The 276,631-nt window shown below is 40.6% G+C and overlaps 14 protein-coding genes across 33 annotated transcripts; 7 read left to right on the forward strand and 7 right to left on the reverse strand.

Moving 5' to 3' along the window:
* Positions 1-2,334: 2,334 nt before the first annotated feature.
* Positions 2,335-46,451, forward strand: adamts10 (ADAM metallopeptidase with thrombospondin type 1 motif, 10). Of its 5 annotated transcripts, none has more exons than XR_011036682.1 (27): positions 2,353-2,472; positions 7,467-7,852; positions 12,841-12,977; positions 13,113-13,322; positions 15,233-15,401; positions 15,728-15,930; positions 17,033-17,116; positions 19,764-19,909; positions 20,825-20,868; positions 21,316-21,421; positions 22,551-22,697; positions 22,950-23,091; positions 23,570-23,677; positions 24,055-24,200; positions 25,776-25,839; positions 25,956-26,058; positions 29,110-29,243; positions 31,853-31,976; positions 36,114-36,194; positions 36,491-36,654; positions 36,742-36,868; positions 38,566-38,695; positions 41,299-41,503; positions 42,296-42,472; positions 42,559-42,724; positions 43,318-43,481; positions 43,626-46,451. XR_011036682.1 is itself a non-coding variant. In XM_068318668.1 (27 exons), exons 3-27 carry the CDS (start codon positions 7,750-7,752, stop codon positions 43,425-43,427), a joined length of 3,330 nt encoding a protein of 1,109 aa, XP_068174769.1. In that variant the 5' UTR covers positions 2,366-2,472; positions 5,334-5,518; positions 7,467-7,749; the 3' UTR covers positions 43,428-46,451. The 5 variants fall into 5 exon arrangements, 4 of the variants coding, with proteins under 4 accessions (XP_068174770.1, XP_068174768.1, XP_068174769.1 ...); XM_068318668.1 differs by adding an exon at positions 5,334-5,518 and having other exon boundaries at positions 2,366-2,472; positions 43,318-46,451; XM_068318669.1 differs by having other exon boundaries at positions 2,335-2,472; positions 7,616-7,852; positions 43,318-46,451.
* An 845-nt stretch (positions 46,452-47,296) lies between these two features.
* On the forward strand, positions 47,297-61,004 carry myo1f (myosin IF). The gene is made up of 29 exons (XM_068318672.1): positions 47,297-47,432; positions 47,686-47,838; positions 49,902-50,030; positions 50,571-50,660; positions 50,753-50,847; positions 50,947-51,034; positions 51,136-51,225; positions 51,342-51,473; positions 51,581-51,715; positions 52,236-52,368; positions 53,085-53,281; positions 53,371-53,451; positions 53,593-53,679; positions 53,846-53,932; positions 54,264-54,431; positions 54,580-54,665; positions 54,759-54,840; positions 54,930-55,036; positions 55,118-55,216; positions 55,400-55,544; positions 55,999-56,113; positions 56,204-56,373; positions 56,530-56,675; positions 57,186-57,332; positions 57,419-57,567; positions 57,671-57,733; positions 58,576-58,783; positions 59,805-59,959; positions 60,055-61,004. Exons 2-29 carry the CDS (start codon positions 47,836-47,838, stop codon positions 60,129-60,131), a joined length of 3,264 nt encoding a protein of 1,087 aa, XP_068174773.1. The 5' UTR covers positions 47,297-47,432; positions 47,686-47,835; the 3' UTR covers positions 60,132-61,004.
* Positions 61,005-61,872: 868 nt separating this feature from the next.
* acer1 (alkaline ceramidase 1) lies at positions 61,873-66,547 on the forward strand. The gene is made up of 7 exons (XM_068320018.1): positions 61,873-62,097; positions 63,151-63,263; positions 63,364-63,478; positions 63,995-64,133; positions 64,754-64,891; positions 64,980-65,117; positions 65,228-66,547. The coding sequence occupies exons 1-7, from the start codon at positions 62,091-62,093 to the stop codon at positions 65,403-65,405; spliced, it is 828 nt and encodes a 275-aa protein (XP_068176119.1). The 5' UTR covers positions 61,873-62,090; the 3' UTR covers positions 65,406-66,547.
* A 3,494-nt stretch (positions 66,548-70,041) lies between these two features.
* mllt1a (MLLT1 super elongation complex subunit a) lies at positions 70,042-87,969 on the forward strand. Of its 4 annotated transcripts, none has more exons than XM_068320233.1 (12): positions 70,042-70,140; positions 74,812-74,992; positions 75,767-75,849; positions 77,291-77,434; positions 77,905-78,027; positions 79,877-80,530; positions 80,940-81,030; positions 81,176-81,287; positions 81,806-81,905; positions 82,050-82,127; positions 82,260-82,331; positions 82,622-87,969. In XM_068320233.1, exons 1-12 carry the CDS (start codon positions 70,129-70,131, stop codon positions 82,748-82,750), a joined length of 1,779 nt encoding a protein of 592 aa, XP_068176334.1. In that variant the 5' UTR covers positions 70,042-70,128; the 3' UTR covers positions 82,751-87,969. The 4 variants fall into 4 exon arrangements, with proteins under 4 accessions (XP_068176334.1, XP_068176336.1, XP_068176335.1 ...); XM_068320235.1 differs by having other exon boundaries at positions 82,050-82,118; XM_068320234.1 differs by having other exon boundaries at positions 80,943-81,030.
* Positions 87,970-89,074: 1,105 nt separating this feature from the next.
* Positions 89,075-99,111, reverse strand: LOC137599458 (long-chain-fatty-acid--CoA ligase ACSBG2-like). The gene is made up of 18 exons (XM_068320411.1): positions 99,048-99,111; positions 98,032-98,091; positions 96,733-96,798; positions 96,002-96,064; positions 95,546-95,608; positions 95,112-95,177; positions 94,513-94,748; positions 93,585-93,673; positions 92,310-92,430; positions 92,096-92,176; positions 91,861-92,010; positions 91,443-91,619; positions 90,849-91,030; positions 90,406-90,648; positions 90,061-90,278; positions 89,784-89,923; positions 89,292-89,538; positions 89,075-89,154 (listed from the first exon to the last, which is right to left on the reverse strand). Exons 1-18 carry the CDS (start codon positions 99,109-99,111, stop codon positions 89,075-89,077), a joined length of 2,346 nt encoding a protein of 781 aa, XP_068176512.1.
* A 2,871-nt stretch (positions 99,112-101,982) lies between these two features.
* LOC137599098 (long-chain-fatty-acid--CoA ligase ACSBG2-like) lies at positions 101,983-107,544 on the reverse strand. The gene is given in 13 exon segments (XM_068319782.1): positions 101,983-102,012; positions 102,014-102,102; positions 102,305-102,551; positions 103,080-103,219; positions 103,317-103,534; positions 103,657-103,899; positions 105,464-105,645; positions 105,831-106,007; positions 106,240-106,389; positions 106,471-106,551; positions 106,670-106,790; positions 107,073-107,161; positions 107,293-107,544. Coding segments are annotated over 13 exon segments (2,010 nt in total). The 5' UTR covers positions 107,536-107,544.
* Positions 107,545-111,791: 4,247 nt separating this feature from the next.
* On the reverse strand, positions 111,792-123,950 carry LOC137599063 (long-chain-fatty-acid--CoA ligase ACSBG2-like). Of its 2 annotated transcripts, none has more exons than XM_068319729.1 (15): positions 123,789-123,950; positions 120,092-120,218; positions 119,616-119,707; positions 118,445-118,716; positions 118,243-118,331; positions 117,444-117,564; positions 117,008-117,088; positions 116,771-116,920; positions 116,513-116,689; positions 116,177-116,358; positions 115,337-115,579; positions 115,003-115,220; positions 114,769-114,908; positions 113,538-113,784; positions 111,792-113,335 (listed from the first exon to the last, which is right to left on the reverse strand). In XM_068319729.1, the coding sequence occupies exons 1-15, from the start codon at positions 123,793-123,795 to the stop codon at positions 113,217-113,219; spliced, it is 2,265 nt and encodes a 754-aa protein (XP_068175830.1). In that variant the 5' UTR covers positions 123,796-123,950; the 3' UTR covers positions 111,792-113,216. The 2 variants fall into 2 exon arrangements, with proteins under 2 accessions (XP_068175830.1, XP_068175831.1); XM_068319730.1 differs by lacking the exon at positions 123,789-123,950 and adding an exon at positions 121,836-121,944.
* Positions 123,951-130,354: 6,404 nt separating this feature from the next.
* Positions 130,355-187,348, forward strand: rfx2 (regulatory factor X, 2 (influences HLA class II expression)). Of its 6 annotated transcripts, none has more exons than XM_068319791.1 (21): positions 130,355-130,515; positions 139,377-139,485; positions 140,128-140,217; positions 141,232-141,314; positions 142,247-142,517; positions 143,639-143,713; positions 144,578-144,759; positions 144,954-145,073; positions 145,859-145,980; positions 146,324-146,442; positions 148,841-148,953; positions 149,158-149,309; positions 149,535-149,632; positions 149,725-149,874; positions 150,019-150,227; positions 150,390-150,543; positions 150,642-150,684; positions 151,222-151,339; positions 182,583-182,629; positions 186,886-186,909; positions 187,320-187,348. In XM_068319791.1, the coding sequence occupies exons 1-21, from the start codon at positions 130,370-130,372 to the stop codon at positions 187,331-187,333; spliced, it is 2,439 nt and encodes an 812-aa protein (XP_068175892.1). In that variant the 5' UTR covers positions 130,355-130,369; the 3' UTR covers positions 187,334-187,348. The 6 variants fall into 6 exon arrangements, with proteins under 6 accessions (XP_068175892.1, XP_068175893.1, XP_068175894.1 ...); XM_068319794.1 differs by having other exon boundaries at positions 130,410-130,541; XM_068319795.1 differs by lacking the exon at positions 130,355-130,515 and adding an exon at positions 138,680-139,267.
* On the reverse strand, positions 153,382-189,004 carry fcho1 (FCH and mu domain containing endocytic adaptor 1). Of its 3 annotated transcripts, none has more exons than XM_068319790.1 (27): positions 188,912-189,004; positions 180,214-180,265; positions 171,653-171,744; positions 169,783-169,857; positions 169,160-169,301; positions 168,670-168,822; positions 168,169-168,273; positions 166,965-167,063; positions 166,743-166,839; positions 166,399-166,516; positions 166,239-166,263; positions 164,468-164,528; positions 163,208-163,389; positions 162,838-162,862; positions 162,686-162,742; positions 161,882-161,933; positions 160,925-161,049; positions 159,625-160,680; positions 158,424-158,518; positions 158,022-158,217; positions 157,814-157,928; positions 157,553-157,708; positions 157,344-157,476; positions 157,072-157,268; positions 156,913-156,977; positions 154,255-154,422; positions 153,382-153,861 (listed from the first exon to the last, which is right to left on the reverse strand). In XM_068319790.1, the coding sequence occupies exons 2-27, from the start codon at positions 180,238-180,240 to the stop codon at positions 153,833-153,835; spliced, it is 3,645 nt and encodes a 1,214-aa protein (XP_068175891.1). In that variant the 5' UTR covers positions 180,241-180,265; positions 188,912-189,004; the 3' UTR covers positions 153,382-153,832. The 3 variants fall into 3 exon arrangements, with proteins under 3 accessions (XP_068175891.1, XP_068175890.1, XP_068175888.1); XM_068319789.1 differs by having other exon boundaries at positions 160,937-161,049; positions 163,196-163,389; XM_068319787.1 differs by having other exon boundaries at positions 163,196-163,389.
* An 8,228-nt stretch (positions 189,005-197,232) lies between these two features.
* On the forward strand, positions 197,233-202,997 carry prg4b (proteoglycan 4b). The gene is made up of 14 exons (XM_068318794.1): positions 197,233-197,284; positions 197,367-197,445; positions 197,690-197,806; positions 197,942-198,064; positions 198,350-198,397; positions 198,901-198,960; positions 199,046-199,336; positions 199,473-200,105; positions 200,366-200,452; positions 200,769-200,905; positions 201,074-201,230; positions 201,386-201,496; positions 201,746-201,874; positions 202,430-202,997. The coding sequence occupies exons 1-14, from the start codon at positions 197,273-197,275 to the stop codon at positions 202,534-202,536; spliced, it is 2,091 nt and encodes a 696-aa protein (XP_068174895.1). The 5' UTR covers positions 197,233-197,272; the 3' UTR covers positions 202,537-202,997.
* On the reverse strand, positions 202,622-223,711 carry tprb (translocated promoter region b, nuclear basket protein). Of its 3 annotated transcripts, none has more exons than XM_068318793.1 (51): positions 223,540-223,711; positions 223,094-223,198; positions 222,925-222,998; positions 222,388-222,484; positions 222,194-222,297; positions 221,916-222,080; positions 221,394-221,486; positions 221,151-221,231; positions 220,815-220,902; positions 220,547-220,687; positions 220,309-220,412; positions 219,966-220,163; positions 219,653-219,760; positions 219,306-219,532; positions 219,014-219,177; positions 218,592-218,734; positions 217,587-217,735; positions 217,317-217,479; positions 217,033-217,167; positions 216,810-216,950; positions 216,505-216,673; positions 215,126-215,292; positions 214,806-214,958; positions 214,561-214,677; positions 213,617-213,820; positions 213,207-213,394; positions 212,596-212,743; positions 212,247-212,384; positions 211,989-212,120; positions 211,739-211,869; positions 211,396-211,606; positions 211,170-211,316; positions 210,755-210,932; positions 210,254-210,447; positions 209,916-209,989; positions 209,518-209,714; positions 209,141-209,428; positions 208,814-208,956; positions 208,640-208,717; positions 208,356-208,544; positions 208,127-208,273; positions 205,351-205,444; positions 204,780-204,940; positions 204,624-204,677; positions 204,423-204,514; positions 204,039-204,148; positions 203,841-203,939; positions 203,556-203,709; positions 203,265-203,386; positions 203,076-203,171; positions 202,622-202,759 (listed from the first exon to the last, which is right to left on the reverse strand). In XM_068318793.1, exons 1-51 carry the CDS (start codon positions 223,709-223,711, stop codon positions 202,710-202,712), a joined length of 7,077 nt encoding a protein of 2,358 aa, XP_068174894.1. In that variant the 3' UTR covers positions 202,622-202,709. The 3 variants fall into 3 exon arrangements, with proteins under 3 accessions (XP_068174894.1, XP_068174893.1, XP_068174892.1); XM_068318792.1 differs by having other exon boundaries at positions 208,640-208,714; positions 208,814-208,962; XM_068318791.1 differs by having other exon boundaries at positions 208,814-208,962.
* An 8,367-nt stretch (positions 223,712-232,078) lies between these two features.
* pdcb (phosducin b) lies at positions 232,079-237,062 on the reverse strand. Of its 3 annotated transcripts, none has more exons than XM_068318762.1 (5): positions 236,941-237,062; positions 235,640-235,812; positions 234,342-234,400; positions 233,720-233,868; positions 232,079-233,478 (listed from the first exon to the last, which is right to left on the reverse strand). In XM_068318762.1, the coding sequence occupies exons 3-5, from the start codon at positions 234,385-234,387 to the stop codon at positions 232,963-232,965; spliced, it is 711 nt and encodes a 236-aa protein (XP_068174863.1). In that variant the 5' UTR covers positions 234,388-234,400; positions 235,640-235,812; positions 236,941-237,062; the 3' UTR covers positions 232,079-232,962. The 3 variants fall into 3 exon arrangements, with proteins under 3 accessions (XP_068174863.1, XP_068174862.1, XP_068174864.1); XM_068318761.1 differs by having other exon boundaries at positions 235,640-235,895; positions 236,941-237,038; XM_068318763.1 differs by having other exon boundaries at positions 235,640-235,786; positions 236,941-236,982.
* Positions 237,063-251,464: 14,402 nt separating this feature from the next.
* Positions 251,465-255,937, reverse strand: ptgs2b (prostaglandin-endoperoxide synthase 2b). The gene is made up of 10 exons (XM_068318759.1): positions 255,789-255,937; positions 255,452-255,568; positions 255,218-255,361; positions 254,941-255,084; positions 254,377-254,558; positions 254,170-254,253; positions 253,843-254,089; positions 253,130-253,416; positions 252,901-253,048; positions 251,465-252,451 (listed from the first exon to the last, which is right to left on the reverse strand). The coding sequence occupies exons 1-10, from the start codon at positions 255,847-255,849 to the stop codon at positions 252,039-252,041; spliced, it is 1,827 nt and encodes a 608-aa protein (XP_068174860.1). The 5' UTR covers positions 255,850-255,937; the 3' UTR covers positions 251,465-252,038.
* An 830-nt stretch (positions 255,938-256,767) lies between these two features.
* Positions 256,768-274,132, forward strand: pla2g4ab (phospholipase A2, group IVAb (cytosolic, calcium-dependent)). Its single transcript, XM_068318758.1, has 19 exons — positions 256,768-257,098; positions 258,459-258,574; positions 259,843-259,924; positions 260,016-260,164; positions 260,366-260,479; positions 260,754-260,791; positions 261,067-261,211; positions 262,345-262,481; positions 262,836-263,058; positions 263,316-263,430; positions 265,235-265,372; positions 265,464-265,553; positions 266,205-266,270; positions 267,598-267,707; positions 267,809-267,920; positions 268,779-268,963; positions 269,042-269,231; positions 270,963-271,120; positions 272,110-274,132. Exons 2-19 carry the CDS (start codon positions 258,557-258,559, stop codon positions 272,266-272,268), a joined length of 2,229 nt encoding a protein of 742 aa, XP_068174859.1. The 5' UTR covers positions 256,768-257,098; positions 258,459-258,556; the 3' UTR covers positions 272,269-274,132.
* Positions 274,133-276,631: the final 2,499 nt, after the last annotated feature.

Raw genomic sequence — 276,631 nt, forward strand, 5'->3', positions numbered from 1 at the left:
TGGAGGTTAGACACACACACACACACACACACACACACACACACACACACACACACACACACACACACACACACACACACACACACACACAGTTGCAAAGCAACTTCCTACGTGAAGGAAAAGTTGAACATTTAGAAAAGTGCTTTTAACTAAATCTATCTACCGGTCTCTGATGAACAGGATGTCTCTTTCGTTGAGACTATTTAAAGTTTAAAACAAGATGAGCTGCAGCTCCACAAGAAGGTGGACTTTATTACTTAATTGTGCGGCAATAATAAACTAGCCAACCAACTTTGTTCTTCTCTAAAGAACGAAAGAAAAAAAAAAAAGAATTAAATAAAGAAACCATGTAAAACTGGATATTTAGAAACAAACATAGTGACATCTATGAATGTGGTTTCAGAGTATGACCAAATGAAAACCCCTCATCTCACCCGCGCCTATTGTGGCCAGTTGTGAAAGGCTGGCTTTGGAATCACTGTAAAAAACACAGCCATAAAATCCAGAGGACCTCCTCCCTTTTGCACATACAACTGCACAAGGTGATGGAAATACATCAATATTTAGATTTAAGTGAGGTTTCATATTCTTCTGCATACATGTCAGGTTTTCTGGCCTTTTTTAAAAAGAAAAAATCTCATGGTTGGGTTTCTTTATTCAATGATGCTGCGGTTTAATTGTATTAATTGTATTATATAAAATAAATATTGCTGTTTAATTCAAACTTTTTTTTCTGCATTTGTTACTTTTTTCTTGCATATTTGTGAAACTCCACTCCAGTCTTACAGGTGAGTATCCAAAGAGGTTGACGTGTGTTTGAGTGGAGGGAACCTCCAGATGCTCCGATTTCCTCCCACAGTCCAAAGTCATTCAATCTGGACAGTTGAATGACGTAATTATTCACTAATAAAACTAGAGTTCCAACCACATCCAATGCAACAGGCCACACCTGAGCTTTTCCTGCTATGCTAAGCTAACTAATATCTTGAACACGCATGCATTCACGCACACGCACCGCTACACTCGCTGCAGCTGCTTCCTCGGAGTGCTGACCAGGCAGCCAATCAGCAGGATCACGATGGATCAAGTCAGACAACAACAGGAAACAGAAGAGGAAGTTCTCTGCCTTCAAAGTAAAAGCAATATTAGGATCGTTTTACTTGCAGTGGTGGAATATCTTCCTGAAGTTAATGACATATGTGACTATGAAGGGACATTTGTTGGCCACAGAAAGGTTTGTTATAATGTTTGAAAGTGTTTCGACATCATGTTTTTCTTTCACTGATTTTATATGTAACTTTAACTTGGAATCATCACAGGAAAAATTAAGAAAAGATGGCTACCTGGGTAAAAATTGCTGACCATAAGGAGTTCCTATTTGTTTAATCAGTTTAAAACAGTAACAAAAAACAAACCCTCACTTTGTCTGGGGCTGAGATGGGATCAGAGTTCATATGAAATTGATCTTTGGTTCCTTCTACTCCATTTCCATAAAAAATGTTCTGCTCATAGACTTTATATTAATGGCAATGCATCATTTTTCATTAGTCATTAATAAAATCTTTTGACTTCTTTTTTGATATGCAGTATTCATGTCTTTGAAAGTGTTGATGAAAGTGAGAAAGGACAGTAATGTCATATTTGAAAAAACATTTTGGTAAAAGCTCACATGACATGACGTCACAAACACTCTGTTGTTTTACTGTGACCAAACAGCTATTTTAATTGCCCAGATCCATGTTACTTGAATGAACATAATGAGTTGTTCCTGTCTGAGTATCTTTACTTTGATTGCTCTTTTTACTTGTCTTAATACAGTGAATAATGTAAAAAGTCAAAAATAAAAGAAACCAAAACAAAAGGAAAGAAAAATTGACCAGAATCTGCACGTTGGTGACCTCAATTCATAATTTAACCAACTACCTTTTGACCAAAATCCACACCTAAACAAAATTTCATCAAATGCTTCGAGAATTTTTTGAAACATCTTGCAAAAAATTAAACACAACAATCACATCTTTTTTAAATGTCAGTAATATAATCATTATTGACTAAATGGGTGATCAATACTGTGTGTTTTCTTGTCGTTTTTGACACACAGAAATTACATTTAGAGAAGAAAAGGGCATTTTCCTAGATTCCTAAAACAAAACATGAGTCGATATAAATAATCAAACCAACCAAAAATCTAGATAACATTCTAGAAGACCAAAAACAGCCACCAACAGAGGAGGGCTCAAACCAGCTCCTAGTCTTGACGTGACAGACGTGACTTTTACTTTGAAGTCCAAACCGGAAGTGTATGACTATAAATGTAGGCTACTTGACGCGTCGCTGCGGCTCCTTGGTTGTGGAAGTGGAAGGAGTTTGAGTCTCCTCAGTCATCCGCCGGCGCCGCCTCCACTCCTCTCCGCAGCGGAGGACAGATCCACAGTGGATCCACACTGGGAACGTCTGCAGAGACACGAGAAGGTACGTCAGCAAACTCTCTGCTTCTTCATGCACAACACCAGAGAACAGCAGGAGGCTTCCTCAGACGCTCATTTATCCAAAAAATATCTCTGCCGACTTCAAACCACCTTTATTATTCTATTCTATTCTATTTCATGTCTCTCCAGTCATGGTGACACATAAACACATACACACACACACACACACACACACACACACACACACACACACACACACACACACACACACACACACACACACACACATCTGAACTTTATTCTGTTTGGTGTATCTTGCATTCCCCCTGAAAATCTATCTTTGGAGCAGCCCCCTATGGGATATCCTCATTGACTGATGACAAGGCGGTCATTGTGTGTGTGTGCGTGTGCGTGTGTGTGTGCGTGTGTGTGTGTGTGTGTGTGTGTGTGTGCATATGAGTGCGCGCGCTTGCGTGCATGTGTGTGCAGACCAGTGGAGGGATGATGCGGCCAACATTAAGTAGGCTCCGCGGGTGGAGGGTGACCTTAAATTGCCTCAGCCTAGGATAAACCTCTGACGAGGGCTGTCACAGAAATGCAGCTCGATCAACTCCAATTTATCTCATGGTATTTGTATAAAGTTAATCTGAAATCAATATTTGATGAGGGATGGGGGGGGGGGTAAACCTCTAAATCCTTCAGATTGACAGGTGTAGGGTAGTGATGTAGCTGAATGAATGAATGAATGAATGAATGAATGAATGAATGAATGAATGAATGATGCTGATGTCATCATATTAATGTTTTTCTTGGTTGTCTATTTTCCCCACACATTATCACTGTGCTTATTTTATTTGTTGGTCAAATAAACCATAAAGAGTGCTGAAGCAAATTGTAATTGCATTATCTGATTTAAATAATGCGTGGATATGGTTTTTGGTGTGTTGGAGCGTTGGCAGTCATGACAAAGACAACAAAAAGTGTCCAGAAATGGATAATGATAAAAGTCAGAAGAGAAAACCTTTCACTACCATCTGTGATCTGTTCCCAGTGTTTCTGGCTGACTCACCGAGTTCAAGTCAGCTCTCTCTCACTAAATATTGTTTCAGACTCAAGAGGCACATTTTCAGAGTGAGGGGAGCACATCTGAGCTTCTCTTGCCTGTTTATGTTCTCAGTTTTCATCTGCATGCTGTTTATTTGGGGAAATTGAGAGAGGAATTCCTGCCTCTTTCTCTTTCTGTCCTTGTAGCAGACAGAGAGATTTAGAGTTTAGTCTGAGAACAAAAACCCCGGTTCACTTTTTTCTGGGTTTCAAGTGGAGATCCGTGTGACTGTGGACGTTTATCCTTTGTTTAATGAGGGAGTAATTATAGCTGGGTCAAGCTGACATGGCGCGTCTTACTGGTGACATTTGTCTTATGGGCTAAATTGGATCCTGCAGCCGCATGATCTTATTAGAAAAGAGGAGCTGCAGCACCGGTTAAATGAAATGATAAACTGAACTTAGAGTTGATATATGAGCTACTCCTTGATCAAAGAGGAAACAGTATGTGTGTGTGTGTGTGTGTGTGGGGGGGGGGGGGGGGGTAGACTTGAAGCTATAAGCTCAGGGACACTTAGCATCTGTTCACTCCACACAGACTTTACTTTGAGCCAGTCATATGGCTTTGATTAGTGTGCTAGTTTTTGGATAGCTGCACTCTCCCTGGCAACAGTTAAATACAAGGCCAGCATAGTTCGTACTAGTCTTTTTAAAAAAAGAGGGGGGGGGGGGACCCCCACTGTACATCCTTTGCGACACATGAAAAAGTAGCAGTGACTGCACACAACTAGATGACTAGATGAAAAAATGAAGTGTCGAAAAAAGAGTCTCGCTGACTTGATCACATCCCAAATCTGGCCAGTCCTTAAATTCCCTCCTCATCCTGAGTCGTCCAACTTTTCTCTCCTGCTAACAACGACCCTTTTCTTCTCCCCTCCTTCTGTTCTTTTCTGCAAATTGTGATTGCATTGGAAATTGTGCAACCTGCCTGCAGCTCAGAACACCTTCCCTCTTGGCTGTGATTGCAGCTATATATATATATATATATATATATATAGTGTATGGATATACTGTATATATAGATATATATGCTTGATGCTCATGGCTAATTGTGTATTATACGTGTACAAAGTCGCTGTATTTGCTTCCTCGGCCCGCTGACAAACACAATTTTGTGTTTTGATTTTGGCAAAAGTGATGCAGTCCAGAGGGAACGTTTCGCCCAACAAATCACAGAAGATGTTCAACATCATCACCTCTTCTAGACAGTTTACTCTTAGATTAGTAGCATTTCTTTGCAAGTAATTTACCGAGGAGGCAGTGCACGAATGTTGTTGAGATCTTTTGAACCCTGTCCACATTTTTACTTAAAAGAGAGAAACACAAAAGGACTGCACGTGGGGGTCCAGTCTGTTCTTCTTTGTATTATTTAAATAAACAAGAGGAGAGTTGGTAGTAATGAAAAGCAGTTGATATCAAGCTGCAGGTTTAATAACCCCACAATAAATTGAGAGGAGTTGCTGAAGAAGTAATGAAAATGGAGGGGAGTTTTGTGCAGGAAATGACTGAGAGGAAGCCTGAGGGAGTGGAAGAGAGAAAGACTTTCAGTTGCTCCACGTATGAGAGAAGCTGGAACAGTACAAAGACCCCTTAGTGTTTTTTTAAGCGAGCTCTCCTTTTACTGTACCGTCCCACTGCTGTTTGAAATGAAACGAATGGGGGTGGGGGGTTCTTTTCAACTTGTCCCTCCACGTTCAGCTCAGGGTATTAACACTTGAGAACTGCTCTTCCAGCTTACACTTTACTGTATCTTTCATTACCCTTGGGCTTTGCACTCATTTTTTCCCCTCCTCTTTTCAGGAGGCAACTTGTTCCTCTTGCTCTCGTCACCAAAAGGTTTCCCATCTGCTTCCGATTACCTTTGGCTGCAGTTGGTTAGCCGCCAGCCATCTGGGCCAGTGTGGCGTCTCCGCTCTGCTCTGCTCTCTCCAGACAGCGCTGAGGGAGGGATGGATGGATGGGAGGCTGGGACAAGCGTGAACTGGGTGGGCAGACTTTTCTCGAGAGCTGCAAAAGGGTTGGATTTTCGCTGACGCTGCTATCCTTGGCCAGGTTGAACTCAAAGAGAAGGGCAGTCGAGATAATGCAGCTCTGATCCTCGCTCTAGTCTGCTTTTGTAATGGGTACATTGTGTTATTATATAGTCGGCTCACCTCGTGTTCATCTACCAGTGTAAAGTCAAATGGGATTGAGTTCAAAGGAACTTTGGGGTTGCATATAATAGCACTGGACAGTTAAATTGATATTGTGCAAAATGAAGTGATACTAGTTTATAATCTGTGATGTTTGGCTGGCTGAAATATTACCGCCAAATGATCATCTTGGCCATCATAAAACTCCACATTCTACACTGCAGTTAAAAAAGAAAGGGACAATCTTTTCTTTAGGGGAGGGAAACTGTAAAATAATATCTGCTGACGGATGAAACTGGTAAATTTCAGTGCAAAACTGAAATAATATGCAGACGATCCACAGGTATATGCGTATGTTGATATAAAAACACAGATACACCCTGTGTTATGGTTTCTTTTATTGAGGAAAATTCTTACATTTGAATGACCTTTTAGAGACCATTAGAACTACCCCTCTTGGTCATATTACAGTATCACATCTCATGGAGTCGCCTCATTCCAAGAAGTCTGTAATCCAAGAAAAGTTCTGGTCTTATTTGCTGATTTGGAGGAAAAATATATTACTTTATAATTTTAGCACACTTACAAGTGAAGACTAAACAGCCTTTTCAAAATACCATGACCACATCACAACAACCATCGCTGCCTTCATTGGTTACCTGTCATTTACTGCTTGTTTTGGGTCAGGCTCCTGTTAACCAGTGAAAGTCAACTTTAAACTCCTAATCCTATTATCAAACCAACAACAACAACTTCTTTTAAAAAAGACACATGCCGCTTTGAAATAACGTTTTAAAGGGCTGTTTAGTATGGAAGTAATACTAGAATGGCACATTCATTGTTGAACAATGTTACATGTGTTTTGCTTGCTTTGCCCCACCCTTTACAAAGTTTCACAGAAATCTCATCAATGTTTTCTTTGTGTTGAGAAAATGCTGGAAAGGACTGATTTTATTGCAACATTAAAGAAATTACAAAACTGAGAGGTTCTGTAATAGTCCATGTTCCGTCCTAGAACTCTTTCAAGTTCTGTAGTCTTGTCCTGTTAGGCTTAATCTTGCTTAGAATGAAACCAAGACACAAAAAATGTATGTGTGAGAACAAAGTTTTTGGTAAGAAGAGCCTCAGAGTTGGTGCAAAAACCCAGCATCAGTGCAACTATAATTATTAAAGTACTCGTCTTTGTCTCAGATGTAAACATGCCTTGTATAGGCACTCATACCATCTGTCTGCTAGCCAGGACGCCAGCCAATTAGTAAGCTGTACAGTCAGGCAGGCAGCCAGCAAATCAGTCAGCCATACAACTAACCACCATAGTCAGCTAGCGTAGCAGTGATGGCAACCTGCTGCTCCTCTTAAATTGGCTCATTTTACCCCCAGAGCCTCTGACATAATACCCACTTCAAACCCCGTTTTGGCATTAAGTGCAGCTTTTTGCGAGATCAATGACTTCCTTTGTGTTTGAACTCTTTCCGGTGGGCAGGAGGCTTAAAGAGTGGGGCCTCAGGGGTCCCAGGTTGGGACCTGCTGTTGTCTCTGGTCATCAGAGTGAAAGGTAATCCAGGATTGATTAGCTGAAACAACAGTGTAGAACCAAGCAGTCCTTCACTTGATGGGTAGATTTTGGGTAGATTTGTTTTGTTGAAGTGTGAACTACATGGGTCAACTGAATCTTAAGTCCTGGTCTGTGTTCCACTGTCTTTCTTATTCCACCTATTTGAGAATAAATCTGTCTTTCCCCTCCCTTTTCGCTCCCTTTTCTGGCCTTCCTCCTCCTCACTGAACAATTTCTCTTCTACAGGGCTAAAGAGAGGAGTCTAAACCAACCACTGCTGCTCCAGCCAGGCCTGTTCTACTTCTACAAAGACTTGCTCAGGATTGATTGCCACTGTCTGATTAGCATCCTACAGAGCATGCTGTATCTGTCTGAAATCTCAACTCTTCCAGCAGCCATGGCCCACCAGAGTGCTGAGCTGTCCCACTGCTAGGCGACGGGGCATCCGAGAGGGCAGAAGACATGGTGGGACAGACGGCCGGGGACCATTGCACTGAAGTCTGTTACTATAGCAATTACTGTAGTAACCATGGAAACTTTATGGAGGACTGGTTTGGTCTACACTGTCATCGTCATCATGTTTGCCAACAAACTCAACGGACTTCACAGGGATGAGGTTGTTCAGTCACAAGGTGAGAGGAAGTGTTTGTGATTGAGAGGCTGAAAAAAATGTTTCTTGCAACCGAGAGATCTTGTGAATTGATTTTGAAAGGTAGTACATTAAATAAGTACAGTAGGTGCTGCAAGGGTAAATACAAAAGCTCCAATGGTATGCAAACAGCATTGTGCTCAATATTATACATACCACATGCCTAGAACTGCTTCCATTTGGTCCTTTGGTCCTATCCCCAACTTTTGAATATGTGAACTTGCTATTCACAATACTTTTTTCATTCAACTATAAAAGTGTCAATGTATGCATCCATCCATGAATTTATTGAGCCTAAAGGAAGTAGTCTGAAACTGGCAAAATACAGATTTCAATCAAAGGCTGTCTGGTCAAAGAGCACGTTTATGAGCAGACGTTACAAATTCTTTTTTTTTTAATACTTGACAGATTTGAAAACTCAGCACTACAAAAATATTTTAGCCCATGCCAAAAAAAATGTGCTGAGATGTAATACTTCGCTTGCCTACTAAAAGTTTAGAAGTACATATACCCAACCAGACATAAATATACTTGTTAAACGGAGCTGTCAACACTTGATTTGTTTAAAGCTGTCCCTACAGTTTAGACAGAAGTGTCCCCATGGCAATTTGTCAGAGTATCTGCGTAATTTATATTTGCAAAATTTTACCTCTGAGGCATAGTAAAGCTGAAAGACATCTGTTACATATACAGTATGGTATATGAGAGAAATTACTGTTATTTTATAATTCTGTAACTACAGTGTCATAACTGTTAAAGAAGCATGTGTTCACCCTTTACTTCCAAAAAACAGAGCAGCGTCAGACTTGTGTCCCACCCTTGTCTGGAGCAGGTCTAAATCCAGGTTACATAACACGCGTTGACCTTTCAAACTAATTAAAAATTCAGCGTGAAAGGAGTTTCAAAGCCCTGCTTTAAATTTAAACTCAGTGTTAACAACACATACGTTATACTTTCAGCTCTTTATAAATAGTGGGGAAACATCATTGGTTTATTATCTTGATCCAGGCTTTACACTGCGGGTTGCTTTGATTATTTTCAGTCTTTGAGAACAAGACTACTTGAATGTATTGTGGTCCAGGCACCCAGAGTGAAATCTGTTTTTCATTTCAGTGAGAAAAAAGGCCGTCTCAGCGCTACCCATGTTTACAGATCAGAAGAACAACATTTGTTTAAAAAAAATGCATTTAATTTGAATATAATTTTATAGTAATTGCAATTTAAGGATGAAGATATACTCGCTGTAATGTTTTTATTTATAGTTGACATCATTTGACAAAATGAACCCTGGAAAGTGTTTCTAGTCAGACTTGCCTGTCTGAGCTCCTGAGCCACAATCCAGGCCTGCAAGTCTGGCTTTCTGAACTTGAACTTTGCCTCCACAAATCATGAAGCGGTCACACGGCCACGTGCCCACCCCCTCACCTTTAACCACCCTACGTTCCCGTGTCCGTCTCACATGCACAGTGAAGCTGCACCGACTCAAATCCCCCTGAGGGCAGAGACATGAAATCCCTGAGGGTTGGTGTCTTGTCACCTAGAACAAGGCTGTGATTGTGTATTTCCCAAACTTAACCTTTGACCCGTCACAGCCATCTGTCTCCAATAGTCTGCCAGTCGGCTTCCTTTAAATAACAGCCCCTCCCGACACGGCCCATTCCTTCAAAGACGTCATTCTCCCGAGGTTCAGACAGACGCGGATGTAAGGCTGTACTAATTAGTGTTTCGTTAATATCATTTTTAATGTCTTATTATAACTATGGTTCTAAATACTAAGTGTAATGGCAGACTTTTTTTTTTTGTCATGCTGGACTAACACACAATTATCGCCCAACTCTGAAATTCCCATGAGCTATAAGGTCGTTTTAATATACTTTTTTTTTTTCCATCTCAGAATTCTGGTCTGTCAACTTTACCTCCAGCCAGGCGACTGGAGATAACCCTAACCTTAACCCAAACACACATTCTGCACAGGCAAACATTTTACTGTGTTAATGAAAACCAACCGGTACTTCAATCGATGCTGTTATTGCTAGTGCCTGAATAAGTAGAATACAGTTTTGTCAAAAGAATGCTTTAGGTAATTTCCAAAGAAGAAATGGACGTGTTAGTGATAGATGAGATTGTGATTGCTTCAAGTGAATTACTTGACCCTGAAAACTTGCTAGCATTTAGAATTTAGATTTGGATTTTGCTACTCTTGTAGCTTCTTCCATCTTCCACAATTGTAGGTAGATATAACAAATTTATGTCAGTCAGAGACTCTCTGTCCTATTGTTCCACAGTTTTTGAAGTCTGCAGAAGACCTCTACATCGTCTATTCATGTGCTCTGGTATATGTAGAGATAGAAGAACTCATTTCAGATCTGAACATTTTGAATTGTCAGCGTCCCAAAAGGCTCATGAAGTTAGAAAATTTTTAACCTGATTCCAAAGGGACACAAATATGTATTTCAAGAGGGATGTCTTGGTACTTTTTGCCATACACTGCATGTGCGTTTGCCTCTTTTCTCACACTCATTCTTTTCACAGAACGCTTACAGATGCTTCATCTTGTTGTAGTAATTGTTGGAAATGAGGCACAGCAGCGTTTGGCCCGAGATGCCACGAAGGTGTGCCTGCGATGGAGGGAGGGACGATTTTCCAAGCAGAGTATTTCCTTCCACTATTTTCATTTGGTGATAAGAGAAACCAGGGTGATGCCCTGCTTATGGGTGGATTAGTGTAATTATCAGCACAGCTTCTGTATGAAACCCTTTTAGCCAGGGAGGGTCTGTTAAATTTAGCAGGCGTGTTTCCACTGTAGTTTTATTGGTTTTATGTTTTCATGAGCAACTGAAAGGTTTCTAAAACAATCAACCGGTGCACTTAAAAAAAAAAAAAGGGATTTTGGTTTACATAAAGACGTACATCATCCATACTATTTAGTAATCAAACTCTGTGGCTTCAAAGTCATTGCTATACATTTGCTCTTATTCTCCGACATGAGAATTTAGACCTAAAAGTAGCAACAATCTCCTCCAACAATCTTCCAAATCTAAGTAACGTTCCACTTTTCATATCGTGTTTACTTCCATCATTTAAACAGCAGTAATGGCTGTAATGCTCTGAACATCTGGTATGGAAAAACAACATAAACTACCAGAGAAATGAGGTGATAATGATTTTATTGCCTTCAGGTGATTGAGACATGTTTTTAAAAGTTATTATTAGAAACATATCTATTAAAGGACTGGGTATGTCCTTCTTTTCCCAGTTGTATGAAGCAGACAGTGAGCAGGATGGGTTGGGAATCCTGTGGAGAGGAAGCTTAACTGCGCTTACTACACACACTCAAACTTTTTATTCAAACACACTAATTTGTTCTGCTGGTGTTCATTAGTACTCAGTTTATTCGATGAAAAGCCTCTTTAATTTCTTCCTCGGCGGTGAGCTGTATCTACTTTATAAGGACCCTTCATCTTCGCCCCAGGAGTTTTTCCTGTGTTTCAAACTTAATGGCAATACCACCCGCATGATGGCTTGATGTGGTTTGTGTGAGCAGGGAGGATGTGTTGTGGGAAAGAGCTCAGGGAGCTTCAGAAGTGAATGATTTTAAACAACTTTGTGGAGAAAAAGTGTCCATTGTTGGTCATTTGAAGACTTTCTTGGTTAAAATGATAAACTTTCCAAGAAAAATATTGAATTTAATTTTTTGCGATCTAATCAATAACTGCAGTTAACATAAAAGAATGTTATAACATCATCAAATGTAACCCATTTATAATAAAAAATACAATTACCATGGCTATAATGGTTAGCTGTGACTCCAGACACCCATCTCTCATATAGTACAGTGACAGGGCGATGGCACGGATAGGTCAGCATTGTCATTACGAGTTATGCTGTGAACAGTTTTACATAATATACAGTAAGTCCCTGATGTCTTCATTCCTTATAAACTGTCACTAATGGAAGTGCACTTATTTGCGTGTTGCAGGCTACATTTTGATGTACATCTTGGTGTGAACTCGCTCGTACGCTCAAACTGCAGAGGTCAGGTAGGGACGGGTGTGATTCGCCTCATTTAAGACTAACGGAAACTCGAAACCACATGCTGGCTCTCTTCCTACAAAACTTAACGATGCTATATTAATTATACGACGGTCATAATCATAATCTTTTAAATGGAAAAACACAACATGTATGAATTGTGTCCTTTATTCTCGTGGTTCCTTTAACTTCCTCTCTTAAGCTGTGCACCAACACAGCTGGGGTAGAAAACGCAACTTGAAATTATGATGCAAACTTATTTTCCATGTTGGAGAGAGAATTACTTACAATCCCTTTTTGTCCTCACTTGTTGAACAACGACCGTATTTTGTACCAAACTTCCCACGTCAAAATTACAGTATCTATTTCCATTTGAAGGCGGTGCTTCTAATTGCACTCGCTGTTTATTCAAGCCAGGCCTATCAACTGCTTAGAGAATATTTTTTTCCCCATAGAGAACCCTTCAAGTCTGTACCAGGGAACTCTGATCTCTGGGTATTTACTCTGTGTGGGAAGGGGCTGCGTCTCCACCAACTGGGGCCAAAGGTTTGATGAAAACTGGACTTATTTGCTGGCAACCTTTCCCCATTAGCTAGCTGACGTTGACTGTTTGGGGCTATGTATATTTGGACAATAAATCTCAACCAGGTCCCGGCACAGACTGGGACAGACAGGAAGTATACAGTTTCAGTGTAACCATGGCAACATCCCTTTGGACTCATGCAGGAAGGGCTTGTCAGGAATGGGCCAAAAAGCCTGCTAATTTCTTTTTGCCAACTAGGTTACTCTCAATAAAAAAGCCCCACAGTTATTCTTATAAACAATTCCCAAATTCACAACTGTTTTTAATAACAGTCCATTACATGATGGTGAATTTTGGATTTATTAGGTTAAACAGAGATTTTTTGTGTTATGCCTTGTTTATTTCCTTCCCTCTAGCCGCTTTCCTGTCCAGTCTAGGCCAGTATGAGATTGCCATCCCATTACGTGTAGGACCCGATGGTGAAACGCTCAATGCAGAAACACCTCAGCACCACCGAAGAAGACGTAGCACTGAGGACAGACTGCCGGACTCTGTAATATGCTTTCTGAAAATTCATTCCATCTATTGTTCATGCTTCTGCGCATTACATTTGAGACTCCTCTGTAAGATACCCCATTTTCAAATCCAGAGGCATTTATGAGTTGACCTCTTTTTTCCTATCTCGCAGCTCTTCTACCAGCTTTCCACATCGCGGAACAACTTCCTGCTGAACCTAACGCTACAGGGAAGCTTGCTGTCCAGGCAGTTCAGGGTGGAATACTGGAAGAGGGGTCGATTAGCCTGGAGTCACCCTTATTCTCCCCACTGCCACTATGTAGGACATCTCCAAGACCAGCCACACTCCAGCAAAGTGGCTCTGAGCAACTGTAACGGCCTGGTAAGAAAAAACCCCAAAAACTTTTCTGATATCGAACAAACCATAATTACTAAATGACCTTGTATTGGCCAAACCAACCAGTGATCTCATAAACTGAAATTACCTTAAATTTAAAGACAAATTATTTACCAATCTGGGTTCCCTCAAAAGGCGAGATGGTGCAATTACTGCTATGTTTTATTCTGTTTTCACCATGTGAGATTTTGAGTTAAGTAGTTTGCTAGAAACCTCCAAACTTTGGGATTAATGATGTCATTGAACAAATTTAAGACTGCTGTATTACTGCGTAACCTTAAACAGCTTTCCGCAGCGGTTCTATTAGTAATGTCTTGTTTTAACCCATTGTCATGAACCCATCTGCTCATCATCCTCCGAATCCCTCGCCATGAATCGTGTTTTAGTCTGAATTTATTTCCCTCCACTCGCAGCGTCGTGTATCGGCGCGTCCTCTCACTACAAACAGCAGGCTTCACAATAACAACTGCACACACAGCTGAGGATTAGACGTGTTCACCGAGCGTTCATAAACCGCACACGCAATTACTGTTAGGCAGACCAGCATGAGCACATTGAACAGTGAGCAGGCTGGGGCGTCCAGGGGAGCATCACTAACTTTATTATGGGATTAAAGGCACTTTGAAAGTTGCCGCCGCCAGTCAAGGGGAGACACTTGCCCTCGCCATGGCAACACACACTGTATGAGCTGAACCAAAGCGCTCTCACTCTCTCATTTCTCTCACTCTCATTCACTCTTTCATGCTCTCACGTGAGTTTGGCTGGTACGTTTGTTCTGTGTGGTCCCCAGTAACATTCAACTGTAGGTCCACATCACAGGGGGTACCTGGGTTTGTAGTGGGACCCAGGACACAACGATATCATGATTCCGATCTTGCATCGCTGCTATAAAATTGTATATACGTAAATGTACACCAGTTGTCATTTGTTTATTGAACAGTTGTGTTGTCTGAGATTAACTTTACACATTAACCCGATGCTGTTTTTTCTGTGTGTCTATATTAGTAAAGTAATATATTATTCTTCAATAAGGATTTTTAGATGCTGTTACTACAAAAGCTTTGCACAAATTTATGTAAATGAAATGACAGGACAAGGAAATAGAAATTTTGTGTGTATGAATTCAATTGCTATGAATTTCTTTTTTTAGTACTAATTTTATTGATAAAAACAGTATTAGTTACTCTGATAAACAGAATGTATTCAGTATTCTCCTATTCGTAGAAAGATTTCCATCATTTTAAAATCATTCAAAAGATTTGATCAGAAACTAAATCATTTTTAAAGTAACTATAATCTCATTACGCAGCGTTTCAAATGTAATTCTGGCTAATTATAGTTCTACTTATATTTGTAATCTGATTACATAATCCCAATCACATGTAATGTATTATACTGCTCAGCCTCGCGTGTGGGCTTTAGACAACTGCTGATCACTGCTGACAAACGCTGCTGCTGCACGTTGGTGGACGATGATCTCAAACTGACAACTGCAGCTACATGAAATGAAACACACAGCTTAGTTCTTACCTCGCTGGACGCTGAGCAGTTGTTTTAAAGTCTTCATGTATTCAGCTGTCAGTTTTTGAACCCTTTAACACCAGGATCCCTCAGAGGGCCTCTGATTCACCTTCTCCCTTACCTTTACTTACCCTGAATACTTTGCTCTTTCTAATTGGTCTTGGTTTGAAGAGTCAAAGTGAATTTACTTTTATTATTTATGCATCATCTTCTGATTGATTTGGGATGATTTTCCGTTGCTGTTTCCCTATTAAAATGTTCCCGTTAAGAATCAGACCATCTGGGTGATTTGATTATTTGTGATATTGACATCATGAAAGCAGTGATTTCTGTTATTTTATTCTCTTCTGTTCTGCGAATCTATCTCTCTGCAGCAGGGGGTGATTGTTGCAGGGGGGGAGGAGTACCTGATTGAACCCCTTGTCTCACCAGATAACCAGACCAGAATGGAGAGGGGGGAGAGAGCAGAGGGGCGCCCCCATGTGGTTTACAAGCGGTCATCGCTCCGCTATCAGTACAAGGGCCAATCTTGTGGAGTCATTGGTGAGGACAGAGATATTATGATGTTTCTGTTAACCCAAGGAATAAACTGTACCCATCAGCCAGCAGCGTAGTGTGTTGCCAGTTGTGACTGGGTGTGACTTTGTTGAAGCATAAGCCATGTTTCAACAAATAAATTTTAATTAAAAAAAATCCTGATTTCAAGTGCTTCCTGGTATATAAAATGCTTTCGAGAATCTTTGGTGGAAGGAAAGTGTTCCTGATGATCATCACTCATGTTTTAGCGACTGTAAAATGGTCCAGTGAGTGTTTGTTTTCATGCACACTCTGCTGGTTGTGATTCTGTTCAAAATGTGAATGATCTGCAGATGAGAAGCCACTGAAAGGCGTGTCGTGGTGGCAGCGGACTCTGAAGACGCCCCCCCACCACGTCGGTCGAGGGCAGCTGCCTCTGAAGCGCTCGGTTAGCCGGGAGCGCTACGTGGAAACCCTTGTGGTTGCCGACAAGATGATGGTGGGTTACCATGGTCGCAGAGACATCGAACAGTACATCCTGGCTGTCATGAATATTGTAAGTTTCACAACACAAAAGATGTACTTGCACAATGCATTTGAAACACGGCTTTCCATGTTTTTTTTAGAGTTGTTCTTGATTAAAAGAAGATTTCTCACATATGATGGAATAAGTAAATGTTACATCGGGAATCTGACACTGAAGAGGCTTTGTTCTCCAATCCAACAGACATCCATGAATTTAGATAATTACCATATTTTAGGAGAAATCTAAGAACAGAAATGTCAGAAATAGAAACAGAAATAGAACGTTTCTGGCCAGACTCAAGCTTGTTTGTACAATATGTGGCAAAATTATATCAAAATAAATCAGATTTATAGTTTTTAATCACATTAAAGATGATTTAAGACAAGAAAAACAAATTAGTGGACTTTTTATCTCTGCCTCCAACAGTCACATGTTTCAGTCTGGGCTTGTATTTCATGCTATTTCTGTCACTGGGGATCACTTAACACACAGTTAATCACTTAAACTCTATATACACACATTTTAGGAATGTATATAATAAAGGGTTGTTCAGCTGCTATTGTTACAGAGCAGGTTGCATCCGGAGTGTTAGGGAATCAGGAAACGCAGCGCCGTCTGTTTCGTGGTGTGGAGCAAAGAGGGCCAAATTACACCAGACAGCAGTAATGACAGGTGTCTGAGAGCAGCAGAGTGCTGGTAGTGGTTTTACCACTGGTCGTTTTTTATTACTGTCTATGCTTTAACTCTTTAAAAACCATCGGGTGCACTGACTTCCCAGTTCCTTTGAGATTCTTGCACTATTTCACCTTATAGATGACAAAATCAGTCTTGATCAGAGGACAAGGCAGGACAGGCTTGTTTGCTCGCACAGTCTAAAACCATTGCTGCAAAAATATTCATGATTCTTTCTACAATTGCACAGTTAAAACAAACATTTCTTCACAAGCAGAAAATGTGTTACTGCTGCTCTGTGGTCAGGAAAATTATTGCCAAAATATTTCCATTACGAGTCTTAATTTATGAGGGATTACTCCTGCCTCTGTTTCTACTGTAGTCTTGTCTCAGATGGAGTTCTCCAGTGGTTTATCAGCTGTTTTTAAGACTGGTCTTTTCTTGTTTCCCTGGAGGTCAGGTTGCCAAACTGTTCCAGGATTCTAGCCTGGGGAATGCAGTCAACATTGTGGTTACACGGCTCATCCTGCTCATGGAAGACCAGGTGAATAAACTATCTTGTAGAAACCGTTTTTCCCTTCTCCTCTGTATGTGTTTTTGTGCTTCTTCTCATTATCTTCACACAAGATTATCATCTAAGAGCTCCTTGTTTGTGTCAAAGTATTGGCTTAAGTGTCTTTTCCTCCTCCACATCCGGAGGACCGTGAGTCTGAAAGCAGGCTCTGCACTAATGAAAGGGACAAGAGGTTGTAATGAGGTGAGGAAGAAGAAGATGGGTGTGGAGAGGATAGTGGCAGGGTGTCCTACTTGTCAGACAGAGCTGCTTTGTGACTGTTCTGTTGGTTACCATGGGGAACAATGACCTCTCTGACCGTTGCTATGATGGACATCCAGTGTGAAGGAAAGCTTTGAGTTAGATTCAGACTCTGATACCGGAAACATCAACATCTAAAATTGCTTCAACGTTCATTTGGGGGCATGGGGGTGCTGGAACCTATCCCAGCTGACTCTTTATGAAAGGCAGGGTACACCCTGGACAAGTTGTCAGTTCATGGCAGGGTCAACATGTGTTTGGTCACATTTTAGAATCACCAGTTTGCCCGTAATACTGGAGGAACCCGGAGAACCTAGTGTCCAAATGGACAACCTGCCAGCTCCGCACAGAAAAGCCCCAGGTTCTCAGCTCTTCTCTCTGCATCACCTTGTTGACCTGCTTCACTTAAGAAGATATAAAAACTCAGATGAGTTGCATTCTGGGTACGAGAGAACTCCATATTCAATATGTTTATCAAGGTCCATCCTGTCGTTGGACAAGTTTCTCATTTGTTCTGCCACTTTTGAATTGACGGACATTCATGGACCCCAGATTGTCTTCTCTTCCTGACATTTGTGATCATCTGACTTCTTTCAGTGCTACTATGAGGTCTAAGCTTTGGTTGTAGAAAGGAAAGGAAATCCAGTAAAGTAATATTGGTTAGGCATGCTGGTGCAGTGACTTGTCTCTGTGGAGTTTGCATGTTCTCCCTGTGTCTGCATGGACTCCCTCCAGGTTGTCAGGGTTCCTCCCACCTTGTTGGAATGAGCTCCGACCCCCTCCACATGATAAACAGAACAAAATAAATGAACGAGGCAGACACTAGTATTTAGCTTTGCTAAAGTGAGTGAGTGGAGGTTAGACAGGATGCAGATTTTGAATCCACAACTGACCACAAGGCACAGTTTCAGGTCATAAAGTGTGTTTAACCTCACTGCCGCAGCAGGAGAGACGTCTAACCACCTAGTGACCTTATTTATTAGCCTGCCATTAATGGAAGCGGTGATATAATGCAACCACCTCCATCGTAATTCTGACCTCCTAGCAAGCTCACAGATGAAAAGTGACTTAAAGGGGCATTAGAGTGTGGCTTTGAGGTTTTCCACCACGTCTCGTATTTAAGAGAAGAAGAATTTCTTATTAATCCTACATGAGATGCTGTTTTTTTCATTTTAAACTCATGCACAACATCGCACACATAAAAACCCCTAATAGAAACACACGCTAATCCAAAGTGAATTAAAAGTAGCCTGCATTTGATTTGGAGGATCGGTGCCCTTGCTCAAGGGTACCTCGACAGTGTGCAGGTGGTGAACTGGTACAAACTCCCAAAGTGTGGTCCACGCTGGTCTTGAACCGGCCACCTTCTGGTCCCCAATCCAAGTCCCTACGATCTGAGCTACCGCCACCTGAGCAACATTTCTTAAAAATATAGTTTAATACAGTTTTTTTTTTTCATTCTTTTATTTCGCTGCCCTGGAATTTGCCTCCCGGATACGTTTGTCCTCAGACAGAGTTAAGAAGCTAATGTTAGGACCATAAGCGGTGGGCTGTATTAGTGTTATTATTTCCCCTCTGTGGACCATTTAGGTTGAGGTCAGGACAAGATTGAGAGCAGTCGCTGCGAGCTGCTCTGCTGCCGGTTTCCAGGTCTGAAGACGGCGAGCTGTCCCTGGAAAATAAAATCACGCCAGCGCTGGGCCCAGAAAGGAGGGACTGTGGGATGAGACAATTACTAGTTATGTCACCACATGCATTCCTGGGTTACGAGTTCTCGCCAGCTGTGGCCAGCAGAGCACTCCCTCCTCTCCTCTCCTTCTCCTCTCTCTGCTCTCATCATGCTAGAAAAAAAAACCCCTCTGAAATTCTGCCTCCACATTAGCTGCAATCTAATGAAGCTGCTTTCCAGGGAAAACCGCAAATCTCAGTTTGAATTTTTTTTACGAAAAGAACACCTTTATTGTATAGAAAACAGTCACAAAGCTGAAAAAAAGCTGCGTTCTCTGTTTTGTAACCAACAATTTTTTTCATTATTGGCATCTCTGCTATTTAAAATCATGAATAATGGTAATTTCTCAAAAAAGCCAAATTGATATCCTCACATTGCTACTGTCCAAATACCATTTAATTTGCAATAAATGGTGAATAAAAGCTACAGATTCTTACGCTTAAGAGGCAAATGGTGGGACATATCTTTGATTGAAAATGACTGAAACATTGATCGACATCATATCATAGGATAGCGCTGAAAAATGATTTTAGAAAATGCAATACAGAAATATGAAACCGTAAGAGTTGAACTCTCCACCTTAGTTGTTGTTTTTAAAATATGTTAATATGTTATTGACGGTGTTTTCCCCCTTTACCCGTCTGCCAGCCGACGCTAGAGATCAACCACCACGCAGGGAAATCTTTAGACAGCTTCTGTAAGTGGCAGAAAACCATTCAGCACCGCAGCAGCTACAGCAACGCCATTCCAGACAACGGGATCGCTCACCATGACACTGCTGTGCTCATCACCAGGTGAGGAAACACACAAACAATAAACAACAACAACACGCAACTGCAGCTGCACTTTCTCATAAGGGTTAAACTGTGTTTCCTCTGAGCAGAATTCTAACATTCCCCAACCCTTATCCTCATGCATTTTCAGTCCAGGTCAAGAGTGTATTTTGTGTTGTCTCGGGTGACGATAGCTGGGGCCGCTCTGCCCGGCTCAGCATCTGGAGAGAACACGAACGAGAGACAATGACAGATTTATACTTTCACGAAAGCAGCCAGAGAACGGAGCGATGCGTCAAGAGGTTGAGAAAGAGAGCAAGGCCCCCCTTAAACCATCTGAATCTTCTCCTCATCGCGCTAATCGAGCTCCTTTACGAGTGCCGCAGGATGAACTGCATGTCAGATAAAAACAATCATACTATTGATTGTGGAATTCACAACAGCAAACAACACAAACATGGTTTTGGACAGAGTCATCCGAACGAGACGGGGTCAAGCACAGCGGTCAGAAATACCTTCCTGTTCTTCCTTTCAGAATGTAATTATGTAAGAGGAGGCGTGAAGACATGCAGATAGATAAATTATTTCTGAGATGCAGTTTTGCTGTCGGCTCTGTGAGAACGTTTCTACAACAGGATTTATCAAGTGGAGGATGGATGCAGTCCAGACGGATGACACCGCAGCGACGCTCCATTATTTCCTTCAATTGTTCTTTCAAGCTGTATCTGTCTGCTATCACTGCTGTCCACCGTCTGTCCTTCATGTGTGTGTGTGTGAGAGTGTTTGTGTGTGTGTGTGTGTGTGTGTGTGTCTGTCACTGTCTTGAGTACACTCCACATCCATTCCAAATGTGTTTGCATGCATTGGATTACATTAAACGGTGTCGCTTTTTCCCCTCAAGGTTTAAAGTCGTTTTTTTTCCCTTCCCGCCTGCAGGTACGACATCTGCATCCAAAAAAACAAGCCCTGTGAAACCCTAGGTAACACACACACACACACACACACACACACACACACACACACACACACACACAATGGTGCAATTTAGTGTTTGTACTAACAAACACTAATCCGCCTGAACCAAATCATCATAGCTGAATGCCTGATTTGCTAACCTGAACCTTATGTGCAAACATGAAACCAAGTGTTAACTGTCCAATCCCAATGATGGGAGAGAATTTAAATATCTGACACTCATTTGGTCCTCGCAAAGATACATTCACCGAAGCAGCTGCACACATCCATTTGCACAAAAAACCCCAAATATAATAAAAAAAATCAAGCATGATAAGAGCGCCTCGTCCTTACTTCTAGGAATGTACGTACAATAATGTGTTCAGTGTGCATGTTTCCTACAGCATCCATGATTTTACACTTGTAAAGGAGAATAAATGTGTGTGTTTGTGTGTGTTTGTGCATGTGCACAGGCCTTGCACCTGTAGGAGGAATGTGTGAGCCGGAGAGAAGCTGCAGCATCAACGAGGACATCGGCCTCGGAACAGCTTTCACTATCGCCCATGAGATCGGACACACGTGAGTAAAATACACACGTATATACGCAAGAATTAAATGAAAATGTTGTACATTTATAATTTCAAATGTTTAAAGTATGGACTTTGGGTAACTGAGTCTGCTGAACTCTTACAGTAGACCCATTCATCTTCATCTATAAAAATCTGTAAAAATTAGTCTGGGGACGGATGGTGGCTCCTTTTGTGTCCCTTGCCCTCAATAGTAAACACCACAAGTCCTGTTAGACACCATGACTGGACACTCGTCTGTGTATACAATCTGTTTCCTCTGCATGAACACAAACATTTGGTTTGGATTCTCCTACAAACTGTTGTGACATCACCGCGTAGGACTAGATGAAGTACTTGTCCGTTTGTGGAGGAGGACACCCACATGAAAAGACATGTGACGTTTGTATTCCAGGTTCAAACACAGCTACTGTGTGTGTTATCGCCATCATCGCTCGCCGACAGTCATGAATCATAAACCATAAAGCATTTTAGGAGGAGAAACAAATCAATTTAAAACGTCTTCCAATTGCACCCCAGAATTTTTCAGGTGTGAATTTTCTGCACGGGTTTTTACAGATTAGATTATATACAACATTATGCGATCTCATTTTGCAGTGTTGCAGTTTTGTTTTTTTTTGCTCACATTTTCATTTAATATATTCATATTAAAGCTTCCACAGTTTAAAAGGGCACCATTAGTTGTAAATCACTTCCAGATCTGATGCCAAATAGAAAACCGGCAGGGTTCCGAGTGCCAACCAACCAGAGCGCCGCTGCCCGCTATGATGATAATAATAAAACTTCTGGTCACAGATTGACAGCTGTGGACTATACGCCGTCACACTGCGGTGGTCTGCCACAATAAGGTTAATAATTATGTTTCGCCACAGGTTTATGATTCAGGGTTGAGGTAATCTGCCCTTTTTGTAGTTTCATATTAATCTTATTTAATTTTATTAATTTTGTCAGACAAGGCTCTGTCTGGCGCCCCGCGTCTGACGATCAAACCGCGGTATGTTCTTTGGATTCTCGCTTGATTATCCATACTGATGTATTTTCCAATGTCCCCATCTGTGCTGCAGGGACTTTTTACTGATCTACACAACCTCAAAATGTCACTTTATCATCATGGGCTTTAGGTTTGGGATGAACCATGACGGTATGGGGAATGCTTGCGGGCCACGCAGCCAGGAGACGGCCAAGCTGATGGCTGATCACATCACCATGAAGACGAACCCATTCATCTGGTCTGCCTGTAGCCGGGATTACATCACCAGCTTCTTGGAGTGAGTCAGCCTATCAGATATCTGCAAACCGCAAATAATTTAGTAATTAGAGGTTTAAAAAGAAAAAAAAAAAAGCATCCCTCGGATGCCATAGTAACATTTCTGAGACACTAACTTCAGCAGATGAATCTCGACAACAGGCAAATCCACATGACTTTAATTATTTTTCCTTTTCAGAACAGATCAATAAAATGCTGCCTGTTATTGTTAATGCTATTTTTAACCCATTTTCTCTTGTTTGGTTCCTTTCAGCTCAGGTATGGGTTCCTGCCTCAATAACATTCCTGCCAAGCAGGAGTTTGTGTACCCGACCACAGCGCCGGGTCAGGCCTACGACGCAGACGAACAATGTCGCTTCCAGTACGGCGTCAGATCCCGACAATGTAAATATGCGGTGAGTTTATCCCGATAAGATCAACCAGTATATGTGAAGATATATGACTATATATGGTTGGGCACTAGGGTTTATGTGAATTCCTTTGTGCCACAGGATAACGGATTATTACTTATAAGCCTTGTTTGTTTGTTTGTGGCTGGGTTTTTTTGTTACATCCAGGCTGACAAATGAGCCGATCTCAGAGTTATTCATGTCACAACCTTAACCTGATGTATGTTCCTAACTATGAGAAACATCTTGCAATCCTTTAGCAGAATAGAATCTACTTAATTGCATCGACAACTTTTTACGGAGTCACATCCTGCAACAGCATTTGATTTATAAACTCATCTTTATCAACCCGTATGTCATCTGAAGAGGGAACAGAAAGGATGGTGAACATTAGCGTGTAGAAACACTGTGATTCATTGTTGAACTTGTTGTTTTGGTCTTCTCTGTTTTCACTGTTCTTTTACACACACACACACACACACAGGAAGTTTGCAGTGAGCTGTGGTGCATGAGCAAGAGCAACCGTTGCATCACCAGCAGCATTCCTGCTGCAGAGGGAACCATATGTCAGACCAACACCATAGAGAAAGGGGTAAATTCAACAGAATTAAACTCATTTATTTACTGGTTCTATTCTTTTTTCTTTTTCGTGTGTCGTAAGAGAGGCTGAATGAGGCTGGTGTGTTGCTCATCTGCGACTGGTTCTCCTGATCCTTAAGAATGTCCACATGTGCCAACTTGCCATGCCTATTTTATTTGGATAACATGTTTTTCTATAAAAAATATTTGTAGAATAGTTTGAAACATTACAATTCACCTTGAGAAACACATGAAAAGGTTGTAGAATACCTGGTGTTGCTTCTCAAGATGACATGAATGTGCAACTTTATTTTACATTTTTAGGGATGCTTTCATTTTTTTTTATCTGAACATGTGTTTGTGTGTTCTATATGTGTGTCTGTGCTTCAGTGGTGCTACAAGAGGATGTGCGTGGCGTATGGCACCCGTCCTGAGGGCGTGGATGGGGGCTGGGGTCTGTGGTCACCCTGGGAGGAGTGCAGCAGGACCTGTGGGGGTGGAGTCTCCTCTTCCGTCAGACACTGTGACAGCCCCAGGTATCCTCCTCAGCCAGTTCGACAGGCATCGCTGTTGTGTTGGGTCCTCTCTTCAAATCAGAATCAGAACCAGAGTTGGAAATGAAAGATCAGAAATCAGAATCTAAACTTAAGTGAAATGACTTCAAATTCTCTGGATATTTAGCATCAGCAAATTAAGTAGGTCTTTGAATGCGAATTTGACTTGGCTATAATGAAGTCAAGTCAAAACGTTACCTTAAATATGCACAACTTGTTCCAATCAATCTTCATGATAATCATTTAAAGAATTATTATTGGCTGCTAAAATTGTATCTCTTGAGCAACTCCAACACAAGAGACAGGAGACAAACTTTACTGTCCTCAGCTCTCATTCTGCTGAAAGCAAAATGCAGCTTATGTTAATATGAAACATCAGGAGTCTGGCAGTCATATGTAGATTTATTTCCAGTATTTTTTCCTGGCAACAAACCTACTTTACATGCAATTTACAGGAAGTGTCTTTTCACCACAGCACAGAAAGGAAACACCCTCCGTAGACCAGGAGGGAATTTTCTGATGCCTTCTAATGTGGTGAAATCACACTGTTGAAACATCTTGTTAGCATCATTAAGAGACAAATTAGTATAGAAAGAAGACTGGACATTTTGTCCTTCACCTCATTACTTCCTCTTGAAGTAAAAATATTGCATCTTTCAAAAAAACAAAAGTCCAGCGTGCAGGACATTCAGCGTTGCAGCTCCTTGGTTCTCCATGAGTTCATCAACTAAATGTGACGTTTATTGAATCATTAGATTTCAAGGAGGACTGGTAGAGATCATTTGTTTTACATGTATATGAAGCATGTAGATTTTAGATTTATAAACCTTTGTATTTACGTATTAATAAAAAAACCTTTAACAGAAGAATGACCTCGATCAGACCCAAACCACAACGTTCTGTATCCAGAAATAGAGAGCGATGGTATAAGCAGTTATCAAAGCCAGTTAAAGATCATTGTCAATGATTAAATCCTGATAATATGACATCAGTTGTGTTGGATCAGGGAGTCTCACAGGAAGAACATAATAGATAGAGAGCTGAGATTTATCTTCAGTATCTTTATCTGGCATTAGTACCACTATTTTTATGGCCCTTGAAATAATTCATCACCAAATATCCATCGCACTTTCTTTTAAATCACAATCCCCAGATTCCTCAATTATTTGGGATTAAACTAAGAATGATCTGATCCAAATCTGAGGCAAATCTTCAGTATAATTTGTTTGTGATGTTTGCATATTTGCTTTTGTTCCATTGGGTTCCATAAATTCATTTAAAGTTTAGCAGATGCAGACATCTGACAGTGCCAGACTCTGGCTTCCTCCTCAGCCTTTTTTTTTTTTTTTTTTTTATGTAGAGAGGTTGTCATTATGGTTCGCGACAGACAGTAAAGCAATAAAAGAGACAGACAGTGAGATTGAAAACACACTGATGAAGGCAGGCAAAGCAGAAATCAGGAGCCAGTATTGGGTGGTGACGTGATGGAGGATCGGTCTTTTTAAATTGTACTCAGATGTGACTGACCAGCCCAATTCCCTTTGCGTTTGGTTGCAGGCCAACCATTGGTGGAAAGTATTGTCTGGGGGAGAGAAAGCGCTTCAGGTCCTGCAATATTGACGTGAGTATTGCTGCACTTACCCGTTGTTGCCATTAGCGCCGCTCGTTGTACGTGCTGTACTCCATATTGTGACTATTATTTGATTTGATGTGATTAAATTGGTTTTTCTGTTACAGGAGTGTCCTGCAGGCTCGCGGGATTTCAGAGCGATTCAATGCTCCGATTTTGACAGCGTTCCTTTTCGAGGAAAATTTTACACCTGGAGGCCATACAGAGGAGGTGACTGTGTATGCATATATATGTGTGTGTGTGTGTGTGTGTGTGTGTGTGGATATGTGTGTGTAATTATAGATAAGTTTATTTACAAGCACATTGGTGACTTCTACCACAGAATGCCTCTTTGCTCTCGACATCATCATCAGCCGTTGGTTTAAAGTAAGCAAATATAATCAAGCGTTGAACTTCAAACTGTTTGTATGAACAAAGATGGAATGGAAACCAGTCATTTGAAATGGTCCACCATTAAGGGCTGGACTACAATGATGGATTTGTCATAAGGCTACTTCAGGGCTAAATGTACACTTCTTACCAGGTTATATCGCCATGAAGACTTACTCCATTTAGAACAGTTTGAGATATCGATCAACTTTTAATCAATCAATCAACTTTTATTTATATAGCGCTTAATCACATCTGAAGACATTTCAAAGAGCTTAACAGATAGAAAGCCAACAATGAATACAGGTGTAAAAAAAATGCCCCCAAGTGAACAATCGGTTGTTTTGAAAGTGCCTTATCATTTATTGACATTCCCATTGATTGGTGAATTGGTAGCCAGAGCCGCACCACCTTCATCTTTCTGATTTTCTTCTTTCCTGCAATATCAGCAGTGTTTCATTCTAGTTTTTGTCATCTGAAATCATAAAACATGTGACACTAAATAAGTACAAATGTATTTTGAAGATCTGCTCAAGCTGTCATGATTTCAATAGCTTTTTTTGTTGCATTTTTTTCCAACCTGGTTTCCCATTTGTATCAAATTATAATTTGTCATATACTTCAGACACCACTCTTTTATATTATTCATACTGTGCAGATTTTGTTTGAATTAAAACATACATAATATGGAAAAAAGATGCTGTATTTTCACTATGCACTCTACTTTGCCTCACCGTTTGAATTTTATTTGTTATTTGGTAAACCACGTTAAAACCTAACATCACACCATGACACCCTGTGCTTTGATATACTACTGTATATTCTTTATTCCAAGTTAAACCAAAGTGTTATTACATTTTATAACAATTTCAAGTCTTCTAGTGATGCAGAGGTAATTTAACATGTCATTGCTGCTCCGCATGTTTGGAGCCGAGTTGATGAGTTCAATTAGGATGGAAGAAGAGAAGTAAACAAGTGAGTAATGACAGGAAGATGTAAGTTAAGACCTGACGACAGCAGATGAACAGAAGTCAGGAGATGACGTGTGTGTGTGTGTGTGTGTGAGGGAGAGACCGGAGAAAATGAATCGAAGCAACATACTCCCCCAACGTCTAGCCCACAGCTGCTGGCTGCAGAGATCTATGCATCCCACAATGCCTTGCGAGAATTCCTTGCTTCTGATGAGCACTACATTGGATGTGAAAGATAAATAGTTTCAACAACAAAACCGCCTTTAATCTAGCCCTCCAAAAACATAATGGCTTACAGAGATGGCCGTATTCCAATTTCAGGCAACGAGTGCTCCTTTCATCAAGTCAGCTGATTTTACAATGGAAATCCCTTGCAGCTGTTATAATAGGAGGAGTGCCATAGATTCTGCCCCGCATTAAGGCCAGATCACAGCGCCCAGCCCCTTCCTTGTCCTCGACGGTCCTATGATGCTCCCCAAATTCTCAGTTCAGCTTTATTTTTAACCTCTAACTCAGTGAACATATGCCCCTTTTCTCTGTCTTTGTCTTCATCTTGATCTTTTGTGGGCTCAATAAATTCATCTTCATGTGTCAGTCATGTCAGTCATGTCCTGCTTCATATAGAGATTCCTTTTTGGATTTTTATTGTGTTGAAAAATAACAGTTTATCCTCTTAACACCTGCTTCTTTATGGAATCCATTCCATTTGCCCAAATCAGTGTAATCTCAGACTACATTTTCATCTTTACTTTGCACAAAGACACATTCTCATGCAGTGCTTACACAAACATTAGTTAGTTCTTGACGTCTAGATATATACCACTTGTCAAGAACGATAGAAGATGAGGAAAAAAAAGAGAGGTAAATATCTAGAAAGAAGGGAATGAAAGAAATTAAAATATAAAACAGCAATAAGATAAATGGGATGAAGAGCATTCGTGGAGAAAACGATGAAGGGAGCAGCTTTTTTTTAATGGTTGGTGATTAAAAAAAAAGATCAATTATTTTTGTATTTTCAGTCATTCGAATTTATATCAGGAAATAGTTAGATATCAGTTATCCTTTTATTAAACATTTTAAATATGGCTCCGCTTATCCGGATAAGCGGTAGATGCGGTCATTCCTTTTTGTTCACCGGGATGTCTTTGCCCCGATCTCCTTTCAGTCTCTCACACACATTTGTGTCCTACCTGTGAGAACACAGGCAGCCTTTCTCTCCCAGCTCAGGCAACTAAGGACAGTTCATTAAAAAGTGATCTGTCGTAAGAAGCAGCCTCACATGGCTGTTCTCAGCCCGACGGCCTTTATGTTCAACTTTCACACTCCATACAACACATCCTGCAATTTAGGCATCATGGGAATTGTAGTTTTCCATGGTGTGACTGCTTGATTTTCTGCAGGCAGCGCCAGCACAAACTCTGTCTCACATATTCTGTCTATCTTTCTCTCACTCTTTAGTTCTCTCCTTCCCATTACATAGTGTAACAGAGTCAGCGCTGCCAGCACAAACAAACACAGTGCAGACTGTTGTCAACAGCCACTCAAATTGTGGAACTGTTGGCGAGCTTGAAACATGGATGAAGGATATATATCACTTGGTTGGAGAAGGCCTGCAAAAGTGTGTGTGCTTGCGCGTGCATTTGTGTGTTTATTAGGTCACTGAAAGGTTGTAACTGGTCCAAACATGCAACTTTAATTACTATTATAAATAAGACGAGGCATTACATCACCAAAGTTGTTGTCTTTGTTTATATCCTATGGATTTGGACCCACGTGTTTTGTCACTGGTTATTTGTTTTCTTACAGCAAATAAATAAATGTGTTTTCATCTTATTTCTGATGTGTGTGTGTGTGTGTGTGTGTGTGTGTGTGTGTGTGTGTGTGTGTGTGTGCGTGTGCGTGTGCGTGTGCGTGCGTCTAGGTGGTGTGAAGCCCTGTTCTCTTAACTGCCTGGCGGAAGGATACAACTTCTACACGGAGCGTGCTCCGGCTGTGGTGGATGGCACACCTTGCCGGGATGACTCTCTGGATGTGTGTGTACACGGAGAGTGTAAGGTGAGATAAAAACCATGTGTGTGTGTGTGTGTATTCATACAATTGATTGATTGAAATATGACCCATTTCAACATCGTGGATGAAGCATCAGAATAGAGGACAGTGTTTCTTATTAAGCGTTGGCCTCCAGCTTTTCTTATTGGAGCCCACATCTTGCTGTCTATCTCTGACAACACATCATGTATCTTCACTTTAAGTAAATTAACAGCCACAGACGGTCATTTATTTGTTTTGGTTTTTTTTGCATTTTTAGATTTATGTTTCCACCATCTGTGATCGATTAACTAGTGGACAATCTCTCTGTGCGTCACTCCTCTCTTGTATGGATAATCTCACACGCTCTGCAAAAAAACACACAAAGAAAGAGAGATGCATGATGGATGCTAACTTGTGCAATTGTTTCAAGCTGACCCCTTGGTACGGTGAACACTATCAACATGAAGTTATTTGCAATGGGCTTGATAAACTATACAATATTTTTGATGAAGTAGATTTCAGCCTATTTCGGGAATCGTTTTAACACCCATATGAAATATTTGTAAAAGCATGTGCAGAAAATCAAACCCTAGCAGTTCATAGTTGGAATGGCTGCTGTTGATTCCTCGTCTGTTTTTAGTTCCAAGTCTTGTTTATTTTGGATGCGGCTCTTCTCCAAAATGTAAGCATGAGCTCCGAACGGGGGAGAAAAAAGATGTGAGGACGGAGAAGAAGACGCTCAAACGTCAGGATGTCCAATTCGTACCGTGGTTGCCTTCAGCGTTTTGTTGAGCGCCAAAAGAGCTCTCCCTCATTTTGCCTCTCACCCCCCGTGATCTTGCTTTATTTTAAGTGTCTCAGAGGTGAGGTAGGCTGACAAGCTGAGGGGAGGCTGGAGTCCCTGAACTCATCCAAAAAGAGGATTTTGTTTATCAACATCCCCTCTCCGTTCTCTCCTCCTCCACATCGCGCCTCTTTTCCCTGTGCTCTGCTCTGATCTGCTCCGGAGGAACTCAGTGACCCTCCAGCTCAGCTGTTAGTCTGTCTGCACTGCAGACACCCTTTCATTCACTGCAGTCTTATATTTTTCTCTCCCCTTTTTTTTCCTTTCCCTTTCTGTCTCTTGATGTCCATTCCTCCAATTTTTCTCTGCATGTACCTCCTTTTTTTCTACCCCCCCTTCCTCTTTATTGCAAGTTTTCTGCCTGCACTCCATCCTCCCTCTTCCTTCTTCCTCCTGCTCTATCCTCATGCCTCTCATATTATTTTATGTACACATAAAAATTTAAAAACACTATGGAGAAACCTCTTGTTTGCATCCTCGCGCTGGCTTTAGTTCCAAAGATGGGTTCTTAAGATGATGAGAGAGGAGAAACAGGAGGAGAGATGGAGTAGTGTGGGAGGTAAAACAGAAAGAAAGAAAAAAGTAACAGATGGTTCAGTTGAACACAACAGGCTGCCTGCAGACAAAAACCGACTCCAGCCAGCACCCCTCATTTAATTTGCAGGTCAAAATACAGAGGTCCTGATGTACTAAGAAAAGGTCGATTTGGTAAATGTGCAGAGCAGATTTTATTTATTTTGTGCCCATATTTTCATATTCATCTGCTGATTTACTGAAGTGGCATCTTATTAAACTAGCAGCTCCTGCATTGTGCCTAATGCTTCATGCTATTCCATCATACACACTCTAGCGTCGACTGTATCATCCTAATATTTTATCATCTCTATTTTTGACATCTTTACTCGAAACAAGAAGGAGATGAATTTCCAGACTCACAAAATATGCACAGGTATGTGCAGCACAGAAACCAGCAGAGCAGATGTAGGTGGCGAAGGTGTTTATGTGGTTTTTAATGCTAAGGTAAATACAGACAATTACACATTCATGTTTCAACAAAACACGGAAGCGTGTAGCTGCAGCCACAGCCGGCAGTGATTTTATACTTCAGTGTTGATTAAGTTTGACGGACGCGATCCGTTATTCCTTTTACAATGCGATTGTTAGATATTCTTCTTTAGTAATAAACTACTTTCTTCATTTGTGTTTCTTTGCATTTTGATAAAAAAAATTAACATGCAAAAATTTTCCTGCAAAATGGACTTAAGTCACAAATCGCGACAGGCCTGACTTGACCTCAGTTAATTCCAGCCCGAGGGTGACTCACAAAAAAAACAAAACCAAATGCACTAGCTTCAATTGTGGATTTGATTTGAACGGTGATTTAATCAGTATTGAAGTAATAATAAACCTAAGCCTCATTATCCCTCTCTATAATAAGCAACTGTCATAAGAATAAATGAGAACCTGAGCAGTTGCCGTTCATTCTGCACACTTTTGTTTAGGTTTGGTATACTGTTAAAGAGTTTGAGTAAAACCACCTGCTTCACTCATCACAAAACTTATTTATGTGGACAGCTATGCGTTTAGCAACCTGAGAGCATTATGTCTGCTCAGGATCAGAACACATCTGGAGTTACCATCTGATATTTCTCTGTTTTGGAAAAGCGGTCTGGAAGACATTAGAGGTAATCCCTCAGTCGGACTTTGACACCTCTCAACTTACTCATTTTGCCCCTTGACCCTTGACCTCTCGTGATGCGGGAGCTCACTCCTTTCTCCCTTCTCGCAGCATGTGGGCTGTGATCGTATGCTCGGCTCAGATGTTCGTGAGGACCGATGCCGGATCTGTGGGGGTGACGGGAGCAGCTGTGCATCTGTGGAGGGACTCTTCAACGACTCGTTGCCTGAAGGAGGTACGCAACTAAAACGCCACGGCACAAGTTATCTCATCAGTTTCCTTTTTAGATTTACTATCACAGAATTTATTACCATTTAAGGCAAATGCGTGTCTAGAAAGTTAAATTACAGTGCGCCCTCGTTCCTCACGGGCAATGCGTTCCAGGAATTACACACGATTAATAAATTCTGCGATACAACAAAGAACTATTTATCTTATTTTTTTACAATAATTTAAATGTTTTTGAACCCTCCCCATACTGATATTAAACCACCTTCAATCTGTATCACCTTTTCCCACACTCTTATCGACGAGGGTATCACGTGACTGCCTACCAAAAATTCTACAATGAGGTGGAAACGCGGGCGTTGATGCGCGAATGCGCGAGAGGCGCACTGTACTTCATTCGGTTTCACAGAAAATGCCAGTCACATGACTTTTGGTCACTTATCAAGCAGAAAAAAATACTTGTGAGTACAGTATTTTCCGCACTTAAAATGGATTATAAGGCACACCTGCAATGGCCTATTCTAAATGTTTCATATATAAGGTGCACCTGACTAGAAGGCGCACTGTCGTTTTTTGAGAAAATTAAAGGCTTTTAGGTGCGTCTTATAGTGTGGAAGATATGTTCCTTAATTAAAGGTGAACTCCTGACTAAATTATTTAATCTAAATATAAAGGTCCAAACATCACATAAGAGCCTTCCATAACATATAGATTAAAAAGGGAAAGGGTCTCGACTGGGCTCAATATCCTGTACAAATATACATCAGTGGTTCCTGATACCTCTAAGAAAAACTCCTCGAACAACTCACAAATATATATACAAGGATACGTACCATAAACTATATATGCATCAATATATTTACCCAGCAGCCACTCACGGACACATGTCAGGCAGATTTAGTCGAGGTCCAACCCATGTGGCTTGAGGTTCAGCTGCTTTTGGATCTATTTTGGGATACGTTTCTCCCCTCAACACCAACCTCAGAGTTTCTCACCCAACTGTCAACGCCACTTATCCCTCTCCAGGATTCCTCAGAAGGGGGACACGCCCTGAATAGGCAGCTGTGCTCTGGACCACAGTGACCGGGCCAGTCTGTCGACCCAGCTGAGGTCTCAAGTACCCTCAAAATATCTGACATTATCGTTGGCATGAAAAACATCAGTTTCGCTCTTTTTGTTTGTATCTTTTGGGATCTGGGGGGATTTTTCGTCATGGTTATTTCTATTATTAAAAGTCTAGTGATTTACTGTAGTGTTGCACTTCCTTGTACCTGTGGGATCTGAAGGAGACCAGCTGAAACTATTGTTCAGGCTAGCAGAGAATATTTCCTAACTTTTACTCCCTATTGTGGGTTAAACTCCTAAAATTCTGGTGACTTTCATCATAAATCTAGATTTAGTGTTATAAATTAAACCAGCAGGGTTTTTTTGTTATAAAAAACAAAACTTAAACTGGACATCATCATCACAGCTATTTTAGAAACCTCTCTCCACATTTTGCATCTGTTTTAACTGGTAGTACTGTCATGACAAAAGATCTTTGTCGTAATAACAGTGGAAGACTCCTTTAATATGACTGTCCCAGCATGCTTTACAGAACTTGCTCAACACCTCTGCAAGAAAAGCTTTTGTCAAACCTGGACTGTCCATCACGTGACATGAATCTCTTTCTAACCAAAAATCTGCACCTTGTGATCAAACTTTTGTGGACACTGTTGAACACCTCGATTTAAAACCTTGCCATTGGTTTGCTGCTATAACTGCTTCTGGGAAGGCGTTGGCGAGTTTTGGATACTGGCCGCCAGGATTTGTTCCCATTCAACCGTAGGAGCATTAGTGAGGTCGGGCACTCTTGTTAAGCGATTAAGGCCTGGCTCTATGCTGTTGATTCAATGCATCCCAATAGTGGGGTTAAAGTCAGGGCTCAAGGTACATAGACAGTAGTGTCAACATACTGTTGGCCATAAAATATACAATTTCCCAATACTTTTTTTTGCCAGTAAAAGTTAAGTGTACAGAGTTCAGTTGAGTTTAAAGCGTATACTTAAACTGTCAAAAGTCCTAAAAGTCTAAACTCAACTTTGTCACAACTGTAGAACAGCTTGGTCTCAACTAAACCCAACATCCTGGGCCAAGATCGGAGGCTTATTCTTGGAACAGAAAGATTTATGACTGCTGGCATCATTTGGTCATGTCAATAACAAGCTTTTGATTTTTCTGAACTCCCAAAGCCTTTTGCCATTGCTCCCCCCCCCCCTCTCCCTGCAGAAGTTATTTAAATAGTCCAGGATTAGGACGAGCCATTGAACCTACAAAAGACTAAAACTAAAAAACTACAAAACATGAATGACGAATGGAGTTCCTTACATCCCAGAAAAAGTGAAGCTGTTGTGTTACTTAATCTTTGTTCATTTCTGTTAGAAGCAATAATGTCCCCGTAAGTCTCTTTCCATGTGTGCAGCCTGTGGCTCTGGTAGGCGGTGAGGGGTTACTGAAGTGTCAAGGGCCGGGGCTTTACAGCTCCTTTGCTGTGTGTTTACCACTCAGGTCCCTGATTGTTAACAGAACACACTTCTCGCACTTTTTTTCTCTCAATGTGTGTGTCTCCGAGGCCAAAAACCTCAAACTCAGACCCTCTAATCTTCCATACGTCAATCTATAAACCCGGAGCAGGGTCAGTCCCACCTCTCAGAGCTCCCCAGAGGAGTCACGAGCCAAGCCTCATTTTTCCTCTTGTGGTCAAAGCATTGGAAGGAATGGTTTCATTCCTTCATTTTTATTCCCTCTTCCTCCAGTGAGGCTGAAGTTATTCACGGGGCTGCAGTGGCTGGCTTGCTGGTCGGACAGCTGAGTAAGGCAAAGCAACGTTATTTATATAGCACATTTCATACAACAAGGCAATTTAATGTGTTGTATAGGATGGTGACGTGCAAAGGTGAAAAGTTTACAAGAAAAGTGAAAAGTGCAAGTACAGGTGAGCAGCCCAAGAAAGAAAAGATTTAGGAGTGCAGTTTAAAAGTTCTGATAATAAACTTAAAGCAACACAGGCCATATTCCCATATGAAAACCATTCATCTATTCCTTTTCTGTAACTTACCCTGTGCAAGGTAGTGGGGGGGGGGTGGAGCCCTCCACAGCTGACACTGGGCAAGAGGCAGGGTGCACTCAGTTTATCACCCATATTAAATGTACAAGTAAATTGTAAAACAAATTAAATTTAGGTTTGTCAGGGTTTGTTTAATATCAGCTGGGAGATTGTTCCACGTCTAAGTTGCATAACAACAAAACGTTGCTTCATCGTGCTCTGATTGGACACCTCAGGACAACCAGCAGGCGGAACCCAGATGTTTTGAGGGTTCTGGATTAGTGAATTTGTGTGATGTAGTAATATTTTCTGGTTTTTGACAGAACTCTGGCTACAGGTTTATTAATACATTGGAGTTGTATGAGAGAAAGAACGGGGAATTATAATAATTTTATTTAAGTTAGAGTTTATTGTTTTATGAAATTTGGCTTAGGGGACTCACATAGAAGTTAAACGTGAGACGTCCGAGGACGGACCCTTGTGAGAGGTTACATCCATATATGCTCTGGCACACTGCTACAAAAAACAAAAAATAGTTTCTGCGATAAAGGAAGAACTTGAAACACATTCAACTGCTTCTGAGAGTCCCGCCCAACCTTCTGATCTTTGAAATAAAACGTTATGAGCCACAGTGTCAAAAGCAGCGCTAAGATCCAGCGATACTAAAAGAGATGCTCTTCCTCATTTAGCACCTTTATGAGAGCAGTCTCTGTACTGTGACAGGTCCGTAATCCTGATTGATAGTAGAACGGAGAGAAACGAGAACAAAGCCAGCTGGAGGTGAGATGAGCGTAAAAAAGAGAGTACAGAGCAAAAGAAGAAGAAGGAGAAGAAGAAGGGGATGGAGGCCAGGTCTTGGCATTGAATTTGCTCTCTGGCAAAGAGCCAATCAGGGCAGCTGAGACCACCCAGGAATGTAACTGGAATCAGAAGCCTTTGCTTGGTCCTTTGGCTTCCCACAGAGCTAAACACTACTCATGCATCCATCTCCCTGACCCCCATTGAACAGTACTCCTTTGCTGTGTTTTTGTTTTTTATTTTACTGACATTGTTTTACAGGTTATGAAGAGGTGGTCAGAATACCTAAAGGGTCAGTGTTCATCCACATACAGGAACTCAACATCTCCCTCAACTACCTTGGTAAGATATTATTATTCAAAATGATCCTGATTATTATCACCTATCATCACCATTTTTCCATCGAGCGTCATGTCGTTCATAATGAAAGGTCAGTTTTATTGGTTTTAACCAAACCTTCTTGGAAACAAAATTGATATTGAACTTCTCGCATGTCTCTTGAGTAAAAAAAGAAACTTTTCTAAACTTCCAGTGAATTTATTCCAGGAGAAACTACCAACTACAATATTTGTCCATAGTTCACACACAAGGAGCTTTCTTATACTACTTACATCTTCCTTCTCTCCTTTCCATCCCAGTGCTGAAGAGCAAAGGGAACCAATACTTTATCAATGGGAAGCTGACCATTGACACGCCACGCAGGTTTGATGTTGCTGGTACCACCTTCCACTACAGGAGGCCCACTGATGGTCCAGAAACTCTAGAAGCTCAGGGGCCAACAAACATCACCCTGATTGTCATGGTAACAATGAGAAAAAAGTCTTCCACAGATATGACACAACATTTGAATCATTGTTTAGTGTTACATTTTTGTTGTATGTACGTTTAGGTGCTGGTAAGGGAGGAAAACCAAGGTGTCCACTATCGATTTAACCCACCCATGAACAAGGATCCGCTGAGTGGCTTCGCTTGGCACTACACCTCCTGGTCGCGGTGCTCTGCTCTCTGCGCTGGAGGTAGCGTCACTCAGGAGGATGCTGCACCGTCTGGCATTAATTTTCTAACCAGAATCATAACCACTACATGTTTAACCTCAATCCTAAAATGAATGGATGTAACCTGTGGGTTCAATTTGGTTCTCAAACTGTGTGCTTGTGTTTCATGATGAAATTACGAGAACCAGCAAGTAGTTGGTTCCGTATGCAGAGATTTTAAATACTATAATCAATAATTTTGTAACAGTAATAAAACGTTCTAGATGCATGCACACACTGGTCAAATTTTTTAAAACATTTTTGGAACTCTGTTTTATTCAAGACAATTCTTTGAAGTCGCTGCACCCACACAGGAAATATATAACACCCTGTTAAACCCCGAGTCGTCATTTTTACACTCAGGTTTTGTACAAATTACACAAACGTGTTAATTGTGCAGCTGTAGAGGTGTTTACAGTCAAATTTTGTTACTTTGGGGTATAAAAAACAGACTGTTTGTCATGAGTTGTTGTATTTGAGACCAAACTAGCCACAATTTTGTAGAAATCCCTTGAATGCAGCGACATTAAACATGACAGAGATGGGTGTTCATAAAAGTGGGTTGTGGACGATGTGCTTCTGGAGTATTTGTTGAGTCCGTGTTGAGGTCAGAGGCTTTCAAGGGATTCACAAGCTCTGATTCCTGCAGATATCGCTTCCAGCCAATTGTGAGTTAATGATCCATGTTGCCTGACCTGATAAGAGCTCATTTTGTCCTCTGAGGAATAAATCATTTCATTTGGTATCAAGAAGAGTATGAGAACGTGGGCGGGTGAATATTGGCATTGAACTGTGGCAGTTTTTCAAATGGAGGCAATTTATTATGAAATTTCTTTTTAATAATAAAAAACTGACATTTTGATTCAATACATATGTGATTGCAAGATTGCGAAGAAATAAACAAGGTTTCAATAAATTTTATCGAAACTCAATCTTTTTTAAAAAAGAAATTCTGAGTGGATCTGATAGATTGATTGAATTTTTTCACTTTGATGAAGATAGCAAGATATATTTTCAGCACCTTTACCATTTACCAATTTTAATCGGGTGGAAAAATGACTTTTGAAGTAGATCAGATCAAAGAACTGGATCCTTGTTTCGTCTTTTGTTACCATAGTAATTGCTTATTAATTAGTAATTATTGGTTATCATGAATTGCAATATATGTGTCACAGACAGATTCCAGTCACCTCTTTGGCTCATTACCAGACTATTTTCTATTGATCCAATAAGCATTTATCCTGTCAAATAAACAGAAATGAAAAAAACTAGATGAAAATTTAAAAAAAAAAATTCTCTGCGATCATATTTCTCTTTAATGCTTATAACAGAACATTAGCAGCTCATTTGTGGGACAGCAGATTTATTTTTGCTGCCAGTCACCTGCAAAAATGTTTTAAACTGTCACCAGAGCAGAGTTGGTCACATATGGGAACGCACACATGTTGCTTTTTTAAATTATTTTTCCAGGAAAATGTTTTCCTGGAAAATTTATTATATACACTTTTTTTTTAATCCACATAATTATTCTCAGCAATCTGGAAGATTCTGTGAGGGGAAAAGGGGACACAGTGCCCAAAATAACTAACCAGGAAGAAGACAGCTGTCATATTTACTCTATTGCTCTATTTAATTCCTTTTTGTTTGTTGGTCTCATGTTGTCTCTCGACTGTGGGCAGGTGTGCAGTTTCAGCAGGTTGTGTGTAAGAAGCAGTCGGATTATTCGGTCGTCTACAACCAGTTCTGTGACAAGAAGAACAAACCCAAAGAGAAGAGAAGGTCCTGCAATACTGAGCCGTGCTCCCCGAGGTAAGAAGTCTGTTGTCGATAAGGTTTTTTACATGTGGAGCACAAATTGTATTTCATCACAAGTGCTGCTCCATTCCTGCCTTGCTCACATCAGAGGAAGTCCTCTATCCATCCTTTGATTCCAGATGAGGTTGGAACTTTACTAGATGTGTCTCCGTCTGTGACATTCAGGACATTGCGACACACAAAAAGACCCTCTTTATGGAACAAATTGATCTTTCCTGCATGATGTGAACCAGATGATGGATTGAAACAGCATCTTGAATATTTAATTCAATTTAATTCCCATGCAGCAGTTCTGTTCTCAAACAAAATGGTGACATGGTCTAATTGAATGTCCTTAATCTGCTCGTTCCTTCAAATGACATGTCTTGTTGCATTTATTTGTAAATCATATCAGCGATGGTTTCTCCAAATCTTTTCATTAAACTTAAAAACATTTTTTAAATTGTATTGGACCAAAGCATGATGGAGGTGTTTGTATGTTATGCTATCTTATGTTGCCTTTCTTATGAGGGGTGTTTTTCCAAAGGATCCAGCACTTGTCTTAGCCAAGACAACATAAAGTTTCTTCCACTGTGGCCCACTTGGTTATGGATGTGTTTGAGTAATGTCTTGGAAACATAATGGTCTTTTGGAAGGGTTACTGGATGTTTTGTTTCCTCTGGCGTGGATGATCGCTCAGCCTTCCACCCACGCTGAGCAGCCCGCTCCGCAATCTAGGGACCCACTTAAAGAGGGAACTGTCCTTTTTTTAAACATCACGTTCTTCTTTAGACTTGCAATCTTATCTCGAACGTCTTGCAGTTGATGGAATGCAGGACTGCAAGATTGAAGAGTAAAATCTTAGTAGGTCATTCTCTTTCCTCAGCTCCCACTGAACTGATCTGGTGAGGCAGCTAAAACTTGTTTTTTAAGGAATGAGTTCTAGGCAGAATTTCTTTTTTTTTTAAATTTCCATACATGCTTGCAGTCTGTGATTTCCTTTGCAAATTGCTAAAAGCTGAAGGACTGTTGCTGAACTCTGAGAAGCAGATGTGATTTGCAAGACGCGAATGTCTTGCAAATCACCAAACAGGAATATAAATCTTTCAATTAGATGAAGCGAATGATGGAACTGGGCTATTGTCTTCTTTCCTTTGTGGCGACCACTGAGGTCCTCCCGCCTCCGCCATTAATTATAATTTGTATGAAGAGTTTTCAAACCAAACAGTTCATACTGTAGTGTGATTCATGATTGGCTTCCTTTCAATGAACTTCATCATTATCATCATTACAAGTATCATCATCATCATCATCATCATCATCCTCTGTCATGAGCGGCATCACAATTATCAGCATCATCATTAATCATCGTCATCAACATCATCTTCATCCTCATCATCAGATCCGCCAGCTGAGCAGTTTGAAAAGTTCCAGTTTTGCAGGTGCTGCAGTGGGAGGATGTTGCAGTTCAGTGACTGTCATATTCATAACTGCGACACTTTAATCAACAGCCAGGCATTCTGTCTTTCCTTTCAAGCCAACTTCCTCTTTTCTAATTCCCATGTCTTTTACGTGCAAACAACTTCCCTTTCCCACCATATCGAGGAGCTGGTGGACGCTCCTCCGCCTCTGGATGCAACGGAAGTATTTTCATTCTCAGTTCCACCAGGGTGTGTTACATTTTCCACAGGAGGAACACGCTCAGTCTATTTTTCCACTTTTCTCTGTGATGATTGTGTCTGGGCAGATACCGGTTTTTATTACCCTCCTTTTCATCATTGGACAGTAATTCTTGGAGCAATTGACGCAGCAAAGTAAAGGCAGTCATCAGCTGAGAAAACACATTCACACAACGCCGCTTAGATTGTCAGGCGCGTGCCGGTGTTGCTTTTCTTGTATTTTTCTGTTTATATAAGGAAACATCTGTGGCTTTTAATGTGAGCTTCACTGCTGCGTTTGATCATTCGCTCTTTGTATTCCCCTCTCAACCGTGTTAGAACGCTATACTTTTTATCACGGAGACAACTAATGTTGACAACAGTTCCTCATCGTCCATTTCTTTCTTCCATTTCCTCAATCTGCTCCTTTCCATTCCGTTAAATTTCCAGTTGCACGTCTGACCCGACGATATGGCTTCCATCTTCCATTCGTTTGGCCTCATTTCTATCACCAGGAAGCAGTTCTTTCTCCTTGAAGTTGCATTCATTCTGCGGCTTGCTCGTGGTTTTAACGTCCAGGCAGTCTGGTTGAGGTTGATGAATGAAAGGAAGCAAGCTCTTATGTGTGCATATGTGTGGGCCTATGTGTCAATACACTGACTGTAACCGCAGGATATGCAAACCCCCAATTAAAGAAATAAACTTGCACATATAAAAAGAACGAGCTGCGATTTGGCGTCCTGGAGTTGCGTGGACTTTGCAGCTGGTACTAATGATGATGACACCATGAACGGATGCATAGTTTTCATTCCAGCATCAAGGCCGGGCACATTGGGGGATCATATACTGAGTCTTCTTAAAGCTCTGGCTGTAATAGTTAAATATGTGCTGTCTGTTAGCTGATTTGTTTCTCTGGGATGTCCACACGGTAATAAACTGATGGCTTTTGTTTGTCTCTAGCTGGTGGACAGGAGATTGGTCAGAATGCAGTCGCAGCTGCAGCGGCGGCCTGCGGACACGAGGGGTGTTATGTAAGAGGAGGGTCTCTGGAACGGAGGAGAAGGTCCTGGACGACTCGGCGTGTACCCCCCTACGCCCTTCTGTCACTGAGCCCTGCAACAACTACAGCTGCCCCCCTGAATGGCTGGCCCTGGATTGGTCAGAGGTAGGCAGAGATCTCCCTCTCACACATGTGGTCTCCATGGAGTCCTGTAATGTTTTTGTGGTACTCTAATTTTTTTTTTTTGGTCAATTCGTGGCTAAATTTCAACAAATACCTAAGTTTTCTCCAGAATTCTTTTAGTGTTTATTTTCCATTTGAGCCTAAGAAACAAGAACTTCCGCCAAGACAAAGCAAGAGCACCTAAACCACAAAGAGCACAACAGCGACACGGAGCAGACCAATACATCACGTCGAACATGTTGTTGCAATCATTAATACACATCATTGCAGGTCATGTGGGAATTCTCTGACCTAATTTCATGTCATCACTCTTATCTTATTACCATTAGAATGTTTGTGTCTTTGCAGTCGTGCAGATATTTGAACCACACTTTCTAGACATGTCTCGCTGGCTTGTCTTGCGTTCATCAAGTACAGCCGAACAGAAAAGTCTCATCTTGTCGTCTCCAACTGTGTTCCTGGAACTCAAGTCTGCTTTTAGAGTTCAGGATGACTTGAAACCAAACTAGTTGGTGTCAGAATTGCAGAATTGTTCCACTTCTCTCCACGGTCTTAAGTGATTGCATTCGATGACGATTATTTAAGTCCAACTGATTCACAGCGACTGAGACGACTCTTGACTCTGCTGCCCTCTGTTGAGGGTATTAAGAAGGTCTTTCTTTGCATGCTTCTGACCGCGGTGAACCCCTGCTCCTCCCTCCAATCGCCTCCCCCATCGCCTCCTGGCCCTCCTACTTGATGCCCTGATGCATTTCCCTTCGTCTTTATCTGCAGTGTACGCCCAGCTGTGGTCCTGGCTACAGGCACCGTCTTGTCTTGTGTAAGAGCGGGGAGAGTAGGGACAACCTGCCAGAGTCCAAGTGCCCCAAACATGGTCGGCCCACCTCCAGGGTGCGCTGTAACCTTCAACGTTGTCCTCCCCCTCAGTGGGTAATGGGTCCCTGGGGAGAGGTAAGACGGGTTTTTTATGTTGAGGCTATAATGGACGAGCACCTGTGTGACTGTTTGTGTGTGCTGTGTGCGTTTGTGCTCCACAGTGTTCTGCAAAGTGTGGTCTGGGTCAGGAGATGCGTTCAGTGCAGTGTCTGAACCACAACGGCCTGCCGTCCAATGAGTGTCTGGAACATCAGCGGCCAGCAGCCATGCAGCAGTGCAAGAGCAAATGTAACCTCAGTCTGCCCGTCAATACAGACAACCCTGAAGGTCAAAGTTCACTCACTGCAACTTTTCCTCTTCTATAAAATGAACAATACAGAAAGAATTCCTATTGGAATGATGAATATGAACAAAGTATATATTTGTTGAGCTGAAAGTGAGAGCTTGATCTTATGGTTTCGTAATTAAGTCGAGGGGATATTTTTACCGAATACAATTATGGAGCAGCGAGACGTTCAATGAAATTGGATTTCAACAAATCAAATTCAGTTTTGAAATTGAGCTCAAAATTTAACGAACATAAAAGTCTGTCAGTAAAAGTTATCGTCTATAATCATAATCTACAGTATACTCCTAATCTGTTATCAGCAGCATATTTAATGTTTAGCCCGTTTGATCATATGGTTTTAAAATCATGTTTTATTTCTAACAAATTAAATGAACTCAATCACCAAAAGTTAATTAATTGTTAAATCTGCAGAGAAATTATTAGAGCATTCATGTCATTTTATTTAAACAGAATTATAGTAAAATGTATTAAAGTGGTTGTATTGTTGCTGTTTCACTGCAATGTTTTTAAAACATGGAGTATGAAAAAAAAACTATTTTCTGAAGCTATTTCTGGTTTTATCTTCCTGTAGAGTGTAAAGATGTGAACACTGTGGCCTACTGCCCCCTGGTGCTCAGGTTCAAGTTCTGCAGCCGGCCATATTTCAGGCAGATGTGCTGCAAGACTTGCCAGGGACATTGACCTGGATGCCATGAAGCCCCCGGCACCCGTCTGTGGGTTCTGTCCACACTCACAGTAAGCCTGGAAACCCTCCCACTGAGCCTTGTTACAGCAGCCCTCACGCTACTTCTGCCAAAGGAGTGTCAGATCGAACTGGGACGTTCGTCGGACTTAAAGCCGGTCCTGTTACTGTTAAGAAGGACCTTTTTTTGCATCTAGAATCCAGCCTGAACCAGAAGCATCACTGGGCCCAGCTTAACTATACATTCCACTGGAGGGAGGGCTGCTGAATCCCGGAGAGGCAGAGAGGCAGAGAGGGGAAGAGTCATTTCCCCTCGTCTTCTTTCGGATGAACTCTCTCTCACCTTTCTAAACACTCTTTCCATTGTAATATTTTGGTGCTACTATATTTCATTATGGCCGCAGGGCTGGTTGCATTACTCTCTTAAACCTGTATGTTAAGAGGTGGTATTTTTTTGTTTCGTCATGAATTGAAAAATCCACTTTGTAAAGATGACTTCCCATATATCTTTGCCCATGAAAAGGAATATTCTTATGTTATGCAATGAATCTAAAAAGTTGTTACTTGACCATGTTGCTTCATATCATTGCTTCGTTCCGTATCAACTTTCATCATGTTCTCCAGCTGAAGTGTGAGCAGAGTTCGATTTGCACAAAGTGTCAGCAGTCGGAGAACTTGTGTGTTTTATGTTTCTGTTTGATCGGACTTGATGTCTCTGTGGAAACTATAAATGTCCTGCGGCACTCAACCCGCCATAGTCTTGCCATTTCGGTTAGTCTGTTTCATTGTTGTCACCTCCACCATAAAGCACATGGAAACACTACCATAGTAATGTGAGCATAATCAGTGCTGACTCACCAGAACATTAGAGGATTATTTTGTGTTGCGGGTACAGAATGAGGGAATCTTATGTCTGAGAAGGAAATTGGCTCAGTGTCGCTACCTGAATGTCAGCGTGGTGCTGTTACGCTAGTTTTTTGGCTTGTATTAGCCACTCGATACCACTTATTCACTAGTGCTAGTAACTTTTACTGTGAGTGGAAATGTAGAACACAGCGAGACACAGTGAGTCAACACTGCCAACAGGAACAGGTCGTGCGGGGGGAGGGGGGGTGTGCTTTGACTGCATTTTGGTCAAAAAGCTTTTTATAGTAGGAGTGCTAATCTGACAATGGATTTACACACCGGTAAAATGTTGGACGCCAGTGAGAACGAACAAATAAAATACTCAAGTCGCAGCCAGAAACCTAAAAAATGAGCCAATACTGATCATAAATTTATAATCACAAGCCAGTCCTTTGTCCAGTTACATGAGATTTACACATCTAATAAGACATTTGATACCTGAAACCAACCTTCAAATGTCATGAGGAAATGTATCGCCCAAGTGGAGCAAATTTCAACTTCCCTTCGATGATATGACTGTTTTATGCCACTTGGGGGCAGCAGGATTCATCTGCAAACAAAATGTTAACGTATCACTTTTTAAGTCAATATGGCAAAGCTTGTTAGCCCCCATTTATATTAGCATTAGCATTCATTTGGAGTTGTGTGTCTGGCCACAATGTCTTTTTAGCTGATGGATGCTACACTTAATGCGCTAAAGAGATGCTGGCTGTGTCTTGTCACGTTTGATGTGAAACAGGTAGCATAAAGCGAGAGAACATTTGTTCCTCTCACACCACCGTCACACCATTGTTTTCATAATTTAATATATTGTTACCACAAAGATGTCCACTAAAGCTGCTTTAATAAATTGAAAAGAATAGCCGTGTGTTGAATTCTCAAACGCGACCCCGAAAGCGATCGGACCCTCAGCAGTCAAATGATTCATTCATGCAAGGATGTTCCATGTGTCAGCTTTTTTTTAACTACTAAAAATGGTGCGACAGAAAGTGTGTCACTTGATCCCAAACTCAGTGCTGATTTCAATGAAGAGTTTTTTGACGACACTTTTAGAAAAAAATAGGTTTCAGCTGTTTGTCCATCCTGCAGAGGATAATTTTAGAAATGCTGCCTCAGAGGCTCAGAGGTCAGTCATCACAATGACCCTCTGTCTCAGAACTCTGCTGTGGTCGGATTCTCCACAAACACTGATCACTGATGACAGCAGCGCTGTGTAGCACTAAATGTCAACCGTTTTGTTGTAAAGAGAGGAAGCTACAGGATCCCTTGATAGGGATTTGCTACAATGTTTGTTTGTTTTTTTTATTGTGGTGCTTTGGTTTGGATTGGTGCTATTAGTTCACTGTTGTCCTTGTTTCTGAGTTATCATGTTAACAATTGTGCTGTTAATTATTTAGAAATTAGTTTGAGCCTTTTAGAATTATATCAATCTGCTGGCTTGGTGTCACCCGGTTATGTTACTTGTGTTCCCCTTTTTACGGTTTAAACTTTTAATTAACCCTTGTTGAGCTGGATAAAGTGGCAAAGAGTTCACTTAAAATCACAAATTGCCATTCATTGGTAAATTTATGGAAACAGTTGCTGAAGTACTAAACTGAATATTTGCATTTTAAACATCTCGGAGTAATTTGGGAATAAAAAAAAAATCTTCTTTTTTTTAAACAGCTATTTGAGAGTGGGGAACACAAGTTTTTCTTTGTTATGGAATCTTTTAATGCCAATGGGACTTTTTAATTCATCCGTGTGCAGTTTAGAAACATTCAGAATATTTATTTCATTTGATTCTTATTTCATTACAGTGTATGGCTATTTCATGAATATGTAGAAATAAAATTTCAGAAAATATCCCAATGAATTGTTGTGATATTTCCTATTCTAGACAGTTTTCTGTGTTGACCTGTGTCTACAGTAGAGGTTCACCCTGAACGGTGAGCCTGTTTTATCTGAGCAAATAAGAGGGACAGTACCCGTAATTGTTGTTTTGCTTTTCACATGCTAATTATAACATGTACTGTATGCTGTTCAATAATATGGAAGATGAGTCCGGTTGCCCCCACATGTACATCGTTTTACAAGGAAATATGAAATAAAATAAACATGGTGCATTGTTGATTCTATTCAATGAGACCTACTCATTTGAACTGTTTGTCCTCACATGTTCATCATTGACTGTGCTTGTGCTAAAATAGCATCCAGACAGAAGATGACATCATCTGTCATCTAATTCTGGATCTAATGTCATCTAAGGAAAAGGTGAGGCAAGAACTTCTGTCTGTTGCCTGAAATTGGAAACTAAATCTATCACTTCATTGTGTATACAGCACATATATAGTTGTATTTGTGAGAGTATGTACATGGAAAGAGATTGGATTTATTCCCTCATGTGTAATAAACAAACTAATAAAGCTGTAGTGGGGTGTAAATTGGAAGGCAAGATTGTGCTTGACCTGGTAAATATTCGTTAAAAGAAAAAATATACGGTGTATATATATATATATATATATATATATATATATATATATACACACTGCATAATATAAAAATATACAGTATATAAAAAGACCTTCTAAATCATGCTAAAAATTGTTAACATGTTCTTGCAATATTTAAAATAATACACACACACACCTACACAGAACCCTTTAGTTGCAGGTGTTCTCAGATATGGATGTGTTTCAATGGTGGGAGTTCTGTTCATATATATATATACACATATACACACACACACATATACAGTATATGTATGTGTATATATATATACATATATGTGTACATATATATATATACGGGCAGGATTTTTAATTTTTTTTATATACCTTTGTATGTACAGTATAAAAGCCTGCATCAGTCTTACAGGGGGCGTTGGAGGGATCATTCTCTCTGATGACACTGTGAAGTAACCACAGGCTGGGTGGAGCTGGCAGCTCACAACTGAAACACCATTATTTGGCAACAGGTTGCAGATAATTATCACTTCACAGTCATTCCTGCCATCAGCAGTCATCCGCTGTTGAGGGGATGTTTAACTAATTGTCTTTTAGTCCTGAGATGCTAATCCGTTGTCATTGTACTGTTACTTCATCATCGCTCTGATGACAGTGAGTATGAAATATAGAAGCAGAGACTCAACTTTGCTCAGTTAGTATATGCTTTTGCATATGTGTGTGTGTGTGTGTGTGTGTGTGTGTGTGTGTGTGTGTGTGTGTGTGTGTGTGTGTGTGTGTGTGTGTGTGTGTGTGTGTGTGTGTGTGTGTGTGTGTGTGTGTGTGTGTTTGAGCACTTCTTGTTTCACACTATGCATCTGGGACTATGGGGAAGTAGTTTTGAATGATCACAGTTAATGTTCTGCAGGTTGCTGCCGCTATTGACTCTGACTGTCCCGCTGTGTGATGGTGGCATTCTGAAGAGGTCCACCTGTGGATTTTATTGACACACACACACACAAACACTTAAACACACCCTGGACAGTGGAAGCCTGGGGAGGAGCAGACCAACAGAGCAATGGTATGTTACCACACCTTCATTTGTTAGTTTTCTGTTTGTTAAAGCAGTTCATGATTCCACCATTTTTTCCACCAAGTGATGAAGGCATATTTAATGCAGTTTTTTTGACGTGGTGATGGATGTGATCGCGAGGCTTAATGGTTGTTTTCTTCAGGGAAATGCAGCTCCATCACAGCAGCAGCAACAGCACAGTTTCCTCTTTTTCAGTACAAGTTCTTATATTACAACCAGCTCAAGGCAACAGGACACACCGATTGTATCGGTCCTCAGATTAATTGTCACTCTTGATGAGATGAGAGTGGTTGTTGTGCTCGAGTTCAAATATTTCATGTCTACCAGGAAAGAAATTGACATAAAATGCAGATCTTGAATACCCCTAAAAGGATGGAACTGTGATATCACCATGGGCTAAACTTAGTTGAAGTAAGGTCTCGGTCGCCCCTGAGGTTCAGCTGCAGGAAGAAAACCCACATAATTCTAAGGTTTCATAAGTGACAGAGATGAGGTGCGAGAGGAGGAAGTGGACCACAGGAGAGCATCTGTTGCAATACTTCCTCCTCCTCAAAGTCGTAACAGTCAACCAGTCTGTACACCATGAAGTGTTCAGTGGGCATACGGGACAATGCAATAGAACTTTAGAAAAGACCTTCTAAATTAAAGTTCTTGCAATATTTTTAAAAAAAAAAGTTTATCACTGATTCAACCGTAGTCCTAAATCCATCGGTTCATTCTGTAATACATTTCTCCCTCCTCCACCAGGATTCATCAACATCCATCATGTAGTTTATGTAAAATCAATAAAAATGCTAAATGTGCACCCTTCCACTCAAAAACGTTCTCAGAAAAAACATTATTTATTCCAGCATAAGGAACATCTGTGAGAAAATACAATACCTAATTTTTAAAAATACCAACAAAAAAAAAATCACCTACAATATGTTTGTTATGTATCTTTCTGCCTTGGGTGAAGAGTTGGAGATGACTGTACCTGAGTTAAAGTGAAATAAGATCAAATTTACCATGTCCTGTCCTTTGTTAGCTGTGATCCAGTTCAATCAGAATGATTATGAAAAACAACTATGAAAAAGATTTTAAAAAAAATAAAATTCATAACAACTTGATCACTTTCACGTTTTTGATTCTATGAGCCTAACTTGAACTTGAATCTGAATTTTCTCTTTCAGTGTAATTAAAATTAGAAATAAAAATACAGGCTAAATGAAAGTTTATGAATGACTATTCTTTATACTTTACAGATACTGTACTTCATGTCTGCTAGGCCCAGAAAATCAGTCAATTTTATTACCCAGCACGTCGTTCACTGGAATATTAAGACATTTTTGCATGTGTTTATTATTTATGTGTAACAGAACAATAAAAACTACGACTGCCAGTTGCCAGATGTGAAAATTTCCTGGATTCAACACATCAATTCCAGGGCACGTGCTCTTGTGAAATGGATCTGGTCACGCCCCTGTGTTTGGAGAAACAAACGATAAATTAAACACAAAATAAAGAGGAAAAAAGACTTAGAAAATAAAACTATAACGATGAAAGCCAGTTTTCTAATTCAGTGATTGTTCTGTCTCTTATAATGTGGCTGCTTAATGCCTTTAATGGGGCTTGTAGATTTGTGTTGAGGCACCACATCACATCCCACCCCCCATATGACTGATGACACCCCATCAGAGTCACACATCAATCCAAACCAAACCAAACCATCAAACGAGCTACAGGAGCTACAGGAAGTAAACTCACCTCGACGTTTAGTCAGGTGGAGTGATAACAGAGCTTCAGTTTGGGTGACGCCCACATTTTACAACAACAACCATCAAACCATCCCTTGCTTCTTTTCACATTCTTTAATGTCACAGTGTTCAGCGGTGCTTTTCTAAATTATCTAAATTAGAGATTGAGCTCAGCTGGTTTATGGCCTGTTTCCCGGTAACCAGTGTGAACTTCCTGTAAAAGCAACCACATTGGGTTATGTTCATCGTAATGGTGCGCGCTGATCTGAAACACGAACACCCAACACGGTTCTTTCTCTCTGTGGTTTGTCTCAGGCTAAGTATCACTGGCAGAGTCAAAATGTGAAGCACAGCGGGGTGGACGATATGGTGCTGCTGTCCAAGATCAACGAGGACGCCATCGTAGAAAACCTCAAGAAGAGGTACATGGATGACTACATCTTTGTATCCTCATTATGGTCAGGTTATGCTGTTTGATTCATCCTGGTGGTTTATAAACACTGATTTTGAATTTCACAATCAACGTTTGTGATCCAGTCCAGTCTGAGACCTTATGCTTTATTACTCAGGTACGCCAAACATCATCTCAAGTGAACATACGAGCACACAAGTACTGTGGCTTCTTCCTGTTCTGCATTCGTTGTGACTCAACATCCCACTTCTGTCTTCTTGTAGCAGCGCTGAACATGGAGCCCCTATTTAGTTAGCAGACGTGCACTGCAACTTTACATGCTGCTGATGTCACTCCAAATACACCGTGACCAGACATCACGTTTGTAAGAGAAATGAATTTTGTTAAGCAATTACAGGAAGGAGAGGAATGTTGTTTGAATTGTTGGTCTGTTGGTGTTAATGTAGTGTGTAGAAAAAAACCTCATCAGATATTAAAAGTTTTAATTATGGAATACATAAATACATACTTAGGCTACAGCTTAAAGCTTCCCAGGCTTATTTTCCATCAGACTCCTTAACTTCACCTCTCAGACTTACATTGGTCCTGTATTGATATCAGTTAACCCCTTCAAGCAGATGCCCTACTTCACCGACAGAGAGATAGAAGTCTATCAAGGAGCTGTGAGTAAAACGCTTTAACGGGTCATCAGAAATCCAAGTGGATTTATCGTTTCTCTTGAAACCACAAATCCTTTCCTGTCTTGTTGCTGCAGGCCCAATACGAAAATCCTCCTCACATCTACGCTCTGACTGATAACATGTACAGAAACATGATGATCGATGGGGAGAACCAGTGTGTCATCATCAGGTGATCGCAACTGTGTCTCACAGTAATGTGTCAGTTGTGTTATTTTGTAATTATGCTGGTGTAGTTTAGGTCATTTGATGTTTTGTGTTGTGGTGGCAGTGGTGAGAGCGGCGCTGGAAAAACAGTGGCGGCCAAATATATCATGGGTTACATTTCTAAAGTATCTGGGGGAGGACCTAAAGTTCAAGTATGGAAATTCCACGATGACTCAAGACACCTTTGAGTATCTTATGCAGAAATTTCTGTTGTGTCTCACACTGTGTTGTTGTGTGTTTGTGTGTGTTACAGCATGTAAAAGACATCATCCTACAATCAAATCCTTTGCTGGAGGCTTTTGGGAATGCTAAGACCATCAGAAACAACAACTCCAGCCGTTTTGTGAGCTTGAACTTTTCCTTATTTGCAGCAGATACATGTTAAAGACTTTATTTTTCAAACAAATGTTTAGTTTGTGTGTCGTCTCTCGTTATTTATTGTAATTTTGCATCCAACAGGGTAAATACTTTGAGATCCAGTTCAGCAGAGGAGGAGAACCAGATGGAGGAAAGATTTCCAACTTCCTGCTGGAGAAGTCGAGGGTGGTGAGCCAGAATGAGAGCGAGAGGAACTTCCACATCTACTATCAGGTCAGAGGATGATGAGAGACAGATCATCAGCGATTAGTCACATCCGCCCATACTATTACTAGCCATTTGAAATGAACTACCCTTCTTTCTGCACTTTTGTCTTCCAGCTGATAGAGGGCACTAACGCTCAGCAGAAAGAATGTCTCGGTATCATGACTCCAGACTACTACTGCTACCTCAACCAGTCTGGGACCTATAAGGTGGATGGAACCAATGACAGCAAGGACTTCAGAGAGACTATGGTAAATAAATTGTGGAAGGAAATCAAAAGTGGTTCCCTGGATTCCAAAGAGGGTCAAGAGACAACTTGTGTTGACTCAATCACAGAGACACAAGAGTTTTTACATTCTTTATTTTTTCATTCTCTAGAAAACTATTGTATTATTATCATCATTGTTATTATTATTATTATTATTATTATTATTACTATTATTATAATTATAATTATAATTATTATTATTATTATTATTATTATTATTACTATTATTACTATTATTATTAATTTTGCTTTAATAATAATACTTCTTGACAGAGTTTAACATAGATGTCATGCAGGTTGGGAATTATGCTTAACTAAATTTTGGGAAACCAGACATCAGACAGAATTTGGGAAGATCTATCACATTAAGATGTTTTGATGCAAAAAATAAATGACCCTTAATATTTCCAACCATTTAAACCTCAGATAGATACATTTCCAATGATTCCCATCCACGGAGATGCTGCAACTCTCCTGCCTTCATCCTCTGCTTTCGTCTCCAGGAAGCCATGCGGGTGATTGGGATCCCAGGTGAGACCCAGACTCAGGTGCTGCAGATCATTGCAGGCATTCTTCACCTGGGGAACATCAGCTTCATAGAAGCAGGCAACTATGCACAGGTGGAGAGCGCTGACTGTGAGTGACACACACACACACACACACACACACACACACACACACACACACACACACACACACACAACACACACACACACAGAAGCCCCATGACAAAAGCCCTGCTAATTAAGAGAACGTGTGCCCATCAGTAGTTCCTTGCTTCTCAAAACCGATAATTGGTGTTGACATCCAAGCAATTTTCCATCCTATAATTCCTTGGCTATAATTGGTAGAGAGTTGACTACAGATTGAATTCACAATTTCCTCTGGGATTAATAAAGTCTATATCTATCTACAGGAGAATTCAGTTCTTAGATGCAAATCAGAAATTCAGATTCTCAGGCAGTTTGTGGAGAAAGCGGTGTCTTTGGCCATTCAAGGACTTTTGTTCATGTTATTTATTGCCATGGTTACAAATTGGATTTAGGCTTCATTTTCACATCACATCTAAAATATCATCCAATTTGTTTAAACTGCTATTTCTACAACCAAAAAACAAATCCTAAAGTGATGACTGATGCTACTTAAGAACATCTGTTTGTCCTTTTTCTTCTATTTCCATGATTATAATTGGAACTTGAGAATTGATAGTATTGCTAAATACAAGTTAAGGCCTACTTTACTGTATATCCCTCTATCATGATTAGTTCAGTAAAAGGCCTGAAATGCATGGAGACTCTGGATATTCTGTGCGTCTTGATATATTGATTTGAAATATAACCTTGACTTTCCAGTGCTTGCCTTCCCTGCCTATCTGCTGGGCATCAACCCCGACCGTCTGCAGGACAAGCTGACCAGTCGGAAGATGGATTCAAAGTGGGGAGGGAAGTCTGAGTCAATCAACGTGACCCTGAACCAGGAGCAGGCCACCTACACAAGAGATGCCCTGGCCAAAACCCTCTATGCAAGACTGTTTGACTACCTAGTAGAGGTGGTCCAACTTTTAAACGTTTATATGTCACTGATACCTACACAAACTGGCATGCATGTTAATGTGGTTTATATTTCTCCTTCCTAAAGGCCATAAATAAAGCAATCCAGAAACCCCATGAAGAATTCAGCATAGGAGTTCTTGACATTTACGGCTTTGAGATATTTCAGGTCAGTTCTCCCACATCTTACAGGTACTTAATATTTATAGGTAGCTACTAAAATAGCAGATGTAGTTTCTTATGGCAAAGCAAGGTTTGATGTACTGTGGAGATAATCTAATACTGACCAGATTGTGTTCTCCCCTGGCAGAGAAATGGCTTTGAGCAGTTCTGCATCAACTTTGTCAACGAGAAGCTGCAGCAGATCTTTATTGAACTGACTCTGAAGGCTGAACAGGTAGATAGAGGAAGAATTACTGCTTTTATTAAACCACCACATCTCTTTGGCTCTCCACCTCTGAGAAAACTGTTGTCAGTGAACAGAGACTCTGCATAATTTAATATGTTTAGTTTGTGAGGAATTCTCATCTACTCAGCTCTTTTCTTTACGCGCCTTCTTTCAGGAAGAGTACGTTCAGGAGGGCATCAGGTGGACTCCCATCGAGTACTTCAACAACAAGATTGTGTGCGACCTCATTGAAAATAAATTGGTGAGCTAATACAGACATGACCTCAAGCATTGAAGACAACAATTTAAGTGTGGCTGAAGTGCGACTCTCCAGATCTCTTTTCTTTAGAAAAGAGGATTTCCATAATACCAACAAAAAAAAAAAAAGTCAGGAAAAAGGCAGCACAATCTTTTCTTTTCTTTTATGCATTCAGGGGATTTAGAGATGAACCACTTAGAGAAGCCCTTTTCTTTCTCTTTTAAAATTGCTTCCACAGCTTGTTGGACTTCTATTGTTGCATGATGGCTCTTTCAAAATCAATTGTTAGCAGCTACAGTAAAAAAAATATCTCCACACCCTCATCCTCTTACAGAACCCTCCTGGCATAATGAGCGTTCTGGATGATGTGTGCGCTACCATGCATGCCACAGGAGAGGGAGTTGATGGCACGCTGCTGCAGAAGCTGCAGGCTGCTGTAGGAACGCATGAACATTTCAACAACTGGAGCTCCGGCTTTGTCATACATCACTACGCCGGCAAGGTAGGAAACGTGTCAAAAGTCATGCCGATTCTCTTGCCTTTGGGCAAAACTTTCTGCAGTGAATAATCTGAAAATGTCAACTACAAAACCAGATTATTTAGCAGGTTGTTAAAGAGCAGGCAGTGATTTTGCCTGTTTTTTCACTCAGGTATCGTATGATATCAACGGCTTCTGTGAGAGAAACCGGGACGTGCTTTTCCCTGATCTTATAGAACTCATGCAGAGCAGCGAATAGTACGTCTCTCCAGTTGACTCATGCTTTCACTCATTCTGTGTTTACACAAGAAATGAAGTGCGAAAAAAATTCCTTTGAATTTGTCTTTGCAGTAAAAGCATCTCCAGTTTATTTCCTGAAAACCTAAACACAGATAAGAAAGGCAGGCCCACCACGGCGGGCTCAAAGATCAAGGTCAGGGTTGGAGACCATCCATGAACTAAAAGCTGATACAGAATACATGTTGTGAAAATGCATTCAACCCACCCTGGTGATCCCAACAGAAACAAGCTAATGATTTGGTGAACACGCTGATGAAATGCACTCCACATTACATCCGCTGCATCAAACCAAATGAGACAAAAAGGGCACGGGATTGGGAGGAGAGCAGGTCAGAGCATCCTCGCTTTGAGAAGTAATTACCAATCTGCTCAAATCCAGCATTAATAAACAGCATTCCATCTGTTTGTAGAGTTCGGCATCAAGTCGAATACCTGGGACTGCGGGAAAACATACGTGTGAGAAGGGCTGGGTTTGCATATCGCAGAGTGTTCAATAAGTTCCTGATGAGGTGAGTTTCATCCCGCACACATCCTTTGAAATGTGAAAAAAAATTTACCCTCAGAGTGACTTTTGGTTTGTGTGTGTGTGTGTGTGTGTGTGTGTGTGTGTGTGTGTGTGTGTGTGTGTGTGTGTGTGTGTGTGTGTGTGTGTGTGTGTGTGTGTGTGCGCGTGTGTGTGTGTCGCATTGAAGATACGCCATCCTCACAGCTGAGACCTGGCCATGTTGGAAGGGTCCGGAGCAAAAGGGGGTTCTTCACATCCTCAAGTCTGTCAATGTGGATAATGATCAATACCAGATGGGACGCACCAAGGTGTTTGTCAAGAACCCTGAGTCAGTAAGTCAGTCCTCATGCAGCTCAGTGCAGGTTGTGCATCGATCAGTAATAATAAAGTGTATTTACTCATGTGCTGTATTTTAGTGAGCTTTTTCCTAAATGTGCTACTTCAGGCTGACATTCATCAGGCGGCTCCAAACGCTCCTCTCAGTAATGGTTATGCTGTGAAGCTGCCTGTTCTGTATTGTTTGTATAAACAACTGATTTCTATCATGTCTAATCTAAAAGAAGACATCCAGTCGAGTTCTAAACTTCTTTCTGTTCCTGGCATGTAGCCAAGGAATTGGAAAAATTCCTGTTCCTGCTCTGGATTGGCAAATCTTACAATTTGGAATGATTTACTAATCAATTTACATGAGCACACATTCATCAAACAAAGATCCCTTCGAGAATACTACAAGCAAATTGTTGCTGTGCTCAATAAATGATAAAAGTCAACTCTTTGTGCTTGTAGCTTTTCCTGCTTGAGGAGATGAGGGAAAGAAAATTTGACACTTTTGCTAGAATCATTCAGAAATCGTGGAGAAGATTCATTGCCAGGAAGAAGTACGAACAGATGAGAGAGGAGGGTGAGTTACAAGGAGAACAAACCTCCATACTGTTCCTCTTTAGACTTTTGGAGTTACAATTCGTAATGCTTGTCCATCCTTGTGACGCAGCTTCAGACATCCTGTACAACTCCAAAGAGCGGAGGAAGAACAGCATCAACAGAAACTTTGTTGGAGATTACCTGGGTCTGGAGCACAGGCCCGAACTGCGACAGTTTCTGACCAAGAGGGAACGGATCGACTTCGCTGATTCCGTCAACAAGTTCGATCGCAGATTCAAGGTGAAACCTGAAGAATCCTCATGTTTAGTTTTATTAAAGTTGCCCAGTAAGAAAGTGACTAGTATTTTACCTCTTCCCAAAACTACCCTGGCTTCTTCTTTTTTAGTTTTATTCATAATTCTCACTTCTTCTTTTTTTTTCTCTCTCACTAACCAGTCCATCAAGAGAGATTTGATCTTGACCCCTAAGGGCATCTATCTGATTGGTCGAGAGAAGGTGAAGAAAGGGGAAGAGAAAGGGCAGATAAAGGAGGTGTTGAAACGAAAACTGGAGTTTGGAAGCATCAATGGCGTCTCCCTCAGGTTGGTGTCTGATTTATAAGAAGTGAACTACAATCAAATATAAGACCTGGCAGGTCGCTCTGTCTTCAGAAATATCAATGTGATGGTTAATTCCTTCATTAAACATCGTCCACTATTAAAATTTAAACACCATTTTTTCGGTGTTTTGTTGTTTAGTTTTGATTAGCATGATTAGCTTGTGTTATTTGCAAATGCACTTGCTTTTGGTACTTATGCTATACCGTCTTTAATGAGCTTCAGTCGAGGAGACTTGACTTATTTCCTGATTGATGATATCATGGAATAGGAGGGAATGGACTATGTTTGGTCCCTAGCGAGGATTTGAATGACGATGTTGAACCCTGATTGCCTCAGAGACATCCTCTGTAGACCTTGAGGGATTCAAAGTAAGGGGACATTAGGATTGAGAAATCCAGGCTGTCTGACAAACTTTATGTCTTTGTATTCTTATTTACTTGTACGTTATGTATGATAGTCCTGTGAAATTTAATGGTCTGTTATTTCCTTCAGTACCAGACAGGATGATTTCTTCATTCTCCACGAGTCCCAGTACGACAGTCTGCTGGAGTCCAACTTTAAGACAGAGTTCCTCAGTCTGCTCTCAAAACGCTATGAGGAAGTAACCAGGAGGAAACTGACAATCTCCTTCACTGACCGGTAAGGGAACCTGCATACCCAGAAAGACATTTCTCTACATAGAATCTAGCATGACCAAAGCCTTGACACACCTTCTTTCCTCTTAGGCTAGAGTTCAGAGTGAAGAAAGAGGGCTGGGGTGGAGGGGGCTCCAGGTTGGTGGTCTTTCAGAGGGGGCAAGGTGACCTGGCTCAGCTCAAACCTGGAGGAAAGACCCTTTCAATCACAATTGGGGACGGTCTGCCCAAGTCCTCCAGTAAGACAAAGAATTAGCAACACCTTAAAACTATTTGCACTACAGAAGACAAAACATGTTGAATTGTGGGAGTATTACTATAATGGAGCCTTTATTTCCTCAGAGCCCAGCAGGAAAGGCGCTCAACAGTTTGGTGGTAGAGAGAGAAATAATGTCAGCACCAGAGGTAAAGACACAAATCTACTTTATTTATGTCTTCATTTTATGTATATCCCATTCAAATTATTTCCTTTTTATGAAATTATCTTGAATCAAGTTTTGGGTTCTTCATTTGACTATTTACATAGTTTATTTGATCACTATGTTGCATATACGCTTAAATATTCAACACTCCAGCACATGTACTTAACAGCATAGATACCGGTCACTTTTAAACTAAATTACATCACTGAGGCCTTTTCAGTCACTTCATAGTATGTAACTCATCCAATATGACAATTGACTATCCTATGTAGAGGTCATTCAGAAAGCACATACCTAACTTTATGAATCCTACCATGGTGACGCCATGGCCCACCTTCCTCTGTCTCTGTTTGACAACGATGACTGACAGGATTGTGACTATAGGGGAAAATGCCATTCTTACACCAAACCAATCAGAGGCGTATATAGGTGGGTTGTGGCCTCATTTTCACTGTGATATCAACAATTTTCTGAAAAGGCCTCAAAATGTAACAACTTCTTCTCCTCCCTGGGACCCAACTTTCCGTAAAGATTCTTCCATTCCAACTTGTTAGAGTTGTGATGCTATCAAATGCTATCAACCACAGGTGAACAAACAAATTGGCTTTGATCATATAACTTACAACTCTTTACTGACATGGGTAGAAGTAGAAGAAATTAGCTTTACCAACATACTGCACAACTCATGAATGCATCAACAGTGTCAATATAGCGCCACTTGAATTGATTTCACTCTTTAAAGTATATTTTGGAGTTTATGCAATAGATATTTTCGATTTCAAACCCACTAGATGATTTTAAAGTCAGCGTTTTCTCTCCCTTCAGCACACCAAAATGGAGCTGCCAAGTTCAACAGACCCCCTGTCCACCGTCCGTCAGTTACCACATATTCCACCCCGCACAAACAAAGCTGGCAACCCTCCTCGGCTCCACCCAAACTCGGCACCCAGAGAGCCCCCCGAGCACCAGCCCACAACCAGCACAACCAGGGGAACATGGACTTCCTGAATGTGCCCGATGAAGGCATGTCAGGGTAAGAACAAACGGTTTGTGAGTGGGGTAGCAGGAATTCATTTCAAACTGCATAAGATTAATAAGTCCTTAAGGCATTTCAAGGTGAGGCTTGAGACTCCTGCTGAGGAAGATAAACCTGTTTGAGAGCTCTAGTCACAATGCCACAGGTTGCCTGCTCTTCCTCTAGTTTCTATAGAGGCCAGGCCTAAATTAAAACTGGTTTCTAGTCATAGAAACACACCCAAAGACAGAAGCATTTTTAACTCACAACGATCACTTTCAGAATAAGGAAAAAAACCCTGCTGTTATAGACATGGGTAAAATACATGAAGCCCTTAAATGTAGTAATAATGAAACACACTTTTCAGACACATTCTCTTTGGAGGCACACACTCAAACATAAAAATGTGAGGTCATTTGTCTATAAAGAATGACAATAAACAAAGAGAGACCTGAGGTGTGATGTGATAGATGAATACAAGTCTTTCTTGTTTTCACACCTGGGCACACCCAAACAATCATTGCCTGAAACTATCTGAGATTTTTTTTTAAAATACGTACTCAATAAATTTACTACATCTCATCAGGACATTATTGCATTTGGTGGTTCCTCCTGTAATAATGTACTACATGCATGCAAATGTAGGCCTTGACATCGATTATAGCGGTAAACACTGAAGTCTTTTATCTCCCACGAATAGCCTTTTAATTCTGAACTCTCCTCAGTCACCTACAAAGGAAAGCCTAGTAACAACAAGAGGTTTTTCGCACTCCTCATTTAGACTAAGGGAGCATCCATTTACACAGACTTGAGCAAGGTGGCTGATTTTTTGTGGAAATCTATGTCATTACAAATGTTGGGGTCATTCTAAATAAGAGCAAAACCTTAAGTACTGCTTTCAGAACAAGGTTTCACAAATGAGCATAAAAGTGCTGTCGCTTGTTCACCTGTTGGGCCGCATGGAGTCATCAAAACGGCTTCAGTCACTCACACCAGCGGTTTCGTTCATCCCTCATCATAACTTTCCTCTTTGTAACAGGAAGCAAAGAAAAAGGAGCATCAGTCATCGGCCTCCTCCTCCGCCACAGCCTCGACCTCAGAAGCCTCGCTGCCGGGCCTTATATCAGTACACGGGCCAGGACACAGATGAGATCAGCTTTGAGTACAATGACGTGTTCGAACTCATCAAAGAAGGTGTGAGGATATGAGAGTGAACAAAATAAATAAGTAAACTCTCAATTGGTTGTTTGAATAAATTTGGTATTTCTGTCTGCTTGTTGTCTCTTTAGACCCATCAGGCTGGTGGACAGGAAAGATTCGAGGAAAGGAAGGACTGTTCCCCGGGAACTATGTGGAGAAGATTTGACTTGTCCTGGAGACCTTTTGTCTTGAAATTCAAGATTAATTTTAAAGCAACACGTACTTGCCTGACAAATCGCCTTTTACTTGTTCACAGTTACATGTTGGAGCCATAATGTTGTTGTTCAAGGTGGCTGACATTTGAGCCACATTCACACTGGTGACCATGGTGCTGTAGAAATAGAGCACAAAGCTGTTAGGGTCACCATTGTTAAAACACCGATCACATGCAAACAGCTGCTCAGGTTTCATCTCTATTGTTGTGCCAAGCTGTCCTATTCTCAGTGACAGAGCGACAAGACCTTTGACCTCGCCCACCGTCCCAACACCTTTCTTTGACTGGTCAATTTACTCAGTATTACTCCAAGCTTATGTGACAGCCTTTACAGAAAGGTGATCCAGAAATTCTGTGCGGCCCTTATGGTGTCCACACTGTTTTTATTTGCCTAAGGCTTTTCTCCACAGCAGCATCGTGTGCTGCCCAGCATTGTTGACAAAGGTGCCAATGTACAATCAAATATTAATAGCCATTTGTGTCCTTTCATATGCAACAAGGGAACTTGAATGCTATGTTTGCACTGCAAGAAACCCACTATAAAATGAATCAAAGCAAATCTAATCCCATGTATATTAACGTAATTGATTTTTGCCAATGTCATAATTGATAGTAGCTCATATTTTTTTTAATTCAATTTAAGATCTAGCTTCACATTTTACCTGAAGGATTTTTTTCCCTCTGGTTTGTGTCATTAATAAAGTGTAAATAAAGTTTTCTTAAAAACAAAACCGAAAGACGTGACTTTTTAATGTTATATTTCAGAAGTGTCTGAATTTAAATCTGTGGTTGAAAAATTCTGTCATCCCTGCACAATCAATCAACATATGTTTTTTTTATATGTGCAAGAATAAACAAATACATTTTCAGTTACTCATTTTATGTTTTATGTAAATATTTACTTGATAAACTTAGCATTTAAAGAAGATGGTATATGTAGCTTACGTTAAGAAATAAAAAAAAAGGCCTTTCAGTTACTCATATGCGTGATATATGTAAAAATAAATAAATATATACAGGATACTTTATATGTGTGTGTGTGTGTGTGTGTGTGTGTGTGTGTGTGTGTGTGTGTGTGTGTGTGTGTGTGTGTGTGTGTGTGTAGGTGTGTGTGTGTGTGTGTGTGTGTGTGTGTGTGTGTGTGTGTGTGTGTGTGTGTGTACTGTATATGAGAGAGAGAGAGAGAGAGAGAGAGAAAGATGTATGTGTGTGTGTGTGTGTGTGTATGTGTGTGTGTGTGTGTGTGTGTGTGTGTGTGTGTGTGTGTGTGTGTGTGTGTGTGTGTGTGTGTGTGTGTGTGTGTACTGTGTGTGTGTGCGTGCGTGTGTGTGTGTGTGTGTGTGTGTTTAACTTATTCGTAACTCAACGCACACATTCGTGTTAAAATTTAACACAGTACAGTAATACATCCCTGATTCACGATCCAGTCATGCTTTTATTTTGAAATTTGAATCACTGCCATTGTCCATTGACAGATGGTTTGTGGAACTTCCTGTCTGGGGAACTCGAGAAGATTACAGGCGCTCCTGACACCTGTCACCAGTCTGTTCTATATTATTGTCTACTTAATGCTGACTGACAGTAATGCATTCATAAAAAAAGTGTTCTGTAAAGTTCCTCTTTTCTTTTTTCCTTTGCTTTTTTTTTTTTTTCATACCTTAGTTTCAGATAATAAATTGTAATGATGAGTGTTTTCCAATGGCCAAAATGAGGTAATTTCAGGCTTTGTTTTCCTTGATGACATGTCGGCTCAGAGATGTGAAACAGTTGGTGGTAGTCATTAGTGACGTCACATAATACTCTCGTGCAACAGGATCGGGAGCATTTCGCTGCTCCGCCCTCAAAAATCCACCTGTTGCTCCACCTGGAGCGGAGCGACACTAAAGGATTGACGGCTTGAATAGCGACAGCATGGGAGGTAAGATCCAGTCTCTGATAGTTGGAGCGTTCTCTCTTTTCTATTTAGTTGTTTTATCGAGAGTTTCATTTGATTTCATGTTTCTGTCCGGCATGAACAGGTGTGGAACTGTCACACCCGAAGTCACCAGAATGCGCCTGTTGTGTTCTATCAGTGACTGAGAGTGCGCTGTGGTGATGAATGGGATGGTTTACAGGTTAAATATAGACGAGATGTTCTTGTAATATTAATTTGTTTGATTATAATACAACATGCTTTATAAAGTTACCTCTGATTTCCACTATTTTCACACAGTAGATACTTTATTACACGCCTGTAAATCTATTTGAAGTCAATAATCGTTATAATTCAACAGATCAATATCATTTTAATCTTATTTTATAATATTAAACTGGATGATGACAAAGAAAATAGATAGATAGATATATAGATAGATAAAAAGCATGAACAAAGAGTACTCTGTAACCTCACTACCTGTTACTACCTGTCAGGTGCATGCATGATGAGTGCAGGAACAGTAAATGCACTGAACGGTCACGTTTTGACACATAGCAATCCCCTGACTTATACCAAACAGAGCTGCATAGCCTGTGAGTTGTGTAATGCTTTCCATAACTTGGGAGGAGCTATGAATAAAAGGTGATAATATTGTCATGGTGACTTTGGACAGAAGGGAAAATGCAGTCCAGGCTGAATACAGGAAACATTGGATGAAGTGGGCTACATTTACATTGGATTATTTATTTTGACTCCTTGAGCATTAAAATACCACGACTTAATTTGAAAAGACTAGCAAATAAGTGAAAAAAGGATCACTTGTTACACTTGGAGGTAGTAATCACACATTGGATAAAAATGGTCTATTAAGGTTTATTCATGCCTTTCTTTTATCTGTAATTGAAATGACTGACTGGGTTGAGGGAAAGTGTGCAAAGCATTTGAATACAAGATAGGAAAACAGAAAGTCATTTCCATGTACAGCCTTTGCAAACGCTCTGCCTTTCCCCCTTTTCATTAAAGTACTTTACTGTGTCCGTTCTCATTGTCTGACAGGTGTTTACTCAAGTGAAAAGATGGCCCGAGTGTTTTCCTACGAGAGCTCGGATGTAGATTGGTGTGAAGATAATTACAAACACTCAGAAAATGTAGCTGAGTACTTCAACACTGTGAGTTCCTCATCTCTGCACTGCAGCATTTATGTTATCACACAGATGAAAAATATATCATTTGATTAATTTTATGATTTGTTTTGTGGATTTATTGCAGATGAGCAGCTTTATTTTCTTTATCATATCCCCCATCATGCTGTACCTTTTTCACCCCTATGCCAAAGAGAGGCACCTGGCCATTCATTTGGTGTGGATCATGATGATATTTGTAGGTCAGTAGCTTTGTGTTCTTTTCTTCATTCATAAATCTGATATCTATTATATCTCTCTCCATTTTAGAAACACATATATTGAGTTCCTCTCATTTAAAAGGTCAAGGACACTGCTTTTCTTTCAGGAACAGGTGTAAGACACAAATCACTGCTGTTGTCAGTGGTTTGTTCAGCTCAGAGTATGACTTAAACAGAATGTAATTCACTGTGTTGGGAATGTGAATGCATTTTAGTGTTAAACTTCCTTCAGTGATCCAGCAGGCCCCTCCAGTGCATTTAAAACCAAACTTGCACATACAGGTTTTCACGTGCGGTTTCTAACAGTTATCAACCTGAACCGCAGGTTAGCAACGACTGGTTCCATTATAAAAACTCACCTGAGTGTTTTCCTCCCCTTCTTGGTGTCTTTAATTTGGACCCTGTGTTTTTTTTTTTACATTTGCTGCATATTGAACACAGAATTCTCAAATAAAAAATAAATTTCTAAAGACAGTTTTTTTTGTATTTTTTTTGCAGGAATCTTCTCTGCTTATTTCCACATGACGCTCAGTTTTATGGGCCAGATGTTGGACGAGCTGTCTATCCTCTGGGTGCTGGCGGTGGGATATTCTATGTGGTTTCCACGCAAGCTCTTTCCTTTTTTCATAAAAGACAGGTAAGGCAAGCTGACAACTGTCAGTTCTGCAATGGATGCATCAGTCTGAGGCCTTTGTTTGTGGGGAATTCTGTGGGGAATTGACATCACCCTATAGTCCATTGATAGAAACCTCTAATGAGACAAAAGGCAGAATAGTGGCTTCCAAGGGGTGCCACTTATAGCTGAACCTGTGCAGGCTGAGGAGCCTGTCTGACAGCCCCATCCAGCGCATTCATTCAACATAGTACTTCATGCTTTTACCTAAATGTAACTTTACACAGCTCACTATTGTGAAATGTTGTAGCTCCCCCCCCCCCCCCCTGTGTAAATATTTAACTACCAGGTAGTGAAAAGGCTGGCAAAATTTTGATTAACCTCAGAAAATGATTTATTAAGATATTTGACTTCTTGATTTGAACTGTCTTGATTTACCCGTCTCAGGATTTCTTATATTAAAGTTACGGCTCTCATTCAGTGATTGGGATGTTGTGAAAAAATGTTTTAGTCTCAGCCTTTTGATTGTGTGCAAATATATTCATTTTTATCCCTTCGGATCAGATCAAGATAACACACTGAAGAAACAGCACTGCTTTAATGTTTTGAGTTTTTTAAAATTTTGATGTGTCCATATTCCATAGGTATAAATTTTCAGGCCTCATCATTGTGGCTACTATCATCACCACAGCATCATCATTCGTCAAACCCACCGCCAATGCCTACGCCTTGAACTTCTTTGGCATCCATATACTTTACGTGGTGATCCAAGAGATGAGAGGGTACGAATGCTACGGCGGTTTCTGTCAGTGTTTTTATCCTCTGTTCAGAGTCATTATGGTTATGGACACTTTTCTCTCTCTCTCTCAGTTGCACTGACCAGAAACTTTTGCAGCTGGCCAGGCTGTCGATAGGTCTGTGGTTGCTCGCCATCTCCTGCTGGATTAGTGACCGATTTGGTTGCAGCTTCTGGCAGAGGTTAGGTTTCTGCTACATGCACGGCATCTGGTAAGTCCTGATTTGCTCCTACCTTGCTTGTTTTACTTTTCTTTACACCTTCTTACTTTCTGTCAAGGATGTGCTCATGTGTATTGATCACTATTATCTGTGTCCTCCAGGCACATTCTGATTGTGATAGCTGTGGCCTATGCTACCACTTTGGTGGCTTACCTAGATGCCAACTATGAGATACCGTACTCTCTGCCTGGGCTGCAGTACTGGCCAAGTGATAAATGGCCTGTTGGTTTCCCACAAATTGTCCTGAAGGCTACGACCAAAACACAGAAGCGGTGTTAAATTTTAAATGCACTCCGTAACATTAAAGAATTGTTTACACCATGGATGGACTACAAGTGATCCAAATGGGCCCCGGGGGTTCATTGTCCTTCAATCCTTCAGAACAAGAGTTACTGCAAATTTGTATCCTTGTTTGTGAAGCACACAATAATCATTATACATCCGTTTATCAAAATTATATAAATATATACTGTATGTAGTATATTTAAATGTACTTGGTCAGATTAATGCCTTTGGGTATTGAAATATATAGATTCATATTTCAATTATGAATTGCATAACATTGAGTAATATTACTCTGGGGTGTAATAACCCAATCAAGTGCTACACACTCACTCACATACACACACACACACACACACACACACACACATACATGATGGACAAAAGTATTAGAACATGCGACCCCTTACACCTCCAGTAACCTTTATGACGTGCCTTTCTAAATTCATAGGCATTGAATTCTCACTTGCTATTATAACGGTTTCCACGACTGGGAAGACTTCCTGCAAAATTCTGGAGTGTGTTGGTGGGAATCTGTGACATTCACACTTTGTGCACTAGAGGATGACTGGTCACACAAGGTTATTATGACTTTGTTCATAATGTCTTGGTATGCTGAAAAATGAATATACCCACTTGGGCTACCACTACGTAGCTGAGTTGCTGTTGTTCCTACACACGTCTCTGTTTCAGTAATACAACTTACTTGACTGTAAAATACTAGTTTTAAATGCTCACTGTGTTGCTTTGTGCTTGATTTTATAGACCAGTCTGAAAGAAACTCAAGATTAAGAAGTGTGTCCTAATACTTTTGTCCCTGTGGGGTGGAGGGATGGGGGGTATGTGTGTATGCATAAACTGTATGTATTTTGAAGTGTTTTTTGCAAATAACTTGATTCCATTAATGGACATTCCGATGCTTTGTATTTGTACTACTGTTAATCTCCACTGTGACAGATTCTTTGAGTGAAGCTTGACAGTGAAATATTTACTCAATGTGATGATGTCATACACGCGGTCTTAGGGTCTATTTGGACTGCGCGTTCTGAACATTTATGAGAATTTTAATGACTAATGGTCTAAATAAAGTAAGAATATTTGTAATGACATGTTTGTAATCAATTAAAGAGGATGTGGTTTACCAATTCATTTGAATCTCAGACATCTTCTAGGTTTCAGTTGTACACACATTTTGTGTTACTGAATTTTACACTGTTTTTGAATATCTGGTCATTTTTATATTACTTTCCTGGGTTAAAACAAACAACAACAAAAAACAGTTTACCAGGAGTCTGACACATGACTTCTAAAATGAGAAGTGTCTTTGCATGACTGACCACAAAAGCATGTGCTGAATTTTAAAAAGCAATAGTGACCTCTTGTGGACGATAATGAAACTAACAGCTGCTTCGAAATGTAATCTGCCACTGTTAATTAGTGCCAACAGGAATTTTTCAGGAAGGTGTTACTGTATTTGTCAGACAATTGGAGGGGGAACATTACTAAAATTTGAGGACTCAACAGATCAGCATGGCAGTAGGCAATATATCACTCAGCTGCTGCCCCCCCCCCATCACTGGGATCAGGATGAAATTTCTCACCAACTTCTGAGGTGAGATGAATTTGGATGTTTTCCATTCCAATGAATGCATTTTACTGATTTTTGTCACCTTTCATTATTTCATGAAGCTGAAGTATGGAAGGAAAATGACAAGATTTATTCATTCACAGAATAAGGTGGAAAACAAAGTAGTGTGTGTTTTGATTTCACAGAATGTCTATATTTTACCAACAATGAATACCTTATTGTGTGTGTTGAAGTTTGGTTTTCAGAAACAATAAGGATAAAGTTCTGCTTCATGTGAAAGCAGCTGGACGTGGCTTCATTTTGCATTTCACTTTCTCCCCAGATATTGAAAAGAAGGATTTAAAGGTTGGTGTCTCAATACAAATGGGACAACCTCATGTCTGAGGGCAATGTGGGGCTTCTTTTACTTGACTTAGAGACAGACTGACTCAATTTGAGTGGCAGTACAAGAAGCCGAGGCACCGAGCCAGTTTGTGAGAGAGTGGTGACCTATAGCGGAGGCCCGCTAATCTCACATCAAAGTCTTAGCAGCACGCTGACAGCAATGCATCCTTATTGCCTGACTCCATAACGGGAAGCTCTTCCATCAGAATGTGCATGGCGATTTTAAATTCATGTTTTGATGTGGATGTTTGAGAGTGGCTGAGAAAGAGGAACATGAACGCAAAATCATTTTTATCTGTTTTATTTCCAGCTTTTTTCGGCAGTGACCCACCCACAGTGAAATGATTGAATGATGATTAATCCGCTTGCTTTGAGACAACAGTGCCAACCCCCTATTTCCCGTGCAGACAAATTGCTTACACCATGAATTTAGATCCAATTCTGATGAAAAGTTGTATACTTTACTGGTGTGAAAGCACCCAAGAAGCTAAATGTGACCATATTTTTTAAGTGGTGTGAATGCAAATTACATAACTGAAGCCACATAAAAGAAACACCTACTCAACTGATGTTCCTCAGCCAAAAAAAACAGGAAGCTGCATCAGATAAAACTTGATTCAAATTAAGTCACCGCTGAGCCAAACGTCGTTGTGTATTTATTTAATGGAAGACAATTCCACACTTTTATTTGCATTCACACAAGGAACTTAACTCCTGGTTTTCATTAATACTGGTATTTTCAATTTCAAGGATAATTTTGAAGAGGTCAGTTAGAAATAAACATTATCAAAAGCTGTAACTGGAATCATAAAAGCAAGTATTTTACAAATTTCCATCGAAAGCTGTGCTTAGATTAAATTTTGATGAAGTAACTAAGTGCCAAAAAGGATTTGAGATTTCTGTTCAAATTTAGTTTTTCCACTTTAATAACATTTTTTTTGTCATTTTGTGATTTTTTTTTTAGAAAACTACATGTCATATTGCAACCAAAGGTTATTTGATTGTAGGTATATTTTGTTCACACACAACACCAACGGGTGATGAGTTTCTAGTTCCAAAATATAAAAACTATTTTACCAAAACCTGTTTTATTTCTTTGCCCACACTGCATTTATTGATGTATGTGATTCATATTTGAGTTTATGCCTCACAGAATATATATGACTGATGTATAACTTTTTGTCTGTGTGTCAAAACATTGATATTTTCAAATAGTGTATATGACTCAGAATACATCAAAAGCTGCATACAGACCGGGACGACTGGGGCTCAAAAGACTTACCTTCTGTTAAGTGGACAATGCTCTTATTCAAACCACAGCCACCCCACATACTGAGTTTCATTCATTAAATAAATCAAATTAACAAATAATTAGTTTGCTGATGAAATACAATAACTTTATATACTTCATACTATAATGCAATTCTATTGTGTGTGAACCCATTAGAACATGGCTTTGTTTTGATTTTCTTCCTCTTCATACACATAGAAAAGAAGGATTTAAAGGTTGATGTCTCAATACAAGTGGGACACCCTCATGTCTGACAGCCAGGTGGGAATTATTTTTCTCAGACTTGACTGAGAGGCAGACTGAATCGGTTTGAGTGGCAGGGGGAAGAAGAGGAGGCACCAAGCCAGTGAGAGAGGGGTGACCTCCTGTCCCATAGCTGAGGCCCACTAATCTGACATCAAAGTCTGAGCACCACACCCAACTACCATGGGCCCTTGCTCCCTGACTCCTCAGATAAGTCTTCAGTCTGAAGACTTACTGCTTTCTTTGAATATTTAAACATTAAAACTTATATTTAAGGCAGAGACTGAATTAAATTCAACACGATGCGTTAAATAAAATTCTTAATTTTACATAGGTTTAGAAAACCATTACAGTAAGACAGGAAAAGCATGTTTCAACCACTACCTGTAGATTCATTAGATTGATCTACCACCCAATTGGTATTGAGATGCAAAGTAATTACTAAACACTGTCATTTATTGCTGTTCAGGACAAGAAAAGTATATTTTTGTCTGTTTGTTAGTCATCAAACTAATATTAAAGTGTTTGATTTCAACCATAGTGGCGATAAGGGAAACCAGTCCTGCCTCGAATAAGAAGAAAGCATAAAAAAGAATTGAATTTTGATGCAGGTTCAAAGAAGAAGGTGGACCCAGCATTTTTTTAAATGATTTTCTTTGAAATCAACAATAATTCTGTTAATAATCGGAATTATTTTGGAATTTTCCGTGGTGAATTTCAGCATATATTTTGTTAATTGATATTATGACGCTTCTTCACTTGCAAGAGCGAGACACAAGTCTGGTTTAAATATTTAGGGTTAGAGGTTTACCAGGCTGGCTGCCATAGGAATGACAACCACCCAGTCAAGCCCCGATTTATCAATTATCATCATGTGTGTTTATAATTGAAACAGAGGTGTAGCCATTGGGACAAGCATGCTGTCACTCGAGAAAACTATCAGAAAATGCTTTAATTGTATTTGCGGCTCTGAGGATATCCCGCCTCTTTCCCTTTCTTATTGGTCCATTTAAGAGTGGTTAAATTTCAGGCCTCCCTATTGGCTGAGGGAGCTTTCTGTTTTGGTCGCCTGCCAGCAGCCGTCTGGAAGGGGAGGGGAACCGTCTACCTTCCGCTTCTGGGCTGGATTGACACACAATGAGGAGGAGAGGCTGGGGAGACGCTCCACAAACGCCGCTGTAAATAAATACAACAATCACTGAGGCCAGAGAAACATGGAGAACCAGGTACAGTGGCTTTTGTCTCTCCTTGTGGAATGTGAACTTTCACGGGGGATACGCAAGCGGGATGTCCGCTGGCAAAAGCAGGAATGAATCCTCTTTTCTGCTAGCCAGAAGAAAAAAAATGCTCTTGCTGCTAATGAACTCGTAGTTGTTTGGCTCTGGAGCTATGCTAGCTGGGCACTCATACATCGGTATTTACCGTTAGCTAGCTCCATTCTACCCCACCATTCATAGCTGTAGCCACAAGCAGCCACACAAAGAGATGAACACATGGCGTTTATTCCTCTCTGTGCTGTTTAAAACGCATATGCACATTGTTGGACGCCATGAAGTCCAATTTGAGTCGAGGTTTTGTGTAGCTAAGCTAAGCTAGTCCACCGACCGGGAGAGTCGTCCGTTGGCTAAAGGCTAAGGAGCCGCTACGAGGCGCCGGGGGAAAGATTTGCCCTCCCCAGGTTGGGCTGGGGAGGCGGGGTGGTGTCTCCACTGCCGGCGGTCTTGGAAGCTCACATGCAAGGCTAACAAAACGCGACAACGACCGCACAACTTCTTTTATATCTTTCCGTTATTTGCAAATAGTTGGTTAATATTTAACGCGCACGTAGCCTTATTGGCTGTAGTTGAAAATGCTTGCAGGATGTGGAGAAGCTCTGCTGCGAATGTTAAACTTTAATCCAATCATGATGATCACCCATGCATTGGGTGGTCTTCAAGAAGGACATAAACCAAGAGAATGATTCCAAGAATCATTGTGTTAACGCTTTTACACTGCAAGATGAAGTGTTCAAATGCTAATACAAATATATGTGTAAATTTGCACACTTAAATTGTCACTCTAAAGAGTCATTTATTGAGAGCAAAGCAGGAAAATGTGTAAAGGAACTTCCATTTTTTCAGTAATGGGGATATTATTTCAAAGTGGGCTACTTTAAATGCCGGAGGCTATCTCGGACTATATTCAGATGTGTAGGCCACACACACATACACACACACAGACACACATACACACACACACACACACACACACACACACACACACACACACACACACCCATGGAAAGTGGCTCAACCACTTTCTTGGAGCTAATCCACATTCTGCAGTGGCCTCTTTTGAAGTTTTAACTAGAATTATGTGTTTATCTAGAAGAAGTCCTCCTCTACAAGTTAAAGGCATAGTTTAGTTGTACTTCTGTTGTAATCTTACTGTATTACTTGAGAAATATTTACCTTTAAGTTTTCATTCTTGCTTAGTTATGTCCTCGGTTGCCAGTTTATAGGCACACATAGCTGAGAATTATACTTTCAAGTTCAGCAACCTTGCAATTAAAGCTGCAGTTGTCAAAGGTGGATTCTTGTTAAAGCTGCTTTGGAGAAGTGTTCGTTAGATTCATGGTCTTGTTGCAGGCTGTAGTTTTGAACAGTAGTACTTTGTACAAGGCAGTCAAATGTATTTTGTAAAACTGATATTCATTAACATGATATGGTCAGTCAAATTAATTACATGAATGAATCTTGTGCTTATCAGTATTGCATAAAGACTTCATAAACCTTTAGTAAATCAACAGATGCAAAAGGGAGTCAGGTTCACTATGCGCAAGTTGTGCTTGAATACATTCAATGCACATTATATTACATGACAGCTTGATGAGTAGCACTACTTCCTGGTGGACAGTGGAGTATGGTCATGTCTGTATGCAAATTAGAAGATCATTACTGCCACCTCCCTTCCACCCCAACCCTTCTTGTTTTCCTCGGGGGCTACAGATTGGTTATTTTTTTATCCTGCCATGGCTGTCCAGGATTGCCCGTTATCTTACAGATTTAAGGTTGGCGTGAAGGATTTAGCTGGAAGTTTTGGCTTTGCAAAATGTAGAAACTGTCATGTGTTTCAGTTTAATCTTTCATCAAGTTTCAGAGGTTAACATGAAGGGTGTTATTTACATGTCAGCTGGGAGTTCATTGTTTTTATGGGAGCCAGTGAGTCTGACAAAATTTGTGTTTCCTCTTATTCCCTCAATTGAGTCAGATTGTGTGTCACAGAGAGGGAGAGAGTGGAATCTAATGGAATCAGAAATCCTGCATGAACCATGTCAGCGTCGGTAGCTTTTTATTGTTTGGTTTTGTATCCTCTGTGTTCAGGTAATAGAGGCTAACCCATTAAACATGTTGGCATGAGTCATTTTGTCCACCTAATACTAAAAATAAACAACATTTTCCAGGATGCAGGTCCCTTGGTTTTTTGTGTTATCAGGTAGTGTGACAGTTTAATTAATATTCAGCTCTATCGCTGTGTCTATTCTTGCCTCTTGGGCTCTTCATTTTCTGACACTTGGAAGCATAGAACCAGAAGCATAATTGGAATGCTCATCTCATTTTCATTCAGATTGACATAGTTCAGTTCATACCAATGTATGTATGTATGTATGTATGTATGTATGTGTGTCGACATAGTTCTGTTATTACACCAGTCATGGCATTGTTCTTGAAATGCCTCCTTAAAGGTTTTGCTCCTTTTCTGTTATGGGACTGTAATTTCAATCTACTGTATTTGCAATTTGGACTGTTGTTTAGAAAATATCCAGAAGTGAAAGTATACTCCACATTTTAACTATCTTCAAACAAATAATTTAATAGAGAATTTTTTTTAAAAACAACAGAGAAAGATCTATCACTGGAAGCTCTAGTATTTCCTTTCTTCTTATAACTAATGATTATTTGAACTATTGATCCACCATGTATTTTCTTTGACTGTCTAATCATTTCTTCTTGAAGATGTCAAAGATTTTGAAAATTAAAAGTATGATAATCCAGATCGCAGATTGACGTTTCATTGTCCAATTAATAATCCAAACCCCAAACATTTTACGCTTGGTGCTCAAAAGAAAAGCAGCAAATCTTTACAGGTGAAAAACAGAAACCTGTAAAGATATGTCATTAAAAATAAAACCTGATTAAATGTTAATCAACCTATTAAATAATTATCTGGGCTGTTAATTTTTTTAATTATTGAGAGAAGTGTCCTCTTATTTTTACTCTATACTTTGATTTGATTGTTCCCTTTGATTTCTAATTGTCACGGTCTTGTGCTCTGGCTCATTATCTGCCTGATTCTTGTGTTGCTCTTATCACATTCCTGATTTTGTGGAGTCGTCATGGGGAGGGGGTTGTGGATAATTGGATGGACTCCACGACTGCTCGGTGTGGGTGTGGTGGAGTCTGGAGTTTAAGGGCATTACTGCCACAGAATGGCTGGGCAGAGTGCCAGGCAGGAGAGGTGTGTGTGTGTGTCTGTGTGTATGTGTGTGTGTGTGTGTGTGTGGGGGGGGGGTGTCTGTGTAAAAGAGAGCCAGAGAGTGCCAGACCAGCTCATCTCAATCCTGTCCCCTCTAATCCCTCCACTCAGTCCTCGCTCACGAGCTGCTCTCTCTCAGGGACAAATCCCCACATTCTTCAGTCCTTCTCTGGACATAAAATGCTGTTTTGTCCCCCACCCACACCTCTTTCCCTCCTGTGCTCCATCCACATCGCGTCCTCACCTCCATCTCCACCAGTTCAGTGTCATTTGTTCGTCCCGTCGCTGTCATTTTTCTTGTTAGAGAGATAGAGGTAGCCTAACAATGTGCCCCTCGTCTGGACAAACCTTTTGAAATCAGTCAGCTCAGACAGCTAATCACTAGCATTCACCAGGGAGCATCCCTACACCAGTCCAGCTTTGTATCCAGGCCAAGTGTTCAGCCTTCACTCACGTAAGGTAGGGATTCAAGGGTTTTGTTCGTGGCGGAATCAGGAACCAATGAATAATGACCAATTGGGTTTATTTCACCATTACCTTTCCTTACAAGGTGCTGCAGTCTCTTTAAAACTGCACAGGACTAAGATGTGAGATCTGAATACAGGGCTGTTAATTATTATTTTACTTGATTGTTTCTTTTATAGAAATAGTACCAATGTTCACTGCATTTTCCCCTGAGATGAAACTGGTGATAATTCAAACCTGGGCACTGAAAGTGCAAAGGTTGTTATTGTCAAAATCCTGTCAGTTTCTTTTCATTCGTGCTGTTTGTCCTATGGCCTTTGCAAAATGCGAAATATGTGCACATGCTTTGACGAACAATAACTGTCAAGCTCTTTTTTACTTTTTTTTTTTTTTTTGAGCAACATTCTAATATCCAAAAATGTTCTCTTGCAAGTTTGGAGAAGTCTCACATTGTAGAAGGTGGCTTAAGCACATGTTTAATGTTTATATTCACTGGTGGCTGCGTGTAGAATAAATTCATATATCTTGTTGTGATATGAAGGGTTAGAACACATCATGATATGTGTCTCCTGTAGGTTATATGAGCATAGATGGAATGAGAATCTCAGAAGTTGCATTTAAACGATTATATCGTTAGAAAACCCACATTCATTTTAAAATGTCAGCAGCAGAAGAAAAAAAACTCACCTTTTGTTTGACCTCGCTCTGCTCACCAAAACATGTAAAAGCATAGATAAGAGATGAAAAATGTTTCCATTCAACAACATCAGTTTTTTAATCTCGATAAATCTTTTTCTTCACATTCTGCCCTTGTGATTCATGTTGTAATACCCTTTAAACTCACACACGTTCCAACACATATTCAGGCAAAATCATCGTAATGTGTGTGACTTTGGTTTGGTTGTGCCTCTTTTCAGTGCACAGTGCAGGTGAAACTGGAGTTGGGCCACAGAGCCCAGCTGAGGAAAAAAGCGACATCCGAAGGCTTCACCCATGACTGGATGGTGTTTGTCCGAGGGCCAGAAACTGCCGACATCCAGCACTTTGTAGAGAAGGTCGTCTTCCGCCTTCACGAGAGCTTCCCCAAACCCAAGAGAGGTAAAAGGATGGTGGGGGGGTTGTTAATAATAACTCAATACATATCCTCACTCTCTGCAGCGCAAGGCAAATTCATTTTTACACTGTCGATCTCATACACCAAAGGTAATAAAGTGCATTAAAGAATTCAAGAACAAAACACACGAGGATAGAAACTAATTTGACCTGACGGAAAATCATGAAAACAGAAAGAAATGGAAGAGAATGCTGAATTCCATTATAGAGGAATATAGAGGTTAACAACCTGAATATTTAAGATGCACTCACTTTTCCGGATCTTTACAGATGTCCTGCTTCTTTATGATGGGTTGTCTTCGTACATACGTTTTATTTTTAAAGTGTGATCCTCTCTAATCCAGTTGCTCTTGGGCCAGCAGCAGTTTTTTCAGACCAAACTGATTCAAAGGACTCTCAGGGAAAATTTTAAATATTTATTTATAAAGTAAAAAAATCTTTAAATGTTCACTTCACAAATGAAAGATATCAACCCTGTACTGTTCCACTAAAGAACACAATGCATTTTACATAAATGAGATTGTGACATAAGGAAAGGGCCATATGTTCATTAGCTGGAGTTCTTCGTAAAAACTAGAAATATAAGCATTTTTCCAAAATAACATACAAGTGGTCTTTTTATTCTGCGATAAAAATATGTAGATTATAAGCTATCAGAAACATATGTTGTAATCATTTTCAGATGTTTTGCCTCAGTGGGTGGCATGTCGTTCTTTTGATTAGAGTAGTATCAATGAAATGATCGTCTGTGTCTTGCAGTATGCAAGGAGCCGCCGTACAAAGTGGAGGAGTCGGGCTACGCAGGCTTCCTCATGCCTATTGAGGTTTACTTCAAGAACAAGGTGAGATCAGCTGGGAACAGATAAACTCTGGGCCCATAACCTCCACAGAAGAGGTTTTCTTTCCGCCTGTTGGTTGGTTGGTTGGTCTGTTTTTGACGGATTACAGGGTGGCTTCACACAAAACATTCCAGTTTGATTAAAACATCATTATGGTGTGGATCTAGAATAAAAGAGGAATCTAAAGTGTCTTTTTCCACTTACTGTTAATTTGCTAGAAGTGCAGGTTTTCAACACTTTCTATTGCCTTGCAAAAGCTTACTTGATGATTTCCACAAAAGCACAAGGAAATCAGATGGGTCAGACGAGATAAACAGTCATGTTTGGCCTTGGCAGAGGTGTGCGCTCTATGTACTACCAATCTAATTTCATGTTTTGAAAAGGTCAAAAAAAGGAAAGAAGTCAGGCTGCGACAGAAGCTTTTATTTTCTAGTATTAATGTCTGTTTGTTTAATGTAAATTGATAATAGGTGTGCAGATGCAGCAGGGTTACTGGGTGGAAGTCAGGTTTTTCCAGTAGGAATCTAATCAGGTTTACCGTCTTAATCCCTTAACCTTGGCAAAAGATGCAGCTCTTCTTTTGGCATAGAAATCAAAGAATAACCCTGTTATCTCAGTGCATGTATATTGTTTTAGCTTAACACAGTGATGCTTTGACTGTTTTTTTAATCTGTTTTATTGAGTTATATTTGACATTTTTTTATAATGGATTCCTTTCAGGTAGCTTTTCTTACTCACCCTCCTCTCTCATCCAATCAAAATGCCAGATTATGCTACCGAAGCATTACTTGATAAGAAGTCATGTCTCTCTTGAAGCGATGGAATTAAAAAGAACACAGAATCTTACTGGAACCTTTGAGCCTCCATCAACCGTTTTAATGAATAATGAAAGAAAGAACCACTTAAGTCTCATCACAAGATAAGGCAGATCTTTAAGAGGTAATGTGTGCATTAGTGTACCATCAGCTCCCGCTGTTCCTTATCATATTATACTTGATGGCTCCACTAAAAAATGTCACTTCCTCCTATTATGTGTAATTCACTTGGGTCCAATGGACAAATCTGTCAATAACATGAAGAAAATATTTACATAACAGCAAAAGGAATGACGAACATCAGGTCTTTCTATATCATCTGCATTTCCAAGAGGCCAGTTCTTTTTAATATCGTCAAAAGAATGTGTTCCTCAGCTGTAATTGTCCAATTCTCTACAGTTCTTTCAGGAATGTCATTTCTTTCTTATCAGTGTGTCGGCTCCGACTATGTCTGTCTGTTTTATTGACTTTCGGGGTGATAGTTCATTCATTCAGCCTATATCTTAACTTTTGAAATGTTTACGTTTTAGAAGGTGGCTCTAGGAATACAGATAGACAAACACAAAGTACTTGAGCAGATGCCGTTACCGGAGAGTTTAACAGTCTGTATCCTTTTGTTCTTCCTTCAGGAGGAGCCAAAAAAGGTGTTTTTCAACTATGACCTGTTCCTTAACTTGGAAGGCAACCCACCAGTCAACCACCTACGCTGTGAGAAGCTCACCTTCAACAACCCCACCAAAGAATTCAGGAGAAAGCTAATCAAAGCTGGAGGGGTGAGGCTTGACTGGTCTTGACTGGATGGAAGGCAATCCAACGAGTAGCTGTAGCAGCAAATAGCACACGATGCTCGGAATTAAAACTAAATTGAATTTATAACACCTCATGGTTAATTTTGTGAGAAAAGCACATCACCATAGTTACCAAATTTATCCCAAATCCAAAGATTAGCCCAGGTTGTTTTCAGTTGGTTTTGACTTATTGCACCGTGGACTCTCTCGGAGTCTTTCATTTCAGCCATCCTTTGTCACGCTTTGCATAAATCTAGTTTTTGTTGTTTTTAAAGTTTAATAAACATTTGATGCGTGATGTTTCTAAAGTCAAAGAATAATTGTGCTAATGAATAGTGACATTTTACTAAAATGATGTTGTCTTTTATTGCTATAAACATGTAGTTTGTTAATAAAGAGTTAAAGCGATTGAAGCTTTGCTTCCGAGTTGGTTTATCTTTTGCTTCTATTTTCAGGTTTTGGTGGTTCCAGAAGGGGCTGAAGCTGTGAAGCCCAGTCCAGACTACCCGATGCTGCCCTCCATCCCACTGTCTGCCTTTTCAGATCCCAAGAAGACAAAAACCTCTCATGTATCAAAGGTTGGTTAATTTGCCAACAAAAATATGCCATCTGAGCTACCTCATCCTCACTGTTGGGTTCCAACTTCATTCATCATTTCAGCCATTTTCAGTTTGACGTGCTTTGATCTGCTTCCTAACAAAACTCATTAAATCAGGGCTTTCTCTGGCCATGTCAGCTTTTTTCTAAGTGTCCATATGCATTTATACAGTGTCACTCAGCTGGGATAGGGGATCAAGAGAAAAACAGGAAACAGCTCCTGTTCATTTTTCCATCGTTGCCACTGTTTTGGTATCAACCTCTCTCGTACCAGTGTAACACTGCTTCACTGAAATGACATGACACAGCGTCATTTGTAGTTTTTAGATTATTTTTTTTTAGTAGAGTAATGCATGTGTCGTGCACACCCGTTCCTTCTTTGTCGTTGTTCTGGTTGTAATGATTGATGTGTGTGTGTGTGTGATGGATGAAGGTTAGAGCTCTGGCCGTTTTTGTTTCCTGGTGATTTTTACACTGCTGCGCTAAATTCTTGTTTACATTCAAGTTATGTTTATGGCAAATCCCCGCTTATCCTATATGCTGAGTTTTCCTTTCATTGACATAGAAACATATATTCTTTTGTCCATATTTTTGTTGTGACACAAGTAGACATGTTGAGCACTGGCTGTGGGCAGATGGAATACTTGGATTCATCTGTCCGTGTCATTCTGCTGACTTCAGGAAAAGTGACCTCAAGTGCAAAGCGCTTAACATGCAACCACTCCCCTGGTCTTCCAGTGTGTATCGAGCCTAAGTACTGACTATGATGTCGGCACCTGTGTACATATCAACTGTCAAAACTGTTATAAATTGCTGGCCAATAAGTAAACGAATAGTGTAGAAACACCATTCTTTGCTTGCTCCTCTGTTCCAAAGAGCTATGTTAAAAACCACTCCTGTGGATATAAAATATAAAACTGCCTCCAGAGGAACTTTCCATTGATGGATTTTCATTTATTTCATTGAAAAAAGGAGTTAACAGCACATTCTCAAAATAGCAGTTTCTGGTTCTTGGACAGAATGAAGATTGCCTTTACAGCCCTGAATAAACAAGGAATATGAAGGGTCAAGAGAGTATATTTACATTATGCAAATAAGTTATTGGTATTATTAACACAAAAACATTCATTAGAAAAAATTGGACTAAAATTATTAAGTATTTGGGCTTGTCAACATATGAATATTATATTTTTAACTCATGTAACGCGAACAGCGTTGCTCTTCGAGGGAGCAGTGATGCTGCGCTTTGGACTGAAGGATGGCTGGTCTGGAGTCAGTTTGGTGGTTGAGATGCGAAAAACATCACAGAGATGCTGTCAGTTGTTTTAATTTTCGATCTGCTTTTGTTCAGAGGTAACAGAAAATGTTGACCCACAAATTTATGTTGAGTAGCACTGACTGAATCATCCTTGACTTTGATGATCCCCTTGCTTTTATTTGAGTGCCACCACAACATAGACATTTGTGGTTGTAAATGAAATATTTTGCAAGGATGCAGCAGAGACTGCATGATGTAAAAGCTTTGATTATGCCTCAATTTTACACCCAATTCCACCGGTTCAGAATTTACGTTTACCAAACACTCAGCTATACGTTGGCATACTGTGATGTTTAACTGCCTACGTAGCACCTCACAGGGCTGTTGGCATAGGTGTGAAATCAGTCTGGTTGTCATGAAATGAAATGCTGTTGTTTATTTTTAACCAGGTATATGCACATGGTTGTTTTATTACAATACAGATGAGAGTGTCCAGACCCTGAGAGGGTGTTTGTCCAGCTGTGATCTGTTAAAGGATCTTTGTCAGTTACTATGTTTATTTTTCTCCACAGGAACCCAGCAAAGAAGGAAGTGGTAGCAGCAGTAAAGGACCCAAACCACACAAACTGACAAAGGAGCACCGTGAACGACCCAGAAAAGACTCTGAGAGCAAAGCCACATCGAAAGGGGACAACGACCGAGACGGGAGTAGCAAAAGTGGGCGCGATCCTTCCTCTTCGTCGTCCTCTTCTTCAAAAAAGCCGTCGGAGATCAAAGTGAAAGATGACGTGAAGGTTCTACCCAAGGCTGCCTTCAAGGAGCCCAAACTCACTCTGAAAGAGTCAAAAATGGAGGGTATGTCTCCTAAAGGAGGGGGCGCTGGTAGCGGCGGGGGTGGAGGGGGAGGCGGTGGGGGAGGGCCCACAGAGTCTAAAGTCCCGGGGAAACGGCCCTCCAACGTCGAGTCCCCAAAACCCAGTACAAAGAAGCAGAAGAAGGGCAGCTCAGAGGGGCCGAAGGGGCCAAGCAGCGGGACCTTCACAGGAACGTCTCCTCGAGTGTCGTCCTCATCTGCAGCCAACCAGCCCTATGCAGAGAAGAAGCCCCCCAAGGAAAAAGGTCGTTGGACTAAGGGCAAGAATGACACACCAGAGGCGAAAGAACCCAAGAAACTCCCAGATTCTGAAGAGTCGAATTCAGAGGATGAACCGTCGTCAAAGTCAGAGGTATGTCGGCAGCAAAGGGAAGATATTCATTTACCACGCAAATTTTTCAAAGCATTCGCCAAACTTGTAGGTGAAAATGTGCTTTTTTCCATCTATTTATTGTTTAATTCATGAATCCCGCTTGATGAGTGTCTTCATAGATTAACCACATACATGCTAAATGCTGTATCTTTCTTGTTCCTTTCAGTTCTGCATAAAAGTAAAGCCTGAAGACTGTGGACATGAAAATGTCACTCTTATTATAACACTCCTATTGGCTTGAAAAGCACCTTTTCAAGCTAAGGTTTTCATTGATAATTCTGCAGTGCTCATGTTGCTGAAACTCTCCTAAAGTCAAAAACAGCACAGTGGCCTGATGTGTCCATCCCAAACTCATCAGCCCTTTCTGTTTCTGTTTTCTGATTTGCAGCAGTCGGCCCCATCAAGTCCCTCCAACTCTAGTTCGAGCTCTGACTCCAGTTCCGACTCGGACTTTGAGCCCGGACAGAAACAGGGGCAAGGTACAGCAGCGTCCATTCACCTTGTGGTATCACAGAGTCTGACTTGTAATTTGGGTGTGTTAAAGGTTGTCCCTTTTTTTTTTTTGAATCGGGTTGAAATCGGTAGCTTTCTGTTTTTGTGAACCTTCCTTCCTTCCTCCTCCAGGCCCCCTTCGATCGATGGTGGAGGAGATCCAGTCAGAGGAGTCGGATGATGATGATAGCAGTTCAGAAGAGGGGACGCCCATCAAGACCAACCCCTCGCACCGCGATTCTCGGTCAGTCTCGCTGAATCTACTCTTTTGTGTTCGTTCGTCAGAATCTGTGAGTTGATTGCACGAGTTTACCTTTAAATTTAGTTTACTGTTTTTTTGATACGGAGAATCAGCGCTAGAAAATTCATGCCGTGTTAAAATGAATTTCAGGAGTTTCTCTGTTGGAATCTGATTTTTGGTATCAGTTATCTGATAGGGTGGCATTTCACTTGCAGACCAATTCTACTTAAAAAATTTTTACTTTCTAAATGGGACAACATTAATTCACTTTCACATTATTCCAAATAAGGTGTTGCACCATTGCCTCTTGACATGAAAATCTGATGCACAGAGGTCAGGTGCGTTAAACCGTTGCGGGCGCTCATGTTTTACTGTCAAACGTGAAATAAATCGATTCCTGATCACCAGCTCTGCGTCAGCAGCAATAAATCAATATATCTGATGCCATCCAAGTGTAATGTGAAGTGGAATGGCGGTGTGTGATTGAACTCTGACCTCCCCCCCCTTGTCCCCCTCATCAGACTCAGCTTGGACAGCGAAAGTGACAGCAGCGACGGCTCGCACAGCCCCAGTCGAGACCCCGCCCCTCCCCCAGTGAAACACAACTCTTCAAATAACAAAGTGAGTCACATCCACCCCATTATCCTGACAGCCTAGTTATTCTTATTATCAAGTCCCCCCCCTCCATCCATAATATGTGAATTTGAACTTCCCTGAGCTTTAATTTCTCTCTTTTCCCTCTTTTGCTCTTCCTGTTTTCTGCAGGTTTCCGGCAGAAAGAGTCCGGATTCCACGTTTCGCTCCGAGAAGATGTTGAAGAAGGGATACGACAAGGTAGGAAGGGTAAATCAAACTTTTTATGCTTTAACTTTCACTCAACACAACATTGTTTTTAGTCATTATTCATTTAAATTTGATTTAAAAAAAAGAGCCTGTCGTACTCTCTCCTGACTGCGTCCACCGTCTTCTCTGCAGGCCTACACAGAAGAACTGGTGGATCTCCATCGCAGGCTGATGGCTTTGAGGGAGCGTAACGTACTGCAGCAGGTGGGTGTTGGTTTTTTTGCTCAATGCAGGTTCTCATGTAGAGAAACAACATGGAAGTGGCGAATCTCATACATTATACATTATAACATTAGTAATATGAGGCAGTAAAGTCAGATTGCAGGCTGCCTGGAGACATCATGCTGCTATAAACTGCCACTGATGGTTGTTCAAATGTGTTTTATTCGACACCATCAGACCAGCAGCGAGGGAAGGCGAGGCCTCCCCATTGGCTGCCTGGCTTCGCAGCGCAACCTAACGATAATTAACCGCTGCTTTTTCTCTCCCGTCAGATCGTCAACCTGATCGAGGAGACGGGCCACTTCAACGTGACCAACACCACCTTTGACTTTGACCTCTTTTCACTGGACGAGTCTACCGTCCGCAAACTACAGAGCTACCTGGAGGCGACGGCTACGTGACAGGAAGTAGGAACTGGTGTGGGGAAAGCGGCTGGCTGCGGCAGAGGTAGACTCACCACCATGCCTCCTCTTTTTTGAAGCAGGGGAGACGAGCAGTACTGTCACAGCCGCCGTCTCGCAAGGCCTGACTGAACAACGACCACACAAAACACACGCACACAAACAAACACAAGCACACGTGAAGACACACACCACCTTCAGGTGACGCCGGGGAGGAAACTGAAAGAGGAGGCGGGGAGCGGCAGGTGGGAGAGGAGGAACTCCATCTGCAGTCAGGATTTTCACTACACATCGATTTTTGGGAGCCCGTGCAGAGCGATGGAATGCACTGCCCCACACACACACCCTCACCCTCCTGCACTCATATTGCTCCTGCCTTTGCAAAGCCAATACCCCCCACCCCACCCCTTTCACCACGCGCACACATACATACACACACACACACTCTCAGCAGAGCACTCCAGTTCCCTTCCCCCTGCTGACAGCTGGAGCTCATTTTTCTCCCGACACACTCTCGAGTCGTGTGTGTGTGTGTGTGTGTGTGTAACTGTGAGTGCGTGTGTGTGTGTAACTGTGAGTGCGTGTGTGTGTGACTGTGAGTGCGTGTGTGTGTGTGTGTTGACTGTGCGCGTGTGTGAGTGCATGCGAGGGCTGCTGAGGTTTAAGAGGAAATGTTGTGGTTACTGACTTCTCTTTGTTTGTGAACCTCCAGCACAAACAACAGCCGGCTTCTCTCCTTTCACACACACACACATAGACACACACACACACACGCACACACACAAAGACTCACACACTGCAGCCAATTCCAGATTCAGGTGATACCTAACATTAAAGTCCCACATTTAGCATTTTAAGATCGATATGAACATTTAATGACTCACAAATAAGACGCTATAATGTAGTCATAAGCAGGTATGTTTTATTTATGTATTTGTCAACAATTATAACTCCCACTGCAAAAATGGATGCTGGTGTTTAACCAGGAAATGAATGAACATTGTTGTAACAATGTAAAAAAAAAAGTCTTAATGAAAGCATCTATAATTGTGGACAAATTCCTTACATGAATGAACTTTCATGTTGTAGCTGCTAAACTAAATTACAGTGTGTTATATTCCATTTATTAAACGATAAGAGCTCTCAAATGCTAAATGCTGGGCATAGGTTCAAGTTAATGCTGTACCCAGAATCCTGCATGTTCATCTCACTGGTCCTTACTGTCAGCACTGTACATGAAAACACTGAGGTGTGTGTGTGTGTGTGTGTGTGTGTGTGTGTGTGTGTGTGTGTGTGTGTGTGTGTGTGTGTGTGTGTGTGTGTGTGTGTGTGTGTGTGTGTGTGTGTGTGTGTGTGTGTGTGTCCACGACTGGGTTTGAATGAGGTTTCTGTCATCTGAACATTTGAAAACATGTCGAGTTTCCCGTCACCTTCTTCGCACTGAAAGCTGAGCCTTGACCTCCTACCAACAGCCCTCCCCTCCCCTAATTTCATCCTTTCTCTTTAACCCCCCTCGCCCTGTATTCCCATATTGGTGTGCATGAAAGGGCTCGACTGCCCATGGCCAGTGCAGTAGAGGATCACTCCTGAATCGCCTTCTAAAGCAGTGGATCGGGTGGAGGAGGTCTAAAAAAGTCGTGAAAAAGTAGCCATACTCTCCCAGAATCAAAAAAAAAAAAAAACCAGGAAAAATTTGGGGCCATGCTTTTTTTCCCCTTTCTTTTTGTTTTACATTTTATTTTTCTACAAGTGCATTTTGTGTATTTTTTTCCCCAAGTTCCAACTAAAATAACCCTTGATATGAATGTATCTCATTTTTACTCCTCTACAGCTAGCAACAGCCTCAATCTAGTGCCTTTTACTGCGACTTGCAGTGTGTGGGGAGGGGAGGGGAAGGGCGCTCTGTCAGCCATGATCACACAGATTGGACGCCCCACCACCACCAAAACCTTTGAGGAAACGAGCGTTGCTAAGGAATGCCTGAATATCCAATATTGTCTTAAAAGGCCTCCATCCTTGCTTGTCGCCCCCCAGTGTCTTGATAGGCTGTTGCCATTTTGTAACTCATGGCAGTCATGTGTGTGTCCTTCTCTCTGAGATTAGCTTCACTGCTTCAAAGAGGAAGCATCAGGTGACGTTTGTTAGCTACTCATTCATTAGTTCTAGTGATGTTCCTTCAGTTGTGTCTCGCTTTTTTATTTTTTGGAGGATAGTTGTCAATCTTCTTGGAGCCCTTCCTCCTGGTGTACCATTTCCTTCCGGGATATTTGGCAAGAGCGTAGACAAAAAAAAATAAGCTAAAAGAAATGCTCTTTAAATGTGTTTCCCAGGGGTCTGCATCATAAAGCAAGATTAGTTGTTTAGATGACCGTAACCCCGGCAGGTCAGCCTCACTGAGCATCGCTGCACCTTAGCTGGCTCAGCTAACCTGCTTAAGAGAAGTTTGGTTTTCATCAAAACATGTCAATGATTAGTAATAATGAGCACAAAACATGTTTAACAGATGCTAAATTCACTTGGCTGTACATCCTATAAACTGACAGATTTAGGAAATGTTTGCAGCACAACCAGTGGATGAGGAAATTTAGCTTAATCCCAAACTGCAGGGCTGACTCGCTCCTCCAGCGTGACGCAAGTCGGTTAACGTCGGGTCGCCTCGTCGCTCGTGCAGAAAACACTTACATTCGTAAGTTTAATAACTCTAGCCTTACTCAATGCATTATTTGCTATTCCTGATGACTATTTATCAGGGAGACCACGCTTACTCCAAACTTTCACTTTTATTTATCAGTGATTATTTGTTTTATGTACTCCTTTTTGCACTGCCTGCAAAGTTCTGTGACAGGGTCTGCCCTGTTAACAATGAAGCACTGAAGTGGTGCCTTTAGCTGATGAGGAACTTTTATCATTTCTATTGATTATTTGTTCATTTTAATGTCTTACAAAGTGACTCATGTAAGATATTTTGTCGCGTGAGATCATCTTTAGTTTTTCACAAAACCTTATTGATGCCTTATTTGTTTTGTTTTTTTCATAAGAATCTTGATTTTCCTTCATCAAATTTTGAAAATTGAGCAAGATTTTTTTTTTCTTTTTATGTTCATGTGTAAGTATGATTTACTGAGATCGGTTGTCTGACAATAACTAGAACTTGTAGCATGTGAACACCAGTTAAATGTCAACAAACTTCTCCTTTGGTTAACTGAGCCACGAACCAGTTTTGTAAGACTGATGTTCAAGATCGCCAACAAGCTTCTTCATTCAGGCCCTTGGTGTGTTAGTTCCTGTGGCCCATACAGGCCACACACATACACACACGCACACACACACTCACACACACACACACATACACAGGCCCCTGTGTTACAGACTTTCAATGAGTGATTCCCTCCTTGCCTCCCTCCCCCTCCTGTCTTTCTTCCTGCCGTCAGTGTTTGTATTCTGACCCTTCAATAGCTTTAATACTTTGCTCTCCTTTTCTGTTGCCTGCCTGGCTCAGCGACAAACACACTCCCTCTGTCCTTACTGTAAACGCCGTCTGAGCACGGGAAACACGTCAAAAAATACAAGAACAAAAAAAATGACGATAAACCAGGATCCTTGCCACCTTATGTGCCCTGCAGTAGCCTCCTCCTGCCCTGACTTCTTCCCCGTCCCACCCTCATTTTTTTTTTTCTAGGTGTGCCTCTGTCAACAGAACTTCAGGCCATGATAACTGAGAGTGAACTTTGAAACTGTGTGAGTGACTTTTATGCATCTGCGAGCGTGTTTGTCATCGATCGAAGAGATTTAAAAACCAACCTTCCTGTCCACTTCTCTGTGCATCAATGTGGGAACTTTTAAGTCCTAGTTCATGAACTTTGACCCTAGCCCAGGAACTCATTCAGTCAGTTGTTGTGATGGTCGAAAAGGGAAGTTATGAAGGGACTGAGAGAGAAGCCCCGCTGTCTGCCCACAGTCAATATTTTATTTATGGACCTCTGCACTTTTGGCTGTGATGACTTCAGTACTTAAGTAGTTACCTAAACTGTATTTTTAAGGATTTTATACAATATTTACATGCAATACCTTTTTTTTTTCTTTGCCAATTTTTTTGTTTGTTTCTTATTTAATTGTCTTTGTTTTTGGCATGATTTGTTCCTATTATTCACAAACATGGCCATTGGATCTATTTTAGGTGAAAAATGTTATGGGGGATGTTCCCTCTGTTTTTGTGAGTCATGATTCTGATGACAGCTGAACACCAAGAAACAGGTGTTGGAAAATATTTTCTGGATGAGTTAAACTTTGGTATCATCCTTTTGCTTCCAGTTGGAATAACCGCAGCAGAACGGGGGCTGGAGGAGTCCACATTGTGGTTCAGGCAACTGAATTGTTGAGTGAAAAAATGTTTATTTTCTGTGTCATGTCCGGTTCTGATTTCAGTGTACCCAAAAAATTTATTTTATTGTTGTAACTTGAGCCTGAAGAAACACATCGTAGGAAACGAGACGGAAAGTAGGGTTGAGTTTTGATTTGTTTGGGGTTTTTTTTTTGTTTTTGTCATCCCGTGCTTCAGATGTAATAGTGCAATTAATTTTTTGTTAAGGCAGAATCATGACAGTTGAAGCACTTCTACAGCTTTGGTAAGCATTTAAGTCTTCTGATTAAATTTTCAGCTTAAATGATTATCTGCATTATAAAATATCAGCTTTGGTTACGTCACCAAAACGTAAAATGTTCATTGAATTTGACATCAATTCATGTTACACTCTTTGGGTCACATTTGGATGCTTTCCACCACCAGGATGTATGAGGCCAAGTTCAGATGAATAGAATTTGTAATTTGATTTATCCCTCTGACTGGCTTGTTCTCCATGGCAACAGCAGCTGGGGCTGGTGGTATTGTAAAATCTTGTGCTGCGGCTCATGTCAAAGGGAATGAAACATCTCCAAAACAAAAGTGAAAAAAATTGAAACCAGTAGCCCTTATAGAAACCTGCGTAATCTTTACAATTTCGGTCTGTGTCCCATTCAAGACATGAATGAAAAGTAAAATAAAAACTGGAAAAAATCACTTTCAGAACTTGCAGTCCCAACCACTCCGCTGTGAAGATATCTGGGGGAGTGGAGGCACTTCAGTGTGACATCCTGTTATAAGACAAGTGTATAGTTCAGCAAAGGTAGAGTATCTACTGCTCGAATCTTTACAGGAAAAAAGCAAAAAAGTATAAAGCATATTGGGGGAAGGGTGGGAGGGTATATATATGTGCAGACGGGATGTGTCCGTAGTTGTCAATGTCTGACAAGGGGACAGGGTTGCCTGTATTTATAAAGGTTTTTTTTAATGTACTGGGGTATCAAGGGGTGGATGGAGTCCCAAATGTGTTCCATATATGTGGTCCATGCTGCAAATGATGGAGAGAATAAAATGAACTGGATGGCAGAACAATTGGGTATTTTTGAAAATGAAAACTTGGAATTACACTGCCACCATGTGGCTACATGATGCAAGTTAACAAGGACAAACGTTATTTTAATGTCATTTTTATTTGAAATCATATTAATAAAGTCATTAAGTACTGTTGTCCCTGTGTGTCCGATCTTTGACCGCTGTGTGGGAAGGGTTCATGTAAAGTTCAAGTCATGGTCACTGCAGACGGTGGGGTTAAAAGGACAAGCACCAGGCTGGGCCGTAACGCTCGTGATGCATTGACCATCTATCGGGGAAATGTCACCATGGGGAGGGACAGGGACAGAGGCTGAACAATATAATGCACTCTGTAGCAGTTCTGCACTGAGATAACAGAGCTGTGGACCCTGAGCTGCACCAATTTAAAACCCATTATTCCTCGTGTTTGGCATCTCACTAGTAATTGCACTCAAGGAAGTCAGAAGATGAATTTAAATACGATGGACGTCATTTGGTCTGGCTTTTTCTTTTAATTGTGGGGAACCCAGAGCCCCTGGAGAAAACCCAACTTCATTCTACTGACTTTGATGACTTCAACGTTTCTGCAACATCTGAGATCCTAAAGTATTCAGAAAAAATAATATATATGTCACCAAGCGATAAGCTGGCTTGTCGCCTGGAGTGTACCCCGCCTCTGACCTTAGCCTGCAGGACTATGCCCCCATAGAATGATTGGAGATAAGATGGAAGTAAGTGCGATGGAGAGCACCTGGAGGAAACCCTACTTCAGCCTTTCTCAGGCTATACTAATTGAACTTATTGGAAATTGAACTTGTTTTCAAACCAAAAAAAGCTGTAAATAGACAAAACATTTTTTTTGCCAATATCATGTCTGCATATCTTGGAGGTTGAGAACTTGTCATGGGAGAACGTTATGGTTCCAAATAAAGCTTGTCAATCAGGTCCTTGTAATTCTCCAACACCACTGACCTTTTTAGCTTCATGGTAGGACCTGTTGAAGGATTAAAAACAAAAAAAAGAGGATTATCTCAAGCACCAGCTGCTGCATTGTGTCTTCAACAAATTTTTTAGTGACTGCACTGTTATTGTTTAAAAACCAAGAGCCACGCTTATCCCAGTTCCACTTACCCAGTTCTCCTCTAGAGATGGAGAAATCCTCAGCGAGAATCACCCACCTCTGAACTTTTTGTGCATTGGAGGTTGCCTTCTCGTTAACTTGTTTGATTCCGACCGTAATGGCATCGTGGATAAATTTATCTCGACCTCCTATGATTTGTGAGACTCGTGTGGCATTGCTGCCTAACTTCCGACAGATCTCTAGAGCTTCTGGAGTCAGCTCATCCTCAGGGTCGCCTGTCTCTGTGTTTACCTGAGTCTGGGTAACAAATATATTTAAATTTAATTGACTTTTTGTAATTTCAATGTATTGAGAGGGTTTCGTGGAAAATGTTCACTATTCAAGTATTGTATTGTTATCCCTACACTGTGTAACATCCATGCAGAAATGTCCAGCACTCTTTTGACTGTGATTAAGCATAAATCAAACTGAAACGATGTACATGCATATATTTTCTGAAGCTTTTAATACATCTGTCTTTTGGGTCAAGTCCCCAAACTTACCTTGAGGGTTATCAGCAGTGATAGAAACTTCCTATTGTCTCCAACCAGCATGGCATTGCTGATGAGCGGCAGGGCCTCCTTCACTGCATCCTCAATAGGAACAGGAGGAACATTCTCTCCTCCTGCGGTGATGATCATCTCTGAAATCAACAGTACAACCACAGTTTCATGAAAAGTTCAATAATGAGGAAAAAAAATGTTCTATCGCTTGATATTTCTGTCGGCGAGTCTCCTAAATCTGGTATTTTTTGCTCTACACGAAATCTAGAATTCAAACCTTTAATTCTTCCAGTGATGTAAATGAATCCATCATTGTCGTGTTTGCCCAGGTCACCAGAGTGCAGCCATCCCTCTGCATCCAGAGTCTCCTCGGTCTTTTCGGGCATGTTGAGGTAACCCATGAAGACGTGACGGCCCCATAAACAGATCTCACCAATTCCATTTTCGTCTGGGTTGTGTAACTTCGTCTTGCACCCAGGAATTTCTTTACCACAACTGTAAGACAAACCAGAAAATTTCAAAATATAAATTAACAATCAAATGTTAATACATAGCAAATTTGAATTTGTCAAAATAAGGGGAATTTTCTGACACATCAAAATGAGGTAAGTAAAGAAATCACCTGGTGAGCTTGAAGATTCCAGGAAGGGAGACGGTGTGAGGGCCGGTGCTCTCGCTCATTCCATAGATTTCATACAGAGGAATATTAAGGCTGAGGAAGAACTCAAGTGTGTCTTTGCTGATGGGAGCGGCGCTAGTGAAACACAATCTGGAACGCTCGAGACCGAGAGCCTTACGAATCTTTTTGAACACAAGGAATTTGGCTAAGTGAAAGCTGATTGGTTTTCGGCCAGCTTCTCCGTTCCTGAGGAGAAACACACCCCATAAAAAGCCAATGTGAACATAAAAATTGAACACTGACATATAACCTGACACAAAATGTCATGATCTATTTTAAAGTCTGTCTGGATGTCTGAATTTGCCGGTACAATGATAATATTTGTATTATTATATAATATATAATAATAGAATATTATCTTCATCCAAATCTCGTAACATACGTACGGATTCATCCTGGTCAGATTTGCCTCCAGACCAACTCTTTTGGCCCAGGCAGCCACCCTCCTGAGTATCATTGGAGACTGCTCTCCGACATTTCTCATCTTTTCCTGCATCTTCTCCCAGACACGGGGGACGCCCATGAAGGCTGTGGGGTTCACCTCCTTCATGGTGTTTACTAGAGAGCCCTGATAGAGGAAACACAAACAACATCTGTGGGTTACAGCTCCTTCAAAACCAACAAAAACTATCCAGCATCTTTTCCATGCATCTACTATCGCAAATGTGTTATCAGGCATGAAATTTCTTCAACGTAAAACAATATACTGCATTGATTAACAATACTGTGACAGATTTCAGTCCTTTTTCGTTGTATGAAAAACCAATGTTCACTGATAGTATTTATCTCAAAGCTCCGCAGAAAACAATGACCCATGTAATTTTAGCAGCCCTGGATTTGTATATTTATGACTTAAGAGTTTTCAAATTGATTTAACAAATTGATTTAATTGATTTAACACGCTGGGATACACTCCAGCTCCCCGCGACCCGCGACAGCGGATGAAAATGAATGAAAAAGACGCAGTCGATGTGTCTCACCTTCAGTGCGTCTGGCTGAGCGAAGCACGTCTTCCCTCCGACTTTCATGATGATCCAGATGTCGATCATCTGTGCGGCGATATGGCTGAGTGGCAGGTAGCTGACCACCACCTCCTGAGCTTGAGGGGGTTCCTTCAGATTCGCGTGGCGGCTGATAGATAGTGCAGTCCAGGTTATCTGAGGAGAAAGAAGAAGACTTGTGGTTCATATGATGGTCTGCAGCTGGCTAGGCAAACCCCTGTGACCCAGTAAAGTGAAAGAACCAGATAAGATAAATGAATGAATTAATAATATTATAATATAATATATAATAATATAGTATAATGAGCACATCAGTACATTTGTCAATTCCTCAAGTGTAATTTGCTGCCCTGTATCTCAGAAACCTAAGTAGCCAAACTTATGTCACATCTCTTACGTTATCATGGCTGAGCATGACTCCTTTGGGCTGTCCTGTGGTTCCTGAGGTATAGATGAGCGTGCAGCATTGGTTGGGCTTCTGACTGGAGATGATAGCATCAAGGGGTTCTTCAGGCTCATCACGTCCGAGCAACAAGAACTCGGCCCACTGCAGAACAAAAAAGAATCAGTGAGAAGATGTCGACTGGCTGAAATACATTTTCTCATATTTCTCATGCATATCAAATGCTTACTGTGTATAGATTTGATCTCTTCTCCTTCACTTCGCCTCTGTAGTAGATTATTGCTTTTAAGTGTGGTAGCTGGTCTTCAACCTGTCAGCAAAAAAAAAAAAAAAGCACAAGAACATAATGGATCGCTTGCAGGTAATGAGAAAGTGGGTCAGTGTGCGGATTTCTACTAACTCGACTACAGAAGCGGAATTCATCTCACATGTTCTGATCTCACCTGAAGGATCTTGTGCAGCTGTCTCTTGTTCTCCACCACAATGATGTTGGCTTCGCAGTGTTCTGCTACATACTGGCAGGCTTCAGCAGAGTTGGTGGTATATATCCCCACTGCACACCCACTGCAACACATATGACAAGTCTGATTTAACATCGTCTCTTAAACATGTACTGTTGTGGTTCTCAAACATTTTTTGCGGGCCCCCCTTTTGCTACACAAGAACGTTTTTGGTGACCCGTTAGGTCTTTTAAGAGTAGAACAGGAGGCAGAAGTTTTAGCTATCTGGCTACTCAAAACTTTTCTCATTGATGAAGCTTACAATTAGGAACAACACAGCTTCCGTTGGATAAGCTGCTACAGGCCTAGACTGCTGAGGGTACTTTCTTTGTCTTTCCTGTTAAAGAGAGTTACATTAATCACTTTAGGTTTTGTTATTTCTTTTCTTTGCTTTTTCTTGCTCATAATACATTGATGCTTCACAAGCTTGCAAGATACTGCCACTATCTATGTGGGGAACAAGTATAGAAGACAGGAAATCCAAAGGCCTGAATGTCCTGTCTCCACTTCAGCGACTAGAGTTCAACTTTATACACTGACTACAATTCTATCTGCTACTCTGTCTCTCTCTCTTTTTCTTGCCCTGTCTCTATCCCCAGTGTATTTCCTTTCCGACCCAACCGGTCAAGAGGGATGACCACCCCCCAGAGTCTGGGTCCTGCCCAGAGCTTCTTCTTCAATGAGGGAGTTTTCCCCTGCCGCTGTCACTTCTGCTTGCTCTGCAGGGTTCTGCTGGGTTTCCTTCCCTGTTAAAGCGTTTTGAAATGTCTGCGCTTTACAAATAAAAGTTGATTGAATTAATAGTAAAGACAGCCTGCTGACAATGGCAGTTTGCAAGTTTTTTTCTGACAAAACTCAAGTGACTCGTCTTTGCGGTCTGGATCATATCTTCACATCTTTGTTAGGGAAGATAATTGCTTTGGAGGCACATCGGACAGTGCTTCATCTTCTGCTGTACATTTACACATCCTGATCCGAAAGTTGTCCGTGTTATGCTGGCTGTGTCAATTTTTGATTCATTCATTCCCCCATGCCCCCTCAGCAACTGCCCCCTAGGGGGCGCAACCCTTCACTTTGGGAATCACTGTTGCACTGCATTTCATTTAGACTCTCCCCTAGAGATATGCTGGAAGGCCTTGTATCAATAGCCTAAGGTCAGCCTATCCCATAACCTGTTTACATTTAATATCGAATTAAATGTAGACAAAAAAGACTTACCCCGCCAGGATGGCTCCAATGTTGGCGATGAACCACTCGGGAGAGTTGTAGCCCAGGATGCAGACACCGTGGAACCGCTGCAAGCCGAGCTGTAGAGCGACAACACCTAAGTTTAAATGTGTGTTCCGAGTTGCACATAACTGGATTTATGTTATGTTTAATTTACCGTAAATAATAAGATAAATAGTTTGTCGCTCTATCGCGGAATCCGTTAATCGCGTGTGGTTGTTGAGGAACGAGGACGCACTGTATATCATAATCGTAGCTCATAAACGCATACAAGTGTAATTTTTCAGCAGACTGATACAGCGCCCGTATCACTGCAGACGTTGCCAAGATCAATTGGTTTATCTCTGATTTACTACCTGCTGATCTTCATCACAGCCATTTAATATTTCCTGCAAACCATCCCAAAGACAGAGGTTCCAGTGCGATGAAGCTATCAGGACCACATCATCCACAAAAAGGTTACGTGACCCTCAGGCACAATGTAGCACCTAAAATTCAGTCTGCAACAATCAGGAACAGAACCGTTGACAAATGGCCACCCAAGTGGGAGGTTAATGCTTATCTATTTTAAGCTTAAACAGAAATGTTTTAAGTTTGAATTTAGTCGAGAAAAAGATCTAAACTTACAAATACAACTTGGCAATGCATACCGTACATCGCAGAAGCTTCATTTATCAACCAATGATAAATAAAAGCCTTTTTTGAAGTCATAAAACAAATCCGGAAATTGATATTATCGAGTAAAATGCCGCAAAACGTGATTTTATATTTTTCCTTGTATTTTTTGTGAAAACATACAATCAACGTATAATCAAGAATTTTAGGCGTGGTATACCTGTACTGAAATTGTTTGATCATTTAATGTATATGACTCTTGTTTAGGTGGATACTAAAAAAAAGTTTAAAACAACTAAATCACCTTCAGGAAGCTCCTGGCAGCCTGGCGACAGATCAGGTAGTATTCCCTATAGTCCACGTCTGTCCATTTCCTTTCTACTTTAAGACTGAGAGCTGGTTGGTCGCCGTAGCGCTCCAGGGACAACATAAACATATCATGAATGGTAAGAGGTTTTTCAGCAGACGTCTCCGAATCCCCAATTCTTAACTCTACTTCTCCATCCTTCAGAGTTGTTAATACAGAAGGTTGTGCTGCTGCTGGCAATAAGAGGGGAAAGAAAAGAGGGAAACAATAAGCAAATGGTTACCAAAGGACCTCAGAAACATGCAAAGGAAACACATATTGATGAACTTCATTGGGATGAAAATACAGTATCATTTCATTTGCAATATGAGTTATGAATAGTAGTAACAGACTTTTGAATGTGAGAAAACATCAGAGATATTTATTTTGTATTAGTTAACTTTCATTCATTCATCTTCTTAACCGCTGTTTCTGGTTACATGGGTCACAGGTTTGCTGGATCCTATCCAAGTAGACTTACTGACAAGAGGCAGGGGACCCTCAGGGTGCGATGTCAGTGCACCGCTAAGCCACATGAAAGACAAACAACCACTCACCAATTGTTAACTCTGCCTCTGCATCACTCAGAGATGTTGAAGGAGAAGGTTTTGGTGTTGCTGGCACTAAGAAGGAAATAGAAAACAGGGAAGATGTTTTAATAAATAATGGTTTACAAATGGTTACCAAGGTATTTCAGGGAAACACATATTGATGATCTTCATTACTACAAAAATACAGTATCATGTCATTTCATCTGCAAAATAAGTTATGAATAGTAGTAACAGACTTTTTAATGTGAGAAAACATCAGAGATACTTATTTTGTATTAGTTAACTTTCATTCACTCATCTTCTTAACCACTGTTTCTGCTTACATGGGTCACAGGTTTGCTGGATCCTATCGTAGTAGACTTACTGACAAGAGGCAGGGGACCCTCAGGGTGCGATGTCAGTGCACCGCTAAGCCACATGAAAGACAAACAACCACTCACCAGTTGTTAACTCTGCCTCTGCATCACTCAGAGATGTTGACGGAGAAGGTTGTGTTGCTGGCACTAAGAAGGAAATAGAAAACAGGGGAAAAAAGAGGGAAAAAATGGAAGATGTTTTAATAAATAATGGTTTATAAATGGTTAACCATTTGTATTTCAGGGAAACACATATTGATGATCTTAAATACGAAAAAAATACAGTATCATGTCATTTCATCTGCAAAAAAAGTTATGAATAGTAGTAACGGACTTTTGAATGTGAGAAAACACCGGAGATACATGCATTTTGGATTAGTTAACCTTCATTCACTCATCCTCTTAACCACTGTTTCTGCTTACATGGGTCACAAGGTAGCTGGATCGTATCCGAGTAGACTTACTGACAAGTGGCAGGGGACCCTCAGGGTGCGATGTCAGTGCACCGCTATTCCACATGAAAGACAAACAACCACTCACCAATTGTTAACTCTGCCTCTGCATCACTCAGAGATGTTGACGGAGAAGGTTGTGTTGCTGGCACTAAGAAGGAAATAGAAAACAAGGAAAAAACAGGGAAGATGTTTTAATAAATAATGGTTTACAAATGGTTCCCAAGGTATTTCAGGGAAACACATATTGGTGATCTTCATTACGACAAAAATACAGAATCATGTCATTTCATCTGCAAAATAAGTTATGAATAGTAGTTACATCAGAGATACTTATTTTGTATTAGTTAACTTTCATTCATTCATCTTCTTAACCGGGCGGCACGATGGTTAGTGCTGCCGCCTCACAACATGGCGGACCCGGGTTCGAGTCCCGCTCTGTGCGGAGTTTGCATGTTCTCCCCGTGTCTGCGTGGGTTCTCTCCGGGTTCTCCGGCTTCCTCCCACCTCCAAAAGCATGCGCGTCAGGTTGATTGGCCGTTCCAAATTGCCCGTAGGAATGAGTGTGTGTGTGCATGGTTGTGTGTCTTTGTGTGTGGCTCCGCGGTGCACTGGCGTCGTGCCCGGAGTGTCCCCCGCCTCACGCCCTATCTTGGCGGTGGTAATCTGAAGATGACTTACTGACATCTTCTTAACCGGTGTTTCTGCTTACATGGTGGATCCTATCCCAGTAGACTTACTGACAAGAGGCAGTATTGCACCCTCAGGGTGCGATGTCAGTGCACCGCTAAGTCACATGAAAGACAAACAACCACTCACCAATTGTTAACTCTGCCTCTGCATCACTCAGAGATGTTGAAGGAGAAGGTTTTGGTGTTGCTGGCACTAAGAAGGAAATAGAAAACAGGGAAGATGTTTTAATAAATAATGGTTTACAAATGGTTCCCAAGGTATTTCAGGGAAACATATATTGGTGATCTTCATTACAACAAAAATACAGCATCATGTCATTTCATCTGCAAAATAAGTTATGAATAGTAGTAACAGACTTTGAATGTGAGAAAACAGGGAAGCATGCATTTTGGATTAGTTAACCTTCATTCATTCATCTTCTTAACTGCTGTTTCTGCTTATAAGGGTCACAGGGTAGCTGGATCCTGTCCTGATGGACTTATGGACACCAGGCAGGGGACACTCGGGCACCGCTAAAGCACATGAAAGACAAACAACCACTCACCAATTGTATCACTCAAAGGAGTTGACAAGGTAGGTTGTGATGTTTCTGGTGGCACTAAGAGGGACAAAAAAAAAAAAAAGGAATTTGTTTTAGTAAACATGGCTACCAAGGGATTTCAGAAACATACAAGGAAACACACATTGATGATCTTCATTAGGACAAAAATACAGTGTCATTTCATTTCATTTGCAATATAAGTTATGAATAGTAGTAACAGACTTTTGAATGAGAGAAAACACAGGAGATACATATTTTGGATTACAGTAATCCCTCGTTACTTGTGGTTAATGCGTTCCAGGATCAACCGCAAAACATGAAATTCTGCAAAATATCGACCGAGGATTTATTTTATTGTTTACTGTATTTTAAACGTTTATGAACCCTCGCCATACCTATATTAAACCACTTTATATCTGTATTGCCTTTTCCCACACTCTCAGACTTGTAACGCCACCAGTGTTTCTTATGGTGGGCCAGGATGACACACACAATATTCTTTGAATGGTCTTAATTTGGTGTCCAGCCTTAACAAGGAACAAGAACTGACTACGATCTCCTGCTTACACTCTCATTCTCACTCTCATGCCCCTTTCTTAGTCTTGCAAACACATGCAGAACACACACACGTAGGCAAACTCAGGGCAACACACACACAAAACAACAACACGGGTTATCACAGACTGTTTAAAAATACTTTTGTATTAAAGTTGCCAGAAGAACAGTGAGTCTCGGAAGGCAGTGCACACACGCTGCTTCTGCTTACACGAGTCAGGGGGTAGCTGGATCATATCCTAGCGGACTTGCGGACAAGAGGCAGGGGACACCTCCAGGCGCAATGTCAGTGCACCACTGAGCCACATGAAAGACAAACAACCACTCACCAATCGTAAACTCTTCCTCTGCATCACTCAAAGATGTGGACGGGGTAGGATGTGGTGTTGCTGTCAACAAGAAGGAAATAGAAAACAGGAAAAATTCTTTAGTAAATAAGCAAATAGTTATCAAGTGATTTCAGACACATTCAAGGAAACACATATTGATGATCTTCATTAGGACAAAAATACAGTGTCATTTCATTTCATTTGCTATGAGTTATGAGTAGTAGTAACAGACTTTTGAATGTGAGAAAACACCGGAGATACTGTACACATTTTGTATTAGTTAACTTTCATTCATTCATTCATCTTAACCGCTGTGCGGCGACAATGCTACCCACTGCACCACCGTGTCGCCCATTACAAATTCAGTAGAATCAATTTATTTATTTGAGGAATGTAGCGCGTTCATGGTAAGACCCTCAAAAGTGGCTAATTTAGCTTCATCACTAAATTAGTGATGAAGTTGCAGATAGCTGCCATGCCACCTCCAAGCCTGCTATCAGGTGCTATATGAGTGTTAACATGGCTGGGAGGAGAGGCTTCATTAATGCTAACATACTCATTCTTATCTCGTAAGAACTAAAAGGAAGTACATGTAATCTATTACAAACATCATAAAGTACAGGGAGTACAATACATTATACAGTGCGCCCTTGTTACTCACGGTTAATGCATTCCAGGAGCCACAAGTGAATAACAAATTACGTGATAGAGCGACAAACTATTTATCTTATTATTTACAATAATTTAAACATTTATGAACCCTCCCCATACTGATAGTAAACCACCGTCTCTCTGTATTTCCTTTTCCCACACTCTTATCGACTGTTTAAAGCACTTTTGTGTCTCACGGAAGTGCGTTGCGTTCCGAGACTCACGGAATGTAGCACACTTCCGTATGCCGTAAGACAATAGAATGCTCGACTTCCTGCTAAAAAATCCGTGATGAGGTGAAATTATGCGTGTTGATGCGGGAATGTGCGAGGGATTACTGTATATACAAATGTGTACAGACTTACATAGACATATTTCATCTTCAAGCACAGCGATATTTTCCACATGTACACAGCATGGAGTCGTCATCGTTGACGTTTGTCACTAAGAAAACACAATCCTATATAGTTATATTTGATCAAAGCCATAATGTTCCTACCATGTACATCAAAGATAGGTAGCAACTCAACCTTTTATCTTCAGTTGCATTGTTAATATGCACAAGGGATTTTTGAGGGGAATGAAAGCTACCCCCTATCAACAGGCTGTTATCAGGAACATATCGACAAATATTACTGTGTCTAATTAAGTCCATAATGAATTACACTCAAACCCCTTCTAGTTAAGCATGGAATGTAAAATGACATCACACATTGTCCATTTTGTGCGCTCGGCACAGTATATTATTAGGGCAATCAGTTCTTTATTTGATCAAAGCCATAAAGTTCATCATATACATCAAAGATATGTAAGGCTATTTTATCTTCAGTAAGATTCAAAGGGGAGTTGATCAATTTAGTCTCCTTTGTCTACTCTTTGTGCTCTGATCTACTCTCTGTGTGAAAAAACTTAACAGAAGGACAAAGACAATTATAAAAAGACAACATTCTTCAGGAAAAAAGCTGAGTCTATCAACAGCAGGGTTACACCTTGCTGTTGATTGTGGACAAAGACATCAGGGAATTTGTCAACACCAGTTGTGCAAGGAATATTTATTCCTACTGTGGGGTTTGGAAGGCTTGCAAGAGCTGGAGCCTGTCTCAGCTGGGTACTCCCCGGACGAGATGCCATCTCAGTACACTTATTTGAAATCATATTATTAATAAAGTTATTGAGCACTGTGTTCTATCTGCCAGATCTTTGACCGCTGTGTGACCCGGTTGTGGCCGTGTGGGAAGGGTTCATGTAAAGTTCAAGTGATGGTCAGTGCAGACGGTGGGGTGAAAAGGACAAGCACCAGGCTGGGCCGTAACGCTGGTGATGCATTGACCATCTATCGGGGAAATGTCACCATGGGGAGGGACAGGGACAGAGGCTGAACAATATAATGCACTCTGTAGCAGTTCTGCATGAGGTAATTGTGTGAGAACTCACTCTGAGCTGCATCAGTGTCAATCAATCCTGCATTATAATAATAACAACAATAATAACAGGCCATATTTTGGGACCATTGAAATTTGCTTTCATAACTAGTATGATATCTTGTTTTCAAATGAATGCTACCACAATTTTACTCATGAATCACTTGATGATAATCCATTTGAATAATATATTTGCCCTAGCCAATGGAAAGTAAATGGTTGTACACCTTGCTGGTACAAGGTGCTGGTACATTATAGGGTCAAGGGGTAGCTGGGTCAAGGGGTATCCAGTAGACTTACGAATAAGAGGCAGGGGACACTCCGAGCGCGATGTCAGTTCGCCACCAAGTCACATGAAAGACAAACAACCACTCACCAATTGTTAACTCTACCTCTGCATCACTCAGAGTTGTTCACGTGGAAGGTTGTGGTGTTGCTGGCACTAAGAGGGAAATAGAAAACAGGGAAAATTCTTTAGTAAACAATAAACAAATGGTTACCAAGGGATTTCAGAAACATGTAAGGAAACACAAAAATACAGAATCATTTCATTTACAGTAGTTTGCAATATAAGTTATGAGTAGTAGTAACAGACATTTGGATGTGAGAAAACATCAGAAATACCTATTTTGAATTAGTTAACTTTCATTCAATCATCTTCTTAACCGCTGTCTCTGCTTACATGGGTCACGGGTTTGCTGGATCCTATCTTCGTAGACTTATGAACAAAAGACAAACAACCACTCACGCACACACTTAAATCTACGAACAATTCATTCTGTCCCTTTCTCCTTCAAAACTTGATAGAGAAGAATTGTGCTAATTGTGTGTACTGTATATCGTAATTGGTTCCTTCAGTTTTCTTATTTTTCCGGTGCAGATATTTCTTACGCATTTTCCCATATTGAGCAATAACTGAGACAATGATCTACGGTATCTAGTTTGTGTACCAGGCCCATCTGTGTCTTTGGGCTCAAACTTTGCCATCCAATGAAGTATTTATTAAGATTGTTTGTTAAGATGCTGTTTATTTGTCATATAAGAAGTTGATAAGTTCATGACACCATATTAGAACAGATCTGGAAGTCTTTCAATACAACTGACTTCAAAATTAAACATCATGGCAGACAAAATAACTTTTGACTTTGAGCAATCAAACTTTCCAGAATTGTTTTAGTAATGGCCTTTTTGTGTTGTATTTATACCCTGTATCATTGCTAAACACAGCAAATACTTCATATTCAGATATATCGATAAATAGATCAAAAACAAGGAAAACACAGGGGTCAGTGTATCAGCTTGACCAACTTTTATTCCATAACTAATTTAAGACAGAAATCTACATTTGGATGCTAGATAAGAGATAGACTTCAAAACACCCCATAATACTTTTAGCCATTGTTGACTTAATGTAAATACTGCAGTAAGAAATGTAAAAAATAAATCATTTCCTTTGGAATTCAACTGACAGATGAAGAAAAATACCGAGCATGCACAAAGGACCACCGTTGAACGGAATTTCACACCTTGTCAAATTTCAATTTAGCCCACACGTTCTTTGGCAAACTGAATATAAATATGATCAAAAACAGTCCACCTTTACCATAAACCTGTTGTTGGATTTTCTCTTCTATTTCAAGTAAAGCAGAGTGATGAACCGTCTTATGTACAATGGCAGCTACTTCATCTATCCTATTTTTATCCAAATAAATAGTTGAATTCATAAACCACAAAGCTATTTCACAATGAGCTTTTTTCACTTTCCTTTTGGATAGCACCCACAAACAAACCAAGACAGAAAAGCCAAAAACTAAGGTAATCAAAACTTGAGTGAATGGCAGTAAAAACAGATCAACTAAATGATTCTGGAACTCCCTGCCTATTTTGCAGGAAGTGGGTTGTTAGGTGTCTGTTGGAGTTGCCAGGTCCTGATAAAAGTTCTCAATCTGCTCCTTGTACATTTCCACCACCACTGGCCTCTTTAGCTTCATGGTAGGACCTGTTGAACAAGACAAAGAATTCACAAGATTTAGCTCATACAATAAAGCAAATTATAAATGAACCATTTTTGTGAGTAGTCTTGAGTGTCAAAACACCTTTTTGTAGCTCAGGATTATTTCAAATTCCAGGCACTGCATTGTAAATATGCTATTTCATAATTCCAAAAGTCAAGATCTATGTTACATCCCAGTCCCACTCACCGAGTTCCCCTCCTGATACGGAGAAATCCCGATCCAGAATGACCCACTTCTGAATGCGCTGAGCATTGGAGGTTGCCTTCTTATTAACACGGTTGATTCCGTCCTGAATGGCATCGTGGATCACTTTATCTCGACCCTCTACGATCTCTGAGACTCGCATGGCGCTGCTGCCCAGCTTCCGACAGATCTCTAGAGCTTCTGCAGTCAGCTCATCCTCAGGGTCGCCTGACTCTGCGTTTACCTGAGACTGGAGAGATAAGTACCGTTGATTTCATTTTCTCATTCATGTTGCCTCACACATTATCCATCTTCTCAAGTACTTTCTTTTTTGTCATCTACAGCCGTTTATCCACCTTATGGGTCACAGGTCAGCTTGAGGCCATCTCAGCCGACTACACTTCACTGGATATTAGTGAGTGTAGTACTGCAAATTCACCACTAGATGGCTGCATCAAGGGAGAAATGCCCATGACTCTCTTGTGGAAGGTCATTTTTCTTTCAATGAAGGGAATATGCGTAAATGCTAACAATCAGTCATGTTTTGAAATGCACATCTCCAGATAGCGCTGGTAATGGATTGTAGTGTTGACACGATTCACTGGTCACCAGCCTTTTATATTGGTCTTTATAAAAGCAAGTACTCGGTGAGACATTCATGAAAGTTTGAATGTAGCAAGGGAGAACATATTGGGTAGATTCATAAAACAATAATCAAATTAGCAGTGCTTTTTTGAATTTCATAAAACTAAACCCAGGTTAGAGTCTGTAGACTTACCTTGATGGTGAGAAGTATAGAAAGAAACTTCCTCTTGTCTCCGACCAGCATGGCATTGCTGATGAGTGGCAGGGCCTCCTTCACTGCATCCTCTATGAGAACAGGAGGAACGTTCTCTCCTCCTGCGGTGATGATCATCTCTGGGAAATCAACAGAAATGTACTCACAGATTAAAGGAAAAGTCTAAGGATAGCCTTTTAAGTTGTATTGCTCAAACAGGAAATACAGAATTCAAACCTTTAATTCTTCCAGTGATGTAGAGGAATCCATCCTTGTCATGTTTGCCCAGGTCGCCAGAGTGCACCCATCCCTCTGCATCTACAGTCTCGTCAGTCTTTTCGGGCATGTTGAGGTAACCCATGAAGACATGACGGCCCCAGAAACAGATCTCGCCAATTCCATTTTCGTCTGGGTTGTGTAACTTTGTCTTGCACCCAGGAAGTTCTTTACCACAACTGTGAGACAAATAAAAAAATTTAAAAATGGAAATTCACCATCAAATGTCGAATTGGATTTGTCAACGAAAAGAAATTTAATGAGGTTAGAAGAAAAAAAAGAAAAAGAAAGAAGAAATCACCTGGTGAGTCTGAAGGCTGCAGCGAGGGAGAAAGTGTGAGGGCCAGTGCTCTCGCTCATTCCATAGAGCTCATAGATGGGAATATTAAGGCTGAGGAAGAACTCCAGTGTGTCTTTGGTGATGGGAGCAGCGCCTGTGAAGCACTTAGTGCAACGCTCAAGGCCGAGAGCCTTACGAACCCTTTTGAACACAAGCTTTTTGGCTAAATGGTATTTGATCGGTATTCGGCCAACATGTCCAGCCCTGAGGAGGAAGATGCAAAAACAAGCAAATGAGAATGTTTGCAATGAGTATCTCAAGCCTCTGGATGTTATATTGTTGTCACGGCTACGTCTCTGCAATATTGCGTTGATGACAGGTACAGAGCCTCTAGAGTGGCAGACTGGGGTGTTTCTCCTTTTTATGAAGGAGGGACCAAAGAGTGTGTTCCAACAAACTGCCGGACTCTCCTGGAGAGGACCCTGTTAGTTACCCTTCAGATCCAGTAAGAACAACGCAGTTTTCGCCCTGGTCGTGGAACACTGAACTACTTCTATACTCTTCTGAGGCTGCTGGAGGGAGCATAGGAGTTTATTCAACCAGTACTTTTTTGACCTGGAGAAGGCTTACAACCGTGTCGCCCCAGCCATCCATTGGGTAGTGCTTTTGGAGTATGGGGTGGACGTCTCATCTTTATGGGATGTTCAGTCTCTGTATTCTGGAATCAGAGTCTGGTTCACATTGCCAGCAGTAAGTCAGACTCACTTCCAGTTGTGGTTGGACTCCGCCACGACTGCCCCTTATCACCGGTTCTGTTCATAACGTTTTTGGACAGAATCTGTAGGTGCATCCAAGTGACGAAGAGTGTTGGGTGTGAAGCGGCGATATAAATCTATAAATCTGAGACCATGGTCCTCAGCAGAAAAAGTGTGGAGGGCCCAATCTGAGCTGGAGAGGAGCCCCTCAAACAGAGGAGTTCAAGTATCTGAGTATCAGAGATTCTTGAACTGCTCAAAACTGAAACAGGGAATAGACAGGTGATCGGTGTGGTGTTCACAGTGATGCGGTTGCTCTAGTGGTCCGTAGGGATGAAATGGGAAATAAAATAAGGTAAAGATAAACCTTTATTGTCCCACAGTGGGGAAATTTGTGAGCCACAAGGTGAAACTCACCATTTACAACTCTGTCCACAATCCAACCCTCACCTATGGTCTTAAGCTCTGGGCAATGACCGAAAAGGTAAGATTGAGAGTATTCCACGCATGTTCATCAGGGAGGAGACCCAGAGGCAGACCCCTGACTAAAGCCTTGGGATCCTCCTGGAGGAGTTGGTGGAGATGTCTGGGGAGAGGAATGTCTGAGCATCCCAGCTCAAACTTAAAGTTTGACAATTGTATTCAGAAGAATGAAGTGCTAATGCAGCACAAATATTGACCCAGCTGCGTTATTTTTGTACAATAAAGTTACTTGCTTAAGTCATACCGTCTTTTCTATACTTATCCTGTCTATACTTGGTGAACAAATATCTCAACACAAACACAGACTGCCTATTGCATGACCTGATCAACTTGTCAATTGGCCTGAACAAAAAAAACACCATGCAGTGTTTCTTAAAACTCATCCTGGGGGCACTATGAATGCATGGTCCCCACAGGATGAGTTTTAGGAACTTTATTACTTATTTATAAGAAAAAATTAGAATATGAGGGAAACAAATTAATTGTCTGCGCTATTTCGGAATGCAAAGTCTTCTCTCAAATCACTCATGACTGATGTTGGAGTCAGGGCATCAACATAAACTCTATCTATCCTCATCACTTATACGTACTGATTCATTTTGGCCAGATTATATTGCAGACCAATATCTTTGGCCCAGGCAGCCATCTTCTTGCGCATGGTTGAAGACTGGACTCCAACGAGTTTCATTTTTTCTTGCATCTTCTCCCAGACACGTGGGACGCCCAGGAACGCAGTGGGATGCACCTCATTCATGGTGTTTACTAGAGAGCCCTGATAGAGGAAACACAAACATCCCTCAAAAAAGAGAAGAATCTGCTTCTATCTTATGTCTGTATGAAAATACTGTCCATTGATAGAATTGCACTCAAAGCTTTGCAGTAAACAATGGCCGGTTTATTTTTAGTAGTCCTGGATTTGTATAGTCATGACTCATAGGTACAGTGGATGTGTCTCACCTTCAGTGCATCTTGCTGAGCAAAGCAAGTCTTCCCTCCGATTTTCAAGATGATCCAGATGTCGATCATCTGTGCGGCGATATGACTGAGTGGCAGGTAGCTGACCACCACCTCCTGATTTAGATGGGGTTCCTTCAGATTTGCGTAGCGGCTGACAGATAGTGCAGTCCAGGTTATCTGAGGAGAAAGAAGAAGACAAGTCATGGGCATGTTGCTGATATGTGTATCACAAAAAAAATTCCACTGACTTGGCTCTGACTGATGGACCATCATGCTGTGGGATGGTGGGCCATTGCTTTCATGGGAAAAAACTTACAAAGCAAATTACCTAATGAGCACATTTTTCAATCCCTCGAGTGAAATTTGTTGTAACATATCTAAGTAGCCAAACTTATGTCACATCTCTTACGTTATCATGGCTGAGCATGACTCCTTTGGGCTGTCCTGTGGTTCCTGAGGTATAGATGAGCGTGCAGCATTGGTTGGGCTTCTGACTGGAGATGATAGCATCAAGGGGTTCTTCAGGCTCATCACATCCGAGCTTCATGAACTCGTCCCACTGCAGCACAAACAAAATCACTGAGAAGATGTTGGCTAGTTGAAATATTTCATATTACTCATATGCCCATCAAATCCTTACTGAGTATAGATTTGGTCTCTTCTCCTCCATTTCATCTCTGTATAGGATAATTGCTTTTAAGTGTGGTAGCTGGTCTTCAATCTTTCAGCAAACAAAATAAAACATGAGTACATAATGGATTGCTTGCAGGTAATGAGAAAGTGAGTCAGTGCGCTGATTTCTACAGAACCAGAATTCATCTCACACGTTCTGATCTCACCTGAAGGATCTTCTCCAGCTGTTTGTTGTTCTCCACCACAATGATGTTGGCCTTGGAGTTTTCTGCTACATACTGGCAGGCTTCAGCAGAGTTGGTGGTGTAGATCCCCACACCAAACCCACTGCAACACATATGACAAGCCTGATTTAACATCGTCTCTTCAACATGTTGTACCCCTAGAGATATTCTGGAAGGTTTGTATCAATAAACCAGCTTCCAAATAGTGGATTAAAAGATGATCATACCAATAATAATTTCAACTTCTCTACAGAGCGGTGATGTCAAAGTTAAATACACAGAGGGCCAAATTTGCTACAAGCTGAGGGCCGAACTGGTTCAATGTTTATGAAAACATTTTGAAATGACACACACACAACCAAAATGGAATGAGAGCGGGACTCACCCTGCCAGGATGGCTCCAATGTCGGCGATAAACCACTCGGTGGAGTTGAAACCCAAGATGCCGACACTGTGATACCTTTCCAAGCCGAGCTGTAGAGAGACGAAACCCACTTTTAAAGACCAATACAAAAGGGAGGAAAGGGAATACTTATTGGGAATACTGCTTGATCATTTCATGCATGTGACTGCTCTTCTCAGTGGATGGCGATGACATGAATCACCTTAAGGAAGCTCTTGGCAGCCGTGCGACAGGCCTGGTAATATTTCTTATAGGTCATGGTCTTCTGCTCCTCTCCCTCCTTCCAGCTGAAAGCCGTGTAGTTACCAAATCGTTTCACAGACAAGGAGAACATATCATTTATGGTCAAAGCCGTCCTCGCGGCCATGCCGGAATCTTCCATCCTTAGTTTCACCTCCACGTCACCCTGGGATGTCCACAGGGGGAGTTCTCCTGCTGCTGGCATGGACTTTGAACTCCGGGCTTTCGCTAGAAGGCAGGGCATTTAGAGATAAATAAGCAAATAGCTGCCAAGGGATTTCAGTGATGCACATGCAAAACTAAATTCTGACAGTGTCCCCCTAATCTTCATTAAAAATATTGCTGTGATCATAAGGTAAGGGCGTCTGCCCCCCGGACTGAAGTCTAGAGGTTGTTCCAGAGTAAAGGAGCCAGATAGCTAAAACTTCTGTTCTACTAAGCTTGACGGGTTTTCAAAAATCCTGCATCCTCAGAGACTAAGATCCCAGGGACGGTGATACGGTTCTGTGATATTTTCCATGTAAGACAGAGCCTCATCGTGAAGACCTTTACATGTGATCATGAGAATCTTGAATTTTATTTTTACTGGGAGCTAATGTTAGTTTACCAGGACAGGAGAGATGTGCTCCCCCAGTTTCTCCTCCCAGTTCAAGTCAGTAGGCGGGCAGCTACATTATGAGCTAATTGTAAAATCCTCATAGAGGAGCTTGGACATCTTGATTGTAAGAATTGCAGTATTCTAATCCAGAAGTCTAATCTGAATGAATGAATGAATGAATGAATGAATGAATGTCACCATCTCTACATCTTCCAGTAAAGTATGTATATATTGCAATGATTTAATAAAGTGTAAGACTTACATGCACGTGTTGTGTCTTCCCCCATTGCAATACTTTGCACTGTTTCACAAAAAGGATGTGTCACTACTGACACTTGTCACTCAAAAAACATACTGACTGTGTATTTGATCAAAGCTATAAAGTTCATAGCACGTACATCAAAGACATGAAAGGCCACCTTTTATCATCAGTAAGATAAAAGGTGAGTTTTATCAGTTTCCTTTGTCTTATTCTTCTTTGATCTTTGATCATATTTTCTTGTGCTATGGTCTTTGCTATGGTTGTGCGAACTAACAAAGCGACAAACGCAATTAGAAGTAGATAACAATCAAGAATACTTACACCCTGTTGTTGATAGACTTATTTTTCCCCCCCTTGCATGGAAACAAGGTTTTCACAATACTGGACCTGAGTGCCTACCACCACTGGATTAGGGAGAGGGATGAGTGGAAGATGGCATTCAATTCACCACTTGGCCATTTTGAGTTCCTTGTGACGCGTTTTGGTTTACAAAATGCTCCTGCAGTTTTTCAGTGCTTCATGTAGGACGCACTTAGACATTTAATAGGGCAGTTTGTTTTTGTTTATTTGGATGAAGCAATTTTCTCATCTGATCTCAACATTCATCAACAGCACATCCATTTGGTTCTCCAATGACTTTTGGAGAACAGCGTATTCGTCAAGGTGTTGAAGAGAGAGTTCCAGTTAACTAAAGTGTTTTTTGGTTTTGTCACTGTGCACAGACAGGTAATCATAGATACGGCTGAGGCGAAAATTGTTTCTGGTCTGCCTACACCCACCTCAACCCAAAAGTTTTTGCAGCGCTTTTTGGGCTTTGCAAATTTCTATAGGCGGTTCATTAAGAACTATTCCTGCCTAGCAGCCCCTCTCACTACTCTGACTCCTACCACCAAAACCTTCCACTGCACAGCAGAAGCTGACATAGCCTTCCAGGAACTTAAGCATTGAGTTACCACAGCTCCCATATTTACCCAGGTTGACCCTGAGCTTCAGTTCATTGTGAAGGTGGATGCATCTGAGACTGGGTTCACAGCTATTCTGTCTCAGTGTTCCCTCATAGACCATAAACTGCATCTTTGTACTTTTTATTCCCACAAGCCCTCCTCCCCTGAACAGAATTGTAATGTTGGGAACCGGGAGCGTCTGGCTGTTAAGCTGGCCCTCAAGAAATAGTGTCACTAGTTGGAGGGAGTCAAACTACCATTCATCGTGCGGACAGACCACTGAAAATCGCCTACAAGCAAGCCAGGGGGACCTTGTTTTTTGGGAAGCTTAATTTCACATTGACTGACTTCCAGAAACACAAAACCTGACGCCCTGTTCCGTCAGTTTACGGCCAACCCTCCTTCTCAGTCTGACCCCATGCTGCCTCCCTCCTGCTTTGTCACACTGGGAACCTGGGACAGAGAATCTCATGTCTGCCAGGCCCAGCTGACCCAGGCTGATCCAGGCAAGGCCTCCCCTTACTCTCTTTTTGTGGCTGATTTAGTCCACTCATAAGTCCTCCAATGGGTCCATTGAAAGAGGCTGACCTGCTATCCCGAGGTGGGTTGTACCTTGGCCTTCCTTCATCGGTGCTTCTGGTGGATGACTGGAAAAAGACATCAGAGAATTTGTCAGTTTGATCTGTGCAAGGAATGAATCATCTACTCAACCCAGGATGAAGTATTCTGCCCCCTACCTGTGTCCAGTCCTACCCCTGCACAAGCTCCCATTTTCTCGAGAAACTGCTGACCCCTTATTGTTGCCTTTTCCATTTACATGGCATACACACAGATATACCAGTTTTTATGGTGGTTATATCATTTTATTTTTTTGTACTTATCAGCCACACCTTAAAGACCTGTCCGTGAAAATATTGTCTGACGTTAAACCGGTCCATGGGGCGAAAGGTTGGGAGCCTCTGCTCTATGATGAAGTGGACAATGATAACACACACACGCAAACATTCTTGTCTCTGTGCTAATGCGGCTTGCCCTTCAGTTATTCATCTGGATTTTTTTTTTTAAAGCTTGACGTTACGCTGCCACCATGTGGCAACATGATGCAAGTTAACAAGTTAATCCCATTTTTTATTTGATTTATTCTTCTACAGCCACTTATCCATCTTGCAGGAGCTGGAGCCTATCTCAGCTAGCTATAGACGAGAGGCGGGGTACACCTTGGATGAGACGCCATCTCATTGCAGTTATTTGAAATCATATTATTAATAAAGTTATTGAGCACTGTGTTCTATCTGCCAGATCTTTGACCGCTGTGTGACCCGGTTGTGGCCGTGTGGGAAGGGTTCATGTAAAGTTCAAGTGATGGTCAGTGCAGACGGTGGGGTGAAAAGGACAAGCACCAGGCTGGGCCGTAACGCTGGTGATGCATTGACCATCTATCGGGGAAATGTCACCATGGGGAGGGAAAGGGATAGAGGCTGAACAATATAATGCACTCTGTAGCAGTTCTGCATGAGGTAATTGTGTGAGAACTCACTCTGAGCTGCATCAGTGTCAATCAATCCTGCATTATAATAATAACAACAATAATAACAGGCCATATTTTGACACCATTAAAATTTGCTTTCATAACTAGTTTAATATCTGGTTTTCAAATAAATGGTACCACAATTTTACTAGTCAATCACTTGATGATTGATCAACAGCTTTGATAATCAATTTGAGTAATATATTTGCCCCAGCCAATGGAAAATAAGAGGGTACACACCTTGCTGGCACAAGGGACTTCCTGTCCCTATCTTCTTCAAAACTTGATAGAATTACACACATGCTCATTGTGTGTATTTCATGATTGGTTCCTTCAATTTCCTTAATTTTACTGTGCTGATATTTCCTATGCATTTACTCACATTGAGTAAATGCATAGGAAATATACATTTACTCAATGTAACTGAGTAATGGTCTATCTAGTTTTGTGTATCAGGCCCACCTGTATCTTTGGACACAAATTTTGACAAGCAATGAAACATTTTTTAAAGATTCCTGTTAATATCCCAATGAAGAAGTTAATAAGTTAATGACACCATATATATGGAATTCTTTCAATACGACTAACTTCATAATTAAAAATCATGGCAGACAAAATGCTGGACGGCACGGTGGCGCAGTGGTTAGCGCTGTCGCCTCACAACACAGCGGTTCCGTGTTCGAGTCCCGCTCTGTGTGGAGTTTGCATGCTCTGCCGTGTCTGCGTGGGTTCTCTCCGGGTTCTCTGGCCTCCCACCTCCAAAAGCATGCGCTTCGGGTTGATTGGCCGTAGGAGTGTGTGTGCGTGGTAGTCTGTCTTTGTGTGTGGCTCCGCGGTGCACTGGCGTCGTGCCCGGAGTGTCCCCCGCCTCACGCCCTATGCCAGCTGAGATAGGCTCCAGCTCCCCGTGACCCGCTGCAACGGATAAAGCGGCAGAAAATGAGTGAATGAATGAATTTCAGAAAAAATAACTTGTAACTTTGCGCAAACTTTCTACTGATGTTTTCGTAATAGCCTTTTTTGTGTTGTAGTTATGCCCAGTATCACTGCAAAAAAAACAAACAACTACTTTATATTCATACATGTCAATAAATAGATCATAAACACGAAAAACACAGAGGTCCGTCGATCAGCTTAACCGATTTTTATTCCATAACCGATCGAAGACAAATTCACAAACCCATTTCTCCAACAGCGTCATGCATCGTTCAGTTAAGTTCTTTCTGGTCAGGTAAATCCAGTTTTCTGTTCAGGGTCTTGTGAGCTCTCAAAACTTTGAGAGGATTGATAATAAGATTTGTGTTGAATAGTCAATAATTGCTATAATTAAAACATCAGAAAAAGGAGACATCTTTGATGTTATAATTAGATACAAAACCTTTATTGTAGGCTGTTAAACAATTGTAATTGAAGTTCAATGCACATTTTAGGTTTCAAACTATTTAAAGACCACAACTCTGGATTAAACCTTCATTTCCTCACTTAACTTCATTCATATGTGAAGGGTTTCATTTTTACCTTGAACTTCAGTTACTTTGATGAAACTATCATCTCCAGTCCTTCACTTTTGCTATAAATACCTATTAGCTTATTAACAATTACTTTATACATGAGATGAGTTTTTTGGAGTCCAAAAGCTTTTTTTCCTTCCGTAAAATGTTTTCTTTTTGAGAATTTATGAATCCTATCTTCAAGCAATTTTGAGCCTTTTAGGTGTGAAACATAACCATATGAACAAACAACCAAGGCCAGATGACACATTCAACATAATCCTACATAAATTCTAACCTATGTACATTTTCTTTACACTTCCTTTCATGTTTGAGCACAAGAGACAGTGCAAAAAATGTTGAGTAAACAGCAGAAAAATCAAATCACAATACAATCATAGACAAATAAAAGAAGATGTAGGCAAAAATCATTTACAAAATCACAGCACAGCACCCAGACTCACAGATCAACAGTCTGACTTCATTACAAATGGCAAAAGATATGGCTTCAGTGGTGTATTTTTACATGTCAGAAAACAACATTTAGATGCTAGATATGAGATAGACTTCAAAACACCTCTAACATGTTAGCCATTGTTGACTTAATGTATATATTAAGACATGTCAAAAAAAAATTATTTCCTTTGGAACCCAACAGACAGATGAAGAGAATTACCAAGTACATGTAAAAGACCAGTCAACATTGAACTGAATTTCACACAAATTTTGGCAAACTGAATATAAATATGATCAAAAACAGTCCACCTTAACCATAAACCTGTTGTTGGATTTTCTCTTCTATTTCAAGTAAAGCAGAGTGATGAACCGTCTTACGTACAGCGGCAGCTACTTCATCTATCCTATTTTTATCCAAATAAATAGTTGAATTATAAACCATAAAGCTATTTCACAATGGCTTCTTTTTTCACTTTCCTTTTGGACAACACCTACAGACAAACCATGAAAGAACAGCCAAAAACGAAGGCAATCAAAACATGAGTGAATGGCAGCAAGAACAGATCAACTAAATAATTCTGGATCTCACTGCCTGTGGAGAATGAGCTCTATTTTGCAGGAAGTGGGTTGTTCGGGGTTGTTGGAGTTGCCAGATCCTTATAAAAGTTCTCAATCTGCTCCTTGTACATCTTCACCACCACTGGCCTCTTTAGCTTCATGGTAGGACCTGTTGAACAAGACAAAGAATTCACAAGATTTAGCTCATACAATAAAGCAAATTATAAATGAACCATTTTTGTGAGTAGTCTTGAGTGTCAAAACACCTTTTTGTAGCTCAGGATTATTTCGAGTTTCAGGCACTGCATTGTAAATATGCTATTTAATGATTCCAAAAATCAAGATCCATGTTACATCCCAGTCCCACTCACCGAGTTCCCCTCCTGATACGGAGAAATCCCGATCCAGAATGACCCACTTCTGAATGCGCTGAGCATTGGAGGTTGCCTTCTCATTAACACGGTTGATTCCGTCCTGAATGGCAGCGTAGATCACTTTATCTCGACCCCCTACGATCTCTGAGACTCGCGTGACGCTGCTGCCCAGCTTCCGACAGATCTCTATAGCTTCTGGAGTCAGCTCATCTTCAGGGTCGCCTGACTCTGCGTTTACCTGAGACTGGAGAGATAAATACCGTTGACTTCAAATAGCCTTTAATGTCATCCATGTAGCTTAACACATTATCCATCCGTCCATTCTTCCAATTCCTTTATTGCCTACAGCCGTTGTGGGTCACAGGTCTGCTCACAGGTCAGTAGAAACAACACTTTAAAAATAAAAAGAAAGGTGGTCTAAACCACAGAGGTGGTCTAAAATTTTATGTTACTGATTGATATCTTCCCATTACTTAACATTCTAGTGGAATACAGAGTGACATTTAGTGTCCACTGACGGATTAACACATTCTCATCCTTTTTAAACAGAGCGAGTCTTGACAGTAGCAGCTGGGTCCCCCAACATCCACTGCACAGATTGATGCAGTGAGACAGACGTTCAGTAAACACCAGCGGTACATTCTGTGGAGTTAATATACACAAGTCTGCTTGAGGCCATCTCAGCTGGCCATAGATTTCAGTTTGTAGTGAGTGTAGTACTGCAATTTTACCACTAGATGGTAGCATCCACTCAGAAATGTCTACTACTCTCTTGAAGGTAACTTTGCTGTAAATGAATGGACTCCTCTAAAATGATCACAGCTAGTCATGTTTTGAAATGCACATCTCCAGATAGTGCTGATAATGGGCTGAATTTTGTTGATACCCTTCATTGATCACAAGCCTTTTATATCGGTCAAACCAAGTACAGTATTTTCCGCACTATAAGGCGCAAAAGCCTTTAATTTTCTCAAAAGCTGACAGTGTGCCTTATAAACCAGTGAGCCTTATATATGAAAAAAGCTTTCAAATAGGCCATTCAATGAAGGTGCGCCTGATAGTCCAGCGCGCCTTATAGTGCGGAAAATACTGTACTTATTGGGAAACTTTGATTGGGGAATGTAGCCAGGAAGAACTTTTTTTGGGTAGATTAAGAAATCAACAATCACAATAGCAGTGCTATTTAAGTTTCATAAATCTAGGCCCAGGTAAGAGTCTGTAAACTTACCTTGATGGTGAGCAGCATAGACAGAAACTTCCTCTTGTCCCCAATCAGCATGGCGTTGCTGATGAGTGGCAGGGCCTCCTTCACTGCATCCTCTATGAGAACAGGAGGAATGTTCTCTCCTCCTGCGGTGATGATCAGCTCTGAAATCAAATTAAGTGCAACCACGGGTTCATGAAAAGTCTAAGGATAGCCTTTTAAGTTGTATTGCTCAAACAGGAAATACAGAATTCAAACCTTTAATTCTTCCAGTGATGTAGAGGAATCCATCCTTGTCGTGTTTGCCCAGGTCACCAGAGTGCAGCCATCCCTCTGCATCCAGAGTCTCCTCGGTCTTCTCGGGCATGTTGAGGTAACCCATGAAGACGTGACGGCCCCAGAAACAGATCTCACCATTTCCTTCATTGTCGGGGTTGTGTAACTTTGTCTTGCACCCAGGAATTTCTTTACCACAACTGTGAGACAAAATAAAAATTTTAAAAATGGAAATATGGTATGACATGTCAAACTGGATTTGTCAACGAAATGAAATTTGATTAGGTTAAGAGAGAAAAAAGAAAGAAGAAATCACCTGGTGAGCTTGAAGGCTCCAGGTAGGGAGACGGTGTGAGGGCCAGTGCTCTCGCTCATTCCATAGAGCTCATAGACGGGAATATCAAGGCTGAGGAAGAACTCCAGTGTGTCTTTGGTGATGGGAGCAGCGCCTGTGAAGCATTTCTTGCAACGCTCAAGGCCGAGAGCCTTACGAACCTTTTTGAACACAAGCTTTTTGGCTAAATGATAACTGATTGGTGTTCGACCAGCTTCTCCGGCCCTGAGGAGAAACACACACAAAAAACCAAAAGAGAACATTTTAAACCAGCCTGGACCTCGGGAGGAAATTTTTATCTGGTCTGGGCAAACTTAATGTCTCACAGTTGTAGTCATGACGACAGTCATTCAAAGCCATGCTTTGTTTAATTTGTTGTGTGGTTTTAGCTCATGTAGGTTCATTTTTGTTCATTACAGCTTAATCCTAATCCCTAATCCCTAACGGTTAGCTAACACTGTGTGAATGAAGTGCTATTGCAGTGCAAATATTGACCGAGCTCAGCTATTTTTGTACAATAAAGTTACTTATTCAAGTCATCCCGTCCTTGTGATCACTTTGTTCTAAGTCATGCCTATACTTGGTGAATATCTGAACACAGACATAACTTGTTAATTCACCTGAAAAAAAAAGTCATAGGGAAACACTGCATGGAAACACAGTCATGATCCCCACAAGAATTTATTATTAACCGTTACATTAAAAAAAAAATAGAATATAATGGAAAGAAAATAAATTGTCAGCTATTTCAGAAAGCAAATTCTGCTTTCAAATCAGAGTCTGAGCATCAACCCAAACTATATCCTCATCACGTATACGTACTGATTCATTTTGGCCAGATTAGAATGCAGACCGACGTCTTTGGCCCAGGCAGCCACCTTCCTGCGCACTGCAGAAGATTTGGCTCCGACAGATTTCATCTTTTCTTGCATCTTCTCCCAGACACGGGGGACACCCATGAAGGCTGTGGGATGCACCTCATTCATGGTGTTTACTAGAGAGCCCTGATAGAGGAAACACAAACATCCCATGTGGTTCACATGTGGTTCCCTCAAAAACAAGAAGAATCTGCTTGCAAATCTCATGCATGACTGGTTTATTTTTAGTAGTCCTGGATTTGTATATTTAAGACTCATAGGCACAGTTGATGTGTCTCACCTTCAGTGCATCTGGCTGAGCGAAGCACGTCTTCCCTCCGACTTTCATGATGATCCAGATGTCGATCATCTGTGCAGCGATATGACTGAGTGGCAGGTAGCTGACCACCACCTCCTGAGCTTGAGGGGCTTCTGTCAGACTCGCATGGCGGCTGACAGATAGTGCAGTCCAGGTTACCTGAGGAGAATGAACAAGACAAGTCATGCACATGTTGCTGGTAAAAAACCTAAGTAGCCAAACTTATGTCACTTCTCTTACGTTATCATGGCTGAGCATGACTCCTTTGGGCTGTCCTGTGGTTCCTGAGGTATAGATGAGCGTGCAGCATTGGTTGGGCTTCTGACTGGAGATGATAGCATCAAGGGGTTCTTCGGGCTCATCACGTCCGAGCTTCATGAACTCGGCCCACTGCAGAACAAAATAAAAAGTCACTGGTAAGTAGTCGACTGGTTGAAATGATTTTTTTCATATTTCTCATGCATATCAAATCCTTACTGAGTATAGATTTGGTCTCTTCTCCTTCAGTTCATCTCTGTACTGGATAATCGCTTTTAAGTCTGGTAGCTGGTCTTCAACCTGTCAGCAAACAAAATAAAACATGAGTACATAATCGATCGCTTATAGGTAGTGAGATGGCATAGAATCGAGAATGGAATCGCCTTTATTGTCATTGTAACAAATACTATGAAACACAACAAAATTAGGGTGCTGCTCCATTGGTGCATTTACAAAAAAATAATAATAAAAATAAAAAGACAGCAATATACAGTAACAGTAACAGTAACAGACACATGCCAGATATATGATGTCACATTTATAGTAGTAGTGACATCCTATGTGCAATATAGGATGATAAAAAAGTGGGTCAGTGTGCTGATTTCTAATATCTCAAATACAGAGCCAGAATTCATCTCACATGTTCTGATCTCACCTGAAGGATCTTCTGCAGCTGTTTGTTGTTCTCCACCACAATGATGTTGGCCTTGGAGTTTTCTGCTACATACTGGCAGGCTTCAGCAGAGTTGGTGGTGTAGATTCCCACAGCAAACCCACTGCAACACACAAGACAATTCTGATTTAACATGTTGTAACGCATTTCATTTAAACTCTCCCCTAGAGATATTCTGGATGGCCTTGTATCAATGAACCAGCTTCTAAATATTGGATTAAATGATGATCAGACCAACAGGAATTTTTTTAACTTCACCATGGATGAATAATCTTCACTGTTTACTCATTAACTTCACTGACAAGAGGAATGGATGGAAAAAGATTCATTATCTTCACTACTTTCATTAATATTATCCTCGTAAGTAAAAATGGAAAATAGAAACTAATCCAACAGCATTGTGTTGATAACTGCATCTCCCTGTGGGAATACGTCAGGAAAAACCCAGAAGTCACGCAGCATGTGACCAATCATTTGGTCACGTTCTTATTTAAAAAGGTCTTTTATTCTCTGATCTTGGTTTATTTCACCCCCAAATGAAGCACAAAGATCGAGTTCAGTTACAAGAATCAATACGAGGTATTCATACTAACAATGTACGGGAGATGATTTGTGAGGATTATGAATAAGCATCACATTTTATTACATTTACCTTACTGTTCAACAGTTTTCCATTTGTTTATCAGTCAAAACGTCTATAAACTGGTCCGGTCTACTTGCATAGGGTATGGGGTATAGGGTACATTCACACATACACACACACACTCACAGCGGTACTCACCCTGCCAGGATGGCTCCGGCATCAGCAATGAACCACTCGGTGGAGTTGAAGCCCAAGATGCCGACACCGTGGAACCTTTGCAAGCCAAGCTGTAGAAAAATGAACCCACTTTAAAGACCAAGACAAAAGGGATGAAGGGGAATACTTATTGGGAACACTGCTTGATCATTTCATGCATGTGACTTGTCTTTAAATGAATCACCTTAAGGAAGCTCTTGGCAGCCGTGCGACAGGCCTGATAGTATTCCTTGTAGGTCATGCTCTTCTGCTGCTCTCCCTCCTTCCAGCTGAGAGCCGTGAAGTCGCCAAATCGCTTCACGGACGAGGTGAACATGTCATTTATGGTCAAAGGCGTCTCTGCGGTCATGCCGGAATCTCCCATCCTCAGCTTCACCTCGGCGTCCCTCTGGGATGTCCACAGGGGGAGTTCTCCTGCTGCTGGCACCGACAGGGAGTTCGGGCGCTGGGCTTTCACTAGAAGGCAGGGCATTTAGAGATAAATAAGCAAAAGCCTGCCAAGGGATTTCATTGATGCACCTTTTGTTCCAAGAAAACTAAATTCTGTCAGTCTCCCTTTAAATCTTATCGCTGTGATCATCTTAAGAAGCTTTATCAAAAATTTCTCTGCATTCAAAATACCTAAAAATATATTTTGGAAAGCCTTAACTCAACATAAGCAACAAAAAAGCAACAAGAAAAGAACCCTCAGTTATAATAAACAATAGATTATTTTCTAATCAGCACAGAGAGAAGAACCTCTTGTGGTTTTTCTGTAAAATAGAAAAAAAATGTGCGATCGACCCTTCAGTCAGCAGAATATTTTCAGTTAAAGGACATGATGGAGGGTTTAACACTAAAGGCAAACAGTTGGTTATCAGTATCAGCATATGGTGGGAGGGGGGCAGGATGGTGAATCTTTTCCCCAAGGCAGACACATGCAGTCACGTCTCCGTTCAGTGAATCTAATGAAAGGAAAATTAAACTAACATTTAATTCAGATTAATAACCTACTTCATAGGTCTTGTTCTCAGTAGTTTTGTATTTTCTGTTAAATGAAAGGAACTTTGAAGGGAGCTTATTTGAAGAAAACGCATCATGTATACAAAGATTGTGAAACGCAAAGGATGTGTTTCTTTTTCCTGTCAGCCACTAAAACAGGAAGTCATGTGAAAACAAACCGCTAGAAAAGAAAGGAAAATTGTTCTGCCAGAGAATGTTGATTCACTTCCTCGGTTAAAAAAAAAGAGCGTTTGGTGAGACTGATTTCCACAGCTGACGTCAGTCACGTCCGTGTAACGCTCACCATTAACCCGGCTTCCGCGACTGGAGGCGCCAAGAAGAAAGTAAACACACTCAACCACTTCAGTCCTCACCTGCTTGTGCGTTTGAGGTGATGCAGTTGACTTTGTTTTGTGCTCCTCTCTCCTCTTCTCTTTCCCCCGCGGACTCTTCCTCAGAAGACTCACTGCAGAGGAGGAATGGAAAACATCTGATTTTAATTATACATAACACACACAAAAAGTGGAACAGATTTCACAGGAGGTGTTTTCTGGCTGCAAGTTGCTGAAGTCCAAAATTATACCTTAACCTTACCTGTTAAGCATGTTAACACTTGTTACTACTTGTGTCAAAGCCAAATTTCTATCATTGGTGCTTTTCATTAAACCTTTTTAGCAACTTTAAGCAAAAGCGATAAAACCATGAAACATTACCGTAATACTACACACAATGGAACTTCACAATCACTATTATCACATGCTCACGAGATAGTGACAACATCGTGCATCGTGTGTGTGTGTGTGTGTGTGTGTGTGTGTGTGTGTGTGTGTGTGTGTTCAACAGGGCATACTTTGCTGTGATGTCATCAAGGGAGGCCCCGCTGTCTCCCACAGCGCAGGACGACTCCAGGAAGTCGTTCCCTCGGGAAGAATCCATCAGGACGTCTTCGGTCACGGCAGCGGGTTCACACACGGTCACTGCAAAAGGAGCGACGGGGCGTTAGCCGCCATGCATTTGACAAACAAATCACTGACAAGCATTTACTTTGTCTGACTAACACTATAAAATCTCAATATAGTTGGTTTATAGTGATGTAAAACATCCCTGTTTAACAGCTGACCAAACAACTAAACATTTCTTGATGTTGAAGAAATGCCTCCAACATTATTATTGATTTCTTTTGTCAAAACTCCAAATTTTTCAAAACCTCTTTGCACCATTTATTTTAGTGTATTTTAATGTTAGTGTTGCCTTTCTGTGTATTAAGTCTGGATTTGCTCTTTGCACTCTGCATTTTTTGTGTGTGCACCAATTCTGCTTTATGTGCCTTCAATTGCCCCTTGGGAACAAATAATGTTTTTTGAATTGGAATTTTTTTGTTGATTTTTTTTTTAATGAATAATGCTGAGTCATCTAGTGCTGCATGTATCTGTGAAGAACGTCTTCTGTATGATCTGAACTCGAGCAGCTCTGGTCTTTCTCCTGATAATTATATCTAATCCCATGAACTGTACTTGGAGGGACGTTCAAACCCCGTTTGAGGGACGCCCTCTGACCTAAAAGCGTGGGTCTCGTGGGTTAAAAGTGAGAGTGGCACCGAGATGTGACAGCAAGTAGTTTCTAGTTCTCACAAGACTCACACCCGAGTGTCCTTGACATCAGGTCGCCTCAGTATTTCTAGCAGCTTGGCTTAAGTTTAAACATCCATTCCTGTTCTTACATACAATAAAATATTTAGACATGTCGTGAGGACCAGGAAACTTAATGATATACTCTATGTTGAACAGGTGCAACACAGAAAGTCCTTTTTATCTCCAATTTCATTTTGTTTACTATACAGCTGTATGGCTGACCTTATCGGCTGCCATGACTGCAATGTTGACAATATCTGGTGCTACGGCAACGCTTGTGAGGAGCATAATGGAGCAGAGTATTCAAACTGGAAAGTCCAAGTGCAGGTCACATTTGGCTTGCTGCAATTATCGAGTCACCTTTCATTGCTCTGTTCTTCTAAAAGCTTTTCTAAGAGCGTAGCAATAAAATATGTGAAGAGACAGAAAAGACTGTTGATGAGCTGCTTTTTTTCTTCCTGAGTCGGTCATCCTGCATCATTTGCATCCTGTTATTGAGTGCAAGAGGAGATCAGGGCTGTTGAGAAGTTAAAAAGAAAATAGATTTCTGCCCTTAACCCGAGTTCATCGCAGGAAAGAAAAACATTCACCACACTACAAACATCAAACACACGTCATCATTACACTCCTGCTTATTTAAACCACTTCTTAAATACAATTGCAGGCCCGAGCTACTGCCGGCTTGTTTATTTAAGTGGGTGAAAACACATACCAGTGGCTTTATCTGCCTACTGTGGCAGCAGCCCATCCTGAATCCACTTTCAGGGAAAGTTGGGCTCCAAAAAGTGGAAAGAAAACAGGATCCGGGTCGACCAGAGAGCATTACAACAGTATGACCCAACAGGCTTTAACAGGCTCTTACAAGACTTTAAAATGGAACAATGGAATAGTTGAAGTATGAATCTAGAATGGCACAATAAAAATGACAACATTCTGAATCTGAAAGGAATCAGCAGCCTTCACCTCAAACTGGGTCCTGAAATCACTTATTCCTGTCATGTGACATCCTGCCAGCAGAGCACAACAAAGGTCCAAGGTGATACCCACTAAGGTCTGAAGTGTGTGTAGCTAAGGATACAAATGTCACAAGAGGTTCTCAGAAGCACGCCGTTTAATTCCACCCCTTCCTGCTTTTCCACTGCAGCTGGACATTCCTCAGATATATAGTTTAAAGCTGATTTCCAGAGGGTGGAGGCGGAAAGCAGTGAGTCAGGATACTTCCCTTTATTTCCTGACACTTCGTGACTGTTATCGTCTCTAATTATGTGGTTCATGAATAGGAGATGTGAGGACCATGACACCAATCTCACTTGTAGCATCCAAGTCGGGATCAAGAAGCTAACGTCAAACAGGACACGATAAAAGACTCAAGGCTATTTTCTGCTTGCCTTTATTTTATTTCCAACCTTCACATCTTCCCTTCATGCCATTTCCATCTGATGAGCCATCATCACATGAGCTCAGAACTCTTAACTCGTGCACAAAGGCTTGAAACGCATGCTTCTGACGCTACTCTGGCCTGATGATCACTTCCTGAAGCAATAGTGACAAATACCTTACATCATCAGTCATTCATACAAGATATACAACAAAATACATCTCTAACATGGTTTGGCAGATTTCCACTTTCAATTTTATCAGGTTCACTGCGTCCACCCATGGGATGTGTTTTAGGACTTCTCCCTTACTTTAATGTTGCAGCAACGACACCAAAGCTAGTTTAAAAGGCTGCAGCTTATTTTGGTATGGATGAACCTGTCTGTTAATTGATTTGTCAGTAGGATGTGTCATCTGTTAAATGGCCCGTCTCACTTTCTCAGAAAGCAAGTGTACAAAAAGCAGGACAAAATTTTTAAAATTAAAACAACAAATAAAAAACATTTCCCATCCTCTCATGTGGTTTATTTCTGTTGTTGTTGCATTGCCTCGTCACGATCTGTTGGATTTAGTCTCACATAAAGCAAACACTATTCTAGCAGCTGCAGTCATGCAATCAGGAGAGTTGTGAATGCAGAGGCTGGTGCTGCACCAGCTTTTTCATTCAGGACGAGAAGAGATGAAAAGAACAACAACACTTTTTAGTTTCTCCTTGGAATCATGATTCTAACCAAACACGGGACTCCAGCCAACATGAAACATTTAGTTGTGTTAATCCTCATCACAGAGTTCACATAAAAACCCCACCCTTGTCTTCAGTTTGGTCTCTATTCTCATGCAGCTCAACCAAACCAGCACAACAACCTCCTCCATCAGCACTCCAAGCATTAGTGATTATGTTCTACCACTTTGGTATGAATACATCATCTGAACTGCATCACATCTTTCACACTGCTGTCTGTGCTTTGAGTGGATATAATCATCAGCATCCTCACTATGGTAACCTCATCATCTATGATTTTAAATGTCTGCATGGGTCCCAACATTTACAAAAAAAAAACCCAAAAAGGGGCAAAATCGTCATTTAAAAAAAAACGTCCATTTAACGTTATTCATTTTTGCATGGGGGGTGGGGGTGTTACACCCTTGTTACACCCTTTTTTAAGCAAGCAGATATTAACCTGCTCCGAGGGATTTCATTTCACTAGAAATTCAAGTTTTAATGCGTTTCAGTTCAGGCTGCGTGTATAAAACCTGCATTTATCTATACAATATCCAATTTACATCAGCATGGGTCATTTTAATTAAGACATTCTCCATTATTAGTATTGTTATACTAGTTAACCTGTTAAATCAGACTATGGTGTTAAATTGTTGGTATTAGATGGTATTAATACAAATTACTTTGATGTATGACCGCTTTTTATTCAGCAAAACGGTCGCTAAGTTTTATTAGCAACCGTTTTCCAGGATGGAAAGCGGAGAACTATAAGAACTGGATATAATAATGAATGAAATAACGTAAATTGAACTACTCACGATGCATCGCTGGAAACTCAGAAATTCTTTTTTTGTGTTAAATTCTATTCTTGAATTATCCAGTTTCCGTCCTCCGTATCTGTAAAGGCTGTAACCTCCGATAAAACCGCCTTCCAGTATTTCCACTACTAAAACAGCATACCATTCATTTTCAAACACGAGCCGGCTCGGTTGGTCCCACCCCCTGAAAACCCCACCCAGACAGGCCCGCCAGCTTCCTCTAGACATACTCCCCCCACACCCCCTCCATCATTCCGGAGCAACGTGATTGGTTAAAATTTCTCACACCACAAGCCTCACTTTCCAAATAAGGCTACGCGAGCCAATTGAATCAAGTGGAGGTGGGAGGGGGGTGGGGGAGGAGTGGACGCCCGGATATGCAGAATTGAGAAATGACGCTATGAAACCGAGGCCCCGCCCCCTCCTCTTGTACACAGAATCACACGATGCGGCTGAGGTTACTCTCGGTCGAACAGTAAGCCGAGGTCTCCGGCGTGCAGCTGCGCTGACTCGGCTTTATGACTTTACATCGACTGAAATAATTGTCATGCACCATGTGAAGACACCCACACCCTACAGACCGAATTATTAAAACAAATCATTACATTTCCTCCTCCTAGGACATGTTTTCATCCGTGTTTCCTCGTTTATACGTGTGTCAGCAGAATTACAGAAAAACTATACGGTGGATTTGCATTAAAGTTGAGGACAGGATGGGTTTCTGGTCCAGACTGACCGTAGTGAACTTTCTTTTGGATGAATGATGGTGCATGACTGGATATTTTATTTCTGCTTTCAATGATTGTGCAAAATGTGATGCAAATCCAGATCCATAAAATTTAATCAGAGTCTGCAGCTTTTATGAAATTATTTTATTTATTACCACTTGATGCATTGGTAAAGGCGGCCTATTCATACTTTCTGCTAAAGATGATACAGCCAGAGACTTTCACTTGACTTTAAGTCTACATACAAAAATAGATGTGTCCTTTTCAATGACGTATCCATCAACCACATTATTTTATGTCTTCGACTCTGACATTGATGCATCCACAAGAGGGCAGTGAAGAGTTAAGAGTCTTTTCAAAAAATTAGTTACAGTACCTTACAATTATAATTGTTTAAAAATAGAGAATAGAGAAATAGAGAATGTAATAATTTGGCTATAAAATAAAAAGTGAAAGCACTGAAGGCAGTGCATCTGTAATTCAAGCAAGACATGGAAAATGCCTATAAACTTACATATGGAACATTGGCAGCTCATCCTTCATAGTGTTTTATAGGCACATTGCCACCTCTTCTGTTGTCATCAAGAATACAACAGTACTGAGCAGAGCAGACAAATAAAACTTTAAAGCGGCAAAATGCAGTAATAGAAAGAGGCACGTTCCTTCATTTGATGTTATTTAAACAACAAGGCATTTTTACACTTATTTATGTGAAGGATTTTAGTTTGCCTCACCAGTGCTCATTAGATTGAATAAATACTTGTGTTTATTTTTGTGCCAAAAACACAACAGTGGTATTAAAAGTTCAAAGTGGGTCACTGAGCAAAAAAGTCTCCCTTGATAGACGGGATTTGCGTCAGACTTAAAAGAGTGACACCTTCCCATGATACTTGCATAAACCTAAATTGTAGCTCTCAAGTTAGGAATCAAGCCTGTCAAGCAATTACAAGGTTTGACAGGTCGATCTTGTAGTTCCAGTTCCTTCTGCCATGGCTTAATTCACAGAGTACTCAAACCATAACTGTTTCTAAAGAGGAAGTAAGTAAGTGAGAAGGGAAACAAAGCCTTGAAAACTCCCCATACAAAAAATGTTTGCTTTTTGCAAACAATGGTGGTTGATACAACCTAAAAATAAAGAAGTGAAGCAGGTCATGAGCCTGGGTATGAGTATGAGTGTGGGTATGGATCGACCGACATGAAGACCTTTCGACACTAACCTTTAGGTGGTAACTCCAAATAACAGTAAGTTGTCATTGGTATGTGCGGGTAAAAAATCATTAACCCCTACTAATGAAAAGATAAGGTGGAAAAAATGCACGACCCATTAAACATTAAGCTCTCGTTTTATATTTAACCTTCTTTCTTTTGTCACCATCTGTATAATAAGCTTAATTCAAAAATCACAGAAAAATTCATTTATGTATCCTTGAAAATTGTGATCAGATAGAAGATCAGCCTGAAAGCCTGAAATAATATAGATGCTTAAGTTACTTCAACAAATAGAATGATCAAGCTCAGCCAATCACCATGAGAGATGAGGATGCAGTCACCACACCACAGCATCACATGACAATCGTCGCATGCGCAAACACTGACACGCTGCAGGATATGCTTCTGCACCCTGCACTGAGGTTACTGTCGGGTAACGACGTGCTCCGTCTCATACCATGCTCTGTCGAGACTGTTGAGGCAATGCTGAGATCAATAGTGAAAAGAACATCCATTCAAGTACTGTAAAACAATTGTGCAATTTTGAAGTACTTGTACTCTATTCAAATATTTTGCTTTTCAGTATCTTATCATTTGTGTTACTCCATACCACCTGTCCACTAATGTAGAATAAAATATTGATTTCTTACTTTAAATGTAACTGACAAATAATTTATGAATTATAATAATATTATTAATTTACATAAAATATTTTTGTCAGTTATTCCTAATTGCCTTCCTTTTTTCAGAGGTGATATTATCTTAAAAACATGTTGTTTTACCATTTGTATTTTATTTTTTAATGACAATACTTGTAAATATACAGTATATACACATGTCTTTACACATGTCTAAAATCACTTTTGATTAAAGTGGAATATTTGAGTTTTTTTCTCTCACTACTGGAACTGACTGTAGCTCCAATATCAGTCTCAGCAATAAAATATTTTACGTTTACACAGGATAAAGGTTAAGTTACCATAGAAGGAGTGTAATATACATGGATGGATTACTTTTGTGTCATGTTTAAAGATTAAACAGTCCTTTGCTATGCATTCAGGATGACATCCTCCCAAAATATAATATTTAAAATCGTGATTTTACAGAAAAATATCCATTAGGGTATGTTGTACTTATTAAACCTTTTTCAACATGGAGGAAAGTAAGGTGGTAAAATATGTAGTTAACAGGTCAATCCTGTATTTGCATGTAAAGCAGTGAAGGTGGCTTTGAACGCACCAGGGGGAAACCGGTTCTCACTCGGTATATATGAAGTCGTTTTGTAATTAGTTTCAAGCAACAGAAGGAGCATACCTTAATGCTGCATGTCTGAATTCAGCCCCTCAGGACGGTAGAAAGAAGTCCTGGGAGACAATCATTATTTCTATGGAATTGAATGGTCAGTATTTATCAGTGTATGCTGTCCTGCATTGAGTAAATGCATCAATACTCCCACCTGAATGGTAGAGGAGTAAAACTATATTAAATATTCAACAAAGAACCAAATAAAACAAGTATTTTGTTCTATGCATTTATAAAAAAAGCGATATTATAGATAAAATTAATACAAATAATACTAAAAAGACATTGGCAAGGGATAAGACTCGTGGAAAATGTTGAATTCTAACAATTCAAACAGTATCCTTTATCTTGGGTAAAATCAGGGGTTTTAAAATTTAATGCTGTGATGGATTACAACAAAGCAATTACAGTATACCAGATTATGATCAGACAAGCTCAGTAATAGTTTTAAAAACATTTTTAATTTTAAAAAATACCACAGATGCCAATGGAGTTCAATACTGACGTACATAGCTAGCAGTGGAAATATGGCCTTGTTGTCAGAAAAATCTCAATCAAGACCGGAAAAACAGCTACAGTACATTTTCCAGTTCTTATATGGACCAGACAGTCTTCTTCAGATAGCATTGTGACGTTAACCGTTTAGTGGAAATAGTTCTGAAGAGTCACTTTTCATACAGTGAGTCCTCAGTACTTAATTGCATTGATTCATTATATTTGGGTCAAATAAGTTTTTTATTTTTATAATTTTCAACATGAATGGGACCTTTTCACATGTTAACATGTTAAAATCAACCAGATTAAAACATGCATCTTTTACAAGCGTTTAAAAACAACTTGTTTTATTGATGTTAAGATGAATGAAGATCACCAGAAGGTCAGGCTAGAAATGTATTAGCAGAAAATAGTACGACTCACCACAGGAAGAGGATGTGTCGGTCTTGAGAGTTTAAGTGAATGAGCAACTGTGAGCAGTCGCTTCTATATCGACTTTTGCGCTGCGACTTATTCCTCTATAAAGTTTTATGATGGTCATCATGCATATCTCTGGGACCTGCTAACAGTCGCAATATGAAGGTGGAGCACCAACCAATCCATATTTTCATACATTACTGTTTAGCCCCATATTTTTTTTACATTCTACCATTTATTTACTTGCTGCCCTTATTCCTACAGGATAGTTAGAGTGTTTAAAGCGCAAATGTATTCCACTTATAAACTGAGAGGAAAAAGAATTCATGCCAAGTGTTCAGGAGGTTGTGCCAGTCTATGAGGAGGAGGATTGCTGCTGTTATCAACATAAATTGCACACTCTGATAACTGATTACCGGTAGATGTACTTTCAGGTATTGTCAAATTAAAAACATTTTTTTTTGTTTTTTTGTTTTTTTGATTACAGATAGACTTTGAAAGTTTTTATTTTCAACATGTGTATGACCCATCATTCTACAACAACATGTTTTCAAAGTTCGATATGATCTGAGATGCAACGATTAGCTTTAAAAGGATTTGATCAAAATATTATTGGTCATAAAACTAAATGTAACCTGGATGAACTCAACCCATCCTTGCATCGTGTTGTACCTGCAGAATTGTCTTGTTTTTATCAATCGGAGCTGATTTCACAACATAGATAAATGCTGCCACCGTGTGGCGAAAATCTGCAATACAGGAGGACATGGTTGGTTCCACTTATGCAATAAGAAAATAAAAAGTAAAAATCATATCGGTGTGCAACAAGCAGACTTGTTTTGACCGTTGTTAAAATTCCATACATACATACATTTTCTTCTCCAAATCCAGGGTCATGTTGCAAGTGGCAGCAGACAGGTATTTCTCATGTCCCTCTCACCAACAACATTTTCCAGCTCCACCTGGGGGGGGATTCAGAGCCACTCCTTGGCTGGATGAGATATGTAATCCCCTTCAGCAAGACCCGGGTCTACCTAAAGGTTTCTCCTCCCTGTTGGAAGCGTCTAAATCAATTTTCAGATTTGTGAAATGTTTTAATCTAAAAAAAAAAAGTGATAAAGGGAGACTTCACTGTATTTTTCATATTTCAACCATACTGAACCAGATTTCTATCAAAAACTATTATATCTATTTTACAAGTCTGGACTAGGGAGGATGAAAAAAATCTTTAAACCATATTTTCAAAATTGTGAAACATCTATGGTATTTTTGAAATTGCATGACAATATGTATTATTATTAATTATAAAGATTTAAAAATTTACCAATGAATTTCAGATTGCCATGTATATTCTATCTTTCTTAATTTCAAAATAAAAACAGAAAAGTTATGTTAACTTTTTTCATAACAAGAAACACGTCATAGATTGGTTGGTTCTTTTGTTCCTTCCTATAACTCTTTCAAAATGATTAATTTTTTTCTCCCTCCTTTCTCAAACTGTCCACGTTTCATTACAGCTGCCAACAATTTTTTTTATCACTTTTTCCAAAGCCTGTTTAGTTGCCTGTTAGAAACATTCAATCATAACTGTGTTTATTTCATTATAATTTTCAACATTTCACTGACAATCATGTACTTCAACTTCTTTATCTGCCGTCTAAAGTATGCTACGTTTTTAAGTGCTGCTGTGTATAGGTTCTCATTCATTCGGGTCAGGTTTATCAAAAGTTGTTTAAATCAATACACTGAACTTCAAAAGTTCCTTGAAGGAATGTGTTTGATGGATGCCAAGTTCCAGCAAGGACCAACCCAGCCAAGTTTTTCTCTGCCCCAAATTTTTCTACAAATGGGAAATTTATACAAAAAAAATCTTCTTTACTATGATTAATTAACGATTGGAAATTGAGCAAAAAATTGACATGCTGACGATATATGCTTCAAATGAGTTTTATTTTTAATCTTTTGAACTGTGCTTTGACAAATTCAGTCCATATATGAAAAACCCACTTATCGGTGGTTTTTGAAAGGGGCCTGAAAAATCTAAATCCGAATCTTTGTAGTGTCACTGGAATAATCAATTCGAGATTTGAAAAGTGCAGATGTATAAATTTTTGAAGCAGATATTGTCCAATAGATGTCAGCAAAATAGTGAAAACTCTTTTTTTTTGCATAATTATAGAGGAAATGGTCATTTTGAATTATTTTATTCACTCTTGTTCCAGTATATAAAGAGTTCTGGTAGATTAGTTATTGATAGAACACTTAAATATCCACAAATTATTTAAACAAATTGAAAAGAGGGTTTTAGGGATTAAGATAATAACGTTTTTTAATCCCATCCGCAACTGAGACTAGCGGTTCAAACGTCTGGCTCTATCTGAGTGGGCGGGGCCGGTGTCCTTTTGGCCCCTCCCTTTCATAGTGAGAGCGATGACGTATGATTCGAGGGTAGCAACAGTTGCCTTGAGACCCCCTCGCGCCATAGTGACTGTAGCCGTGGAGACAGTTACTTACCAACGGGCGCAACACTCAGCAACAGCAGCAGCATCTGGAAGTCACGAGCGAGAGGGAGAGAGGTGAAAAAACTTTTCTTAAGGCAAAGGTGACTATATTTTATAGAATTTAGTTCGTATATTTATCTGGTTATGGAGAGGAAACGTCTGTGTTCGAGCGCGTTGTTAGAAGTCTGGGTGTATTTTCCACAACACAACTTTCTCTTCTTCATGGCATCCGCCGCAAGTTGAGAACGGCTTGCCTTGTTCGATTTCACCGACACACACTCACCTATGGCCGGCAACTGTTTCTCGCACTCGGTATCGCTGTGGAAAAGCAAATCTTTGTCCTCTCTGAATCATTTTTTTTTTTTTTGGCTGCACTTTGCTTCCACGCCACGCGAAGCCAACAACGTCTCTCCAACTGCAAAAACCGAGTCGACATCCCTTCACACTTGTTGCGTCGTTCGTGCAGACCGTGAATACACTCCCGGCTGAATGCTAGCAGGACGGATGGTCAGGCAGCTAGTCAAGCTAGGGCTAATGCTAACTTATGCTAGCAGCGGCGAATGAGAGACACTTCAGCTGGGTTCAACTTCTGTGTGTTGCGTTATTAACGACGGACATTCTCATTCGTCACAGCCAGAAATACTTCAGTTTGTTTTGTCTTTTTTTTTTTTCCTTTGGTGACGTCTTTTCCGAACAGCTTTCAAGCAGGTGGAAACGTAGCTAGCCAGTGTTAGCAACGTCTCTGCTCGGAGTGGAGGAACCGAACTCTGTTGAAGCTTAACGTCAACTTTTATTTCAACGCGCACTTTGTTTCCCTTCACCAATTCAGTCGGAAAGTGAATTAAAAAAATTGCACATCCTTAAGTGTGGAAACGTGAAATTGTGACATGAACAGTTCATCTCTCCGTAGTTTTTTTTGGGGGGGGATGAAATAATTCCTCCTAATCAAACGCATTGAGGCGATCGTTTGGTATTCGATTAGGGCGAAGTTTGCAAAGTTTCTCTGCTTGTATTCATGTTAGAAACAGCTTGAATAAGTCGATCTGTTGCAGCTAGGTGGTGCTAAGATGGATAATTCACACAGCTGTCTTGGCTTTTGAAGTCGCTTTTAGAAATGGATTTTTAAAGTACCTTTTTTCTGTTCTTTTCTTACCTGACATTGAATGGATTGCTCGTCTATACTTGGTATTAAGCTGAATTGATCATTGGACCACATGTTTTGCTTCTCATTCATCTTTTAAGTGCTTCGTTTAGTGATCTTTCCAGCTCTGCTGAGGAAAGACCCAGAAATAAATAATTTTATACTAACTACTAATACTAAGTTGTTGTTTTTTTTAAATTTTGCTTTATTTTTTAGGGTTAAGTAGACTTACAGTTATGTTGTGGTTTTCCTTCTCTTTTTTTCAGCAATATGTCATTTTTTGTCTCCTGAGATGAATTTAGTCTCATTAACTGTCTTTTTAGAGGCTGCCTTCATGTGTTCGGTCATATGAAAGGTTTGCTGTGATGCATCAGGAAGAATCATGACACCATGAATGTTTATCCAATTAACACCGTCGCTGCTTGCAACTAATACACAAAATATTAATTTTTGAGCATGTATTTACATGAAATATTAACGTTGAAAGAACAGAGTTGTTCCTTCATAGTGATGTATTATTGGTGATGCACAATCGTATAAATTATTTTAGTATCTAACCTTTAACAGTTCAATATAGAGACACAGCTTGTTCAGAAGTGCAAGTGAAGGAAGCTTTACTTCAATTGGTCAGACAACTGACTGCTGCAGTGAACCCCCCCAGCTCAACACCCCAATTTAAGTGTGACATTGTTATATTTACATGACAACATGATAAACAAATACAGGGTCACCCAAGTCATTGAAATACTGAATCAGGCCAAGGGCAAAATGTTATTTCTGGAAAGTCAGTATTTTTGATCAGGTTGTTGTTGTTGTTTTATCTCCTTTGTGGTAAAGTGCATAGCTTTGGCTTGCAGAGACAAGTCCGACAGAAATAGTGGTCAGAGAGATTTAAACAAAGTTTAAGTGGTGAGAGGATAATTTTGGACTCCAGTATCTTTCTGTAATGTAAAGAAAATCATTAATGTGCATTGAAGGTGGAGGTGGAATGAAAAAAGAAATATGCTCACACTATTTGTGTGAGCATATTTCTTTCTTCATTCGTTCTTGTATTTTGTGTCCTGAATTTCTCTGACTGATCTGTTTGTCAGTGATTGATCATCTTTGGTCCATTTCAGAAATGACTGCTTCTCCATTTGTGATTTTTAGACAATTGTGCTTCATCTATACTTCTTCTTTATCGCTGACCTCCACTCCTCTAACTTTAATAAACCATCCTCGGAGTTGCTTGTATGTTTGATTTAAACAGCTTTGGATGGTTTGTGCTTATAGCAGAGTGCCCATGTGCCAATTAGAGTCTTTAATGGACTCCAGTGAAGTACAGTCCAGCTATCAATAGGACAGCTGCAGTTGTCTCTCGGGCGACGGGTGACCCGACATAGCTTTTAGTCACATGTTCTGTGTGGATGTGCTTGTGTGTGTGTGTGTGTGTGTGTGTGTGTGTTTGCTCATGCTGTATTTAGCTTATCTGGATGAGGCCTACTGTTTCCTCTGGGAGATGTTCTCAAACCATTAGGTTGCTACAGATATAGACCTGGTCATTGCATTCCAAATCGTAGCATCTGTTTAGAGTTGATCATGTAGTATTGCATTTATCTCACACTGCTAACTCAGCTGCACATTTTATTATCCCTTATTGACGTGGTTTTGATGTGTTGTCCCATAATGCAAGTTTAAGGGATGTTAGGAATTCATAGGGCAAAGAAGAAGTAGTGAATGGAGAATGCCTTGTGGGGATTGTTGAGTGGAATATAATAGCAGAATTCGTAGACTTTAAATGTTTCAGTTTAAATCTCGATAGTAATTGTAATTGTGGTGGGTTTCTCATTTAAGATGTTTGTGTTTTATGCAAATCAGTAGCAAGGAAGGATATTTTGTGCCCTTCTGCCTCTGATATCAAATTGTTCAGCCGCAAAGATTTTGGATGTTATTGTTGGTTTTTGCTGCTAGGATACACAGAAACAAATCCTGTCATATACCAAAAAAATGTTGCCGTTGATTGGCTCTCAGGCTGCAGCAACAAGTTGAAACTCGTTGTTAAATGAAATGTTTTTCTGTGTGTGTGTGCGTGTGTGTATGTGTGTGTGTGTGTGTGTGTATGTGTGTGTGTGTGTGTGTGTTCATGAGCATTCTTAACATTCCACCTGTTTGTATCACAGCCACACAACTGCTAATTAAATTTCCTGCCACAAACAGCAGACAAGGCAGTGACATTTGCATTACAATAACCCCCCCTCACCCCACTCCTCCTTTTTTTCGTCTTTCAGACAGGGATAGTAGCAGCCCCCCCCCCCTAATCTTGTCCTTACTTTTCCTTTCTTGTATGGAGTTTTAGGGTAGTTTGCTAAGAGATGTTTGTTTGGTTTAAAAAGACGTCAGTGTAAAGCTGTTTCATTGTATTTAACGGAGAAGAAATGTTGGTGGGGTGAGATTCAACCAGATCCTGACAGTACTTGGCCCTTGAATATGTTAGCTCTATACCAAGAAGAGCTCAGGTATAAGCTTTTTAATTAGGAGATTTGGTGGGGAACAATGGCGGAGGATGCCATTGTCTCAAGTGGAAACAACCTGGTTTCAGCTCAATGCATGCTCCTTTGTTCAGCCCTCAGATCCATACAGAACCCTGTCGACCCATTCATTGACTTCAAAGGAGAGCAAATGTTAATGCTGTATGTTAAACTATATAGTTGATATAAAATCAGCACGCTTTGCTATTTTTTTTAAAGCATTCCAATAATCTGGAATTGGACTCTGATCTTCGAAAGGTAAAATTTTAGAAATTTTTGTGAAGAGGTCATTCAGTTAAACAGGTATAGAAACAACAACCGGATAAAGTTTGGTCAAATGTAAACATCTAGATCAACAATATGTGAATGATGTCACTGGCCTTTGCCATCTTTATGAAATGAAAGATCTCTTAGTTAAGTCAATAATGAATAAATAGTAAACGGCCACAGAATAAGACACATCTCTATACCTTAGCACAGATCATATCATTAAAATCCACACTGCCTGTAGCATCTATGTGAAGGATTGTAAACAGTGAGTTAAGGTTGTGTTAATTTGAAAGATTAATGCAGTTATTTGATGTATATGCACCATAGCAGGTTAAATCACCAGAAAACCTTTCTATTTAACACATTAGATGCCATGGTAACGGAGCTAATGAAACGTTTCTCTATGACAACTATCTTTTTTATCAACCGTGAGTTACAACGTGAAGCTGTGGTTAAAATCTCCTGTCTTGTAATGGCTTTAGGGTGAAAGAGTTCAGATCTGAGTCTGCAGTGAGGATCAGTTTGAAGAGAAGACATAAGGATACGTCTTCAAATTAACTGGTGACTCATTGTTTTTGTTAAATTTTGCCTACTGTGGATACAGTATAGTGTTCCTCCGCGTCATATCTTGTACAGAATGAATGCTTGCCAAAAGGACAGACTTCCAGCGTCACAGATGTCATATCTTAGGTTCATCGGTCAAGATCAAGACGGTTCACTGCCAGCATCTGAGGTAATTCCTGCAGAATGTAGTGTTTCCAAATCCACAGATTGGAAACGCTGTGGATTTAAGAGAGCAAATTTAAGAAGATTACGGTGAGCTTTATGCATCTAGAGTGAGTTTTATTATTTTTTGGTAGAATCGGACACAAGTCTGGGCTAGACTGTAGCCTTAGGTTACTAAATCACTCCAAATTGCCAGTGATGGTGGTTGATTTTGATTTAATGCAGTCGCTACTTGAAAATTTTCAGCTAGAGAGAAACATTTCCAGTGGCAAGTAGGCTGTGTTTGCAGTTTCAGCTGATAATTGATGGTTTAGTTCGTATTTGTTTGTTGACAGGTTCTATAAACTTAGGTGGAAAACGTAAGCTGTGTCCCGGGAACCAAGAAATGAGTCTTATACACGAGTATAATGCACGACTTCAAACATCTCATCTTTACAAGTGGATTTTCAAATAGATTTTCTCCAATATCTTATGAAGAGCTACTTCTTACGTGCACCTCAATGCAATGTCAACTTTCAGATGATTGCATTTCCAGGTTTATCTACTCTTTATATCCTTTCTTTAAGCAAAAGCAAGGACGTGAGTCATCAAACAATCAACGTCACATTATAATAATGGTATTTTTGTGCGCCAGTGTTAAAGATGAGGGCTGGAGCTCATTGGAGGTGGGGGCCAGTGGAAATCTGGAAAAGGTTAGAAGAGGTGGGGTGGTTGGGGGTGGAGGGGGGTGTCGGGGGTTGCAGTTGCAGAGCATAGGCAAACACACCATCTCCATGGCAATGGTTTGATCTTCCTCTCCGTGGCTGCCAGGCCTGCAGCGCACACGATGACAGAGTGGACAGGTTGTGCTGACGGTCACGGGTGGGGGGGGGTGAGCAGGAGAGGGGACGTTTGGTGGTTGGCGTCTACCGTTTCCCGTCTCTCTCTCTCCCCCTCTCAGACTCTTCCATCTCCAGACCCCGAGAGCTGCCTTGATTGGATTAGCCATGAATGAATGAGACAGGCTTGAAGAACAACCTCTATTGTGGAAATCTCTTATCATATCTTAATTTGCTCTTTGTGTGAGCGCCGCGTGTGCCTCTGTGATCCTGTGAGATCTCCGGTCAAGAGTAATTCTAATTTCAACCGATCAAATAACAATAAATACAAATGTATGTAAAGACCTGTATGACAGGCATTAATCTGCAGAGTGTGAAACTGATTCTCCCCATAGATGTCCCTTTAAAATCAAGAAGTGTTTGTTTTATCCAGCCCTCAGCTGAGGGAAATCTTAGTCTTGAAAAGCTATTTCATGATCTTTTTTGCCCAAGGGACTTTGGAAGGACTCAAATGGTTTTTGGAAGTGTTGTTTTTGGGTTGTATCATGACTGTAAAGCAACCTCGAAGAATAGACTGTTTACTTGATGACTTAAACATTCCTCCTCCTTTTGAGCACACAGTAGTTACAAAACAGAGCACCCTTCATTCTGTCGTCTTCAATCCAGCCCAAACCAGCATAAAGTCTTCACATTTTTACAGAACGGACACAGACGTATCTCCATGCCTCCACCGTCCCCTGTGTTCAAAATTAAAAGCTTACATACTATTTATTGTGGTAAGTTTCTACTTAGCGTGCAATGAACTGATCAGGTGGGGGGATGGCATTGTTTGGTTTGGGATGTATTCTGTTGGTTGCATAGCAACAGGCTCCTGGAAACGGGAGTGGACGGTGTTGCCACTAGCAACAGTTGTTGCTCTGCAAACAATGTGGGCCTGTGCAAACATGAGCCAAGACTGTGTGCTCCTGCTTTTAATTGAACATCTGTATGTATTTTTCTCTGATTGAGCCCTGTTCAAGGGGGATCTATTAGTGATAGATGGTCTTGTCTACAGTGGTAATGTTGTATAGCCTATGCTAAAGCATTAATCGAACTTTTCGTAGCTTCTTTTTCCTGTGTAGTTTTTAAAACTCCTGAAAAAAGGGTGTCTTGTTTCAGTTCTTGTGGGATTTGCATGAATGACACCAGGTTCACAGACCTGACGTGAAACTGGAAATGTGTGAGAAGTTGTCTCCGGGTCGGAGGCAGGAATGGTTTGGCCTCACACAGCAGAACATCCAGAGGAGCTGGTTTCACAGTAGTATGTCAAGTCTCATTCTGAGATCTGTGCTTATGCTTTTTGAAACTGTTTGTGGGGAATTTGCGTTTTTAAAAAAAAAAATTTTACGTTCCCTGAAAACTTGGCTAAAAGACTCCCGTTTGTGAGCACTGTCTCCTGCCTCTCTCTCCTCCAGTCCATAAATTTGACACACGTCATCATGCATATTAAAGTCAGTGCTTTAATGGGACTTTAATGGATGAAAACATGCCGGTTAGCACTGCGCTGCCTAATCATCCGCCATCTTGATGTGTCACCCACCCCATTGTGGCATGACAGAATCCCCCAGGCTTGTGTTACATCCTGAAGTCTGAAGATAAATGAAGAGATTGTTTGATGCTAATTTATAATGTAATTGACAATGTTTAGAAGAATTCCTTGCTTTTATAAGATGTTTGGTTTATAAATCTTTAAATACATTCCCTCCTTGGTAGAGTCATTTTGATTCGAAGTGTTTTTGTTGGGAGAAATACATCAAGGATGGACTCTGGGCTGCCCAGGATTTTGTGAAGATTGACACATATCAGGAATTTCAACATGAGCTTCTTTCACTCTGTTAGTCATGAAGGCAGAGAGAAGCCTGTGGCAAAACATCCACATGTGGAAAATGTCAGTGGTGGCACACCCAAAGCTGTTGCTTTTGTATCTTAAAGGTACACCCTCACCCTAAATACCCTCTAAAGGTACTCCTGATGTCGACGACTTTCACTCAGGTGAAAGTTGGCGTTCAAACTTTTAGGCCTTTGTGGTTAGTTTTAAGGTGGTTTTGTGAATTTAGTTCTGTTTTGTTCTCTTATATGTGGTTACTCATTTCCCTGTTTCACATCTCCTGTTTAAATGCAAAGACTTGCCATATTCACTGTTGTTATCCCCCTTTCTGTCCGTTTGCCACATGGTCTAAGGTTGCCTTGTTATTTATAGATGAATTGTAGAGACAAATTTAGATCGCGTCCTCTGATGTAATCGCTCCAGGAAGGGTTGCGTTTTAATTTTTATGTAAGCAGGAGCCCGAATCGAAATTCTAAGTATGTTTTTTTGGCTTAGGCCAATCAGGAAGTGTAGGCAGGGCCTGGAGAGGCCGGAAGCCAAGGATAGTTGCACCTGTTGCTTGTTTCTTATTGCTTATGAACCTTGAGTGTTAGTCAGACCTCTTCCATTAATATGAAATAACATTGCAGGTCATGCTTTGTGACTAATCGCTGAATGTCTGGAACAAGCTGCGTCTTGTGCCGTTTTGCGCTAAGCACCAGGTTCTTGTCTACCTACTGCTGGATTTTTGCCTTAAAGCTAAGACTGCTCATCAACTCCCCCCCCCCAACTGTGGCGTATCTCCCTCTCCTTTCTCTCCCTTATTCTAATCCTCCTCCCCCTCTCCTCTTTGCTTTCGCACTCGAAAGTTCCTCTGCAAGAGCTTCATAAATGGGGGAGGCGGGGGTGGCAGAAGGGAGGGGGTTGCGTTGGGGGTGGTCGTCATGGATTTCCTCACCATAGCAACCGACAAACGTTTACAAAGCATTGAGGAATTTCCTCATATCAGCTGGATTATTGGAGCCCTCGGAGAGCGACTCTGGTTGGAAACAAACGCTGGATATCATCAGAGCAGGAGTCCCACCGCCATCTTCATCTCTTCCTCCTTCATCTTTTTTCTTTTTTCCCCCCGACAAAGTGGTGATGTCTTGTATCCGCTTATTCCCCCTCGCAGTTCCATTCTTGTCCCGTCCCCTGCCTGATTTCAGCTCTCTGTTCGTTTCTGAAAAAGCCTTTGTGCCGCTCCATTTTTAGCTCCCCTTTGCTATGCTGTGCACATTGTCCCCCAGTGGAAAACTGAGTTGCAGTGGCGGGTTTGGTCCTCAGGGACCACTTCAGTACTGCTGGTAACCTGTTGGGCAGCCAGTGATTAAGGTCAAAGGTGGGCGACTTGTGAGCATCAGAACTTCACTGGCTCAGTCTGACCTTGTGAAGCCAAACCCACTGCGGGCACCGAGAACACCCTGGTGGCTCCAAGAAAGAAGGGATGGAAGCACATTTATTCCACTTGGTTTTCTGTGTGTGTAGACTTGATGTTACCATTTCCTTTCAAACTTGTGTGTTACCTGTTTGGCGTTATATTCCCTCCTACTCACATTGTTTTCTCTTTTCCTATTCCTGCGTCCCAGCATGCAGAGCTCCGAAGGAGGGTCGGACACCGCCACCAGCGTGGCGACGCTGCGGACGTCCTCATCAGCTCAGGCTCCTGTTGTACAGCCTGTTCCCGCCTCCCAGCAGGTAGGGCACCAGCGTTTCCCTGCTAGTACTCTGATAGTGGGGAAAGTAGGTCTGTATTCAGTTAAGGTTAAAGTTTTTTGGGGTTCCCAGTTGAATTCCAGTAGTATAAAGCAGTAGTATTTTTGAAACCAAACAAGCCATTCTGGATTTAAGATTTCCTACACATGGTGTCTGAAAAGATACAGTACAATATTTGACAGAATGTCTCCTGGAAGGACACATGCGTTATTATATACAATAAATAAAAAGACTTTTAATGCAGCTTCTAATATGCAAAGTGCTTCATGGGCCTGTGTACTGTCATCCACCAAAACTTTTCCTTTCCTCTCTGCAGTAGCACATCCAATTCACCACGACCACTTGAGGACCTAGAAAAGTGACAGTGCTGTAAACACAATCAATAGAACACAGTGTAAACATGTTACTGTTATACGCGTCTCCATTTACTGTAACTGCAGGGAAAACGCTGTATCCGACAAAGAAATCTGTCAGCACAGCTAAAATACTTGTAGGGTGGCATTGTCTGCACTTTCCCATGTTGTCTTGACTGCTTTTTACAAAGGTGTGCGTGTGTGTGTGCATGTGTGTGTGTTTGTGTGATTGAATACCTGTGTAATTGAGTTATGTCTTGTATCCACACAGAGGGTGCTGGTTCAAGCCACAGGCTCAGCTCAAAAGGAAGGAAAAGTACAGCAGATTTCAGTACCCAGGGTTCAACAGGTCGCTCAGCAGGTACACAGTGCTGTACATACATGTACAGTGCTGTGGAAATATTTGTACACCCCTTGACATTTTGAATTCTTTTATTTTTTAATTAAAGTATTTTGACCTTCTTTAGAGGCTGTGATTCAATTTATTACAATTCAGTGAAATAAATGAAATCAGAATAAGCATGTAGCCTTTTTACTCACAAATTCAGGCAGAATATACTTTGGGCTCTAGTGTGACCTTTGAATGCATGAAATAGTACACAAATAAAAATGTAACCAAACCTTGTTTGTGTTAAAAATGAAACTCAGAAGATTCCAAACACGATGGCCCTTTCTTTCAATCGCTCCTGCTTCCTGTGCTCCCTCAGATGGGTGATAGTCTACACAACTCTTTGTAGCTTTCAAAAAAAATGTTATTATATCAAGTTTTGAAAAAAATAAGTGTATTCATTATGATTTTGTCCTTAGCTGCATCCTAGGGTATAATGTGAAGTTGCTGCAGAACCTGGCGATTCCTGGGGGCTTGAACCAAACCCAAGAAAACAATTTGTGATGTTGGCGTCCAATGATGAAAACTAGGAACTGATAGCTTGTTGTTAGCCAATCTTAAATGGGTGATTTCACACACCTCAACCTCAGCCAATAGCGTTTGGACTTTTCATTAACCTGCTTTTCATCATTGCCCTGCTTCAGTAAAGCGTTCCTTATCAGGTGTGATGTTTGTCAAATCAAGCTTGCCCTACATTAAACGACTTAAATCTGTGTTGGTACAAAGTTTAACTACCGTCAGTCACCAACTACGTTTTTAAATTACAAATCACTGGATCATGTAAAAACCAAGGGGTGTGCAGACTTTTTCACTGCACTTTATGGTCGCACCCACCCTCATTTTACGCAGTGCCTGTATGTTTTAACAAGACTCGACTGCTGTTCCAGATGTATATGAAATTTAAATTAAATTTGCACAAATAGACAGTTATCTGAATTTCTTTTCTTTTCTTGCTTTGATTTCCTGTTTCCTGTTGTCTTCCTGCAGGTGCAGCAGGTGCAACATGTCTACCCATCCCAAGTCCAATATGTAGGAGAAAGTGGAGAAGCTGTGTACACAAATGGAACTATGTAAGCAATGTTTTGATTACTCCCAAGATGCAACAGGTAATATGTGTCACCTTATGTAGGTGAAGGACACTGAAACTGAATGAAGTGAATTCTACTCAGACAAGCATATATTTTATTTATAACTACAACAAGTTTTAGTGCTTGTATAACTTTGTTTACAAATGGAAGCCATTATATGTATTGAATATTTGTAGGATGTAAACAACAACACACACGATGTTTGTCTTTAGCCGCATTTCTACTCGACTCCATACAGCTGTGGTATCAAGTACTTTTCCATAGATCACTTTCCATTAGACAATACCACCGCCTCAGTGTAGCTGGTCGTCATGGCAACTCAGCGTGACACCTCCGTAGCATAGTCTTCAAAAACGACACACACCTCTCATCCCCCCGTCTAGTAATCCTCTCTTTGGCAATCAGAAGGCGACACACCCGATAACAGCAGCGGTAAAACAAATGTTACGCCGCTAATGTAGTGCTGCTTCTTAGGTACGGCGGCTGATGATCAGCAGAGTAATCAATCAGTCACACGAGTGTTTCACGTGACCTTTCCTTTAGTATATACACAGCGTGAACTTGGAACGTCACCTGAGTTGATTAGAGTGGAGTAGAGCTGGTACCGGTGTGTGAATGGATGCTGGATGAAGACTATCCTCACCACTTTTCTCAATATTTGAACTCCTAACCTAAAGTGATTCCTAATTGAGGCCAAAGTTATTTTCCTTGCCCAGCCTGATAACAGCAGGCTGTTGCGTACTTTAATAAGAATATGTATTGTATGACCCAAAACACTGGCTATAATAGAATAACCATGAACTGCTCTTGTGCTCGTGGCCTTCTTAAAAGTTCTTCAAATGTCATGAAACACACTTTTATCATGGTGGTGGGATGACATAACTAGACACTAACAGCTATCATCTCTCTCCCAGCCGAGCGGCGTATTCCTACAATCCGGAGGCTCAGCTGTATGGGCAGAACAGCGGCGGCACCTACTTTGACTCCCAGACCGGAGGGTCACACGTCACCACGGTGGTCTCCTCCGCCAGCGGTGGGCTGTCCCCTCATGGCATGGTGGGCATTGCCATGGATGTCGGCAGCAGCCACATCATTTCCAGTGGAAGCTCTTACTTAATCCATGGAGGAAGCATGGAGGGAAACCGTAACCACATATCACACTCGTCACGCTCCTCCTCGGCTATGGTGAGCAGCACCCCTCCCAATATGTCTGTGGAACTTTCCAATAGAAGGTGATGATTGATGGGATATGTTTAGAGAGATTTTTGTCTTTTTTTTTTCACATGCTACGTAGCCGACAGGCAAAAAGAAAGAACATGATCAAGTTGTTTCTGTGACCTCTTAGTGAGCGGAGATCCCCATAACCACACGGCGTTCTGAGATGCTCACCGCTGCCTGAACCTGCGTCCAGAAAGCTAAGCCTTAAAGACGAGGGAGTCATGTAGGGTTAGCGCTAGCCTGATTCTGGACCCTCCAGCTCTGCATTAACTAACACGCAGAAAGCAGAGCTGAGCGAGGCAGAGAGCCCGCAGAATCGGGACACTGACTTAAATAATTCAGCGCTGCCTTGTTTCAGAGGTTTTCACAGGCACTTGAGCGCCCTGTGAAACAAATCAACCCCTGGGGCTCATTACCATTTGGCCGTGAGCCCTCTGGAGCCTTCTTAAGCTTTGGAACGCTGCCGGGCCTCTTTTTCCTTTTCTTCAATGTCTCCAGTTTGGCTGCAACACCGCACATCTTTTCTTTTCTTTTTTTTTTTTGACTCGGTTCCTCTAAGGCTCAACTGAATGTTTTGCCATTCACTTTGCTTTTGGTTCATTTTATATTCGCATCTCCCTTGTCTAACTTTCAAGTTTTCACATATTACCTGGTGTAAATTATTCGATTAAAATGGAAAAGGGGAGGGCCAAGCATTGTTGACCTTGTGTCTCAAAACTTGATGTGACCTCTGCTCCTGTTTGTGGTTCCTATTTGCATACATATTAGCGGGTCTGAACGCCAATCTTCACTGAGCAGCTTAACCCAATGAGTCCCTTGATTTGCATGCTTTTGTCAGTCAATAATGGATTTGGCTGCAACACTGACTGATTTTAATGGAAATGCAGAGATCTGGCTGCTCTCTAACAGTCCTATTTCTTTTATTTCTTTTTTTGTTTGTTTCTTGTGTGTGTTCTTTTCTTTACATATACCCCCCCTGCTTATTATTTCTGTCCCCTTCTCTTTTTCTATCTCTTACTCTCCTGCCTCCTCCCTCGTCCTTGTCCTCTTTTTGTTTTTTGTTTTTTGCATGCGTCTTCCTACTTTAGCTTGAAATGGCGATTGAAAACCTCCAAAAGTCTGAAGGAATTGCGAGTCACAAAAGCAGCCTGCTCAACAGCCATGTAAGTCAACAAGGAACTTTTTTGAACAAGGACATGCAGGAAAAGGAAAAAAAAGAAAAGAAATGTGAACCTTTAGGCAGTGTGTTCTGTAAAGGTGAACACACTACCTACAGGCTAAGCTCTGCTTTCCCTTCTGCATGATGCCACTGTCAGACATTATTGACTCCATTAGCTGTCATCTTTGAACGCTTTGAAGAATGCATCCTTTTTAAATGTCCCTGCATGAATTTAAATCGATGTTTCAAGTTGATGCACACAGATTTTGCAGTGTAACCTCTTCTTCATCTCGTTGGGAGGCTGTCACTTAGTTATAACTACATTTCATTAAAATACCATGAAATATAGTCTTTCCAGACTTTTTTCCTACACGTGGGAAATGTGTGGTTTGGATGATTTTTTCCTACATTCTAACTTTTTAACCTCAGCTGTCGTCGCGCAACTCTATAATCTCCATAACATGAATGTATGAATAGTATTTGACATATCAACTTTAAATCTGACTTGCAAATTATTGCATTTTATGCTAAATCCTTAGGTCTGTGCTGTTACAGATAGAACACACCACGTCCTGCTCAGTGCTGACTGTCTTTGACATGTGCTCAATAGAAAATGTCGCTCGAACTATACTTGACGGTTCACTCAATCATCCATTCCTCATGCCGTAGTCTATTTCTTTAAAGAGTGCAGGAGTGCAGTTGATTTTAAAACAGGCTACTGCATGATGTGTGTGTGTGTGATGTGTGTCTTGATCATAAGATCCACTGCTCCTCTTTTATTTCTGGACAGGTGAACATCAAAGTGCAGCGTTATGCGCCAGGGCCTCACTCACGGCACCGCTGTCTCTTCCTCTCTCTGTCTTTTTAGCTGCAGTGGCTGCTGGACAACTACGAGACGGCGGAGGGCGTGAGTTTGCCCCGCTGCTCCCTGTACAACCATTACTTACGTCACTGTCAGGAGCAGAAACTGGATCCGGTCAACGCGGCCTCCTTCGGCAAGCTCATCCGCTCCGTCTTCATGGGCCTGAGGACCCGCCGCCTCGGCACCAGGTACAAACAGGAAGACGGATGTCGCAGCAGCTGAAGATGCTGATAACAGTAATCATGTAGCCATTATAGATGTGACGAATATGATGATGCTTATAAGCATGGGAGACTTGCTGATGGAAGAGTGTAATGATAGTGATTACGCTGATTGCAAGTCCTCTCCTCCTCACTGGCGTTTCTCTCTCCGAATCTACCAGAGGCAACTCGAAGTACCATTACTACGGCATCCGAGTGAAGCCGGACTCGCCGCTCAACCGACTGCAGGAGGACAGCCAGTATATGGCGATGAGGCAGCAGCCTGTCCACCAGAAACAAAGGTCAGCATTCTCTCCCTGTCGGACTGTCTCCCTCCTTCCCTTCCAGTTTGTCTCACTCTCTGTCACATCTTTCAAGAATCTTCTGTTCAGTGCCATTTTTTGGAGTATTTTTCATTTGTTGCAATAAATAGTTTCTGGGTATTTAAAAAAAAACAAAGTTAATGTATTAGTTTGATTTCGTTATTGTTTACATGTCGTTGTTACATCGTTATCATAGTTAACTTTTCCTATTCCTCTTGAAGTTGTCTTTATTTCACCCTTTTCATTTCCTTTCACAGTTGCCCAAATATTTAACCAAACTGTAGTCAGGGCCACCACATAGTGCTCATGTTTAGTTTTGTATGAAAAAGGTTCTTTCATTGACCGGTTGTGAAATGTTTGGACTAATCACAGATGTCCTGGTAAAGTCAGCTTCATGTGGAGATGATCCTGCTCAGGTTTGAAGAACAACTGAATGCACCTCCTGATCTGAAATGTAGAAGTTTACCCCACGGGGTGTCAGTGCACCATGACATCACTGATGGGTGTGGCTGCAAGAACAGCAAAGCACACTGGTGACGTAACTGTTCTGGTGGATGGAGTAGACTGGAATATTTCAGTCAGAGACGGTGTGGTGGAACTCAGCTGAACGGCTGGTTTATATATAAAAACACAAAATACACGGGTGTATTTTACTCTTAGACGCCATCAGGGTGTGTGCCGCCTGGCCCTCAGACCCACATTCTTTCTTATCCTTGCTGTCCAAGTCCTGTCAAACAGTTAACCCTGAGGTGATGTCCTCCTAGGTTCAAACCTCTGCAGAAGGTTGACGGCATGTCTGACAGCCTGTGTGGGAGCTCTCAGCACTGTAGCAGCACCCCAGAGCAGTCAGTGGCCGCTCAGAGCCAACACCACCAGCAGTACATAGGTAAGGTCTTCCTCACGCCGGCTGTTTTCTGATCACTGCCTTCTTCCTCGATGATGTTGTTTTTGTTCTATTTGAATCCAAGTGGAATCTGTTTGACCATCGTGTTTGATTTACTCAAACATATGTTATAAACACACACAGTAACTGTCAGGTTTGTTGAATCAACCATCAGCCATCTGGTTTGCTCAAACTGTCCAAGGTTTTGTTTCTGTGTTGGTGCAGACTGAGCTGATAAAGATGTCACAGTTAGCATTTAGGTTCCCTCTCCAGAGGTCATAAGGTAATGTGTGTGTGTGTGTTACTGTCATTCAATGAGACCTGTTTGTATTTTTGCTCTACGCAGACATGTCACACTCCTTGCCTCCGTTTCACCCCCCTGCCTTGGGCACGCAGCCTCTCCCTGAACGCATCAGCATGAACGACATCAAGAAGCTGCAGACGCTCTACAGGGACCACTGCGAGGTACGTCACGTGACGTCCGTCATGCACATCGTACCTTCCACTATCTTTAGAAAGTTTGACCACATATTAATTTCAAGCTTCGGTATGCTGATAAATAGCGAAGGCTAAACATACAAAGGCTGACAAACTGATATGGGGATGTGGGGGTTGTGAAAAAGTGAGCCTCCCCCTCCTCTCTGCTGGATGCTAGCTGCTCGAGGCTACATGAGCTGTTAGCATTATATCAGATCAGGTGTGTGTGTGTGTGTGTGTGTGTGTGTATCCTGATTCTGGTGTGTTATTTTTCTGTACCTCCTTTTTTTTTTTGTCCGAAATCACATCACTGAGCCGCTCCGCCGCCCTCAGTGACCTTTTCCTTTGTTTCCTCTATGACTGTCGCTGTTTTTTTATTTTGATCCTACCAAAGCAGACGTGCTTTTACTCTCTAGAACACATGAAAACACTGTAATCCACATCTGAAAACAACCCCCAGCAAATACAATTTTATTTCATGAGCCTTTTGGAATCGATCTAAATCGTAGCGGTAGTCACAAAACGCTTCGCTGTGAGCCAACAGGTGTCCAGCCTCGACTGTGAGGAGCTGAATTGTGATGAAAAATCTAGGAAAATAATTTATTGTATGTTCATTTCAGAAGACCACCCCTCCCCCTCCTCCTTCCTCCACCCAGGATGAAACACACCAGGAATAAGGAGACTAGGAATAATACTGAATATTACAACGTGAGGGCTTTACAGGCTGTGATTAAAGCAGCGAAGCTCTGGCTTTATCATATTATCCCTGCCCTCCCGTTGTCCAGTCTCACCACGCTCCCTTTGTTCCAGCCGTCTTTTCATCTCGGTGCAGCTTTCAAGACATGCCAATTAACCTTTCAGCGCTCTGGGTGGACATCTTGGTGTCTTTGTGGTGGCCTCCCCCCGGGGCCTTTGTGTTGTCTTGTCTCTGGACGGGTGCATGGGTTCCTGTCTTTGTCTGCTGACGCATTTCTGTCACACCCGCCTCTCATTGCCTCTGTGTGTTCACAGTTTATGCATTTTACTTTTTTTTTTCTTCACCCCCCTCCACTTCTTTGTTGGCCCACAGTGGCCTGTTAACACATGAGCCCAGGCTTTTATTGATCTTCATTTAAGCTACAGCACGAATAAAGTTAACAAATCAGCACCTCAATAAAACAACAAGCTTATTCATTATGCATTTAGATTGATCTGTTTGATCGGGGGTGTATTCAGATTTGTGTGCAGACCCTCACTAACTTTTTATTTTTGTTGCTGTAACTTAAAATATTCATGTGTCATTTTGCTCCTTAAAATTTCTGTTCAACTCAAAACGATTAGATGTTAATTGAAAGTAGAGAGCAACAAATCACAGCGTGCATCTACGTGTGTCGTGTGTGTGCGCACCGATGTTAAGGGTTAAGTTTCAGGAATCTGCGCTGCGGGCCGTTCGTCCGTCTGCCCTTGTGCAAGTGAACGTGTGTGTTATTCCTCCTCTAAAACTATTTGTTTCAAAGCGCGCTGTTTTTTCCTGTAACGCTGGAAAACCGCGGCGGCGAAAACGCTCTTGTTTTGGAGGGAATGGGGGAATTCTCCTTTTTTTGTTTTGGAGTCCTCTGTTTGACTTGTTGCTGGGGGCAACCGTAAACAAGGTTGCCACAGCAACTGCCGGAGAGGAAGCAAAAACATATCATGTGATTGGAGTCTACACCGCCTGTGTAACAAGATCCCCCGCGGCAAGTGCGTGTGTTGCCAGATAGAGAAAGAGGAGAACCTCAGGGCGTCGTGAGCCGTGCGCTAGCACTAACCGTAGCCACACACCAAGGGGCCGCACGCAGAAACCAGAGCTGGACGTCTGAATTCACGCTCAGGCTTCCTCTGAACGCCCCCAGCAACACCCATAGCTCTGCTTTTAATGTTTTAACTTTCTGCTTTATGATCACCCACCAGGTTACAGATTTTTCTATCGTTTTCCCCCGATTCCTTTTTTGCTTTTGACTTCACTATATTTTCTTTCTGAGAGCCCCACATATAAACAAACAGGAACAAGGAAGTTGCGCGGGTTAGTTCAGGTCAAGGCAAAAGCGTGAATAAATCTACCAGATTAATGAGCTTTTATAAAAACAAACAGGATTAAAAAAAAAGAAAAACTGTTAAATGAGTGAAAAACAAGTGTGTGTGAACGCCGAGCGTGGCCTTGAGGATCCTCCTGATGATTAATGCGCGTGGAGCCGTGTTTAAGCTGGCTCATTGTCTAACCAGGAGGGCCTGGAATGACTGAGAGGCTGCCTGCCTGTTGAAACTTTGTTGTGTGTCTGGTTGCCATGGTTCAGCTCTGTATGTTTCCCCCTCCCCTCTCTCTTCCTCCTCTTTCCCCTCCTCCTCCCCCAAACCCGCTCTGCTGCAGGCTACTTTGGATGTGGTGATGAACCTCCAGTTCCACTACATTGAGAAACTCTGGCAGACCTTTTGGTATTCAACACTACCATCTAGTGACGGAAGCACCGCCATCCCCAACAGGTCAGATCACATGACCAGGAAATAGAAAGTTGTGTTAACCTCGTTTAATAAAACTCACAGTTTCCTCATTCTCACTTTTTTAAAATTCATCTTAAACTACGACTGTATTTTTTTTTCCACTGCAGCCTGAAGCGTTTCACATTTTTTCTGCTGAGTGCAGAGGTGTTTTATATGTGATGTTTATCCCTCCCGTCTTCGTTGCAGTGATGAAGACCTGGAGGGTGTGATCCCCCGGGAGAAGCTGGTAGCTCTGTGTAAATACGAACCGGTGGTGCTATGGATGAGGAGCTGCGATCACATCCTGTACCAGGCTCTGGTGGAGATCCTAATCCCTGATGTGCTGCGTCCCGTTCCCAGTGAGCCCCTTCTGATGTTTTTAATCCTTGTGATTTTAATACGACTCCATGAAATCTCACTAATATCCCAGTATGAACACTTTGTGATGCCACGCTTATCCTTACATCAAGGGGTGGCTGAAATCCTCTGCCAATGTTGCTGCCGGTTGTGTTTGCACGACTCTAATTGTGTGAAGCGCTATGTAGTTAAATGCCTTGCTGTAATCCGCGGTTGTGTTCCTTCAGGCACTCTCACTCAAGCCATCCGCAACTTTGCTAAGAGTCTGGAGGGCTGGCTGACTAACGCCATGACCAACTTTCCTCAAGAGATCATCCGCACCAAGGTTAAAAGAAAATCCAAGATCCCTCAATTAACCAAAGTCATTTTGATCGTACAAAACGTGTGATTATTGTTTGTGTCTCCACGGTGACGCAGGTGGCGGTGGTCAGTGCCTTCGCCCAGACACTGAGACGCTACACCAGCCTGAACCACCTGGCTCAGGCGGCTCGCGCCGTCCTGCAGAACACGTCTCAGATCAACCAGATGCTGTCCGACCTCAACCGGGTGGACTTTGCTAACGTGCAGGTAAACCTGTCGTCAGGTTAACACAGAAAAGAGAAAGACGTCATTCTTAGAACGTCACGTCACACACGAGCTGGTTTCCAGCTGTCGCTGCTCACGGTGGTTTCTCGCTGAATGTGTTTGGGTGTGTTTTGTTTTGTCTAACAGGAGCAGGCGTCATGGGTGTGTCAGTGTGACGAGAATGTGGTTCAGCGTCTGGAGCAGGATTTTAAGGTCACCTTGCAGCAGCAGAGCTCTCTGGACCAGTGGGCGACCTGGCTGGACAACGTGGTCTCTCAGGTCCTGAAACCTCACCAGGGGAGTCCCAGCTTCCCCAAAGCTGCACGACAGTTCCTGCTCAAGTGGTCCTTCTACAGGTACGGGGGGGGGGCATAATGAAGCTGCTAAAATCACGGTGCTAGTCTGGCTTGTGCTCTAAAAATAAAAGCAAATTCAGCTTCTGCAGTCTAGCTTTACGACGCTGACTCGAAGCAGCTTTTTATAGAATCTACTTTTGAGTCCCTCTTCTTTTCCCGCAGCTCCATGGTCATCAGAGACCTGACCCTCCGTAGCGCCGCCAGCTTCGGCTCCTTCCACCTGATCCGCCTGCTGTATGACGAGTACATGTTCTACCTGGTGGAACATCGCGTGGCTCAAGCAACCGGAGAAACTCCCATCGCCGTAATGGGAGAGGTAAGAAGAAGACGTGCTCTGATTGGTCAAAGCAGTGGAAATTACTGAGTTGATTTGCAGTCCTGCTGACCAATCCTCTCTCGTCTCTTGAATCACAGTTCAGCGACCTGAGCTCCATGATGCCGTCTTTAATGGAGAAAGGTAGGCATGTGATTTTCAGCGAGTGGAAGCTAACTGGTCCTGTGTTTCCCTAAAAATAAACAGATTCATCCAGCAATATTCTCGGAAAAAAAGCCCCCTTTGTTAGTTATGCCCTCAATTCCTGGTAAAACCTTCTAGCTAGTACTGTCTGTGTAGCAACGCCTGAAGGTATCCGTCTCTGCGTTTTGAAACATCCTTCAGTGGGATTAAAATAGGCAGTTTATTTAGAGTCGATATCACATTCATCATCCTGCTCCTGGAAATTGTCACCAGCAGTAAAACTGCAGCTGAAAATAGTTGCGTGGCATAAACTACTTCCTGTGGTGTGAAGGGCCCGGCTCTTTGATTTAATTACTGCGGACAGTTTAAAAAGTCAAGCCATTCAACCTTTTAATGACATTTTCTGGCTGAGCATAAAAAAAAAGTGACATGAGATCCTTGTTTCGACCTTTATGTTCTGGGGGATAATTTGATATCGGATCTTGAAACCTGATTTTAACGCTCCTCCTCCTCCTCCTCTTCCTCCTGCGCCCCCAGATGCGTCCTTCTCCGACGAGATGAGCGACCTGGGCAGCGACGCCGACGCCTCCAGAGGACCTACTGAACCGGCCGTGAAGAGAGAAAGGATTGAAATGAGCCACCCTCTGCAGGAGATGTGAGTCGGGCCTGAACACGTGGGGGGGGGGGTCGGATTGAAAGATGCACAGATCAGCATCTTGTCATGACCCCTGAAACGGCTTTCAGGACGGACACGCTGCCGCGTTCTGCTGTCAGTGTGTGTGTGTGTGTGTGATGTACATAGAGAGGAAAGTAAAGAGCGGCTCGTCCCCTCATTAGTGAAATCTTTCTTCCAGGAAGCTCATGTCTGTTTTGTTTTTTTGTTTTTTTTTACAGCGGTTTGATTCTGTTTTTGTTGCTACTGTGAACGACTTTGTGCAGTACGTTTTCATTGGATGTGTAACTTTTGGAGTGGTGGCGTTTTGTGATTTTTTTTTTTTCTTTCTACCTTTGAACTAGCTGTGCCATGGTGTCATTTCAGTGCCTTAGATCGCTAACTTTGAACCCACCACTACAGATGTCTCTATCTACCCCTCAGCCGTGCCTCTACTGCAGTATGAATGTATCGTCTCCAAACCTCAGCCATTCGAAGCACCTTTAACATTGATTAGGTGTAGGTGTGTAATCTCCTCGTTGCCTCTGCTGCAGCTCGCAGCAAAAAAAAAAAAAAATAACACACATGGAAAAACCAACATGCAACCTTCTGACCCAAAGCACCTCTCCTTTAACAGCTCCCACCAGCTCAGCCAGTTGTGGCTTTATGGGGCAACGCAGTTGTTCCAGGGCGTTACCCGTTTAAGACAACGGTTTAACGTTTAGTAAAATGCGCTCAGACTTAGAGGAATGCACCCGCGTCTCCCACTCCTCCTTCATTTGATGTAAATAATTCTCTTAGAACCTACGATAGCTTCTCTGTGTGCTGCATTCAGGAAAGTCCTCATTTAGTGATTTTGTAGTTTCTCAGCTGCTGCAGAGTCAGGATTACTTCAAGAGTATTTTTCGCACTAAAAGGCGCACAGGACTATAAGGCGCACCTTCAATGAATGGCCTATTTTAACACGGTTTTCACAAAAGGCACTGGATTATAAGGTGCTCAGTTGGCTTTTAAGAAAATTAAAGGCTTTTAGGTGCGCCTCATAGTGTGGAAAATACTGTAATCCATTTAATGGGAACCTGAACTGGAATCTTGTCTGCGTCGCGTCCTGATAAAAGGCAGTTGTACATTTCATCCAGGGATGATAATTCCGTGTTTCTTATAGTAGTCTGACCTGGAAAACCAAAACCCTTAAACAAAAAACAAAAAAAATAAAAAAAAGGACCTCGCTGGCATCTGAGGACACAAGCGCCCTGACAGTAACTTTTGACCTCATGCTGTTAACTCAGATTAAAAGATAATGTTTGGTTTGAGTCAAATATTGTTATTTGGGGGAGTTTGTCAATAATAAATTATACATATACATATATATATATATAAATATATCTTTGTATGATGTAGAAAGTGTGTGCTCTGTGGCCTTCAGTCTTTTCCTGATCTATCTCCTCACCGTCCTCAGTCGGTCAGCTTATATCAGAGGAAAAGTTTTTGTGTAATTGATTAGACTTGTGTGTGATAAATTTATCTCTCAAGGTACGCTATTAGTACACGATTAAAAATGTCAAGAGAAATTTCTATTTATATGAATTATTGCGATTTGATTGCCGGCAGATTTGTGTTGAAGTCGATTGGATTTATTTCTCCCTCTTCCTCACCTCTCCTCTCCCCGGATGGTTTATGTCGTAGCGATGAGAATTCTCAATCTTCAGTTATTTAAGGCTTTTTTTTTGTAACTTGTGCCTGTTACAGTAATTTGCCTTCAAGTGCTTTGGGGAAAAAAAAGTAATTTGTGTACTTTGTAATGTTTTGTAAGGCTGTTTTAGATTTTTTTGGCGGAGGATTATTTTTTATCGAACTAGATCTGATTCTTCTTACAAGTATACTGAACCCTTATTTTTGTGCATTTTTAAACCTGTTCTTGACTATACTTTAAACTAGCCTAAGAACAGAAGATGGTCTGTTATAAACCGAATAGTTCAGCTGTATTTTGTACTTGGTCACAATGTGTAATAAAGTGGTGTACACCAAAAGGTTTCAGCATATTTGTTTTATTCAAATATTAATGTCACAAAACCTCGGTTTGGAACAAACAGCGGATTTACAAACTTTCTTTTTCTAAGGTTCTGTAGATGTTTTCTCAGGTGACTCGGATCCTTTTAAGAAGCTCCAGAGATTTCAATACAGTATTTACATAATTTAAAAATACTAACATTTCTAACATGATGCTTAATTTGAAGTCTCAGAACACAATATGGAGATGGAATAGAAAGATTTCCATCCTGCTAAAGGCAGTACGGCCAACCGTACAGCACACAAATTAAATCTGACAAGAAGTAAAGGCTTGGTCCTAAAGCAGCAGGACGCCTTCAGTCATAAGTGCACATCGTCCTTGAAGACTGAGAACCTCGTCACCTCCTACACGAATCCTCTCTTCTGTCCAACCCAGAAAAAAAAGTGCAAAGTTCTGTGAACCTGCATCAACGTCCATTTGGAGATTCACAAGGAGCAGCTTGCCATGTACTTTCCTGTCAAACACGACAAAACTAAATGTTAATTCACTTCACAGTGCAGCTCAATAACAGACTATTCATTGCGTTAGAACGGTTTTTCATGACACATAAAAAGTTCAGTCCAAATAACATTTTAGTTACTCAGCCAATTAATCCCTTAAAGGGTGGTTGTTGTTTTTTTTATTGCTTTTTTTTTTTGAAGCACTTTTTTTTTACGAGTGGTCTGGAAAAGCCTAGTATGAACACTTATCAACCGTCTAGAATTGAACTGTTTTAAACATAACCGAGAGGTTTTTTATAACAACTCTATAAAAGTCTCAACTCCTAAATGACCTTTGATTCATCCAATCGTGAACTAAAACATTCATGGAGCTCTCTGAGTGCGTCCTGCTGACGGTGTTTTGTCACCTGTCGTGAACCGTTTCTTGACCAGCGACATGCGGTAGCGGCTGCCCACCAGCTCCACGTCCATCCCCGACAGCGAGGCCCCAGAGCCCACAAACTGAACGGCCAGGTTGGGTGGGGGGCCTCGGGGAACCTCCAGGCACTGCCAGCTGACGCACAGAGTCCCTGAGCCTGAGACACACACACACACACACACCAGAAACATGACCTCACAACAACAACACATCCTTGTCTGATGAATGTCACACTCTGGTCTGCGGAGGATTTTAAAAATAGAGCTGGACTTGATCAGCCGTCGAAGTGCTGTGTTCTACTGGTGCGCTGCTCGTAAAAATTTGGTGCGTTTATAACTGTTTTAGTGGCTTTTTATCACCATTTTTTCTTTGTTTAGGTTTTTAAAGGGGCAGTAAACTCATTTTTAAAGTGACATATATTTTGTTTATCATGAAAAATAGAAGGATTTTTTTTTTTCACATGTCGAGCATCATTTCTTTGGTCGGAAAACCTTAAAAACTGCGCTGCAACAGCTTCCATATGCAGTGGTCACGTGGGGTCATACGTCATCAGCGAATCCCATCGCTTCATCAGTCAAGGGCAGCTATTAGAACACAGTGCGATCACCGAAGCGATAAACCCAACAAAGCCATGGTTACCTGTGAGGTGAACGGTTGTTCCAACATCACGAGAGTTAGACACAAAGATAGGAACCTATCTTTATTCAAAATATTTTTCTGGAAAGCTTGGAAGGAAATGGAAAGAAAGGATAATCAGGGTAAAAATGATCCAAAGATCCGAGAATCTGCCATGAGCACCGAGATGATTTCCAAAGAGATTTGAAGGTGAAATAATTTTCCGACAGCCCATATTATTTATTCTGAATTCCCAAGGTTTAGTGGATAATTAATTAATTTCTGGTGCTACTCGGGGTATTGTATAAATGTTGTTTTGACCAGATTATCACACAATTATGAATAAAAGACATATTAATATAAACTAGAGTTACACAGTCCAACAGTAACGACTGGTGGTTAGCTCAATGCTAACATAATATGGAAAATCCCATTGACGGGCTTGCATGAAAGTAGCGCGATTAATTTTTCCATAAACACAGTAAACCAAAACGGGACATTATAACTAGTTGGACATCTCTGTCTGAATCTGATTCAGATGAAGACACCTGGGATGAGTCGCTAGATGTCCAAACTCTCATCCTCCGCATACATCGGGGGATAATTATGGGGGATAATTACCCACCCCAAGTGGGTTCAGAGGGAACTCATCCTCAGTATACTGTCGGCTCGTGGCGCTGATACGGATTCACGGTGATGTCTACAATTGCGTCACTTCCGCTGTCATGGCGCGCTCCATAACTAATGATAAATTTAGTTTTTGTTAATTCCCCATCGCTCATAGAAAATAAAAATGCCAGCAAGCCTTTTGTTTAATTATGTGCTTCAAATACAGACCTGGTTCATTTTGAATTTACTTTCCCTTGAACACAAAAAAGATTGAGCTGCTTCACCTACACTCCCAAGGCTGCTGCTGCTATTTTTAGAGAAAAATAGAAGCCTTGTGACCGAGGACACTCACGACAAGAAAAGCTCCATTTGTGCCGATGTAATGATAACCACTATCAGTACACGCATTGTGTGATTCAGAAGAATGTTTAGGAGTGAAAATCACAGCAGAATAATAGAACATGATTGATGCACCTGGAATTGTAAAAGCAAGGGGAAAAAAAGAAACCAATTATGAGATACACTCTTTTACAGTTCTGACTAATGGTGTGAAATTTAATTGAATTCCTGCAAAGTGGTAATTAAGCAAAAGTTTTCAGCCTTTATTTAAGGCAGCAAAAGATTCTAAACATAGCAGACAAAGTCCAGTAAGAAAAATAGATTTAAAGCAGGACTTCAATCAGTTTAATGATGAATAAATTCACAAGAAAGCAGTATTTTTAGGATAAGCAGAGGAGATATGATGACCTTTAGGGGTTTGTCATTGACTCATAAACCAGAGAGCTCTTCTATCTATAAATGCTTCCAGCCTGTAGCATCCCATCAGTCACTGGCAGCGACTGAACACTCTCTTTCTCCGCACCACGCCTGCGGCGTCACACTGAGGTAATAAAATATCATTATATAAAAAAGCGAGCGCAATAAAAAAGAGAAAATGCGCTGGAAGGAAACCTCGAGCTCAAATCAGATTTATTTTAGATGTTCTCATCTTAAACTTGAGCCACAAAAGCGTCGGTTATAAGCAGTGTCTTATTAGGGCTGTGAAATAAGAGCAACAGTCAGCTTGGCAAAGGATGAAAGATGGATCTTTTATGTTGGTGTCGGTTCAGCGTTCGCCGATCACCTCCATCAGGCTGATGAGAGCAGCTGGCAGGATAATGATACAGCTTCAGGGCTTCAAGCGTTGAAAGGGAGAAAAGACGCGGAGCCCAGAGATCACTTTTGACATTTACATTATACACGATAGAAATAATAATCTAAATGGAAGGAAAATGAAAGCCTTCGATGCCGATGTTGTGAAACTCACAAAACAGGCTGAGGATGTTAGAAGTCAAGGTCAGGATTCCGTCTATGTTTACCCAGGGAACACTTTCATATTAAACTTTCGGGCTGCTAAAATATAGGAAGGTGTCTGAGCTCTGACCTTTGCTGTGATTGGTCGGGGAGAGGTTGGGGAGTTTCCACAGCAGCCGTCTCTCCTCGGCGTTCCTGCAGAGAAACAATAAGTGAGGATGAACTGTCCTCGTTGTTGTATTTGTACGTTACCTCAACTTTAGCATTTCAGGGTGCACACGCTGCTCACCAGGAGGCGGGTGGCTGACACTGCAGGTCGGTGGCGGTGTGGTCTAACGGCAGCAGCACCTGGACAGAGGCGAGCTGGGTGGAGGGCGCGGTGGCGGGGCAGCAGTGGTAGTCCAACGACACCCGAGTCACCGTGCCGCTGCGTTGACACTCTGCGGACAGCAGCAGAGGCGCCCGAGCCGGGTCCTGAGACGACACCTGAGGAAACAGACTGGAGTGAGGAACGGGACGGGCGACCCGCGTCAGGGACAGAGGCTGACTCCCAATCCCCACCTGATATTTAAGCAGGCCGACGTTGTAGTACGACGCCTGAGGGTTGAGCTCAGCCTCCCTCTGCAGGTAGAGCTGCAGGGCCGGCATGTTGAACCAGAAGTCTCTGGAGTCCGGGTCACTCTGAGACGGATCGCTGTGGACACACACGGTAACCATGGCATCCAGCAACCGCCACCGCAACGTGGGTTCAAACACACAGCACAGCCCACCTGTAGAGCAGCTTCTGATTTGGCAGGAAGTGATCGATCCTGGAGATGTTGATGAGTCGGAAGCTGAGCACGGGAACGTTGGGGTTGGAGGTGAAAATGCGCGTGATGCCCGCAGGGAAGGACATGGTCAGGTCGCCCGTGATCTTCACCAGACATCTGGGGGGGAAGAAGGAAAGAAAGTCACAGATCGACATTTGAGGTGAATCCTTTGAATTCCTGTTACCGTGACAACATGTGACTAGTTTGCTGGGATCTACTGACCGGTTGTGCTGTCCTCCCTTAAAGTAAGCGTTGATGCACTCGGTTATGGCCGCCGCCACCGGCCAGGAATCCTTCGCGCTGAGGGAGATGGGACTCGGGCCTCGTGACAAGTGCACTGCAGAGAGGAAAGAATCAGACATGACTCCTTAATGTTTATCTGCCTCCGGTCCAGCAGACGTCCTGCCTCGACTTCACGCTGGAGGCTCACTCTGTCTCTGTTGGTGTTCCTGTGGCTGATAGGGCAGAGGTGATGCTTGTCCCGCCCTGGCCGGACTGGGAGCTCTGTTCTGACCTCCTCTGTCGTTGTCCCGAGCCTGAGGCCCCCATTCGCTGGGGCTGGAGGAGGAGGAGGAGGTGAGGGAGGGGCTGGGCTCCGGCAGCGGGGAGGAGCACAGAGATCGGGACTGAAACACAGAAGAACGACCCGATCAAACAGGAAGTTTTCAGAAACAGTACCTAAATTTTTTTAATGATATTTACAGTTTTGACATTTTGGAAACAATGAGACGGGTGATGCACTCGGTTATGGCTGCCTCCACCGGCACAACAGACTATTGATGAAAAGTTGCAAGAAGCCCTGCGAGAAACAGGAACTAGACTTCATACTCACTCTCTCACAGGCGCTGAGTCGGCCCGAATTCCTCTTGACCCGGGTCGCCCTCGGAGGAGCAGCTCCCACTTTCTCAGCGCTGTGATGTTTGGACCCTTCCACAGAGAAACAGAGCGGCTCAAATGGGATGTCGATCAAACAGCGAGACAAGATTCCATCCACTCAAAGTTGTTTCGAGAACAGCCAGAGACGAGCTGAGACGAACGAGCTGCCAAAAAGAAAGCTGGCAGAAACCCGAAAAACATTTTTATGGCTGTTTAATTGAGGGATTTATCATCTGAAGATTCTTCAGAGGGATTATCCTCTTTAACAAATCCAGAATCATTCGTTCTCCATTTAAAGCTTCGCTCTTCTTCTGGTTAATTTCATTCTCTCTCTTTGAGTTTTAACAAAGCATTGCTCTTACACAGATTTTGATTTAATGCACTATTTCATAATACTTCTGATTTCTCTACTGGGAAAAAAAACATCCTTAAAGTATTTGTGGAGAAAAACAATTGAGACATTTTTAATTCTAGCAGCAGTTAAAGCTCCAGCTGATCAGATCTGCCGTCAACAGAATGAATGAATAGATCTTTGGTTGACTAATAACCATAAAATAAACACGTTTACTGTTCTTGTCATCATCCAAGTGATATGAATCACTCCAACAAACATCCTGGCAGCTTAATTACCGACTAAAACAGGGTTTAGCTGAATAAGCCCTAAATGAGGGATCAGGCCGGCCCCTGATGGAAGGATTAGGCTTCATGTCGGCTAATTAAAAAGGCGTTCTGAATGCAGGGAGAACTTTCATTAGAAATCTTCTAAATTAAATTAAGAGGCGTGGATTTCATTACCTGTGAAAGCCGATAGATTATAGAAAGTATATAGATAATAGATCCAATTTTAAGTTTTTAGAAATGAAGGTGTTGTTTCCGACTCACAAACTGCTGATGATTAAATGTGTAAAACCCAGGCGTTGGTTTCCAGGGTCAAGGAATTTAATTTGGTATGAAACAAATTAAAGCAAAGCGTCATTGTCGTGGCGATAACACTGTAGCACGCTATGTTCTAGCTGTAATTATAAGTTGATGATCTGTCTTTAAAAATCACGGTTGACGCCGTACCTTCATGATCAGGGTCTGTTTCATGATTATTTGCTGAATATTTTCACGTCTGCGGTCGAAAACTAAAACGTCAGAAGAAAAACCACCAGTACCCTTGTGTGAGACGACACTGCATGATATCTGCGTGTTCAGATCCAGACAGTCCTGGTCTTTGTCTGTGGAGAAACACAGATCCTCCTGTGGCCCAGAATGCCTTGTGAGCGGAGGGGCGTTCCTGCGTGGCTCGCTCTCTGACGATCGGTGTTTCCTCCTGTCTCCTCCGCCTCCCGCTCCGTCTCCTTTCCCTCCTCCTTCTTGTGTTTTGGAACTGTTCGGGGCTCCGGAGACGCTTTCGCTGAACGGGTTGTGGACGGAGTTCCAGTGCGTCGGCTCCTTCTTGGACTGGGCTGTGGGTAAGGAGCCGGTCGTACCAGTGGAGTCGATGCCGCTGCAGCTGCCGCCGTGTGGAGGGATCAAGCCGGCCGCTGCCGCCGCCAGCGATGATTGGTGCGTCGGGCTGCCGATCATTGTGATTGCAAAAGGGTCGTCAGAGGTAACAGGAGGCGGGAGGCTCCGGTCTCGCTTCCTGTTTCTATCCTTACACTTGGAGGAGGATGAAGAGGAGGACGAAGATGAGTTTGGGAATGTCTTGTCAGTGAGGGTCGTGGCGAACGGGTCACCACTGGCCTCGTGGGCGTGGCGAGGCGGCGGCCGCGCCCAGGCGTCAGACAGGTTTAATGTCTCCTGGGTGACGGTCCTTTCAAACGCAGTGAGGAAGGGGTCTTCCAGGGGAATGTGCTTACAGTTCCACACCGACGACTCCATCTCAGGGGGCGGGAGGGTTTGGGAGAAAGCAGGGAACCTCATTGAGGAGGGGTCCATGTCTAGGGCCACACGAGAGGAGCGTGACGGGGCAACGGACCACACGCTCGCCGGGTCGTCCTGCAGGTGTTGATGACTTCGACCGGGCGACGGGTCGCGGAAGGTGGCGAGAAAAGGGTCTGCAGGTCGTCCCAGCGTTTGCGTTTGGTCTTTATTCTGTGAGGCAGGAGGCCAAGCCGCCCAGCCCACCAGCTCAGGGGAGGGACCAAGAGGCTGATGGGAAGGCGAGTCCAGACCGGAGTCTTCCACGTTCTCCGGAGAGGAGGAGTCCGACGAGAAGGCAGCATCTGATTCACATCAAACACAACGCAGGACGTTAAGTGGCGTCTGATTGGATCTTTGGTTACCAACGCAACACACTCCCTTCATAAAAACTAAGGACTCTGGGATTGTAGACCTCTAATACGAGGACGACAAACTCATAAAAGTTCACTCCAACATATAATGACAAGGGAGATCATTAAATATTCTCTCATGTGATCGATAGAGTATTGATAGGAATCCACAGAGTAAATATTCCAAAAGTCTTACATTCAGACGCACCAAAAGCGCTCTGCTCCCTCAGCTGTTCTCGACCTTCGAAGCTTTTGGATTTGAAGGCCGATTCCAGCGGCGGTCCAAACAGACTGTCCGATCCCGACGCCATCAAACTCAACCTGGAGAAGATGGAAGAGGAAAGAAAAAGAAACTTTAGAGGAAGAGGAAGGAAAGATAGGATTTTAAGTTCCGGCAGAATCCTCACTGCCTAACTGAGGCTGACAATCACACAAATCCACGGCTCAAAAAAGTGTAAAGTAACACCTCTGGGACCTGTAGTCCTGGTATTGGAAGAACCTTGATTCTTCCTTTGTCTTCAATGATCTGCCGTTTATTTTAAGAGCAGAACAGAACAATGTCATCGTCATTCGGTTACTTTTAATATTAGTGTCCTACACATTGGAAACGCTCCGTTTCAACACAATGTTCTACAAGGTGACGCCTAAAAAAATTTTCATGTCAAGTTTTCTTTTAAACACAGGCCAGAAATTCATCACTAGTGTTAGAATTTACTAATTTACGACATGAAATAATGTTTATATATGGTTTATCATAAAGTCCTGTGTATTCACAGTTCCACATTTAATATTAATTTTATATTTGTTTTAACTAGGGTATTATCATTATTATTGTTAATATTATTATTATTGTCTTCATGTCTTAATTTTTGTTCAATGTATATTCTCCCTGTTGTTTGCATGACTGAATGCTCGTGCAACAGGTGAATTTCCCAGTTTGGGATCATTAAAATATATTTAATTTAATTTAATTGATTTTTGGCCACAAACTGCACCCTCACGAAAGTGGTCTTCTTTTTAGTTTAGTTTTATAAGAATAAATAATACATAATAAGTGGAATAAAGGTGAGCTAAAACTGATGAATGCACGGCCAGTGATGGAAGATAAAACTCTAATTATATCTCTGCTGTGTGAAAGGCAGAGACTTCCTACCTGTTGTGATCGGGGCTGGAGGTGGACCTGCGTAGGCCCTCCTGCTCTCCATCTGTAAAAACACATTCAGATGCGATGACTCACTGCAGAGGAAGTTCCCTAATCAGGACTAATCAGCAGTGGCGTGGAGTTGGTTCTGCAGAGCGTCGAATGGAGGCTGATCTCCAGTGAAACGTACGACAAGAGGGGAAACACGTCAACCGTTACCTTCTCTACGCTACCGGCAAACAGCTTGATCTCACTTGGCTCCAGTCACAACCGCTGTCACAGGAAAGTAACAGCTTTAATCAGGCGCTCATCATTAATCCTGTCAATTTACGTGAGAGAGAATCCTGGAGGCTGCAGGTTGCAGCTTCCATCTCCAGCCTGACCTGCAGGTCGCTAATGAAGCTCCGGTGATAAAACATCCTGTGAGGGACGAGCGGCGGCGGCGGCGACTAATGGAGGGCGACAGGTCTAGCAAGGTCAGCCAATGAAGAGATTTGCTCTCTGGGGGGGGGGGGGGGATAAGCAGTTCTGACATGGGTGGAGGCGTAGAGATGATGCACGAGGGACTGACTACCTGATCCTACATATATGATCTTTGAATATGATATGAATATAAAAACACGATTTTTGATCAGTTTCCAATCACTACCACAAAGAAATAAAACGTAGAGAAACCTGAAGTAAGTGACAAAAATCCAAACGATGACAGCGTGTAGACTCACAAAATTAAGGCTTCTATTATTGACATGAATTCATCTGTTGATTAGTTATCAGATACAGAATTCTCACATTCGTACTGAATAAAATCAGACTCACCCCTGTGAGAGGCACCATCTACGTCTTCTAAGCAACCTCCCACAACACTGGAGTTTCCTGCATAGAAAAACCGTATTAACCACAGAACACAACACGCTGTTTATTTCTTATAGTTTCTTGTATAGGAAGGAGACACATTTGAATGAACTCACTGGAGAGATGTCGCTTGATCGACACCTGAAAGGAGAGAGGGGGACAGCCTCGGTCAGCGCAGGGACTCGTGTACTCAAGGACTCATTTTTAAAAGCAAATTCAAGACCTACCTTTTTTTGCTTCGCTTTTAACTAAAAATGTTAGTTATTTAATGTTTTAACTGAATTTTATTTATTTATACCTTTTTAGTCTGGTCTCTAACTTTATTTTATTACTTTTATTTACTGAATAAAGTTTGATTGATTGATTGATTGATTGATTGATGTCCAGGAACAGGATGGTGTTACTTCTAATGAAGAATTTGGGCAGAATCGATCTTAAAAGGGATCGTAAAGGAACACAGGAAGCAGACAGCACCTGGTTCCGTACCCCTCTGTTGGGGGGCAGGGTGAGCGCCCCGACGGTGGCCTTCAGCTCCTTCTCAGTGGCGGCAGAGCTGCTCCGATTGGTGCTGGCGACCGGTCGGATCTGAATGTGGAACTTCTTGGGCTCCTCATCATCAAAGTCTGAGTCGCTGGAGTAGAAGTTGTTGTCCTTCTCATCAGAGCAGCGTTCAGGCAGAGGCGACGGTCAAAGACAACAAGCGTGTTTTAAACCGGGAACAAAGCGTGAAGTAGAACAAGAGAAATCTAGCATCTCATAATATGAGATTATTTTATAAGAACCGTCTGAATAAGTTTGACTGTTCTTATGTCTATTTACTGAAACTGGAATGCTTGAAACAACGACTCAAGAAAAGCCACAATTTTTGAATTTTTGACATAATTGACAAAAATATCAAACTTTTCCACAATATTGCGCTTTTTTGTTTTTTTTGGATGTGCTTGTATATTCAGGTGTGAACCTTAATAAAATCAAAATTAAGGCAGCAGTACAACTTTCGATTAATTGTGCACATCTGTCCTGCTTTTAAAATGTAAGTCATTTGTAGAAGGGATAAAGAACTGCACTGGCTTTTCTTTTCTAACCTTAACCATAATAAATGTCACTTCCACTTCCTGCTTGGACTTGTAATGTTGTGTTGCGACTTGAGCTGTGTTTATGTCTTGTGTGAATAAATAAAGTGAAACTAGGTTACAAGGCCTTGATGCAGTCACAATTTAATATCTGTGCTTGATCCACTTAATTAAATCTCAACTCATGCTGATAACTCCACTTCATTTAAAGCAGCTCTATCAGTAGTGAGGGGCCTTTCAAGAGCCTCTCCAGCAGCTGAATGAGTTTTAATTTTGTGCAAACTCCATTTATTATTATGTGTGAAGTGTTTGCAATTCCCTTCATGCCTTTTTATGAATGAGAAACATGAAGTGATAAATTCAGTGAAGGACGGAACTGCTGGTTTTACAGTTGTGCTCTTAAACTTTTGTGTAAAAAGACGAGAAACGAGAAGATTTTCCCTCTGGTTCATATTTCATAGACGTATCCTATTAAAGTTTGCAGGATTTGCTGCAAATGAAAAAATCCTAGCACTGAAGATTGCTTTTCCTTTAATCTGTCAATCTTTTGTATTTTCATCTGCCACCAACCTGAACTGGAGAATGATTATAAGCAATTACCGCTTCTTTTTTCTCGGAAACAGAGGCGTAACTGTATATTAAACTGTGATTTATCTACGTTAAAAAAGGATATCATTCAGCGTGCTGTCAGCTCTGATGACAAATCCCTCGTCGTCGACATCCAGGGGTGAATTCTAGATGAAAAGGAACACGGTGTGCACACGTCAGCCACATACCATTTTACACACTTCAGCCACATGCTGCATCACACACAGAGAGCTCTATTAGAGTGAGCCAACAGTGTGCACTGGTGACTAAACTGCTACGACTGCTGTACATTCAACGTCTTATTACCGACAAAGTGTGAGTGAGCTCACATTTAATTTGAATGCTTCTTGTCATTTGATCTTCAAAGTAAGAGACATTAAGGAAGGCAAGACTGAAGAGTCAACCAGTTATTTTTAGTATGGATGTACAGATGCTATTTGATTAGATCTGATTTCACTGGGTCATGGGAAGTGTAACGGTCAACTCCGATGTTTATTTTCATCTGCGACTGTTGGCTAATTGAAGCTGTAGCTGCACAGCTATCCGGCTAGCTACAGCTATCAGCACTGAGCATTGGAGATGTCCGTCCATTAAGAAACTCACTCTCTTTATAAATCACCAAGTGTTGGGGCAGAGGCATCCATATTATTAAGACTGTGTTATATTATTAAATATGACACGGCCTTCACGTAATCAGTAAATACAGTAAAAACCTGTTTTTGTGGAGGAATCAATGAGGTTCTTCAACTGAGACAAAAAGTTTTTGACTGCTGTCGTCGTTCAAAACAGGACTTTTGCACCTTTATCGTTCTGCGGCTTCAGGCTGCAGAGCATTGAATCAACATCTGCACAAACAGAAAACCAGCTAGGCAGCAGCACGTAACAGCTTGGTGAACAACCGTAAGATATTTTTAAAGCAGCTAGCAGCAGTTAGCGGCTAACTCAACCAATAAGACAGTCAACCACAGACATTTTAAAATTGGGTGAACATCCAGGATCTCCTTACCCTCAGGAGATCAACCCTCATGTCACGCAGATGTAGATAATTTGTGTTTTACTATCTGCTATTTCTTTGTTGGCAAACGACTGCCTGACATACGTGCACAACATCACACTAGACGCTGACGATGCTGTGTTATATGTCTCAGTTACTTGTTGACCACCATCATGCCATCAAAATCACTGACTGGAGCAGCTAATGTTTGCTTGATAATTATTAGTATTTCGATGTAAATAAATGATTTCATGTTGGCACAACAATTTAGGAAGTTTTCTTGTTAAATCTAGAAAGAAATCATGTGAATAACTTGAAAATGAACGACTGTTTATCCAAAACGGTTCAACCTTTAATGCAAATATTTCATTTTCTTGGAATTATAACTACTTTAACATCCACCTATGGACTGTTTATTCTCTTTCCACTGCCAATGCTACTAAAACTGTACAACAGCAGCACCAGTCAATCTGTGTTGCGCTAATGTTTACTTCCACATAGATGGCTTTCTGCCAGCACATACAAAACCACACGTGTGCTTATGCACTAGCTGCACACAGGCAGACGCAAACACAACCATACACACTCTCATGAAGGTATGCACTTGCACACTGGCTGCCAATCTGTTCTGAGAAACACAGGAATAAACCTGGGAACCCCCACAGCACCAGTCACGTTATTATCACACGCTGATTTCCCACTCGCCTTCGTTCCACAAACACAATCCTGGTGTCATCCCCTAAGAATACACAATCCTTTAACAGTAAAACATGGTTATCTGCTGGGATTACTGGATGTTTAGGAGTTGGAAAGGACTGATAATTGACCCAAGGATTGGGTGTGAATTATATCTGATACCTACCAGTGCTTCATGCACCGCTGAGTCTCTGCAAAGACAACAACAAAAAACAACACATAAATAACTATCATGAATATCATGAATCAAATACAAAACATCTACATCTATACAATAAAAGGAGGGCAAAGGTTTATTTTTTCAACATCTGGGTCCATGCACTCACGTGGAGTCTGGCTCCTTGTCCCTCTTCCCCAGGCCAGGGATCCTGAAAGCTTTTCCCCGACTCTTCTTCCCCCCTTCGGGCGCCAAAGCAGTCATGTACTCCTCAAAACCAATCAGAGCTGCAAACAACAGCCAGATTGATTACAGCACAACACCTTAAACATGCACAAATAGACGTGCACAGGCGTACAGGCACACAAGAGCACTCACAAGCTGTAGTATTACGTCACTGTGGTTTATTCTGGCATCACAACACTAATAAATGCGGGTGTTTTTTATATCTGTATTGTCTGAGGTTAAAATTTCTCTCCTGTTGGAACAGTTTCAACATTTTCCTGCACGTACCCGGCCTGTCTTTGCCCGTGCCCTTCTGCTCTGCAAATTTCTGGATGAGGTTATCGATGCCGATGTTTTCCACATTCTGCTTGAATTCCTCGTGAACCTGTAGCAGAGCAGAATTTGGTCATCTCAACGATTATCATCAATTATGGAAGAGAACAAAAAAATAATCTGGCATTTCAGAATTCAGACATCGCTCTTATATAAGAAGGCACCCCTGAAACGTACCTGTCCCACCTGGACATGGGTGTCCTCCACAGAGTGGGAGTAACCTTTAATGAGTTGTTTCATCTGGCGCAGGTGGGCCTCCTCAATTTCCTGAAACTTCTACTCCAATAAACGCAAAAACACTAAAGCATGTTAATTAAAATGAACTCCCATGATGAATTTATTTTTCTCTACTAACGGCAAAACCATAAAATGATAAATAAAAAAAGACAAATTCAACTACGATTAATCACAGCTGATTTTAAAGTTGTTGTCTCAGTTTGTGTTTTGTCAGTACAGTAATTACTGTCACTTTTCTTGCAGCGCTCACCCCACCATGTGTCTCTACAGAATAATTTTAAATTCAGCAGTTTTCAGGGAAGCAACTTAGATCAAATAAACTTCCATATATACAGTACATATAATTACAGAATTTAAACAAGATCTGAGGATGCCCAGTCAGGCAACAGAAGAAATTGTGTTGCTGGACCTTTAAACTTGAATCAAAAGGATTTAGTATTTAAGTATGATCCTGCTCTGAATTCAGCTAACTCATTTGTTTCCATCTGTTTCAGGAGAATTGTTTGTGTTACTTTAATACAATTAATTGAATCTGCATTTCTCAACTAATGTCCACCTCAGCAGGACTTCTCAGTCACATCCGTCATGGGACACAAAATTTACCACAAAATTTGAAACTGTTTTCACAACTTGGACAGCCTCTATAGAAAAAAATTAATGTGCAGAAAAAAATGCAAAATCCAGGTACTGAGACTCAGCTTTGTAATAACAAGCAGATTTCCTCCACCCTCAAAGGTTTGACAACGGTTAATTGGTAACAAGGATTTCAGTCATCACTTCAAATTTAACACACAGACGCGTTCATTTAGGTTTGTTAAATATCTCCATAGAAACAGCAGCAGTAACCATGGAAGTGTGGAGGCAGTGATTAAAGGTAATAAGCAGGGTGCAGGACGTGCATGTGTGCACGAAGAGTGGGTGGGTGTGTAGGAGTTGTGGGGCTGAGGTTTCCATTTTTGGGGAAAAAGATGATGATTAAAGAAAGAACAAGCTGGAGTTTGTCTGTGGTGGGAGGTAAGAGAGAGGATCAATCAAAGATAGAAAGATAAAACCCTAAAGGAGACACAAATGTAAATCACGCCCCATCAGGGGGTGGGAGAGATGGGAAAAAGTGTCCCTCGGCCCAGCGGCAGTCAGCGCTGACCTGAGAGGACTCGCTCATCTTCTGCTCAAACTCTCCTCCTACGCGGTTGTACTTCTCGATGCACAGAGCAAATGACTCAGCCGCTTTCTTAGACTTCAGCTCCGCCTAGTGAGGAAGAAAAGGAAAATAATGGCCTTAATATCCTCATTCAAGAACCACAAATAGAAACTGATATCCCTCTGAGTGAATGGGGAATCATTTCCTGCCTCATAATTACAAGTACTCCACTCAACAACCTGTGAAACTAGAGATGCCATCCATTAACAGGAGTGGAGGTTTACGTGTAAAGCAGCGAGGAAATGTGCAATTATCAACAATCAAGATGAGAGTTTATATTCCATCACGCCCAACAATGACTCCTTATTCTTTTAAAATGAGGACTTTTCTTTTTCCACCTTTCCCAAACTCTAAATTCAATCATTCAAGTTTTTAATGGACTTTATGTGAACTAACCTGACAAGCATCAGAACGGTTTGTAAAAAAAGAAAAATGGCGTCTCACTTTCTCCACTTCCTTCTGCGGCGCTCCCTCCTTCCTGAGCCGGTCCAGCTCCAAACATTTGGCGTGGTACCCGTCCTTTGACTTCTGAAGGTGACCGCTCTGAACCTGCAGCGCCTGCACCGACTCCACTGTCCCCACCATCTCCTCTTTTGTCTGACACACACACACACACACACACACACACACACACACACACACACACACACACACACACACAGAGTACATGTTATGATTATAGTTGATATTTTGAAGGAAACTGCAGAGGGAAGAAACCATAAATTGGATTTTGTGTGAGATAAATCAGGTACAGTATTGTGGACAGACACTTGATGTGGAGCATCTCTGTTCTCTCACACACACACACACACACACACACACACACACACACACACACACACACACACACACACACACACACACACACACACACAATACAGTTATAATTTATGTTATTACATAAGTATCACATTTTCCTTGATTCAGGTTGTACCTTGCGGTGAATTTTGACCTGTTCGTCTCCGTATTTGTTGATTTCCCGGATGAGATCGTTCATTTTTCTCATCAGCTCCAGATGACAGAGCGCCAGTTTGTCTGAGGAGACCCTGAACACATCCCACATGGGGGCAAACGTCCTAGAAAACACAAGCATTAGCATTAACCACACAAGAGGAAACGAGATTCAAACTATATCTTCTCCTAATATCATATATCACTGCAAGACAATTAATTTCCTGAGACTTGAACAAAAGTAATTTGATGTAATGACTTGCTTTACTTTTAGGAATACATTTAGACATTCCTGAAGCGCAACAACAAAACTTTCAACTTTTTGTGCTAACGAAGGACATTGTTAGGTATTTAAAAGCTTACAGATATACCTACAGATAACACAGCACTGTTTGTTATTTTAGTAAAACTTTCTATTGTGAAATATTTAAATTTACTGAGTCAAACAGGCTGAAACAGATGTGGGCATCTGGTGATGCATACCGTCCTCATTATCATCCCTTATGAATTAATGTGATCATTACACGTTGAGATACATCAACATTTCAAATTCACACAGATTTAAATGCAACTGGGAGGCGGTGAGAGGGTGAGACGTCTGCTCACCCCAGCTGACTTCCATTGCCGGCCATTTTGGCAAGTTTGCTCATGGATTTGGAGTAGGTTTCCTCCACAGCAGCACTGGAAAAACAAACACACCTTTACTGGTTTGTAAAGTTATCAACACAGTAGCTCACACTTTGGGCCACCAGGGCTAAAAACATGGATATACATTAAACCACGGGAAGAGTAACGCAGTTAGAATTCTTTAAAATATTGACCCTCTGAAACACACAGCAGACTTTTGAATCTACCGTAATAAAACTGAAGTTTTCACAACATCATTGCCCCAGCTAATGGTGTCATATGTTCCGTTTTCTTGTGCTTACTGGAGTCTGCGAGATACAGATTTATTCTCATCAGTGTAGGGTAAATGTTGCAATAAGCTACATATAAATGATGGATGGACTTGTTTTGAAAGGCACGGCTGTAAAACTTTAATAACCATCTGTAGAGCCTGAAGAGACAGAAAGAAAAGAGGTTCGATCCAAATATCCCGAGGGTGAACAGAACTCCTGAATGTGGTAATAAGGTACAGAGAAACAAATATCGGTTTTAAGATGCAATATTGCAAGTTGTTGGAATTAGAAAATTAATCATAATTTGGGAAGATAGGATTCTGTAATCACTAATGGTCTGGATGGGAATGCAGCCATCAGTTCCAGGTCAGTAAGCCGGTTGGGGTTATAGATCCATAGATGGTTTTAATCTGATCTTTTTTTTAGGTTTGTGGTGTAAGCAGTTATGAATTTTATCACTTTATTAAATGGTCTTAAAACCAAAATGTGGCCACAACACAATCAAAAATCAAAGTAGCTTGAGCTATTTCCCTCAGAAGACTTGAGACTTAACAGGTGATGAAGCACCTGACTCTGTATGACCAGTAACATCTTTTTGGAATGGCTGGAAGCATTTTTAAAATAGTCTCCCTCCCTAGCTTTAATATATATAAATTTAAAAACTGATGAATATTAATGTGTGGGTTAGTTTTTAGAAATACCGTCTATAAATGATTAACTTCATACTTTCCTCCTTCCCATGAAATCATGCTTTTTTTGCCCATAGTGCCCCCCGTTTCATTTCATCGCTGCTGATTTGTTGCCTGCTGCCGTCTAAACCGATAAGTGAATTTCCCCCTGTAAGGAATGTGCATCGGCGCTCTGAATCAACGTCAGGAGGATTGTATCAGCACAAACTCGTGGGAACCGCATCAATTCACTGAAAGAGTGAGATGAGAAAGCAGTGCAGTCAATATGACAAACTACCCTCTTTGAGAAAATTATTTTAATTGGGTAATGAGATTGAATGTCCAGCCTCTAAATTATTAACAGCTGAAAATTTTACCTCTTGAAACTCTTGGTACTTTTGGAAACAATGGCTTTTTCATACCTATTTCTTCTCAGCTCTAATGTAATGTAGAAGAGAATCAATTCCGTTTAGAAGTGGGTCTGAATCGTGTTGCATTCATGGACATTAGTCGATGAGGCCGCGGTGGAATTAAGGCGATACTCAAAATCCAGTCGATGGAGAAGAAGTCAGAGATATTACAGACAAAACAGGTAGAGAATGATTCAAAATGATTTTCATAAGTCAATATAAAACATCATAAATAATGATGTCACTAGCTAGATGCACTAGCTTTCTATCGTTCTTTGTTTTGGGTATAAATAAAAGTATTGCATGCCATGTTCCCTGTAATTCTGAAAAGACGTAATGTTGAACATTTCCATAGACACAGGAAGGAATTAAATCCAAAATACACTTCTTATAGCTTATCTTTATTTAAAAGTAAACACAGTCAAAAACCCAGAATTCCTCTCTCCATCGCCAGCATCACCTCCCACTCAACACGTTCACAAATACGCACAAACGTTACCTCTCGCGGACAAACTCGGCTAGCTCCTTGGCTGCCAGCTGGCCGTGCTTCATGTTGTGGTAGAGGACATCGAATCCCGCATTCTTCTCCCCCTGCCAAAGCACACATGAAACAGAAACACACCGTCTGTTAGCACCCAGGAACAGCGAAGCCACATTCAAGAAAGTCCAGGGGAACGATGTCAGGCGGCGCTTCACCACACCGGCATCATATTTGTTTTCAGTTTGAACCATATTAGATTTTAACAGTGATATTCCTTCAGCATCTCTCAGTGTACACAGAACACCTGAGTCCTTATGGGACATGAAGCTTTACTTCTGTCGGTAAAGAATGTTAAGATTAGACTTCAGGTCTCCTTCAAACTGGTTCTCCTCCTTTATTTTTTTTGTTTGTTCAGTGATTGCTTTATTCAACACCACACACACACATCCACTCACGGACACCAGGGATTCGCCGATTAAAATGATTCTAACTCAGGTTCCTTCCTGTTTCTACACATGTTTTTGAATTTAATTTGATTAATTTTATCATTTTAGTCTGACCTATAACTTTAATTTATTTTATTACTTTCATTTACTGAATTGTAATGTATACAGTCACCTTTTATCTCCATATCGAATAACTTCTCTCTGGTGTTTCCGAACTTCAAGGTGGCGAGTGTAGGATAGCGTTTCCTAGGGTTTTTAAATTAGTTTAAATTAGTGTGTGTGTGAGTGTGTGGGGAAAAGGGGGGGGTATTTCCTGTGTCTATTTTTTTCAATTGTTTTTATTTAAAGCACTTTGGGTTGCTGATTTTGTATGAAAAGTACTTTGTAAATAAAATTTGACTATTTGATTGACTTGATTGATTGATTGATTAACGTGATCAGTTATGTTTCTTCTGTTCCAGGGGGACATAAAAACTCTTTTCTTTCAGGTGCTGCTGCACACTAATGGAAGTGACGTCATAGTTTCATGCTAATATGTTACTTAAAGGTATCAAATATAAAACGTGTCTGGGTGGTGAGAGGCGTCAGATAACCGGAAACTAAAGCAGATTAAACAGCTCCACCTTACACCCACGCACACCAGCGCCACCTGGGTTAATTTAAACCTCCATAATCCAAAAAAACACGCTGTGGAGTTTCTTCAGCCTCACCACATTTTTCAGTCGACACAGGGCTGAGCTGTCTCTGCAGACAGAGACGCAAACAGCTGCTTCTCAGGACCTAAAAATATCGTATCGGAGGAGAACAGGCCGGCTCCCAGGTACCAGGGGAATGGCTGGAATGCCAAGGAGGGGGTCACCCACAAACACAAACACAGTATGTAAAGCTGGGACTATCCAGACTCTACGCTCTCAGATTGACACACTGTGGTTTTGAGATGAGTCTCAGACAGGTTGATGAAGAAAGACCTGACAGTAAACACCAAAAGCACCACCGCTGACGTCATTTGAATAAGTCATTAATGATTTGAAGTTTTTCCAGCAACATTCTCTCTTCTGTGAATATTCCCTTCTCATCAGGATTATTTTATATTATTATTATATCTGAAAATGTCCCATCAGAGATCTGACAGATTATTTATTTATGGAACTGTGTGTTCTCTTTTTTATTTTTATCTGCTAAAGAAAGAAGTTCTGCAAACATTTGTTTCCTTCATAATGAAGTAGGGATAATAACCAGTACACCTCCTGCTAAAAAGGTCCCTTCAACTAAAATGTATTTATTAGGGGACCTTAATACCAGAAAGTGTTGCAGCCTTCTGTATTTTTCTTCATTATAACAACTGGCATCAAAATAGAGATTCAAAAAAATTAATCTTGACAAAAATCTGTCACTGGAAATAGCCGAGTGTTTTGGCACATGTTTTTTTTTTAAATTAATTAAAATACACTGTATATATACATTTCTGGTATTATTGTGTAGTTCAACAGAGCAGTTCTTGAAACTCTAGTCTAAGTTTCCAAAACACACACACACCCACAAACACTCAAATGTCTTCACAAACCACACGCGATAATAATAGCAATTAACAAAGGCCTTACTGAATATTAAAAAAAAAAAAAAGCTAACACGCAATCAGCGCCTGAGGCGACGAACAGCACCTTTATTGCTGAGGCATTACAACTGTTCAACGTTTGAAATGTACTTTAGCAACTGATCTAATATTTGCACACGACCTTGAAAGCCTACATTATCATAAGTTGACTGGAGAAAAAGCAAATGCTCAACACGACATCAGACCTTATCCCTGAAGTCTGCAGCAAAATAAATAAATAAAAAATGTTCTGGATCCAGATAAAATCTATAAATCCAGGAACAAATCTCACCTCTCTGAAGAATTTGTCGAACTCTGTTCGTGCATTCTGAGTAATCCCACTGACAAACAGACCCACATCGCCTCCTATAGATTCTATCTGTTGTCATAAAACTGTTAAGCTGGCCGTTTTCAGCCGGCTTTAACACCCTTAAAGCTGTCAGAGTTCTTCAACAGAAGTGTTTGTCAGATGGTGGAATATCTTTGTTTGGAACGCTCTTCCCACACATGCACACTTTTCAGACGTTTGTGTAACAGACACAACATTGTGCTGTTTCTGTAAGGACCCACAACTCACTCCCAACTCACACTTTAAACTGATTGAAGTGTTGATTTAGAATTTACAATATCTACTTACTTACACTCTCCTCTACAGAGCTACTGCTGTCAAAAAAACATTCAAATAAACTTGAACTGAGTTACTGATGTATGTCGGGAAAATTATGACAGTAATTTAACATTCACATTTCACAGGAATGAGTGAAGGAATAAAGTGATATTAAGCCTTCAAGCAGAGCAAAATCAACAATTAATTGATCAACACTGACCCACAATGTGACATGTTCCTTCATGACAGAAACAAAATTACTCTAATGTATTTTTAGTCTCATCCTGCTGCGACTAAAGGTTTGGTTTGTGCCTGCTTTTAGTATTTAGATGCTGAAAGCTGCAGCTACTAAAAATGAATAAAAAATTATAGCATACTTGTGACCTGCGAAATGACAGACACACAGAAAAGTGAATGTTTACTATATAGTGAAGTCATGTTAAAACAAAACTGGACATTATGTGAGAACCTTCACTGGAGGTCTTCCTCAAGTACCATAATGTCTTCCTTAAGCCTTTACTAAATGAAAATTATTCATGTCTGATATATGCCAACCCCCTCTTGGCGATCTCTTTTTCATCAATTAAGTTGACCGTTTTGGTCACGCATGATGGGGTCCATTATCATGACAAAGAGGGGAGCGATGGGAGAGGAGAAAGGAATGGAGGGGGTTTATTGGGAGATGTAAAATCAGTACAGCTTTCTCATGTGGACCTAGACTTCTGAAGACTATTGAGAGCTGTGTGTGTGGGGGGGGGTGTCTGAAATTAAGGGGTGGGGGGGTTAAGCAACAGGGATCTCTAATCTCAAGTGAATCAAATTTCAACAGAGGAAGGGGCCCTTCATCATGTTCACCATCACGATGTGAAACTTCATGAGTTTCAGCAACAGGTATGTGGTTTTGAATTCTCAAATGAAAAGGAAAAATACGTCCTGGCATTTATTTGGAGGATATTTTGATGTCCAGTCTCTGCAACTTCATAACACCTAAAAAAAAAAAGGGATATCCGAGGTTGAATGAACTTCTATGTATGGCATATGTAAACACATCAGGTGTCAGGTTCAACCAAGGGTTAAATCTCTCATCACTGGGACATGGGACAAACATTATGTCATTATATTTATTATATATTATATTACAGTTACATATTTTGCAATTAAAGTTTTGATTTTTGACCAGCGAATCAAACAGGCTGTCAGACTGAATTGTCTTTTTAAAACTGATAAAGAAATGTTTGATTTAGATTTAAATTTCTTACTCGTCTGTTGGATGGAACATAGTTTCTGTTTTTAGTACACTGTTTTATCTGTAGTGAGTTTTTAAATCATTCTTAAAGGTTTGATGCTGGAACATTTCTGGCTGTTTCACTGACTAAACCTCTGATATTTGTCGATCCTGAACTTCGTCCAGCCTCTGCTTTTCTTCAAAGATCTCAGAGGTTCACGGCTGCTGTAAAAATGAAAAGAAAAAGAAAAATGCACCTGAGGTGAAGAGTATAAAAACACAATGGTTTTCAGAGATTTCCTGCAGGAATACAGTAGATAAAGGCCTGCAGACCTTTCACTTTATGATTCTACTCCATCTTTGAGACATAAAATATTTATTTATTCTACATTGCCTGAGAAATGCAAAATATTTCATGTGAACAAGCATTCACCCACTCACATGCACAGTTAGCTTTCATTCTAGCTTTCGCCTGTAATTCAGCCAATGGACAGATCAACTTAGTGCCTCATCCAGGCTACCATTACTGGTGTTCGGATGCAGGAAACAAGGCCTTTACAGTCCGTCTGAGACTGGATCCAGTGTCTGAGACGTTCCTGCCGTGTCATGCTGTCCATCAGTTAAGCGTAACAATGGAGAAAAGCCAAAGCAACTGAATTTGGAATTAAGCTTCTCTGGGCAAACATGTGAGATGTTAGCACAACTGTTTCTGTAACGCTTCTAGACTTTTTAGCACCTTTGTTGGGATATTACCCTTCCATGCATGCTGTATATTCACAGAGACGTTGACAAGTGCCATCAGAGACGTGCAACCTCAAGGCTGTGTATGTTTCCAGCTGAGTACGGTATGCATCAGTAATTTTATGAAGGTCCAATTCACAGCACAGGTCATAAATTGTCCACTCTGACAGCTGCGGGCGCTCTAAGCAATGTTTCTATGGAGTTAATTTTATTTTCAGCACAAGAAAAAAATAAATACTGTGTTTAGCATTTACAATCTTCATGTATTATTGTCCGAACTACTCTTTTTTGTCCCCTACATTTCCAAGTTAGCTTTTCAGCTGTGGCAGTATTCATTTAATTTTGAATATTTAATTGAATTAATTTATTTCATTGAATTAAAATATTTGCTTATATCTTTCGATGGATTATTGATCAGCCTGCCTCGGATCCAACCTCGTGACCCACTGTGGCCGCGTGTGTGATGACAGCTGTTGAGAGTCAAGCAGAAAATACTCCACACCTGCCTCTGTGGAAGCGTCAGGTGATCATCCAGCAGGCCAACCGGCCTGTCGGTGCTGCTGTGAGTTCTGCTGACTCGCAGAAGCTTTTCCAGCTGACCGGGCAGAAACAGCCCCCAGCAGCAGAGGGGTGTCAATACCGTCAGAAGCAGGTAGCAACAGCCTGTCAGCACCGACGGCTGGAGATCAATCTGCCTGACGTGGAGCGCGTCTGAAAAACTGGTGGTGTGGTTGTAGCGTGGGGTGTTTACGGCGCCCGCAGGTTCAAGTGAAAAACAGATTGTGTGTAGCTACTGTTTCTTCTGCTGAGCCTGTGGATTTAACGCAAATAAATATCAAGGTATGTGGCCACATCTTTGACGGCAGAGCATTTTTAATCGCCCCATGCAGCTCACAGTCATTTTATGCTGAAAGTGCTCCAATTGCCCCATTTTTTATTTGCCCACGACGAATGAAGCACTAACACAACTATAGAAACTCTCCTCACTTGTACTTCCCAGAATAAATCCACTGGTGATGACAGAGAGAACAAAAAGGATGGAAGAAGAGAAAGGAAGAGGAGGAGGAGGAAGGGGAGAGGTAAATAAGATGAGAGAAGGAGACATGTGAGAGGCAGGAAAATCTCTCCACTGTGTTTACTGTTCTCCACCCCGGGAGAAAACGCCAGGATTCAAAGTGTTGGGAGGGCAACAGCACTGGCATCATTAAACCAAGGCAGGCAGTAATAAAACCCACTGGGCGTTGTTTGCGTGTCTTTCTACTTGTGTCTGCGAGCAAAGAAGAAGCGGTTTCCAAGAAATGAAGATGTTATTGTAGTCCACAGCCTGGAAATAAAACAGCTTTCTGATCTCGACGTGCGACGCTTCTTCAATCCTGATCCTTCACTTAAATTCCCTCGCAGATCCCAGAGAAGCACAACAGCTTTTCTTTATTCGCCTCTACACACAAAAAGAAAACAAAATCTGTGCCGAGACAAGATATGGGAATATTACCAGACCCCTCTGCATTTGATTGTATTCTGAATCCATATATTTTTCATATTGTGGCATCACTTTCAACCAACCGCCTGCAGGAATACAGTCCATGACGAATTCTACAGTGTACTGAGAACAAATTTATTATCCCCTCCTCGTGGTTTTTTGTGTTGGTTTGTGCATCCGTTTGTAAAATCAAAATGCATATAAATAGATTTCAGTTCTACTTTCTGGAAAAGTACTGGAGGATATGGCTCAAGGATCAACCATCACAAGATCAATATCTTTTTACAATAACCTTGTATGGCTGAGTGAGATTCGGGATTTGTTAACAGTTTCTACGTTTCCTGTGAGATAATCTTTAAATATTCATGAAAACATGAAAAACGGTAAACGTTTGTTCCTTTGTTGTTGAGATCTACGACTGCTTGGTGTAGATCTAAAATGCTAGCAAGCCTATCTCCACACTTCCCTCTCCAGTTACATTAAATCTCAGCTTTATTCACAAATATGATACACTGGGGTTCATTTATAGGTAATGTATTAGATATCTTGTGTCACCCTGGACAGCATATTGTCCTTTGAGTCTGCATACTTTTATATATCATTTTCATCCATTCTCCTTCCTTCTCACATCAACGACTGTAGATTTATCTTCTTTGGTGGGTGGTGATTCAGAGGAATGAAACATCCTATTTCATATATTAAGTTACAAAGCTGTTGCCTTAAAACCCTTATTGTGTCAGTAAGCTTTAGAGGTATGTATTACTTTATTCCCAGGCAATCAAATTACACTAAAATAATAACCCTCCTGGGCAAAACATGGGGCCTGGAAGAGTCTTTTGGTCCAGGGTAATTGCCTGGTGTTTGGGCTTTGTCTGCTTAAAAGTCATAGCTTCCTATCAAGTGGATCAACTGGCCATTTCGTTCATTTCTCGTGAGTAAATTTGGTTAGTTGCTTTAACAAACTTTCGGAAAATGAAAATTCCCAGAATAACCAAGCAGCAATCCTTTCAGAAACTCTGTTCCTCGGCACAGTAATTTGCTGAGGATGTACATTAATCAAAGCTGATAGGCTTCCCCCTGTGAGCCACGAGCAGGCCTCTAATGTAGTTAATGGGAAAAGACAGGGAGCCATGAGGAATGGCTGTGAATGATCTGGAGCCAAACAAGATGAAGTCAGGCACACGACTGATTCCCAAGTGACTGGAGTGTCTATTACTGTAACTAAAGAGCTGGGTTTTAATTCACAGTTATTTAGGTCTAAATGCATAAAACAATGCTTCGTATTCTGCATTAATGCTGACTATAAGAACGGAAGAATTCTCTTGGATGAGAGACGAAACGTCTTCAAGAACTTTCTTAACGCCCAGTGGATTGACTTAAACAGCTTTTGGATAACTATGACCTGGATGACTGAGAACCTACACAGAGATCTTACTATAATAATTATGTACACCCATATGTACTAACCCGAAGCCTCAATCAAGGTACCGATGTCTTGTTTATGTTCTTTAATTATAATCACCTCCAAACGTCAGAGGTGGATCATAAATTACACACAATGGCAATGATGAATTCACAGTCATTCATTTAAAAAGAAACCTTTTCTCCTACATGTCCTCTTCAAACACCTGGACATATGATCAATAAGTGAACAATACTAGAACTTTCCTAAAGCTGATGAGGCAAGGAGGAGGAACTAGGACACACCTGAAATAGACGCACCAGGTGTCTGAGCAGAGAGGAGAAAGAGAGGATGGAGGGGTAAAGATGGAGAGAGGGAGACCTCATAGCCACTCTGTGATGAGGGTAATGTTGGCCTAAGGATGTCCTAATTTGTATTAGACCAAAAACAAAGATTACCCGGGTTAAAATATTCATATTATGGGATTCTATCTGGAAACCCACAAATAAAGCTGATAAAAAAAGCGAAATTCTGATCAGGCATTTAAAAAATCCACACAACACAAAACAAAAATAAACATAATAAAAGGACATTACTAAAAGCCCACTTTTCATTTTTACAAATTTCAACTGTATCACTCAGAGCTTCTTAAATTCCCCATTATGAATAACAACTAGTACCATAATAGCTAATAGTAGGTTGAAATGAGAGGAAAACTGACCTTCAGGTAATTCTACACAGAACAAAGTGATATTATCTCCTATGAGAATAGGTGTGATTTCTTTCATTGTGGCAGAAAATAAGATAAGGACTGAAACCAAACAAAAACAAAATGACCTCTATTATCTGAAAGCAAGCAGAGGAGGAAGACGGAAAGTGCTTCCTGTGGCGACCAGCGGGGAGCCAGAAGCTTGACTGAAAATAGAAACGAGAGGCTCAGAGCTTCGTGGTTGTGATTCAACTCGAACAAGTAAGAATTATCCGCTAATTGTGGATCAATGTAGTGATCTGGTGAGCATGCTTCAGTGTAATGTTCATCATATTTATACATTATCTCATTTTTAGACATAATTAAAACACTTACCCAGAAGTTGTTCTGAAAGAAGGCCATCCTTACGAACAAAAATCACAACAACCTGGAATGGAAAACAAAAAGCGTATTAGAGAAGGAGCCGACATCGAGACCTAACTAAATCTAATGAGAAGAGGCCTCTGCATTATTACAAAGACAAATCTTCAGAAAGTCCTGACTCTCTAAAACTCTTAGGAGACCCTCAGTGTAGGAAGAAAAGACGAGAGCTTAATAAACGACTTCAAAGGATGAACTCAGGGAGGGACCTGAGGAAGGAAGCAGGCGGGAGGAGCGACGGGGAAGAGAGCCAGGAGACGACTTAAATCGATAAAGTGAAAGAGGCAGAAGAAAGTGAGGCGGTCACCAAGGAGATGATCAGGGCCTGTTTTAGTTTAAGCTCTCATCCGCGGCGGGCTGAGTCACATGCTGTCACCGGCTGCTGTGGTTTAGCTCACATCTGTGCTCTTATTTTTCATTATTCACTTAATAACAAATGCCCTCAAGCCCGTCAGAGGCTGGCAGGTGGGAACACGCGGGTGTGGAGGTCCACATCGTTTGATTTACACTCGATTTGAAGTAGAAAAAGAGACGCGACATCTGTTTTGGACCAAAGTTTTTGACAGTACAGAGAGAAGACAAAGACAGGATAGCATTTCAAAGACAAAAAGACTTTGTGCTTAAGTTATCGAAGAGAAACAAGTAGGAAAAACCACGAATAAATGCTAGTTCATGCTGAGAAAGTATCACACACTTGCTCACATCAAACAAGACAAAGGAAATCACTGGAATTTGCTCCAACAGAATCCATAACATGAGCATTTCTCCAGGGAATACCCTCGTACAAAGTTCCTGTTAGCTGTTATTCTGCTGACTGTGTGTGTGTGTGTGCGTGCATGCTAACAACAGCGCTTTCATTGCATTGGCAGAGATTCAACTCAGCCCTGGTGACCTGCAAACAGCAACACACAGACACACTCAAGCCAAACCGTACGTTCTGTCTCACACACACACACACACATACACACACCCACACACACCTTGTTAATTAGCTCAGCAGTGGGGCAGCAGCCTGCAGGTTAATCCTGCACCAGAATTCAAAAGATGCAGAGAGCAGAAAAATATTATCATAAAACAATGGAGGAAACATGACCGTACCATGTTATAGATTACTAAATGGATTTTTTTCATACGTTATAAGGGTTTTTCTTCATAAACTTGATATTGATTCTAGTAATATTATTTTCTTTGTCACTGTTTTGAATAGCGGTGCTTCACCTTTCCTTGCTTAGCCTGCTTAACGTTTGAATTATTTCTTCTGTTTCATATCAGCTAGAAACTACTTTAACTTTAATTTTTTGGTATTCATTTTGTGGACAGAAAAGTACTATGTACAGTATTAAAAATCTAATAAAAATCTTCAGAAAACCCATTTAGTGACTTCATGAGGGGATTTGATATGTCTGAAAATAATATTTTAGGAGAATGACTGATCGAGATATTTATTGATAATCAATTTAAAAACGTGAATTTACATTTCTTTTGAAAGATACTCAATTTAAAAAGTAGGGAACCCTTCAAAATCACAGGTGACACCAGGATCCCACGTGGACGCCTGCCCCCGGTGGGATGTATAAAAGCGGCTGACACCCAGCATTCTCCATCTGCTTCCCACTAAACATTCAGCTGATGTCAGCTCGTAGGTAAACAAAGCCAGGGTAGACGTCGGGCATGCTGCGACCTTCATTTCCTCAAAATTAAGACGATTCAGAAGTTAAAGACTTGCACAGATTCTAGTCTCGCTGAGGTTTGACTGCAGCAGCAAAACCACTGCAGACACAAATAATTTGTACTAAACTTATAAGAACAGAAGATAGAGATTCAGTCTCCTGTTCATTTTAAAACAGTCAGTTCCAACCAAACAGGATCTTCCCGAGTTGAAAATAATAAAAAGCCTGCAGCCATGCCAGCGGGTATTATTACACCAGTTTTTGGTGCATTGGGAATTAGACTGAGTCGCATACATCAGCATTTTCACAAGGACAAAGCTAACAAGCTGTTCAGGGTGTGTTGTTTCCCCATCTTATTTCAGTTTAAGATTATTTAGATGAGGGGAAATCATCCCGATGAGGAATGAATGTCTAACAAATATCAGGGTAATCCATCCAGTAGCTCCTGAGGTATTTCCTTCAAATGAGAAGGATTGATCCCAAGGGGAGTCATGTATATTTGTTTTTTCAAATCTTTATCCTCTGAGGTTTAGAAACAGCTAATCTAATCCAATTAAAAGCATGCATAATTTAAAAAGCAAATGACCCATGTCTTGTAATTATGTTTTGTCTAGAGTCAGTCACACTCGATTGAGCCTTTTTTTGTGTCGACAGGTCAAAGAGTCGCAGACAAATGACTGGTACGACCCGGCAGAGCAAAGGTGAGGTCACACAGCTGGTAAAGTAAAGAAATACGTTGTATTATCAACAGGCAGAGAGCGAGTCGGTCAGAGAGGCGAGACCATCAGCCTTATCAGTGGTCGGCCACAAAGTCTCTCCTCTCTGCCATCCTCACACAGATGGCTGCCACGAAAAATTAAACCTCAGGAAATAACAGATGGAGAGGAGTGAAAGGAAGTCTCATATGTGCACAAATCCCATTTATTTCCTACAGGAAATAAAGAGGACAACATTTATTTATTTCCTTCAGGAATTAAAGAGGACATTAATTCCTTCAGCACTCTGTCCACCCATGTTAAGATTTTCTATTTTTGCTTCCTCTTTTTTGATTTCTTGTTAAATGTCTCCAAGGAAGGAAGGGAGGGTATAGGTCACCATGAATTCCGACCTCATTACCACCTCCACCGGCCTCCCTATCTCCTCCAGGTGAGAGAGGAGATGAGAGGTTGGAGATTGCTCCCTAAGTTTCCTGATATTGTCGGTAGAAACGCCTCCTCTCTGGCACGAAGAGGAAAATAAAAATGGAACTGGGTTAACTGTAATGACACAGCTGAGTGTGGAATAAAGATGCTTCACTAACCTCTGAACAGGCACATTTGTCACGAGCTCAGGGAGCGAAATCAGATGGAGAACCAAACCGAAGCAAAGGAGGGAAGGAAAAAGACATACAGGAAGCCTGACATCATCATCATCACTGATAAATTGCGTTGTGATTTCACAAAGGGCAATCACATCGTCATGGTGTGATTTCACCATGACGATGTCAATTTACTGAGATCTACCTTGCATAAGATTGAATCTTAGATGAAAAGGAAGCATTTTGAGGTTTTATTCTTGCTGAAAAGTGAGACAGCAAAACATCCCATGGTTTATTATCATTTAGAAACGTCCTTGGTGATGATGCACATATTCTTTAAAACCATTCTGTGAAATCCCAGACGATGCTTTTGTGCTGCCTTGTCCAGAAATCCCACCCAGTAATGGCTCACCAAACTCATCACAGTGTTAAAAATGACTTTTGTTGGATACAGCAATCCCCGGATTCAGAATAGGTGGTCTCCTCACCACCTGGTGGTCCACATTTATTGGTGACATGACATTTTCAGCACATAAGATGGCACTGATAATCATAGCGGCACATTCCTGCAGGCAAACAAACCTCTGCTTCCTCTCTACCCCAGAGGAACATTTAAAAGAACTTTTGTTGAGTCCTATCTGTAGCCAGGCTGGATGGCAGGAGTCTATTACACGAACACAGACCAAAAGTCCCAGATCCACAGATGATTTTAATCATCATTTACTCAAGTCAGTTAGAGGCAAAAATATTTTTGATGGATGTCATGAGCAATTAAACCCGTTACTATTAGAGACGCCGGCAATGAAGTCTATTTCTAAGAGTGTAAGAGTCTGGACAGAGCAAACAGACTTCTAGAGCAGCTGGAGCCTCAGTCGACCAACTCATCTGTCCTCCAGCAGCACTTTTAAACCCAACTCGATGAGGCGTGGAGGGATCGCTGTGTGTCTCGCCTAATTTCCCCCTTCGCCGTCCACTGCACTCATTCACCACGTCTACCAGCGTCGGATGACTCACTGCTGTGGCGGGGAAATGAGTACGAGACTTCACTGTGGATGTTTAGCGGTTTCATAAACAGAGAACCCATATGCTGTGCTGATGTCATTCAATCAGTTACCTCCGTCAACACAAGAGGAGCACAACAAAGAGATTATTTCTGCATACTGATTGTGAATGCCCTTTAGAATTTTGTATTTCTGTCACCAGTTGAATTAAATCTGCATCATCACCGCCGCTGACATTCAGGACAAACATCTGAACTCCACGGAGGTCAGGAGGTGAAAGACCTTTAGACCTGTAGGATCTATGAGCAAAAGATTGGATTACAAATAATTCAAAGCTGTCGATACATCTCACCAACTTCATTCAGTCGGTGGAGGTCAAGAGTCATCATGTGACCTAAATGTGAACTTTTGGTCACATGACAGCCAAAGGCCACAAACGCATTTAAAACAAAACATAAGATTACAACTAACAGTAAGTTTTATTATCAAGTATAAGAGGGGGCCATTTTTTATAATAATTAATTCCTTTATTTGGTATTACTTATCATAAATAGATAAAAAGACCATTGTAATATTTAATTGCCGAAAGAAGAATCTTCTAAATGTGCTGACGGGTCAGGCCGCAACCAAAAAATGTTCACTTTCTTGTCGCTTGAAAATCATCAAGTGACAATCACCAACGGAGCTGAAAGAGAGAATGTTCAGCACTTCAAATCAATCAAGTATTCAAAGTTCCTGATGAATTTGCTGTGGATCGACTAGACTGACGACTCAGTCCTTTTTGCCTCCATGCCATTTCAGCTTATGAGAAATAGCTAGAATATTTATGGCCTCTCAAACGTGATGGTGTGCTTCTTTTTTTCATTGTTCCAGATCACTGCTAAGAAACTATCTTTGGGTTTTGGTTTGTAATAATAAAAAATCACAATGACTCTCCCTGGGAAATGCAAATCATTTTTTAACACCCTCTAAATAAAACCGTGAGTCAAATCATCATGAAACACAGCTCACAAAGTCGAAAGCATGAAGTGCAACCCGTTAAAACCAGAGGAAGCACTTAATGATGACACACTGAAACCAACGATCACACCACCACCAACGTGACGGCAGAATTGCACCCTGTAATGTCTAAAGCAGCCTCAGAAACACTCTACTCACTTATTCTCTAGAACAATAGACAGTCATCCTGTTCTGACAGGCTGAATCTCCAGTGACTGAAGAGACACACAATGAAACAGCAAAACACAAATAGACAGGAGGCAGCGAGTGACAAACACAACCCGGGCTGCAATCTCCTTATTATCCTGGCCTGAATGTGCTTTTTGTCACTGCAGCATGCAGCCCCAGTCCAGACCCGACTATATCAGCGTACCAGGCAGACACCGCATCCCAACGCTGGCATGAACGGCAATATACGAGCAGAAACGGCGTGAAGGCAAACAGCCACAATGAACGCCGGGTCTATGTCCATACAAAGCTGGAGATGTTTGCAGAAGAGCAGCTGTGACATAAGACAGAGCTCACACTGCTGTTTATTGTGTTCTTTATATTTTTAGCAACCAATTAGTTCTGGACGACAAGTAGACGTATTCAGGTCGTTTGACCCACAATCAGAATTCCAAACTTAAATTGCTACAAGGGAAGGAAAAGCAGCAAATCCGCACATCAGGGGAGCTGCAATGCTATCGATTGATACTGTAACTGACTTAAATATTGGGGATTAATATCCTGTTGATTAGTTAACAGCTTTATTTCTCAGATACAGACACGGGAGGGTTTAAAAACAGGTAGTTGTGAACGTCCAACTGTAAATACAGTTTAAACCTGTCATTATGTGCTGCGGGTGATTGTCATTAAAATCATTTGGATTTGAAATCAGCCTCCATGCAGCTGTTATCCAAAGCAACATATCTTTCTTTTATTTTTTAATTCTATCTTTTTAACACTCTGTGAACATAAACTGAACAAGTAACCCAGAAACAGATCCAGGTCCAGAGCCTGGGGGGGGGGGGGCCCGAACCTCCCCATCTGCCATAAGGAGACCTTGGCTGGGCTCAGTCGGGACCTGAGGCGAGGGTTTCTCTAACAGAACTGGAGAAAGTTTTACCGTGATGTCACTTGTAGCTACCTGAAGTTTTAGTTTCGTAACGACTCCACTTTATTTATGACATAATAAATATATTCCATCACAAACCAACACGTCTGAGTTCTGTTTTGATTTGAATATCATCGGGTTTGGGCTTTACCGTTTCCTGCCTCTGGGTTTTGTCCTGTTTGGCAAACACCAGGGAATGCCTCTAGCTCTCTAGCCTACATATGAGGCTACACATGTATAATTAATACATGTCACTGGCACCATATACTATGTTGCAGGACGGCCAATAGGGACGCTCGAAGCAAGATCGCAATGAGAAATAGTAAGAAGATCCTTGTGGGTCACAGAAAGAGAAAGAGGAGTCATCAGGGTGTTGAAGAGTTCTCCTCATTAGCCATGCGTGGTAGAAAGCCTGTGCACATGAGCACGCCAAGTTTGTTGTCATTCAGGTGATGTGTCAGCTTTGCACAGATATGTAGTCTATTTAAATAGAAATGCAAAAGACAGAGCTCAACTTCATTATTTTCTCATCGCCTCCCCCATTCTTTACTTACTTTCTGTCAGCCTCCAGTTCTGATGTCTGCAGAGGTAAAACTGATGCAACAGAAGTGTTTGTGGGCTGGTAACTGGTTGTGTGTTGCGTGGTTGCGCGGGACAGCCAGATGCAAAACGATGAGATCACATTTACAATGCAATTACTATGCTTTGACAGAATATTAACTTCTAGGTTTAATTCAAATGATTTGAAAAATACAACTTCTTAAATTCAAAATGCTTGTGAATCATGATGTAAGCAGTGAGTCTGAAACTCTAACATTTAAGTTAAGTTAGGTAAAGCACTGCTTTAAATCTCTAATAACTGCATGTATCCGAGCTTTACACTGGATGCAAAGTGCGTATTCAGAGATCATCACCAATGCCTTTGCAATACTGAAATCATGCCATCTAAAGTTGCACAGATATTAACTTGCAATGCATTTCTGTGCATTACTTTTCAGAGACTTTGGAATAATGACAGTGCTGGCATCTAGCCTGGAGCACACTCCCTTAGAAGTCCATGTCTGGCTGCCACCAAGACAATTAATGTTCACATTAAATAAAAATAAAACCTTACTCTTGGCCTTCTTTCCATCACAGTAACCCAGCTGTGCCACTCAATGTCAAGAAACCCAGGAGAGTTGTGTTTATTTCTTTGATAGGAGAAGACCTGGAAGCTTATTACTTTGAATTCCATTTGCTTTCAGAGGCAGAGATAGAACAACAATGTCAGCAGATCAGAGCACTAGAAGACAGCCAGGCTGCAGTGATGCAAACACTGTTTCTTATGTTGTGGCTCTTTGGAATTTAAACATACTGTATAGCCGCCAGTCAAAGGGGAATCCCAGTCTGGTTGCTTCGGTGAGAGAAGACGTTGTTTGCACCTCCTTGGAGTGATGCTGCAAAAGCAAACTGCCCACCTGAATGGCTTACATTCAGAGGACAATTCCTACATTTCACCCAAAGAAATACTGCTGCAATGAAACAGAACACAAACACACTATTGGCTGATAAAAGATTAACAATCTGTATTATTTAAAGATGTTTTATATCGTGTTCTTACTGTATTTGACAGTACAGGAAATGACAAGGAGGTGACAACTGAACTTGTGTTGATATGTAAATAGATCGTTGTGAAAACCCAATGTCTTATTATACTGTAAAAGTTGTATTACCATGAATATCGGAAATCTTCAACAACATGAGCTGTTTGATTTTTGAGTCTAACCTGTTGAAGAAGACTTTGATTGTGGTCTAAACTTTGTTTAAACCACAACCTGTATTATTACAAACATTGCACATGAGCAAGATGCCTTTCATATCAACAACAATGTCAAACTGAACGATCATATTATAGGGATGTCATCAGAATGTCATCCTTCTTAAGTTAAATTTGAGTTGTGTCTCCAGGTTGGAGTGCCAGTCTCTGGCAGAGGCAAACAAATACTTCTCATATCTCTGAGAATTCACATTGAATATCCAGGAAATACCTTCTCCCATTTCCATTAGTATCATCAGCTCTCTCCATCTAACCAAGAAACAGTGGTTCTTTTATCTGTTACCTCCAGCAGCAGAACCAAACTGATTCTGAGTCTATTTCTGAACTTAAAACATGATGCACCAACTTATAGAATAATTACTAAGACGCCTATAGACTTTCTCTAAATCAGATGTCAATGAATATTCTCTGGGTGTCATGTGAAATTATGTCTATAGGAATAATATTATAATTCAATCCAATAACACTGCCCCACCTCGGCAGATGATGCTCGTTTCTGAATCCTTCTACAGAAACATTTTTTGTAGTTACCCATCAAACTTTAAAATGTGGCTTTACATTGTATTTTTGACTCGGATATCTACTTGTCAGCCTCATGTTTTCCATTAAATATTAGCTAAATTCACCTCTGTTCATTTCCAAACAAACGTGTCTCCGTCTGCTGCCGGTGTAAATTCACCAACTCGATATTCTCAAGACCTCAGTTTTTCCAGCCATTTTCTGAATTATATTTAAATAACAGAATACAAGAGGTAAAAAATATTGATTAGTTACCTGCGTAGAACCCTCCAGCAGCGTTTATTGTACATTTCCAACACCCGCTCTTTCTGTCGCCGAGCTCCAACACATGCAGTCACACTGAGCGGTTCGAGCATAGTAGTAAAAATCCACCACAGTTTTCAGTCAGGGCTCAAAACCCCACCCGTCGAGACGCTGATTGGCTATATTGGACGTCACTCATAGGCAAACCTGTAGTAGGCATAGCAACCATAAGAAGGTGTGTCTTAGAAGGTATTCTACTATCCTATTGGTTGTTTGATTAAGTTTTGACGCCCACAAAACCTAAAATGTAAAACTCGAATAGAAAGGATGTTCTCAGTTATGGAGGAATCGTGGGATTTCCCCCGTGGGTTCTGCCATAACGTAAAAAAGTTTTACAAATGACTGTCCTCTTGTGGCTTCATTGACTAGCAAAGTTTAATAAATCACTTAATTACATATTACACGTAGACTTAGATAGATAGATAGATAGATAGATAGATAGATAGATAGATAGATAGATAGATAGATAGATAGATAGATAGATAGATAGATAGATAGATAGATAGATAGATAGATAGATAGATAGATAGATAGATAGATAGATAGATAGATAGCAAGTAATAAAAAATCCTAAAAACACAACAAATGTACATAAACATGAACAAGTTGCACTCAGATTATAGCAGTTAAATAATAAAAATAGCAATAACAATAATAATACATAAATACATAAATAAATGAAAAATAAGGGGCAGCACAGCCCCCCCCCCTACACATACAAACACCTCCCACTTGTCACTAACAGCTGTCCTCTGAAACAAAAAAAAAACCCCACTTATGTTATTTTTAATCATAAAAATGTTCTTTTTGTCTGTTGTGGTTGTTTTATTTTGATGCTGAAGGCCCACACTTCAGTGGGACATCTTATGCATCACTCTGTGGGTTTACAGAATACTACCACATGTAACATATCCCCCATAAAACAATGGTGGTCCATCACATTGACTTTGTATGCTCATGCAGTGAAACCATGCTGGACATTTCAACATCAATATGGAAAAGCGCCTGTACACTTAATGGTTTGAATACATTCACAACAGGTGATTACTACCACAACACCATCTCTTTGTTGAATTGTTTTGTGTCCTGGGGTTACATTCAACCTTCAGTCTCAATCATACATTCATGGCCTCCACTCTAAAGGGATGATGATGAATAAGAAATTCGGCTCAATACGCATCCCTGGGAAGTTAAGAACACAACTGCAGCATTGATTACTCCACCAATGTTGTAATCAGCCTGAGTGATTGTAAGTACAGCACCACTAATGAAATGTGTGTATCGACAGGCGACAACAGAAGTACACAACCTCCTTGATGATCACAAGTAAATGTATGAATGAAAAGATTTGTAATTGTTAAGCCCAAAAAAGAGAAGAAGTATTTAATCTACACATATTTCACCTGTATTTGGATATTACAATATTAGCTACACATTGAAATGAGGTCATTTAAATGCTGTTGAAATATCAGATATTTTTGTTTACTGTGCATTCATGCAGGCCCCTTTAAAACTGCTAGAAAGACAATAAATATTTCATTGTGCAAGCGCAGGAAGTGACTGACAGATAGTGAAGCCTGCCTCAATTTCAGTCCCTCTCAAAATCAGATGAACGAGAGATGCTGACAAAGGCAGCTCTGGTGGAGGCTTGGATCGCACAACTGGAGAGGTAGATATGTTGTGAAGTGCAGCAGTCCTCTTCGTCAGATCTCCATTGAGGACTGCAACAGGCACATGGTGCAGTAAATGTTTTCTTTCAAATGAAAAGCCCGCACAGGAAATTAGTTAAGCTGTGCTGCTGTGGATAACTGGTGGCAAAAAATACACTCAGATCTTTATGAGTGTATGGCAAAAACAGGGTGTCATTACTTTGGTATTTACAGTTCAGTCTATGCTTGGTTTATGCAAAATGATTCAGGATGGTGAACAAGTCTGGTGCTGTCTGTGTAATCCTGCAGCAGACCGGGTATGGGACCCCTAACATAATGATTCTGTAGGAGGAGAAAATTAAGTGTGAGTTATATTTAAAGTCAGAGGCTATTTTAACATCCTTAAGTCAACAAAAAAAAGTAGGAAGAAGACCGGCTGACAAACCTGCTGTCACTTAAAAGCAGACATCTTAAATGATCAGCTAAAAATCTTACAAATGTTGCTAATTCAATGGATATTTATGTGATTTTAAGTCTTTTTAGATGGCGGTTGCAGCTCACTAATTACTATATCAGCTGTTGCATTGGTTGACACTTGCAGCCATGATCCCAGCTGTTGTGACTCATCTGCTTCTGCCTCTCTGTCCTTTCAGGTGCTCTTATGCATCAAACACAGAAACAGTGAGAGCCATCTGTGAGGGCAGATGCTCAGGGAGATGCAATATTAAAATGAAGATGGGGTGCAGCAGAATAAAATGTCACAGACAATGAAATAGCGCAGAGAAAGGTCATAGTTAATGTATGGTACATTACCTGTGCAGTCACATGACTTCATGACTTCCACCTTCAGATGTAAATTGAGCTTCATCCAGGAAGAGAACATTTTTACCACAAATTGACAAAATAGCTGTGAGGGTTATAATGGATGAGGGAGAAGAAGAAGAAAACAGGGTTTTGAATGTGTGGATAAATTCTACCCTAAGCAGTCTCACTGGCAGAGGCCCTCGCCTCCTTCTGCATTCACAAGTGAAAGGATAATCATCTCTAGAGCCTTTGATCCATGGCAAAATCTTCATGATAAAATGAAATGAGCTGTCAAAATTAATTATGCATCATCAGTCCATGCCACCTGTTGGTGTCCTTCTAATCCTGCCTGAGTGGCTCAGAAGCCAACCCATGTGCTTTCATTTGTCTCCCTCTAGTGGCCCTTTGTGATTGTGCTTCATTCATCATCAGTCCGCTGCGAACCAACATGTTGTGACTGATATTCATTATTTCTTCTTGTTGAGGATGTCAGATGAAGGTATTCCAGGTCATTCTATCATTAAAGGTCTTCTTACGATTGCCACATGATTCACATTTATCACAATTGTACATAAAATTGACATATAAGCACAACGCTTTGTTGGTTCTTGTCTGATGTTGCACAGCTGGTTTAGTGACAAATGACAAAAAGCAGTTATGAAATTTCCAATGTTTACTCCGATATTATCCTAGTCTCCCCTTTCCGGTTTGTCAGCCTGTTTCCGCCTGTCATCAAGCTCCTTGAAATCAGCTCAGCTCCTACAAGGCTGGCTGATGAAAGCTGCAGAGACGGATGATGGTTTCATCTGTTCACATAGCACAGAGGCAGGAGGAGCCGTCTCTCCTCCATCTGCTCTCTGGGCTTCTCTCCTCTCTCCAGGAACTGCAGTATCTATCTATAGCTGGATGGATGGATGGATGGATGGATGGATGGATGGATATATAGGGTGATAAATCATTGAACATTAATGATAAAAATACAGATGAACACACAACAGCATAAATTAGAATAAAATATTAAGAAAAATACTGTAAAAACCCTTATGAAGAACTCTTTTTTTTAAAAATGCAAAAAATAAAATAAGATAAAATGCAGAATAAACAGAGATCGTGTAATTTTGGAGAACAATCATTTATTTCCTTCATTCATGCGGCCACAAATTAGTTTCTGACATCTTCAGCTTCCCATCCTCTGACGTATGTCAGAGATGGTTCTTTATTTAAATTACCTTTAAATCCTCATTTAGAACATTTTAATTGTCTAACTTCAATTTGGACAGTAAGCTGGATGGTGAAGAGGTCATGTTCTTTAACCCTTGGGGACTGATTGGTACCAAAAGTGACATTTTTGTTGTTTTTATGTTTTTCTTTCCCAATAAATCAGTCAATTAAAAGGCTAAATATATTAAATTTTGCCAGTCATTTTCTTTCAACTTTATTTTCTAAATTCCTTAATGCCTGTCATTGGAAGTGTATAGAATAGTAGATTGTCACCGTGTACACACAGGAACCAATTGGTACAAAAATGGTCTCATTGACTCCCATTATAACCGCATATTTTTCATATGCTATAGGCATATATATATATATAATATATTAATATATTATATATGCATATTATATATATTACTATATACAATAATGCTGCCATGTTATAATGCAACATGATCTTCATTGTCTGCAGCAAGCCACTGTCCCCACATTGACCCCACAGCACAGACACAGACCCACCGTCTGTGTTTACTCCTCCTGCTTCTTATTTTCGTTCCTTCATTCACAACAACTACCTTCATGAAAGGTAGTGGGTGTGACAGAAGGACATGAAAAAGGACATGATTTCTTTTGCAGGTCTGTGTTTACACACCTGCAAAAATATGTATTTCCATTCATCCAATAGGTGAGCGGAGGCTTCTTTTGATCCAGCAAAATTTGCTGGATCAAAAGAAGCCACAGTAGATAAATGGTCACTTTTAGGGGCCGTTGTTCATTCAAACAATACATGCCTTCCAAACCAGCCAAGTACGGACTCAAAATCTGGGCTTTGTGTGATGTCCAGACCTCTTACGCGTGGAGGCTCCAGGTTTATACGGGGAGGTCTGCGTCAGCTCCGGTGGAGCGCAACCAAGGAATGCGTGTGGCACTTGAGCTCACTGAATCGCTCCAGGGCCACACGCTGACCACGGACAATTTTTTTTTTACATCTTTTCCGCTGGCTGGGGGGGCTGGCTGTGCTCCCCCCGCAGCTCTTAGACAGTAAACAGCGGCAAGTGCAGTCATCGTTGTTCGGATTCACGCATGAAGACAGCGATCGTGTCATATGTCCCCCCCCCCCCCCCCCCCCCCAAAAAAAAACCCCAAAACAAAACAAACGTGCTTCTCCTGAGCACAAAACACCGGGAACCAGAGGTCCAGGAATCGGGGAAAAAACCCCACAAATAATAATGGACTATAATCGCTGCAAAGGAGCCGTCGACCACCTGGACCAGGTATTTACGCATCACTTATTTATTTCACTTACTGGTATTTATTTACTGTTACTCACTACGTTTGATTGTGCGATATAGCAATAGCCTATGCACTTTATTTCGTTGAATATTTTTCTATTTATCAAGAGGGATGTGTGATATTGTATGCATATTATTCGTGTAATTTGTTTTTCTTCCGCAGGCTTGTGGCACCTACTCCTGCCGCGGCAAACGCGCCGCTGGCCCAGGTGTCTTTTTTATCACATGGTCCATGTTTCCTGCTACAACGCCTTCCGTCTTTTCTTGTCTGTGTACCCCGGCTGGAACAGCTCTCGGTCCACGAAACGCCACCTTTTTTTGGAGCAGCTCGGCGCAGCGCTCGTCACCCCAGCAATGGAGAACCGACCACGGATGCCTAGAGCACCGTTTTCGGCGAGCCTGGTCCGTGAAGTCCAGGGCCGGGCCAATCAAGAGGAAGATGGGGCAGGGGAGGAGCCACAGCCGGTCCCGGCAAAATCACGTAAGACTTGCATATGCTGTGCGCTGATCAGAAGGGAGTGTGGAGCCAGTGCGCAAAGTGTCACGCACATGCATGCAAGAGGCACTACAAGATTATCTGTGAGTCGTGTTTCAAGTGCCAGTAAACATTCAGTCTCACACACGCACGCACGCACGCACACACACACACACACACACTCACACACACACACACACACACACACACACACACACACACACACACACACACACACACACAACAACAACAACAAAACATACCATACCACGGCATACACTGCACAAATATTGTTCTTATGTTTGAAATTTAATGAATGTTGAAATGTTTATATGTATAATAAAATATATAGTTGTACGAAGGTCTCATTTTTGTTTGTCTGCACCGGACACGTTGCCATGGCGAGGCGCATACAATTTCATGACATGATCCGTTTTGGACCATTAGCCAATGTGTTCATTAACTTTAAAATTCTCTTTGTACCAAAAACTAATAATGCATTAAAGTTAATATTGTTACCAATTACTGGCATGGTCAAGGTTGTAATATCTTTATCAGAAATATTTAACCATATGCAAATTTTTCTAAATATTCCATATTTTGTGTTTTTCCCATTGGAAGAAAAAGAGGGTTGTCATGGCAAATTCCATATAGACATATATAATAATAAAAAAAACTTTATATCTATGAATAGGGCTGAAGTAATGGAAAAGATCAGATGCACTGAAAGAAAAAAATATTTCTGTATGGCATGTTTTTTTTAGACTTTTATGAAATGTCAATTTTTTGTCTCTTTGGTTAAAGTGTTTAGAAAAGCTAAAATTCTCATTGTACCAAAAACTAATAATGCATTAAAGTTAATAATCCTACCAATTGTTGGTATGGTCAAGGTTGTAATATCTTTATCAGAAGTATTTAACTGTCCACTAACTTTTGGAAATATTCCACATTTTGTGTTTTTCCCATTGGAAGAAAAAGAGGGTTGTAATGGCAAATTCCATATAGACATATATAATAATGGAAAAACTTTATATCTATGGATAGGGCTGGAGTAATGGAAAAGATTGGTGCGTTGAAAGAAAAAAATATATGTCTGTATTACAATTTTTTTGAAGACTTTTATGAAATGTCAATTTTTTGTCTCTTTGGTTAAAGTGTTCAGAAAAGTTAAAATTCTCATTGTACCAAAAACTAATGATGCATTAAAGTTAATAATCCTACCAATTATTGGTATGGTCAAGGTTGTAATATCTTTAGCAGAAGTATTTAACTGTGCACTAACTTCTGGAAATATTCCACATTTCGTGTTTTTCCCATTGGAAGAAAAAAAGGTTATAATGGCAAATTCCATATAGACATATAAAATAATAAATACAACTTTATATCTATGGATAGGGCTGAAGTAATGTAAAAGATTGGTGCATTGAAAGAAAAAAATATATTTCTGTATTACAATTTTTTTTAACACTTTTATGAAATGTCAATTTTTTGTCTCTTTGGCTAAGGTGTAGAGCCATTTTAATCGGTACCTAAGGGTTAAATGAGCAACATTTCTAACATCTCTGCAGCTCCTTCTATAAACCTTGCAAACACAAGGGGGCGCACTGACTCCACTGTCTCAAGTTCTCAACTTGAACCACTCATCTTCTGGGTAGGACACATGCCTCTAGTTCAGTGTTTTTCAAATGACGTCAGGAGACTTCTATTCATGGAGATGTACTGTTGTGAATGTTTACTGCCGGTGCTTACCTGACAGTTTATGGCACAAACATTCCAACCAGATTATTATTGTCTTGACACGACCGCACAAACGGGTGCTTCACCTCTCCAAGCAGACCATGACATGGTGAAAAACAGCACATCATCACTCCACACAATACAGGTAGCAGAAGTCATGAAGAGGGTATGTGTAGGCGCCCTGTGCTCTGACTTACTGCTGCATTTCATAAACAGGCAATATGGGTAAATCAAAAATTCTTAATAGACTATTGGTTTGAATTTGTTCTTGAATATTCCGTCCAGTTTGTTAATGCCTTTTCAGATTATGTAAAATGCTGTAATTCTTTCTCAGATGTGTCGGGATGTCTCGCTCATCAGATAAAATTTAATTTTGCTGATGCTCTCATCAAAATAAACTCCATACTTTTAACTTGCCCTTGGGACACAGAAAATCTGTCGTACTGAATATTTAATATAGAATTTCAGTTTGTAATCGGACTCTTCAGGATGAAAGCATGTCCATACATCATATTTTGTGCTGTTTTCTCTCTTTATGTTACATTCATACTTGTAGCTCTTATCGTAGATGAAAAATGAGGTGGATTCCAAATCTGGCAAACAGTGTAAACCCACTTGTTTTACTTTTTTCTAAATAAACAACTGTTGTTGGTTTTTAAAAGAATTTAGTGTTCCTTTTTACAGTTTTTGTGTGAATTGTGTAGCCTCAATATAATCTTGAAGTATTTTGTCCAGTCTGCTCCTTTTATAATTCTAACACACCACATTTTGAGGCACTACCGTCACACAGTCTGATCCCAGCCATCTATAACATTTTAACTTATAATAAATATTTCCCACAGCGTGAGTTACGTGCCCGTCTACATTGATATTGCTTTGAAAACCTGATACTACAGTGACGTGCTTTTGTCAGAGTTACAAGTTACAGTCACCTTCTTCTGTGTGTGTGACGTCACCTGTCTGTCTGGCACAGATGTGCGTTGATGTTCTTCCAGCTGTTTGTGGCGGCTCACGATGTCTAGACCCGTGTTCTGGCTGGACCGGATGATCCTCCCTTACAGCTTGTGAGATCACCAGACGTTTAATTAGACCTGACCTGTACGCCTCAGCCTTTTAAAAGGAGTGGACTCAGACCTTCAGCAGGATGCAGACAGAGGTTAGTTCCATTTTACCTCCCCTGCTCTCTCTGTCAGAATATTCTGTTTATTGTATTTTGTGCATCTCATGCGTATTTTTAGGTTTACAAAAGGATGTCTTCCACTGTATTTGGTGCGGTTCTTTTGCTGACTTGTGCCTTGACGTTCAGTGCTGCTCAGAGTAAGTGATTTTATATCTATATTTGTAGAAAATGTAGTGTTTTTTTTTTTTTTTTAATGGATCATGCATTTGTACTCATTTGTGTTTATCCTGTTAATTACTTACCAGAGGAAATCAATTTCTGGCACAGTAGTATTTTTTACGTCCTCAAGCAGATGTGTTACTGCAGATAAAAATGATGCAATATTTAAAGATACAGATGATTCATCAGCACAACCACATTATGCTTGTTTGTCGTTAACAGCAAGGTGCAAAGGACGCTGTGGTTTGGGCTTCTCCAGGAATTTCATGTGCCAGTGTGATTATAACTGCCTGTTGTATGATGAGTGCTGCAAAGACTACGAATCTCAATGCACCACCAGTGAGAATTTTTTCTCCTGATACACAAATATATTAATTTCATTTTTCAACATTGTCTGAATGTTCCATAAAACATTAAAATAACTTTGGTTTAATGTGCTGGTCAGTTGTCCTGAGCTGTGTTTGTGTGCAACAGAAAACTCATGTAAAGGTCGATGCGGGGAAACTTTCAAAAGAGGTCGGAAGTGCAGCTGCGATGCTGAGTGCATGAAGTTCAAGCAGTGCTGCTCAGATTATGACAACCACTGTGAAACAGAAGGTATGCATTGTCAAAGAAATTCTCCATGTGTGTGTTATTTTTTACATGTAGGCAGGTTGTCACACCCCAAGGTATCAAAATGTAGTTTCTTGTCCTGTAAAATTTTAAAATATTTGGGACCATTTTCGACATATTTTGGTCATTTGAACAACATAATATAGATGATAATTAACCCAAAGATATGTTACCAGGATAAGATGTGATTCTTTCTGTATTCTCATGAAAGATTTAAGGAAAAGAAGCTTATACATTGATTTAAACCTCTATTCATGAATATTCCCACAGAACCAACTCCAGATCCAGCCTCTACCTTCAGTGAAGGAGACAATGACGGTGACTTTCCCTTTTAATTAACATGCTCAGTAAACTGCATGAAGCTTTAATTCAAATGTAAAATAACTGGAACTTTATTCCAGTGTCAGTTTGTCACTTCCTTCTCAGTTTTATCCAACTTACATGATGGGTATTAAATGAACTGAATGCAGCTATTTAACTATGAGGTCGAGTCTCACCAGAACAAGTCAAGTACAGAAGCCCCCACCATCCAAAAGAAACACAAGAAAGCTCAGAGTGTTGTGGGCATCGGCTCAGTCGTAGGAGAGGAAAGGGGAAGAAAATGAAGCCAAGAAAGGATGAAAGAACATTAACTTGGAAATTTTAGTGCAAAAATTGGCAAGGAGGACTTTAGTGGGTGGAGATCCTCTGACATCTTTTTGTCTCGCTGGACGAAGATGTGTTGTGACATTTCTGTGTGGAATGTCAGTGATGCACAAGCATGTGTATGAATAAAAATGATTATATAATTGTCTGTAAAGCATGAGCATCTTCATCCACAGATGACCACTATATTCCAGAGGTCAGTCCGACATCGTATCTGCAGGATGACGTCATTGATGGTGAGAAATACAAAGATGAGAAGGTGAAGCTGATGAGTGTGATCTGCAGGCTCACAAACATTTCTTACTTATCACATTCTTGTAGATATGTACGTCCAGATATTTCCCAACGATGAATCAAAGGGAGCGGAAGAAGACCCAGAGAAGAGTCCAGTCCCGGAGAGCACCAGCGGCTACGGATCGTCTACGGCTGACCTGGGGGGTCAAACGTCTGCTGGACCCACGCAGCATCCAGACGCGCAGGAGATCAGCACAGAGGCGATAACAGTCTCGTCTCAGGAAGAGACAAACAGCTCGAACTACACAACCACAGAAGTTGATCACAGCCTCACCACCCTCAACCCCATCAGTGGTGTGACCCCTACGGAGAGCACAGGTACTGGGGATCTATGTTGCTCTAGATGGGTGGTAAATTAAATGAAAAACATAAAGAATAGCTCCAAAAATCCTCATTTATTATTTCCAATATCTGATCAATTGTTTATGAATGTGTATTGGACTTCCTCTTACAGACTCAGGAACTACTCTTCCTCAGCCCACAGCAGCAGCTGACCCCATCTCCAGCCAGCCAGCTGTAACACCTCTGAACCAATCAGGGAATTTTCCTACGACCAGCATCCCAGAGCTGGGGACTGTGGGGAGTCCTGCAGATGATGTCACTCCTGAGTTCCAGGATATTTCAGAAGTCACAACTGCCGCCTCCTACCCACCTTTGGCCTCAGCATCTACAGAACAAACACAGAGCTCCACTGCAGTCCTGGAAAACACTCAGGTCACCACCGTCGCTCCCACTTCCACGCTGGTTTCAACACCCAACCCAGAGGATGTAACACCACCACCACTCCTGGATGCCATCAGTGGTTCTTCTACTGGATCTGGAAGCTTCACAGAAACCGACGCCGTGACAACACACATCCCTCACACACTCTCAGCAACTGTTGGCACTGATGATGCACTAGGAGCCACCACAGACCAGACTGGACCCACTCCAGCTGAAGTCACCTCAAAACCCCAGGATACACTTGTGCCATACAAACCAACGCCCACTATACCACCTGTGGCTAAACCCAGCTCCAAACCTGAGACTAAGCCTGTGGGTACAGCACAACCTGTTAGCATAGATAATACTGGAGACTACCAATCAGGTAGGAAAAATTATTACAAGGAGAAATTTGTAATATAATATTCATAGAAAATGTTAACTTTGATTATTCATTGGAATTCTGGGGCAACAGAACCTCCGTCAAAGAGTAGGACCCCCAATTCAGTGATAATGGCTCTAAATGAACTGATTACTGGAATTAGAAATAAAGGTCAAGAAAGAAAAATCCTGTTAACAGCCTGTGATTGTGTGGATTCTTTGTATTACTGTGTGGTTGCCTCACAAATATGTCCTTTTTCCCAGACGACAGCAACTATACAAATCTGTGTAGTGGGCGGCCGGTCAGCGCAGCCACCACTCTGAGTAACGGCACAGTCGTGGTTTTCAGAGGTAAGGGAGAAACAGCTAGTTCAGAAAGGTATAAGGCTTTAATACAAAAACCACTTCATTAATTTTAACAGAAAAATGCATACATGAACACAAATTTCTAGTTCAGCTGAGAAGGAAATGTACTTTTTAACTTCACATTTCTCTGTAAATTGTAGCATTTTCAAAAATCCATTGAGTGGAAATAAAGTCATACATTCAAGGTTACAAATTATATGTGAGGTGTCTAATAACACAGTTTGAAATGACTCGGATGTTTAACCTAAGAGCAGTTATTTGCCAGTCAACCGCACTCATGCAGTGATGTTACGTCTTCCAGAACACGTCTTCTGGTTCCTGGACAGAAACAGGGTTCCTGGTCCGGCCCAAAGCATCACACGGGTGTGGGGAGTCCCGTCCCCCATTGACACTGTGTTCACCCGCTGCAACTGCCAGGGAAAAACATACATTTTTAAAGTAGGTTTACTAAAAAGAAATGCATAGATTTGACCCCTTGTGATGTTTCAACATGCTTTTGTTTTGCTGCTGAAAACACAGTTTTGGATGTCTTTTAGTTTTACTCTTTTTGACCTGCGTTTTAACAGGTATATTTTACTTGAGGTTAACTTGTTGTGATCTTTTTAGGGAGACCACTATTGGAGATATGAAAATGCTATTTTGGATGCTGGCTATCCAAAGCTCATTCAAACTGGTTTTGATGGACTCCGGGGCCAAATCACAGCTGCTTTATCCGTGCCTCAATACAGGATGAGGAAAGAGTCCGTGTACTTCTTCAAGAGAGGTGAACTGCTAAGAGAACTATAAACGTTTTACCGTTTCAGGATTTCTAATTACCTTTGTGTTTATTTACAAGTTATATTAGTAATTTATTATTTACATATACATAACGCTAATTTTCCAAATGAAAGAATAACTTCTGAAATTCCAACCCTCTAGGGGGCCTCGTCCAGAAATATTCATACCAGTTTGGCACCAGTGGAACATGTGGCAGGAGAGTCCAGTACGCAGTTCAGTATGCAGTCCACACCCGAAGGATTCGACAAATTGGTGAGAATTCAAAAATATTTATTTTTTACCGTATTTGTCCTGTATGAATAAGTGAAAGCTTTGGTTCAAGTCACAGGACATAAGGTACTCTGCAATAGGAGCCATATTTTTTTCTTGCAAATGACTGGTAAGTGTGCACACCTCATAAGCAGGTGTTGTGAAGTTCAATAGGGAATTATTAGAAAATTAATTAAAATGTAATTATTTGACTACATCCTTTAATTGTAGATCCCATTGTTCTGTTTCCAGCATCTCTTCTGGGACCAGTTATCAACATCCGGACATCCTGGAGAGGTTTTCCCTCGACCATCACAGCTGCTGTGTCCATCCCGAGCAACAGAGAACCAGAGGGATACAAATACTACGTCTTTTCAAGATGTAAGTCATCAACTCACCAGTCGGGTGGTCGTCTCAGTTTGTTAAGAAGAAAATGTCCTTTAAATTTCCCTCTGTAATGGACATTTTTTAAACCTTCACATCATGTCTCAAGTGTCTAATAAAGACGTGTGTGTGTGTGTGTGTGTGTGTGTGTGTGTGTGTCAGGAAGGGGTGGGGAGTATTCACATGTAAATGTCATTTAGGGCGGTGTCGATTCACCTACAACTCAAGTTTAGTAGCCATAAAAAAAGTTTCCATTTTAATGGGCAAACCTGTCGTTTGAAAAATTTTGCAGTTCCTGAAGTTACAGGAATCTGAGGCTACAGTCATTTTACGTAAAAATAAAACTAACAAAAACACAACAGCTTTGTAGATTCATGTCCTATTAAGCTAACATTTGACTCATTGCACAATGTTTTTATAAAATGAGATGTTTTAGTCAGGGTCATGTTTGCTAAATCATTAATGTGCATGCACATGGGTAAAAGTACATCTTGAATACCATGAACACATTAAAATTCTTCACGATTTAATCAAAATTCTGTTTCTTTGCAGCCAAATCCTACAATGTGAGGATTGACGGTGAACGTCCAGTCATCAATGCTCCTGCATCTGATGTGACGCCTCAGAGTCACGTTTTCAAATGTCCACAGAATGTGTGATCATACATATCATCTGTTCTTTTAGAGTTTTAAAGTTTAGTTTATTATTCATAAAACACACTGTACTAGCATAAACAGAAACAAGCCTTAAGGAATCATTATCAAACTGAAAAATGGTCTGAACATAAACTGGAAAAACTAGACACAGCAGCAGCTGTTTCGTCAGTTGTGCTTCATCTTGCAAATCTTCTCCCGTGTAAACCCCGAGAAGGAAATCCCTGACCTGAGAAAGAATAAATATATTTGTTAAAACATACCTGCTATATTGATGAGTAAACTGTGTAGCGGTTGTAAAAAAATGTGGATTAAGTACAGAGAATGACAGCACTTCCTGTTATTCTTGTAAACAAAAAAAAACGTGCATTATGTGCTATGACTGGTAATGAAAATGAAGAATGGAAATGTACTTTTGAAGTTTTTTTTTTTAACCTTGTCTGAAATAAACTGGAAAACTCAATTTATATTTGATTGACAATAAATATGGCTGGATTGATTGAAAAGTCTGACATCTTATTGGAATCTCACACGGAAAAACACACCTCCTCTCTTCATGCGGCCGCCGCGGTTCTCCGGCCAGCGCTGCAGCTGTCGACCGGGTCCGGGTCTAGAAGGTTTTAGAATAGCACTGCTTGTATCTAGAAACAACATACCACAGAATTTCAGATAAATATGAAGAAAAAATAACCAATCACAGCAAAGGATCTGGAAAAGATTTGTTTAATTTATACCTGCAGAGCTAGAGGAGGGCTCCTGGCTGGTGGAGGGGAGGTTGGCCTTATCGGATGGCTGACCCGGCTCCTCTATATTTCCCTGTGATACCACTGGATCCATAGCTACTTCTGCACTGGACCTGAAATAAACAGACCAACACAACATGCACGGAATGTGATCAAATTATATAGTCTTTTGGTCTTAAATTCGACCAGAATCTTACAAACGTCAACAAGCATTTGTTTTGTATTTGACTCAGTTCTTCATCTGAAACAGATGGAAATAACACGATAAGCAGGGAGCCTGACCTTTCAGTGTCTGGCTCCAGAAAGATGTCTCTCTCTTCCCCTGAGCTTGCAGCTCCAGGCACAATCAGACCGGGTGTGGACGTGCTCACCGTGGGAACAGACTGCGAGGCGTGCTCAGTGGTGTCAGACTGAGCCGCCTCTGAGAAGACCGGAACTGAAAGAACATTGAAACGAGACATGCTGATTTGTTGTGACATTTGATAAGCCCGCTTCCTGCCAACATTCAGACACCGTATTGACAGAAAAAGGTGGGTGGATTAATTTCGGACTGTCAGAGACAGATACCTGGTGCTGCAACTAGTAATGGTGTCGTGGGAACACTGCGCCCACCAGAGTCCTCTTCATGGGTTGCAAGAAACAAGGGGCTTTCATACATCCCAAGACCTGAAAGAATGGATAAAACCCTCTAAGCTCTGTGGTTCAAGGCTTTCAATCTGTTACACTTAGACCATCAGTTGATTGTGGACAGGAGGGGTGCAGCACCTCCTTGTGATGCAAGCTGTCCCAGGTCAGAATGGGAGGAGGAGCTGGTCTGGGGCACATCCTCCGAAGGACCAAACCTGAAGCGCTGCACACCCGCTACCTGTGGAGAACTGACAAACAAATAACACAGATCACTCTATACCCCTAAACAGAAGAGCGACAACAGCTCCAGGAGTTCTTCTCACAAAAATATGCACTTTCTACGGTCTCTAACTGTTAAATTAAAGGTACAGTATAGGTCCATGAACTCAAGGTAGAGTCTGTGGGGAAAAATCTGAGTAACTCGAGTGAAACAAAAGTTTTCAATCCACATTATATTTCATTATATTCTGTTTGCCAGGCATTCTGGCTTCCTGGTATGTGTGCACATGTGTGAGGATTTACTGGACGGCCTGGTCGTAACCATCTGAGCGATGCTGCACCACTAGGGTGGGGGTGCTGGGAACCATCCTGTCATCATCGTCAAAAAAGTGCTGCTGCAGAGGGAGAGAACGCCGAGGCATTGGATTATGTCTGGACACAGGTTTGTGTGAATGTGTGATGAATGTCAAGTTATCTGACAATATTTGATGGCGGGAGACTTACGGAGCTGCCGGACACGGTGGGGTTGATCTGAGGGACTCGACGGACTGGGATGCGCTGTAGTCAGATTATATAAACGGATTAGTTTGTGAGACAATGAAAGATTAATAGTGTGATTTTTACTTTTCTTATTGAGTATTAAACTTTTACATTTCATACCTGAGCCTGAGTAGGTGGTGTCAGCTCTGATGTCTGGGTGGGGTGGATGTTCAGGCGAGGGGGCAACTGTTGTGTAGGTCTCCGTGGCGACTGGGGCATCCTTGTTCCAGAGCTTGTGATTGGTTGCTCTGTAGAGAAGGCCTCCATTGTATTTCCCCTGACTAAAACAATTGTGGAAATGTTCACATTAAAAAAAAAGCCTTTTTTAAAAAAAATATTCAAAAACCAATTAACCCAGTATTTATTCAATTGACATAGTGAAGGGATCTGAAATTTATTAAAAGAGAATACATCAAAATGATTTAGGAGTGTGCACAGAATTCACAGGGAGTGTTTGCATTCACCTAATCCTAACCCTAAGTAAAGCAATGTTTATCCATTCTGCTTGACACATCATTTATTATGGCTACCGCTTGTACCAATCTTCCCTTCAGCCTGACAACATGTTACATCTTTGCCGGCCCTCATTAAGCCTGAAGTGAGTAACTGGATAGCGGGGCAGCTTGTGAGTGCATGTGGAGAGTCTGACGCAGCTCTGCGTATGCGTTTTACAATGTTTCCTGGCTCTTACAGCTTGGTGTCTGGGAATCTGCTGGCCTCTGGGTGGATTCAGATGCCCCCAGGCTCTCCTCTGTCTCCGTGCCTGGGTCTGTTGCATCAGCACCCTGAAAATGAAAGAACAGAGGGAATAAACAAGGCTAACAGGTGACGACAGGGAAGGAATAGAAAGCACAATTACAAAGGGTTTTTTTAGATAGTAAAATCATAATAGTAATTATATCTAAAATCAGATTAGTAAAGGACATCAGACGATGGCAGTGGCCCATTGATAGATATTACATTTAATATATATTTTTACTTTCTTAATTCCAGCAAACTATTTAACAAACGGCAACTCTGCTGCATCCATTCGGTATGGACACAAAAAGCAAAACAGGCCCATACAATGAAATCATCTTGATGAAACAACATAATACAACTCACAAAAACAACATGAGGTCATTCTGTTGCTGTTGTTGTATTTGACCTTTGACTAATCATTGACATAAGAATACCCCAGTATAATAACAGCCTCAGTGAGATCAACATGTGTTTAGTGATGTAGTGTATGTGAGGCTGTTATCGCTCTGACTAAAATGAACACAGTTTTTGCTCACTTTTATTTATGTTTAATCAAAGAAGATTTAGTAGCTGGTATTTAAAAATCTATTTAAGCTCAAACAACTGCTTCAGTGTGGAATTCTGTGCCAGTCAGGAAATGCATGTGGGATCAGTTTCCTGCTGGAACACTGGTTGGCATTTTCACTTTGAAATTGGCATTTTACATCAGTGGTGTTTTTGGAACTAGCACTTCCCCCTCCACCCCATCCCACTCCTCTAACACAGCCTGCCCTGTACAGACTGCAACCCATCCCAGGGAAACTTGTAGAGATCTTCTTTCTTCCAGAAGGTTTCATTAGGACAACGCTGAATTTAATTACTTCTGATCATCTCTGATTTACATTACAGTTCCTAAATTTTCCATCCAAGGCTCTTAGGATTCGGAGAATCATTCGGTCAAAATTCACTCTTGCAGCAAAGCCAACACCAACAGTTTATTATCAATTACATCAAAACAAACTGCTGCAGCTGGTTTAGTCATTAGTGTTTAAACGCCTTCAAAGGTTATTCATTTAAATACTCTGGGCAGTGGTTAACACATTCCCCACCGCAAAAAACAAATTTCACTCATGCAGATCACAAGTAGACGACTGTTTACCATCCCATTCGAGACACTGACTCATCCCACCGAACATGTGCATCCGAGTCAAGAGAAAAAGGAGTAAATAAAGTCTATGCATTCACACGAGTAAGCTTTCACACAGACAGGAAGTTATGACACGTGGTTAAAATGCAATGAGGGCGAAATCAGGCAGTGTGGAAAAAGTGAATGTCTGAGCTGGAAACGGCTAGTAAATTCCCGCCTGAGAGCGTGGGAAGGTTTAATGACACACTGGATCTGAAAGCTGTTAGCCCCGGCGTACACAAAGGGCAGCGGCCCGCGGGCCAGATCTGGCCCGTGATGAATTATTTATGGCCCCCTGAATTATTTTTTATTACGATTACAATCGGCCCGCAGGCCACATCGGCCCACTGGTGTTTTGCACGCACAAACACTACATTCCCCACAATGCAACAGCAGCAGAAGTCACTGCAGGGCAGTAAGCGGGCTTTGGTTTCGTTGTTTATCAGCAGTCAGAGCAGAGGTTGGATTTAGTTACTCCCTTCCTCAAAAATTGCCAAAAGGAAGGTGGACGCTGAGAGCAGGGGGTTTCAAGCCAGGTGGGAGTCAGAGTGTATGTTCAGGGAGGTGAAAGGTAAACCTGTGTGTGTTCTGCTGAGTTTGCACATTTCATCCCCAACACAATACCTCAGCTGCGCATCCAAGCTGCTGTGACGCTCTATTTGACTGCACATACCTGTGTGAACAACTGTTCTCTCTGATGAAGCTGAACAAAACATCACACAGGAGCCGTCTGACAGATCAACACCTTCACTCAATCCCAAGGGTTTCCTCAGCTCAGAGCCTGATCCCTGAATGAACCCTGACCCCGAACACTGATGAACTTGTACGAAAGATGAGACACCATCAAATATCAGGCTCAGCCTCAGACAAGTGAACATCACAGAACAGTAACCTATTTTGTTTTAAATTCAGTTACATTTTTTACATTTGTGTCTACAAGATGTGATGTCTCTTTGAAGGAAGTATTGTTTGGTCTCCGTGCCATAGATTTTTGTATTTTATTTGAATTTATTTCACTTGAACAGACTCGGGAAAAATTGCATATGAGAGCCATGAGAAAGAATACACCTGATTTTATTTTTTTATTTTAATATTTGAAAGCAGTGATTGTTAGGATCATAAAGCAGCACAATATTTTTTTAAATTGTTTTTGCACATTAATGTATTATTGCAATATTATTATTGCATTTGCAGTAATGCATGCACTATAATATATTTTCAGTTTATAATGCATGCAATTTCATTTATGCATTTATCTTGATATTAATGATCATATTTTTTTGAAGGACATTTACTTTTTTGCTGTTTGTCTGTTGAGAATGTTTCCCGTTGATGTTACTGACAGACCCATAACAAAATATTGCTATATTTATTTAATATTACACAATATACACTGTGTTAGCTTGTCAGTTCTTGGTTCAATAGTTCAATGTTTATTTCAATAGTTTTAAAAAACATTGAGCCAGTCCAGCCCTCAGCTTGTAGCAAATTTGTTTTTTTGTCCCTCTGTGTATTTGACTTTGACACCCCTGCTTGAGAGAGCGTAGTGTGTTGTTCAAACCTCTGCAACGTCTTCCTCATAGGCCTCATTCCCATCTCTGCTCCCCTCATTGCTGTCTTCTTCTTCCTCCTCCTCCATCTCATCTTCATCCTCTTCCTCATCATCTTCCTCTTCCTCCTCCTCCTCTTCCTCCTCCTCATCATAGTCCTATATTGAAGAATTCTTTAGGGGAGTGGCTTACAAAGTTGTCTCACGTATTAGCTTACTTAAATATTCAACAGAGCAATACCTGCTCTTCTTCCTCTTCATCCTCTTCTTCCTGATCATTCTCACTCTCTGTGTCCGTCACTATGACGATTACTTCATGCTCCAGTTGGTCTGGTGTATCACTTTGGCTCAGGGTAGCATCTCTGTCCATTGTGACAGACTGGGAGGCTGCGCCGTCGTCTACTTCCTCCATAGCTGCAAAAGCCTCAACCTGCAGGGCGAGGAAAAGAAAACCCATTGTTCTTTTTAAACGTCACATCAGCCGCTAAAACAAAATATTATTGCTTGTATTAGACAATACTAAACCTGGTTTGCTTCTGCACCATCACCATCTGTTGGGACCACCCCTTCAGCCTCGGCACTGTCCTCCCCCAACACCTCCTCCTGAGGAGAACATCCACACTTTAACTGTACCTGCTCTCAGAATAACACAAATACAAAAAACAACAACTGGTATTTCTCTTAAACCCTTCTCCTCACCTCCGGATCCACTCTCTGGATGATACGTAGCTTCTTTGGAGCTCTACAGGGTTCCTCTTGTGGGGCTTCTGTGTCAGTGACACAAGAGGCACTCTCCTCGTCCTCACGAGACCTCTTGGACGAGTTGGAGGTTCCTGGTGTTGCTGAAACTTAAGAGATGAGGCATGGGAATAATGTAGATATCTCACTGATAATGCAAATAAGTGAGTAATAAATACAATGCCAACACATGGTGGATTTCTTTATCCACCATTCATTTTGTCTGTGTCGGCAAGTGTGCCTCATAATCCTACAAAGCACTCAACTCTACACAGCTCAGTTTCTCACCTGTTCCAAACACAGAGGAGGTGGAAGACGCTGAAGGCCATTCCACTTGCGAGCTCTGTGCTGCCTCAATGATCAGAGGTGGCTCCTGATTGGCTGACTCTGTGTAGGCCATGCTCTGTTGCTGAGTTGGTTGGACAAATGCTGTGGCTTGAGTCTGTGTCTGCTGCACCGTTAGCATAGTGCTAGCCAATGTGGTCTGAACATTGGGGCTGGCAGAGCGCACCGAGCCGCTGGCACTGCCGTACACAGTCACGTGTTCCACCGGTGGGCCTTCAGTGGACTGCATGGCTGCAGAGAAGTTCAGGTTACACACACACAGCAACTTTTGACAAGCCCCACTTATACGAGAATGTGTGTGAAGCTTTGCGCTGACATACCTTCCTGGGTCTCCACCTGCGTGGTGGGCATGACAGTAGCTGTGGGTGTTGGGGTGGGTACAGTGGCAGGGGTGATCATTGGCCTTATGCTTGCTCTTGGAGTGGGCTTGTTTCCCGGATTGACAGGCTGTTTGCTGGCTGAAGCCACCACAGGTGTGGGCTTAATGTTGGCTGTTGGAGGCTCAGACGTGCTGGCACTAACCGGGACAAAGATCCATTCATGTACATGTTAAATATATATTCACTTAAAAATTAAAAACCTGGAAAACTTGAAACAAATGCACTGAGGAGATTCCCAAAACTCCCAGGAAAGTTCTGACCCATTCACTTCTATTTACCCATGTAGCATTCAGAGTAAGCTTACAGACAAAAAACAGATTTAGTGCCTCAGGTCATACCTGCTCCTATCTGCAGCTGGGGTAGTTTTCAGACTGATCTGCCTCTGTTCTGTACTCCTCTGTTGCTCTTGAGTCTGGAAATCACAACAAAAGTCACTATTGTTTCACCAATTTGCAACTTCACGTCAGTATATCATGTATTCAAGATGTCACCCACTCAGGAGGATTGCACCATGAAATAACTTGTGAACAATCCATCACAACTACACAAACCTCGAGTTGAAATAAGATAGTCAGAAGACTTATCTATTAAGTGCTATCCTTTGCGAAGGCCAGATGTCATCTTAAATAATGAGACGACAGAGCGGGTTGGTAAAAACATCAGAGCAGGCGCTCACCTTGCTGGGACCCGCCTCAGGAGGCTCGTCTCTCTGCTCCTGCCGCTCCTGTTGGCCTCGCAGGTCTCTCAGCTCTCGCTCCAGTCGACTCAGGCGTCCCTCGTATTGAGACTTCAGAGCGCTCACTCGCACCTCCAGCTCTTCGCGCTGCTGCTTGAGCTCCTCGTTCTCCTTTTGCAGCTGGTCTTTGCTGCCTGGACATGAATTTGAATATGTAGGCTTTCTTGCTATTTACCTACTTTTTTGTTGATAACGTTAAAAATAAGATCGCAACAAACAGTATTTCTGACATAGGAACATTATATTTGCTACCGATGTAGGTAATTGGATTTTAACTTAAAAATTTGCAACATAAATGTATTCAGACATGGGAATTACATGTGAAAAATATGTTTTAATACAATTACACTATATTTAAATACCCTAAAGTTAAGCAAACATTCCAAAATGAAAGAAAAGCAAGATCTATAAAAGCAGGAATGAGACACACACTCTTCTCACCTATGAGCTGATTGATTTTTTGTTTGGCCATCACAAGGGTCTTCCGGGTCTTCTCCTCCTTCTCGGTCATCTGCTGTCTAAGACTGTCCACCTCAGAGGTCTTCTCCTGCAGCTCCGTCTGCAGCCTGGATGACTCCTCTTGGGCGTTTCGCCCTTCAGTCTCGCGTTCGGTCACAACCTGTTTCAGTCCATGAAGACAACGGAATGTATTGCATGTATACATAGAATAGCTTTTTCCCTGAAAGACTGTTTACATGCTGCCTTTTTCAAAAATATTTTTACAGCAATGTTAGATCCATTTTTAAAAACTAATCTACAATCCTGGAGCCCCTGCCAAACAGAAGGCTAAAAACACTATCTTAACAATAAAATGGACACTTCAGTCAAATCTGGTTGGAACCTTGTTGTGTTTCACCTTCTTGGTGTTTTCTAGCTGCAATTCCAGCTCTTTAGCCTTGGCTTCAGCTTGACTAAGACACTCCCTGAGGCTGGACAGCTCCTGAGCTGAGGCTTGACGAGCCTCTTCTTCTTGAGATGGGCCTGCTGCAGCCTCTGCAACAACCTGAAGGAAACAACAGTTTAGGTTCAAGGTGGACAAGAGTGAAAATGCAATCACTCACTTTTTTAACCTGAGCGCTCACCTTCTCGTGTTCCACCTTCAGTTCATCATATTGAGTCTTATAGCGACGACCTATCTTCTTAACCTGTGTGATAGTTCGTATTTTCTCCTGTAGGTCTTGGTTCTTGGTCTCAACTTCCTTTTTCAGAGTATTCCTCTCCTCAGTTATCTTACTCATGCTGTCACGGAAGTTCTGTACTTGGCCTTGCAGGGATGTTGTTAGATTATTGACCCTATAGAAAGAAATTTACAGATCATAACCTTAATGGTACAGTGGCAGACAAACGGGACCGAGGGAGAAAAGGCACAGATTTAGTATCATGTCAAAAACAAATTCAACTGCTGCATTATTAATATTCGCTCACCTGGTAAGTTCTCCTTTAAGCCTGGTGCTCTCCTCAGTGAGCTGCTGAATGCGCTTGAGATGTACCTCCTTTTCAGAGTGCAGACGCTTGTATTCTTCTGGATCGGAGTCTTTCTGTTGGCTCACCAAATGCTAAAAAACAAGTGTGTGAAATCATAAAAGCTAGGACTAAAATATCATCATCACAGTCTTCATCAGTTTTTAAGTGAACTAAGTCAATCTAATCTTTTCTAATGACGTGAATCACTGACCTGGGTCCGAGCTCTCCAGCACTTTATCTCCCCCTCCAGTATCTTGTTCTCGGCCTGAAGCATACCACTCTTGTCACTCAGCTCTGAGTTGGCCTGTTGCAGAGGCATGATGTCTGACTCTAGCTTTTGTACCTGAAATAAACAAAACATGAGATGTAGGACAGGTATTTGGATGTTCACTCAGGTATACTGTATGTCTCAAAAACTTAAAACACATTAAATTCACCCTGACCACAATAGTTTTATACAAACTGATACCTTAGCTTGGATTTGCTGCATTTCCTGCTCCATCTTGTCCTTCTCCTCTCTCAACATCTTATTGGTTTCCATCAGGATGCTCATCGTTTCAGTCTTCTTCATCAGTTCATCATGTTGAGCCAAAGTCTTTGCTGTCACCTAAGTAAGGTCATCATCGTTGGGTTTGGAGTCAGAGATGCTGCTATAATGTCTTTATGTTTATTATTAATATATTTCACGAATAAAAATTATTGAGATCAACTCAATTATTTGTTTTTAATGGAGAATCTGAACATCTGAGTCTAACAACCTCCATGTAACTTAAATCTTAACAAATGTAACAGTTAGGCCAATAAATACAAAAACGGACCTGGGTCCTCTCCATTGTGGCAGTCAGGCTGTCCTGCACCTCCTTCAGTTCTCGTTCCAGGTGCTCCACTCTCAGTCGGTAGCGCAAACTCTCCCCTTGGGCAACCTCAAACCGAGACTCTGCAATCTCCTTCTCACGGCGAACAAACCTGTGATGGGAGAAAACAAAAGTCAAAATGCCATCAAAATCAATTAAATTATGGTAGACTACAATGCTTAAACTGTGAGTGCTAATTCTAAACTTGAATGCTACACACACATCTTCAATCTGCCATGAGAGAAAATGTAAACAATACTACATGGATAGTCAGGATTTGGAACTAATTCTGTATCTGAATGGGTGAAATACTGTAACAGTCTCATCTTCCGTTCCAGAGTTAGTGTGTTGAGCAGCGCTCAGAAATGACGTGACACCAAGGTTGACCAATCAGATACCCCCAAAAAAGTGACTTTATCCTGTAGTTTTGTAAAACGTGTTCTGTGAGGTCACTGTGACACTGACACCAAACTTTATGCTCTAGTTTATTTTCCATTCTGTGAAACATTCATGTCAAATGTGGTTTTACACAAAATTTTTATTTATTTTTCTGATTTACAGACATCCTGCGTTACCTGAGAATCTCAAGGATTTGGTCTTGAGATTTGCCCTCTTCAGTCAGGGAGATGTTCATCGAATTGTCACTGACAGCTTGTTGCAAACTGTCGGCCATCTTGCTGCTTATGGTTTGGATCTGCTCATGTAGGAGGGTGTTCTGCCTCTGCAACTCATCGTTGCGACTCTCAATCTTGGACATTTCCTCCTACAATATGAACAAAGACATTAATGCCATAAAAGTACCGGTAATGGATATGAATGTAATTTCAACACAAGTTTAGAGGAAGGAATGAACGTGTGCCAAGGAGGGGCCAGTAAAATTTTGAAGGGGATCTGCATCATTAAGATGGGAATTCTTCTAGGTTTATAATGGTCCGGTTCATTGTGGAAGTAACGTTCCTGTAGATTTTTAAAGCCGTAAACCAACCTTGAGGATCTTTTCCTGCTCCTCCCAGGACACCCTGGCCTCCAGTAGTTCAGCACTGCTCCTGTGTGCTCTCTCCTCCAGCTGGTGTTTGTGCTCCATGGCCAGATGGGCCTGAGATTTAGCGGCTTGCATGGCCTCCACATCTGCTGCGTGCAGCATCATCTCCCGCTCATACTTATCTTGTGCTTCAGCTGCTAGCTTAGCCTGGAGATGAGAAACATTACTTTTGCATGTCTTAGAAATACCACACACCGGTAGCTGACTTTTAGTTGCTGCTGGAAAACCTGACTGTGGGACAAATGAATGTCACTCAAGTCTTTTCATCATGCCATCTGTCCATCATGCCATCTGCTTGTCTTTTTTACTAGACATCTAGCAGATGTGGACGTTTTGCTTGTTTAACATTACCTAATGTTTCTTCTTCCTTTGTAGACACTCATAAATGGTCTGCAAAGAAGGAAATGAACGAGAGCTACCAGAAATTAAGAAAAAACATATCTATTTGGCAAAAACTGTTCGTCAGTTTTTAACTTATGTGGGAGGTTTTAAATTCAGTATTCCTTCACCAGGCTGCACATCTCAACTGTCTTCACACAATCCTCTTCCATTTTCTTCTAGACAAAACGACGGCTTTTCCGCCTTGTGGGTCACCTGTCTGCTGGATCCTTTCTCAGCTATGGGCGAGGGTACACTCTGGATGCGTCGCCAGCACATCGCAAGTCGAAGGAGTGATATTTTATAAAATCAATGTTATATCAAACGTTATGTGAAAAACATGGACAAGAATATGAAGACTTTTGTAAATTTTCTTCTGTGGGAGCCTTTATTAAAAGTTATTTGAAGCCCCTTCCTAAATAAAAATTGATTGTGTTGACTGGAGCGTTCTCAAACGTGAGAAATGATCAGTCATCAGTCACTAAACTGAATGCTAAACAGTTGCTTACCTGCTCTCGGCTGTCTTCTACAGCTTGTTGCTGCTGAGCTTCAGCTACTGTCACTTGCTGTTGCAACACTTGGACCTCCACCTGTGCACTGCTGAGGCTTCTCCTTAGGCCGTTTATCTAAAGTCAACAGGTTGTCTTACTTGCAAAAACTAGACACCAAACAATGCTCAGAGGGTCGAATAAAGTGAGAATCACTTTTTAAGAAGTTCTGCAATACATTGAATCAGAAAAATGTCAGAATATACCTGTTCCTCTAGGGTGGACTGGACTTTACTCTTCTGCTCCTCCACATTTTGCTTCTCTTTCTCTGCTTCCAGAAGCTTCTCCTCGAGCTTGAGGCGCAGCTGCTCGGCCTCCTTCATGCGTGCTTCAATTGAAGTACGTGCCTGTTCGGTTACCTGGAGATATATTTGTTACAAAAATGTACAATAATCCTGATGCTTTTCAAAACAAAACCACAATTGCGGATCATTTAAATTATAACGCACATATACATTTTTAAAATATATTTTATGGTTGCAATCCAGCCTTAAAGGTAGCACAATACCACAAGTAGGTTTTGCACCTGCTTTTCTTTTTCCAGGGACTCCTCTAGGCTTTGAGCCATGGCTCTGTATTGTTCCATGCTGGAAGTGACGGCCTTGAGGGTTTCTGCCAGCTCCTCAACCCGTGTTTCAGCCAGACGTAGGCGGCCCTGCAGGTCTTCACTGTCTTGATCTGAGCCTGGAAGGCCTGAAAGCAGGAAAAATTAATAGCAGAATGGAGTCATATATTTTGAAAACCACAGACCTCTCCCTGCAATCATAAAGTTTAAGCAAAGTAACAAAGCCTTTTTCAGAACCACCTCTGTCAAACTCATGTGAAATCAGTATGGAACATAAATTAACCCAAATGCGCAACATTAGAAATGTGACTAGTGGACGTTCTCAGTACTTTTAACATTAATCTTTTCGGGTGCTGTTTGTTATCTGCTCTAGTTTTTCCAACATTCTGTAAACATCGTAACACTATTCATCCAGAATGATGCGGAATTGTTTCATTGTTTTTCCACAACATCCTTTCCTGACCATCCCAACAAAAATATGTGCATCCAAGTCTTCCTCAAACCTATGGAAAAACACAGGCCACAACAAATAGCGTGAGGCTTTCAGTGGGAGGGATGGATTGCGGACTAATAAACATACCACTAAATGCTTAAGAGTCTCGTTCAAAATCCATAAACATCTGTAATTGAGCGGATAATATTCTAGATTCCTTTGCTGGAATGTTCCTCTAACACAATAAGAACAACATGTACTTCTGACACCATAGACACACACCATGGAATATACTGTAAGGGTGGACAGGTCATGCAGATGTTTCAATGATATTATTGAATGTAGATGTGAGCTCCTCAAATTAAGATTCATATACTGATTATCCCCCCCCCCACATTTTCACAAAGGGGTAAACACTCTCTTTACTCACGAATACCACCGCTCAATTTCAATGGACCACCTGGAACGTTACTTTCAAGAGTTTTTGATTATGATGACGATGAAAGACATTACTAGAAATCAATTCAGAATAATCACACATTTAAAAAAAAATCAAAGATGATGAACTCGGACATCTTGACTTGATATTGTTTTGAATACAGAAAAGATGATTAGGTGATTATCATCTTTCCATCTTTTACAGTAGTACCTGGAGATAGGCGTCCAATCCATTCTGTGACTGAGCTCCGAAGTCAAACAACTCACAAGTCAAACATTTCCCCATTCAAAACAACTGGAATCATTTTAATTGGTTCTAGCCTCATAAAGAAGCCCCAAATGCCTCTTAATTATGAAAAAAATACAAAACACTTTTTTTTTACCAACCAACAGACATGAATACTTTGTCTTTGCATAATTGGACAGGATTTGATAACAACTTGTGAATTTGTTACGTGTGTATTCTAACCTCTGATAACAGGTGTAGAGGGGGAACCCAGGGTGTGACGTGCTTCACTGCTGCCTTGCCGTTGTCTGAGGTTGCTGAGCTCCAACTCGGCAGCACTCAGCAGCTCCCTGGTCTTCTGCTGTAAAGCCACCTGTGCTTCCAGTTGTCTTTTTGCATCCATCAACTGGATCTGTGCATGAGAAATAATGTGGCATAACTAGGAAACAGATAAAAAATGTTTTTACAATGTCTGTTTTCTTGAGGTGACCGTAACCATAACCCCCCCCCCACTCCACAGCAGAACACGAAGAGGTGGAACATCTTACTTCCTGGTTTCTGCTCAGCAGGTGGCGCTGCTCCACCTCGTTCTCCACCCTCTTCTGCAGCTGTGTGATTTCTCGTTCCTGCTTCTCCAACTGACTGTTTAGACGTTGATGTGTTTCGGTCTCTGAACGCTCAAGAGTGGCCTGAATGAACACACAGTTATCATGCTAAACTATGTTTATCTGTGTGTGAAACACAATGGGGCAAACCTTCTTGCAAACAAACCTGAATGGTTTGCAGGTTGGTCAGCAGTAGGCTCTGGGTCTGTTGTTGGCTCAGAATTGTCTCCTTCTCCTGATTTAGCCTAGATTCAACCAGTCTCAGCATATCCCGCTCTTTACGAAGACTCTCAGACTGGCCCTAAGATAGAAAAAGAGTTACGTCAAGATGGCCCTGCGATTCCTAAGAGACAAATTTTAACCAAGCAACATTATATCCCTCAAGGATGACAGAAACCAAACTAAGGCAAAAAACTAACAGTAAATAGATGTCGGGGAAAAAAATCAAACCTCGGCCATGGCAAGTTTTTCTTTGGTAGCTCTCAGATCCTCTGTCAAAGTATGGATGGTCTGCTCAAGCTTCTGTGTGGCAGCTGTCATCTTCTGTCCTTTCTCTCTGAGAGAAGCAATCTCTTTCCTGTAGCCTTCAACATTGTCTTGTAGCATCTCATACCTGTTATTGTTAAAAAAACACATCTTGCTTAGTGACCTGTTTTCCTATACATTCTATTAAGTGTTAAGTTAACCAGAGCTGTTTCATTGCATGTTTATCAAACTTACCTCTTGGAGGCAAACTCTAGCTGGGTGGATATCTTAGCATTTTGAGAGTGGAGATGAGAAAGCTGCTCCTGGAGCTTTTCATTCTGATCCATCAGGATCTTGTCACTCTCCACACGTTCTTTCTTGTAGGAAGAGAAGACCTCCTGCAACTGCAGATTCAACCAGACAATTTTCATTTCATGAATTTTCTGAGTAATACTGCTTGTTGTCTTAAGGCAACAATAAACATGCTACATCAGCATTTGACCAATTCACATAAATGTGCCCTGAACTGTTTTCATCTTCTTTAAATCTTTTCCTTTTGTTCTTTGTTTGTTTTGAAATTTGTTCTTTACTCAAGTTCTACAAACGCAATAGCCAAAAACGTCAGCAACTCTTTTCATTAACACACACTGCCACCTAGTGGCAGATTCAACAAATAAGGTAAGTTAAAACGTAGTGTCAGGATGCAGTGTCAGGTTACTGCCGTGTTTGGTTTTTCAGAGAGATCTGAACAGTTCAGGCTATGGACAGATTTACAGGAATATATATACACCGTTCCTGACTTTAAACACAATTCTGAGTAACAGTAGTGCCTTATAGTGTCTATGTTCATTGCTATGGTTGTGTTACCTAAATGCGGTCAACTGAATATTATCACACAGATGTTCAGATGTTTGGTGGCACTCACCCAGGGCTCGAAATTGCACCCATTTTGGTCGCATATGCGCCCAAATTTTTATCAGTGCGACTATTAAATATATTTGAGAGCACCGGTGTGACCAGTGAATAAAATCTGGTGCGCCTTTTTTTGTGAGGTCCTGCCAGGAAACAATGAGAACACAACTGCGGCTGATCTCCTGGGCGAGGCGCACGGAAAGGAGATGGACGGAGCGTCTCTATCGCTCCGTCACTGCCTCGCTTTTGGGTAGGTGCTCCTAAAGTCTTTGCTGGTGCTACTAACTTCTAAATTTGGGAGCACCAGTGCTACCAAGAAAAATAGTTAATTTTGAGCCCTGCACTCACCTGACGCAAAGCTGCCTTGGCTTCCAAAACTTCAGCAGACTCTGTTGCCATGGAGACATGTGGAGAAGATGTTCCTGTTGAAGTAATGGCTGCAGGTGAGCGTCGTGGGGTGGAGGTCAGGGAGAAGTCCTCAGGCGGTGTACCTGAGGAAAACAGCACCAAAGTCAAGTAACAACAATAACAGTAAAAATAAAAATAACTGAATAAGAATAATAATAAGAATAAATCCATTGGGGAAATTATTTTTTCAGTCAGGCAAATATGTCAAATCAGCAAAGCACTCATGAGAGATACATGAGAGACTTATTTTTTACTAACTAGGCAAACAGCTTGGTTCCATAACCAAATAATTTCAATAACATGTGCAGGATGCCTGGGTCTTTCCCCTATTATATGGTTTGGTTTGTCACCTTGTCTGTTACCTTGTGGAGGGAAGCTGACTCCAGTTGCTTGAGCCAGAAGAACGCGATACATGTCCCTTTGTCTCACAATGGACTCTGTCATCTTGAGGTGTTGGCTGCGTTGCTCTTTTAGGGACTCCAACTCAGCCTGGACCTTAGCAAAACTTTGCCTCAAATCATCAAGCCTGTTATAACAAGCAAGTGTTACTACCTAAAATGTTATTAACTTGAAAAATTTCCCTTTGCGGGACAAATGAAGGAGTTATATTTCCAAAAACAAAACGAATTCCGCACGCATTCCTAACTAGCATACCTACTGCCGGAGGCTTCAAACTCCTCCCTCTCTTGGGCATCACCAAGCTCTCTGAGGGCCACCAGTAGACGCTGGTTCTGTTTCTGTAGCTCCTCTACACTACGGAAGGTCACCAAGTGTTGGCTTATCACTTCTGATGAGCTGCTGATATCACCTGAGCTCACCTCGTCGTGAAGAAGAACATGGTTTCCACGAGCCTCTTCCAGCTCAATCAGCAAGACACGGACCTGGTCAGAAAGACAGATGGAAAATAAAGAATTGGACAACTCTGATATACAGTCAGCAATGCAATACCATAACAAATGTTTTAGATACACTGCAACTGTAGCAAGAGACTGGGACCCCACCTGACGAGCCAGGTCTACCACTTCCTGTTCACACCTCTGTTTATTCCCTTCCAGAAAAGAGGAGCGCTTGTTAGCTTCATCAGCCTCATTCTGCAGACGGTGCACCTCCTTCAAGAAAACGCGTGTACATTTAAAGAGAAGGAAAAAATTCATATTGGGTTGGAATTATGGAAGGCTGAATGTCTTCTTTACAATCATTTTCATTCCACTGCAGATAGGAAAGTTCCAGTACAACTTGGTACAAAAAAACAATAACCCGACACGTATTATCAACTGAAAAATTACATTCCACCAACGCGTCTGAATCACCCACCTTCACAGCCTCTTCCAGCTTGGTAGAAAGACTGGCCACCGACTTCTGCATGCGTTCATGTTCGTCACGTTGCCGTTTAAGAATTGGGCCTTTGGCTTCCACTTCCTGCACAATGTCGTCCAGGTACTTGTTGACACGTTTGTTTTCAATTCGTTCCAACTGCAGTTGCTCTTGGCTCTCTACATATGCTGTATACAACTGATAACACAGATGACATTGTTTAGAAAAATAATGAGTAATCTAATAACGATCCACTTTAAATGTAGACATCAAGAGGAGGAACTTCCAAAGTAAGCAAAGCTTTATAATAATCATTCGACTATTGAAACTCAGTTTCACTTACCTCTGTGAGCCTCATGCCAGGTTTTATTTTGGATACAACAGCTGCTGTTGGAGACATTGTTGTTAATTGCTCTTCTGTGAGCACAGATGTTGAACTGAGAGGGCCTGGAGATCCAAAAAGTAGGAGAGATTACAAATCATAGCTGTTAGGTTTGAGAAAATCCATGGAGGAGTATTTGATGAGGAAATACTGACAATGCAAGACGGTGCAATGATGAAAAAATGAAAAAACAACAGACCTCGGAATTTAGAACTTGACAGCAGCTCATTGGTGTTGTCTAGTTCTTTCTCAAGAACCTGGATCTTCTCCTTTAGCAACGCAACACGCTTGTCTGTTTCACCATTCATTTCCTGCAGTTTCTCCTCGAGGACCTTGTTGGCTGTAAAGAAAGGAATAAATACTGTACCTGCCAGGGAAGATAACTACCAAAATCTACAATGACAGTTAAACAGATTCCTCTTTGCAGAAGCAGTCTAGTGCTAAATAATTCTGAAATAGCATCAAACCTTCTCCGGCATCCTTCAGTAGTTTATGCAGCTCCTCCACAGCCTGACTTAGATCTTTACTTTTTGCCTCAGAATCCTCTGCTGCTTCCTGTAACAACAGTAGGGTTTGTGTTGGCAAAATAACAAAGGAAGTATGCCAAAACACAACAAAACTTTCAGTCACAATAAATATACACCATACTCATAAAACACAGCTGAAATATCTATGTATCATTGCAAAGCTATATTTGGAAAATGTTTAGCAGTGCTGGATCAACAGATATGTATTATTATTCTTCCAGCTGTCAGGTCTGCTACGTTATTATATTCACAAGTTGCTATCAATGACATTCATACCTTGTAGAGATTGGAAAGTTTAATGTTGGCATTAAGTTCATTTCTGAACTTTTCCTCCGTACTGGTTTGATGTTCCTTAGCCTATAAAGAGTAAAAGATCAGTAATGCACTTCAATTAAAAACACTTCACAATGATTACAACCACACTGGTTGGTTTGTTGCTGAATATAATGAAAATTTAGTTCTCGTGATTGTGTGTAAAAACACTTGACGTCAAATTATGTAAAACAAAAAAAAACATACTTCTTTGAGTTTGCTGATCAGGACTTCATTGTGTTTCTGATGCTGTTCATTTGAAGTCTTCAAATTACTCAATTGGTCTTGAATTCTGTTCAACTGAAAGTCACAGGAAGATAAATAATATAACCTTGAAACGAGAAATGCAAGTCAACAGCAGTGTTGTTTGTATCTTCCAGCCAAAGTAGTTTACTGGTAGGTGCAGATGCAGAAAACCTCCCTTTTTAATTGCTCCCCAGCCAGGAGTTGAAAACTAAGTGCCGGAAGAAACAAATATACTCCAGCATAGTGTATCCGCTCATATCAAACCACAACTCACAAAAAGCTTGATTTGGTTTGAACGTTACCAAGGAAGCAAAATATTGGTCACTGGTTCCTGCATCACAACAATCTCTACACATGATTTAGTTTTACAAATATAAATAATTTTGCTATCATTGTTGTTATCACTGATTTTTTTTTGCTACGTCACACATGCATGTCATTTGGAATTGTAAAATTCTCCACAAAATACAATTAGAAACATGCCTCATCTTCTTTGTTCTCCAGTTTGCACTTTAGCTCTAGAATCTGATTTCCATTCTCTCGAGACAAAGACAGAATTTCTTCACTCTTGGCCTTCAACTGCTCATTTAGCCATGATGTCTGGCTCTGCAGCAGCTCCTTTTCTTGCTCCATTCGTTTCTCCTTGTACTGGAAAGGCAAGGAAAAAGCGTTTTTTTTTGTTTCAAGTACTCAGTGGGTAGTCTGAACTGACGTTAAAATACTGTAGTTCACAAAAGGAAAAGAACAATAAAATATCTTACCTTGATATTTACTTCAGCTGCTTCGAGTTCATCTACCTTCAACTGCAAGGCCATTTTAGAGGAACTGACCTCCACCAACTTATCATTAAGTTGACGGAGGTCATCTGATGGAACCACAGACATAAAACAAGTGGCAGAATTAGTGAGGTGCAATATCATATGTGAACAGACATCTAGAGACAATCAAAATATACCATTTAAATGTTCCACTTCCAAAGATCTCCTCTCCAGTGTTCGTACAAGTTCTCGCTTATCTGCCTCCAGCTCTTCTTTGGCTTTTGTGACCAAAATCTAAAACAAATATAAAATGTTTTAACCAAAGTGATTACTGGTATAATTTTTAAAATCATGTAGAAATTGCAAAATAAGAAATTTCAGCACAAAAAACAAAGTCAAATTCAAGTAAATGGTAAAATTTAAAAAAAAAGTTAGACGTGAAAATGTTACGAACTCAAACATTGTCCAAAATATTAATTTCAATATAATTTGTGATTATTAAGTCAGCAAAAGCTTGCTAAAAATAATGGCAAGATGATTGAGTAGTCAGAGGCGTTATAAAACCAATAACAAATAAAAAAAACCCCAAATAAACCAGATACAGACATAACATAACTGTTTGACGCTATACTTTAATTATAAAGCAAATCAGCACACATTAACAATAAACATAGTTACACAGCAATACACCAATAATAAAATGACTGTTGACATGGTCAATGATACTTGTTCACCTTCTCTGATGACAGCCTGTCTTGGACGGTTTCATATTCCCTGTTCTTTTCACGCACAACTTTAAGTTCTTCGTCTGTAAACAAAACATGGAGAGAGCAAATATTTAAATACAAAATCGCGGATTTGAGGTAAACTGGCGCATAATACAATAAAAACATTCACTCTTACCAAGCTTGCTAAACTCTTCTTTTAGCTTAAGATGTTCTTGAGTCTGGGACACAAACTGTTCCTGGCACTCACCAAGTTGTTTCACTTTTTCAAAGAAATGTTGTTCTGTAAACACAGAGGACAGAACATCACCATGATGGTTAGCGGCTTATTTCTTTAACGTTAGCTGTCAACACTAAGTGCACGTGAAGTTAGCACAAGGTAGCATTAGCGTCAATTCACTGACGCTAATGCTACCTTGTGTATTCAATCCACGTAAGCTGTTGTTCACATTACCAAGCAAACAATAAAATTGAAAAAAAAAATGCTAATAGTGTGGAGTAAACATGTAATAATGGTCAGGGTAGCATCATTGTCCTTTCTTTTTTCCCGTTATCCAATATGAGTGCACAGTGAACGCAGCAAAACGGGGACGTCACCAAACAAAATACAAGAAAATATCTTACCGCTGTCTACGCGAAACTGCTCGTGTTGTGCTTTCAAAGAATCTATATCATATTGCTGATCTGCAAGAATCCGCTCGAGCTTATTTTGTATTGTTTTTGGCACTTTAGCGAGCTCAGTGGGTTCAAACTCCTGTTGGAGTAACACTGTCGCCATTTTTCCTGGGCGCTTCATTGCCCGCATGCGCAGTGTGAGACTTTATCACTGACACTGAAGCATCATGGGAAACATCTTAGCAGACGCAGTATAGATCATGCCAGGCACCAGATATATCATTTGCTTTCACAGAGGCTGTCATGGCTAGTTTTTCAGGTTATTATTGTTGTAGCAGCCTATATGATATACATTACATGTCAAAAAAGCATTATTAACCTACGTTTAATGCATTAACAACCAAAAGAAATGTGCTACATCACAAAATATGTCTACGGTAATGTGTTACTGATTATGCATTTAAGTTAGTTTCACACGATTGATCAATCAAATAAGATTTTTAATTACTTTTATTGAAGGTTTGTTTGTTTGTTCCTTTAAAAGGAATAGTTTCATAACATTTCAAATAAATATTTCACAAATTATTGCGCTTTCAAACAATTCCTGATCTAACTCAAATCAACTCATATTCACATTTATTTATTTATTTTTATTTCGATGCATATTTATGATTTTCTATTTGTATATTCTTGATGGGTTATTTATTACTCTTTCTATTTGGTGTTGGTACTACTTTCTATGTGTTGGTGCTTTCTGTGTGCTTTTTTTGTGTACTCACTGTGTTGTGTTACGGAGATGTTAATGTCCCTGAAGGAACTTCATTAGGGGATCAATAAAGTTATACTCTACTCTCTCTACATTCGAGACCTTTTAACATTTAGGCAACCACAGTTCAATGAGTGCCACAGACGATAGAATCAAAGTGTAATCAAAAATAAGATTCCCCCTTTAACACATGATGACTAATCTGCTAAATCAAGATAAACAACAACCCCTTGGAAAGAAAGAAGGTAATTTGAACAGATTGAACAGAAACTTCTAAAAGTGTGTTTTATCAGATGCCTGTATAACTTGTCTCAGTATGAGAAAAGATTGGTTGTTACAGACTTTGGGTTGTTACATCCCGCTTCAAAGCGATGATGTATTGTAATTGTCAGCGTTTATGTGTTCATCCATTTGTCCGTTCATCCGTCCGTCTGTCTGTCAGCTCCGATAGTCCACCAAATATCTTCGCAACCCCGTTGCAGATAGAAAGATTAAACAAAAAGCACATTACTCGGGCGGCAAAGGGGATGAAAATGGGACCTTGACCTTGGGAAAACTAGGTCAAGGTCAAATTTTTAACTTTTTTACACACAGGAACCGGGTAAAATTGAAAGATGAGGGAGAAGGCCAGTTTGAGTAAGACGATAGGTCAAAACTAGTGCTTTGATCAATGACAGTAGGTCAGAGCACTAGCTGTGATCTTTGACCGATGCAATTAGGTCAGGGTGTTGCGGGATGTTGCAGTCTCTGACTGCATTGGTTCTTGTTCAGGCTTTATTTACACTGCAGTATTACAAATTTAGCTCAGTGAGCTTGATTCTTGGAAAAGGCCCCAGAGCGTGATTTGACTCATTAATCTTGTATGACTGCATCAATATTTACCCCTGCAATGACCACCTTATCCCACCTCCACAACTGACGTTATGATTCCCTCTTTGTTTATAACACTTTGCTAGTTGGGGAACTTTTGTGATTTTGGTGTTTGGGCACTGGGAAAGTTCATCTTGCACGCTCTGCTTCACTCACAGAAAAACCAACTGCGCTGAGGTGATGTCACGACATGACCATATAGAACTGGATTGAGGCACCCATGTCCCTTGTGACTAAATATGGACAGGGGATGTGAACAAGATGACATAACTATGAACTGCGATCACCTTGTTTAGATAGTTCTAATTACTCATTATTCTGACAGTAAAATGATGGAAAAATGCTTTTGTTAGATATTTAACTAATTTCTTCTACTTAACTGACTTAACTGTTTGGATGAAAGAACAGGGATGGAGGAAGTGGTGGGTGGATGAAGATGTCTGTCACTTCACATCCAAAGTTTGTTTGAAGTACTGCAATAGTAGTTCACAGGCAATGTTGGAGGTAAAGCAATAGGAAATTAATAATTACAAGGGTTTTAATAATTTTATTGTATTCTCTATGTCAATTAAATAATTTCTACCTTTATATTCAGTGATGAGTATTATTTTGGTAGGAATGCATTTGCCATTTTTCACATGAGAGGCAACACAACAGGGGCTGCATGACACTTTCCCAAATCAACAATCTTCCCAAACTTTTGAACAGATGCAGAATATCATTCACTAATCTATCAAAAACTTCAATAAAACTAATTAAATAGCCTATTTGACTGATCAATCGTGTGAAACTAATTCAAATGCGTAATCAGTAACACATTACCCTACACAGGCATTGTAATGTGACACATTTCTTTTGTTTGTTGTAATGCGCAAGTGTTTTGAACTGCCAGGCAGGAGGCCTAGAGGAAGACCAAAGATGAGGTTTATGGACATAGTGAAGAGGACCCGAAGGTAGTAGCTGTGAGAGAAGAGGATGCAGAAGACAGGGTTAGATGGCGGCAACTGATTCACTGTGGTGACCCCTGAAGGGAAAAGCCAAAAGGAAAAGAAGAAAGAAGAAGATGCAAATGTCACAAATTGATGGATCGGTACAATGAGACACTGACTTGTGGAACTATGGCAATTTTTGAGGTTGTTATTATTTTATCAATAATTGTTGTTTATTAGACTCCAGTGCATGTTTCCTAATAGGTTTGTGTTACAGTAAAACTAATTTTAATACGAAATTGTAGCTCGAAGCTACTTGGCATTTTATTAACATGGTCAACTTGTTCCAGCAGCTGAGTTTACTCTTTCATGGTCATAGCATATAGAGCCATTCTTAATTATTATGTAAATTTTATTTGCAATTGTGATTTAAAAAATTGATTTTCAAATGTAATTGTAGCCGTCTTCCTTATTCAAAGATGGTCAGCAGATGGCTCCAACGCATAATGAAAAGGCTCTGGTTTGCATGCCTCCAGTATCAGCATGTTTGGCTGCCACTTACAGGTTTGATGGAATCCAGGTTGTCTGTCCTTTTTTGAAGGGGGGTGCTTTCGATGTGCATTCCTCGTAAGTCCAAAGCCAGCCAGACAGCTTTAAGAAATAGCAAATATATTGCACTAAGGTGCTTTTTTTTTAGGTGAACAGGGGAATTCTTTGTGAGGAGACAGCAAACTCGTACTCAGATATCAGTGGAGAGTGCATTTGTTGTGAAGTTACAAGCAAATTATTGATGGTTGGTAAAATCAGCTTACCTAACTTTGGCTGAAGAGGATCAGTGTGGATTCATGTATCTTTGAACAATTGTAATCCTTGTGGGTTGTTCCATTTCAGCTACATTATTAGGAGGTCAGGATGGTATTAATGATGGAGCTGTATGAAACACTGGTTTGCTAAACTCCACAATAACTTACAACTTGTTTTCTGATGATGCTTTTGTGTTGTTTTTATTACAGCAGACAGTGCATTTTGTTTTACAGAGAATACTCTTACAGAATAGTCGATAGTATTTAAATTCTTAAATTTCTACTTTCAATCACTGTGGGTTCTAATTACTTCCACCGATTCAATTTCAGTCATTGATGGCACCAAAAAGACAATTTTGAGGCAGACTTTACCTCCAGGCACCAAATATATTTTCTTTCACAGAGGCTGTCATGTCTGAATAGATCTACATTAACCCTTAGCAACACTGCTGTGCAGCGTTTGAACTGACTGAGCCGTATTTGGTGTTGTCAGTACGTGTTGTAATTGGGGAATCGAGAGGCATGGGCCCCTTACTCACTTCACTCTACAGTGTTTGAAGAAGAAGATGAAGAAATACCCTCTAATAATCCCCTTGATGAGATTATTATGTTTTCACTCATGGTTTAGTACTGTATATTACTAAACATGCATATATGTGTGTGTGTGTGTGTGTGCAGGGCCCTGGAACAAGCAAACACAGACAAGGGGCCTTTAGGCATGCAGTAAATACAATTGGGAGGCAGAGTGACGGGCAGCTCCATCTTTGGTTCCTGAATGAGCAGCTTGTGCGAGGGGATGGTGCCTTGCTCATGGGCACTTTGCAAGTGAACTAAACCTCCCACGACCAGTTCACACACCAAATGTTTTTGGCCGGCGACTTCTGGTTTTTACATTATTGTTACTATGGTAGCAGCCTGTATGTATCAGTGTCTAAAATGCATTGTAAACCTAATTTTAATGCATTACAACAGGGGTGTCAAATTCATTTTCACCTAGGACCACATCCGCATCATGGCTGTCCTCAAAGGGCAAGATGTAACCTATAATGTAACTCCTAAATATAAGTCAATGCAATGTAAAATAAATGTAACCACACCTTAATGTTAAATTACTCTGAATTCATTACTTATTCAAGTTAAAAACATTACACTTACACAGAAAAAATATGTTTTACTTTTGCTTTGTTATAACATCAATTCTTTTAAATTTTTCAGGTAATGAAAGCCACAGAACTCCATCAATCAAGGTTCAAACTATCCAAGTGAATAAAGAAAAAAAGCATCAAACACAAGTTAAGACGTCAACTTTGTTCAAAATGTTTTTGTCAGTAAAAATGGGCTTAATTACTGCATTATGGTAAAAGTAGTTTCTGGTCAAAGCACACTTTTGACCCATTTTTATTTTTAGACACTCACGGGCCAAATAAAATGATGTGGCGGGCCACATTTGGCCCCTGGGCCTTGAATTTAACACATCTGCATTACAACAAACAAAACAAATGTGTTACATCACAATGCCTGTGTAGGGTAATGTGTTACTGATTAGACATTTGAGTTAGTTTAACACGACTGATCAATCAAACACGCTGTTTAATTTGTTTCATTGAAGTTTTTATAGATAAGTGAATGATATTTTTCATCTGCTCAAAAGTTTGGGAAGATTGTTGATATGGGAAAGTGTCATGCAGCCCCTATTGTTGCCTCCAATGTGAAAAATGGCAAATGCATTCCGTCCAAAATAATAAATATCACTTAATATTCAGGTAGAAATAATTTGATTGACATAGGGAATGAAATAAAATTATTAAAACCCTTGTAATTATTAATTTCCTATTGCTTTACCTCCAACATTGCCTGTGAACTACTATTGCAGTACTTCAAACAAACTTTGGATGTGAAGTGACAGACATCTTCATCCACCCACCACTTCCTCCATCCCTGTTCTTTCATCCAAACAGTTAAGTCAGTTGAGTGGAAGTAATTAGTTAAATATCTAACAAAAGCATTTTTTCCATCATTTTACTGTCAGAATAATGAGGAATTAGAACTATCTAAACAAGGTGATCACAGTTCATAGTTATGTCATCTTGCTCACATCCCCTGTCCATATTTAGTCACAAGGGACATGGGTGCCTCAATCCAGTTCTATATGGTCATGCCGTGACATCACCTCAGCACAGTTGGTTTTTCTGTGGGTGAAGTAGAGCGTGCAAGATGAACTTTCCCAGTGCCCAAACACCAAAATCAGAGAAACTGTCCAATTAGCAAAGTGTTATAAACAAAGAGGGAATCATAACGTCAGTTGTGGAGGAGGGAGAAGGTGGTCATTGTAAATATTGATGCAATCATTCAAGATTGATGAGTCAAATCATGCTCTGGGGCCTTTTCCAAGAATCAAGCTCACTGAGCTAAATTTGTAACGCTGCAGTGTAAATAAAGCCTGAATCACCCAACGTCTGAAGCAGGTACGAACCAATCTTATCTCATACTCAGGTAAGTTATCCAGGTATCTCAGAAAACACACTTTTAGAAGTTCCTGTTCAATCTTACCTTCTTTCTTTCCAAGGGTTTGTTGTTTATCATGACTTAGCAGATTAGTCATCATGTATTAAAGGGGGAATCTTGTTTTTGTTTACACTTCGATTCTGTCGGCTGTGGCCCTCAATGAACTGTGGTCGCCTGCATGTTAAAAGGTCTTGAATTTGAATGTGAGTTGGTTTGAGTTAGATCAGGATTTGTTTGAAAGAGCATTAATTTGTGAAATATTTATTTGAAATGTTGTGAAACTTTTCCTTTTAAAGGTGTAGTCTTGTTGAAATTAAGAATTGATTTTCACCTGACGCCTGCCTGACAACTGTTTGTAGTTTTAGCAATGCCAGTTCCTGATTCTGCATTAATGGGACACTCATAGGCAGCATGTTATTAAGGTTATGGTGCTGCTATGTTGTCAGACAGTAACAGTTTTCCACCAGCATTGGATCTTAATCTTGTGTTTGATTTTGTTTGAATTTTACTGGAAAAGTTTATTGGATCTACACTTTAAGAGGTTTGGTTTTGCCAACCCAGGTGGCAAAGTAATTTAAATTGGATTTATCCACCATATTGTTGTATATTGTAGATATCGCTTGATTATAAGTATAGTTCTGGTTCCAGATTTCTGGCACTATTGGCACATATGCAGCGTCTGAAGTTGTGGCCAAATGAGATGTTTTAGTGAGCTGACTGCCACTGTTGCAGACAATATTCCAGGTTAAAGCAGGCTGTCTGGCTGACTTGTTTGGGCCTATCAGAAAAACCTCTCATCTTCAGAGAAATCTTGTGGGAGGTATAAAGAGGTTTTGATAAATCTTAGACACGCTACCCTGGGAAAATGAAGTGTTACCAGCTAGAGGCTATTTGTGTCGTGCCAGTGTGTGGAAACACAGATTTACTGTACATTGTATCCTCAGAGAGATATGTGTTAGCGTGTAACAGTTAAATAGCACTCACATTTCGTGTAATTAGAAAGTAATTGCTCCTTTGCAGGCAATATGTTGGGATATTTTTGGAACGTATGAACCTGCATAAAATTAGACACCTTGGAATGCACTTAGAAGTGCTGTTACCAAGGTATGAGTCCAAGGCTTGAAGCTAGAATAGTGTAAATTACCAAATACTGCTGAAACTGAGACAAGCAAGTGTTAGAAGACTCAGTACACCTCTACAACTAGAGCCAGAACCGTAATCCTGTAAGAGGATAGGCCTGATTATCTCAGGATAGGTCTGTGCACTAAGCACTATCAAGTAATACTCTTTGATGAAGCATCATAAGCTGCTACCTGATATTATGACTGCTAAATATGTTCAAAGCTTGGCTGTATGTCTGTATTCAGTTGAAGAGTAAGGGAAGCAGAAAACAACTCAACAGCAGGCATAAGGATTGCATGACAATCCAGGAGACGTAAACTGCAATGCTCGAACGACTCTATGATGATAGTATAGAAACATACAAATACCACTTATAAAAAGGTCTAAGAGCCAATAATCTGTCCACTGCAGTAGCATTGGTGGGTGTTCGTTTGATGTGAAGCATTTTCTATATCTCATTTAATTTAAACACATCAAACCGTGGTTTATGTATTGCAACCGTCTCAACGGAGTCAGAAATGGGTCAGACCACTTAATTTAGTCTAAAATGTTATTAGTTAATTAACATAACAGCTTACCTTAACAGGAGTAAAGACAGATATATTCTGCATAGGTATGTATCCATGCATGTGAGTATTTCGTTATTTCCTTATCTTGTTGCTTTCATTTTTAATACACTGAAGTAAGAGAATTTGAGATCTTGCAAAAAAACTGTCATAAAAAGATCAACTTTAAGTCCTTTTTAGTTGTACTGTCCTTTATTTATCAAAAATATCCCTGTAGAAAGTTAGAGATAATTGAAAAACCCAATATCAGTCAACATTTGTCTTATCACAGTCTCAGGATAAAAAAATGCATGAGATGGAGGTGACTTTTGCTTCATTCAGTCGGTAACACGGAATACAATTTCAAGCAACACTCATGCATTTGAAATACACTTATTTATTTTCTTGCAAAGATGAAAAAATGATGTCATGTCTGCATTACAAATAGGAATGTAACGCAAAATGCTGATTATGTAGGACAAAGACCAAGAGAAACTAGAACCAACGTCCCCAGACGCCCGTGAATTCAAAATTTTACCCTGACCCTCTTGCATAGGTCAATTATCAAAGCTAGTACTTTGATCTATGGTCTTACTCACACTGGCCATCTCCCTTGTCTTTCTATCTTAGCCGGTTCCTGAGTGTACAAAAGTTGAAATTTGACCCTGACCTACTTTTCTCAAGGTCATCAGCTCATTTTCATCCCCTTTGCCGCCCGAGTAATGTGCTTTTTCTTTCATTTTCCATCTGCAACGGTTGTGAAGATATTTGGTGGACTAACGGATGGACGGACGAATACACAAACACTGACAATTACAATACAACACCGCTTTGAAGCGGGATGTAATGAAAATATCTGAATAATAAAGAAACACATTTAAAGAACCCTAATCAACACTTTACATCATGTGTGTTTGTATAGTAAAAATATAATATTGTTTCCATGACTTCCTACTGTGACCTTTATAGTTTTTCAGACAATCACCATAATAATATGCAATCCAAAGGTTTTCTATTTTATATTATTTTATTCTTTTTTTTTTTGACAAACTTGTATGTAGCAGGCTATGCTTTCTTCATATTCCAGTACACATTTAGAAATATTAACCAAATCCTGAGCAAAATCTGTGATGGTGATTAATGTATACTTGTTCCCCTTTAAACCACTTTTTTTATTTTTCAAACTTTCACAAAGGAAAATACTGTACGTAGAAATCAACTCCATGACTGTTGATGGTAAAATACGGTCATGGATGTTTGTTCAGGCTCCAGAATGCATCATCTATACACCAGAAATGTTTCCACATCCAGAATACTTTGGCTTCATACATCCTGAGAGTTGCTGTTCTGCTAAAAAGTTTGGAGCTTTTCTTTGTCAATTTTGGCAACCAAAAGCAACCACACAAATATCCACAGTCTGATAAACTGTATGTGTCCATATGTCTGAAAATTGTATCGCTTGTGTAAAGCCTGGCCTTATAAATAACTTGTGCACAGACCAAAACAAAAAACAAGTGCTACAAAAAGCTTTAAATTTAAACATTTCACATACATACGGCTAGAAAGATTTCTCTATCCTTGCAAATAAAATACTGCAATGATTTAATCACAATTGCATGCTTTTGGCTTTTTCAATAGGTAGCTGGTGGGGACTGTGATATATTTTAAAAGATAAATAAAATGTTTATCCTCTGACCTTAATGTAACACAAACCTATATTTGAGAGCACCGATATTCAAAATTGGTTGTCCTTCAGAGAATAAACCTCAAACACTATTGAACAATCGGAGATGTTTCTACCTGGCGCAGCTCGAAAGAAGAACTCATCATTTGTGATTAATTGTCTTTCATTGCTCTCTTTCCAACCCCAGAAAGAGCTTCCCCTCTTCCTTCTACTCTACATCATTTTCTTCTTCATCCTCCATACCAGGGAGCTCTTTCTCTGGCAGCAGGCCATAGCTGTTGAGGAAGCTCTCCAGATCAGGGGCAAAAAACTCTTCATTGAGGTGCTGTGTGCAGGCCAGGAAGTTTCCCAGAAGTTCCCCGGCCTTGTACACCAGCAATGTGGGCAACACCTCATCTGAGAAACGCTCAGCAGCACCGGATGCAACCGCATCAATCCTACAGAATTTTACGGTGGGGTACTCAATGGCCAGGCAGTCGAGGCAGTTGTTGAGCTCCTCACAACCTTTGACCCCAACCTTGTAGATGTGGACGACCACTACTGTGCTATAATGCTCCTTCTCTATGACTTGTAAGAAGGCCTCTCCACTGTCCAGATCATGCACACCTTCAAACTTGGGCCCAAAGCTGAGTTTCTCATGCATCTCCTGCATGCACTGCCTTCGGTATTTCTTCAGACATCCCTCATCCTCCTCCTTGAGCAGTTCGTATTCTTGCACACTCATCTGAAAGAATAACATGACATTACAAGTTACAACATATTGTAAATGTAAATGTGATCAATTTATTAATCTCCGAATGGAAATTCTTTGTCCACTCTAGCACATACTGTTGTTTGGTATTTTGATGGATTTATTCATTCATAAGGTGAGAAATTCTCACATTTTCTTGCAAAATCCATTCGACAACAGGGTCGCATTCAATTGAAGCTCCTGACATGATGTATCTGAACATGTTTGTTTGTACCTTGCGGTTGAGGTTTGCTCTGGAGTCATCTTTAGGCCTGTTCGGGGATGACATTTGTCTCAGCAATTCCCTTTTTGCAGGAGGCAAATTTTCCTGGTCCATACTTTCTAACTTGAACCTCCTCCAGTCATTGATGACTCCTTTTGGACCTATGGAGAAGGCACATATCATTTGATAGTCTTATGGTAAGAATCTATGACGTATTTAAGCTGAATGACAGACTACTGTGAAAAATAGCAGTATGCCTCCATGAATCCATGACTGTCATTGTGTCCTGTTTTAATTCAAGGGTTAAAGCTTCATCCCAACCCTCCAAGAAGTGCACTATTTACACCGGTGTTACATAAGAGAAAGAAGATTAGCATGTCAGTTAAACTGCCAAAGCTTCACAGATCTGTCCTTAGCATTGGATTTCCTGTTTGCCATTTCAAGTTAGATTCTCTCCAATCAATATTTCTCTTTGTTATCTGAAAATTCAATTTCTGTTGCAAAGGTAAAGGATTGCTTAATGACTAACCAAAATTAACTCCATAACAAATATTCCAGGCACAAACACAATGGCCACCAGATTGTACAGATGCTAAATTAGAGTGTGATATTTGAAAGCAGTGCTTCCACTCACCTGTCTGGGTGGCAGTCTCTTCCAGATCAATCATTCTGTCAGACATGTTAACTGTTTTCCTGCGAGGGAACAAAAATGAAAATCAGACGAAGTTAAAGTAAACTCACATGATGATTTACAAGATCAGGGCTTTGGCGTCTGAATAATTATTTTACTTCTTTAAGGTATCAGTGGCATCTAACACTTGTTTGTTTTCATTGTTCCCAATTAGATAATTGTAAAGTTGCAGATTTAAAATCTTTGCACTGTGACGTTTCTTTCATGTGAATCCTGGGATACTTAATTAAATTAATGTAATCTAAGAGGATTACTGATGTGGAGCAGATCATTCCCTTGGTTGCCGTAAAACAGAATGGATGGGACTGTCTAGTAAATATATAATAAGAATGTCTGTATATAACATAATCAATGCACAAATCGCTGTATTAGTAGGGGGAAACAGAGATAAATAAAAAAACAGTTCTCCTAAGTTACATATCACATGATTAAATCAGTACGTAAATGATAATTATTAATTATTTATATATCAAAAATGTCGATGCATTTGTGTCATATGTAGATTGACAGACACTCTTCACTTCAGTACATTGTGGGTAAAGTCACTGAGAGTATCTCCTGGCAGAGGTCCAGTATTACAATTAGCAGAGCTTTCCTTCCTTCCTGCATGCAGTCACGATGCTGATCTGGCATGGTGATCTCTGTTGCCACCTCAACGCCCAAATCTACTTGTGAAGATTTTGCGTGATTAGTTCTAGCATGAGCAAAAGATGATTGAATAAATGCTACAGTTGTTCTGGTGTGTGTGTGTGTGTGTGTGTGTGTGTGTGTGTGTGTGTGTGTGTGTGTGTGTGTGTGTGTGTGTGTGTGTGTGTGTGTGTGTGTGTGTGTGTGTGTGTGTGTGTGTGTGTGTGTGTGTGTGTGTGTGTGTGTGTGCGAGAGACGAGACAAAAAAAGCCCTGTAAAAAGTTGGCTTTTCATTACACGGAGACTCATGACTAAATTCAGCACCAAAATAAAGAAGCTTTTGTTCTCAGATGATGTAAAAGCATTTTAACAAGAAAAAATGTAAAACATATGTCAAAAACATCGTAGTATGATACTGAATGCTGTGATATGGTTTTAATGGAAAATAGTATATAATAAAAATAAACGTGGCCCCGGCAATCTGTCTCAAATGTGTGCAGAATATTTGAAACAGATTGTGTGCATCTCATTCATGTTTCCACACAGAACTTTGATTTGATTTAGCTGGGGGTTTTTTCCGCATAAATAAGGCATTTCAGTGGATTTTTCCTTACCTTCAGAAGTCACAGTACAGTCCTCCCTTTGTGTCAGTCGCTAACCTTGAACTGATCTGCAGCCGATCACTTCACCAAGTTATCTGTTGCTGGATGGTGTGTGTTTTCTTGTGCGCGTCTGTGTATTCTTCAGCCAATGAGCTTGGCCTAATGGAGATTTAAAAAAACCAACCCTATAGACCAAACGGAAATAGAGCATAGATCCTAAGAGGATTTCGCTACTGGAATTAGAAGCCCCTACTTGATAAAGGCCAGACTACACACAATGAAGAAAGAACAAGAGAGGCAGAGGGAGAGAGGGAGAAGAGGGGGGCAGATAGATGGAGAACAGACAATTTACTTTTTTTGATTCCGTAAATTAATAGTTGCTTCTATTCAATTGCAGCGTACAAGAACTACTCTTTCACTATAAACTGCAGACCCACAGTTTGCTTAAAAAAATGTGTTGAGAATTCTCCAAATAACGTTTCCTATAAAAATAAATATAAAAAATAATATATAAACAACATTTCCAACAATGTTTTCAACAAGATAAATTTTCACATGTTAATGAACAAATGATGTGGCTTTTTCAAAAGGCTTATAGCTACAGGCATGGAATGTCCAGTGAGGTTATATCATGTGCTTCTCGATAACACTGAAAACAAACATCACACTGTGGTCTCGCCTCCCTTCCTTTAACACTTCCCTTCAAGTTCCTTCAGAAGATTAGGTGAGAATAATTAGCATAACAGAAAATAGTAGATTCATTCTCTTGTCACTACTAGAAACCTCAAAAAACTGACAGTGGAGTACGTATAAATATTTAAATATTTCACGTAGAAAGCACTTAGGGTCTTTGACACAAGAATACCATGTTATATGATCCATTCTGTATAACAAGGAATTTTTTCTCTGTTTTACTCTAAAATAAAATAAAAAACCTAATAGTAGAGGACAATACAGTGTACAATACTTCATAAAATATACATTTATATTTGTAATATTTGTAGATTACATTGAAATGCTGCTGCTTTTCATGGAAAAAAACAAAAAGGAAGGAGAGAGAAAATTTTCCATCATTCTCAGTTTTCTTTAAAGGTTTATATTATTTTTAAGAAAATACTAAATAGTTGCTCAAAATAGTCTTTAACCCAAATGTCCAGCCTAGCTTTACAATGTGGTTTCTATATGTTTACTATCTGATGTTTCACTGAAGAAAAATGTCCAGGGCATTATCAGCCAGCTAATCTTTGACGGAACGTTTCCTCAAGCTGCAGAGGAACAAAAGGAACACCTCAATCATGTCTTTCCCTACTCACCTCAATGTCAGCTTTCCTTCAGATGAGTCCTGAATCACTGCTATGCAAATAGAAACGGTCAATTCTCTCCACGCCCATACAATATTTTCAGACACAACTCATACAGCCGTGTTTGACTTCTGTCCTTCACCCATGTGTCATGTATTTATTGGCTTAAAGGATTACTTGTCTTTTTTATTCAGGCACACAGAGAATGCATGCCAGCTGGGGTTCCACTATTCCCAGTCCCTGGACAAGCATTGCATGCTTAAAATGGAACCAGCTATTTAGCACCTCCAGTTCTATATCTATCTATCTATCTATCTATCTATCTATCTATCTATCTATCTATCTATCTATCTATCTATCTATCTATCTATCTATCTATCTATCTATCTATCTATCTATCTATCTATCTATCTATCTATCTATCTATCTATCTATCTATCTATCTATCTATCTATCTATCTATCTATCTATCTATCTATCTATCTATCTATCTATCTATCTATCTATCTATCTATCTATCTATCTATCTACCTCTTTTCTCAACATAATCATTTATCAGTTGTTTAAATTATGGTATCATATTGCAAATAACTAATATATTTGAGTAGCCATTAAATGCATACAGTACTGCACACTAATGCTACGTGTGCATCTTTCACATACAGTAGAGCCACATCTATGGAGTCTCAATGTTACATAATCAGGAATCATGGGATCTCTTCTCTTGGCTGTGTGATGCCTGGTCAGCGCACTTCTGTCTTTTCAAAAGCAAGAGGGCAGCAATCCACCTTCACTTAGCCAAAAAAGAATTCTAGAAAACTTGGTTGATCTTTTATGCCATAACCCAGACAAGTTATGAGTTAAAATATTAGAAGCTAAAAACAGAAATATTAGTCTAAAAGAGTTTTAATAATAATGCATAAGTGCATAGGACTCGTTTGCACATCTGTTCATATGAGCTAATAAAAATTACAATTATTTGTCCCACTGAAGGTTAAACACAAGAAATCATGATGAATTTTGTCAGTTACACAGCTTGCAGGAATTTTTCTGAAGTTATATTTTCTGCTATAAATGTCTGAATTTATTAGAAACATAATCATCTGTTTTACTCCAATGCATTTTGCTTTGTTGGACAAAAATACAATCCCAAACTCAATATATGACATATTGTATTAACATTTTATTGATTTGTCATTTAGTTATATTTATTAGTTACTGTAGTTATGAAGCAGGGATGTGCCAATAGCACTTTTACAGCTTAGATATCAACACCAGTATTTTGAATAATGTTGTATACTGTGAACTGCTTCATGTTTTATTCAAAAGCTTTATGCCTCGCTGCATGAAAGACTGAGATCATCCTTGTGTAAAACAGTGTTAGGCTTGAATATTGTTTTTATTTTATGTAGACAAAAAAGTAATATGTTTGTGGAACTTTAATGTGAACTTTTTAAATAAAAGGAGAATACAGAGTATAATGATCCTGTAGAACCAAGTGAAAAAATTTAAGAGAACACAATATTTTTACAGAAACACAAAATTGGGATTCTCCAGATCTCTTCCAAAGCTAAGCATGTCCTCCAGAGAGGTCTTTCTCTCCAAAGTTACTTGTCTATTTACATGAAAAACTGTTTGGTTTCTTTAATGATGATGACATACACCTAGAACTCGGATCATCCAAGACAGAAGAAAAACATGTTCCAGAAGACTCAGCATTTCATGTTCCAGCAGGCAAATTTAATCACTCGTTCCTGTCCCTGATTTACACAAAATAAATTAATTGTTATGGTTCATTCAATATTATCCATTCCTTTCTCATTTTGGACTGAAATGTAATGGTTTCATCTCTTTGACAAAGTCCACTCACTCTTCTATCCATTTTCATCGTAATAGGTTAGCAAAAGTGGTCAGAAAACCCCTAGCATGCAAAGTTAAGAACTTAAAGTAACTTAAACCATATCCAGTCCAAAATGTAAAGGGGTTTCCTGTGCGAAACACTCAACTCTCTTACCATGTTTCATGAAAATGTGTTGGTAGTTTCATGAATGGACAAACAAACACTGCGATGCACTGGCGATGCATCCGGGGTGTACCCAGCCTCTAGACCACAGCAAACTGAGATGACCCGCAAGGCAGATAAATGGAAGATGGATGGCTGGATGGATAACCAAACAGACAAATAATAGCTTTTTTAATAACCACTTCACCTAAAACCTATTGCACAGTGATGTTTGAGCCTCCTAACGTGACTCATCAATCATGAAACTCTCTCCCTTGAATTTGGAATCACTTTGGTTTCATTGTAATATTGGAAGTATCAAGAAAAACTGCGTTTTCTGATTTGTATGAGCTCTCGTATGGATGTCATCTCTGGCATTTTTGTCTGAGCATTTTGTGCTTCATCAAAGAAGTTAGAATCAAAAAATCTTAATGGTAAAAAATCCTTTATAAAAGAATATGAAACTTCGTGATGATCCAGATCACCATTAATAATCCCATGGATCGTTCCAACACTGTGTAACTGTAAAGATGGAAAAACAAACCAGGAGACTTGGAGCAAATGATGTATTTGTGGATAAAAGTGTGTCAACTTCATTTTTTCCAATAAGGCTGCATTGTGGTATGAACCGTATAGTCTTTGACATGTCCGTTGTGGAACTTTCGGTGTAGAGTTACCTTGATTCTTAAAGCCTGGAATTATAACCAACCATGTTTTCCATACATCCATGTGAGGGTTCTTTAATGAGCTCTGAGTCACACAGATGAGATGTAGAAAGTAAACATGAAGAACTATGTGTTTTAGTATATCCGAGTTTCGCCCCCGTGTGATAGGTGAGATCTTTTTGTCACATTGTCTGCCGATGACTCAGTCATGTGTGCATACCTCTGATGAGCTGATGGCGATGGGAGCTGCTAAATAAGGTAATGGCTTCACCCAAGACGTTCTTAATCACTGTCTTAGTAATGCAAGGATGAAGATTTTTCTCAGGTGAGATGCCCTCTTGCTCATTCCAGTTGTATCACACCATCTCCATGTGGGATGGGTATCAGTGTAGCTCGTTCTTATCAAACTGGTATCATTTCAGGATACATTTTTTAGATAATTGGGAGACATGTTGATGTATTTATTGAGTAATCATTAAAACAAAGAATGTTAATAGTACCTCAGGAGGAAGTGACTTCTTGACACATCAGTAACACCAACCTTTTTACAATGAAATGTCCAACACTTAACATCTAATCACTCATTCAGTTTAATCCTGGGATACCCACACCTTTTAATTGTCAATGATTGACACGCTTTATGAGTAAAAGAGCAAACAGAGAAGGTTTTGGAATTTTCCTACTGCCGGGCATGACCCCTTATGTGGTTTTCCTCTAACATTCTCACCTTTATGAACAGGAATTGAAAGTTTTCCAATATCATGACTGCAGCAGATTTTGCTGGGTTGTGAGAGGCTCTCAGAAAATCCGTCCTTGCTTTACTTGAGGACCAGAGCCAACACATTTCAGACGCATGAATTTTCACTTCCTGTTTTATCAGGCAAATGAACTTTTACCTCAAAATGTTGTTTGTTTTTTAGCTTTTACAATCCACGCCAAAACAATGACACCAAATAAAGATCAATTCTCATCTGTGTGACTCAGAACTTTCAGTACAGTCTGAAGGTTTTCTACATTCATCCAATTTTCCCAAACCACGCAGTCCTCATTCAGTTGTTCACGGAAATGAACTTGTCCACCTACAAAATCTTTTTTCCATATTTTTCTTTCTATTTACTGCTTTGGTTTTTCCCGTAATATATGTTTAATATATTAATTTCATCCAGTAATGCTTCCACCCTCCTCTTCCCATCTTTGCAGCAGACTCCAGAAGGTGACAGGAAATGGAAAACCTGGAATTCCCTTTAGCAGATGAAACCAGAGGGGCTTTTGAAGCGCACATACCTCATTGAAACCCCTGAATCCGTGCCTTTTCCCGGATCCACCTCAAACTCAAATTGCCTTTGTTCCATTCAAAGGGCCATTAATGCACTCATAGGAATGCACACCCTTCAATAAAGCACCCGGACAAGTTATAACAGAACACATCTTGTGGACCAGCCCTTTAATGCTCTTGTGAACTGGATGAACCTAAATATGCTTTTATACCTAACTTTTTAGTGCCTTCACTTCAGGTTAAGGACAGTGGAAGTCAAAGGCAAATAGGGTGTAGGACAACGCTGGAACAAACAGAACTTGGAGTGATTGAGATCTGGCTTAACATGTGTCAGCTAAATCAATGGAGGTCAGGAAAAATCCACTGCATGACACCCCCACATGGTTTGTCACAGAGTGTGTTTTTTTTTTTCATGAATGTCATGTGTGTGTGTGTGGTGTGTGTGTGCGTGTGTGTGTGTACATCAACGTCTGCATGTGGACACTGGAAATGCATGAAAATAACCTCTGCTGCCTCAGTGATTCATGATGGGTAAAGTGTTTCTTTCCTAACTGCTTTGTGACATAGCAGAATGTCCTGAGCACAAAGTGAAAAAGTCTGTTAGTCAATTTTGTGAACCTAATCATTATCCTTTTGAACTTTAGATTAACAATTATTTTATGGATTATAAAACTTCCTCACAATTTACAAAAAAATCAATCCATTCCTGCAGCAAATATACTAAGAATGTTAAATTTGTCTCAGAAGTAAAGAGATTTCTTGACAGTGATTTGGTATTTTTATTTTAACTATATTTAACTTACATGTGTATCCCCATATTTCTGTCATTTTTTTTTTCTTTTTTAAAAATCAACCAATCAAAGTATCAAAATGGTTTTCAAACACAAATGCCAAGATTCGAAGACTGTTGACTTTGTTAAGTGCAACTCTGTTCCTTTGAGCTTTAATGTCAATTACGACATTAAAGTCGAATATTTCTAGATTTTCCATTTTTCTATAAATACCAAATCGTTTAGATGACATCTGAGCACTGAGAAGTTAAAAGATAGACAGTTTTCATCCTTTTAAAAGAACACCTGATCATTTTCTCACACAGGTAATCCACAAAAAAAAAGAGGGAAACCTCTTTCTTGTAGACATTTGTGAAAAGGAGAGGTGCATGTTGTCATTCTCTCTCTTGGTATTTAGCAGCTGACACAATCAGTAGTTAAGGGTTAAACACCACCAACAGAGGCCGAATATTCACTGTGTGTGCACACGTGTATTTGGGTCGTGTTCGGGGTTATTGTGCAACACCTCAGTCTGCCGGGTCGCATTGAGGCAGGGAATGACGAGGCGGCCGTCACCCACCTCCCTTCTTGCTGCTACTACCGCAACCCATTCATAAATATTAGTCATCCTGCAGCAATGTTAGTGTTTCTGTTCGCAGCCGAGAGGCCCTCCTCGTTTGTTTCGGGTTCCAATGGGGAAAAAGTGACGCACACGCAAAACATTGTGTTTAGTTTTTCCTGATTCAATGCTGCCACTAGGAGGCGCTGTAGGAACACAGAGTAGAGACTCAGACAAACCCAGTCAGAAAATGTCAACAGGTCTATAGGAGACCTTATAAAAAATAGACAGTACTGTATATGCATGATCTAATCTTCCCTGATTAGATCATGCACAGTGATCAGTCAATTACGTATTATGCAATATACAGTATGTACAATCAAGCAAATGTAATCAAAAGTAATCAAAGAAGAAGTAACGATATATTTGTTTGATTACAGTACAAACACACATATGACAAACATGAGACGATAATGTGTGACTGGACCAAACAGATGTTTTAGTCTTCATGGTTTACAAATGTTAAAGTGAACACACTGCAGCAAATCAGATGTGAAGACATTAGCTGATCATTAGTTGTATTTAATGTCTTTACGCTTTTTAGATTTCTAACAGTGAATTGCTGACGCTTCTAGGCGTTGTTCCATGCCATACTCTCAACAGAAACCAGACGCCATTTGTCAGGTATCTTTTTCCCTCACCTCCCACTAGTCTCTTCTCATTTGTCTCAATTCCACATTCCCCTCCTCCCCTTCCTCCTCCTCCTCCTCCAACTGACACTATTAGGCTAAGTATTTTTACATGCATCCTTTCGTCTACGATGACTCACCTGCATTACACACGAAATCAACCTGATTTCTTCCTCATCTTCGGAAGAATTATGTTACTGATCAAACAAGTTCCTTAGAAATAACTTGCAGTAGTGCACCACTGGCTGATATAGTTTTATAGTTTTACCACTTCAGCAAAATCAGAGGAAGATTAGACCTTGGCAGGAAATAACCAACAAACAAAAATAACCACTTATCTATAATGAGTAAGGGCTTCATATAGTCTTCTGCAAAGCCACCATTTACTATTTGAGTGATGTTTAATGAAAAGGACAGCAAGTGGACATTTTATGATATTATTCAGTGTTTTTTCTTTTGATGAAACACTTTATTAGTGAGATCACGGTAAGATCTATGTCAATAGAAGTTATTAAACTCTGGAGTCTGCAAATGTACGGTATGTTTTTGACCAAAATAAGTCTATAAATATTGTCTAGCTTTTATTAACCTGCATCCAGTAAAAGCTGCTTTTAAAACTGAAGTGCATTATGTGTGTAAGGTCTTATTTTATCCTTTTAAAACTCATTAGTTAAAGCAATTGCAGAATTATATGAAGGGATTTTATAAAATCAAAGCAAATTTTTTGGGACTTTTGTTAGATACACAGCAACGGTGGATACCACTGCCCACTCACACCAACATTTGGAAGTAAGGCCTTCATGTTGGGTTTGCATTTTCTCTGCATCTTTGTGGGCTCACCTGTGATTCTAAGAGGTTTGAAATAATGGATGGAGGCGCAGACGACAACATTGCAGTAGAAGGTTTATAAATGCTTCCGCCACAACATCATGCAACACAGGGAAGTACGGCTTTGAACAAATGAAATGCTTTTGCTCAGAGAGCACATTGTCTTGTGACATGTTGTGACAACAAAATACAACATGTCATGGAAACTTTTGTGACATCTTCGTTTGGGGAGAGTCATCGGTTACGCTTTTGAATTCTGGAGAAGACCATTAAGCTACTCGTTATCTGTAATGACGAACGTGGTTGTTTTTTCACGTGTCCATCAAGAACGTGACATTGTGAACGTTTTCACATGTCTCTAGTAAAAGTGACAAGTGGGTAATCTCAAACATGCAATATTTCACACCACCAGAATCACGCATAAATTCTGCATAAAACATGGTTTACTTCAAGCTGGCCTGTGTGAGCAACTGAAACTTCATCAGCAATGCACACACAATAACTATTTCTTTCATATTTACTCTGGTTTAAGTGTAAACCTGACAAGAAAGGAGTTCAAGACATTTAATTCCACTTCATGAAGTCTGCCCTCATAACAAAATCCCTAAGCTATCGGATGATATTCATATATTCTTGTTGTTATTTCATTCATGAAATAAAAATTTCCACAATTTGAGTCCAGTGAATATTTTTGCTTACCATGCACAAAAAAGGTGACAAAGTCAGCACTGAAGCACTGAAACAGCATTCATGTACTGTAATCAAAGAAAACTGATGTCTGACAACCCCTGTGAAAAGTAACTAAGAACATTTACTCGCGCGGTAAATGAAATAACAAAATATATGACAAATATCCATTATTTTCATGTCATCATGGATGGTGGCCAAATGTGGCTCCTGTTTGACAAATGAAATATATCAAAAAGTCTACACTGGGCATGTCAAACAAACAAACAAACAAACAAACAAACAAACAAACAAACAAACAAACAAACAAGGATGTCAGACAGAACAGAGTACGCAAGACATTTTTAAAAAATGAAATAGAAAGCATTACAGTGAAGTCAGCAACCTACCTCTCACTAACATACAAACCAGTTTAAAAGCCTGAAAAGGAACTATAAAGAACTATAAACTTACGTAAAATGAATAGTTTGCTAAATGTTTAATTTAAGATATGCATTAGTTAACATTATTTGAAAAACACAATCCATTTGACATTAGTTTGCATTGTAAATATTTGCAGATTATTGCAGCTGGACAGAGTTGCATATTTATGATGTGATATTACAGGCTACATGGGATTATGTGGGCATACAGTCACAAAAGCAATTAGTCATAATTACTACTGCTGCTGCAGGACTTTGTCATGTGAATGTGATTGTGTAATTTTACGCATTACCTGAAATAATTGATACCAGTAAGCCTCAATTTCACAGCTTCAAGGAGTATCCTTTGTTGTCATCATTTGGATTAGAATTACAAGATATTTGAAAAGCTGCTGATTGGCTGATTGTAATAAATACAGTCTAAACAGACCATTATGAACATATAAAGATTAAGTGGCAGGTGATTGAAGGATTTCTTCTCAAATGGAATAGTGGAAAAACACATAGACGTGATGACAGCGGGTTACGTTGTGTAATTAAAGGGTGACACAAGTACCACAGAAACCCGCAACCATGACTCAACCAATAATGCAGTTCTGAATACATTTTAATAACACTCCATAGACATTAATTAAAGAACCTGACTAGAATCTTGAAGAGCTGGTTCTAATGTGAAAAAGAGACTAGAAGGTAATCTGCATATTCAGTTGAAGACATCAAGATTTTTATGATGACTCTGGATGCCGATTAAGCATCAGTCTCCTGAATGCAATCCCAGTCAGGCTACCAGTTGACCTGCCAAATATTTATTCCCTCTGGAGTCTCATTTCCAGCACAAGCACAACATTTCCCATACAGCCGGTGGCCTGAAAGACATGAAATGAGAAACGGGTTTTATTCTTTGAAAGGGAAACACACTGAGGGATTTAGTTTCAGGAGTGCATCTACTTACTTGTTACGACTTTGAATCACATGACCGTTGTTATGAGTTGGAATATTGCTACCCTGAAGTCACTGCTTGCATTTTGATGTCATTTGCAAAGTTGTAACAGGTTTTCAGTCTTTAAAGTTCCTCATCTGATTCTGCGTGTTTAAGAAACAGCCTGCAATTTTCACAAATTTCACAAAAATGAGAAATAATCAAAAAATTTTTACGTCTGCAGAAAAATGTTTACGAAGAAACATAGTTTATGTGGGTGGCAAACAAAGTTAGCAAACAGGCTGAGCCTACAGAATCGGATATGCAAGGTGTGTCAAGATGTGCTCAAGACACACTCTTACTAATATGGGAACACTTTCAAGACACATTGATCAAATTACTAACATTTTTCAGGCACATTCGTCATAATGTTTAAATGAAGAAGGGAGTGAGCAACACGGAAAGCAAAGTGTGCGACAAGAGGCACAATTATCATCTAAGCACGTGAACGGCCAGAACGCCTTAATCTCAACATCATAAATCTCAACCTCATAAATTAAGTTTTGAGATAACAAAGTGCGATTCCTGGTGATAAGAGAAAACGTCTTCATAAATCGATAGGAGACAATTTCAGAATTTTGTCCCTGATTACAATGATGGAGGCAGACATTTTTGGTATGTGATGTCATCCACTGCTTCATCTTCATTAATTTATGTGATGTGTAATGTCCATGACTAAATGTCCCTGATCTCCAACAGCTGTTTTATTTTTATTTTGTTGTTTAGTCTAAGCCTTTTCACTCTCGGTGTGAACTCGAAACGGAAAATATCTCAGTGGGTTTCAGCTTAAGGGCTGGTCAAGAGGAAATATGCGGGTTGATCAGAAATGAAAATAGGTGCTAGGCATTCATCTTCACTTTAAAAGAAACAGTATGAGGATCTGATCAGCAAGAAGGAAGGAGGCATGAACACAGTTAGATTTCTCGGTTTCCTTTTGTTTCTATTCTTTCTTTTCCATTTCAATTTTTTCTTCAATATCTGCTTTCAGTCTGTGTATATTTGCCAAGGCGGCATACGGATCAGTCCCCTCCCTATTTAATGTTGACCAATGAACAGTCATTTTCTTGTTTTCCATGCTAGGGTTAAAAGGATCAACATTGGTAGAATTCCATGTGTTCTGGATGGTTGATCAGAATTTGGTATTGTATGATTTTCATTTGATGTCACTAAAATCATATTGTGTAACCAAAAGCAAGTGGGTATAAACAAGACAACCAAACAGAGATGAAGGTGAATCATCAGGCCTTCTCAGTTGCACAATGTTTCCTTGTGTTTGGTCTTTTCCCCCCTCCTTCCTTCAAGTAGCCCCACATATGACTTCAGAAATCCCCTTGTGTGCACCTTAACTGTTCAGTCCCATCTTCCTAGCGTCTCCTGCCAGCTACAGATCTCTGATGACCTGCTTTACCCTTCCAGAGGTGAGCGGTCACACACTAAGGTAAAAAATTGTGCACAGACAGAAAACAAAATGTTTACTGTGTTTTTTCATTGGAATCTAAACCAGCAATCCATTCACATGCCCCAGGCTCTTCCTCTTGACTGTTAAGTGTCAACAGGTGAGTAAAGTCTTCACGGTCCTTTCAAAAGAATGACATCACTAATAATGACATATGCAGGTCTTCCCTGTGGCAATGGCAACAATAGCAAAACAATTCAAAACATTTAACTTCATACTCATTATTATACGTCAGGATATAATCATAAAAAAGAGCTTCCGGCCGATGTGGGTGGATATAGTCTGGTCACACTGGAGATGATGTTACTTTGGCTGTAATTACCAATTTTTCTCAGTTACTCAGTGCAATGAAAATGTATCTCATAATTATCACTAAATTTTAAAGAGCGAAGTATAAATCTCAATTTGTTGTACAAAACATTGTGGTTGAAAAAATTTCACTTGTGGACCTGAAAAAAAAAAATCATTCCAAGAGAAAATTAATTAGCAAATGCTTTATCAACGATTCAAAGTCTTTTCATTTTTGAGCTAACCAGAATATATATATATACAGTATATATATATATATATATATATATATATATATATATATACACACACATACATATATATATATATATATATATACACATACATATATATATATATATATATATACACATACATATATATATATATACATACACATAAACATACACACACACACACACACATACACACACACACATATATATATACACACATATATATACACACACATATATATATATACATTTATTTTACAACACAAAAAAATTAATGCGTTAAAAGACTGTCAATATTTAGGATTTGTTCTTTCTTTAAGCCAAAGGTCCCATTGAGATACAAGTCTCTTCTTCCGGAATATTCTGGATGTCAAGTAACATTAAGGACGTCAAAAACGAAACACTAACTGGATCATGTTAATAACATGTCTGGGGGTAAAACATTGATCCATTTGGAACAGATGCTCTTGTGTTTTGACCTTAGATGGGAACTCCAATTTCACACAACAGGACATATGAATGGTATGTGAAGTTTTATTGCATACATCAAAAAGAAGATGAACATGGAAAATAAAACTGTATGTGAACCGCCTCAGTCTGCTTGCCTGAAGACTAAAAATGGTTTTTCCTTCTTTTCTTTCAAGGATTCTCCAGTGATTGTCCCACAAAGGTGGTGGGCGGCAGCTTTTTTTTTTTTCTTTGCTTGTCGTGGTTCCTGCCATCTGCAAAGCGTCACGTAGCTTCAGTCTCAGATCATGACCTCCGCACCGAGTCTGGTTCCAGAGAGGTCCAGAGGGAAAACACGCATCGAAGTCTCCTGAACTTGCCAATGGTCTGTTCATGCTCATTAAACTTGCACAAAACACAATTTGCCCCTCTGCTCAACGTCATAGATCAGGACGTGAGCATTCCACATGGTGGTGTACAATTAGATCATGAGACCCACTATGGGGAAAAACAATCTGCATGCATTTGGGTCTTTTCCTATGCCACGTCTTTAACATAGTCCAATGCAAAGATTAAAACACTGAGCAGACGCCGTCTATGAGATTCAGTTGAGATGACAGCAGATGCATTTGCCCCAGTTAGGGATTTCTGTGATTGTCTTGCTTCCTTATGTGGTTTTATGCTGAAAACGTAAAGAGGAGAACACATATGTGACCCCTGTATCCGCTGTTATAGGATGTCAGCATTCATCGTGCCATTGTCTGCATTTAGAGGGGATGGCGCCTGACTCAACACGATGTACCACCAGTCACGTCAAAGGTGCCTCCACCGTGTTTATGTTGGAATAGAAAAGAAAACAACTGAGACCTGATTTCCAGTAGGGGTTTGGATTGAGCGCTAATCTTCACACCTCATATACAGTAAAACTGTTTTTATACTTTTTCGACTTCCCAGCAGTGTTAGCACCACGTAACGGAAAGTGCCACAGACATGCATAATAGCACAGACACTTACGTGGCTATTTCCTTCCTGATGCCCCTTGTAATTCTGTAATTCTGCAATTCTGCATGTGTAATACTACTAATCTAAAACCAGCAAAAGTAGATTCAAAACTGAAGCAGGAAACAACAGAGTCCAGTGGACCTGATTGAAAGGAAAAATGAAAGGAAAGGTGTACAAAACTGTGGTGAGACCAGCGATGTTGTTTGGTCTAGAGACAGTGTCACTGAGGAAAAGACAGGAGACAGAGCTGGAGGTAGCAGAGATGAAGATGCTGAGGTTCTCTCTGGGAGTGACCAGGAAGGATAGGATCAGGAATGAGTACATCAGAGGGACAGCACATGTTAGAGGTTTTGGAGATAAAGCCAGAGAGGCCAGTCTGAGATGGTTTGGACATGTCCAGAGGAGAGATAGTGAATATATTGGTAGAAGGATGCTGAGTTTTGAACTGCCAGGCAGGAGGACTAGAGGAAGACCAAAGAGGAGGTTTATGGATGTAATGAGGGTAGTTGGTGTGAGAGAAGAGGATTCAAAGGACAGGGCTAGATGGAGGCAATTGATTCGCTGTGGCAACCCCTGAAGGGAAAAGCCGAAAGGAAAAGAAGAAGAGTGGACCTGATTGAGGTTGCAGGGAATCTACCTAAATATTAGTATTCAAAGTTCATTTCAATATGTGCTGGTTACCTTTCAATACAGACATGTCATGAACACGAGAGGGAAGGACGGTTTCATTGAGAAATTCCCAATCTGTCCTGTTTTTCAACTGATTTATCAGGTATCCCGATCACGCCATGCTGCCTCTCGGCTAGAAGAACCGCCTCGAGGTAGACAAGTCTCTACAGGTTTCATCTGATTCAGTGAAACCTTTTGTAAGGAAAGCATCGAAACGAACCTACTGATCATACTATCTTTATTTGTAGCAGACAAATAATTTTATGTCAGAACCTGGACTTTTAATGCAAACCTGATTAACTTCAGGTACTGCTGCCTTCTAATAGAGCCTCAATCACCTTGTCTTACAGGCCGTGGTCGGGTGATACGGCTCTTAATAACCATTTAGTCACTTTACAGGTGATCAGATTATGTGGTGTACCTTTGATTGTGTGAATAAATGGCCTTTGACCAATTAGGAATGAAATTCCTTAATGAAGTCTGGTTGTCTTCAGTCTACAAATTTATCATTCTCACATCTGGTAGTGTTCCTGCTAGGTTTACGATGGCAAATGTCAAATCCATCAAAAAAACAAACAAACAAAAAAAGAACTTCATCCAAAGCAAACAAATAAACAGATTTATTTCAAAATCTTGGAAAAAATCTCACTCTGCAGCGTTCAGAGGTCCTTGGTTGGTCGTATTTTTATCTATGACACTTGGAGCACACACCTCTGGCATGACTCAGCAATCCCACACATGATGTATGCTAGATGGCCTTTCCCCAGGTTCCAACCTGCAAAATTGTTTTGATGTGTATTTTTAATTTTTAGGAATTTGCCAACACTTACTGTGTTCTGTCCTGATCCAAGCTGCATGTGTATTCCACGTTTTTAGGAAATTTATTTATATCTATATTCTATATGACATTTTTCAAGTTATTCTCACAACAAATAAGTAATCTCTTTAATAGAAGTAATAAATTCAGATCTTTCTTCTGCCATCAACCGTAAAGGTAGAAGAGTACTGAGCAACTGCTAGTCACTCTTGATTGAACGAGTAAATGCGTGGGTTGGTATTTTTCTGGCTTAACTCTCATTTCCTTTCTGTGTCATCGTTCAAGCAGGAAGATTCAAGTCTTCCTCAGTGTCCTTGTTTGCTCCGATACTCCGTGGAGTAACAGACATCTTTATATGCATGTTTACCAGGTAGCGATCATGGCCATGGCGATCCGGTTAACCAGTTGGACTGCATTGTTGAAAGTGACTGTATTTCTCACTCAAACCACTCTATATGAGCAGTAGTGACACCCTCCATGTTTACCCGACACAGTCGTATTCTCATATGGTGGCAAATACAGATTTTCATTTTATGAGTGATAGCCCTGATTTTCATTTAAACTAATGAGACAAAATACCTGACCTATAGCAGGTTTTTTAGCCAAACCAGCTCATACACGCCCTGTGATGAGCTGGCGTCTCATCCGGGGTGCATCGTAGGCCAATCAGAGGCCTCACTCAGAAATTGACAAACTGTAAACCAATCGAAAGGCACTTCAGCACATTTTACACAGTAACAAAAATGATAACAGATGGAATTGTGTTATATTTTCTGGCATTTTAATAGTTGGCATTGAATAAAATTATAAAATTCTAAACAACAGTAGAGCTTATAGTTATTAATGCCACCTTAAGTTACAAAAGTCTTAAACAGAATTAAGAGGTAACACATCAGTAAAACATTACTGGAAAGGAATTCACTTTATTTTATGTTCAATAAATTCAAGAGACAACATCACTAGATTCCACTTGAAAGTCAGTGCTGGTTCTAAATTGCCATAAAGTAAAATGAACATAAATTTACATTAGATGTATAATGTACACAACCATTTAGAGGAAACTATTTTCAAGTATTACGCTGCAGCAATGGAGGTCTTTTTTGTGACAATAACTTAAAATATATATTTAAACTTTCAATAAATAAACATAATCACAGGTTTTGATAAAGAAAAAAAACAAAACAAAATCACCAATACAAAATTTGTCGCGCCATGTTGATATATAAATATAGAACAATAAATAAACAATAAATAAATAAATACAATATTTTTTTAAAAAATTCTATGAAGGTTAGTAATAATCACCATAAAAGAAAAGTTAGAGCTCAGTAGTCCTTTCTTTTAGAATGACTGTGGGGTTGATGTCACTGCTCTGTGAGTGAGCTGAGCTTGAGTTGATTATTATGGACCCCGTGTCTTTAACGTCGGGCACGTAAAAGGACGCCACAGGACATGACCCTCGAACGTTATGGCAGACGAGCCTCTGCAGGGAAGCGGTGTTGACGATGTCGAAGCCCACACTGCCACCAAATGTGCTGGGTTTCCAGTATTCCGGGGAGCAGATGGGGTTTCCCATTAAACCTTTGAGGGAGAACGGGGCACCCATTTCCACCATGGTCTCCCCAAAGATGGAGTTAGGCCTGGGCTTCTCCACCAGCAGGCCCGCGTAGAGCTCCACAGCATCGACGTGTCCGTACATCTCCTCAAGCACTGCGGCCATTTCCGTCTCTCCTGAAACACAAAAAGGAGGTAAGAGTTTAATATTTTAAGTTACTGCCTCACCCCAACCGTTAAGCCTTTTTCCCCCTCATGCATCACCGTTAGTTTTTATTTAATAATAGCTCTCTTTTCTTGTGACTTTCTAATATTCTCTGCTGAAGCAGGAGGCTCCTCTTGTCTGTTTACGCCTCACTCTCTTGTGCTGACAATCTGCTTACACTATCTTAAGATGAAATAGTTCTGGTTCTCTGCTTCTCACAAATAAATTCTTGACCTCCAAAGCTGCCAGGGCCCAAAGCTGGATGGAGTAATAACTATTTCTTTAACAGTAATTACTAATAAGAGTGAGATAAGCTTTCTTTTATAGAACGAAGGAGTGATTCTTAAGCTCACTTAAACTTCCTGCATGCAAACCTTTTTAACGCCTAGAATGGGAACTTATAAATTTGACTTTGTCTCACCTGTCATGTCTTCAAACGAGGTGTAGGGCTTCATGGAAAATCGTTTCCGGTAGGCATTCAGAGATCTGTAGCGCATTTTTCTGCTGTCTTTAATGGACTTCATGGCCACATGCAGGATGGGTCCTGGCACATTTCTTCCACCGGCAACCTAAAAATAATAAATGGAGTCAGTTAACCGGCTTTAAACGGTAACGACTGTTCTTGACTCTAAAGCTTAAACTGCTCTTACCCGTCCAGCAATCTGTTTGGAGAAGGAGTCGACCAGGTTGTTGATGCCGTGTTCAGTCACGACAGATGTGTTGAAGACAAACTGTTTATAGTTGTACTCTTTCTCCTCGATGTGGAAAGTATCAGGCATCAGTGGGTGCCAGTGGTACAGGGTGTTGAACTCGGATGAAATACGGTTCTGGTACTGGAAGCGCTGGTTGAACAGTAGCTCTGGGTCAAACTTCAGCTTGAAGTTGTAACCGCTCAGGTGCTGGACGTAGTCCTCAATCACAATCTTGATGGTCTCACCTACAGGAGACATGATTAAATATTTTAATAAGACTCAGATATTAAAAGACAGTGTGCTTTCAGCAGACCAACAGCAGACAAAAAAATATGTATTGTGAAAAAAAAACGCATGTCTTTTCAGTTATTTCTTACTATATGCTTTCCTTTCAGGTGGAAACCCATATAAGACATAAATCTTTATTCTCACGGTAAACATTATATCCTCAAAAATGTTTCCTCTTTCATTTTTATTTCAACAAATCCTGTTTCACAGTTGATTCTCTACTGATTCTCTCTGCGCAACAGACTTACTAAATGATTACCAAAAGAAAAAAAACACAACTTCCTTATTTCATACCTCCCTTTTCAACTATATAATTACTGTGAGTACAAAATATGTGCTTCTTGACAAAATTTTCTGCAGTTCTCAACATATCATGAACTCACCAATCAGAATTAGCCGTGCCGTTTGGAAGAGCCTTTCATCGTCCCAGTCAGGATGCACCTCCTTCAACACGTCGCACACCCGGTTGTGTTCCCGGAGCCAGATGGTGGCGTACATCATCAGACCAGGGACGAGGCCAAAGGCCTCGTGGCCCACGGCGAAGCGGTGAGAGTCAGGAACATGAGGTGGGTAATGCATGTCAACACCCACTTCCTTTACTGTTGGGGGGTAGATCTCTCCATCCACAATCTGCAGATTGCAAACAACTCTTAGACACTCGTGTTCTCAAGCATTTGGCTGAAGTAAAGCACAGCTGGCACATCCCATACCTGATATTTAAGCTTGCCATCCTCCAAGAGTCGGAGCCTGTGTTGCCTGTCCAGGTTATCCCCATAAATATGGCTGAGATCCACCTGAAAGCAAAAATGATATCATTAGAGCATGTTGTACTTTCTATAAATTAGGTATCCCCTAAATTAATCTCCTCATTGTTTTCTTTGTAAAATCCGCTATGGATTAAATTCTGACATGCTTACCCCGTGGTTTTTAGCTCTGGTAAAAGCAGGCCCTCTCTTCATATCAGATTTGAAGAACTGGTGGGTAAAATGCTGTGCGAAGAACGCAAACATGAGGCTGGTACCCTGTGGGTCCGGAATAAACTGTCTTCTCAACAGAAGTTTTTCAGCCAGTAGTTTAATGTCAGGCAGCTCTTTTTTACCTGGGGAAACATTTAAGAAACTTACATAAATTTACAAGACAATAATCCTCATACAATTAGTTAAATTATGATAAAATACTTACAGTAACTGACACTCAAGTATTTACGTTTTCTGATATGAACGGATAAAACTGATGCTTTCTGTATTTCATAGTAAATTCCTGACATTGGTTGAATCCTGAAAAAGTTCATTCCTTTATTCTAGTCCCGACATGACTGAGCACATTTTGCCGCGTTTCCCTTGCACAACTCTATTAATCCATGTCGAAGGATTGTTAAAATGTGTGCAATTATTGTGATGTAATGAAAGCAAAACACTCTTACTCAGAAATCAAGAATCTGAGAAAACTGGTTCTCCAAAAAGCAAAGAAAGCATACTCACCAACAACTCCCATAGGGGTTGGGCAATCCTCTGCCACGGGGGGAAGGACACGTGTATAGTATGAAAGATTGGAATAGGCCTCCCAGTTTTTGTAACCATAATCGGCATTGAAGGTAGGAGGACTATCAATCATGTGAGATCGAGCTAGAGAGGGGAAAATAAGCACAAATATTTCCTTGTTAGTAACATGCTTTAGGCTCTTCTCCACATCCCGCAATACAAGATTGTTCAAAGTATTATGGCAAATCTCATTTTGCCTTCGGGAGGAAACACTTACATGTCAGCACATATCTCATGATGGCATCCCTTAAAAATGAGATGTTGTTGATAATGTTCCAGAAACCCTTGAAGTGGGTGAGAATGTAGTGCACAGTGTTAGGCGATGGCTTCAGTGAGATTTTGATCCAGGTGAGGAACTCGGCTGTAAAGCACAAGAAGAAAACAATCATTTCCCATCACACCAAAGAAATCCTAAATTTACATTCACCTCTGGCATGCCATTCATACTTACGTGTTGTGCAGTTCTGCCCATGATACCCTGTACGTGTGCAGTCACATTCATAATTGTGTGTTCCAAGCGCTGTGCAAACGCCCCTGTTCTCACATGGTTCTGAGCAACATGGGTTACCTGGAACAGGTCACGTTGAGTGGTTAATGAGAATTCACTTTATTTCTAAGACCAAACTATTATTATCTCGTCTGAGAACACAATAACTTCTGATTTAAAGATGCAGAGATATCAAACATCCCCCAACACAACTAAGATATCTCAGGTAACTTCTGAAGCTTTCTTTTTTCCGATTAAGCTCTTTTCTTTTCTTTTAAAAAAAAAAAAAATCTCTACTCACCAGCTTCGCAGACAAGAAAACCCAGCGCCAAAAGGAAAACCGCTGATGAAGATTTATTCATGTTCCACAAACTTCTTAATATCTTCTTCTACCGCCGTCCTCTTCAGGTTTGTGTGACTCTCAGGTTGAGAGCGCGAATGTCCAAAACTGCGCACAGACGCACATTTATATTCTTGCGGTGGGGTGACGTCATTGCCATTCCGTGCGGCGTTTCATGAGTGATGCAGACAGAAGTAAACCGTGCACACAGTAATGGGTTAGTAATTCCTCACCATGATTTTTCTTTCACAACCTCAATTTTATTCTGTGGTTACTAACTCGGAACCACGTCCGGTTGATCTTATCCCCATTTCCTATTTGTACATTTTTAACTGAATTCTTTCTGTGACATTAACAAATACAAGTCTGAAAGGTTTCAATTTTCTCAATGAAAGCTGATTTTATGACATTTTCACCCTAATAAATATTATTTTTAACAGACCTAGCCAGTAAACAAAATGTAATGTATTTGGAATTAATGTCAGTTACTCACTTTTGAATTTTTTTTTCTTTGACGAATAAATTACTTAAATGATGAAATGTCTTGACCAACTATATTAAATGTACAGACAAGGATTTATCAACCCCCCCACCCCAGCTCTGTACAGAAATGATCTTCTGTAACCAACGACGTGTGTAGAGAACAATTAATGGCAACTTTGATCAAAGAAAGACGCTGTGCTCAATTTTAATGGCGTCGAACCAAAATGTGAAACCCAAGTCGTCTCCTAATTAATGCTTGGTGCTAGAAATACTGTAAGAATAACCGGAATACTGACATAAAGAAATGTTTGATTAATATACAGTAGGTCTACATCCCTTACATGTCAACATCATTTAATTTTTGATTCACAAAAATGCTGCTCAGTCAATTCCGCCAGTCTTTACGCGCCCTCATGTGGACGTAGTTGCGCACAGGCGCGCATTTGGAGCAGTGGAGAGGAGTAGTCAGCTGGCGCTTCGTTCTCTGACAATCTGACGCTTGTTGGCGCTTTTCCAGAACTTCTTCCGACTCTCGTGTGTTGTTTTTTTTAAAGCCACATTTTAAACAGATTTATTTATTTGTGTTTGCGTCGTGATTCATATTTGCTAAACTCGGAACGTCTGACTCCAAACGCTGCGTTCGTCTTGACTGCCGGGTGCGCATATCTTACATCTGTCGAGAAGCACCTCCTCCTGCTCCAGACTTGAGGTGGTGGAACGATAAGTCTCGGACAGGATGACTTTTTTTCCCCCCAGTATATGTGATCTGACTGCGCTCCCCTGCTAAGGTACGTGTCCGCTTTACTTCTTTCCGAGATCGTTTTATGTTATCTTGCAAATAAGGAGGATTGAGGAACTCGGGGAAAGACCTCAGTCAGTCTTCCTTCACTTCTTTTTTTTACGCAACGAAACTGAAAACGCGCTGTTGCCAAAAACTGACACAGTGCTGTGCTACTGCAGTCAGTAACAATCTGCTTCAAGTGCTACACCTGGCAGATCATAACCGACGGAGCAAGGTGGTCGACTGGACTGAGTGAGGTCATTATGGTCATTTACATTCAGATTAACATGTTTCACGTCATTCCCGACTGATAGTTGCCACTGTCAGTTCCTCCTTATATTATTTGAGTCAGATCTATTATCGACCACCTCCACGTCCTCCACTCAGGTCTGACCTGCACAATTTAAAAGAATCAAGTAAAATCTGTATATATGTGACCTATGCAGGTTTTGTATATAGTCTATATGTATAGTACCTTAATAACTAGTTGTCAGTGCAGCCTGTAATCCACAGTTGTTTAAGTAATGACCTTTGTTTTAGATGTCTCTTTTATAGGATAGCACACCCTGTCACTCCACGTATGAAGTAGATTTATTAAATGCCTTTACAAGCGTATTATTTGCTTGTTTCTGCAGCTGTTTTGCGTCTTAAATATCTCGTTGGTCCGTGCTTCACTCACACGCCGCTTCCAAGCAGTAAAGCTTGGAAGTCTTTGGAAAAGGCTGGCACTCATGCAGGATTCAAACAGTCTGCACGCCAGCTTCATACACCAAGAACAACAAGGGCATCAAAAAGTTGGACCACTGGTGCAAACTACGTGACCAGTGCTGTGAACACACAAATTCTACGTGCTCTCAGTCGCTCCAGTAATGATACGCTTTGGTGAACAGCTCAGAAAAGACTCGCTGACCTTGTTGTGTGATTATCAGGCACACACGCACAAATGCAAGCACACACTCTGCAGATAAAATGTGTTGTGTTCAGTCATCGCAGAGAAACTTTAATGTTGGTAAAGAAAGAAAAATGCACACTGGTCCAGTCCTTCCATCATTGGTTTGTGGCTATGCCCACTTCCCCTTGCTGGTGTCAGGATGAAAAAAGGGCTTCACTGCTGTATCTGAAGCAGCTTTTAGATTCTATAAGGGGGCATCCCTCTTCGAGAAGAGGTCATAGTTAGTTTCTGGGCTGTTGAAGGTGCAGCGATGCTGCAGTGGTGGGAGGTTGTTGAGTGACAAATACAAATTGGGAACCCATAAAATGACACTTCAGTGTTTTAGGTCAGGATGTGTTGAGTAAATGTTTTTTGGTTTTGAAAACTGTACTCTTTCATTTGTCCCAATAATAAACATTTTTGTCTCATGTTTCAGGCTCTAAGTTCTACAGGATTTGATGGCGATGTTCTCCTGAGTTAAAGTTCAAACCTCGATCAAGACTTTCCTGAGAACCACTCATCTGACGACACACAATGGCTTCAAATATAATTGTGAGTGCTGGTATTATTTCTCAACATATACTGTATTGCACATTGTGCCAAAGCAGGTTTTAATGATAAAAAAAAAATCACTCTTTTTGATCAAAAACAATGTTCAATTATTTCAACTTCACAACTTTCTAAATTATCAGTGCATTAACAACAGCAGGATTAGCATGAGTTCTGTCTAATGACCAATTTCAATGCACTATAGGATTGTTGTACTTTTTTTAAAATGGTCCGTTCACACCAAACCTTCCGTCTTGCATAACTTTTGTGCACAACAGGTCATTATATACAAGCAGTCCATTAAGGCTTTTGTTGTCATGAGTCGTCACACCTTAAACGCTTAAAAAACAATGCATAGACCTGTTTAGAAATCATCCCACTCAAACACTTACGACCCATTTGGTGTGGGAGGATGCATACACACCTGAAAGTCTATAAGAGTTGAACTGAGGTTTGGGTTTTTGTTTGTTTTGGATCCTCTGTGCAGTTTCTTAAAAATGTTTCCTGTCATCATCACCTTCGTGTGTCTTCCTGTACTTGATGATTGATCGTCCAGAATGTATTCTGTTTCACAATAAAAGGGAAATTTGTCTTTCTCATTTGCAAACACACCACTTTTCCTGACAGAATTATTTCGGTATTATCATCCTTCCCTTGCAGAAAATACATTTTTTAGACTTTTGCATGTTTTTTTCCAGTCATTTTCTAATTTCTTTATCAAACCATATCAGCATTAAACAACACGTCTTCTCTTTAATTTGTGTCCATCTGACAGAATAAGTTTAACTCACGAGTGTGAATGATGTCATGATAAATGCTTGTGACAGCATGGCTCGTGATAAACCAAAGTCCCTGTTCTTCAGGGAGATTTTGTGATCGAATGGCGCCTGCCTGGCTAGCTGCAAGATAAGTTCCCCTATTCCACTCCAGACTCAGGTGGTGATAGTGACACATGACTCTGTTTAGACTGAAGCATCTTGGGAGTGAACACCAGGACAGATAAACTCAAGGATTAGAATATACCACCAGAAGCACCATAGGTTAGAAATGATCGCTTCACTGTGAAGTCCTCTTCTTCACTGTATATTTAAGTACCTTTAAGAAACATTGAGAACTCTATTCATACCTGATCCATTTAACGAATTAACCGTGCAATGAAATGTAAAGAGAAAGTAATCATTTATTGATGTGTTTGTGTATGTAATGTCAGTTATAATTGTGGGATGGGAAATTTTCCTTCATATCTAATTTGAAGAAATCCTGCATTACAGGTGGAACAGCAGTTTTCTCATAAATTCACAGTGACGGTAGTTCGAGCAGAGAATGTCACGAAGGGAGCCCTGGGTGACCTTTGTGAGTCTTAGCACCTCATATTTTTTTTGAAAATGGCAACCGACATCGACGTAGATCATGTAAAGATCAATTTACCTGTTTCACTTTTCAGTGGACACCCCAGATCCGTACGTGGAGCTATTCATCCCAACGGCCCCAGAGAGCAGGAAGAGGACAAAGCACATAGACAACGACATCAACCCAAAATGGAACGAGACCTTCAACTTTATACTGGACCCTAATCAGGACAATGTTCTGGAGGTTTGATGGCCTTTTGCTTTTCAGTAACTCATGTTCAAATTGTTGCACCCTGCGGTCACACTGCTTGAGGCCCCTAAATCCTTTTGCCCTTTATGTGTTGATGGCTCGTTGTTTCAATGACAATAAACAAATGCCAGAAAAACTTATGCCCTGCTCTTCTCTGCGTATGACCATTAAACCAAAGATGTTTATTCAACCCAGATAACATTAATGGATGCAAATTACGTCATGGATGAAACACTTGGGGCCGCATCTTTTGACATCACCAAGCTGAGAGTTGGCCAGACAAAGATGGAGTCTTTTCTCTTTGGCAAGGTAAGAAGGTCAACCCCAGAAAATATTCCTTACAAGTCTTTTTAAGATCCCACAATGTCCAGAAGAATAAATTGAATTAGAATTAGGTAATATACTGCTTTCATAAGCAGAGGAGAGATGTTTTGGCATTCAGTTATAAAAAGGAAAGAACAATTTGTTACATTTGATATTGTGTTTTAAAGTCATCCATTCTTGTCACTTAGTTCATTTTTAATTTCTTTACACAGTTCAATTGTGTTTGCGCCTTTAAAAAATATATTCTTTATTCTGATAGGCAACCAAAGTACACTTAAAGATGCTGCTGGAGATCTGGTATGTATAAACCAGAACTTGTGTATAAATTTGCAACTGGTTGACAAATACACAGGAAGTCAGGGAGCATTGAAATTCACCTGGAGCAGTGCAAACAGTGTCATTAGAAAGTTAGCAGAGCCTCAGCAACAACAGGGTATGTTTGTGATGATGAGTCATAATTGTAATGGAAGTGGAAGTTTTGAAATATCAACTTGAGTTACCATGAAATCATTTTGAGCATTGTCATGATTTATTGTGTGTCAGATAACTAAACCTTCCTTCTGTTTCTGCAGCACCAAGCAGGACTTGAGGTTCAGCGTGGCTCTCTGTGACAAGGAAAAGCGGTTCAGACAAACCCGAAGAGAAAGAGTGATGCTGGGCATCAAGAAGTTGTTAGACATGGAGAAGCCTCGTTTCCTCCCGAGCTCTCCAGAGGAGGTAGGAACTATTTTTTCTTGAAATACTTAACCTCCTATTAGTTGCTCCTGCTGACTGCCAAGCCTGGATAAATGCAGAGGATTGCGGCAGGAAGGGCATCCAGCATAAAAAAAACATTGCTAAAACATATATGAGCATTATTCTAAAATGGACCCCTGATGAGAGAAGATGAAAGGAAGTTTAAGATTAGGGATATCAGGATGAGCCAATCACAGGTGGAGTAGTCAGAGCTGCGAATCAGAGGCGTGGTGGGCAGGTCTTTTTTAAAAAAAGCAGTAAAATTAAAACTGAAGCTGCTGCTAATAAACCTGTCAGGTGATAGCTACGCTTATTATTTATGCACGTCACTACTGGATGTAATACTGGAGCATTTTTCTTATATATCTGTTCTGAGCTCACATGAAGGCTTTCAACAACCCATCCTTTTGTCAAAAGTTATTTTATCTCCCAGATTTTTTCAAAAGTCCTAGAGGGACTATCATAACAGACAACGTACCTTACATAAAATAATCTGACTCACTAAATTCAATTCATCCCTTACTGTTCTCACCTCACTGAATAGCAATAGTTTGACATTTTCCGCTCTGGGAAACTAACTGTACTGTAAACCCCACAAAAAACTTCCAACCTCCACCCCTCCTCTGTGAGCTAAGCCAAGCAGCTTCCTGCTGTGGTTTTGACTGGATGCCCTTGGAGCCGGCTGTAATCTCCTACTAGGACTGCTCATGTCTTCAACGTGTGTCGGAAACTCCAGAGGAATATGATAAGCAGTTACTGCCTTCCATTCCGGTGCACAATTCCATAACTCTTTATTTGGGATAAGCTCCTGATTAAGCATATCAGAATTTTCAGGAATGACCAAGCAATAAACATGGTATGCAGAGACGGAAGCAATGTTGCTCAATGGGCATTATGAAATTGTTGAAAATCCAAAGGCGCACAAATGAAGATATGATGCAACTGTTATAATAACCTCACAGGCGGCACAGGAGGGAAGTGGCTCAATCTGAAACAATAAGATAAAGAATTAGTGACCTAAACTAACGTGCGGCATTGTAATCGTGATATTTAGCATCTCTTGTCTTCTTTCCCTTCAAATTAGGAATGTCTCTTTCTGTCTTTCTTTGATATAGGTGCCAGTAATCGCGATAGCGGGGTCAGGGGGTGGTTTCCGTGCAATGGTAGGATTCGCCGGTGTGATGAAAGCCCTGTTTGAGTCTGGGGTCCTGGATTGCGCCACATATATCGCTGGTCTGTCTGGATCCACATGGTCAGTTTTCATCTCTTTTCTTTCTCTGGATACTTTCTCATAAAAAGGACACAGTGTTTGTTTTTATTTCTACTCCTATATTCCTTTTTTAAAAATCTTTCGTTCTGACTCTTGCCTTGGTGTTGCTTCCTCCCTTCTGCTGTCATGCCCCCTGCCTCTACTGCTATGAAGCTATCATCAAGTGATCATCACTGACTTATTTCAGTCTCCACTTTCATGTTCATGGAGCCCCATTTTTTTTCCCACTTCCTTAAAAGTAAACCATCTCATACACAAACGTTGCTATAAGCAAAGTGATATTTTGATTTGCGTATCGACTGATTTTACATTACACTTTTCTCTTTACCTCAATAGGTACATGTCCACTCTGTACTCCCACCCAGAATTTCCAGATAAAGGTCCGAAGGACATCAACAGTGAGCTGATGAACAGAGTCAGCAGTAACCCTCTGAGATTGCTGCTGCCCCAACACATCACCAACTACATCCAGGCGCTTTGGAGCAAAAAGGCCACGGGGCAGCCTGTTACCTTCACTGATGTCTTTGGTATGCTAATAGGAGAGACACTCATACCTGCGGTAAGAGCTGCGTAACTTTTTAATGTTTCGTTAGATGCATCTTCTTATTCATTTCTTTTCTTGGCATCCTGCATTCCACCTAAATAAATTGTCTTGAACATTTTTTCTTCACTGAAATGCAGCTATGATTGGGTGATTGAGTATTTCATGCTTTTTCCCCCACCAAACATTTCTTTTACATCTTGCTGTTTATTTCCCTACATTTTTTATTTCTACTGTGTTTTATTCAAAGATTCAAAGAGTGTTCTCTCCAACAGAGGATGGACATCAAGTTAAGTAGCATCCACGAGAAAATAGACCAGTCCCAGAGTCCTCTTCCTCTCTTTACGTGTCTGCACGTCAAACCAGATGTTTCGGAGCTCATGTTTGCAGGTAGAAATCTGTCTTTGAGTGTATTTGTAATGAATACATACAGATATCAGATCACATGACTGTGTGGCTACGTGGAAAATAACCGAGCTGTATTATTTTTATTATTTCATTATGATACTGCTTTGTCACAACAAAGAGGATGTATGACATCCGTCTGAAGACGGTTCTGTCATCACCGCCGCTGTACTTTTAGGGAATAAGTGCTGTGGTCACATTTATGATATGAAGTATTTCATCATTACTAATGTTGCCTACATGCTAATGGAATGGTACTTTTTTAATGGAAGACTTTTTATAGTTTTTAAAGGAACAAGTGGACAAGGTTAACAGAATTAATGGAGGACTCACAAGTTTTAGTTTTCAGCCGCAATTCTGATGAATATTCACATTATTATTCATTGGGTTAATTCATGAGAGAAGAGAAGGAGGTGTGGTGAAGATGCATGGAGTAGAGATACCAAAGGGAGATGAGGTCAGGTGCATGAGGTTATCTGTGCAGGGAAATGGTAGTGATGAGGGTTCTAGGAGGCCAAGAGAAGATACATGGATGAAGCAAGCGAGGTCATGAAGGCAGTGGGTGTGCCAAAGGAGGATAAAGAGGACAGAGAGAAAGAAAAATCCGCTGTAGCTACTCATAATTGGAGCAGCCAGAAAAATAAGATAGGATGACATTAAACACTCTATTCAGTGGATATCAGGATAATAGATAGCTGTGGCAAGGTTTCCCTTTATTTGTTCTGGCCATTGTTTGCAGATTTGTTAACAACTAGAGACAACCAGGGAAGGTTTGGTGAAACTTTATTTACAGCAATGGAAAGGAATAATAAAACCTTTAAAATAAAGTTTAATTGTCAATAATATTGATCATGAGATTGGCTTTGGGCCAATCTGATACACACCTTTTCTCTCCAATATTTACCTCCGCGTAACTAAAGCTCGCTAAAACCTGATCGGTCACTTCTTGGACTACAAAGCATGTCAGAAAACTTACAATACCATAAAGTTCTCCATGTCCTCCAGATTCTGGATTTCCCTGCAGATATTTGTTGATAATTCTTATTACAGCCTAGGCTTTTTCTGTGTCTTATATCAAGTACATTAAGTACGTTTCTCAACCTAAATTTATATGTTAAAATATGGCAGTTGATTAATTTCACATCCAAATGAGGACAAAAGAATGTATTTCAAACTGTTTCAGTTTCTCAGAATCGCTAACATATCTAATGTCATAAGTATTTATAACAATACTACACAAAGTTCCTTACTGACAACATCACACTTTACTATGTATCACGTGCGACTGTGATGACAATAAAAAAAAACCAGACCACAAGTGTGCTGCCTGCTGCTTCTAGTGTTAATCCTCTGAGGTCATACTCACTCCTGATCTACAATTACTTCCTTTCAATTGTTCTCTCCAAATGACATCCAGTTAGAAGTACCTGGGACAAAAATAGACGAGACCTGTTGTTCAGTTTTAATGCGTTCATATTCTCTCATTAATTTATGAATGTGATGGAAAACTGCTAAATAAGCCAAGCTGTGGAACAAACTTCACATTTCACATCCGATTATATATATAGTATATAGCATGAGCATTTGCTATCGTATATTATTACTGTATTTTTATGTGTGTTATTTGTCCACATTTGTATATTACATAAGACACAAAGACTATTTGTGATGATATTTGCTGCTCTATTGCACAAATGCCCACAGAGCATACATAACGACCATTACTCCATTCCAATGGTAATCGCATTGGCTTCTTTTGCAACACTGACGCTGACGTTTCAACCTGCAGACTGGGTGGAGTTTAGCCCATATGAAATTGGGATGGCAAAGTATGGAACTTTCATGACCCCTGACTTGTTCGGAAGCAAATTCTTCATGGGAACTGCCATCAAGAAATACGAGGAGAACCCTCTTCATTTTCTGATGGGTGAGAGAGTTGGTTTCATCTATGTGGGTAAAGACAAAAGTAAGATCGTTCTTATAAGACATAATGTATAATTATTTTTCCACCATTTCAGGTGTGTGGGGCAGCGCCTTCTCCATTTTGTTCAACAGAGTGCTGGGACTCAAAGATAAAGCTGGTGGCAGCACCATGGAGGAGGAATTAGGTAACATTTCTCCGCTTCTCCTTCTGCATGAGTTTACATGAGACGCATTGTTCAGTTTTACAACAATGTAGTTTTTGTAGCTATTTTAGACTAGTTTGTGTGCCTAAAAATATTACTTCCAGCTCATAATTTTGCCTACATTTATAGTGTTCCAATGCCCATTTTACGGTTTAGGCTTGCTAACAGATGATGTAGTCATGCTGACTTAAAATAAGAACCCAAGATGCGAAGACTCAGACTTGGAGTAATATTCACCAAGAACAATATCAGTGATGCAAACTGAGCCAGATTTATCTCAGTTATGTTTGGTTGATTTTGATTCAAATATATAGCATGACTGTGTGTTGCGTGATACTGTTTCAACTGTGGGAACGTATCGGCTTTCTTCCATTGGTTTTACATTTCATTGGATGTTTTTGGATGACCTTTTAAACATTCAAACATAATGCATCTGTTGTACAAAGGTGCTAAGTACATGCTTGTCCGGTTTAAGGATGCATTGCTTTATCAGGTGTTTTCCATTTCTCTAGGAGTTTATTTTTAATAACAACGAACAATGTCGAGTGAATTTGATAATGTCACATAACTGAACAAAAGGTCAGATATGTTGGAGTCTTAATCTGATGGTTGACGGGGTTTTGTGTTCTACAGAGCAGATCAAACCACAACACATTGTTGGAGAAGACAGTTTGGATAATGACGAGGAGCCACCTAAAGGTGAGACGCGACAGATCTTTTATTGTGCGCTATTATATTTGTTTTACAGTCTTGCTACATGACTGAATGGTGACAGCAAATATTTTTACAATGTTGGGTTTTCATGTAACGTAGATTACTCAGCAAATTTTCGCATTTTCTGTGGTAATGTTGACATGACAGCGACATAAGAACAGTCATTGTGGTTCCTGGGAAAAGCACAGAGTTGCATTGCAAACGCTTAAGTATAATGATCCTGGTCTTAATCATGTTGTATGTGGTAAATAAACCTGTCAGCTAAATACTGACATACTTTCGCATACTGACACAATCATGTCCTTTCCAAACTTCCAAAAAGATTGCCCCAGCAGATTAGCCCAGAGGATGTGTCTCATGCTAATGACCCTCATTAGTACACAAATTTGAAACTCGCATTTCAAAGACCCCCGCCTTTTGGCACTCCCGGACACCCCGATCAACCATCACTGAGAAGCCAGACGGGTTTCAGCTGCGGTGGTTGAAATATGAATAGCACTCACCACACCCCAGAGGGTTAATAAACTGGGACAAGACCCGCCACCTTCAGAACTGAAGAAGCCTCTTGGATGAGAGGCGAAACGTCCAGTGGATTGATTTAAACAGCTTTGGACATACTGTCACCGTTTAAGTTGATGTGATGAACCTGTTGTGGACATTTTGCAAATCCAAGCTTCACTCCTTCTAGCTGTTTTTAGCAACAGATTGTCGAGGTGTTAAAATAAAACTGTTTAAAGGAGTGTTTTGGCAGAAATCAGCCAATGGAACAGCAAAGGGACATTATCAGATTTCCAATCTTAAAAAAGAACAACAATGTAATTTTGATGTAAAATATACATTTTAACAGTTATTCAACAATCTAAGGTAGCTTAAGGCAGTTTTTAATTTTAGTAACATTAAAAAAACATTTGATCTTGTTTTAAATCAGCTTGAACTAGAATCCGCTCCTCCATCAGGAGCAGGATCATACTCCTTATCTGGATTTGATTGCATTAATTAATGTGTTATTTTTAATGATAATGGCCAATGTTGAAACATTTCCAATTTCTTAATGATGAGAAAGTTAAAAATGTGAATCTGCATCAACCGCAGCTACCTCCGCATTTAATTAATGCTTCCTTTTCCCAAAAATGCCGTCAGATCCATTAACAATTTTTCTCAAGCACAAACGAAGAGGAATGATCGTACCACTTAATTTTATGAAATTTTCACAGTTTTTTTAACAAAAAATATTTTCCAGAACCTCAATTAATCTTTAGAAACAAAACTTTGACACATTTTCTCCATTTTTATGTTTTTCAACATGGGACAGAGAGCCAGGAGGCAGAGGGCAGTGCTCAGGCCAGCTGGGTTCAGCGAATGTTCACCTCGCTCTTCAGCGATTCGGCCTTGTTCAACACGAGAGAGGGTCGGGCTGGGAAGGTACCCGGAGATGTTCACTCACCAGAAACACTTTTCCCGTATTAGAATTCTTAACGGCCGAGCTCCTCTCCGTCTCTAACCCCATCTCACATTGTCACCAGGTTCACAATTTCATGCTGGGCCTGAACCTGAACACCAACATGCCGTTCTCTCCAGGCAATGATGTTACATGTCACGTCCACACACCTGAGGAGGAGGTGGATGCCGTCACAGGTGAGATCATCCGTCTTATTACATCCAGCTATATCCATCTATCAATCGATCGATCGCTCTCTCAGCACAGATGCCTCCATTTGCACCATGAAGCAGTCAGACATGCGCCTCTCCCTGACACTACTGCATGAACCCCCCTCCACCCCCACCCCCCTCTCTTTCTCTGAGCTTGAACTAAACCCCCGCTGCACATATCCTATTTCATCTTACAAGTAGATGCATGTTAGGGTAGCTACGTTCGGGCCTGGTTGCTGAATCTGAAATTGAACTCAATACATTTTAATCACAAGCCAAAGTGGAGAAAGTGAGACAAATGAATGGATTTTTTTTTTTGTTGGTGAAGTCTGAATTACTCCTGTCTCACAGTTTAGTTTTCATTGCAGCACTATTTTACTATAATTCATTTACCTCATCGTCTCTTTTGCTCTAGTTTATTCTGCACCCTGATGGAAAAATCTGGCCCCTAAATGCTGCATTTTGATCATAAGGGTGTTGCTTGTTTTGACAGTCTGGTATTTGGTGCTGCAAACAGCTGTCTGTTGCTGTTGGAAATAGAGATGATGAGATCAGTAAGGGAACCAAAACAGTAACGCTATGGGTTGTTAAACTGAAACAATGAGCAAGAATATGCCAACATACTCAGTAGCGCCAAGAGGAAGTGTGGAAGTTATTTTAACCCATAGTTGATGTAAAAAAAAAAAGATTGATGTCTTTTGTACAAACACACTTATCACAGTAAGACTACTTAACAATGTAAAAAGTGAGTTATTATGCGTTAAATCATTTAGGTTGGGTTTGTAGAGCAAAAATGTGCTTGTGTTGCTCTATCATTTATTCAATTTATTATGTTTCTCTCAGACCCAGATGAATTTGATCGTATTTATGAGCCTCTGGATGTGAAGAGTAAGAAGATCCATGTTGTGGACAGTGGCCTGACCTACAACCTCCCCTATCCTCTCATCCTGCGACCGCAGCGCGGCGTCAACCTCATCATCTCCTTTGACTTTTCTGCACGACCCAGCGACTCCAGCCCTCCGTTCAAGGTCAGAGTCACGAAATTATCTCTGCAAGCAGGCGACCGCAAATGCATTTGTCTGATTTCTAAAATATATGCGAAACAGGAGCTCCTGCTGGCAGAAAAATGGGCTCGGATGAACAAACTTCCATTCCCCAAGATCGACCCGAAAGTTTTCGACCGCGAGGGCCTGAAGGAATGTTACGTCTTCAAACCAAAGAAAGGCGAAAAGAACTGCCCGACTGTCATCCACTTTGTCCTGGTGAACATCAACTTCAGGAAATTCAAGGCACCGGGTACGTATGCGTTTATGTGGAGTTTCCACGTTATGTGTGTGAGGGGGAAAATATGCCATGACTCCTTGTATTATTCTAATGATGGTGCTCTGCTGTCATGGCACATGAGGAATCTCTTCCTCGAAATGACACACTGGGGGTTCAACCATGTTCAGTCAGCAGCAGAAAGTTTTCCTCATCAGAGGGACCCTGGTGGTTTTGTGGAGGAACCAGTGAGTCTGTTTGAGTTTTTCTGTCTGTGTGTGTGTGTGTGTGCACACGTGTGGATGTAAACCATGGCGTGTTCAGTGTTTTATTAGCCGTTGAAGTGAATTATGGTTTCTTAAGGAGCCAGGGAATCTCTTGCTCCAGTGGGAGAGCTATCTGTGTAAACAGACCATATATCACCAGCCATACAAACACACACTCACACCACATCTCCAGATCTCCACTGCAGCCTCTTTACATTCACTAGATCATCAGCCCACATACTTCCGCAGTCTGTTTATCAATGTTATATCAATGTTATATAAGCTGTGAAGACTCATATACAACAGATATCAGAAGGAAATACCATAAATGGACTGTTTTACTCCAGAAAGCAATCATGAGATCAAACCTTTATGGGTGAGGAAGGCAAATACTTGGACTACAATTAACGAAAGATTTATTTTTAAATTCGTTTTGGAAGTTTTACGTAATTTTTTATTTATTTAGGGTAAGTCTTTTTATTGCACGCCTTTTTTTTCCGGCTGTGAAGAAAAAAAAATGCAATCTTCACTGGCAAATATCAAATTTATTTATGTATGCAGTGTTTTTTCAATATAATATATTATTACACAAAGTGATCCATTCTCACTTTAATTTGAATGGTCCACTCAAGACAATTTTTAGAAATGTGTTCAGTGCTGGATATAAAAGGTGACCTCCTGGTCTATTATTAGTTTAGACCAACACATTTTGATCACACACATGTTAAAATTCCTATGATTACTAGAAATTTCACACACACACATTTCTCTTGGTACTTTTTCCCTGAATCATCAGCTGCCGCTGTTTTATCTCTCCTCTCCATCGTCTGAATTAGCCATCATATTAAAAGCCAGTCCTATCTTCATTCTTATCTGGGTTTTTAAACATTATACCCCTACCGGGTGACGAGGTTCACCGCGCTGATGCAGGCTCCTTCCTCGAACCGCCAACGCATCTCAGTTTGCTGACAGTGTAAACATGGAGAGTGACTAAAAAGATAGCTCTGAAGATTTGAGTTTGGTGGCGTGAGATTGTTTTGTTTTTGTTTTTTTTCATTTAATAGTTGTTATCCTCCTCACATATTTATCATGAGCCAAGCAGGACAGGGACTGGCAGGAAAACAGCAGCAGCAAACAGAACTCCAGTGGAACCCTGGGGTCTCAGGGGTTTGGGTCCACTTTTTTTTAACTCACATCAGTACCTTCAGACACAGAGGTCACAAATCAGGTTCACCATAGTCACTAACATTTGAGATGTGGCTTCTATTTTGCATAAAATGTTAAAAATGCAGACTAATGCACATAAAGGTTGGTGTCAGTAGTTAAGGGGATTGACAAAAAAATGCCATCATTGCTAATGGATTAGCTAAAAGTGGAAAGCAAAGCGTGTTAGCTGGGTTTAATATCTTTTGTCCTCATTATTGACTCTATTTTCAAGCCAGTGGAGTCTTATGAAATGTATTTTTTAATTTGATTGACTGATTTGTTAATTTCCCCACAGGTGTCCCAAGAGAGACTGAAAAGGAAAAGGATTTGGCTGATTTCGATATCTTCGATGACCCAGAGACACCGTTCTCCACTTTCAACTTCCAGTACTCCAACGAGTCCTTCACCAGACTCCATGACCTGATGGAGTTTAACACTCTGAACAACCTGGAGGTCAGTTCTGCCCACATGCTTTCATTAGCAGAGGGAAAATTGGCACATAAAATCAAACATTGAGGCGAACAGCGAAACGTTTTGGTGGACTGATCTTTTATCAATCCATCCATTTTTGTGTTGTCACGATGTAAAAATTTTTTCATTGTGCAACATCACATTTTTTTGAATCCCAAAGACTTGACTAAGACAGGATGGTACAGGTTTTGTCCTATTATCAGTAGGTGTGCCACTGACTTTCCCTCATTGTTTCTGAGCCACATCCTACTGCTGTAAGAACTCAAATGTGATTCACTGTGTTTAATTTCACAAGGTCAGCTCACTCATTTCTAATACATGGGAAATAAACCCTATAATTCATAATGCATTAAGCAGATTTAAAGCAAATTAGTACATCCTGATTTTTATCAAGTGAAAACATGTCAGGGTTGTTGTCATGGGCAACCCTACCATCAACAGCCATCAGTATTTTCATCATGTCCGGTATAAAATACAGTCATAGATCTGTACAACAGTGCAGTGACACACCCTTACCTTTAGTCATATTGCTGCTATCTCTTTTATCTCTAGATCTCCCTCTCACTGTCCTGTCTTTTTTAACAAAATGGTCATTTCATCAGCCTTATCATATCCATCAGCCACCACCACCACCAGTTTCTTGCCTCCCATGTGTGATTCATCATATTTTAACTCCACTCAGGACAGGCAGCCTTCGATCTCATCACCAAAGCTTTTCTGAAAGTGTTTATTGAATATTTTCATCTGCTTTGCGTCATGTAGTTTGTCTCTCCTGATTTAAATGTGATTTGACGGCACGCTGCAGCAGTTTTATCAGTCGTACAACAGTGTGGGCCTCTCCTTCGAGTTTAAAGCCTTGATTTATCCAAGCCAGCTCAATTAGACAGACTTTTACTGTCAATCAGTATGTCATTGGCAGCAGTATAAAGGTAAAGTACATGAAATTTCAATTCTGTGTTTATCCCTTGTAGGTGATCAAAGAGGCCATCAAGGACTGCATCCTGTCCCGGAAGGAAAACCCCTCCTGTGGCCCCCTGTCCTTCTCCCTCAGCGAGATTCCAAAGAAGAGGCTTCTCAAAAGAGATTTCCGTGGAAAACCCTTGAATCACTTGGGAAATGATAAAAAGTAACACCTTTTAAGCATTTTTCTTTCTTTTTTTTTTTCTTGTGTAGATTCTTCCTTAAAGTAAGCCATTTTCTTTTTGGAAAATGCTAACGCATTAGTCTCTTTTCTGAATATCTGATTAACTTCAAACTTGTTTTTTGTTTTTTTTAAATTTTGTAAAGAACTTCAGAGTTTACTGGTTAACGTGTCATGATCGCTTTCATACACGGGCAAAGAATCCTTGTCAGGCTCGACATGAATGAACGAAGCTGCTGGTCAACCCGTTGGTGTTTACTGACCACAGCGGATACAGACTGGGTGTTCAAAAATCAACACTTCGTTTGTGAGTGGATTGTTACATCACAAACAACAGGAGTGTGTTTCTGTACCTTTCATGTTGGTGTTTACTTAGAAAACTAGACTGGTGTGTCTCATCCCATGTTTGAATCAAATGTCCACCTTGTTGATTTTTGTCATTGGATGTTACTGCTTCCTGTGGTCATACTGTCTAAAACCTCTGCATTTGTATCTGTCCCGTGCGTTCTTGCTTTTATGAGTTGCTTTGAGTGGTTTTAGCCAACGATGAAAGTCTCCCCTGTGCTGTTTCTATTTATTACCTGGAAACTTTCCATATTGAACGTGCAGCTACACACCATGCCAGTAGTTGCGTTTTTTTCTCCCTCCGATGACTCGTCTAAACATGTAATCCTGTTTAAAAACAGGGAAGAGGAACTCGTAACCATTGGTTGTGTTTAATGAAAACTCCTAAACATACTAAATGCACCCCTGTGGACACCTCAAACATCTTAATGATGCTTATCCACCTACGGAAAAAGAGTCACTGCTTTTGTGTAGGGAGTGTCACATATGAAAAGACTCCATTTTGGAAAACAAAACTTGATACCATGGAAACGGCAGCATGTCTTCTCTCTATTGCGCTGCCTCTCCCCATGCAGGTGCGTTTATTTTCGTCACCATGTTGTTTTACACGGGCCACCGTGTCGGAGGGAGGGTATGGTGGATGGATCGTGATCATGATGCCTCCTCGCGGCTGCAAATGATGGCTCTTGGCGGCACTTAGTGGAATTTTACACACTACACCTACACCTGCAGCAGTGGAGGCCTGGAATCTGACACTCTCCACTATCACCTGAAGGGGCCAAAGGCCGCACAGAGAGCAATGGAATTTTACACTGAAACGCTTCCAACGTCGATTTGTGAATGTTAAGAGGAAAGAGACGACAAAAAAAATTTGCATGCTCAACACTCTGAAGGGACAAAGAAACTTTTGCCACTTGACTTTACTTTGATTTTTTTCCACAGAGTAGTTTTATATTTGGGAAATGCAAAGTTGGAAATACAGTACATTTATTTTCTTTACAACTGTTAATACAATGGTTTTGTCTCTCTGTTAAATACCTGAATAACCACAAGGACCTGCAAGTTCTTCCTTTATCTATCAGGCTACAATTAGCAGTGCCGTAAATTCTGGAGAACAGATGTCGTGGCTTTGTTCAAATCTGAAAAGCCAAAATGTGTTGGAAAAGGAAAATTTGACAATTGGAGCTTGGGATACTGGTAGGCAGAAGCCCTCATCTTTAGCAGTTTCTGTATATTTATATCTAAGATAACTTGGAACAAGCATGGAACATTTTATGAAGACTCCTTAAACTTTTGTGAGCTACACTTTATTATTCTTGATAGTGTAAGTTTACTAAAATTTTCAAAAGCACGTTTACAGAGGTGTAAGTTGCTAAAAGGTCAGTTTTAAAGCTGCACAGATGCGCATGATTACTCCTGTGATCATAAATGTATCATAACAGGCATCATGTCATACGTAACGTTTACAGTATGTACTGTAAAAGAACATTAATAAAAGAGAAAAGCTGCCTTGTGAGTGTTTTCTGTTCAGATTTTTTTGACATCCGTCACCCTGAAATAACAAAGTGTTGGAAGACAAACGTTCAGTCAGCATGATCGCTTTCCTTTTGTTTATCTGAGAGGGTATAGAGTAAAGGAACACGCGACACATGATTCAACAGTAACATGACATCACTCCATTGTGTGTGACACACTGTTTATGGCTGGATAGCTGTTAACACTTTCTTCATGAGGAACTAAAATTGAACCAGGATTGATTTGTAACACAACCTTGGCCTATCTCTGAATGTCTACTGTGATACGTATCCATTTGTCATGATGAAAGCAGATGCTGTTAGCAACCCATGTCCAATCCCATCATGCTTTGGGCTGTGTCTTTCACAATTAAAGTAAAATAGTTTCTTGACTGCTTTGATGACTCTTCAAAGCTTCAGCATTTTAAACATTTTTATTCAGTTCAATTCAAATTCAAAAAACTTTATTAGTGCCCAAGGAGCAATTTAAAAAAAGTTGTATAACTTGTGAGTGGAACTTGTATAACTTGTTTTATAACACGTTTCATAACTTTTATGCATCTTAAACATGGGTTATCTCATCGCATGGGTTATGACAAAACACATCTTATAAAATGAATTCTTGATGAAAGTGACTAAAAGAAGTTGTGTAAGTGAGTAGTGCACAAGCAGAATGCTTCTCTGCACACACAGTAGCATAGTACGTTTTAGCTTTCAAAATAAAATAATTTATGGTGTGCAAAATATTAACTGCGAAAATAAAAATTCCATGCTGGTATGAAATATCTTTTAAAAATGTGGCGTGATAGGATGGATCCGTAGGTCATCTAATTTTAAACTTATAAAAATAAGTTGTTGATTGGAATAATGACAAAGAAAACCCAACACAATTTAATTCCTCGTATTCCTTTGTTATCGTCCTATTAAAGGTGCTTATAGATAACTTTGATGTGATTTTGATGTGATTTGTGCAGCATTTACAGAATAAGGGAGGAACTGGCATATATAAATGTATTAAAGATGCAAATATGAAAATATTAATAAACACATTGACAAAATCTGAAAACAGACAAGACAACATGTGGAAGCAAAACTGCTTATGGAGCAGAAGCAGCTCATCCTTCGACCCACTGGTCGGATCATGATCTGTTCTAGTTATCTGGTTTATGATGACTGAAAATATGTACAAGCTAAAAACGGCTGTGGTCACATCAAGGCTCTCTAAATAGGAATCTTCAAGCCCCATGTGAAGATGTTGAAAATCTACTTTCACCTCCAGGTGTATTGGGGGGTTCCACCCAATGCCTCTCCCCGGCTGCAATGCAGCAGCCGCTTAGTCATTACATTCCCCAATTAAATTATCATCCACGAGCAATATGTGAGCACGGAAGCACTTGGATCAGCTCCCACACATTTACTCTGATATAGAAACCCTGACAGTTTCTCATCGGGTTCAGCGATCCTCGGTCTCCACTATGGAGTAGGAGAGAAAGTGAAGGTACTGAAATTTTCCAGGGCCCCTTAATTTTCATTTTCACATGTAGGTCATGTATGTGCCTGTATCCTGTCCTTTGATGTGTTGAGTCATCACATAGCACAGACGGGTTGGGGCATTCAACAAAGTCTGCACTGAGGTGAGGACAGTCATGACCAATGCACGCAAGGCTGTATGTGTGTGTGTGAGTGTGTGTGAGTGTGTGTGTGTGTGTGTGTGTGGTGGATTAAATGAGATTTCTCCGTTACACAGCTATCCGTTTGTGATATTCTGGTTGTGTTATTCCATCTTTACTTTACGCAGACGTGTCCAGTGGAATGAGCAACACTTTCTCACCTTCCTGTTACAGACCGACAGTCAGATACGTCAGACATGATGTGTATGTTATAAGGAGTGGAGAAATGGCATGGTCCACTCTACTCCCTATAGGCATAGGTCCAGCAGTCTAGACAGGGAAGATAAGGAAATTGAAAATTCCACTTCCAGCAAAAGAAACGGCTAAGGTGTGTCCCACTTGCTTGACTTCCCAGAAGAGGGCTGTGTTTTATGAGCTACTTTCTTCAGGTCATGATCCATTTCAATTAATCCTGGGCCTGCTGCCATTGGCAGCATCACAGGCCTCCCAGACAGAATTTGGTAATACTAAAAATGATGAAAAGAATGGGAAGTTACACTAAATCGTTACCCGTTTGTCTCAAAGACAACAAGCAGATACGGCTGAAGATGAGTGTGTAAGTTATAAACGTGGAAAGTGTGTCTGACTCCCTGCACTTTCGTGTGACGCAGGAAAACTCTGACATCATGGAGCTGATGGAGTGTTGGTCTGTGGGATTACTGCACAGCCAAATATATATTTAGAAACACGGCGATTAAAACGGTCAACAGACAACGTGTCTTGCGATTGTCTGTTTAGATTTCTGCAGATAACACTCACATTCGGTCAACAACTGTTAAATAAATAAATTAAAGTTAAAGAAAGAAAGAATTGGGTTCACAGA

The sequence above is a fragment of the Antennarius striatus genome, chromosome 7 (assembly GCF_040054535.1).
Source record: "Antennarius striatus isolate MH-2024 chromosome 7, ASM4005453v1, whole genome shotgun sequence".
NCBI classification, from domain to species: domain Eukaryota; kingdom Metazoa; phylum Chordata; class Actinopteri; order Lophiiformes; family Antennariidae; genus Antennarius; species Antennarius striatus.

Bases quoted from the DNA above. Each gene is read 5' to 3' on its own strand.
- fcho1 (XM_068319787.1), bottom strand. From the start codon at position 180,240: ATGGCCTTCTTTCAGAACAACTTCTGG. The intron at 171,745-180,213 runs GTAAGTGTTTTA...GTGCTTTGGCAG, and splicing joins TCTTTCAGAACAACTTCTGG to GGGGAGAAGAATGCGGGATT. The intron at 166,517-166,742 runs GTACGTGCAGGA...TGTTGTTTGCAG, and splicing joins CACGGGCAAAGACAGGCCGG to CTCTGATTGGTTTTGAGGAG.
- LOC137599063 (XM_068319729.1), bottom strand. The intron at 118,332-118,444 runs GTGATTCATTTA...ATTTTTCTACAG, and splicing joins CTGCCAAGAGCTTCCTTAAG to CTTGGCTTGCAAAGGTTCCA. The intron at 117,565-118,242 runs GTGAGTACCGCT...TGTGTGTTGCAG, and splicing joins GCCGGAGCCATCCTGGCAGG to TGGGTTTGCTGTGGGAATCT.
- prg4b (XM_068318794.1), top strand. The intron at 197,807-197,941 runs GTGAGAATTTTT...TGTGTGCAACAG, and splicing joins CGAATCTCAATGCACCACCA to AAAACTCATGTAAAGGTCGA. The intron at 200,453-200,768 runs GTAAGGGAGAAA...TACGTCTTCCAG, and splicing joins CACAGTCGTGGTTTTCAGAG to AACACGTCTTCTGGTTCCTG.
- pdcb (XM_068318762.1), bottom strand. From the start codon at position 234,387: ATGTCTGACAGAATGATTGATCTGGAAGAGACTGCCACCCAGACAG. The intron at 233,869-234,341 runs GTGAGTGGAAGC...CCTTCTCCATAG, and splicing joins AGAGACTGCCACCCAGACAG to GTCCAAAAGGAGTCATCAAT. The intron at 233,479-233,719 runs GTACAAACAAAC...TTATTCTTTCAG, and splicing joins GAGCAAACCTCAACCGCAAG to ATGAGTGTGCAAGAATACGA.
- adamts10 (XM_068318669.1), top strand. From the start codon at position 7,750: ATGGAAACTTTATGGAGGACTGGTTTGGTCTACACTGTCATCGTCATC. The intron at 20,869-21,315 runs GTAACACACACA...GCATGTGCACAG, and splicing joins CAAGCCCTGTGAAACCCTAG to GCCTTGCACCTGTAGGAGGA. The intron at 36,869-38,565 runs GTAGCGTCACTC...GACTGTGGGCAG, and splicing joins CTCTGCTCTCTGCGCTGGAG to GTGTGCAGTTTCAGCAGGTT.
- tprb (XM_068318791.1), bottom strand. From the start codon at position 223,711: ATGAAGCGCCCAGGAAAAATGGCGACAGTGTTACTCCAACAGGAGTTT. The intron at 220,164-220,308 runs GTAAGTGAAACT...CTGTGTTATCAG, and splicing joins CTGGCATGAGGCTCACAGAG to TTGTATACAGCATATGTAGA. The intron at 219,533-219,652 runs GTGGGGTCCCAG...CTTTCTGACCAG, and splicing joins TGGTAGACCTGGCTCGTCAG to GTCCGTGTCTTGCTGATTGA.
- pla2g4ab (XM_068318758.1), top strand. The intron at 260,165-260,365 runs GTTTGATGGCCT...TATTCAACCCAG, and splicing joins ATCAGGACAATGTTCTGGAG to ATAACATTAATGGATGCAAA. The intron at 263,431-265,234 runs GTAGAAATCTGT...TTCAACCTGCAG, and splicing joins TTCGGAGCTCATGTTTGCAG to ACTGGGTGGAGTTTAGCCCA.
- ptgs2b (XM_068318759.1), bottom strand. From the start codon at position 255,849: ATGAATAAATCTTCATCAGCGGTTTTCCTTTTGGCGCTGGGTTTTCTT. The intron at 255,362-255,451 runs GTAAGTATGAAT...TGTGCTTTACAG, and splicing joins TGGGCAGAACTGCACAACAC to CCGAGTTCCTCACCTGGATC. The intron at 255,085-255,217 runs GTAAGTGTTTCC...TCCCCTCTCTAG, and splicing joins CATGAGATATGTGCTGACAT to CTCGATCTCACATGATTGAT.
- mllt1a (XM_068320233.1), top strand. The intron at 80,531-80,939 runs GTATGTCGGCAG...TCTGATTTGCAG, and splicing joins AACCGTCGTCAAAGTCAGAG to CAGTCGGCCCCATCAAGTCC. The intron at 81,906-82,049 runs GTGAGTCACATC...TGTTTTCTGCAG, and splicing joins ACAACTCTTCAAATAACAAA to GTTTCCGGCAGAAAGAGTCC.
- myo1f (XM_068318672.1), top strand. The intron at 56,374-56,529 runs GTGAAACCTGAA...CTCACTAACCAG, and splicing joins AGTTCGATCGCAGATTCAAG to TCCATCAAGAGAGATTTGAT. The intron at 57,333-57,418 runs GTAAGGGAACCT...CTTTCCTCTTAG, and splicing joins ACAATCTCCTTCACTGACCG to GCTAGAGTTCAGAGTGAAGA.
- rfx2 (XM_068319791.1), top strand. From the start codon at position 130,370: ATGACGTATGATTCGAGGGTAGCAACAGTTGCCTTGAGACCCCCTCGC. The intron at 140,218-141,231 runs GTACACAGTGCT...GTCTTCCTGCAG, and splicing joins TTCAACAGGTCGCTCAGCAG to GTGCAGCAGGTGCAACATGT. The intron at 143,714-144,577 runs GTAAGTCAACAA...CTGTCTTTTTAG, and splicing joins GCAGCCTGCTCAACAGCCAT to CTGCAGTGGCTGCTGGACAA.
- acer1 (XM_068320018.1), top strand. The intron at 63,479-63,994 runs GTCAGTAGCTTT...TTTTTTTTGCAG, and splicing joins GATCATGATGATATTTGTAG to GAATCTTCTCTGCTTATTTC. The intron at 65,118-65,227 runs GTAAGTCCTGAT...TGTGTCCTCCAG, and splicing joins TGCTACATGCACGGCATCTG to GCACATTCTGATTGTGATAG.
- LOC137599458 (XM_068320411.1), bottom strand. From the start codon at position 99,111: ATGACGACTCCATGCTGTGTACATGTGGAAAATATCGCTGTGCTTGAA. The intron at 91,620-91,860 runs GTAAGAGATGTG...CTTTCTCCTCAG, and splicing joins TCATGCTCAGCCATGATAAC to ATAACCTGGACTGCACTATC. The intron at 90,649-90,848 runs GTACGTATGTTA...GTTTCTCCTCAG, and splicing joins AATCTGACCAGGATGAATCC to GAACGGAGAAGCTGGCCGAA.